General features: G+C 40.7%; 1 protein-coding gene across 5 annotated transcripts; it reads left to right on the forward strand.

The window, feature by feature from the left end:
• The first annotated feature begins 59698 nt into the window (after positions 1-59698).
• On the forward strand, positions 59699-191856 carry SMARCA2 (SWI/SNF related BAF chromatin remodeling complex subunit ATPase 2). Of its 5 annotated transcripts, none has more exons than XM_075727216.1 (34): positions 59699-59834; positions 70854-71114; positions 78503-78626; positions 94339-94668; positions 95525-95626; positions 97040-97289; positions 104521-104647; positions 105904-106077; positions 106303-106476; positions 110436-110610; positions 114529-114578; positions 116054-116184; positions 116387-116447; positions 117622-117722; positions 118022-118169; positions 121299-121462; positions 123247-123313; positions 123875-123985; positions 125535-125777; positions 126077-126190; positions 129891-129998; positions 132434-132520; positions 133445-133491; positions 134927-135093; positions 138065-138228; positions 140722-140949; positions 144607-144684; positions 150450-150668; positions 169665-169882; positions 184068-184173; positions 184812-184913; positions 188858-188990; positions 190150-190292; positions 190945-191856. In XM_075727216.1, exons 2-34 carry the CDS (start codon positions 70890-70892, stop codon positions 190978-190980), a joined length of 4707 nt encoding a protein of 1568 aa, XP_075583331.1. In that variant the 5' UTR covers positions 59699-59834; positions 70854-70889; the 3' UTR covers positions 190981-191856. The 5 variants fall into 5 exon arrangements, with proteins under 5 accessions (XP_075583331.1, XP_075583332.1, XP_075583333.1 ...); XM_075727217.1 differs by having other exon boundaries at positions 110436-110606; positions 114525-114578; XM_075727218.1 differs by lacking the exons at positions 59699-59834; positions 70854-71114; positions 78503-78626; ... (8 more) ...; positions 116054-116184; positions 116387-116447 and having other exon boundaries at positions 117702-117722; positions 118027-118169.
• The last annotated feature ends 96502 nt before the right edge of the window (positions 191857-288358 follow it).

The raw sequence follows: 288358 nt of genomic DNA on the forward strand, positions 1-288358 counted from the left end.
GATGCTCTCGTGGGAATGGGAAAGGTGTCAGGACAGAATACCTCTATCACCTGTGTTGGCTGCACACTGCTGGGAAATGGTGATCAGTGCTGTGTAGGACATTAGTGCTTTTGGATGTCTTGCCTCCAGCACAGTGATATGAAGGTACCAGCAGTGCTAGCTAGGTGGTTATGATGTGACTTTGGGGCATAGTATAAAATCCATGGAAAGAAACTATTGACTGTTCTCAGCAGTCTGAATCCAAAGGGCCAAGATAATGCAGCAGGCAGCATGCTAAATCTGTCTTCCCATGAAGCCCTGGTCATTGTATGGGCAAGGAGTCATTTACTGCACCTCTGAAGCTGCGGAGTGATGGTAAATAGAAGCCAAATGCCAGCTGGAAAGTACGCAGATGTTTCTGCTTTCATAGGTATGATGCTGCTCTGAACTACTTGACTGTCTGGGTAGAGGGCAAGTCTCCCTGCTGCTAACTCCCTGTTGGCTTCCTGAATCTGAAAATGTCTCCTACTGGGCAGTAAAGTTAAAGCTAAGGGTTTGGCAAAAGCTGGAGTGATACTCCTCTTGCTCTCCCTGAATCCGTGAACCTCTAGCTGCACCACTTGGTTCTGTTCAGAAGAGAGCAGCCAGCTTCTCCTTGCCTCAACAGACTTCATTCCTGTAGTAACACTGTCTTCGCATTTGCATGCAAAGTATGATTTGCACTGCACTGAACATTATTTAGATTGGCTATTATGTGATAAAATCATTCCAGTGGGGTGGGGGGGGTGGGGGAGGGAAATCCCATCTTGCTTTACTTCTGCTGCCTGAGTCCTAAATGGGTTTCAGAAAAAAAAAAAAAAAAAAAAAAAAGACAGAAAGAGGAGGGGGAGAACCAACATTGATTGCTGCTTGGGAAAAGAGCCTTTTGTTGGATAAACTTCATCATGAGTTACACACTCTTCTTCCCATGTTAAAGACCATACTGCCTTTTGATCTTGTTGCCTGTGACCACAAACTTGAGTGCGGGAGAGGATCTCTCCCTCTCCTTTGCAAGTGCTACCTCTCATGGCACAGGGTCTGTTCTTTCTCCTCTCTCTGGGTGGTAGCAAGGACAGGCTGCACCCTCTGCAGGGCAGATGGTGTCTGAGAGTCTTTTTGGGATCTGCACTGTGCCCACTGCAGGGAGTCAAGCCTAATACTTTAAGAATGGAGCACTTTCTGTATGAGACACTAAATTCACTGTCTCCTTGATATTATAGTCTTACTACATGTCTTGTTTGTGAGTGAATCCTAATAAAATCCTGGCATAGATTAGAAGCTGGGCTCCATCTAATAGACCCTTTCTGATGAAAGTTTTGCTGTGGGTGGCTTGGTTCCAGTTTGAAGGAGATTTCCCCTTCTGTTTCTTCAGTATCTCCAGGGCAGGGGAAGGAATGTGCTCCCTGATGTGCATTCTTTCCCACTGTTGTTTCTGGCTGTACACAGTCCACTGCTTCACAGTGACTGGACCACAGTGTTTAATTAGTGAATAGTCTGTTATGGGAGATTAAACAGATTTCCCTACTGTGAGAGAACAATAATATTGTCATCATTGTTGTTGTTTGGGTTTTTTTTGTTTGGGTTTTTTTTTTTTTTTTTTGTCCTGAGCAGTTACATGGTACTAGACTTACATGTGTCTTAAGCAGAGATCCATAAAGTTCAAAACATGCTTCTGGTCTTGTGCAACGTTCTATCACAGCAAGAGGTCCACTTGTGAAGATGGAAATACAGAGATTTGCTGCATATGCTGTGGAGAAACATGGCAATGTGACATGAAACTAGGCATCCAAGCTAGGGGAGGAAATCTCTCAGGCACAAATGTTGGCCTCATGCTTCATCTTTATGCCTTCCTGTACTTAAGTGGTAGCCATTAAATATTTCTACATGGGACCTGAGAGCCCACCCTATAGATTTCATTAGGATAGATGCAAGAATGAGCCTTGGGGGACTGAGGGGTAGCAAACCTCCCCCACATTTGCTATGACAGGAAGCCATGAAACAAAGGATGGAAAAATTAATCCCTCCATCTTGAGATTTGCCACTCCCACCTTTGTGGTGACTGACAATGAAATTTTGTTTGTTCCCCTCATTTTGCTTTTCTACCTACAGTTTTGTGCATGTGAAAAAAAATGGCCATATGAAAACCCACAGATACACAGTTATTTCCGCCAATCCACATTCAGCACTGCCTCCACAGTGCACCCTCCCACCAATGCACTAAATAAGGCACCTTCTGCTCTCAAAGGACACCATCCCTGGAAGTGTTCAAAAAACGGGTAGATGTGGCACTTCGGGACATGGTTTAGTCTAGTCTACCCTTGATTGGCTTAGAGTAGACTTGGTAGTGTAGGTTAATGGTTGGACTGGATGATCTTGAAGGTCTTTTCCAACCTAAACAATTCTATGATTCTATGATTCTGGGACAAGAAAGGTGGCAGAGACTTCATGCTTCTTCAACCTGCATGCTGCTGATGGAGCATGCTGTCAAACACCACATGAGCTGCAATCCTCAGTGTGAGGTGAAGGCCTGTCCTGCAGAAGCCCCAGAAGTTCCTTTCATGCCCCCTGCCCAGAGCTGTCCTCACACAGAAACACACTGCTGCTGTTTCATCCAGGTTAAACAGGCACCGGTGCTACACAGCCAGGCTCAAACTGGACCTGGCAGTATCCAACAGTCAGTGAGGAGGGTGACTCATGGATGATGGCAGGTCTGCAACTTAAAAGCTTCTTTTAAAAAATAGTTGTTAAGACAGCTCTTAATCATCTGCATAAGCATCCGTATGAGGACTGTGGCAATTAGGAATTAATCTTTGTTTGAAACAGGAAAATATTTTCCACCAATGCATCAAAACCTGAATGTAAACTAGGCAGTAGGTGGAGAGATTTATTTTAATGACCTCTTTGTTCTGTTTGCTCTTCTCAGGATATAGCTAGCACCAAATAAAAAAACAAATCAGCCAAATCACTGCTATTACAGAAATTAAAATCTCCTGTCCCTATGGTGCAAACAAATTAGGGGGTGAGCTGCCTAACATAGGGTCTTCACCCCAAATTGCATGAGGGTATTAGAAATGATATTGCCAAATCATTGGGATCTGGAGACACACACGAGCTGTCACCACAGTAGATCTCACAGATTAATAATCTTTCTGTACCTAACTAAGATGCAATATAACAACAAGAACATAGCTTCATGGATAAATAAAATGGTAACAAATATGTCAATGCGATGAATTAACAGGAAAAACGAGGTTTGTGTATATGCAGTAAAGTAGGCATACGTTACAAGTTTATCTCTCTACACTCTGTTACTGCCCAGAGAAATGCACTTATATTTAATCCAGCTCTGGTGCACATGACAGGAATTCTGCAGCTGTCAGTGATGTTATGTACTGCAAACTCCACACATCCATTGTAAAACTGTACTCATTATAAGAAGTAAAATATGGTACCTGAATCTTAACTGAAGTGTTAATAATGAAAATGGATTAGATGCATCCTGTTTGCAGAGCAATTAGTCCAGGGAAGGGACTGATTTTAGCTTTTGCCTCACTGACCGAATGGCAGAACAGGTATTTGCATGCAGTGTCTCTGACCTGGAGAAAATGACAGAAACTTTATAAGCTTTAAGGAGAAATGTAATGTTTTTTGGTGTTTTTGCTTTAGCTATGTGCAAGTAAAACTTTATTATCTGTGTTATTTGTTAGAAAAAAGAAGCTCAGAAACATTTAATATAATATAACTTATTTAATCAGAAGCCTGCATAATCATAAAATTGTCTACACTGGAGCGTGATCCATTTTCAGATGTGTATCATTGATGCTTTGTTGACAGAGCTGTTAATGAGAACCCTGATTCTGTATAATGGGCACACATTTAGGTGATGCAGTAATGTTTAATTTTACTGCAAGCTTCAGCTGTAGGCTGCTTAAACAGCCTAATAAAGCTCTTAGTTCCTGCTTAGCTGTTCTGTGTGCAGAAAATGTATGAAACACTTCACTGTTACCTGTGTGTGATTCTGGGCCTCTGTCTATGTGCCAGCTGTTGGCACTGTGCACAGGACAAGCTCCGTGCAAATCCCAGTGCAGGCAGCCTGATTTCTTCAGCCTCTCCTTTGAAGACCCCTCTTGCCTAGGCAGGAATATTGAAATAGTGCATTCTCCTACCTGGGAATCATGCTGAATCAGGACAAAGAGCATCCTTACTATACAGTTTCAAGGGGAACGTACCCTGAACCCTTGAAAGTTATCTCTCCGAAGGAAACTAGCCTGCTTTAAAGAGCAGGAAATATAAAAGCCAAAAACTGTCATGACAATAGCTGATTGCAAGGATCCCCTGTTGCTCGCCATGAGAGACAGAATCGACCTGAATTCATTGGTGACATTATTTGTGGTGGAAATTGTTTTGGTTTTTTTCTAAACTTAGCCCCAAATGTGGTTTGAATCGAATCATTTCACCCAGGGTCAGGAAAAGTGTGAGGTCTTTCCTTCTGTTCACACTTTCACAGTCTGAAGCCACAACTGTAGAGCAGTGGCATGCTCCTTGAACAGGAGCGTTCGTATCTGGAGCAAAAATTTTGAAAGTGGGAAGGAGAAGCACCTTTCCAGTGCTCACTGCCTCCCAAGCAAGCAGGGCAGGGTTGGCAGCGGAGGGTGGGATCATCCCTCTTGCAGCCAGTGCCTCGGGATGCACCCCGCGCTGCCTGCAAGCAGGCTGCTGTATCCGCGGCAATGGGCAGTTCAGCCACTAACTTTTCAACACACAAAAAATGGAATCACATTATTTCATTATTTCATACTAGATGTAATGACTGTCTGGTTGGACATTTACAGCCAATAAATAATAAACTTGGGGTCAGGTATTTCTTGGCAGCCAGTGGCCACCTGTGCTAAAAGCTGTTGGCTCCTGTACTAATTCATTAAGTGATGGGAAATGGCCTTTATGTCAGTCATTATGGCACCAGTAGAAAAGTTTTGTTTTAAATGTAATCAGCTTTACAACACTAATGCCACTTCTAAGTGAAAATGGGAGCAGCCTAATACGTGGAGAAATGCTGTGGATACACAGCCAAACTTGCATTCTTGCAGGGAAGAGACCCAGCTTGTGTGAAGTGTATTAATGTGTTAGTGCCAAAAGCAAAACGTTGAAAGGGAGAACTAGTATTATCTTTCTAGATACGAAGCACTACATGTCCTTTACAACATACTTTTTCTGGGGAGCCAGGGGAAGAGGGAAACACAGGACCCTGCTTCAACACTGCTGAACACACTTACCACATTATTTCCACTTTTATGAAACTATGGATAAAGTATATTTCTTATCAGGGTGTGAGAAGCCATACAAAAGCAAAACCCTTTCCCACAGCCAGTGCATGATGCTGATAAGAACACATGTAGGAAGTTCTAGTCAAACAACATTAAAATTACAAAAGTCATATAAGTTTTCACATTTGCCTGAAACATATTTTTCTAGGTGCATTCATAGTGATAACATCCCCTAAGAGCCCCAAACTTGGTACATGTCAAAAATAATCTTTTCCCAAATTTTAGTATGTGCCTAATCTTTGCTCTCACATGCAAGCTATAAACAGCAATTGATTTGTATGCAGATGAGAATTTGTAATAAAGAAGAGAAGGAAGACCATCATCCTCTCTCTTCTTTCTTCTCCGAAACCGTTTCTTCTGCCTTGATGAGGAAAACGCTGCACTGAAATGGAGCCATAGACTAAACATAGGCACTGTGTGGTGCAACTCTTAGGGCCAGGCTAGCCAGAATGTCAGACAAGAGGATTGTAAAAGCCTCTCCAGCAACTTTAAAATCTGTGTGTTGATTGTTGGTGTTGAGTTCAGAAGCAACTCATCCCTCAAAACCCATGCAATGTGGACCAGATACCAGGGGGCAGAGCAATTCATGCCAACTCTATAGCTGTTTGACAATTAACAGGCAATTGCACAGTGGAAAGAAAAGCTAATGGGAGCCATTGGGGTCTAGCTTGTCTGGATGTTACCTGAACTGAGTGCTGGAGGGGTCCCTCCTGACTAGGGCAGCCAGTGTTTTCCAGCTGCAGCTTCCAAAGGGACACTGCCTGTCAGAAACATCCAGGCTCCTGCAGCATCATGTTGACCTGCATCCCCAGGGGCAGTCAGCAGCAAAGCAGATCACAACTGGACAGATGTGCTGTAGAAAGAAAATAGAAAGACAATTCACTTGTTTCTCATTTGTCTCTTACTGCTCCTCCCCTAAAAAAGCTCACAGAGGCACTTTTCTGCAAACAGAAATAATGCTGATTATTTGTGTTAGAGAGTAGCCAGTGTCTTCAGGAAATAACTGAAGGGCATGGAATTCAATGCAAAATTTATGCCTAATACCAGCAGCCTAGGGTGCTACCAGTGGGCCCCAGCATAATATTGATCACTGACGTGCACATGTGAAAGGAAGAAGGAGGTCCAGCAAGGATAAGAGTCATGAAGAACCAAGACGACAATCACATCTGCACTATTACTTGACCTTAGGCATTTTTTTCTGGTTCTGTAAGCTTTTTTATCATTTTAATCAATGGAAAAGCTTTCAGCCTTGCTGCCAAAAGTGAAATAACAGGCAAAACTCTCACTCCTTGAAAGTTTTGTGGCAGCAAAGGAGGGATCTTTACTTTTACATACAGAATGGCAGGATGGGAAAAAAGAGGGATGATCATGGGAGAAAGAAAAGCAGCAGAATAATGAGGTAGCCACACCAGCAAATGGAAAAGAGCAGGTAATCTGAAAAAAATTACATTACACAGGGCAAATTAAAAGATTGAAGTTGCAAATAGAAGCCAATGGAATGACAGTGTAGAAGGAATTAGAGAAAAATTAAAAGACAGATGTGAAAGGTGGTAAAATATTACTTTCATCTCCTAGTGCAAAATGTGTATTAATGTTTTAATAAAGGGACAAAGGGTGGAAGCATTACATCATACCATAACTTTAAATGAATCAGGGAGCTCTTGCAGCAAATGAATATAATTTTTTGGTATGTGTGTACGTAACAAATATGTGTAAATTCACCCCCATTGCAGAAATTCCTGTCAGATTTACACACTTCTGCAAGAATTGTTTCAAAGCCTGTCTTGTCTTTATTAGCAATGATGTGTCTAGTGCTCATGGTTTCTCTGATGAAAATGAATATGTGAACAGTATGTGAATCACAATGTCTTTTGAAGTTTACTGACAGCCTGAAGAAACACTGAAAAGGTATGAACTTCCTGAATTCTGAAATCTGAAGTTAATGATCTGCACCTTATTAAAAATAAGGACAATATAAAATTAAATATAATATTCCACTTTTATGAGATTAACTGAATGCATAATTGCTCTACTGAAGCATTTCTCTATCTTCCACAGTGTTTTGCAAACTCCAGAAGACCACCTATGAAAACAGAACTGGTTGCAAGTGGAACACACTGAGACCTGGCTCTTTAGCAGACAAAGGTCAGCAATTTTTGTCATTGTGCAATATAGTGCCTTGGTTGCATTCACTGGAAATGGTGACCTTGAGAAGATACGGTCATGCATATCTGCAAATTCACGCTCCTTGTCTCCTTCAAGATGATGCACCAGATACTTTTGCAGGGAGACTTTAAAATACAGAGAAAACCTAGTCAGACTTGACATTTCTTTTTGCTTCCTTCACAAAAAAAAAAGGGAACTTGCAAGGTCATCTAATGGAGGCACATGTCATCCCACCAACAAAGAAAATGACTGAAGCAAATTATAACAGTTATTACAAAAGTATGAGGTCAAGAAGTGCCAATGTTGTGGAAATGACTTATGCATGAGTCATTCAAAGGGATAATTTTGACTGAAAAAGGAACTACGGAAGGAACATAATATGTCAGGTTTTTGAAATTCTTAAAACCTATTAATTTTTAAGCACAGATTAGGATTAATGTTTTATAAATGCAAGAAGGAATACACAGTTTTCATCTCTAATTTTTGTTCAAGGGAAACCACTGAAAAATAAGGTAACCATTGATTTTAAAGCAAAATGGTGCTCACACAAACTCAGCATATGGAGCATATGGAATCATATATTCTTCTAAGTGCTTACTTTATCCAGCCCTGAAACAGACAAAGCTCAGCTCATGCAAAAGTCCTTCTCATGAACATCCTACAAATGAACATGTCCACAGAGAAGAAAATGTGTGCATCTGCAAAAAATAATTATTGTGGATGAGGCATTTGGGTTAATTCTGTGTGAAGACAAGGGTAGTGGGGCCATCTCTGCTGTACAAATAAAAATTAACCCTAAAGCGGATGAATCCTCCAGCACCTTTAAAAAGGGAAGTATTTTTTCATGTTTTGGATACCAAAACTGGGATCAAGCTGTATTACCTAATGGGCACTATGCACTACCTAATAGCCAAAAATGTGAATAAATCTGAAATCCCCCGAGTAACTGTGCATTGTTTTTAGTGGCAAGAACATCCTCCCTCTCTCATATCACTGATAGCACCAATTTCACAAAGAAAAGTAAGTAACAAGTCATTTTGAACAGCAGGTAATGACAGTATTGGTCTTCATTCTCACTTGTGCCAAAGCCCCTTTTACACCAACTCGGGAGACTAGAGAGTCCTAAAAGCAGCACTTTACCAGGTGTTGAGCAACCTTAATGAACATGAAAATTAAACCCATTACTTGAGAGCTGGTATGATAAAGTGCCTGGCTGCCAATAACCCACACACAGGTGCCTCACTCACTGGGAGACAGAGAAAGGAACACATCAAAGTAACTAGGAAGTGAAATTATTCCATTAGCTGTAGAAGTGAGGGAAAACCACTTCCAAGTAAGGTGGCACTGTGTCCTTGGAAGGAGGGAGAGCCTCTCTCCCACTCTGCAGTTGGCTTTGCAGACAGTAAAAGGTGGTCAGGGGAAAAAAAGAAGGAAAAAAGAGGTCTTCCTAAAGCTTCAACACTGGTCATCTACTAACTCTGCAAGGTAGTGCACTGAGCAGACAGACACAGCTGAAGATGCCTGGAGAGACAGGAAAGGAAAAGAGAAAAGAGGAAAAGAGGGGACAAAAGCTGAGAAAATATTACTAGCAAATACATAGAGTGGAAAGGAATAAAAAATAAAGGGAGAAAAATGAAAAGAAAAAAACCTAAAAACACCAAACAAATAACCCTCCAAACTCAAAACAGATGTTGCTAATAGGAGTCTGGGCTGCCAATATAGTACAAGTCTGAGCCTAAGAGAAAACACAAAACAAGACACAAGGGGATAATTTTTCTTCCAATTTGTCCTTTTTTGTTACATGTCCTGATTTTACTTCTAAAAGGGGAAACTGTGGCTGAGAAAAAGCCTCGCCCTTTCTCTGCTGTTACCACTTACTTTCTCACCTCCCACCCCCATTATTGGAGTTCTTTCACTTTGACTATTGATGTTTCTCTACCAACAAGCAGCTGCATCCGGAGTGCATCAGCTGGGTGCAGTGGGATTTGTGGTATGGCACTGGGGAGAAAAGGGTGGTAGTGATACTCAACCCCCCCCCCCTCAGAGGGATATTTCCCATGAAGAAGACATGCAGGCATCATGCACCCGCATGGAGACCACTGAAGAACAGGGGTATAAAAGCTGCTGATATCAGTTGCACTGAAATGTTTAATGGATGTGCCTTACACCTAGGGCGTAAAGGCAGTAACCTCAGGTAACTTTAGCAATGCTTTAGTAACCTGGTGCAGCACAGCACCCCTGAAGCTCTGCTGTTCTCCACAGCCTCCATGGCACCAAACCTGGCCCCAATGGTGTTTCAACACCCCTCTCCACCACTCTGCTCTGCCTACAGAGGGCAAGGGGAGTTCAGTCCTACAGGGTCCTCCAGGTTGCATGTCCCCAGCCTCTGTCACTGTAAACCCTCCAAGTCTGTCCTTGGAAAATGCGCAGCACTCTTCTCCTCTGCAGGTTTCCTAGCTGTGGGTGTGGCCTGAGGCCGTGGTTTTTACCGTGAGAGTGAAATTCTCCACACTTGTAAAGGACAAACATTTAATGGACCATCTGTCTATGGTCTTCTCCTGGTCTACTGTGTTCCTGGCAAAACCATGGCTCCCATTACATTTTTAGCTCCTTTTCCCTCAGATTCATTAAAGCGCTATGTGTGTGATGTCAAAATCTTGATGCAATAAGATGGGATAGAAATGGCTGCGAAGTGAAGGGGAATTATACATATTTCTGAAATAGTAGCAGCTATTGCTTTGCATAATGCCTACCCAACCCCAAACTGATGCAGCAGATGGAGGAAGGGAAAACAGGTTACATGCCTGCAGTGTTAGTGTACTGACTGGCTTTGCCCTGCCAACTAGCTCAATGACTTGCCATGCCTTTGTTAGCATGATTTCTAAGAGGATGTGAAATTGCAGTTTAGATTGTAATTTATGAGTGCTTTTCATGTCAGAAGAGTGTGTTGAAGCACAAGTTTAGCTGCAGGTATCAGCCCTTGGGTTAGAGAAGGATTACTTTGTAAATGGCAAAATATTTAGCATTTGCCTATAGACAGCAAACAGTAAGCCTCAATCTGAATCTCCTAATAAGAAGCTCCTTGAAAAATTCCATTATTTATTATAATAATATTATTTGATATTCTGTGACTCTAAAACAAAAAAAAATTCAAATCAAAATTTCTTACTTCTCCTTCAATTTAACATTGCAATTTGCTATTTTATGACCTCATATGCTGTTCCATTCTGAGCTTTCACACCAGCACACACAAGACTGGGCTATCTTATTTTCACTAACTACATACTTAATATCAGATCTAGGAACTTTGGAAGCTAGGTGTTGAGTTTCTCTGAATACAGGCTGCTTAAGGACTGTCCTGGGTGCACTGAATCATTTTCTCTGAACAGTCAGCAGTCAATGCTGTCCTACTATGAATCCTGGGCTGGATTCAAAGCAACAACATTTAAGAGCTGCATAGTTTACTACCAAGGTCAGATTTTTGTGTAACCTATACATGACCCAAGGACCTGTACCTATGTTTTACTGCAGCTGCACATAAAAATAATTTCTACAGTATTTTAATGAGAAATTATATTTCTCATTACACAGAAATAATTACTTCAGCAGACTTTTTAAAAGGCAGGTATGAGATAAGATAACTGAGAGCTGAAGCTGTGTGAAACAGGCTGAGGTTCAGAGTTCACAGAATATTGGCCTAATATATGTTGGTTTATACCTGACAGAGTCTGTAGGTAAGCATGTACAACTAACACAATTTAAAGGTGTGAAGCTCTAACTAGCCAGGAGCCAAGCTGTTTTAAAATTGTCTTGCTGAATGCATTTTCTAAGAAATACCCCACCTGTACTCAAAACTAGACAAGCCTACGTAGATCTAATTTAGGCAAGAAGAAGAAGAAAATGCTTTTGTCCCACCTTGAATTTCTGCTTCCCAAGAATGAGTTTCTTTCCAGTGCCCTTGACTGTAATCACACCTACCCTCTCCATCCCACAGCTCTGAAGCCTGTCCTCCCCGACAACCACAACGCACCATCAGAGAGCGAGTGCCATATCCCCATTGAAGTGGTGGGAACACAGGCACAGGGGTGCAGCTGCAGGGCCTGGGAAACCTAGATGTATGTCCTGGTGAGGTGTCTACTTGTTGGGGAATGCCACCATCCCATACCACCATGTTTTTCACAGAAAACACTGAGAATGAGAGGGCCTGAAAGGAAACAATCTGTTCAGACCTGGACAAGGAAGGATCAGGCCTTCAAGACTCTTTGAGGTATGTACCCAGCACCTGCCATCCAGTGTAGATGTGCCCAGAGAGACCAAACACATGCTGACTCCACATAGCACAGAAGTGTTCACATTAGCTCCAACCTCTGTTGTCACACCTGCCTGTTATGGCACAGAACAAGGACTTGCAAGCTCCATGATAAACATGATGAGGCTCCTTGTCTAAGTTAGTAAGACTTTTCCTGCTTCTGATGGTGAAAGCAGCATAACAGCTAACAGGGCTCCACATCCCATCCCAAGACCTGCACATCAGCATGTTCACACAGGAGCTGTAGGATGGAGCAAGAACTGAAGGTTGGGTCAACCTGTCCCAATAAGTTGCAGTTGTTCTGGTGCATTTTGGATGTAGCAGAACTGCTCATACGTCTTTGACCTGCACCTGAAGTAATCTGCAGTTCATTTAAATGATACGGTTCTTATGTAAGATGATTTGAACCAGCATTACAAAGAAGCTTATGCTTGCCTGGGGTCTAAATCAGTTGCTAGTACTGGAATGGGTTTTTGATAGGTACCACTGCCTTTCTCACCACTGTATGCCCACAATAGCCTCCCCACAGCAGCATGACTCAAGGACTCAGTGCCTTCCTGCCTGTTTGTCCTGATCACAAACCCAAAATCACCATTTTCTTCTCCAGCATTTCTAGATCTCTGCTGCCGCTCCACACAACCTGACAGCAAAGACGACAAACTGTCACTGTGGGACCAAGGTTCAGACATTTCATCCAGGGTAGTAACATACCATGGCCTCTGCCCAGTCTCTGGTACTTCCCACTCATTACTGTTGCCTTCACTGATCCTTTCCATGTCTGCCCTTTCATCTGTGTCATTGTCAGCCTTCAGTGACACAGTACCAGCCGCAGTCACTCGCAAAGACAGTGCACCAGCTGACTCTAACCTTTCCTCTCCTGATGTACTCTTTGCCCTCGTCAGGGATTTAAAATTAAAATTAAGTACACCTTTATCAGCTTTTGCACCTTTAAGGGGATAGTAGCAAGTGTTGTGGCACCAGCTGGGGGGTAGGTAGACAGTTATGGGGAAGCAATTCATCCTAACTCTGATCCCTTGGAAACACTGCTTCTCTTTGCACTGTGGTCACATTTAGCTCCCTTCTGTGTGTTTTGGATATCTCACCCTAAATTAAAAAAATAAACCCTCTGGGATTAAAGCATCCTGCCTTTGCAGACCTCCAGCTTCTCTACTACCACTGCAAATCAGTAGGTCACGCTTCTTTATTCCCACACATCAACTCAGCAGCAACAATGGAGCCAAATGAAGCTTTTCTACTCATTTGGTTTCTGTGGTCTAATACCTGCCAAGCATTTGACCACAGGTCTTTGGCTTGCATCTACAGCTTCCAGGATCCTGAGCTGGCTTGCACCCAGCTACTAGCTGAGCCTGCAACAGCTTAGCTGTCATGGGCAGGACAGGCAGTGTGCATTTGGTTCACTGAGGCCATAGGCACATTACATTCAGGCTGGATCTCCAGCTCTCAACAGGTCTTGGAGAAAAAGGGAATCCATTTGGGGACTGGTTTGTTTTTGTAGAAATACGTAACAGCTCTTTTTTCATTTCTTGCCTTTCCCACATAATGATGATTTCATTTAGGGACACTTACAAAATCACTGGCATACTTGATGGTGCTTTTGGAAACCAGGAGACCTAGCAGAGACAGTTTAAAAAGCACAGCAATGCAGCAAATGTATTAAACTGTGAAAGAGTAAAATATTTTAAAATGATTTTAAATAGTTTCCAAGTCAGTGGAGCATACTGCGAGCAGAAAATGAAAGAGCAACAGAGCAAGAATGGACTTTTTGTATTGCAGAGACCAGTGTTTTTTGGCTGCCTCCACATCAGCCCTTTAGTTTGGATCAGAAGTGTGCAACTCTCTATCACCCCCGCCTTTGGTTTGCATCACAGATCATGGACCAGATTCCCCTTGGATGAAGCCAAACTGGAAACTGCACACCAAGAGTGCACCTAATACACTCCTGCCCCAAATGTATGTTCAGTCTGAGGGATCAGAGTCAAGCAAGTCCAAAGTGAAAAAACCCCAGCAGCCTGAAATGTGCATATTGTCTATGTGGGTCCTTGGTACCAGCTGTTTCACATTGTAGAATCTCTCCTAGAGCATTAGATGCAGTCCACACGACTTTATAATGTAAACACAGCCTATCACAACCTCTTCTGTTAAACTGGAAAGCTGAGAGTATAAACTGAGCAGTGTGGGAGTAACCCTTAACATCTGCTATCCGTGTGGGAAGATACAGCTAGCTCACCACTGGCATTCCAATATTACTACCACACATTGTAGCAGCACCTAGAGGCCCTTGACAGGGATTAGGCCACTATTACAGGCACTGCTCAGACTTCATAAAGTAGTCCCTGTCCCAAACAACATGAATAGAAAATATACACCAAGCTACAGTGTACTTGCAAAAGAAGCAAGACAGAGAAGTTACTGCTGTAGCTATATACTTCTCCAGACTGGGCATAAATGGTGTCACAAGTGAAAAATTACTTTGGTCTCATCCTTGCCCAGTTTCAAGCTCACCATTAAACTGCAAATAACCTTGCACAATTAGTCAGCTTGTCTCGGCTGAGGCCAGCCCTGAGAATGCAGAAATGCTGGAGGTTGGGAGCAAGGTAGGATGGCCAAACTGGGCAGGGAAACCTCCTGCAGCCTCTCTCTGCCAGCTGCTGGCTTTGAAAGCCTGTGTCAGGAGACCTGAGGCTTCCTAAGCACTAAATCCACCCCGACAGCAACTGAACGTCTTTGATTAGTATGAATAAATTTCAAAATGTCCTATGATTACAGCTTCATAATATTCTGAAAGCAGATGGCAGGCACAGCTGACAGTGACAGTAGTTGTAAGTGCAAATAGGAGGTTGCAGAGAGGAGGGGGGAGATAGGAGCTGGTTTAGGGAAACAGTGTAAGAAAAGGAGCTCTTATTTTGAAGATGCAACAAAATGATGAAAGCAGGTAGGGAGGATTCAATTGCCACTGGGAGAAAAACATCCAGCTCTGCTTCTTGAGCATAGTACAGGGTGTGCTTAAACGTCTTACTAAACAGACAAGAAGAGGGACAGAAAGAAAGAGAGAAAGACATTAATACATTCAACTGCACTTGACCCTTAGGAGTGCCACTCTGCTCTCCTAGGAAATACACAGCAGTAGGCATCTCAGAAACTAACAGTCAGCGCCTGGATAAGCACACACAATAAATCCCCAGTTCCCCCAAGACACTTCCTTACTTCTGGGTCAGGTGATAAAGTTCACTAGTCTGAGATAAAGCTCTTACTTTTCTAAATCATGTCAGGAAACAAAGCATTTATTGGCTGATCCTACCAATGCTTTAAAAATCATTACACCCTCACTGCAATCCTTGAGGTGATGCTTACTTCATTAAGATGCAAGAGGGAATGTGAAACCATCCATGGTGCTAAATGAAGTTCTTACAATGTCTCTTCAGAATACTTCCATTCTCACTCCAGGCAGAAAGGAGAGATTATTTCCTTCCTTCTATCACCTAAAGAGTTAAGCAATAGAGAGTAAATCTCAAGGAAGACACTCAGTGCATCTTCTCCCCTTCCCCCCCGCCCGCCCAGCTTTTTTTTAAACATAGCATACATCAAAGTAAAAACTGGCATGCGATGCCCCGAAGCTCTCTGCAGCATGCTTTTAGGTTTTGGAAATTTCATTTTCTACCTTATGATGATTACATGAGAGAGGATGAAATGCTTGCTTTGAGGTTCATTTTAGACAGAGATGTAATAAACGTTGTGGCTTCCCACTGCAATGGAACAAATTCTTTTGTAGATGGGCTGGGGGGGAGTATGTGGTTTAGTTTATATTTGAGCACTTGGATATGGGTGGAGATGCCATATGGGGAGTATTTGGAAGAGCAGAAAGGGGGAGAAAGATGAGAATAAGAGGGCTTCGTGGCTTAGCCAGCCAAGTACTCCCTTTTGCTCTAAATGCAGTCCACCCTAGTTGAAAATTAGTTTCTCAGTCCCCACTGAACAGCAGCTGTCCATACAGACACACACATGCACACACAGGCACACACACAAATAAAATCCCAACCCTATAATAAATAATTCATCATATTTTACAGTATCTCCTCAGCTAAGTCCCAAGAGTGAGACAGCATGAAGACTGAATTACATCTGCCTTGTAACAAAAAGTTTTTTCCTCCAGGTACGCAAGACAAAATGGAGATAATTTTAATCATGCCATGCTGTGCTGCATTACTTGTTTGCTTTTTGTCTTTGTGGGCTGCTGTTGTTCAGAAGGGACCACACTGAGGCTGATAAATTCACCTTACTTCCAGCTGCTAAGTAGGAAAAAATAGCTTTGTGTTGCCCTGATGTTCCTTTCATGAAGTTCATTAAAACTCTTAAGTGCATCCATACCCAAAAAAGAGACCACCTGATCAAAACATCAGACTTAGACATGTTTTCACACTGATCCCTGAGTGAAAGATCCTGCTTACATTTATCTGTCAACAACATCCAGCTCTCCTTTAAAAATGTCTTTTAATTGACTTTGGTGTCTTGACATGTAGGTGCACCCTCAGTGCATGAATAGCCTTCCCATTGCCCCATCAGAGTGGGGAGGCATTAATCCCAGAGATGCTGAGGCAGAGCCTGCCCAAGGGCACAGTGAGGTCTGGGTTGGGGGTGGGACCAGGACATTCCTCTCCCGGTCTGGGATGGGGCTGGGGCCAGGCCACTCCTTTTCTGGGCAATGCCAATCATTGCCCTCCATCACACTCCTCGCTTGCTTTGGCTCACCCAGTTAGCCCAGTTAGCTAACAAAAATGTCACTAGACCACTGACAGTGCAGGAAGCAGAGATCTGGAGTACAGTTCCTGTATGCCCCAAATGTGCTTAAGATCTGAGCAGATCAACCACTGACAGCAGCGTGCAAACTGAGGGACAGTGTAGAACAAGGCTAGGCAGGGCAAGCCTGCCTAGGTAGGGAGGCCATGGAAAAGTAAACTTGTCAGGTTCTCTTTCAAGGCCATAAGCAGTAGGATTCATGACAGGCTCATTCTGAGTACCAAGAGCTGGCATTGATGCTGAGCTCTGAAGTGGGCACTCAGCTAGATCCACTACACCTGGGTCTGATGGGCATCTGTGTGGGTATTATCTAGGTATCATGGTAACAGTTATGGGTTAGCTTCTCACCTTGTCCATTTCACATGACCCCATGATCTTTTGGTTATTTAGTGATACTGCTGGCGAGTCTTTGTAGTAGGCATGTGGCACTTGTATTGTGTAGGCTGGTTGGTCTGCAAGACTGGAGCCGCTAAATGTGCTCTTTAGCTTGGCTGATGGCCACTGCAACCTATGCTCTGGTGCTATGGGCAACCTATCTTGGCATTCTGCCCGACTCTGTGCATGATTTGGATCATGGTAGATTGCATTTGTTTTTTGCAGTTTATACCCCAGCTTTGACCCTTGGCTCTTGGCAGATTCCCAACAGCTCTGTTCATCCAGCATTTAGACTTATATCCTGGCAGCAAAGTTTAGGGACCTCTTCTTTCAGCTACTCCTACAAACTAATAGCAGTATCATAAGGAGGCAAAAGCATGCTGAAAAAACTTGAATCAACCCTGAATGCATCCAAGCCTTTCACACAGTGAGGCCTATTGCCATCAGAGCTGAAGATAGCCTTAGCCAGTGAAAAGCCCCTTCATTTCACCCCCACTTCTCCAGCTTCTCTAGCATACTCAGTCAAACCTTGGGAGTCAGGGCAAGAAAGAGGTAGAGCCCATTTCAGAATGGATGTATTTGTATGATTTTAGCAGCTACAGAGCTGGCAAATTTGAGGAAGATTCACACATGGCCCTGCTATAACCCTGAAAAAATGTTGTCAAGCCCTAGACTGTCAGAGCCAAGGGGTTATTTGAATGTGAATTGTCCCCTTTATCAGTTCTCCTGGGGACTGCAGTATCATCTTGTGAACAATCGGCAATGTCACCTACACTGATTATACCAGGGAGTTGAAACTGGGGTTTCTACTTGAACAGTTGTACTGAAACACACAGAAAAAGGCATTGCTTCCGGATATCAGGACATCACTTGGCTTTAATCTGTGACCCAAGAGCTGTTTGATGCATATTAGGGAAAGTATTGAGTGTACTGGTGCTTTGCCACACAGAGGATTAGGCTACTTCTGAAACACTGTATTTTGGTTCAATTTGTCTTGGAAATAAAAGGTTGTGAAGTAGTTAGCATTCTACCTCAAAATAATTGGGCTGTAACTGCTAGTGATTCAGGAGCTGTTTTACACACAGCTGAGCTGTCCTGCACGCAGCTGAGCTGTCCATGGGGAAGGAATGGGATGGTTAGCTGAAGAAGGTCATCTTATCAGCCCGCCCATCAATAAATTCTCCTTACAAAAGGTCATCCTTAGCCTGTACACATTTTGCTTTTCAAGTTTGTTATTTCAGTTAGGACTATGATTTTCCTACAAAACCAGTTTGATCAGTACAACTGCTATGTGAATGTCTTTTCCGTAGCATATGGCCTGACAACTACTTGGGCTGAAGCAGCTTAATAAATTGAGTTCTAAGTATAAGTGCTGCCTTTTTGAGGCCCAATAAAGCCTTATGAATACAAAGATTCTCCAAGTGTAAGCACGGCTGTGGTCCAGGCACTCCTGAGGAGTGGTGTCAGCTTAACGCTTTAGGGAATCCAGACCTCAGTCTGGTTATTGTTTTAAAAATCTCTCTCCGCTTCCTGCTACACTGACTTCTGCATCTCTTTACAAGAGCAGAAAGGCTTTCAAGAGTTTATAATTCAGCCGACATGAATGCTGTAATGTCCTCAACTGCCTGTTTCTTTGCTTTCAATGACAACTTCATCTGTGAACCCTAAAGCTCACTTTTTGCTTCTCAGAATTGCATTTGTGCTCTTTCCCTAAGATTTTATTTAGGTTTATTATGAGTAAATGTGGGGACAAGAGGAGAAATTAACACGAAAGTTAATCCCCTGGCTTTTCTATCTTGCCTCAATGTCTGTCTCATTTATCCAGCCTGGATTTCTCATTTATTTCAGGTATGTAGGCTGGCCTTATATTAATGTGTAAATCAACTTCGTTAATGTGGCCTTAGAACATATGTGCCTGGTTTATCAGAAGAGTTTACTTCTAAAAACTTAAATGTTGCAGAAGCACTAATTTCTTGATATTAAAATCCCACAGTATACTGCCTAGTTAGAAAGGCAAAATGTTATGCTGGTTAGTGTGAGTGTCCATGAATAACAGCCATGTAGAATCATAGAATCATAGAATCGTTTAGGTTGGAAAAGGCCTTTAAGATCATCCAGTCCAACCATTAGCCTAACATTACGAAGTCCACCACTAAACCAGTTAAGGGTAGAGTAGTAACCCCACGCCTCCTGGCTTGGTGGCTGGATCATTTATAATGAAAGTAAAAACCAGGAATCATTAAGGTTGGAAAGGACCTCGAAGATCATCAGTCCAATCATCAACCCAACACCACCATGCCCACTAAACCATGTCCCAAAGTGCCACGTCTACACGTTTTTTGAACGCTTCCAGGGATGGTGACTCCACCACCTCTCTGGGTAGGCTGTTCCAATGCTTGACTACCCTTTCTGTGAAGAAATTTTTCCTAATATCCAATCTAAACCTCCCCTGGTGCAGCTTGAGCCCATATCCCCTTTACTCTGACACTTTGTTAGAGTTATAATGGGAATTGACAAAACAAACAGCCTCTTACTCTCCATTGTTTCTGTTTGCCACAGCAGAACAGCAGTATCACTATCTTTTTTCGTGCACTCCCTATACATTGTATAAGGCAATGGTAGACTAACAAGAAGGAAATAATGACTAATAATTTCATGTTTCTTTAGAGGAGTATCTGCCTTGAATGACTTGCCAATAAAGTAGAATGGAAGCCCTTATCTGAAATTTTATCTCTGTCAGGAATAAATGAATAAACAATACAACTTTTGTATGAGCAGAAGATGGGCATCTTCAACATCAAGAGAAATGTCAGGTGGTTCACTGTATGAATATTGTACTCTCTACCAAAAATTAATCCAGTCTTTACTCAAAGTTATAAAGTATTAGGGCTGTGTCTAAGATATCAGCTGATGTCTGCTTGTCAGCAAGGTGAATCCTCTAATGTATCATTCCTACTCTCAAACACATTATATGCTCCTATATGCATATAAGCACACACCCATCTGTGCTTTGGACTGCCTGGTTTAGATTAATTTCTTAATGTTCTAGTTGTTAACAGAGGAGCCAGCTTAGTCTATTTTTTCACTTTTTCTGGTGACACCATGTCATATAGTGTTCTTGTGTTGAAAGGAGTTGTTACTCATAATAATGGGCTTGTGAGGTTTTCTGCTGCCCTTCCTGTGTGGTACTCCTGTGTCTTACAGCCAGAATTTAATCACGAGTTTTTACATCAAGATAAGGAAACCACAAAGAGCTGCACTAAGCCAAGTAGAGTCAAGCTCAACCATTTTAGTCGATTCCTACTAGACATAGCAGGCCTTAGCCTTGAATTAAATCAGCTCAATGGCACAAGTACAGTCTCGAAAAGAGTTTATTATAAGGAGTATATTAACATATTTCCCATGAAGATATGTGATTTTTTTGTGTTATTTCAGAGCCTCACAAAGCCAAAACTACATTAAAAATACATTGGATTGAAATGATGCAAATACAAGTCAATGCCAGAGACCTGATCTATTTAAATAGAAATCCAAGTTAATTCTAAAATAGAGGGGAAATCCATCATTTAGGATATTTTGCAGTGTCACTTCTTATTTTGTCACAAGCTCTCACTGGAGTCATTGCTAACAAAGGTATCTTAAAACATATCTTCTGTACCCAAGAAGTCATGCCAACAAACCAACAGCCTTGAAGCACAGTCCTTTCAGGAACTCTCTTTGGAGTGTGCAGCTGACCACAGCGAACAACATGGACCCTGCGAAAAATGGGAATGCTCTCAACTTCCTCATTTGAAAGTGAGCTGTAGCTCTGGAGAACCAGAGGAGGAGCAGTTCATTTCAGATGTCTGTCTACGGAGAGCAATTTAGTGTCAGGGCCTCAAAACCATCTGACTAAGGCCATGTATAAATTGGTCCTGAAGAAAAGTGACAGTAATATCAAGAAAAGGTGAGGAATGTAATTTTCTTGTTCCTTTCATGATGGGAACTTTCATGTCTTTTTATTTCAAATTCAGAAGGAAATGCATCTTGGGCTGTAGGTTATTCCCTCTGCCACATTCCTCCCAAAATGATGTGGGCTCCTAGGGACACTCCACGCTCCTTTGCAGATGTTTTCAAAACACTTTCACCTTTAACACCTAGGCAAGGTGGCCTGAGTGGCTTCATCCACACATTGCTCCCACAATAAGCAGATAATTGTTTTCCTCTATCCCGTCAGTGTTTTCCTCTATCCCGTCAGTGGCAGCAAGGAACACTGAAAGGAATGGGAAAACTCACCTGATTAACAGGTGGCTCAGAGGCTGGTGCCATCGCTGGAATTTTGGGTTCTTCGATCACAGGGAGGTCTACACGGCACCGGGCCTGCTGGCGGCTGATGGAGATCGGCTGTCTCCAAGGGGGAAAAGGATTCTCGCCCAAGAGTTGGCGGGACTCATTGAGAGGGCTTTAAACTAGGTTTGAAAGGGGAAGGGGATATAAACAGGCCCGCTAGTAAGGAGCCCAGGGGCGGCATGGCAACATTGGGGGCAAAATCGACAGCCCAGCTTAAGTGCATGTACAGCAATGCACGTAGCATGGGCAACAAACAGGAGGATCTGGAGGCCCTTGTGCAGCAGGATGGCTATGACATAGTCGCCATCACGGAAACGTGGTGGGACGACTCTCATGACTGGAGTGCTGCACTGGAGGGCTATAAGCTCTTCAGAAGGGATAGGCAGGGTAGGAAAGGCGGTGGGGTGGCTCTGTATGTTAGGGAGTGTTTCGATTGCATAGAGCTTGACAGTGGTGATGACAAGGTGGAATGCTTATGGGTAAGGATGAGGGGGAAGGCTGGAAAGGCGGATGTCCTGTTGGGAGTCTGCTATAGACCACCCAACCAGGAGGTAGAGGTAGATGAGGCATTCTATAAGCGGCTGGCAGAAGTGTCGCAATCGCTAGCCCTTGTTCTCATGGGGGACTTCAACTTGCCAGACATCTGCTGGAAATACCACACAGCAGAGAGGCAGCAGTCTTGGAAGTTCCTAGAGCATGTGGGGGATAACTTTCTAATGCAGCTGGTAAGCGAGCCTACCAGGGGAGGTGCCCCGCTTGACCTGCTGTTTACCAACAGAGAAGGGCTTGTGGGAAATGTCGAGGTCGGAGGCCGTCTCGGGCTTAGCGACCACGACATGATAAAGTTCTCAATTTTGGGTGATGCTAAGCGGAGGGGCACCAAAACTATTACCATGGACTTCCGGAGGGCAGACTTTGCCCTCTTCAGGACCCTGGTTGGGAAAGTCCCTTGGGAGGCGGTCCTGAAGGGCAAAGGGGTCCAGGAAGGCTGGGCCCTCTTCAAGAAGGAAGTCTTAAGGGCGCAGGAGCGGGCTGTCCCCGTGTGTCGTAAGACCAACCGGAGGGGAAATCGACCGGCCTGGCTGAATAGGGAGCTTTTGCGGGGACTCAGGGAAAAAAGGAGAGTCTACCGCCTTTGGCAGAAGGGGCGGGCAGCTCAGGAGGAGTACAGGGATCTTGTTAGGTCCTGCAGGGAGGAAATTAGAAAGGCAAAAGCCCAGCTAGAACTCAATCTGGCCAGTGCTGTAAAAGACAATAAAAAATGCTTTTATAAGTACATCAGCAATAAAAGGAGAGCCAAGGAGGATCTCCATTCTTTGCTGGATCTGGGGGGGAACATTGTCACCGAGGACAAGGAAAAGGCTGAAGTACTTAACGCCTTCTTTGCCTCTGTGTTCAACAGCCAGACCAGTCATCCCCAGGGTACTCAGGCCCTTGAGCAAGAGGATAGGGATAGGGACCAGAATGGAGCCCTCATAGTCCAGGAGGAAGCAGTTAATGACCTGCTATGCCACCTGGACGCTCACAAGTCTATGGGGCCGGATGGGATCCACCCGAGAGTACTGAGGGAGCTGGCAGAGGATCTTGCCAAGCCACTTTCCATCATCTATCAACAGTCCTGGTTAACAGGGGAGGTCCCTGATGACTGGAGGCTTGCCAATGTGACGCCCATCTACAAGAAGGGCCGGAAGGAGGACCCGGGGAACTACAGGCCTGTCAGCCTGACCTCGGTGCCGGGGAAGATTATGGAGAGGTTCATCTTGAGCGAACTCCACAGGCAAGTACAGGTCAACCAGGGGATCAGGCCCAGCCAGCATGGGTTCACAAAAGGCAGGTCCTGCTTGACCAACCTGATCTCCTTCTATGACCTGGTGACCTGCCTGGTAGATGATGGAAAGGCTGTGGATGTCATCTACCTCGACTTTAGCAAAGCTTTTGACACCGTCTCGCATAATATCCTCCTCGGGAAGCTGGCAGCTCACGGCTTAGACAGGCATACTCTTCGCTGGGTAAAGAACTGGTTGGGTGGCCGAGCCCAGAGAGTAGTGATACATGGTGTTAAGTCCAGTTGGCGGCCGGTCACGAGCGGTGTTCCCCAGGGCTCTGTTTTAGGGCCAGTCTTGTTCAATATCTTTATCAATGATCTGGATGAGGGGATCGAGTGCACCCTCAGTAAGTTTGCAGATGACACCAAACTGGGTGGGAGTGTCGATCTGCTCGAGGGTAGGATGGCCCTGCAGAGGGACCTGGACAGACTGGATCGATGGGCCGTGGCCAACTGTATGAGGTTCAACAAGGCCAAGTGCCGGGTCCTGCACTTCGGTCACAACAACCCCATGCAACGCTACAGGCTTGGGGAGGAGTGGCTGGAAAGCTGCCTGGCCGAAAAGGACCTGGGGGTGTTAGTAGATAGCCGGCTGAACATGAGCCAGCAGTGTGCCCAGGTGGCCAAGAAGGCCAACAGCATCCTGGCTTGTATCAGGAATGCTGTGGCCAGCAGGAGCAGGGAGGTGATTGTCCCCCTGTACTCGGCGCTGGTGAGGCCGCACCTGGAATACTGTGTCCAGTTTTGGGCCCCTCACTACAAGAAAGACATTGAGGTGCTGGAGCGTGTTCAGAGGCGGGCAACGAAGCTGGTGAAGGGTCTGGAGAACAAGTCTTATGAGGAGCGGCTGAGGGAACTGGGGTTGTTTAGCCTGGAAAAGAGGAGGCTGAGGGGAGACCTTATCGCTCTCTACAACTACCTGAAAGGAGGTTGTAGTGAGGTGGGTGTTGGTCTCTTCTCCCAAGTAGCTAGCGATAGGACAAGAGGAAATGGGCTTAAGCTGCGCCAGGGGAGGTTTAGACTGGAAATTAGGAAAAATTTCTTTACGGAAAGGGTGGTCAGGCATTGGAACAGGCTGCCCAGAGAGGTGGTGGAGTCACCATCCCTGGAGGCGTTTAAAAAACGGGTAGATGTGGCACTTCGGGATATGGTTTAGTCTGGTCTACCCTTGATTAGTCTAGAGTGGGCTTGGTAGTGTAGGTTAATGGTTGGACTGGATGATCTTAAAGGTCTTTTCCAACCTAGATGATTCTATGATTCTATGATTCTATAATCACCAATGCATTCATTGCTAAAGTGCTCTTTATGAATTAAGTCCTTATCTGTCATTGTGTGTGCACGTGCTGTTTCCAGTGATGAAAGAGATACAAGCCCTTACCCCAAACATTTTTACTGTCTGACTCTCATTTACCTACATTACAAAATCTTGATAGCTCACCCGGGTAGCTGGGGTAGGCAAGGGTGCTCAGCATACTCATTGCCATGCAAAGCATACTGAACAGCAATGGTCATCACCAGTTTTGTAATTATTCCTCCATTCTGTCATTTTAATATGCCTTTGAAGTTGCATGGAAAGCTCTGCTTCTCAACTATATTTATGGGTATTCTCAGCTGTTTGCAGTTATTGTGTAGCTCTGATTAATATTTCCCCCTCTCTGACACAAAAGGAGCTGCATTCTAATATTGTCTTTATTATTTTCCATCAGATTCCATACTTCTGCATTAAAAAAAAAAGAAAAGTGTAAATCAAGGAAGTAATGTTGGAGGTCCATAAAATGTGAGACCATGAAAATGTCATCACTGTACTTTTTATTTTCCTGTCTACTCTGAATCTCCCAAATTTGTTAGTTTATTTATGGCTGCATTGTTCATTTGGGATACCTTATTCTTAAGAGGTAGTCTGGCCCAGACCTCCAGCTCCACTTTCATCGTTTAGGTTATAATTGGAATGGTTATTTCAGCTTCCCTATTCGTATGCAAGCTCATGTCCATCCATCAGTCCCTGTGGTAAGCTTAGAGCATGCACTGAGTATTGTTAATTGCATTTTTCCCAAGTCTAGCAAAATCATTATACCTTGGTCACACTATATCTATGTATTTTAATTTTCTTCAATGATCTATGCTATTTTTCTTTTGACCAGAGCAGGCAGTAACAAGCTTCATAGAAGACCTTGGCAATGAAAATCACATTGTACAATTGATTTCAGTCCAGCCCTCTGTGAATGATTTGTATGAATCAGCTTGCCTTGCAAAAAGATGGAGAAGCTATCACTTGGGTCTTTATGTTCTTTTATAATGAAATTTGTATCAATTAATGGCCAGGGAATTTTAGTCTCCCCTTAATGGGAAGTTACAGCCTAGTTCTACACTGGCCTTCTCCTCTTGAATCACCGAGTGCAATCAATACATGCATAACTCTTGTTTCAGCCTGCAAAAAATAATGGCAACTACATCTGTTCATTTCAGTAATGAAATAATTGCTTTTTCTCTTATTCTGTGGTCCTCAGCTTAATAACAGCCTATAAGTTCTATAACTTATAATTTCCATCTGTGAGTCCTTTATAGGCTGAAGGAAATAATCCAGATCAATATCAACAGTTCTGTGATGCCTCCATGACTAAACGCTGCTTTCGGTATCGTATTAAGACAAAATTTTTTCAGATGTATGCTATTATCATAGAATGATAGAATGCTTTGGGTTGGAAGGGACCTTATTGTGTACTTCAAGGTAGTAACTCACCTTCTTTAACAGGAGTTGCTGCAGATTTATTACAATTTATCTGAAGGGAGGAAAGTGTTCTTTGTCCAGCAGCTGAGGAGTGCTCTGTGTGTGTGTGTATGTAAAACATGTCTTTTTCTATATTTCTGTAACAACTGTTGATGGACGGGAGAATGAAGGGAATGATTAAATCAGACAGAAGGTAATTCTACCAGGTTGCTCTTCAAGAGGTGGACAGAGCCATTGCCAAAGCATTCTGAGTGACTCTTCCAAACCCATTTATTGTGATAGCCAAGACAAATATCACAGCTTATATCTAACATTTGAAATGTCAGGCCAAATAAAATGATGGATTGGTAAGGCCATGGTCATAATAGTAGAGAGAGAGAAATTGAAATATAATGATGCCAGAGCCAATCCAGGTTGCAGAAAATGAAGCTGGAATGGAAATAGTAAGAAAGCTTATCGATTCTCCAAATGGGGGAAAAAGATTCATCCTGCTCTTTAATGTAAATATTAGTGTTTCATCAGTTCTTTGCTGGTGAATGCAGTGCTACCTAGACTGTTATCTTCAGACAATTTGAGCTTTCATTTGTTATCTGTACGGTAACTTGTATTTTGGGAATAACCCATGAAACAACAATGTACTATGCATCACTATAACTATTGGTAATAATATTCAGCATGCACATATTTTCCTTCCTTATTGTGGATATGATAAAGTTAATCCAGTACTTTCTGCATGAACTGCTGTAATACTTAAAGAAAAGTATAATACATTCTCAAGCTTAAGTGTGCCAATAGCAAATCTAGCATTGCAGACTTCATTTATCAGAATATGTCACCTGGTGGGTCGTGTAAATACAGAAGGAATTGTGACAAAGGCACTTGTCACACTGTCACAGTCACTTCTGATCCAACACACTACGTTTTGAAATGCAAGGAATACACAGTAATGACGAGTCACCCTGTGTAATGTGTAATAGAAAGGATATAATCAGAAAAGATTTATATTACCACAAAAAATACAAAGTGTCTTATCATTCATACTGTGTCTTCAAATCCTATCTTGACATTTTACAATGCATGATGCAATAATGACTAAGAAGGAAGAAGCAGTGATTAAAACAAAAATCACAAGGCAGCAGCCAGGTAATGTTCAGATGCAGAGGATGGGAGGAGGATGTGCAGATGGAGAGAATGGGAGGGGCCATGTCCATGAGCCAGCCCCCACGCTTTGCCCACCCTGGAAGGAGAAGCACAGGCTGGACAGCAGACATGAACAGGCTGTCTCCCAGCACCCATTCTCTTTCCAGGAACAACGCTGTTGGTCAGCCTGGCAACAACTCAAGACTCCAAGACACCCACACTTTTGTCTGAAAGATTAAAGCTTTGTACAGCCTTATGTGGACTGGCCCGTAGTATGAACATGTTCAGTCCTTCCAGATTGTGTAAAGGAAACAGCTCACCTAGGCTAATATATGGTGCAGGCTCACACTTTTTCCTTCAAGTATTGTGGATGTTAGTTGAAATCAGCATCTTAGCACTACCTTACAAATGAAATGCATTTGCTGAGCATGCCTGTGCAAAAAGCACAATGAAGTCTATACTTAATTCATAGCATGGACGTACCTTAGCTCAAAGTGCATGATGCTACACTCTTCTCAGTGCCAGCTTTCAGTGCCTGAAGCCAGTTATTCTTCAGTTACACCTGAGGCTATGATGAGAAGAAGTGTATTTCATCTTGTTCTTTCAGTAATTCTAACCTTGCATGGAGGAGGAAGCACCTTCTTCATGGTGGTGTAATGGTCACGAGTACACAGCATTGCTTGGAAGCCCTGAAGAAAAGACAGACATTGATCCCCTTTCCCAGTGATTCAAATTCCTCCATTGGACTCCCTTACACCCTTACCAGACCTGCCAACAGGCTAACCTTGTCCATAAACATCTACTGAAATATCCAAAAAACACAGAAAACATTTCTATTGCGATTCTCTGCATCTCTTTCATCCATCCTAACAATAAACAAACAAACAAATAAATAAATAGCTTAGAAAGGCAAGTTCTCATCTGTCATGACATTTACAAGTGCAGCAAGGGGCAAAATACCTATTTTTTAAAAGTTACATCCTTAAAGCTATTGCCATCTAAGCTTCTATTGCATCATCAGTGTAGCAGCTTTCTTCACAGTTGTTAGAATTAGTGATAGAGGCTTCAGCTCAAATGAGCACATGCTTTAAGTCTCACTGAAGGATTTAAGCACATACTTACAGTTAAACACATGCAGATCTCTTTTCACAGTGCCACATCCATCACTTCTGTAAGCAGGTATGTCTTCTTTAGAAAAAAATAGATTTTCTTTCAACAGAGAGGATTTGAAGCTGCTCTTCTGAGTTTTTATACCAGCATTGATTTCTAGCTTAAGCTATTTTATCAAGAGTAGCTAGTAAAAGCATCGTATGTCACAACTGAGTGGGAGGGGATAGAAAGAGTAAGCAAGTAATAAGGAAGATGTGATTTTATAGATTTACAGGCCACTGTGACAGGGAAATGAGACCAAAGTTGAAAACTCTGTCAGCATCTCCACCTCTTATAAACTGGAGCAGATTGAATGTATATTTGTCAGCTGAGTTCAGCTGACACAGGAGGGCACAGAAGGAGAAGTGTCTTTTGGGTGAGAGACCATGGGTCATTTTTATCTTGGTAAGTCAAGACAGAAAACTCTTAACTTCATCACAAGTTTGTAACCAAGTTCAATTCTGAACCCCTGATTAAAACCAGTGCAGGTTCTGCTGCATGACATCCAGCTTGGTCCTGTTTGCTTTTGCATATTCTGATCTTGAATGCAATCACAAAACCCATGCAGTGTCACTGGTTTATGTTATAATTCATTTACCTGTTGTTTAACTGCACTGTTGTCCCAAGACTATGTCTAATAGTAATTGATAAGTGGCAGCCATGTCCAATTGACCCTAATTCACCATATGAAAGTAATCACTGATATTAACAGAGCTGTGTCTGCCACTCCAAAGAGGTATTTCCCATGCTTATTATCTGTAGTCTTTAGTAAACTATTCATATCCTATCTCTTCTCTATAGTATTGAAATGTTTATTTACTGATATATATGTGCCAGCTTGACAGAATGTTGGCTTGAGCACATTAATTCAAGCAGAATAAGGGTAAGGCGTTATCTCAGCTTTTCCAAGTAGGAAATATTTACATTTTAGTATTTTCTGTGATAGTGCACCCAAGGTAAGGTATTAGTGGCTGTGTAACATGCTAATGTAAGCAGTTACTGAGAAGTGCTTTTTATACAGTATTATACTACAGCAGTATTGCAGTGTAGATATTGCTGACTTCTCTACAGAACTGGAAAAATGCAGTTAAATTCCAGTATTTGCTCAAGTTCAGCATTTAAGTTTTCTAATAAATTGTAATGAAAATCTTCTATTTAAAGCCAAGTTAGCTTTGTCCATTGTTGTTGATACATGGTTCGTCTGCCCAGGAGGAAGAAAATATTAGAAGTCTTTAACAATGTAGATGTCTTGGTGCCTTTTAAGATAGCAGTCCTTTAGCCATACAGTTGTTAAAAAATACTGTCATTATAGAGATACCGGTCACAACTCAATAGACAAGGTGTCAGGGGTCCATACTGGGACCGGTGCTGTTAAACATCTTCATCAATGATATAGACAGTGGGATCGAGTGCAGATGACACCAAGCTGAGTGGTGCAGTTGACACGCCAGGAGGACGAGATGTCATCCAAAGGGACCTGGACAAGCTGGAGAGGTGGGCCTGTGTGAACCTCATGAGGTTCAACAAGGCCAAGTGCAAGGTCCTGCACCTGGGACGGGGCAACCCCCAATATCAATACAGGCTGGGGGATGAAGGGATTGAGAGCAGCCCTGTGGAGAAGGACTTGGGGCTACTGGTAGATGAAAAGCTGGACATGAGCCAACAATGTGCGCTTGCAGCTCAGAAAGCCAACTGTATCCTGGGCTGCATCAAAGAAGGGTGGCCAGCAGGTCAAGGGAGGTGATTCTGCCTCTCTACTCTGTTCTGCTGTGGTGAGACCCCACCTGGAGTACTGCATCCAGCTCTGGAGCCCTCAGCACAAGAAGGACATGGACCTGTTGGAGCAGGTCCAGAAGAGGGCCACAAAAATGATCCGAGGGCTGGAGCACCTCTCCTATGAGGACAGGCTGAGAGAGTTGGGGTTGTTCAGCCTGGAGCCTTCCAGTATTTAAAGGGGGCCTACAGGAAGGATGGGGGCAATCTTTTTAGCAAGGCCTGGAGTGACAGGACAAGGAGTAATGGATTTAAACTAAAGAAGAATAGATTTAGACTAGACATAAGAAAGAAATGTTTTACAATGAGGGTGGTCAAGCACTGGAACAGATTGCCCAGAGAGGTGGTAGAGGCCCCATCCCTGGCAACATTCCAGGTCAGGTTGGATGGGGCTCTGAGCAACCTGATCTGGTTCAAGCTGTCCCTGCTCACTGCAGGGGGTTTGGGCTAGATGACCTCTAAAGGTCCCTTCCAACCCAAAGCATGCTATGATTCTATGATTCTATGATTCAGATAAGACCCTTTTCTGGGGACAAAAGAGTGAAATCAGTACTGATGGCTACATGAAAACTGCATCAGAAAGCATCTGTATAAAAGTAGTTCTATAGATACACAAACTAAGATTTGCCAGTTGTCACAAAATTGTTTTGGCTGAATATTACAGGACTCCTTGCCATCTCCTCTCTCAGAAGGCTCAATGACTTCTCTGTTTTCGGGCCTTACTCAACAAACACTTTTGCCATTAGTAACTTTACGCACGTGAATGAAAATCAGCTTGTGTGTGAGTTCTGTCTGGCAGCTGCCACAGATTATTAGTACTTTCGGCAGGATATGTGTTGTGGTTTAAGCCTGATCGGCAGCTCAGCCCCACACAGCCACTTGATTACTTTCCCCACCATGGTGGAATGGGGGAGAGAACAGGAAGAACAAAAGCAAGAAAACTCAGGGGTTGAGATAAAAATAGTTTAATAAGTGAAGGAAAGAGGAAGAAGAAAGAAAACAACAACAAAACAAAAACCCCAAGTGATGCAAAGACACTCACTCACCTCCTACAAGCAGACTGATACCCAGCTAGTCTCCAAGCAATGGCTACCTTAAAAAAAACCCCTCCCCTCCATTTTTAATGCTGCTGCTGACATTATATGGCATGGGATATCCCCTTGGCCAGTTTGGGTCAGCTGTCTTGGTTACGTCCTCTCCCAACTTCTCATACTCTCCCAACCTACTTGCTGGGGAGACAATGTTGGGAAAAGAGTAAGCTCCAACAGCATGCAAGCACTGCTCAGCAAAAACCATAAAGCTGGTGTGTCATCACCACTGCTTTAGTCACAAATCCAAAACACAGCACCATCCAGAAGAAAATTAACTCCATCCCAGCCAGACCCAGTATACTATGTTTATTTTATTGCTGAGTATGACACTGTATGGTATAGAAAATCTCTTTGGTAAGTTTGGGTCGTCTGCCTGGTTGTGTCCTCTCCCAGCCTCTTGCGCACCCGAAACTATTCACTGGGGGGACAGAATGAGCTGAGAAGGCTTTGATGCTGTGCAAACACTGTTCAGTTGGTGTGTTATCACCACCACAGGAGCTAATATGGAGAAAATTATCTCCATGCCAGCCAGACCCAGTACAAATGTTTTAAATCAGTAAATGCCCACTGGCAGATGATCCTAACTCTGGCCTACCTGACAAATCCATGAGTCCTTTCAGTCTGCCCCTTGGCGGTGCCATGCTACACTGTTATGTTATGTTTTCAAAACAAAGACAAATGTCTCTCCATGTAGTGACTATAAGACAAATTGCTTTTGCAATGAACAGATGTAAATTGCTTGAAATTAAGTTTTCTAATATGGCGTGGTCCTGCTTTCCTGGACAGGATCTTCTCTTTCTAATGGAAACTCTCTATAGGGATTTACCTGTAATGGAACCATTTCCAACTTTCACATCTTAATAAAACAGTAAAACTACATTGATTTCCTGTCTTCAGTTCACTTATAGCTATGACAAATAGGTTTAACTTGTCCAGTTAAGTTCTACCCAAAAGCTTCTCTCTAAGTAATTTGCACTTGATGGAAATTATTTCACTGACACCGAAATAGTAATTTCAGTGAGGGTGACAGTGGGACAAACTCCTTTGAAGTCACTGCAGTTGCAGTTACTCGCATCAGGCTTAGTGCAGCCCCTAATGTTTAGTGGAACTTGCAAAGCTTCAGTAGCTCTGGGCGACGGGATGGCTCAGGGGCTTGGGTTGCTATCTGTCTATTTATAAAGTGACAGTTACCATGGTATCTGAGCACCACTAGAAAGGCAGCTTGTTGCTGCACGCCTATAAACAGCGTCCAGCCTAGCTGAGCTCTTAAAACTACTATTGTGCCAAGGCTGTTCAACAGCATGTATGCACTGGCCCAAAAATAAAATGAGTTAATCTGAACTTGGGTTCTCTAGAAGTTGTTATTTTGAACTTGCCGAGATTGCCGAAAACCAAGAAGCCTGGTTCCTCATTTGCTGGGCAAGTCCTGTTGGAATAAAAAGATGGATGTTAACTGGACTGCCAGCCATGTTTAAGAATGAAAATGACCACAGCTGCTCTCTTTTGGGATGATTCATTGGCAGCAGTATACATTCAGGTGCATGATATAAACACAGTCACAGCACTGGGTCCCTTTGGAGTTGTAGGCACAGCATCACTTATCAAAGAACCTCTGAACAGGCTCAGGCATGAACTGGAAAGCAGAGTGCTCAGACCTGCCAAGCCAGCTGCAGCCTAGGCATGACCAGATACCTGGAGTACTTATGACAAAAACTCAGGTGCCTATGTGCTTGGATTGGTCTATCTACCACTACCATGGACTTCTGGAGGGCAGATTTTGGGCAGTTCAGGTCACTGGTTGGGAAAGTCCCTTGGGAGGCAGTCCTGATGGGTAAAGGGGTCCAGGAAGGCTGGGAATTCTTCAAGAAGGAAGTCTTAAAGGCGCAGGAGCAGGCTGTCCCCATGTGCCATAAGACAAACCAGTGGGGAAGATGACCGGCCTGGATGAACAGGGAGCTTTGGACTCAAGGAAAAAAGGAGAGTTTACCACCTTTGGAAGAACGGGCAGGCAACACAAGAAGAGTACAGGGACCTCATTAGGTCATGCAGAGAGGAAATTAGAAAGGCAAAAGCCCAGCTAGAACTCAATCTGGCCAATGTTGTAAGAGAAAATAAAACATGTTTCTACAAATACATTAACAACAAAAAGAGAGCCAAGGAGAATCTCAATCCTTTAATGGACGCGGGGGTGGGGGGTGGGGGGAACATTGCCACCAAGGATGAGGAAAAGACTGAGGTACTTAATGCCTTCTTTGCCTCAGCCTTTAATAGCCAGACCAGTTATGCCCAGGGTCTGCAGCTCCCTGAGCTGGAAGACAGGCACAGAGAGCAGAATGAAGCCCCCATAATCCAGGAGGAAGCAGTTAATGACCTGCTACTCCACCTGGACACTCACAAGTCTATGAGGCCAGATAGGATCCACCCAAGAGTACTGAGGGAGCTGGCAGAGGATCTTGCCAAGCCACTTTCCATCATCTATCAGTAGTCCTGGTTAATAGAGGAGGTCCCTAATGACTGGAGGCTTGCTAATGTGACGCCCATCTACAAGAAGGGCCAGAAGGAGGATCTAGGGAACTACAGGCCTGTCAGCCTGACCTCAGTGACAGGGAAGATTAAGGAGCGGTTCATATTGAGTGTGCTCAACAGGCATGTGCAGGTCAACCAAGGGATCAGGCCCAGCCAGCATGGGTTCATGAAAGGCAGGTCCTGCTTGACGAACCTGATCTCTTTCTATCTCCTGGTGACCTGCCAGGGGGGATGAGGGAAACGCTGTACATGTCATCTACCTGGACTTAAGCAAAGCCTTTGACACCGTCTCCCACAGCATTCTCCTAAAGGAAGCAGCTGGCTCATGGCCTAGGTAGGTGTACTCTTCACTGGGTAAAAAACTGGATGGCCAAGCCCAGAGAATAGTGGTGAATGGAGTTAAATCCAGTTGGTGACCGGTCAGAAGCGGTGTTCCCCAGGGCTCAGTTTTGGAGCCAGTCTTGTTTAATATCTTTATCAATGATCTGGATGAGGGGATTGAGTGCACCCTCAGTAAGTTTGCAGATGACACCAAATTGGGTGGGAGTGTCGATCTGCTCAAGGGTAGGAAGGCTCTGCAGAGGGACCTGGACAGGCTGGATTCATGGGCCAAGGCCAATTGTATGAGGTTCAACCAGGCTAAGTGCTGTGTCCTGCACTTGGGTCACAATAACCTCATGCAACTCTACAGGCTTGGGGAAGAGGGGCTGGAAAGCTGCCTGGCAGAAAAGGACCTGGGGGTGCTGGTCAACAGCCAGCTGAACATGAGCCAGCAGTGTGCCCAGGGGGCCAAGAAGGCCAACAGCATCCTGGCTTGGATCAGGAACAGTGTGGCCAGCAGGAGCAGGGAGGTGATTGTTCCCCTGTACTTGGCACTGGTAAGGCCGCACCTTGAGTACTGTGTCCACTTTTGGGCCCCTCACTACAAGAAAGACATTGAGGTGCTGGAGCGTGTCCAGAGAAGGGCAACGAAGCTGGTGAAGGGTCTGGAGCACAGGCCTTATGAGGAGCAGCTGAGGGAACTGGGGTTGTTTAGCCTAGAGAAGAGTAGGCTGAGGGGTGACCTTATCGCTCTCTACAACTACCTGAAAGGAGGTTGTAGCAAGATGGGTGTTGGTCGGTTCTCCCAAGTAGTTAGTGATAGGAGAGGAAATGGCCTCAAGCTGTGTCAGGGGAGATTTAGATTGGCTATTAGGAAAAATTTCTTTACGGAAAGGGTGGTGAAGCATTGGAACAGGCTGCCCAGAGAGGTGGTGGAGTCACCATCCCTGGAAGTGTTAAAAAAATGGGTAGATGTGGCACTTCAGGATATGGTTTAGTGGACATGGTGGTGTTGGGTTGATGATTGGACTGATGATCTTAGGGTCCTTTCCAATCTTAATGATTCCTAGTTTTTACTTTCATTCTAATTAATCCAGCCACCAAGCCAGGAAACATGAAATTATGACTCTACCCTTAACTGTTTGAGTGGTGGACTTTGTAGTGTTAGGTTAATGGTTTGGACTGGATGATCTTAAAGGTCTTTTCCAACCTAAACAATTCCATGATTCTATTCTATGATCTATAAACTGGACATACATGAGTCCACCACACAGGGGGGTACACACAGGGGGCTGAACAGATGGAGAGCAGCTTGTCAGAAAAGGTGCTGGAGGTCCTGGTGGACAACGAGTTGACAATGAGCCAGCAACATGCCCTTGTGAAAAAAAGGCCAGAGGTATCCTCGGTGGCATGAAGAAAAGCATTGCCAGCAGGCCAAGGGATGTGATCCTTCCTCTCTGCTCAGCACTGGTGGTGCACATGCAGATGCTGGGCCCAGGTCTAGGCCACCATGAACATCCTGGAATGAGTCCAACGACACGCCACAAATGTGACGAAGGGACAGCAGCTTGTTTCATAGAAAGAGAGGCTGAGAGAGCTGGGACTGTTCCACCTGGAGAAGAGAAGGCTCAGTGGGGTCTTATAAATGTGCATAAATACCTGTTTGGAGAGAATAAAGAAGAAGGAGTCAGACTCTTCTCAGTAATATCCAGTGAAGAGAGAAGAGGCAGTGTGCACAAACCAAAATAAAAGACATTCCATTTAACCACGAGAAGAAGAAAATTTTTACTGTGAGGGTGATCAAACACTGGAACAGGTTGTCCAGAGATGATGCATAGTCTCCATCCTTGGTGTGGTGGGTTGACCCTGGCTGGACGCCAGGTACCCACTAAAGCCACTGTATCACTCCCCCTCCTCAGCTGGACAGGGGAGGGAAAATATAATGAAAGGCTCATGGGTCGAGATAAGGACAGGGAGAGATGACTCACCAATTACTGTCACAGGCAAAACAGACTTGACTTGGGGAAATTAGTTTAATTTATTGCCAATGAAATCAGAGTGGGATAATGAGAAATAAAACCAAATCTTAAAAACACCTTCCCCCCCACCTCCCTTTTTTCTGGGCTCAACTTTACTCCTGAATTCTCTAACTCCTCCCCTCCAGAGGCTCAGGGGGACAGAGAATGGAGGTTGTGGTCAGTTCATCACATGTCTCTGCTGCTCCTTCACACTCTTTGCCTGCTCCAGCATGGCATCCCTCCCACAGGAGACAGTCCTCCATGAACTTCTCCAATGTGAATTCTTCCCACAGGGTGCAGTTCTTCACAAACTGCTCCAGCATGGGTCCCTTCCATGGGGTGCAGTCCTTCAGGAACAGAGTGCTCCAGCATGGATCCCCCATGGGGTCACAAGTCCTGCCAGCAAACCTGCTCCAGCATGGGCTCCTCTCTCCATGGGTCCACAGGTCCTGCCAGGATCCTGCTCTGGTGTGGGCTCTCCATGGGGTCACAGCCTTCTTCAGGCATCCACCTGCTCCAGTGTGAGGTCCTCCCCAAGCTGCAGGTGGATATCTGCTCCACCATGGACCTCCATGGGCTGCAGGGGGACAGCTTGCCTCACCATGGTCTTCACCCTGGGCTGAAAGGGAATCTTTGCTCCAGTGCCTGAAGCACCTCCTCCCACTCCTTCTTCACTGAGCTTGGTGTCTGCAGAGTTGTTCCTCTCACATATTCCCACTGCTCATTCCAGTGCAGTTTGTGTCCCAGTGGGGTTTTTTTTCCCCTTCTTAAATATGTTATCGCAGAGGCACTACCACCGTCACTGATTGGCTTGGCCTTGGCCAGCAGCAGGTCTGTCTTGGAGTCAGCTGGCATTGTCTCTATTAGATGTGGGGGAAGCTTCTAGCAGCTTCTCACAGAAGCCACCCCTGTAGCCCCTGTGCTACCAAAACCTTGCCACGCAAACCCAATACTCTTGGAGATATTAAAAACCAGCCAGCCACAGCCCTGAGCAACCTGCTGTACCTGACTCCACTAGAAGCATCCACCAGCCGCAGTGACTGTGGTTCTGTTACCCTCATGGATTGCATGTTTTCATTTAGTGCCTAAACTCTTCCATGTTAAGAGACTTACACTGTCAACCTGAAAAACAAGGGAAATACCTGCTTATTTTATAAAAATTAAAGGGAAAGAGTAAAAATGCTAGTTAATACCTTCCATATCCCAATCTGTGAGTGAAATTTTACTACAGAACAAAATTAGTATTATCATTGAACATTTGCAAAAGTTAATGAAAAACCTGCTCAGCATACAAAACAAGGTGTAGCACATAGAGTTATACTGTATCACATCATCAGAGAGACACTGTAAGTTGGATATACTTTCTTAAGGAAAGTTCACAATGGAAAATTTCAACAGTATATGAAGCAAATTCTCACTTTTCAACATTACAAGAAAAAGAACCTCTTGTAAATCTGAGGACTGTGGTAAAAATCATCCTAGCAGTGGTGAAGAACTTCTAGGGAAGGAGAAATTACTTAAAGGACATATTCTCTCTATTGAAAGTGCAAGTTAGCACATTTTGTTTCATTTTCACTGGGTACAGGCTAATCTTTAGAGAAAGCATAGCAAGTCCAGCACCTGTATCACTTCTTTCAAAAATCTTAGATGTCTTGTGTAACGTATCTGAGATGAGCATCTACAAGGATTGTTTTTCTCTGTTGAAGAAGTACGTCAGCATGATGTATGCCCAATTTTCAGCACTTGCAGACTTGCCAGTGTTTTACCTTAGAGCTTGTTTATACATGCACCTTCCTCCAAGCACCACCCAACCTGTCATAAACAATGGAAATAAGATGAAAGTCTGTCTGTTTTCATCTACATAGTTTGCCAGCTCAATTTAAATCACTCTCCAGGAGGGAAACCTTAAACAATCAGTGAAAAGGGGAACATGTGAGTTCTGGTCAGCTTTGAATTTGCTCCCAGAGCTTCTCAAGAAACTGTGCTTCTAAGCCCAAGTATCTCCCTGGTGGCTGAAGAAGGTGAAATGAGCCATTTGAAAGATTTGTCAGTATCTATGGATGGATCACTTATGGAAACTTTGTAAATAATGTAACTGGAGCTGTAAAAATCCTAGTTAGCCACGCAGCTGCAAGTAAGTCTGAGGATTATTACCACTGGTAAGTCATGGCATAGGTACTCCATTTTTAAAAGTAGTTTTTGCTTCATTAGGTTGCTTCTCTGGAAATGAGAAATTTGCTTTAACTACATTGTTTTGAATGGCTGGGGGAAGAATCTATCAAGCACAAGATGCCCTGCTGCTGAACTCAGCCAAAAAACTGTTAATAACTCCAGCAGATGTTTCTGTTTTTTAGGCAACAGGACTCCGTTTCTCCCACCCCTCTCTTTTTCAGAAGCAGACACCAATATGACTGAATTCTGGCATCCTCCACAGCTACTGCTAAAGCAAAATCCAATGACTGGACAATGATCCACCACTGGTGTCAGTGGTGATAAAATTTCTGTGCACAAAATCAGTGTGAGAGCAAAATCTGGTCTCAGTACATTTGCTCTGGTGAGCACTGTTAGTGTAGCCAAGAAAACTTGCCTTGTGAGAAAGATTGTAAAATCAGGCCCCGTATTTCCATGAGTAATAGTTTGCACTTTTAAAAATGTTGACCTTGATTATCATTGTTAAGAAGCTGACCTTATTTATTTAGGCATTGTTTATTGTTGACTACATGGTCACTGATTCAACAAGTTTCTCACAAAAGAGAATGGGCCCTATTAGATTCTCAGCACAATGTTGCTTCCTTTCTTTCATTTCCACATGGGTTTTCATGCTCTGGCCTTCAGGGTTCTGCAGCATTGGGAATATATTTTATAAACACTTCTACATTTCTGTGCTGTACTTAAGCAAGCCTGGGCACTGAAGCACTCAGATGCTTATTGTCAATCTCTTCATACTGTGTGAACCTGAAATCTTTAACTAAATGTCTGTTCTATGCTTTTTTCTAATGAGAAGGAAAAATTATGAAAGAAAGATCTATTTGTTTCCTTCTTCTTGGAGCTTAATAGACATTCTTAAAGCAAGATGTAATGGCCAAGGAAATACAGGTGTCAACATATTAATGGAAAACATATTATTGCATACTTCACATCCATAAACAAGGAAGCAGTGTCCGGATGTTTCAAGAAGGGCAAAATGAAAGGCTGACTCCTGACTCAGTATGCATTCTGCTGTTATTTAATTAAAAAATAACAATGGTCTGGGCTCAGTAGCACATCATCATTCACCAACTGTACTATCTGGACACAAAAGTGCTCATTTTAAAATATCCTGTCAGAGGTAGGAATTGTTAGGTTTTTTTGATTCTCTTTCATACTCATTTTCAGAACTGTGATTGCCAAGCTAAGTAAGGTCCATGAATCTGTCAGAAAAGGTACTAATCCACAGAGGAGTACTTCTGGTGGTTGAAACTGTGGGAGTAGTCATCTCAGTCTCATAAAATGACTTTGTTGTCTTTTTTCAGAGATTTCTGCTGAGTAACTTGTATTCAGATGGTGCTCAATGTCATTAATACTCAGTCTCATGCAAATCAGTGTTCTTTGCTGTAGTCATACCAGGTAATGTTTCCAATCATAAAGCTTAAAAGGAAAGAAAAAAAAGAACAATAGAATCATAGAATTGTTTAGGTTGGAAAAGACCTTTAAGATCATCCAGTCCAAACCATTAACCTAACACTACAACGTCCACCACTCAAACAATTGAGGGTAGAGTCATAATTTCATGTTTCCTGGCTTGGTGGCTGGATTATTTTTTAATGAAAGTCAACACTAGGAATCATTAAGGTTGGAAAGGACCTCGAAGATCATCACTCCAACCACCAACCCAACACCACCATGCCTACTAAACCATGCCCCAGAGTGCCACGTCTACCCATTTAAAATGTGCACAGCTACAAAAACTTCCTTTTCCTGTGCAATGGCACGTGTATCAGAAAAAGCTAAATGACATAGTGGATCAAAAGGTATTGTTTCAGGCATAGTCAGTTCTCCCCTTCATTCACAATGCTTAGGAAAATGTCATGGCAAAAATGCTAAGAAATTACTGAGACCAGGGAAAAAAAGCATAGATCACATTCTGATTAGATTTGGAGGCGTAGTTATATCTGGAAGCTTAAAAATCTTTTTTTTCAATAAACATCTTCAGGCTTTGAGAAACACACAGCACAACTTCTTATAATTTCTTTTACATGAGTGCAAATCCAGCTTTTGAAGAAAATGGAATTACAGTTTCTGGACAAAATGTGAACCTGCTACCAGCAAACCACTTGCACCAGCTGTGAAGCATTACAGTTATTTACATTAAAGAACAACTTCCAAGTCATTGTGGGAAAACAGCAGTAGCTTTCTTGTACCAGTACACTACCTTGTACCACTTCAATGATACACAGAATATGCCGGACCACCAAAACTCTAAAGCAGTCTGAAGGGGTAATTTCTGCCTGGAACCAAACCTGTCATAAGGTGAAGAAACCAGAAATATAAAAGGGCTCATAGCTCAGCTATGAATATTTAATATATAAATCCTGTTCCTGGAAGGTTCAAAAAGCTATATGAGCACCTGCTATATATTGGAATCATCTTTGACTTTCTGCTTGCATTTAAAGCCTGCCTTGCTGTTTTTCCATTTAAAGCCTGCCTTGCTGTTTTTCTTATTTCAAACCATGGTGAAGATTAAAACAGACAGATTTCAGCACTTCTTTTAAACTCCAACTATTTTCAGTATTTGCAGCACATTACCTAGGAATGTCTAAACTACAGGAAGTTACAGGAATGGCTAAGTGACTGAACTGAAGAACTATCAATGAATCAAATAATTTTAACATGCCGGAATGAACAAATTACATTTGGAATTTATTATTTAATGCTAATATTGTTATTAATGTCTTACCAAGACTGGCATCAGTCCCTACATCATGTTACATATGTGCAGTTCCTATGATTGTATAGTATCTAGGCAACTTAAAAGAATATTGTGCTTTGATGCAAGCTATGTAGAGACTCCTTTTTATATCAACCTGATTTATAAAAAAATGAGAAACAAGCAACTCTTCCATAACTTTACCAAGAAATCATGGGAATTTTCCCATGCATTGTCTGGCTGTGGTTTGTAAGCTAGCACAAAGAATGTTCTTGCTTGGGAGACAATCATGTCTTTCCTGTCACTTCTATGAGACAGAAAGATGGATCTGAAGTATCTTTACTCTTATTCGTAGAGAAATTGTGAGACAATACTATACAAGCAGATGAATCAAAGGAGAATACTATGAACAACTAGGCTACTGTTTTGGAGAACAGCAAGCATTACCGACAGAAAAATATTTGTTTGCATGGTGCTGAATTCCATTTTTTCTAACAGGTCAAATACAATTTTATCCATAGAGAAAAACATTTTTGATGCATTTCTGGTGTATATATACTTCACATTTACCAGATACCATTCTTCATTGCAGAATGCAGAACAGAAATGTTTTTGTTAGGGATTTCAGGGTCTCTTCACTTTACTATGTATGATGCAAGGAACTTACCTGCATGTATTCTGTAATGTGCAATAAATCAGTCTGCCACGGATTACAGCAATCCCACCACTATGATGTCAGTGGTACCATGACCCCTGCTCTCATTCATGTCAAAGGTGTCATCTCATTCCTGACAGCTCCTTATATGTCCTCATTATTCCTGGCTGCAATCTGGATATCAGGGGAATCGTCTCAAACAAGCAGTATATAAAAAGGATGTTAATAAGAGACTGAAGAGTATTTCTCAAAGCGCTTGTCTGAAACCAGACCATTTGAGAATTATGGCCCTATGTCATTAATACACATTTTCTTAAGCATTCCTTTGTATTAACAAATGCTGGGAATTTAGGTGTGAAACTGTAGACTCAGCTTTGAAAGATGATTCTTTTTATCTGGAACCAGCTGAAGAGGAATCTGGTTTGGGCAAACTCAGTGCAGAATGGACTTCACCTCTAAGCTAGCAGCTGTGAGGACTGCAAGACAGGAGAGGATGAACTGGTGAGAGGAAAGCAAGGAGGTGTGTTGCATATATATATATATATATATATAAATATAAAATATAATTTATTAGTTTTTTACAATGAGGGTGGTGAAGCACCGGAACAGGTTGCCCAGAGAGGCAGAAACATTCCAGGTCAGGTTGGACGGGGCTCTGAGCAACCTGATCTAGTTAAAGCTGTCCCTGCTCACTGCAGGGGGGTTGGGCTAGATGACCTCTAAAGGTGCCTTCCAACCCAAAGCATTCTATGGTTCTATCATGATTCTATAATCACATTCTGGGTTTCACTCGTATTCTCTAGTGAGCATACAACAAAGAGCAGATCACTCTTCCAAGGAGGATCACTGTGGGGACATCCTTCATCAGTGGACCAGTAGAGCTGTCTTGGTAAGAACTTGAATTACTGCATGTATGGCACACTGGAGTTTATACTAGCAGCTTAGTGCAAAATTCTGTCCCTAATGGTTATACTTGGATGAGTTCTTAGACAAGTTGTACCAGGAAGACATGGAGTCTAGCTCAGCTCCAGCTGCTGTAAAGGGAAATAAAATTTATTTCTACTGAAGATGTATAAGTACAGTAGTGAAAAGCAAAGCACAATTATATTTATTTTTCCAAAATAATATCATTGAGATATTTTGTAAACTTACTACAGCAAGACATCTCACATTCTAAAATTTCTCCAACTTCAGAACTGAGTTGCGAAACTCTACAGATATTCCCTAAACTTATACTTAAATATTTGCTGAATAACATGATTTGACTTCCATTACAGAGAATGAATCATACAACCCTATTGACTCCCTTAATGACTTTTCTTAATAGGTATCTACTGCTACAGAAGCTTCTTCCAATTTAGGAGAGAATGACCTTGTCCAGCAATATTAAAAAATGGGGTCTATATGTTATACAGAGAGTTACATGCTACATATTTAAATGCATTTTTAAAAAGCTCAGTCAGCTAAATTAATTCTCTAAACATACACCTGCTTCATTTAGGCTCCAAGCTGGAAATCTGTAAATGTGACGAGTGTTACATATTGCAAGCAATCCTACTGAAATCACAAGGACTGTCCTGTGTGAACAGCAGTTCTACATGGGCTCAAGTCTGAGGCCATAAGACTGCTTCCACTTGCAAGTTTGGGCAGCTGGTGTAGTCTAGGATAAGAGAATTCAAACTGCAACAGAAATATCTGGAAATCAGAACTTCAGATATCTTTCAAATGTAAGCTGTTGACTTCGGATAAGATTTCTGTTTCTCGAGGAAGGGGTAGGTCCGTGATTTTAATAGGCAGTACCGGTTTTAGTCATGTCTAAGACTGTCACTAATTGGAAGTAGAATTTTCTTTGCTTTTTTTGTGGGAGTTTATTTTTCAACCTTCACAAAGTTTGTCAGCTTCAAGCCAAAGACAGGCTTCTTTAAATTCACACAAAAAAAATCCAGCAAAACCTATTACACCTTCTAATGCAACAGTCAGAAAAACAACACAGCACATCTTGTTGCTAGATGAGGCCTCCAAGTATCTGCACAACAGGAATAGGTGACAATGCCTCCTTTCCCTCAGTTCAGTGGGACTTCGCAGACACAGCACTTCTGAAAATCAGACTGCTATTCAAATAATGGACAAAATATTCCAAAGCCTTATTTTAGAGAATGATGTCCTCTTTAGTGAAAGGCAGTAATTGAAATGTATTTTTTAATACTGAATCACATTAGCCCTAGCTGTACCTAGACACATGAAACTGGCTATTGGCTCTGCCTTAGTTTTATGACTGCAGGTAAACCTACCCAAAAAATTCTCCTGGGGCAAATGTTTGTAAAATTAAAGAATTTAGAATGAAGTCATTATAAGCAAATAATTAATTAAAAATAACTTTTTTGAAGGTTATTTGAAGAATATTTGGAAGCAGATGAGGAGTTCTTCATGCACACTTTTTGTTCTTTATTTTAGAAGATGAAAAACTACTTTCAGAACAAATAGTCTAGTAACCTGGTTTGAGCTGGGGTAGAGTTAATTTTCTCCCTAGTAGCTGGCATAGTGCTGTGTTTTGGATTTAGTTGGAGAATAATGTCAATAACACACTGATGTTTTAGTTGTTGCTAAGTACTGCTTACTCTAGTCAGGGATTTTTTCAGCTTCCCATGCTCTGCCAGGTGCACTAGAAGCTGGGAGGGGGCACAGCCAAGACAGTTGATCCAAACTGACCAAAGGGCTATTCCATACCATATGATGTCATGCTCAGTATACAAACTGGGGGGAGTTGGCTAGAAGGCTGCAATCACTGCTTGAAAACTGGCTAGGTATCAGTCAGTGGGTGGTGAGCAATTGCATTGTGCATCACTTATTTTGTATATCTTTATCATTTTGCCTTCCTTTTCTGTCCTATTAAGCTGTCTTTATCTCAACCCATGATTTTTACTTTTTTTTTTTCCAATTCTCTCCCCCATCCCACTGGGGAGGAGGATAGCGAGCGAACGGCTGTGTGGTGTTTAGCTGCCTGCGGGGTTAAACCACAACACTAGTGAAATAACTCGCAAAATACTTGCACCAAACATAACATTTATTTTCATCTATTTTGACTCACCAGTAGACTTCCAACACATGAGCATTTCCAAAAGAAAATATTTCAGGAAGGTCATTTTTTTGTGGGTTTGTTGGACTCTTTTTTTTTTTGAGAATGTGTTCTAAAGTGTAGTTCAAGCTTTGAAAAATTAAAAGAATAAAAAGACAATGTGTTGATATTCACCTAGATTTAGAGTACAAGCAAATTAAGCAGCCTTGGAAATGTGTAGAACACAACAAGAAAGTAGATCTTAAGGAAGTTTGTTACTATAGGATTTCACCTGAAACATGAGGAGATTTAAACTTCTTCCTCTTCATTAGACCTGTGCATGATGCTCTTCAGATGGATATGCAGCCAAGTGTGCCACCAGTAAAAATCATTATTAATTTTATTAATTTTATTCTCTTGGCTGAGTAAAAGGCACTACAAGTGTTAAAGGAGAGTAGTCATTAAGATTACAGTTGAGACATGATTAATTATCGCCTCTCTGCCACCTCTGCTTGTCTGTCACCTTTCCCTCTGACCTGTTTCTATTCTTCTTTCCCCAGCATTCTGTGGACGAGATTCTCATTGGTGACATCAGTGATGCTGAGATCAGAAATTGGCTCCTTGCCCCTGTTTTTCCCTTTTCCCTCTAATTTGCTTTTCCCTGTGCTTCTCTTCAAAGACTCTTTGCTGCAGCTCCCAGAGCTTTGCAGGTATCCTTGACTACAGCTCACATTCCCCAACCTCCGGCCAGCTGGAGCAGCTCCCTGGTATGATATAATACAGATCAAAGGCAGGTGGCCAATCAGCAAATGAGCGACTTGTTGGCACGCAACAGAAGTGACTCAGCCACTATTTGGCCCCCTCTCTTCAGTCTTCAGTTTGGCCAAAAAGCAGTTGTGGGTGGTGGATCTTGAAGACAGTGGATTGAGAGTCATGGTGAGCTATACCAATTAAAAACAAAAAAATGGCTCTTCTTGAACTGGATGTAGTCACAGACTTACCCAATCAGCAATCCAGCTGTAAGGTGAAATGAGCACAGCCCAATTCTGCAGGGGATTTGTAATGTGCTTTTTGGAGATGGCACAAAAATAACTTTGTAATGCAAAAATCTATGATAGGATGGATACCAGAATTACTATGGGATTGGAAAGAAAATTGCGAAGTATCTTAACAAGCCTTTAAAAATGTTAATTGCATAATACTGTAACTATAGTATGAGGTTTGTACTCCATTTATATACAACCCATCTGGAGTAGGTTCTAGGCACAAAGCCGCTATGTGCACAGTGATTTGAAAATGTTTACAAAGCCCCACTTGTATTTGAAATCAAAGCACATCCTCCTACAAACATTTCCTCCCCATGAAGTTACTCAGCAAGTTGTTACGAGGATAAGATAAGTCACTATTTATTTTCACTATCTATTCTTGGAAGGCTTGTTTTTTAAAGAATTTTCTACTAAACAGAAACCAAATTTAAAAGCACAGGTTTTTAAACCTACCTGTTGTAATTGTTATTGACAGTGGTTGTTTCACAGAATGACTTCAAAATGTCCCTTTTCTTCCCATCAAGTAATTAATGCAATCTACTGAGCTGCAAGGGGAAATTCACCATGTCAACAAAGATTCAACATTTCTACCAGTCATATCATTGGATAAAGAGTTGACCTCTGTGTGCTGTCCATACCTCTGCCACTAGTTTATTCTTTCAGGGAAATTGCATACTGCCTTTGTGCTTTCAAAGTGAGGACTGTCTATCTTGCAAGAATTTGGGTGCTTGGCCAAATTACATTTGCAACACAAGTATATTACTCTCCATGGTATACTTGCAGACATAAGGAAACACTGGGGGAGAAAATTCACCACCATGGCATGCTGAGCCAGAACTTCTACCGTCATGTGTCAGCATGGCTCCATATGCCAGGAGTACATAATAAGATGGCTAGTGTTAGGGATCTGAACAGGAGTGTTGGTACAGTTTACTAAATCAGTTTAGCATCCAATGCGAAGTAATGATGCTTTCTTTAACCCAAGGGACAAAAGAAATGAAAGCAGTATTTCTCAGGAAGAGAAAAATGTGGTAGCTATGTGCTGTATAGTTCCAGAACGCTTTGGCAGCAATTCACTTGCTGTTATTTAAGTTAAAAATGAAAGAATTTCCGAAGAGGGACAAACCCAGATCACACATGTGTACTTTCAGAAACAAAGTAGGAAAGGTTCCACCCATGACATTTCAAGTCCCATCTGCACTAACATCTTTGCCAACTTTCGAAATCAGTGCTTTGTTTTTCCAGAGGGTCTCTGTCAAAGTCTGGTCATTAGACACAAAACACAATATAGCTGCAGACCTCCATTCCTGACTGCTTGATTTGTGGCTTGTACAGATCCCTTGCAGGGCTTGTGGAAACTATCACCGTTCTTTTCACAAATTTTCTACTCACCAGTGCCTGCTAATAGCCAGAATGTTTCTTGAGTAAAATTACCCAACAATGTAAAAGAAACAATCCACCTACACATTGAATAACCCTGCCTGGAAAATGGCACTTTCGTAATGACTGAAATTTGATATCTTCTCTGAAGGCTGACTTCCTTACTCCTCAGTTCAGCGGTAACCTCTCCACAATCACAGCAGTGTTAAGGTACTTGTTCCTTAAATTAGTTACCATTGCTTTAAATGTAACAGAAAATAACAAAGTGTATGTGAGCCAAGGTAGCATGTTAAGAGGGTTTCTTGTTTACAATCTCTCTCCAGTCTGCTTTATCCCTGAGATCATCCTCTAACCAACTACAATCATAACTGCTTCCATATGAAATCGTTTATGCAGGATGTTCCAAAAACACCAATCAGATGAAACAACGCATAGAAATTAGTTTTGAAGTTATACACTAGCTACCAGCAAAAGCTGTAGCAGCCAGGAGGAGGCAAAAGAACTGGCTCAGTCAAATGTGCTTCCCACTAGCTGCCAGGAACCTCCATTTCACATTCCTTGGCCCGAAATTCTTCCCATCGATTAGTTTTAACTCAGCTTGTTTCTCATTCTCATTATGGCCTCTGTCTCATTCTTACCTCTTCTTGTGCTTCCTCTGCTCCTCCCTCAAATAAATAAAAGTCCTTTTTTCTTTTTTCTTCCAGACAGGCCAGGCATATCAGTTACGAACACAGAAGTAAGCTAACAGGTTTCACATACATCTGCACATCTGAGGGCAGATTTACCTGGGCGGAGGGGAGAACACAGGAATTAGGTACAGGAAAGAGAATGGGTATTTAGAAGGAAGAGCATTCTCTATTGGGATCCTTCATTCTTCAGAATGGACAAAATTTTGCTGGTTTGGTGGGTCATAGGACAGGGAGCATTGAATAGCTATGGATCTATTAATGATGCTGATAATGGAGCCTCATCTCTAGATTTGGCAGAGTAATATGGTACCACACCCTGTGAATGTTATCCTCTGTGGTCCTGACTACATAAGACCCACTGTCTCCAGTCTCTTTGGCTTGTTCCTTAACAGTCCATGAGGTTTTTTTTATAACAACTTTACTGTCAAGTTGCCCATGGGCTGAAATGAGATCTTGCTGCTATTGACTTTACTCATGCACATGGTCTAATCCCACTCTTCATGTGGTGACAAACACAGCTTTACAGGCCTGCTGTGCAGGCCAACTTGCCAGGCAACATGAATGGCTAGGAGTCTATCCAACCAGCCCACCATTTTCAAGTGGGTGATTTCTATTTAACTTTGGGGATGGTTTTACACTCTAACATGTTGCTGGTACACTTAGGGTTAACCTTCCAGTTTGGATCTGTCCTGTGTAAGGATTTGTGCCACACCTTTGCTCTCAGGGGCTGTTTGGGAAAGTCCTCAGTGTAGTGGCTTCAGAAGCAGCCGTGGTTGTGCATTCTCTATTTGCATTACTCCAAATTTATCTCTTTCCTAGGTTCTAAAATGCAGCCTGTTCAGACTCTTGCAAATGAAAAGGACTAGCTTTTGGCCCAGGCAAAGTAGGAAGCAACTCAGAGCAGCAGACTACCTGCTTTGTCTGGGCTAAGACAGCAGCGATCAGTTGCTTCAGCAGCCTATACAACCTGAAGAGTCAGTTTTACCTCCTACGTGCATAACCTTGGCTTCTGAGGAAAAAGCTGAGGGATGCAAGGCAGCAGCAGAAACAAACATGAGCAACAAAAGTCTTTTTCTTCTCCTGGCTGTCCTATGCAATGACAGAAGCAGCAAGCTTAGTCCCTTCTCAGCAGCCTAGCAGGCAGGACAGTTGCTGGCTGTAGTGGGAGGGATGTGGGAAGAAGAGCTGAAAGAAGGAAGAGACAGATACCTCTAATCATCACTTCAATTTTTCCTGTTGCAAGAACCTTTATCACTCCCCCCCAAACAAGAGAAGATTATGATCATACATCCCAATTTATTAGCTAACAATAATGTACTACTCTTTTCTAAGTACAAACAAAATAGCTCCACTTGTTTACTGTGGTGCAGGATAATGAATGCTTTGCAAGAGATTTCTAGAGATTTCCATGCCTTTCATACCTGTTTCAGGCTTTACACAACTGCATGTCCAATTACACTGTTGCTAGCTTGCTTTATTTTGTCATTACATCCCTTACAAGTAGGGTTATATTAGCATATTTTTGTAAGTGATTATATTTGTTTCCTTGTTCTTGGGGTGCTCTTACACAACAGTCCAGTACTGGTTTCCGGTTCTCTTTTAAATGTGACCTTATCTGGTTACCGTAGGGATGGTTGTCTTATTACTCCTGTATCTCAGACTGCTTGCATTTACCCACTCGCAAATTTGTTTTCTTCCTTGCTAATTATTCTTAATGCATCCAGTCTTAGCAGAGTTTCAGAAGTTCACCAGCAAAATGCATGTTCTCTGTGCTTTTTGAAAGGCTTCTGAGCAAGTTTAATACAATCATGCATCTGTGCTGCTTACCAGTCTGCATACCACACATAGTAACATGCAGCATTAAACGCTGTTAACACACATGAACATCAGCATACACTTACACCCAGGCTTAATTTTTCATAAAAATCTTAGTGGCTTCCACAAGCACCCAGAATGCAAGCTTCCTGAGCTTGATGATTTTGTTCACAGCGCTGGGTCCAGTGAGGAGGCAGACAGCAGTCAGGGGCAAAAGGTGCACAGCCATAGTCTTTCATGTTATCATGAGCACATATCAGAATGGATGGAAGCAATACTGAGGCAGCGATTGTACCCCTGACAACCCTAGAGAAATCCATTTGTCCTGGTAAATAGGACGTAAACACAAAGGGCCAATAATACAGAAAACAATTAACAAAGTCAGGGGCATTATTGACCAAATAATAATGACGTATCTACCCAGCTCCATCCTCCATGCTATTAATATCAGGTTCTTTGTCACTAAGGAGCATAAAAGTTTACCTAGCTCATTGGCTTCCCTGGAGCAGAATCACTCTGCTTTCAAAAGCTTCCAACCAGATATGATCCATTTAGATGCATCCTTTTATATTTACTGAAATTAGCAAGTGCACTAGAGTTAAATCCCTGCTAGACACACACCTCTCCAGTACAAACCCACAGTCACCTGATGGTCTGTTTTCCTTGATACTTTCATCTTTTATCCTGAACAAATGAATTCTGAGGTTTTAAACTTACCTGCTTTCTCCCAGATACCAGCACGTTAAGATTCTGTGGCATCTTTCTCCTCAATATCTGACACTTCTCAAGTACTTTCAGGTCATTCGAGACTCTTTATGACCCCGACAACTACCTCGGATAACAAGTGATAATTGACTTTTTCCCAGATTTCCCCTCCCTGTCCCAGGGAGTGACCTGACATCTAAGGTTCTTTGCTTTATTTTGTTACTGCTCTTAGCAGGTCATTCAATACACATTTTATAGAGAAAAAAGTAATCATTAAAGTAATTTCACAGAAAAGTCCTAGGTATTACTAGGAAGTGGTAAAATGTCAGAAATTAAGGAGGGTTGGCTAACTGCATATGTTTTATACAGTCTAGAGGAAGTGAAAGAAATAAAATAATTTCTGTTCCTTGACAGTTGCTAACAGAAGTATTTGAAAACCATTGGTATCAGCCTGTTACACAGAACTTAACTTCTCTGAGTATCTTCTTATCAGAAATGGGTTATTTCCAGATTCTTCAAACCCAGTATCCAATTCTGCTCCTTTACCCACAAAAAGCATAAAAAAATCAAGTTTGTAATACTATTAACTTTTTTTTTCATTACAGTTCTGATTATTCTCTGTCTTAGGAAAGAAAAAAAAAAAGCACGAGGCTAGGTACATCTATGTTTGAGACACAGTTAGAGGCCTTCAGACTGATAAAGGCTTTTAAAAGCCCTAAAAATCAAACAAGTGGACCAGAACACAAAGTTTTGAATGTGATAATGATCCCTCACATATACTACATTCCACCTGAGCATTAAAGAGTGCTTGGAAAAAGATGTAGGGCTCTGACTCAGTTAAAGACATTACTAACACAACCCTTCTGCCTTCTGCCAGCCAGGACAATGGAGTGTCTCAACCACCGTGATGTAAAGTCTCTCCAGCATGCTTTATTTTCAGTTCAGCAAGAGCAGGGTGACTTTGTGAAATGGGCAGTAACAGAATCTCTTTTCTCCTTTGGTTCAGGCACCACTACCCTTCAGAGGAATAATTTTGCCTTTGAAATTTGCGTGTTTACTAATTTTCCTTTTTTAAGCCTTAAGCATATACATCCAGTTCCATCCTACACCTTCTCAACTGGAAAGCAATTTAACTCCAAGGAAGTCAGATCCCAAACTGATCCTCAGAATGAGCTGCTCTTCCACATCTTTGCAAGAGCACGGCATCCTGTTCAACATCCCTAGAATATCCACAAAGCCCCATGGCAAAAATCACCACTTTATAGTTTTGGCTCAGAAGCAGTGCCATGTCCACATCTCAGCTATCACAGGTTATACTGGAACAGCACAGTCAAGCATAGGCCAGTAGTTTATCTGCACAAACATTTGAGAACCTAGTAGGCCAGTTCCAGGAACATGCTCTTTTCTCCTGGCCCTATATCAAAGGTTGGTAATGTGGCTGATGGGAGAGGAAGCCTACCCATGGGGTAGTGTCCTATTAAAATATTTTATAGGAATCCATTAGAATTTGTGTCAGAGCTGTAATAACAGGAACACTATTTGAGCCTACTGGAACCTAGAAGAACTTAGTAATTTCTCATAGGATGTCTTTAGCAAAGCTGGGGAGAATAGTCTTCATTGCTGAGTCTCACAATTTCATCTACAGCCATTTTTTTTCTGCATTTATACCTAAGTTTCTGAAATTAATAAACACTAGATTTTCCAAGGAATGAAGACACTATGTAGCTACAGCTGTTCTGAGAACTTTCTTTGCCCAAGACTAACTGCCCTTAGCTATCTCAGCCACCTAACTTAACATTTGTTGCACAAGACAAACTGCATGGTAAGTATCATTATCACTATCCCACCCAGAAGCTTTCAAGCACAGCATCATGACTTATACAAGTACATGACTCAGACAGATGAAAACATCTTGTGTTAAAACAACACTTCGTAAGTGTTTTTAAGTTTAATGTGTACAGGTCACTGAACAAGATGGTAAATGGTGAACAGGCTCTAACTCTTGAGACAGACGGCAGGCAAAGTCAATGCAACAATGAACACAAAACCCATGCAAGCTAAGGTAGTAGAATATAACGTGTGATACAGTAGGAAACAGGTATAAAGACTGAAAAACTCATTAGGGTTTCTGAAAGCAGCACACAGACCTTTTAAACATAGAAATGTCCCCAACTTAACTAGAATATGTGAATTTAAAATTATTTAACTGAATTTTTAATTTCTGTTTCTGGATGGATGTCCCTTTCTGGATTGAGCTGTTTTGTGGGATTAAATTTTGCTTTCACCCATCACCACATTTCTTGCAAAGAATGAAGTTCACTGTAGTATGTTGAAAACACAGTCTGTAGCACCATTACTTTGGCAAAATCTGATGGGTTGGCTCACACCATTTACCTTAACAGTCAAAATTAACCTGATTTATCTGAATTTCTGGTATTAGAGAGTGGTCATATGAATGCTGTGTCAGCAGATCACAGCAAGCAGTGACTATTGTAAAGAGCGGTGGCAGACAGCTGACATCTACTTCTTCCATTGGTATAGCTGAATCTAGGGGTGTCCTGGACATGGTCCTATGCTGAATGATTTATTTTGGCTTCAAGATCAATTGACTAAAGCTAAGCAGAAGCAAGCTATTCTCATACCTTAACCAGGGTGTGAAAACTAAGTTAGGAAAAGTCTGCATATTGACAAGGCTAGTACATTCTAGCTGAAATCAAATTCTACACCTTATATCACATACCTTCCTTATCAAGCAGATGTATTTCATGTTCATGCATCTGATTTAGTGAGGAACAAGTATAAATATATATAAAAAAAATCTCCAGAGTCCTATAACTGTTAACAACCAGCTCACAAATGAGCATGAACAAAACAACCTTAAGGCTGTATCTTGCCATTATTCTACAAGTTGAATGGCAGCAGAGATGGCCCCAATTTATCCAGGTATTTGATAGCATCTGGAGAAGCTTACACACTCCAGGTCTGCTATTTGCCTTTGGCCTTTCTGATCAAATTGTGTAACTGAGTAGATAGCTGTCACTCAGCTGGGGAAATTGTGTTATGGTACTCATGGCAAAACTGCCCTTGCACGCTGAAAATATATTTAACAAAACACTGAGACAGTTTTCTCTTAACTGACCATTGCCTTCCCCATTTTACTGTTTTGTTTTCCCTTATCATACTCATTGGGTTGATTTTTGATAAAATAAATTTTTGAGATATACAGGCTAATGAGAAGTTCTTGGACTTGTCTCAAAAGTTCCACCTTTTGGTAGGAAAAAATCTGAACGTGTTCTGCTTCTTGATACAAAATAGGCTTTTGTTTCGTTGACTAGGAACATACTGGTAAGTTTTATAGTTTTATTTGATAGCTGCTATTGCATTAGGTAAAAAAAAAAGCCATGATTGAGAAATTGCAAATATATACTACGGCTCAAGAAAAAAAAAGGAATTATACCGATATAACCTGTGCTTTGCTTGTGGATTCACAACTCTGTAGTCTCAAACCTGAGCACACATGAAAGACACAATAGTATCCCAAAACAATACTGTGAAAACAGAAAAAAGTCTCTACTTTTTTCTTCAGAGGGTCAGAGTTACATTTTTGTCTGTGGTATTTTACCTTTTTTCCTGGTTGCCAGGACAAGGATATCCCATCTTTCACACTATAAAGTTAAGTATGAGAGAAAATGCATATTTAGGAAGCATGTAAGTCATGTTAGCAGCAGTTAGAAAATTTAGGCCAAATTCAGCCTTATTTCAATCCCATTGTCCTAAAAATGCTTATCTTTGGGCAAAACCAAGTCCATATTTCAAGAAGCGGAGACAGTACTCATAACTGGTTCTCAAATTTTGCATAAATGGCAAGCAGTAGCTTATTTAAATGAGTATTTCTTAGGTAGTATAATTCCACCTTGTAGTCACTATGCATAACACTGGCATAAACAGCATTGATAAAGGAACAAATATACTGGAAGAAAGCATAATGCAAATGAAAAAAAGTACATAACTATAACAAAGAAGAAGCTGCAACGTGAAAAGTTAAATACTTGTGAGCAAAAAGAGGGAACACAACTGTCAAAAATTGGACTAGAAGAAAGGAAAGTGCATGGAAGAGAAGAGAGCAAGCTATGGCAAATTCCACTAATCTGATGATCCAGGTTTTTGTGATTGCATCTTTGTGACCACCAAGCTTGATATACAGAACAGTCATAAAATTTCCCTGGTACGTAACTGTGACTTATCCAGAATTCAAGTACAAGTCATGCTTTTCAAATGCCCCAGTATTCATTACCTAAACAAACTTCCTTTCTAACACAGCTTCATACTGCAAACTAGAACTGATCCTGTAATATATCCCATTCTTTGAGTAGTAGCCTGGCTTCAGCTGAGTGTTATCAGAAGAAAACAACATAGTTCTCTATACTTGTTTTTCACTTTGACTAATTTGAATCACCATAACCTTCATAATTATACAATAATTTATTTTTCCCAATCTAGTACATTCACAACCTTTGCTGCTTATAGGATCAAAATTCTATAGTGGTAGTTTCCCTCATGTATTCTCCCACTGGGCTGCAATTACCACTATTCTAATACCAGGAACACCAGAATAAGCAAACCACCATAGATTTTACTTGTGTTTCTTGTACCCAGAGACAAACACAGAGACTGTTTAAAAATGGGTAAATTCACATTTGCAGTAGAAGCACTAATAACCAGAAGAAGAACAGCAAAAGGGACTCTCCAAGAACTAATGGCACCAGTTCAGAATTCTGGGTTTGTCCCTCTGAGCAAAAGTTGTTTGACCACCTCCAGCAGGCAGTTAAACAACCCTGGAATATCCAAAACTAGGCAACAGATTATCTTACCAAAACCATACAAAAAGATAACTGGCTGCCAGAACCAGAACAGGTTAGCACCCAGGAATGAATGCTTAATAATGAGGACACCCCAGAGGCCCAGAGAAATCCATTCCAGGCATGGTTCTATTCAATATTCTTTTTAATTGCTTCAGTGATTAATTTGTTTATAAAATCTGCAGCTGACGCAAAGCTAGTGGGATTTGGTGAGGACCTTAGAAGAGAGGATGAGAACTGAAAACGTTGTTGAGAAGTTTCAGGGAAACTCAGAAAACATTAAAATTCAATAAAATTAAGTGTAAAGCGATACTCTTGCAAAAACACAAACACAAAACTAGGACCCCCCTGGTTAGGAAGCAAAATGGCAGCCTGAAAAAAAACAAGGAGAGACAGAGATCAACACCACAGTGTGCTCCTCCTCTCTCTTAAAATACAACATCAAACCAAACTCTGGAATTTTGTGGGCTACAAAATAAACAGGAACACTAACACATTATCACTGTAAGCCAACACACCTTTTTTACACACAGACTTCATTTTGGAATGCATTCAGAAAGGCTCTTTAGACAAAGTAGATAATTATTCCCCTCTACTTAGCCTTCAGAAGATCTCAGCTGAATATTATCTTTTTGACATCACCCTCACAAACACACCTTGAGAGTTTAGAGCAAATGAAGCTACTTTGAAAGAGGCTCTATCTTTTAAACCTATGAAGACAGCTAGATGAACATGTATGTCTCCAGAAAAAAAAGGCTGAATGGGAAAAGTGCATGAGTACCAAGCACATTCATGAAAGTTGTATTAGAACAGAAATTTTACTTTTAAATTAGGAAACACATCTTCCATATGAGAAGGAAAAACTCTAACCAGCTCTAATAATTACTTTGTTGCCAGTCATATCAGGCTGATATGCACCACTTCAATGGAGTATGGCACACTCATAATATCCCATACTGTGTATCAACAGATGGGTAAGTAAAAGGTATCCTTCCCTCCCAGATTCACGTACTTCAGGAAAAGTACTGTTACCAGTATATAACAGACAGGGCATGAGAAGACTTTTGCAAGGAGTATCAGCAAAACAGACACTTTCCAGGGTTTCTTATCTCAATGATTTACTTCATCATCACAGGGCTTACCTTCAATTCTTAACCAAAGAAAAAAAAAAAAGCAAAAAGCCTGTTTTTTCTGTTAGTTACCCAAGACACATGGACCACCTTGGTGTAAAAGACAAGACACTTCCACCTTACTACAGCAAACTCACAGAAGCCAGTCATTTCCCCATCCGATGATGATCTCAAAGAACTTACCTCACTGTAAACCTTAAGTATTTTGCCTTCACCCCATTTTCACCTTTAAAGGCTTTGTGTCAAAGTTTCAAAGTTCAAACAAGTATGCTTTTTCTCTTTGCTTTTTGGGGCAAACACTATCCACCAAAGCAGTGGACACAAGCAAAAACTTTCCACATTTCCATAAGGCAAGTCTTAAGTTTGCTCACTTACGACTTCCCTGGATACGTAGAAAATTCTTTTTGTTCTGTTATTTATATAGAAACCTGAGCATGAAGCCATCTTAATGTAATGTTCTAGCTTAAACCCATTTTCACTGGCCACCTAACCTAAGCAGCCAGACTTTGCTAGGAACTGGCTGAGGCACCAAAAAATACTCCTTTCTGCCATTCCTGCTGCAGCGGCTGCAACCTCTGGTGGAGAGTTGGTAGCAAACAGAGAAATACCATCCCAAACTGTTACAGAAGGGGTTTCAAGGTGTTGCTGTAAGCATCTGCAACTCCTTGATGGTAATGACCTTCTTTTGGTATAAGAGTGTCCCTGCAAGAGTTCCACTGATATATCAGTTTTCAAACAGTTTTAACTATGTTGATATCATTCCTCACATAAACAAGCTTTAGTTCCATGACACATCTAGCTAGTCAAAACGGTACCTCTTCGCATAGTTTGACAATTTTATGTGCAATTTCACTGTTGTCAGCAGCATCCAAAGCATTAATTCAGTTAAGGGTCTGCATCTTTTTCCCTTCTGCTAAGCTAGACATATCAATCACCAGAAAACTAATTTATCCTTTAGCATGTGATTATTCACTTTTGCATATTCACTATGCATGAAGCTTCAGCTGCCCAAGTCTCAGTGAACCCTTATTGATCCTACCAATTTCAGTAAAGATTTTCACATCAGTTCAAGATGTCTGCCTTGACAAAACCCATGTTTTCCAACCCCTCAATACATGTTACAATGAGATTAAATGATACTTCATCAAAATACACGAAGAAAAAGCCTTCACATTGACACCAGCAACACGGGTTTCCAGTTTTTATTGCCTCAAAATGAAATTAGCTGCTGCATTTATCCCAAAGTCAGGTGAACATTTTTTCTTGTGCCCGAAAGATTAATTCTATATTCTTTTTTTCTTCTCTGTATGCTTTCTACCAAAAAGAATGGCTTGACCTGGTTTAGAATGGTTTGAATGCTGCTGAGTCCAATGAGCAGTTGAGCTGTCTCGCAAGGAAGCTTCCCCTCCATTATTTAAGTCTTGTTTTCTCTTCTGGAGAGAGAAGAGAGGCAAAGGGCCCTCAGATTTACTCTGGGGAATGGAGGAGGGGGGAAAAAAAAAAAAAAGAGACTGCCTAATGAGAATTACAATAGGGTATAGAAGAGAAAAAATATGGAAGAATCCCTTTACCCCTTTCATTTCCATTAGCATAATTTTCTAAAAATGTTAACTACATTCTTTTATCTCTAAGACATCAGTTGCAACTCAATTTAAGACAAAGCAAAAACCAAAATTACTTATGGATCAAAAGTTTTACATAATGATATTGGCTATTTTATATACACAGATTTGAATGTTTTCACTTCTTTGATTTTGTTCCCAAGTAAATATTTTTCACACAGACAATGGTGAACTGAAAATACAGACTTCTAATTTGGTTTTTTTTTAGTTTATTTTTTGGATACTTAGTGCTGTCCAGTTAGTAGTTAATTGTTACACACTTACCTGTCAGCATTTTGGTAGTCACTTTACATAACAAGTAAGACTAGGCTAATGATTAAGTAATAACACCTTGGAAAACTACAGAAACAGTAGTAATTAGCACTGTGTGGCCAGCATTGTAACTTGGTGATTACTGCTCCTATTCAACCAATAAAAAAAGCCCGAAGGTAAACACCACGTAAACAATGGCTGTCACTTAATGACCACAAGGTGCATTTGGTGCTCCCAGCATTGGTTCAGGTCCTTAACTACTCCACCTAGCCACAGCAGAGGGACTTCATGTTAAATACTGTCACCTGAGCATCCGTAGTAGCTACTGGTTTTAATACTGAAGTTCCTCTTAACATTTTTACTCCGTAGCACACTGTGGATTTCACTTTAAGAGAGTTACACTAGTTTCAGAATGGCAAATACGTCCCATATGACAGGATAAAAAAAAAATTATTACATATAATATCACTTATGGTAGTTGGGCCCTATTTTTTTTTTTTTCCAAAGTTGACTCTGCAACCGGTATTCAAAAAACCCCTCAAACTGGCGGGCTCTTTACTTTAATGAGTTACTTAGACACTTGTTACATAAACGGGTACACCTTCTGCAAACAACATGAGAACTCTGCAGTGCTTGGCTGCAGATCAGGTAAATGATCTACAGCATTAAAAAAAAAATAAATAAATACAGCACCAGCACACAGAGTTGAAAAGTGTAGTTCCAAACTAACTGTTAAAAAGGTAAAAGGACGGAAGCGAGCAAGACGGAACAAACATCGCTGTGCTATTTACCCTTCCCATCCCTAAGAAGCACGGGATCCACCTCCCCGCTTCACACAGCCTCATTGCATCTGGCGACTGCTTCGGCAGCCGCCTGCAGACCCGCGGCAAGGAGCGGCCAGGTCTTCCGGGAGGGCGCGCGGCAAGGGACGGCCCGCCAGCCCCGGCGCCGCCTCCCCGCCGGCAGCGGGAGCGGGAGCCCGCCCGCCTGGCAGGCCGGCTCCGCGGGAGCCTTCTCGCCAGCCTCCTCTCGCCCACGACGGCACCCTCTGCCACCGGAGGCCGGCCACGGGGTCTAAGTTTCGGGAGGAATGACAACGCCCTTCCATGCCCCCCCCCCCCACTCCCCCGCCTTTTATTTAAGAGGACCCCCCCCCCCCAACCGCCTGGCACAGGAGACCCCAGCGCCCGCCAGGCCGGCTCCTCCCGGCGCCCCCCCGGGGCCGGCGGGCTCGCCCCGGCAGGCTGGGGCAGCGGCACGACGGAATTCCAGCACCTTCTTCACCTCTCCCCGAACTACTCCCGTCCGCGCCCTGCCGCCACCTCCTGACGGAGGGCGCTGCCGCCCCCCCCGCCCACCGCGGGACGGAGAAGGGGCGGGGCGGAACCTCGAGCGGGCAGCGCGCTCTGCTCTGCCCCGCCGGCACGCGACCGGCGCCCGCGACCCGCGCGCAGCCGCCGCGCGCTGGCACAGCCCTCCCCGCCCGCCACGCTCCCGCACGCCTCCTCCCCTCCCCAACCTCGCGCTTGAGCGACAGTCGGGCGACGCCAATAGAGCCGCCCTTTCTGCGCAGAGGGGCGGGCACTCCCTCGCCGGCGGGCCAATAGGGACGCCGCTTCCTGAGCGGTGGCGTCGGTGAGGGAAGGCGGCGGGCGGGGGCCGGAGGAGGGGCAGGAGTTTAGGAAGAGGAGGGAATGGCTGTCATCAATGAAGTCATGTTCATAATCTAGTCCCTCGCTCCGGTTCCGGACTCGGGTGACTCACCGAGGGGGAGAGGAGCGACATCCAGCACGGGGCCCCTCCCGGGCGGAAGGTAAATACAACTTACAACTCGGTCTGCCCCCCGCCCCGGTCCCCGTCCCTGGCACGGCGCTGCCTGCGCCGTCCTTTATTGTTAGTGACCGCGCCGGCACGCACCGTGCCCACCTTCCCTCCCCCGCCCCAAGCACGTCCCCGCCGGCCCCGGGCGCCGTCGTGCCACCTGCTTCCTCTCCCCACCTTCTGCGGCGCCCGGCCCTCCCAAATATTTATATCCCCCAGTGGGTGGAGAGAAGAAAAGTTTGGATCCGGTTTTTCTGGAATAATCACCATGCAAATCTCCGGGGTGGGAGGGAAAAAAAAAAAACCCCGAGGCGTCGCCGGTGGCTGACGTGTGAGCCGGCGGCACCCGCGGGAGGGACGGGGGAGCGGCGGGGCGCCCTGCCCGCGCCTCTCCCGCCGCCGTGCCGCCCTGTGCGGCGGGGCGCCTGCCGGTTTCCACCGGCGCGGCCGGCGGGCTCGCACGGCGGCAGCTGCCAGCCCGTGGCACCCCTTGGTCTTGCCGCCAGGCGAGCGTCTGGCTGGCTCCGGGCGACGCGACCGGGAGAGAAACAGATGCGGGGGAGCGACAGCCCACGCACCCCACCCCGGGGCAGCCCGGCGGGCCGGGGGCGGCCGCGCCTGCAGCCCCACCTGCTGCGGGCCGCCCGGTGGGCTGCGTTTCGGCGGCTGCCGGCGGCCGCAGGGTGAAGTTCACGGTGTCCGGCGGCGGAAGCGTCTGTTGCGGTGGGGTTGTTTCTCCGCTGTGGCACACGCTCGCGTAGACCCGGCCGAGGAAGGGGAAGTGGGGAGGCATGAGGAGGGAGGAAGATGGTGCGAGGGGGAGCGGTCTTCCCTGTGAGAGTAGCGGCGTGACCCGGCAGAGCCAGGGAGGCCATGATCCGGATAATCTCCCTGCCTGCCTGTCACAAGCACTACACACACCGGGGAGGGGGGAGGAGGTGGGGGCTGGGACTTCGCCCGACAGGCTGCAGCTCCTGTTGCTTTTCAGTGTCTGTGTTTAACTGTGCAGCCAGTCGCTCCTGCTGTAAAGGTGTCACGATTTACTTCCCAAAATAGCTCCTGTCGTTCCCCCCGGTTTTCCCTGCGGAAATCATGCCTCCCCGCCCGCCCCCCCTTCCCCCCCCCCCGCCTTGCAGTAGTCGGCGAAGCGGGGTAGCACAAAACATGCGCTTGCAATTTTGTAATCGCCTTCCAAGCAAAAAGCATTTTATTTCCGGTATGCGCGGAAATTTTTTTTTTTTTTTTTTTTTTGATCGGGTCGGGCGGGAGCGAGGGTGCATACACACGCGGATGCTCAGGTAGGCGCGGCTCGTCTGCCCCGTCGGGAGAGGGGGACGGCGGTGGTTGGCACCTGGAAAAGTTGTCTCCCCTGCCGGAGGCGGGGGCAGGCAGCGGGCCGCCGCGGCAGCTAGCTCCCGGGCGGGGCAGGAGGGCAGCGGAGCCCATGCCCCGGCCTCCGCGGGGGAGAGGGAGGCGGTGGCAAGCGCCGGTGGCGGCGGGGGGTGGCCTTTCCCGTCCCTCTGCCTGTGCGAGCGGCGGCGGAGGATCAGGAAGTCACCGCCGCCACACACAGGCGCACAGACATGTTTGGTCGGCGTGACATGGTGGCGGAGGGAAGCGGCGGCGGCGAGACGGGCCTGGCCCAGCCCTGAGGCATGCCCCGGCTGCTCGCCCGCCTGCCGCCGCCGAGCCCCCCGCCTCCACCGCCCGCCGTCGAGGTACGGGGCCCTGCGCGGCGCGGCGCCCGGGGCGGCTCGGCCATTGCTCGTGGAGGGGAGGGGGAAGGAGGCAGCTGGGCTGGATCTCCAGGCCGGGACGTTTTAGAGCCTCTCGGCCCGGGCGAAAACTTTCCAGAAAGGCCGGAGAGGGAGAATAGGGCCCCGCTGGTTGTGCGCGCCCGCCCCGGCGCCTTTGCGGGGGGAGGCGGCGGGCGGCCCGGTGCCGAGGCCTACGCGCCGCCCGGCAGGGCCGCAGGAGCCGCCCGGCAGGGCCGAGGCAGAGCGCGGCCGCGGGGGGAGCGGGCGGCCCGGGGCCGCGCCTCCGCCGGTGCCCCTCGGCGTGCGCCCGACGGTGTGCCCGCGCGAGCACGCCGTGCCGTGTCTCCTCCGCGACCGTGCGGGGAGAAACGGAGGGTTTTATTTTGTCTCCCGCCCTTCCTTCCCGCCCCCCCCCCCCTCCCCAGTTTATGATGGTGGAACAACAAACTGCACTCGGCCGGAAAAGTTACAGCTTCTCTAAACTCGAACTGAAGTTACAGTTCACCGATTGGGGTTGGGTTCCCCCGCCCCCCGTAAGTGTGCGTTATGGTCACGTAAAGAGAGTGGTTAAGTGTCAGCATGACTACATAGATCGCACCGAAGTGTGTTTTCCTTGGTATCCGCTGTGTATGTTTGATATTCAGACTTTCCAAACTTTCGGTTAACACTGTTCTTTTCAAGGTGTCATTTGATGAGTATTTTAGATAGCTAAGTAAACAACCAACTGAAGAATTGAAGCTATAAAGATTTTCTTCTCCTGCTTTTATAATTTTAAGTGTTCTGCATGCCTTCTGTAAAAAAAAAAAAATGATGGGATCTATGACACGGCATTGTTCCACTTGCATTCTTTTCTGTTTTGCTTTAGATTTCTTCAGTGTTACTTGGTTTTAACCACAGACCCTAACACGCAGACAATAAACATTGTACTGGAATTTAATTCCTTTAGTAGTATACTAGTTATATGTTCGGGGTGGGGCAGTCTCTTCTGTGTAAGTTAGTATTGTTGTGCAAATAAAGGCACACTTTCTCTTTGGGAACCTAATTGCCCTATTACTGTCTTTGACTTTGTTTCTTTTGTCCTTTTGTTATTCTAAGGAAAAAGGTGGTGTACCAGACGGGATAGGATTGGAGACAGATTTTTATGCCCATATATATCAGTAACAGAAAGCAAAAAGATTGTATGGATAATAAGTATTTAAAAATAAATCTAAAGTTAAGTGTATCGTACAGCATAGGTGGACTTGACAGAGGTGAGGGTAAAGCTTCATTAAATACAGTATTTCTGTCATGAGTTATGACTCAGCTTTAGGACTGGTATTTCTGTGGTGTTTCATAGAATATGTGCCAGAAGAGTGTGTTCAAAGCAGTCTTAGATCTTTTCTTTTGTTCATTTCTGAAGTGGTCTGTGAGCGTTTCTTGCCAAGTTTGAAAAATGCTTTCACCAACACCTGAGGCTTGAAAACTGACAAGAGAAAAAGTGCTCCAGCTAGCATTCTTATATTAAATATATTCTTGACAAAGGTCTGTATGAAATTAATATCTGCAGATATATTTTCTCAATTTTTGTTGGACTTTTGAAGTTAAGGTCAGAATGTGCACAGTATGAACTTTAAAAAATGTTTGCACTTTTACCTCCAATTTTCATGGTCCTGATTAGTAATATTGCTGTGAACTAGTGATCCTTTTCAGAAGGAGACTTTTCATTATTCATATGAGTGAGAACATTTTTGCAAATTACTCATTAAAATACCTGTTATATTTTTTGTGTTTGCTGCTGCAATTGAAGTTCTCTGTGTAAAGAGTGTTTCCTGGACCTCCACCTCTTTTGAACTTTATCTGTTTAGTTTTTTATTTGTTTAATCCTTTAGTGGAGTAGTAAACACAATGTTATGACATAAAGATCACTTGTCATGAAAATGTCAGCAGAGAAAAGCTTATGCCTTATTTGCAAGATAAAATAAGGAAGGATGAATAAGGGAAAGAAGTAAGGCTAACTTAAACGCAGCTTTGGTAGTTTGAAAATATAGCAGAATAAGAAGACTAATACTGAAAATTGTTTTACTTGTTTCTGACACATGTAAATGTTTTCCTGTTTATCTTCACTTGGTAGAGAATATTTCCTATGTATCACTGTAGGGTTTGAGCACCCAGGATGATCATTTAGAGCTGGGACCTTTGGGAAAAATGTTAAACAAATGTTGTTACAGAAATGATACCTTTTTTGTATCTTCACTGATATCTTAGCATAAGTAACTTGTATTAAAAACAGTCTCCTTCCTTCTTCTTCCTCTTCTTCCCCATTTTGATAAAGACAAGGCCTGTCAGTAATATGGCAAATTCCTTTCCTTCTGCCTGCCTCTCATTATGGCTTTGTTTTTCAGAATCTAATATGATGTTCAATAACTGTGATTATTAATACCAGTAGTAAACGTAATGGTGTGGAAACTTAGTCTGTAACCAGTCAGTGCTGTCATGAGTCAGTTTTCTGTGCCTGAAATGTACAATGGAACCTGCATGTATAGTAAACATGGACTTGATCTTGGGCATTGTCTGCCATGACTGTGGCTATGGGGTTGAAAGGCAATTAAACTTCTCACTGCATCTATCTGCCCTCCTCTTTTCCTGAAGGCTGTTGCCTTCTGCAGCAAAGCCATCAGAAAGGATCATATGTCTATGCTGTAGCCTCTTCATTGAAAAGTCTGCTGGCGTAGCTTAGCCTAACTTCTGTGAACTCTGACTTGTGATGATGCCTTTTGACTCTCTAGTACATTCAACCCCCAGCTGTTAGCCAGTGATTTCTTGGTGCTGATTTGAGTTTTTCGTAAGAGGGTAGTCTGTAAGTTAGAGTAGTTGAGAAGTTGCTTTATGAAAAAACAAAACAGCTACACAGTAGGAAAAAGAGTTTCTGCAAGAATATCTGTAAGGAGTTAAAGGTGGGGAGTATTAGAACTATCATCCTAAAGTAAACTGTCTCTGCATGTGAAAAGGAGCCTTATGCTGCATGACTCCACAATGAAGTTTCTGGTGTAAGCATGCCACCCATTCTGCTAGCTCTGCTGGGGTGCTTGCAGACAGTCTTTGGTAGACAGCTAGACAAGCGGCTAAGGCAGTGTCCAGAGGTTTTGCCTAAGTGTTTGCATAAGCAATTAAGGTGTGCAGCATTTCTGATTCTGTGGTTTGTTGTTTAAACTGCAAATTCCCTTCCAGAAGGTTTTGAAGTTACAGTGAAGTTATATACCTGAGTATGTGAAAGGCAGAATCTCTCAGCTGTTAGTGTGTTTGGCTTCTCTTATGTGAACTGGTTTATGTCAGTTGAAGATTTGACTCTTCTCCTTACTAAATTATTGTTATTTCATGTAAACCTGTTTAACGATTGAATCATTGTTTGATGAAATGACAACAGTTAAATCCTGATAAATGTTAATGCAGTGTGTCCTGTGGGGTTGTACAATACAAAACACTGATTTGCTTTTAAGTATTGTAAGTTATTTGTTTTAATTATGAGCTGCTGTCATTATTAATCAATTCTTAAACTTTGAACATTTTAATTTGATTACAGTTAGCAGATTAAGCAAATACTACTAATCACTGACAGCATCATTTCATGTTTTCTGTGGTAGTGTAATAAAGATACCTTTTTTAGCCTGTAGTGTATCACAGTTTCACAGTATATCTTTTCAAAGCCACCTGTGAATCATGACTTAAGTTGGAGATGTGTGGGGAGAAGTAGACTAATTATTTTTCTGTGAAGGCAAAGTTACAGTCTGCTTTGCAGTGTGTATGTGGCTGTTGCGTGGGTCCACATTTCCTTTTCATCAGATGTAAGTGGTGCAGTTTCCTTACTTTCCACTAGCTATGCGAGGCAGGGGATCTGGCCAAAACATACTGGCTGAAGTTCAATTTAGGTTGACTCAGTCATGGAAAGGCAGAAGTTATATTGTATGGTGAAGGGAAACACCTAGAAGAATTACAAGTACTTCCTGCTCCATCTGCTCATAGTGTGCCCTGTGTGTGCCCTGTGTCAAAGCAGTCTATAATCTCTGGATCTTTTTGAGTGTCCAGCTGGTCTTGAATTCCAAAGTAATGTGGGTGGTTTGTTACCTGCTGTGTTTTAGTTTTGGATCTACTAATATTGCATACTATCTTCATGTGAAGGAAATCCATGCCTTTTTTACCTTTGGGTTTGTAGCAGGTTTATACCAAAATATGTGTGATGTGCTTGGACGCTGTGGGTCCTGAAACATTGAGCTGATAGCGACCCTATTGTACAATGAATTAGCTGCATCTACAAAACCTTCTAGGTGCATGTAAAGTGATAGTGAAGAAACATTTATGCTTGGGGAATATTCCCTCAAATTCTTTGTAATGTAGATATACACTGTCCTAAACCATTTGATTTAGAAATAGTTAAGCAGAGATCTGAGACTCTCTTCAGCTTCAGCTCTTGGTTTTGTGGCTCTTCTTGTATTTGCATCTGGCTAAAATTACCTTGACAATGATAGGTGTTTTTCCTCTCTGTCTCAACTCTGGTGTGTCTGGCAGAGGTGGAGAAATTCTCTGAGACCACAGGAAGAACAGTGTGATTCACCATAACTAGTTCAATCCCCACTAGTTCCATTTGGGGCTGTTCACAAAAGAGATTTGGTGATGTTGATGTAAATAAACCTAAGAAGTGGTAAGGGATTACAGTTCAGAAGAGGTATGCCTTATGTGAAGTCATGTGAATAACACTACTCACATGAGGGTTTTGAGGAAATTTTAAGATTGGACACTTGAGAAGCAATTAGACAGTATGTAATGCATTTGAGAATCAGCGGCAGCAGCCTTATCATTTGGGACAATGAGACGGAAATTTGTTTTTTCATTTTATTAAAGTCCTTATAATCTGTTAGAAGTATTTACTTTTTTTTTTCCCCTCCCCCTTGCTTTGTAATTCTAACAGGCACTACTCATTAAAAAGTGGTCCAAACAAATGGGTCAACAGTGGCTTTGGCAGGGAGTTGGATTCATTTTGCTTATATCATTATAGGCACCAGAATTTACCCGAAATAATACCAATGTTATCTGGGTGGAGCTGGCAACTGCTGCACCTGTTGCTTCTTTGTAGATTTTTGCTTTGAGTTTAGTTAGACTTTTATAAAGGCCTAGAGGAATCAGGTATCTAGCTCTTACTGAATTTTAATGAGAGCAGGGTGTGTGATTTCTGTTGGTTTTTTTGTACATTCTCAGTCCTAGTAAATATAAACTAAGCTATTTTTGAAACATGTTAAATCATAAGCTTTTTAGCTGTTCTGTTCTGTGAACAGATCCTTAGTTGGGAGGGCCATGTATCATGTGTTCTGGTTTATGGTAGTGGCTGGTCTTTTAATTGTGTGGACTACTGTTGCTAGAGAAAATTGCTTTGTCTCTTTATGTCCATGGGTATCTTTGGACAGGATTTGTTACTTGCATTCAGGTAGTATTTTCCAATATTTTGTGTGTCCCTGATACAGATCTTATAAATTACTTTTTTTTTTTTTTTTGCACATAGAAGCATGTTCTTTGACATACAAAAATCTCTGAATACAAATCTGCTTAAGACAAACACCCTCAGCAAGTTTGCAGATGACACCAAGCTGAGTGGTGCAGTTGACATGCCAGAAGGACGAGATGTCATCCAAAGGGACCTGGACAAGCTGGAGAGGTGGGCCTGTGTGAACCTCATGAGGTTCAACAAGGCCAAGTGCAAGGTCCTGCACCTGGGACGGGGCAACCCCCAATATCAGTACAGGCTGGGGGATGAAGAGATTGCGAGCAGCCCTGCGGAGAAGGACTTGGGGCTACTGGTAGATGAAAGGCTGGACATGAGCCGGCAATGTGCACTTGCAGCCCAGAAAGCCAACCGTATCCTGGGCTGCCTCAAAGAAGGGTGGCCAGCAGGTCGAGGGAGGTGATTCTGCCTCTCTGCTCTGCTGTGGTGAGACCTCACCTGGAGTACTGCATCCAGCTCTGGGGCCCTCAGCACAAGAAGGACATGGAGCTTTTGGAGAGGGCCCAGAAGAGGGCCACAAAAACGATCCGAGGGCTGGAGCACCTCTCAGCCTGTCCTCGTAGGAGAGAGTTGGGGTTGTTCAGCCTGGAGAAGAGAAGGCTGCGAGGAGACCTTATTGTGGCCTTCCAGTACTTAAAGGGGGCCTACAGGAAGGATGGGGGCAATCTTTTTAGCAAGGTCTGTTGTGACAGAACAAGGAATAATGGATTTAAACTCAAGAAGAATAGATTTAGACTAGACATAAGAAAGACATTTTTTACAATGAGGGTGGTGAGGCACTGGAATGGGTTGCCCAGAGGGGTAGTGGAGGCCCCATCCCTGGCAACATTCCAGGTCAGGTTGGATGGGGCTCTGAGCAACCTGATCCAGTTAAAGCTGTCCCTGCTCACTGCAGGGGGGTTGGGCTAGATGACCTCTAAAGGTCCCTTCCAACCCAAAGCATGCTATGATTCTATGAATTCACAGGTATGTAAGATTGGGTGAGTTTTATCTGCTCTTAAAGAAAGATAATGAAGGGACTTGATCTGGTGTAAGGGGTACAGCATTCCCCTCTGGTAGCTATTGTTTTTCACAGGTTGCTGGCTCATTAAAAAGAATTTTAAATTTTCCACATTTGTGTACAGGACAAGTTTAATATATATGTAAATGACAGTGTAAGCAGTGGAGCTGAGACCGGAGCCAGTTAATTTTTATGAGAACTGCAAGTTGAGTTTGAAATAGAGGTGAATGGGGGGGGGAGATTTTGATACCCATTTTAATGCATAGGTGTAGGTAGAAGTCATTTATGAAATACGTTATTTTGGGATACTGTATACAGATAAAAGTTTTGTAGTTGATTCGTTGTGGTTCTGTATAAATTTTTCTGGGTTGTGGTGGTGGTGCTTGGTTCTGCCTTGTTAAATGGACTGAATTTGGCTTATAACATGCGGAGAGAGTCAGCTGTGAGAGTGTCAGTCTTGCATTTTGCAATGTAATGATTGACTCATACAAAAACTCTTTGTTGTGTGGAAATGTCTGTTGTCCTTCATACAGCCAAACTGTAGGCCTCTTGCAGGAAGCTATGGCATGGCGTATGCAGTTGTGAACATTTGATAGCTTGATACCTTTTGTGGTAATGTCGTGAGGTTGCAGGGGAGTAATTAGTTACTATAGTGTTTTGTTTTGAACAGAGAAGCTTCATAGGCATCTCCCTGTTTTACCTTGCAAGGTAATAGAATTCCAAGGTAGCTTATTTCAGGTGAGGATATTTTATTTTAAATGAGTTAAGCATTGTTCTAATTTGTTGCCTTTAATCAGAAGAGAGTAGTAGCTATTAAAACGTAACAAAAGGGAATTTATAAGCAAAAGCTATTAAGCCAGTTTTGATCCTGACAGAGCACTCAGGTAATTGGGGGTAAATAAGTGAAAATGGTCTTGATGTAGCAGCATTTTGTCTTCTGTGTGTATTCTGATAAGGAAAGACTCTTGCTTGTGAAAGAAGAAACATGATCAGTTCTGTAAGCTTTGAATTCCCTAATTGCTAGCAGTAAGCACCAATCCACTTTTCTTCTGACATGTCTTGCAGATGGGCCTCCTTTCTGCTTTGCTGGGAACCTTGGGAGGGTACTTTGTTTTTCTTGAGTGTCTTGTTTCTTAATTTGACTACAAGCCAGCATGTTTGCAGTGTTACAGTCTGGCTTTATATAAGCAGTGTCATAACAGGGTTACACCACTTATTGTGTTAGAAAGTAATTACTGCTAACTATGGATAGCGATAGACCCAGATGAGGAAGGTGAAACACCCTTCTGTGATAAATTCTGTAAGCAGGGAGGCTGGGATAGGGAGTCATCTTAGGTCTTGTAATGTACCACTACATTGTAATTACCTCATAATGTACCAAATTAGAATGCTTTTTTAGTAAGACATTTTTCATTGTATTGGCTTTATTGTTATGGGACAAGTAATAATGGGCAGGTAACCTTACTATAAAACTGCACCCAAAGTAAATAAAGGGAACAGGCTACGCCCGTCTAATGGTCAGCTACTGCTGAAAGTGATGATCTTACTTGCTTCCTTGTGTTGGCACTGGGACTCATCTGTCCTTTCAGGAAGACAGTTCAGTAACCTGAATCACTAGGTAGATCGATTTTTTTTTTTTTTTTTTAAATATAGGGTTACTTTTCTGCTGGCTTAATTACTCAAATAATGAGATGACTGTGTGATCGAACACATGAAAATGGTGCTGTTGGGAGTGGGGAATACCAAGAAACATGGCTGATCTCATTGGCAGCAACTGACCATCAGTTTTGTAAAAATATGGCAGCTACATCCCTGCATTACAATACTCCGACAGTAGTAAACAAAAAGTTCCCGTTATTAGACTGATAACTCAGAAGACTGAAGAAGAATGATAGAAGTTCTTGGTAAACTGAAGAAAGTTTCAAGCCTGTAGCCTGCATCAATTTGTTCTACTAAGAACACAGAAATAAAAATACAGTAATAGTTGGTTTTCCAGCCTGTAAAAGCCCGTCATTTGTTTTCGGGGCACTTTTAAGCCACTTGAGCTGCACTCCTCTGGTTTGTGACATCAGCAGGACCCCTCAGGTGAATTATAACTCTTCAGTCCAAAGTAATTGTCTCTTCTGTTGTCTGTTTTGTTTGATATTATGATTGCATGCAGAGATAACCAGAGAAGTCCTACATTAATATCTAACTTTAAAAAAGAAAGTCAGAAAATAGTCTTAATAATCCTTTTAATACTTGATTTGCTGCATTACCATGAATTTTACAAGTATGAATTTCAGTGCAGTCACATCTGTTTAGGGAGAGATTTTTGAACATACCTATGTTACAGAGGTGCCCTGCTATCTTCCCTGCCTTTAGTAGTACTGTGCTTGACCCCACATGATACATCTGATGATAGCAAGTCAGTTGAACTATGATTGTCTCTTGTAGATGTTTCTCATAGCGTAGCAGTTGCTTTGTTCTGTGAGTAACATAAACATACAGAAACTGAGTGAACTATCAGGATCCTTAGGCTTTCTAGTGGGCTTCTAGAAGGATGGTTAAACTAATGTGCAACATTAAGGATCATTTAAGCATTTTCTGCTGCTGACAGCCTGCATGTGTATGTACGTGTGTGTGTAATGATTGCCAGTAGATTTTATTACATTTTTTTCAATGCCCCTAATGTCACATAGAAATTCTGTTTTTGTTTTTGTTTTGTTTTGTTTTTGTTATTAGAGCTATTCTACTAATTGAAAAGGAGACAGAAAATAGATGTCCACGCCTACAGACCCTGGCGCCATGCCTCATCCTGGTCCTTCCCCTGGACCAGGACCTTCACCTGGACCGATTCTAGGACCTAGCCCAGGACCAGGGCCATCTCCTGGCTCAGTTCACAGCATGATGGGGCCAAGTCCTGGTCCGCCCAGTGTCCCACATCCAATGCCGACAATGGGGCCCACTGATTATCCACAGGAAGGCATGCACCAAATGCATAAGGTAATAGTTTATTACAAGTGAACCTTTTTTTCCTAGAGTTCTCTCCACTGATTAAAAAAACTAATTACCCTGCATTTAGACCTCCATAACTGCCATTACATGTCGTGTATCACCTGCAAAACTGCAGCTACACTCCTACTGCTGTGGTTATTACTAAAGATGGTGCGTATATCAGATTAAACACAGTTTCCTTGTTCTTAGTAAACTACTTTGAACTGTAGAGTTAGTAGTTTGCGAATCTTCATTTGTAAACTGTGCTTTTCAGTGAGATAGACATTACTAGGGGAAAAAAAATGGAATTGTAGTGTTAAAACCTTATGGTAGACCATTCTACCCACCTTTTGTTTTTTCTTTTTTTCTTTTTTTTCTTGTCTGTTTGGACGTATCTTGTATTTTTCTGGGGTGGTTTTTAGTTTTGCATGAATTTTTTTTTAAAATTAATATTTTTAACTCTTAAAGGGCTTGTGGTTACAAATTTGTTTACTCTTCCATGTTGATGAAAAACCTGGTTTCCAAGTTATTTTATAAAGGCTCCATCTTACTAAGGAATTTAAAGTTATGTAGTGTAGAACATGTGAATAACTGGACTTCAGTGGTTGCTGTCATATCCTTAAAATTACATGTGTGCCTAGGCTATCATTAATGTCTTTTGCTTTGAGGAAATATTTGCTTGAGTGGAGTTTCCTTTGTGAGAACAGTCTCTTGTATTGTCATTTTTATTTGTTTGTGTACCAGAGATTTAGAGTTTAGGATAATTTAAATTTCACTGATGTTCTACTCTCAGAAGTATGCAGTAACAACTGACAGAGCCAAGCTACTGAAAACATTTTGGAACTATTGTTGATTCCACTTGGAATTCTTATATGCACATGGAAAAACATAGATTTACAATAAAAATTTAGTTTTAAAGTAATGTAAATATATTTTAATTTTCCTCATGATAGGCAACTTCTTTGTGTTGCCATTTTCACATATGGATCAGTTTCATTCATTAAAACAGTTAAAACAGTGTCCAGTCAGTAGGGACATGATACTACTATCTTTTGTGTGAGGAACTGTATCATTAAAATTTCTAATAGCACAAAGACAGCTGAAGTGAAGGAGGCCATGATCCAGCTGCTCATTTATACTGAACTGTTGTAATTTCTGAGAGGTCAATACATTCAGTAACTAAAACTTTTGCGTTTGAATCTTGAAGCATGTAATTTAGGTATTAACCAGATTAGACATTTGCAATTGGCATTTCCTTGTTTGTGGGATCAGTTACAGCCCAAGCTTCCAGTACTCTGGTGAATGCCCCAAAATTCATAGATAGCCAGGGTTTTTATATCTTTCAGTTCTCTCATTTCTTTCTGTTTTTAAGACATTCTGTATCTGTAGAAGAAGAGGGAAGCACCAGGAATTTTCCATTAGAACGGCTGAATGCCCCATACATTGTTTTTAACTGCTATATCCTGTTTCACCTTGTGTGTTCTTCAGACATTTAATGCTATTGTACCATTAGAAACAAAACAACAAATGTCGTCCCACAAAGTTTTTCCAGAGACTATAGAAGCATCTTGGAAGTTCTGTGAGCCAGAGTAGAAATTCTCCCATTGAAGTGGCATTGAAATGTTCTGAAAAAGGCACCATGAATGTGAAGAATCTGAATAGCTAATTGGAAGATGACCAGTCAGTATAATTGCAGTAAAATTACTTGCCCTTTTCTGTATCTTGAATTCTGGTGATGGAACGAAGGCTGTAATTTCAAAGTCTTTATTTTAGTAGCAACAGCCTTGCTGTCCTCTAGGTTGCCGCTTCACAAGCTCTAGCATGCCTTTTTGTGTGTGTGACTAAGCTAGGAAATGGGTCTGTTGAACTGATCCAGGTGAAAAAAAATCTTTTTCTTGGTTAATATTTCAGTCTAACTGGTCTGTTTTCCTGTACAACCCCAGAAATAGTATATTGTGACAACTGAGGGAAGGGTCTGTTTAAGAAATGCTGTGGAAGGGTGCCTCTAGACTATTTTGCAAGTGTTACTTGAGTGTTCTTCCCTGTAATTAAAAAAAAACTGGTCAGCCACCTGCAGTTTGACCAAGTAAACATTTTTCTTTCTGTTTAGTGTTATGTAAAGCAGTTTGACTTGCGAGTCATGATGTAATATATTTTTTTTTTCATAATGAAATGCAGTAAAAGTGAGAGACCGCACAAGAAGTGTCCCAGTTACACAATTGCTTGTGGGGTACACTACTCCATGTATGCAATGGGATGTGGTTCTTACTTTTAAAATTCAAAAACTAAGTAGTGAAACATTGTCATTCTATGTTAGATATTTGACTAGCTTACAAAGAATAATATAATGCATAAAAAATAAAAAAATCCAAAGTATCCAACAATAGAGAAAACACTGATTGATACAAATTGATATTAACAAATCATAATTCCAGAAGTTTGTTCACTTAACAACAGTTAATATGAAAATTAAAGACTGTATATTCACTAAGTAACCAGAAAACCCTTCCACAGGAAAATTTGCATTTACATAATGCAGTTTTGACAGAAACAGTAAATTAGCCATCTTTCTTGTTACTTTCTTAAGTAATCTTTAGACTGTTGATGAAATTGCCAGGAAAATACTTACAGTTCCCAATTTTACTGAAATACATCTTGGATGCAAGACAGCTACATTTAAGGAGAAGTACTTAGAAGTCTGTCGGGGGGGACGACTGCTAAGTGGACAAACCATAACAGCCTCAGAGAATCTTGTGAGGTGAAAATACTTGGCAGCTGAGAAGATATTAAAGGAAAACATTGTTACACGGTTGCCCTAATCTCACTTTTCCTTGGCATCCACATATGACCTCCTCTGGAGGCAGAACGTAGGGTTAGATGGTTTTAGTATGAACTGATACAGCTTTCTGTATGCTCTTATGCACCAGCTGGGCCACATGATTTTCATAGAATAGAATCATAGAATCACAGAGTGGTTTGGGTTGGAAGGGACCTTTAAAGGTCATCTAGTCCAACCCCCCTGCAGTGAGCAGGGATAGCTTTAACTAGATCAGGTTGCTCACAGCCCTGTCCAACCTGACCTTGAACGTTTCCAGGGACGGGGCATCTATCGTCTCTCTGGGCAACCAGTTCCACTGTTTTAGCACCCTCATTGCAAAAAATTTCTTTCTTATAACTAGCCTGAATCTACCCTCCTTTAGTTTAAAACCATTACCCCCTGTCCTATCGTAACAGGCCCTGCTAAAAAGTTTGTCTCTGTCTTTCTTCTAAGCCCCCTTTAAGTATTGAAAGGCTGCTACAAGGTCTTCCTGGAGCCTTCTCTCCTCCAGGTTGAACAACCGCAACTCACTCAGCCTTTCTTCATAGGCAAGGTGTTCCATCCCTCTGATCATTTTTGTGGCCTTCCTCTGGACGTGCTCCAGCAGGTTAACTGCTTAATTCTTAGTTATGACCACAGTGTATCTATTTAATTTGCCTGGTTCTCACTTGAGGGATGGGAAGAGTACTGTGAGCTCTTGGTTTATTTTCTCTTCCATTTAATTGTAACCCGATGCATAATCACTTCTTTCATGTATTTGTGATGGGGTGTACTGTAAATGATTATTGGCTGTGGAAAATTATTATGATGTCATTACTGGTTTTGGTGAGTGAGGAAAAAAGTGAGTGACAGAAAAAAATTATTTTCCTACAAAATTTCTTTTTTTTTTCGCCATAAATATATTATTTGTTCACTCGGATGTTCCATTAAAACCAAAGGCAAATGGTTTCCCACTTCAAATATTGTTGGCTAACAGATCTGTGCACATCAGACATTCTGAGAATCTTAAAATTCTGTCATGGTCCTGATAGTAATGCCTTTTTATTCATCAGGCATGTTCCCTGCATTATTTTTGTTGTATTTGTTTACATTAGTGGAAAAAGAAAGAAAGTATTGTTGTCAACCTTTAAAAATTAGCAGAGACCTCATGTAAAATGGTATTTAGTGATTTATAAGAGATGAACAGGATTGTTGGCCCAGTCCCTACTGCAAGGACAACCACAATCAGTCTGGTTGTCCATCAGTGATGTACTCATTATGCTGTGCAGTTATGTGACAACACCTTGCTGTCTGGCCTGTGTAATTTTTGTTGGTATAGAGGATCCATGGTCTAGAAGAAATCTAGTTTGATAGTTAATCTTAGTCTCAGATTCCAAGGCTGGTGTTTTGTTTGTCTGTTTGTTTGTTTAAGAAGGGGGAAGGAAACAAAAAAATATACCATAATCTGACAGTTTGCCTGGAAATAGGTCAAACTGTGATGCAGTGCTCTTTGTGAGAAGACCTTAGTTACTAAATTCAGAGTAAAAGCAGGGTAGGCAAAATGTTCCTTATGCGTTAGGTGTTATGTAAAGTCTGTAAGTCTGCCAAGTCTGTAGGTGTGGCCTTGCATACAGCTGAAGCTCATCCCTCATTATGTTTTCTGGAAGCACTGTTTATATAGCTGGCCTGTTCTGTGCTTGTTCTTGCTTACGGGGACCAATGAAAATAGTAGTGTGTACTCAAAGTTGAATGTGTCTCAACTTCCTGTTTCCCTTCTGTCATATTAAAAGTATAAAAAAGAAAAGTACCTCAACATGGTAGTAGTGGTTTCTTGGTAGTATAGGTTACGTTTCTCATGCCAACAATGTAATTGTGGAAGATATCTTTAATAGTTTATACAGGACTGAAAAATTTACAGAAATTGCATTGTGTGTAAGATCCTTTCTGTAATTTTTAACCTGTTACATAGACTTAAAGTTATCATCTAGCTCTGTAACTACACAGTGATTCAAAGAAGTTCTGAAAAATAGTTATTTTTCATTTCTTGCAGTCCTGTGCTGAATTGTCTCCCCTATTTTATAGGGTTTTTCCATAGACAGTAGAGGTGCTTTTAGATGAAAAATATTCTTGGAAATACAAGTCTCTTTGCATAAATTAGCAGTACTGTGATCATTAAAACTAATTTTGTCTTCAAAGATGTTTATGCGATCCTCATCTTTTGTAGCTTTGATAGTAAAAAGCTGATGAGTTCTACCTTTCCTAGTCTGTTTCTAATGAATTTCACTTGCATTTTTTTCACAGCATAATTTCTGCAAACACACAGTAGCAAACCCCTTTCTTGCTATATTTAGGCTCCCTTCCATTAGACTTGAAGCATTTCAGTTTGCTACAGGTTTGGGTTTTTTTTGAAAATACTTATCTTACAAAAACCTGTTCTTGTGATCAGTTCTTTCCATGGAAGCATTCCTTCAATTGATTTTTTTGTATGGTCATGTCTTTACCTTTGTGTTCCTGTTCTATTTTTTAAAAATTCTATTTTTGAATGGCCATGTGTTTGCCTCTTCACTGCTGCTGTTTATAAATGCCAGCTCCTTTCCCCACCTTCTGTGTGCTGGTGCTTCTGATGCCCTGGGTATGCATGCTGTGTCCCATCAGAGCTGTCTGCATTCACAGAGGCTTCACAGTTGCCACCCATTAGTGCAGTGACACGCATACCTGCAGTTGCACCACAGATGTGTACAGCTAGAGTCCTCTGTTCAGGAAATCAGATCCAATTTCCTGTCTCCTCCTCCTCTTGGCGGCCCTAAAGATTTAGTCCTCGACACATACCATGATAAAATAGGAATGGATCTGGCTTTATAGGTGTTCTGGTTTCTGTAGTATTCAGCTCCTCCGGGCAGAATGTGAACTGAGTGTTCTCTTCCGCGTTGGTTATCTTTGTAAGCAGGGGCGAAGGGAGAGGGAGGGATCTTCATGCCTCAGAAAAGGGCGTTGGGATTTACTTGGTTAGCACAGTGGAACTATTTTTAATGTGTCAGTCATCTATCTCTACATTTCTACTCCATATCCCAAGTTCTTGTAATCAAAAATAGCTTCTTGAGTAATGGGTATTTTTCTGATACAAGTTCTTTTGCCAAATGTTTTTATACTGTCATGACAACTAAATGATTTGATAAAACATAAAAAATCCATTTTACTTCTCCTTTTCTATAACTTTTCTCCTTTTAACCCATAGCTTCTGATGGGGAAAAATAATAGTGAAATCCTTGAAAAATGCTGATAAACAAGAAACCCCCATGTGTTTAAAGATACTTTCAATCAAATGTGATTATTGCAATGGAAAGTGGAAAATTTATATGAGGGGTTTTCAAATTAAAATTTAGAATTATTTTTTCCATTGTAGAAATGATGACCTGTGTTTAGTTCTGCTTAAATTGATTCAACAAATTGCTCAAAAAGAAGAAATGTGACAGTCTTTTTTTCTGTGATTTGATGTAGCTTCTTGCACACTTTTTTTGTTAACTGCCTGTGCTTTCCACTGGAGTAAGTTTTCTTAACTCTCTAAAAAGAGTTCTCAATAAATAGGTGTGCATTTAGATAAAACAGACCACAAGGTCTCCATTCACAGCAGGGTTTGCAAGAACAGTATTTAGTGGGCATGCATGCGTGTTACAGAGAGGGGCAGAGCTGCATGTTCTGTAGAGAGAAGTGATGCCAGTCTGTTCCTTCCTAATACAAAGCCTTGCAGAGCTCTAAGTTAGAAGTTAATGAGCATAATCTCTTCCCCAGTTAGGGACCTGATGTAATTTTTGCTTTCAGGTAAAACTTTAAGACATCTTCCTTCTGATGTTACTTTCCCCCTTATTTTCACATTCAGAGTCCTTCAGTTTCTATTATGGAGCCTTTTCCAGTGCCCTGCATGCCTTCAGCGTATTTTTCTGACACCAAGCTGTCTTCTCTTCACTCTCTGAAGAAGGCGTTTGGCCCTGTTTTGCATTTCAAGTACCATGGGAACTGTAGTTTTTGAGGAGTGAATGAGGTGACAGGAATGGCAGGGAGCACAAGTATTTGAGTAGAACTATGTCTTCCCTTCCTTGACTGCCTATCCCTGTTTTTGTCTGCAAAGAAGAGGTTACCTCCTGCAATGTCATCTCTGTTTTTGAAGAGAAGGTGTTTGGGGCATTCCAGTAGAGTAGTGACTGAAAGGGCAAAGTTTGGGCTAAAAATAACTCGAGCCAAGCCACAGGCTGTACTTTCATAAGTTGGTGTGTGTTACACGGCTTTGTAATATGAGGCCAGTACAGTTCGTGTGTTTGTATTTGGACAGTCTGCCTGCCTGGCATTGCCAAACAGTTCATAAGGAGGAAAAAAAGAGCAAAAAGTAAACAGAGGGGACACGCAGTCTAATGGTGCTTTGTGCTTCCCCAAATGTCTGATTCCAGGGGTGAAGGTTCCCATTGTATTTATTTTGAATAATAACTGACTCTAAGAGAAGTTTGTACTCTTTATGTATTTGTTTAGATTTTGAGTTAAAGTCCTTTGGATTTTTATAGTGGATTTATATACGATTTCTATATGAATACTTATTTTGTTTTCACAGTCTATTGATGGCTTGCACGAAAAAGGAATGGTTGAAGATGTTCACTGTGGCTCCATGAAGAGTATGCGACCTCCTCACCCTGGAATGGGCCCTCCTCAGAGTCCAATGGACCAGCATAGCCAAGGTTTATACATACTGTGCATGCTATATGATTTTGGGGCCCCTTTGTTCCACAAAGAGTCAGTAGTTCCATGTAACAGATGTCCAATTATTTCCTTTTAGTTTTGTTTGGAAAGGCTGGACTGATACCACAGGGCAAGGTGAATAACTGAATCCCCTTGCTTTCTGGAGTGTCCATCAGTCATGTATTGGAAAAAAGCTAAGGTTAAAGTCTGTGGCTGGGGCAAGTAATTGGACTAAGTCTATCAGAGATTTCAGTTCACATCTCTAAAAAAACCCCACCTAGTTCTTTCTTATCTTATGTGGCTATTGTAAATGTATAAGAATATGATTTATTTCACTCCTATGGTGAAGGAATGGTAAGAGAGAAGGACCCAAGCAAACCTGGAGAAACCTTTAATATCTATAATGTTTGGTCAAGGGCTGATCAGAGTTCTTCCCAAATTTTTTATGCCAGAAAATAGAAACTGTTTTTACCACATTGCCACATGCCTTATTTGTGTCCTTTAGTTTGCAACATAAGAGGACATGCATTGTATAAGCAGCTCAGTATGTTGGAGATTTAACTGGTAACACCTGTGAGTATTAATTAGTTCAGATAAAGCTTTGTATATTGCATAATTATCATAGAATCATAGAATGCTTTGGGTTGGAAGGGACCTTTAGAGGTCATCTAGCCCAACCCCCCTGCAGTGAGCAGGGACAGCTTGAACCAGATCAGGTTGCTCAGAGCCCCATCCAACCTGACCTGGAATGTTGCCAGGGATGGGGCCTCTACCACCTCTCTGGGCAACCTGTTCCAGTGCTTGACCACCCTCATTGTAAAAAATTTCTTTCTTATGTCTAGTCTAAATCTATTCTTCTTGAGTTTAAATCCATTATTCCTTGTTCTGTCACAACAGACCTTGCTAAAAAGATTGCCCCCATCCTTCCTGTAGGCCCCCTTTAAGTACTGGAAGGCCACAATAAGGTCTCCTCGCAGCCTTCTCTTCTCCAGGCTGAACAATCCCAACTCTCTCAGCCTGGCCTCATAGGAGAGGTGCTTCAGCCCTCGCATCATTTTTGTGGCCCTCTTCTGGACCTGCTTCAACAGGTCCATGTCCTTCTTGTGCTGAGGGCCCCAGAGCTGGATGGAGTACTCCAGGTGAGGTCTCACCACAGCAGAACAGAGTAGAGAGGCAGAATCACCTCCCTTGACCTGCTGGCCACCCTTCTTTTGATGCAGCCCAGGATACGGTTGGCTTTCTGGGCTGCAGGTGCACATAGAATCATAGAATCATAGCATGCTTTGGGTTGGAAGGGACCTTTAGAGGTCATCTAGCCCAACCCCCCTGCAGTGAGCAGGGACAGCTTTAACTGGATCAGGTTGCTCAGAGCCCCATCCAACCTGACCTGGAATGTTGCCAGGGATGGGGCCTCTACCACCTCTCTGGGCAACCTGTTCCAGTGCTTGACCACCCTCATTGTAAAAAATTTCTTTCTTATGTCTAGTCTAAATCTATTCTTCTTTAGTTTAAATCCATTACTCCTTGTCCTGTCACAACAGGCCTTGTTAAAAAGATTCTCCCCATCCTTCCTGTAGGCTCACTTTAGATACTGGAAGGTTGCAATAAGGTCTCCTCGCAGCCTTCTCTTCTCCAGGCTGAACAACCCCAACTCTCTCAGCCTGGCCTCATAGGAGAGGTGCTCCAGCCCTCGGATCGTTTTTGTGGCCCTCTTCTGGACCCGCTCCAACAGGTCCATGTCCTTCTTGTGCTGAGGGCCCCAGAGCTGGATGGAGTACTCCAGGTGAGGTCTCACCACAGCAGAACAGAGCAGAGAGGCAGAATCACCTCCCTTGACCTGCTGGCCACCCTTCTTTTGATGCAGCCCAGGATATGGTTGGCTTTCTGGGCTGCAAGCACACATTGGCGGCTCATGTCCAGCCTTTCATCTACCAGTAGCCCCAAGTCCTTCTCCGCAGGGCTGCTCGCAATCCCTTCACCCCCCAGCCTGTATTGATATTGGGGGTTGCCCCGTCCCAGGTGCAGGACCTTGCACTTGGCCTTGTTGAACCTCATGAGGTTCACACAGGCCCACCTCTCCAGCTTGTCCAGGTCCCTTTGGATGACATCTCATCCTCCTGGTGTGTCAACTGCACCACTCAGCTTGGTGTCATCTGCAAACTTGCTGAGGGTGCACTTGATCCCACTGTCTGTGTCATTGATGAAGATGTTAAATAGCACCGGTCCCAGTACGGACATCTGAGGGACCCCGCTTGTCACTGGTCTCCATTTGGACATCGAGCCGTTGACCACAACCCTCTGGATGCAACCATCCAGCCAATTCCTTATCCATCGAACAGTCCACCCATCAAACCCGTATCTCTCCAATTTAGAGAGAAGGATGTTGTGGGGGACTGTGTCGAGCACTTTACAGAAATCCAAGCAGATGACATCCATTGCTTTTCCCTTGTCCACTGATGCAGTCACTCCTTCATAGAAAGCCACTAGGTTGGTCAGGCAGGACTTGGCCTTGGTGAAGCCATGCTGGCTGTCTCGAATCACCTCCCTGTCCTCCATGTGCTTGAGCATAGCTTCTAGGAGGATCTGTTCCCTGATCTTCCCAGGCACAGAGGTGAGGCTGACAGGTTGATAGTTCCCAGGGTCCTCCTTTCTTCTCTTTTTAAAAATGGGCACAACATTCCCCTTCTTCCAGTCAGCAGGGACTTCACCTGACTGCCATGACTTTTCAAATATCATGGAAAGTGGCTTGGCAACTACATCAGCCAGTTCCCTCAGGACTCTGGGATGCATCTCATCAGGTCCCATAGACTTGTGTACATTGAGGTTCTTCAGGTGGGGTCTCAAACCTGATCTTCCCTTACAGTGGGAGGGGCTTTACCCCCCTGGTCCCCACCTTTTGGTCCATCGATTTGGGAGGGGTGAGGAGAGAGGTTGCCGGTGAAGACCGAGGCAGAGAAGTTATTGAGTACCTCAGCCTTCTCCTCGTCCGTTGATACAAGTTAGCTTTTCTTGTTCATCAAGGGAGGTACACTTTCTTTAACCTTCCTTTTCTGGTTGATATACCTGTAGAAGCCCTTCTTGTTATTCTTTACTTCCCTTGCCAAATTCAGCTCCATCCTCGCCTTGGCCTTCCTGGCCTCCTCCCTACACAACCGGGCCGTTTCCCTGTATTCCCCCGAGGACCCCTGTCCCTGCTTCCACTGCCTGTGCAGTTCCCTCTTACTCTTTAGTTTGACCAGCATGTCTCGACTCAGCCATGCTGGTCTCTTCCCTTCCTTGCCTGATTTTTTACACTTGGGGAGTGATAGCTCTTGTGCTGTATGGAAGGTATCCTTCAAGATCTGCCAGCTCTGTTCTGTTCCTCTGTCCCTGAGGACCATCTCCCAGGAGGTCCTTCTGACTAACTCCTTGAAGAGCTGGAAGTTCGCTTTCCTAAAATTTAGGGTCCTGACTATACTCCTCACTTTTCCCCTGTCCCTCAGGAGCATGAACTCCACCAATGCGTGATCACTGCAGCCCAGGCTGCCTCCAGTCTTGACATCACCGATAAGCTCACTTGCATTGCTGACCATCAGGTTCAGTGTCATGTCCCCTCGGGTAGGGGTGTCTGTTACCTGCCTTAGGAAGTTAATCGTCTATACATTCCAGGAATCTCCTGGATTGCCTACAGCTCGCCGTGTTGCTTTTCCAGCAAATGTCGGGGTGGTTGAAGTTCCCCAGCAGGACAAGAGTCTGCAAGCACGAAGCCTCCCAGAGCTGGAGGAAGAAGGCTTTGTCAGTAGGCTCCCCTTGATCAGGTGGCCTGTAGTAGACACCAACCACAAGGTTCCCTTTGTTGCCTCTGTCTCCAACTCTTACCCATAAGCTTTCGACCTGTTCGTGGCTATTCTTCAGGGACAGCTCTTCACACTGTATTGATTTCTTTACGTAGAGGGCAATGTCTCTGCCCCTCATTCCTCGCCTGTCCCTTCTGAAGAGCCTGTAGCTATCAATAGCCACATTCCAGTCGTGGGATTCGTCCCACCAGGTTTCGGTTATGGCAATCAGGTTATAGCTGTCTAGTAGCACAGCAGCTTCCAGCTCCTCCTGTTCGTTCCCCATGCTGTGTGTGTTCGTGTAGAGGCATTTCATCTGGGCTGTTGGCTGTGTCACCTTCTTACTGGAATATCCCTTGTTTCCCTTGGGGTGTTTCACGAATGTTTCCTTGTGAGTTCTAACTATCTCAGGAGCCCCCAGCTCATCTCTGCCAGACTTCAACTGTGCTGCAGTGTCCCCATCATGCCTCTGGGCAACAGGTTGAGGGCTCACAGTAGCACCCCATCCCTCTAACCATTGAGTACCATCCCACAGCTTGTCACAGGCAAGCCTGGTATGTTCCCCCTCCCCCTTCACATCTAGTTTAAAGCCCTGTCAATGAGCCCCACAAGCTCCTGAACAAAGACCCTCTTTCCCCTTTGAGAAAGGTGGCTCCCATTTGACGCCAGCAAGCCTGGTGCCATGTAGGGTGTCCCAGTGTCAAAAACCCCAAAGCTGTGATGGTGGCACCAGCCTCGGAGCCATGTGTTAAGAGATTGGATCCACCTGTTCCTACCAATGTCACCTCCCACAACTGGAAGGAGGGAGGAAAAGATGACCTGTGCCCCTGATTCCCTCACTAAGCGTCCCAAGGCCCTGAAGTCTCTTTTAATCACCCCTGGGCTGTGCACTGCAACTTCGTCACCATCCACATGGAAGAGTAGTAAGGGGTATTAGTCTGAGGGCCGTACCAGGCTGGGAAGTCTCCTGGTGATATCTCTGACCCGGGCTCCTGGGAGGCAGCAGACTTCCCTATGAGGAGGGTCCACCTGGCATATTGGACCCTCTGTTCCCCTCAGGAGGGAGTCTCCTATGCCGCCCCGATTGTAGACTTGTTTCCACTCACCGCTTCCCTCTAAGACCTCTAAGACCCCGCCTACGTCTTGGTGGGGGGAGGATACTGGCTCCCTTTGGTCACAGGCTTTCTCTGGAGGCTGTCCCTGGTCAGGTTTCCGGGAGCTCAGGGCATGATTCCACCTGTCTATCTCTTGCTCAGATTCCCTGATGCTCCGTAGCCTGTCTGCTTCCTCTCTTAGCTCTGCCACCAAGCCGACTAGATAATCCACTTGGTCACAGCACACACAGCTGTTTGCTCCACTGCCATCTGTTCCCAGAGCAAGCTGGTGGCACTCCCTTTGTTGGCTTATGTCCAGCTTTTCATCTACCAGTAGCCCCAAGTCCTTCTCCGCAGGGCTGCTCGCAATACCTTCACCCCCCAGCCTGTATTGATATTGGGGGTTGCCCCGTCCCAGGTGCAGGACCTTGCACTTGGCCTTGTTGAACTTCATGAGGTTCACACAGGCCCACCAGCTTGTCCAGGTCCCTTTGGATGACATCTCATCCTCCTGGTGTGTCAACCCATAAGCTTTTGACCTGCTCGTGGCTATTCTTCAGGGACAGCTCTTCACACTGTATTGATTTCTTTACGTAGAGGGCAAGGCCTCCATCCCTCCTTCCTCGCCTGTCCCTTCTGAACAGCCTGTAACCATTGATAGCCGCATTCCAGTTGTGGGATTCGTCCCACAAAGTTTTGGTTAATTATATTACAGCAGCACCTGAAGAATTCCAACTGAAATTAGGGTCCTGGTTTGACACACTCTGTACAAATCAATTAAGAGATGGTCCCTGTTTGATGTATTTACATGTTTTTTATATAGGCTAAGAGAAATGCTGGAGGGAGAAAATGGGTACAGATCAGCAAAATGACTGAGCCTCAGCTGCTTTGTGGCACTTCAGTGGGTTGTGACTGAAACCCTAGTCTGTAATTTGTCAGCTGAATCCCTGACTGGGACCTTGAACATTAGAAAGTACTGTTTTTCCATTACACCTTTCAGTATCAGTTAAGTAAAATAGAACTGACTTTGCAGGCACAAGTCCTCCATCAGTTAAAAACTTCTCCAGTGATTTCAATGAGATGCAAGCATGATAATCCGAGAGCAAAATTTTACCTGACTTTGCATTCAGAGACACTCTCTTGCTTGTAATTAACTTGTTCCTTAAAATGAACAGAGTGTTTAGTCTGAAGATGAAGATGGGTCCAATTCAAACATAATGTGCTCAAAATACAAGAGCATAAGTTGCAAACGCTTCAAATACAAGTAGCGCTGAGTTGTTTTCTTCTTTCTGTGCTGGCTGAGATCAGACTTCCAGGCTGCGTTGCTCTGCAAAAAGATGATTGCATTAGTAGCAGCTGTGGCAGGCTAAAGACTACAGATCCCTGCTCTCTTTTTGGTGTATGTTGGCAACTGTTGCAAGGTAAACAGAGTATACTGGAGTTCTAATGTAAGCAGGCTTTTTAAATAAATGGCTAGCCACGCCCCTCCCCCCCCCCCCGCAGCCCCCCATGTTCTAGTATTTTAAATACTTTACTTGACATTGTTGAGGAGTGTTTTAGCTTTCTTTGCGTTGATGTCTCCTTTTTTTTTTTCTTCTTACACAATTATCTTTTCACAAAAAATGGTGATGACACTTGAGGCTATTCTGATACATGTTGGGGAAAGTCCCATCTGCTAACCGTGTACTTTCTCCCCATTAGTGTACATATCCAAGATAGAAAACCAGGTTTCTTAATAGCCTTTCAGCCTCTTGGATACTTTCAGTCTTATTTACCACAGTGTTAGAGTCATGTAAGACTAAGACAGTTGTGTTTCTACAAGTTTTGTGGAAATAGGCAATATGGTAAAAGAGAGTGAGCTTACCCACACCCATGCTCATGGGGAGAGGACAGTGTGAGTTCTCCGAGAATCCATGGAAAGATGCATGGTAAATCTTCTAATCCTGACAAAATCTTCAGTTGCATTTGGTACATTTTTAGGAACCAAGACTTACTATAGGGTTCACTTCCTTGTAGATTCTTGGTTGTCTGATAGTTGAGCTTATGTTGCAGTTGCATACAATTTTTAACAAGATGAATGCCAAATAGAAATTGCACCTCATTAGTTCTAGGTCTCTTTTTTTCATGGCTTATTGTTTGTAGGCCTCAAATTGAAGTAGATAAATATATGCGCTAATTAATATTATTTTTGGGCATTTGGTGGAACGTAGCTGAAGGAAGTTCAAAACCACTGGGAATGAATGACCCTAAACTTCTGCCATTAGTTTGAAAGCGTAAGCAGATGGCCATCTATCAGTTAAATGTCATTTAGTCTAGCAGTGGGTCTAAGTGAAATCAAATAACATCATCTGTCTTTTAATTCCATATGACCTTGTCTATAATTCAGGCCACTGAGAGTAGTTTTATGGAAAAATCATAGAATCATAGTATGGTTTGGGTTGGAAGGGACCTTTAAAGGTCATCTAGTCCACCCTCCTTGCAATAAGCAGGGATGTCTTCAAGTAGATCAGGTTGCTCAGAGCCCTGTGCAGCCTGACCTTGAATATTTCCAGGGATGGGGCATCTACAACCTCACTGGGCAACCTGTTCCAGTGTTTCACCACCCTCATTGTAAAAAATGTCTTTCTTATAACTAGTCTGAATCTACCCTCCTTTAGTTTAAAACCATTACCCCTTGTCCTATCACTACAGACCCTGCTAGAAAGTCTCTCTCCATCTTTCTTCTAAGCGCCCTTTAAGTATTGAAAGGCTGCAATAAGAGCCTTCTCTCCTCCAGGTTGAACAACCCCAACTCTCTCAGCCTGTCCTCAGAGGAGAGGTGCTCCAGTCCCCTGATCATCTACATGGCCCTCCTCTGGACCCACTAGAAGTGGTCCACGTCTTTCTTATGCTGAGGGCCCCAGAGCTGAACGCAGTAGTCCAGGTGGGGTCCCACAAGAGCGGAGTAGACAGGGAGAATCACCTCCCTCGACCTGCTGGCTACACTTCTTTTGATGCCAGCCCAGGATACAGTTGGCTGTCTGGGCTGCGAGCGCACATTGCCATCTCATGTCCAGCTTTTCATCCACCAGTACCTGCAAGTCCTTCTCTGCAGGGCTGCTCTCAATCCCTTCATCCCCCAGCTGGTATTGATACCAGGGATTGCCCTGACCCAGGTGCAGGACCCTGCACTCGACCTTGCTGAGCCTGGTGACACTCACATGGGCCCAGTTCTCGAGCTTGTCCAGGTCCCTCTGAATGGCATAAAGTCAGCCTTGTCAAACAAATTTACAATTCTTTTTGTGGAGATCATAAGCTAAATTGATTTATTGAAGTGTAGACAGGTGTGGTACAGTACTTAGTGCAGTACAGTATTTGTACAGTCATCAGGAAAATGGATCCTGGCCCATGTATGGGGTTTCTCTATGCATCATTAAAGCCAGTAGTAGTAATGATAGAGACAACTTTGTCTGCCTGATAGAGTTATAAAAGGTGCTTGGCTTGTTACTGTATGACATTCTGATTTACGAGAAGGATAGCACTAAGTAAAATGAATATAACCTATATTAAATATATTAAGCTAGTTAAATGACAGAATATGTAAGTAACTGCAAATGGAAGATGATCATCCAATTTTGGATTTTTCTAGCTAGTCTTGTAGGATTCTATTTTGGTTCAATGCCATTCAATGTATTTGTCAGTGATCTGGAAGAAAGTGTAAAATCAGCGCTGATAGAATTTGCAGACAGCACAGAGGTTTAGCAGTAAGTAACGAACAAGTTGGTTACAAAGGCTGATCAGGATGCTTAGTAGAAAGTGCTTATTTCTTTAGCATGGATTTTAGCACAGCCAACACCATTGTATATCTAGGAGCAAAGTAGTTTGTGTAGGTAGTATGAGACTGAATCATACAAAGCAGAAAGGCTGAAAAGAGTTTTGGTTTTTCTGGCAGACTTAAGTGTGTATTGCCATATGTAGTGTTTGCAGCCATGAGGTGGAATGTACTACTTGCATACAGAAGGAGGGGCATATTAATTGAGGAGTTGTATCTCCTTTTCTAATGAATTAGCCAAAAGCTGTATTGTGGTATTGTGTTCCATTCTAATAGGCACAGTTGAGAAAGATGTTGAGAAATGTTTAAGGTAGCATCGAACTCTTGAAGCATCTTTCATATGAGGAGAGGCTGAGTGAGCTGCAACTGCATAGCCTGAAAAAGAGAAGGCTCAGAAATACTGATGGTACAGAGTGCCATCCATATAGTCAAAACCCAAATGGACATGTTGCTGGGCAGCCTGCTGTAGCTGACAGTGTTTGAGCAGGGGGTTGGGCTAGATGATCTGAAGAAGTCCCTTCCAACCTTAACAATTCTGTGATGCTGTGAAATTGTGCCTTATTTAGGAGACAAATAAAGGAGTGATTTGAAACTTGGAAGACTTTTTCTTTGCCTGGAGAATGTGACTCCATTTTTTATTCTCTCTGAGAGAGAATTAAAAGATGACTTAATCAGTCTGCACATTCCCAGGTGGTAGAAGGGCTTGTAATAGATGGATCCTTTACCTTTTTTTTTTTTTTTAAAAAAAAAAAACCCAAACAGTGAGTTTTGGTACTTGCAAATTCAAATTGCATGAATTCAGACTGTATTAAATATCTGCATCTTACTTAATGCCCATAATTAACCTTTGGGACAAGGATTACCCAAGTATTTGTGGCAGATTTTGTGTCACATGAAATTTAAGTCAACACTGGATGTCTTTTTCATCTGTTCCGTAGATCAAAGGGTAGAGATCGTCTGTTTTAGACAAGTTGTGTAGGCTGTTGTAGCTGTAATAGTCCCTTATTGCCAGAAATCTGTGAACCTGTAAACTGGCTCCAAGATTCTGAGAAGAACTGGTAAGCTACAGGAGGAAACAAGGTTTTTAATTCTTTGAGAATGGGAAGATGGATAGTCTTTGTAAAGTGCTGCTGTTCTTAGAGCTCTGAGTAGAACAGTTGTGATAAATGCATAGGCAGTAGTCATTCTGTATGCAGTTTACAGTTGGAATTGATCACAAAATGAGATTTCATTTAAATGTTAAATGTTCCAATAGCAGTCTTTTTTAGTAATTTTTTTAAAGAAGGTCTTACAAAAGAGTGTCTCTAAGTACGAAAGTAGGAATTTTTATAAAATACATTCTTATGAATGCAAGTGATAAATTAGAAATAAATTGGTGAACTGCATATGCAGTTGTAGATATGATTTATGTAAATCAAACATGCAGTTGTGAATGAACAATCCTGAAATAAAGACCAGTGAACTTACAAAGAGCAAGTTGATACAGAATTTTGGAAGTAATGGTTCTTACACTCTGTATTAAGAAATAATTAATTGACCTTTTTGAGGTGAGATGATTTACTTTGTTGAGCAAATCAGAAACTTTTTCATTTTGCTCGTAAGTGCCTGTTTGCTGTTTGAATGGCAGTTACTGTTCTGAGATTTTAGCATTTTTTTAACTAACAATAATTACTAAAATAAGGTATGCAGCTTTATTATTTAGATTCTGGATTTTTTTTTCTTGGTGCTCAGTGGGATGCTAGTCATGCAGAAAGAATCTGTTACTAGCTGAGACAGATTGTCACATTTTTATTGCAGTCATACTGCAGTAGGATGATTTTCAGAAGTCTAACATTAATTTATGGGGAAAAATATTCTGAATTGGTATCTGTCTCCTCAACAGTTACTCCCTTCCACTCTTGCTGCCAAATTGGAGAAAGGGTAACATTCCTGACTATTTCTGGTGACCAGTTTTCTTTTCTTGAACTTACACACAGTGATGTCCCTGTTTAGTCTTAATACCTTTCTTTTAATGCTAATAGGTTAAATGAAAGGAAAATCCATTGCTCCAACTTCATATCTAGCTGTTTAAATAGTAATCTTACTACACTTAACTGAATTTGAATTGTGTTAGAAACTGCCTTCACCCTCTGTCAATCAACTGTGCTGAAAAACCCATTATTGCTATTAGTAGTATGAAATTTACTGTAAATTGTTAAACTGCTAAACCACGTTATCCATAAGATGAAAATATGTTTAGACTTGACTTTGTAACAGGAATAGGGAGAAATTGCAAGGACAAGCCAAATATTTATATAAAATAAAGTATTTTTATTAGAAAGAATTCATAAAAATATATAAATGGACTGAAACAATTTATGTGTTTTTCTGGAATTTGGAACAAATTAAATGCAGTTAGTGTGATACAGCAGTGAAATACAGACCAGTTTGAACAGTTTGGGTGTCTTTGGTTGCTGTCTGTAAGTGGAAACATAAGCACTGCAGGTATTTAAGGTTCTGGGACTTGATCTGTATATATTTTCAATTATCATGCAGTATTTGTTGAACTTCTTACAAAGATACACCAATTAAGTTTAACTTACAGAATTTACTAAGTTACTGCTGCTTCAAAACATTCATTGTCCCTACTGTTCTTAAATTAGCTGCACTTCCTTTTCTGATTTTTTTCAGCCTTTCAGAGATGAGGAAAGATCTGTCACTGTATCCACTTGCCTGCCAGCATAAGACCTCTCAACACTTTATTTCTACTGTCCTAGTTTTAAATGACTTGCATGCATGTGGCCTCTCTTCCTCTTTGTTGAGGTTTCACAAGAACTGGTGTTAACTCTGGCCACACAACCAACAGGGAAATGTTGTGTTTTGCTTACCTTAAGAAAGTTTGTAACCTCTGTCCAACGTGAACATATTTTCCACTGTGTTCCGAGACTTCACTTTCCTACTGTGTATTGTGGGAATGTACTTGATTCCTTATTTTTTTTAAAACTAACTTTAATTGATGGTTGAAGTGATAGTCAACACAAACGTGTTGCACAACTAAATTTCTTCAATCCCATCTATATCTTCCTAATCCAAAAATTCTCCTACAGTTACATTTTTGAGTAAAAATATACCCTTGCTATCAGTTTTAGCAGAAAGATTTGACATATATGATCTTCAGATGCTTTCATCATTTTAGTGGGGAGTCAAGACCTCTGTTGAATACTGCCATGTTTGGAGTGGTAAAACCTTGACTCTTTCTATCTAATATTTGTTACGAGGTTTTAGAATTCATATGTGTTCTCTATTTACTTACAGCATTAAAAGTGGAGAAAAAAGATCTCTCAATTTTTAGCGCTCTGGTTCTTCAGCTTGAAAACAGATGAGAAAGATGTTCTTTGCTTCTGTTAACTAAAGGGAAATGAAAAGCAATTACAGCAGAAACTTTTTATACTGTCTACCCTCCAAAAATACTTGTGTTTGGTAAAGTGTTAGAACTAGGATTTCTTCCACGGTCAATACTGTAAAGAATATACATTGTTTATGACATGTTGTGATCCATTTCTGTTGAACAAGTTGGTACAAAAGTGGAATGAAAAGTGTTGCTGATTATGCATACAGTTGAGAAAGCAGTGCTTTTTAACTGCTGAAAACTTGAGAAAGATTTCTGATGTAGCTGCTTCTACGACCCATTGAAGGATTAGGGAGAAGACAGAACCAGACTCTCCTCCAAGGTGCATAGCAAAAGCACAAAAAGTAATGGTCACGAGTTAAGTGAAATTCTGATGGGACTTAAGGGGAAGAAAATTCTCTGTGAGAGTGATTAAGAATCACCATCACTGGAGATATTCAGAACTCACCTAGGTTAAGACCTGGAGAAACCTGATAAAGCTTTGGCATTACCACAGCTTTAAATGATGGGTTGGGCTGTTAGGCCTTCTTTTCCTGGTGTTGGGTGTCTTCTACTCTGTGTATTTTTCAGAACTAAAGGTTGTCTGTTGTCTTTTGCCAGCACATAGAACTCTGATGTTGCGAGTGTTCTGCAACCTTATCATTCAGTGCTTTAATGCAGAATAGAAAACAAATTTTTCTGTGGAAAATCCAGAGGAAGGGGTACTTGGCAGTTCAGCAAGTAACAATTAATGAGCTAGGTATTTAAAAACCTGCTGAATACCTATTGTGGAAATTCATGTGTGCCATGGAAAAATGCATTTGAAGTACTTCATAGCAGATGAAAGCGTGTTTGCAAAGTTCAAAAAGGTGCCTGCCTGTATATTAAACATTTCTATGGACTGTGTCTTTAATTCTTTTTCTTTTATCACATATGCTGGTTAAACTCAGTCTTCGTGAGTCTTCATGTGTCCTTATTCAGAGCCCATGTGTGCGTGCTCACCTGTATTAGGGTATGTGTAATAAAAGAGGAAAAACGTAAGTGGTATAGAGACTTTATGAGGACAGGCTTGTGACTGCATGTCTTGTCGCACACTGGTAAATCTTCTGAAAGTTTTCAAACTTAAAAAGGAAAATTTCCATATAGCATCACAAAGTTTAGGTTCTGTAAATGTCACATTTTAGAGCCTTTAAAAGAAGTTTGGAAGGCTTTTGTTCTTTCCTGAGATATTTCATTGGCATTTTGTATTCATTCTTACTCTTGTCAAGCCTAGTTTCCTATTGCCAAGAATCCCAAGGGAGAAAGTGTAAGTAATCTATATCTAGGAAGCTCAAAAAATGCCTGCTTCTAAAAACTCTCTCCGCAAAACATAGTCACAGACTTGCAGCTGGAATTATCAGGACTGAAAACAAGTGCTCAATATCTTACACCACAGTTTTAGATTTTTATAGTCCAGATGGATTTCAAGATCCTGGGTCTGAAATCTACTAGTGATTAAGGAATATATAACTTGGACGATATAACTTGAGGGGGGAAAGAAACTTTTCTTTGAAAGGCACTTTTGAAAACAACTTAATTCAAAGTAGGTGCTATTTAAAGTAAATTCTGAGATCTCGGAGTGTAATAGTAATGGATAAACATTACAGTAAACCCCATTTCATAGTATAAAACAATAATGCAGTTGTATATTTCACGTTTTGTTGTGGCATAGTGGTTGTTCTTTTAAAGCAGTGTGCCCAGCAAGAGAGTTTTGTACCTTCTCTTTTCTTTTAAATAAAAAAAAAAAAAAAAAAAAATTGAGGCAAAAGTTAGTGGAAGAAGATGAATAAGTGAAGTAAACTTGCGGTTATTTATCATAGCTTTTATCACCACCAATGGATGTATAAACAATTTTTATATTGACCTAGTAAATAACTTCAGTAATTTTAACATTTTAAGGTCTCTTTCTCCCTTTTCCTTGAACTCCTCACCTCACTTACCTATTTTTCTCTTGAACTGCTTAATTTTTCTTATTCTCACTAGAGTCTTGCTGTCATCATCGTCTTTAGTTGCAAGACTGAACTCAGTCTGTCTCTGTCTTATCTGGTCTTTTCCCATCACAAAACCATTTTTTTTCTACTGTACTTCTACCTCATTTTCCTTTTTTAGAAGAGCTGAAATCCTCTCTTCTTTGTCCTTTATCTCAGACATTTAAAACCTTTACTTTATTGTAGAATATTTTCATCCCCAGGCCTCAGCATTGATGGACTTTCAATTCTTTAGCACTCTGATCTATCCACTCGTATAAGTTCTAGTGACTTACAGCTGCTGTTATCTCAGAAAAGCTGAGACTACTTTGAGATTTTGCTCTTCCTGAAGGGCCAATAAAAACAGTGAAGCTAAAGAGGGGGCAAAATTATGTGCTTCTGTGATCTGGACTATGTGTAGATTTAATTGATGTAGTTTCACTGAAGTGTCAGGAATAGTGGAGGAAGAGTAGATTTGGTGTCACAGAACCATGAACTGTGGCATGAACTTGAGAGTGCAGTGATCCATGGCTTGCTGAAGAATATGGAAGTGAGCCAGAAGATTTCCTGGGTTTTTTTAAAGTTTTTTTTAGGCTTTTCAAATTGATAAGAGCATTATTTGTGCTCCTCAGTACTAGAATGAAGTGGGTAGATATCGTTACCTCTTTTTCACTCTTGGTGGACATCTTTAAAATCTAGCTATCTGTTGTGCATTACCTGAAGGATCACTCTTCATATTTTTTCTCTGACATGCTGCATATTCTTGGAAATCTCACAAAAAATCTACGACATCTGTTTTCGTGGGTGCATTTTGAAGCTCAAGGAAATATCTATTAAGTGTAATTAAAATTCAAACTTAAAACCACTGCATTCACAAGTGCTATAATAAGATGCAAGCACTGTTTGCTTCAGAGTTGTGCTTGCTGTCTTGCAACTTTACAGAGTAACACAGTCTTCAGCAACTTCTTCAGAAGGTAATTTTTGTGCTTGCAGTTGATGTTCCAAGTTCTTGACCCAGATGGTAAAAGGTATTGAACGTTCTTTGTGTGGCTCAAACCTTTAATCTGTGTAAATTAAAGAGCAATTTTATAGAAATTGTATAGAAACTGAATACCATCAGTTTCTATTTCTGTATGTTGGCAAGTTTTGGCAAAGAGGGCCTATATCAGTGAATGGGTATTCCTTGATGTGTGTGCATCAAAATAAACTTACATTAAGCTGTAAAATAGCCAGACTTCACTGCATGTGTTCCACAATGAAGTATGTGTCCAACATTCTAATGAAACAATACCACATCCTGATGCTTCTGCTTTGTATTTAATGTTTTAGTTTGTCTTACTCCAAATGTGAGGGTAATTGTTATTTTCAGGAATTACTGTTAACTAAAGTGATTATTATATAACTATATGATTATATAATCATAGTTCTTCTCAAATAATAGCTCATGAGGCTATCTTGATACCCCAGGGAACTTCAGATTGCACTTTTGTTCTTGCAGAAACACTACAGCTATCCTCACTTGAGACATTTTATACTCTATGTATTGTTAAAGAAATTTGATGGGATTTAGATTTGACTAACCAGAGAGGTAAGTTTGTGATCCTCTTACCTGTTCTAGGTTATATGTCTCCACACCCATCTCCACTAGGAGCACCAGAGCATGTGTCCAGCCCAATGTCTGGAGGAGGTCCAACTCCACCCCAGATGACTCCCAGCCAGCCAGGACCCATTATACCAGGAGACCCACAAGTTATGAATCAACCTAACAGAGGTCCTTCCCCTTTCAGCCCTGTACAGCTGCATCAGCTGCGGGCTCAGATTCTAGCATACAAAATGTTAGCTAGAGGTCAGCCTTTACCAGAAAACCTCCAGCTTGCTGTTCAGGGCAAGAGGACCCTGCCTGGCATTCAACAGCAGCAGCCTCCCAGTGCCTTCAACAGACAGTCTGGTAAGTGAATCTAGGCCTTGTGTCATTGCGCAGGTAGTTCTTGAAGTTCTACCTGTGGAAAATTAAGAAATGGGGGCTGTGCAGGGTTATAATTTGGGACTGTATTCTGGCATCTAAGTGAACAGCAGCCTTTGTTTTTAAGCTTGAGCAAGTGCATAAACCACATCTATTATTAATAGGAAATTTAATGCAAAACTGAAATAAAAGTGATTTCACTGTGCAGTATTGTGTCCCTCCTGATTATGCTTCCCATCTTTTGTATGTTAATCATACTTTACTGATCGCAATTTTTGTTTTTCGTAGCCTGAATTTTCAGTCTCCTGTCACTATGCAGAAAAGTAGTTGAAAAAGTCTGGAGCAAGTTGACTGATTATTTAGGTTTTAGTGTACTGTTGAGTGAAAAACATAACAAGAAGAAAATGTTCTTATTTTTTTTCTCCTAATGATAATAGATGTTTGAGTGCAATAAGCAAGCACATTTTGGTCCTAAGAAAACTGTTACATTGAACGCCCTGCACTTGCTAGTTTCTGAACACTTCCATTACTGAGTTTTCATTTAGAAATCGAGGGTTAAGATGATACTATTTTCTTTTTAGTGATGATTTTAATAATTTCACTGGTCGCTTCATTTCAGTGGATATGGCTTTGCTGCTGAGTAAGGTTTTTTCTAGGAGACATGATTTTAATATGCTTCATTACATACATTTTTTTCAGCGTAACATGTACTGAAATCCATATTTAATGAAGAAAAATACTACTTGCCTGAATAGACTAGCATGCTAGGAAGCAGAATGATTTTTGAATACTTGGAAATGCTTTATATCTTACTAAGTTTCTTTCCTCTGTTAAATTGCAGGTATTGGGTTACATGCAATGAGTGGTGCTGCAGCTGGACCAGGGCCTACTGCAGGGATGCCTGGACATACAACTGCCATCACCCCTAAAACTTGGACTGACGGTATAGTGGAATATAATGCTAATTTTATGTCATGTACAGAGTTATGATTAAACAGTGTGGGTAGATTTTGGGGAAAAATTGCAGAGGAAAAAAAAAAAAGGGAAGGTAAAAAGGCACGCCAAGAAACAGTGTAACCTTTAATGTGCCTAGGACTTCATACAAGTCGAGTATAACCATTTACTCATCCATGAATGACTTGACCACATGAAATTACTGCAATTGTTAGGCAGCCTGAACGTGAAGCACCTTTTTACAATCAGAATGAAATATGTAAGCTGCATGAGGGACACCCATAAAATCTACTTAATAACTTATGTTTTGAGCATGCTTAATTGCAGCAAGCTTGTCTTTCAACTATGGTCTGTGCTACTGTAAACAGAAGTTTTGGAATCATGGTAGAATTAGGCTGCTTTTTTTTTTTTTCCTTTTTTAATTGGATTGCTTTGAAAGTTCACTGGAGTCTTTGAGATCTAATGAACAGTGTGACATTTTTCCCCCTGCATGATAATCAGGTTTTGAACCAAATCATTCAGATTTGGGTGTACGGGGTGGTTTTATTGTTTGAAAGTAGAGTGGAAGAAGATTTGTATTGAAAAGTATTAGAGATCCCTAGTAATATATATTGTTTGAAGTTTGGGGGTTTTTTTAGAGGGATTTAAAAAGAAATACAGTATTGCAGGCTTGCGAATAACACAGGCTTCCCATACGGTAGAAATGTTACGCTGTGTTGTTGCTTGGGTAAATAATGGGGACAGTGATGACTCCATGGTAGTTGATGTCATAAAAAATCCTCTGTCATTAGTCAGCTACTTAGGGCAACATAAAAAGAAAATGAATACTAGTATGTAATCAGATGTAGAATTGCTTTTCTTGGAATAGTCTCAATGAATACTTAAAATTTGAGTAGGATAATAAAGGGGGGGAAAAGTGTTTCTTGAGAGGTTGTATGTATGGGTTTACCAGGTGCAGTGCCTTCTAGCTCAAATGCTGCTACTAAAAAACGCTGGCGGGTATACATAATTGCTAGAGGGATAGTTTAATCTAAATAAGCCAGTATGTCATAGTATGTCTGTCCTGTTTTAGGAATTAGGTCCTACACTTGCACAAAATCAGCTCTACAGCTGTTTTAGTTACTCTAACACTAGAATTAAAAGTCAGCAGGAATGGGAAAAGAAATGGCATTCATCATAAAGTTTCAGGTGTTTTGTTTTTCTTTGGACCACTTCCTGCAACGTATGGTATACTTGCATTTTAGTATGTTTTTTTAAATACGGAGTGTAGTCTATCTCAGTGTGCTTTTTCTGGTAATTTTCAATATTTGCCTTAGCTTCACGTTCTGTCTTCAGAAACTGTCTTGATTTTCTTCCTGCGTTCCATATTTCATGTTACGAATAAGTACTTCTTATGATTCAGGCCAAGCCCCAGATATGAGTGTTTCCAATGCACAGCAAAAGCTTCCCGCACCACCCCCCAGTGGGAGGCCTTCTCCCGCCCCCCCTGCTGCACAACCTGCTGCTGCCGTGCCTGGGCCTTCTGTACCACAGCCACCACCTGGACAACCTTCACCCATCGTTCAGCTGCAGCAAAAGCAGAATCGCATCAGCCCTATACAGAAGCCACAAGGATTGGATCCTGTTGAAATACTCCAAGAACGTGAATATAGGTAAAAGTGAATAACAAGATTCAAACGCATATGCAGATTGTTGTTTTTCACTTTCCCAACTGAAACTCCTTGCTATCAACTACTGTAGTGACAGTAATATAAACTGAGTTTCCAGAGAGACACCGTGTCAAAGAGAAGTATGGAAATGTCAGATCAAACAATGGTTTAATTCTGTCCCAAGTTACGAACTAGCAAAGCATGCTGACAGTGTAAGTGCAAACCATATAAATTTAAAACAGACTCAGGGACTTCTGGGTTAGTGTATTACTTGGATGCTGCAAACATGGAAAGTTGGGAAATAAAAATCCTTGTAGTCTACAGAGAAACCAATTTAGTGCAGAAAGTTTTCAGAATTACGAACAAAAGGGAAGTTAGAACAGTGGAGGTGAAAAAGCTGATGTTAGTGGGCACAGCAAAACCAAATTTTATTAGTGATGATGGGGTTGGCTGGATTACCAACTAGTAGAGAGAATATTAAGGAAATCACAGGCAAGATTAAAAAAAAAGGTTACCAGGAAGCATGATCTTTAAAAGTTGCCTCCTGAGTGCCCGAATTAGATGGTGAATTATATTTATTACAAAGTATAGAGATTGACATTTCTTGTGGCGTTAGACTTCTTCGCTCTTCCCATGAACAAGGCTATTAAACAATTGTCCTTGAGAATCTGCCAGGCAGAGGGAAGACCTGCACCTAAAATATGTCCTGATCATTATCAGTCAGAAGAAAGAAACTGCACTTAGCATATTTGCTTGTTTTGGACTGATGATGCATCTTCCAGGTCCTGTAACAATGAGTTTGTAGGGGAAGGTAGCCAAAAGGGATGGTGATCTCACTGAAGACCGGGTCAATGACTTTCACTTTAGGTAGGTAAAACACCATGAGGTGTTTTAGGATGTGACACCATGTCCAGAATCCAGGCCTCGATCCCAGAAAAGCTCTTAATTTTTTGCGCAAGATAATGCTTAAGTAATTTATTGGCAAGTTGTTGTGGTTGTTCTGTCAGTCCTACCCTTTTTACCTTAGAACTGAATGGCCATAGCTGTTTCAGTGTGAGCAATTGGTATGTTCTAACATCTTTTTCTGAAAGCTTGTAGAACACACCATTATATGGTTTCACTGCTGCTCTGGATGAAGAACTGTAGCACTAACCTGAGCCAAGACATGTGGCCAGTATAATGTAACCTCTTCTGCATCAGTTAACCTCGAATTGTTACTCCTTCTGTCTTTCCAACCCTGCTTCATTGCAATGTTTGTGCCACACTATTATGTCTTAGTATGCATAAATGGGGGAAAGTGAGGAGTGACAGAAAATAGTGGTCTTGCATTTACTAATGTGGAGAACTGGTTGCAGATACAGCATATCCATTAGGTTTGAAATACCCTGATCTTCTTGGCAGAGTAAGTGAGGTGGAAGTTAGGTAGGGATTCTGCAGCAGAAGGGTTTTATTTTTTATGGTAGCACATAGATAATGATCCAAGCTTTTTTAATGTTCAGCAGTGCTGGAATTTGGTTTTGCTTTGCATACCAGAATGCTTAGAACTTCTGGAAGTCTTTTCATTACTTAAAACTGTGTTAAGTAACATCAGGCAAAAGTATTGAAAAAAGCAGTTTAACAGCTTTTGTGCTTTGGGCTGTGCTAGACTTAGCTGTAGCGTAGGCAAATTTAATACAGAAATATGATGTACTCACGCTTTCTTCATAAAAGGGGAGTAGAAAAAAGAAAAAATACAAACATTTATATCCTAAAACCAGTGAAGTTAGAAAAAGCTTTATGAAACGCATGTCTCTTGAGATCTCTCAGTAGTTAACTTTTTTTAATAAAGGGACATTATACTTTGAAATACTTAGAAAACTGTTTGGATTACTCATTTTCATGAAGAGACAGCATTATCACATAGGTATTTTAGGGATTCATATTTCAAACACATAGATAGACCCAAAAGGCAAAATTTTGGTATACTGCCTCATTGTGGGAAAGTGTGTGCTTTGAATCTGTTTACTTTAGGAATTCTTGAAAATTACAGGTTAGGTTTACTCAGTGACTGTACTGGTTTTGGCTGGGATAGAGTTAATTTTCTTTATAGTAGCTAGTATGGGGCTATATTTTGGATTTGTGCTGAAAACAGTGTTGATAAACAGGGATGTTTTCATTACTGCTGAGCAGCGCTTACACAGTCAAGGCCTTTTCTGCCTCTCACACCACCCCACCAGTGAGTAGGCTGGGGGTGCATAAGAAGCTGGGAGGGGATACAGCTTGGACAGCTGACCCCAACTGACCAAAGGGATATTCCATACCATATGACGTCATCTTGCTCAGCAATAAAACTAGGGGGAAGGTTCGCAGTGGCCTGCTGCTTGGGGACTGGCTGGGCATCGGTTGGTTGGTGGTGAGCAATTGTTTTCATTTGCATCGGTTTTCTTTCTTGGGTTTTATTTTCCTCTCTTTTTGTTGTTTTTTCCTCTCTTTTCCTTACAATTTAAAAAAAAAATATTTGTTTTTAATTAGTAAACTATTTTTATCTCAATCCATGAATTTCTTTCTCACTTTCACCCTTCCAGTTCTCCCCCATCCCACTGGTGGTGGAAACGGGGTGGGCGAGTGGTTGTGTGGTGCTGAGTTGCTGGCCAGGGTTAAACCACAACAGTGACCTTGAATGTGGTGTTTCTGGGCTAAAGGTGCAAAGTGTGCTGCTGGGGAGACAGTAATTTAGTGCTAATTCATGAGCTACATGATAAAAAGTTAATTCCTGAGGTGTTTGGCCATTTCTCTTGCTGTATACACACTCTCAAGTGCATAACGGCAGACTTTGGGGGAGAATACAGGCTACTGCATACACATTTCCATTTCTTACTGGATCACGTACATGATTTATGTATTCGAGCATGTCTTATACACAGAACAATTGTAAATGCGAAATACTTCAGTTTTTGCTGTTACAAAATTACATCTAACTTTTTTTTTCCAGTGATAGCAATTCTTTTTTCCATTCTTTGTTATTAGGAAGTTACGTAGTTTGTTTCATCAAACAATTCATCAAATAGGCACTGAGAAGTACAGTATAGCATTCCTATTCATTAACCACATGTTAAATAGACCAGTACAGGTGGAGAAGCAGTAATGCACCTATTAACATATTGCAGGATCTGAAAAAGCTTTGAATCTATTGAAACATCAACAGACTGCTTTTTCTCCCTGAAAGACCTTGATCTAATTATAAAAAAGGCTCCAGTGTATATTAACAAAGAGAAAGAAAATGGAGAATTAATGTTGCTGTCAAATTCATATGGTTGTGCTGAGAAGCATTTGCAGCATATGTTGATTTGAAATGAGATTATATGATAATTGTTGCTAATCTCTGTGTGACTAAAGGTGGATAAAAAGAAACGTAGGTATTTAAAATTCTTATCAATATAAGAAGTTTAAATTATTCATACGTGGAGAGCTGTTAAACTTGTGTTCCTTGAAATCTGGCCAGAACGAAAAATTCATACCGTGCTTTTATAAAACTCGTGTTAATACTTTCCTCAGAATAAAGTGCCACTTTTTAGTCTCACTGAATAGCTCTCTTAAAGCTAATAATGTGTGTAATGTAAAGTTGTTCTATTATGTGGAAGGGCTTTTTTCCACCTTCTCATTGCTAATTAAAAAAAATAACTTGCTAGTGTCCTGTAGATTGTCTGTGGTTTCTTTCTGTTATTTGCAAAGTCTCTTCTCACGTATCTTCATGGTTTACTGCATGGCATCCATGCCAGACAGATTTCAATGTGCAAGTGTAACCTCTGCTGTTGACCCTAGTTACTGAGGAAGAGGTGTGCATCATTTGTTTTGCAAGGAGATCTCTGTATAGATGCACTAGCCACTTTCTGCATGGATGAAGATAAATTGCTGAACTGCAAAAATCAATTAAATATATCCTTTAAATGGTGAGATTATATCCTTCAAGTGCTTGTAACAAGCATCTAGGAAAATGTTTTCTTTGGGTTCTGTTTGCCTAATAGCTATTAGTATTTTTCCATGAAAATAGCAATAGTCCAGCAAACTACAGTCACTCTGTTTAAAGACTAGAAGATGGCTGTGGTGAGAAACACCTCAAGTAGTTGTTGCATTCACTTGAGTTAGGATGTCTGTCATGAAATTCTTCTAAAAATCCTACTGACTACTCAAGAAAATACTACTACTATTACTACTACTGTTAGCAGCCTAGACAATATAATTAGTACTTCTAGGGAAGTCTGAAATAAAACTTCAAAACATGTTCTTTTTTTTTTTTTTTTTTTTAATGTTACCCGTCTGGCTGCCATTTTTCATTATTCTTCCATATATGCGCTGTAGATTTTCATTAGTATTTAAACTATTTTGACCAGGACTTTATTTTAATAGAGAACAGACCTGAGTTTCAATGAGAGTTTCCTGAGGTAGTATCTGTACTGACTTAGAAATACTGATATTTTTTTTTTTCCTATTCCTTCCCTCTGGATGGATTATAAAAGGATGCTAATCACCCACAAAAAGAGTAGAAGTGTCATTGTAGCTCACTGCAGACCTCTGTTTTTGCAGTTGTTTCAACATATGGAGGAAAAAAGATAGGAGGAAAAGTTATCCTGGGAATACTAATCTGCCTTATAATGTAATAATAAAATTTCATGTGCATTTATTTCTGATCAGCCTTTTTATGAACCTGACTTGAGAAAAACAAAGAAAATGATTAGCAGTGTGAAGAGTCTTTTGTATGGGGGTGGACTGCTTAGTGTGATGATGGGACATAATAAGCACACTCTATAAGCACTCATTATGTTTAATCATATCTCAAGAAAGTTGTATATTTGGATTTTTATTAATAATTTATGTGACAGAAATATAAACCCCAGCCCAACTTTGGCTATTGCTTGAATTGTAAAGTGTAAACTTTTATGTCAGCAGGCACTTTCACCCATTTTATACCTGGAGTTAAAGTAACAAGCCAATTCTGGCAGAACTAATAAGTGAACATTTCACTGCATGTTTGTTTACAAAGTGACTCATCCATTTAGTTATCTAAAACCATAAGCTATGTTAGGAAGGACCTAGATTAACTTTTGGTGCTCATCCTCTTGTATAGTACAAGAAGGAACACTCAGTGCTAACAAAGAAGAAAAAAAAGTTGAAAATATGTTCACTATTCAGTTGCCTTACTAAGTTCCCAACTCAGAAGTTTGGAAAGGTTGTGACTACTCCCCTAAAGTTTCATGAAAGTCAGTGAAACTGTGATTTGGCTCTAACTGTTTTGTAGGTGAAGGTTTCAGGAGAAGCATTGCAGCTGTTTGGGGAGTGAAATAGAGTAATAATTCATAGTTGTGATGCATGATTACATCCATGTGTGAATATGCAAGAGGCAGAGCACCCATCAGTGATTTAGAACAGTATTCTTTTTGTACATCTTTGCTGCTTTTTTGTGTGTATGTACAACAGTACCTCTAATCTCCAAGAAAACCACTTAATTCTCAAGATTTTGCATCCTTAGGTGCACTAAAATCTCTTCTTAATGACTGGAATGCCCAGTGACAGGTGAAGTAGTACAAAATGTGGACTTTTTTTAGTGTAGTACATACACTTGAAAGAGCAAAATATACCAATGCAATTTTCTGAATGAATAGTTTTCTTGTGGGAATGGTGAACTCCTCTGGGCCTGGACAAGGATCTGTAGCTTTTAATGGAACTTTATCTTACTAGTAACCCTTCTTGATTTACTTTTCAGTCTGTATGAAAAAGTTCACTAACCTAATTCTGCTTCAGTTTTTTTCTCTCTTGAGGACACCAAGTTAGTCTTCTGCAGTGATGCAGCATTACCTCCTTTTAGTTGTTACAGGAACTTAGAAGTCTTTTGGTAGTGTAAAAAAATGCATAGTTTTAGGAAGTTTAGAGCTTTAGGAAGGAGTGCTATTACAGAAGAGGTATTGTCTGCAACTGTACAAGTGATTCCAGTTGCTTTTCAGATTATACATAAGTCATGATGCATGCAGTTACTGTGAGATACTAGTATTTTGATTTGTTCTGACTCCGTTTATGTGGTGCAGCCATTTTGCCTGATGTGTGAACTGCTTTCCGTCTGTGAGGCTGATATGTCAGGTGTATGAGAATTTACGTCACTGTGCTAATACTGTGGAGTGATGAGGGGCTGAAAGGGCAGGGGAAGAATGATCACAGTATGCAAAGAAACCCTATAGAAAGTGTTTTCTTTCTCTCTTCAGTTCCAAAGTCCTCATCGCAGGAAAACAGCAGCAGACAGGCTTTCCTAACGTGATCTGTTTCGTGCTTTGTGAAAGAAAAGGGAAATTTTGTGAGTCCTGTGCAGTATAGGGAGATGAGATACCTTCCTGTTCCTGGGCCTTTAGATTTTTTATTTTGGGAGAGAGAGGACTGGTATTGGGGAGGGGTAGGGGGGTGTTTGGTTTTGGTTGGGTTTTCTGGGGTTTTTTTGTTTGATTCCCCCCCCCCCCCCCCCCGCCTTCTAAAGCATGTGGGAAATGGAGAGCACTTGAACTTAGATGCAACTTTTGGATAACTTAAAATTTTGGGGTCTGTTATTTTAGTGACTTGGCAAAATTTGCAGTTCGCAGAACTACTTACTTGTAAATAAAACCACAAAAAGTATGTAACTTAGCTCTGTGATCTTGGTTTTCAATGTAAAAAATAGAAAAAAACAAGTTCTTTCTGGCTTGTCCATTATTCTCTCTTTCTCTCTCTCTTGAATTTGCAAATGAATGCAAAAGGAGCTTGTAAAGGAAGAGTGAAATAGAATCTGATTTACAGTGTAACAGCTATGTAAGTGTGAATACTTTACTAATGAACTTTTCATTTGTCAATAAAATAAACAAGTAAAATTCCAGATATTAAGGAAAGTCCTGTTTGTGTCATCACTGACTACACTGTGCATAAAACAATACCCATCAAAGAAGATTGAAAACAGAATCCTGTATACTATGAGTAAAATAAAATTCCCAAGTTTCTTGTCATGGATATAAGTTTAGTCAAAATTAAAAGAAGGGCCAAGGGGTATTTTCATCATTTGACAATTTATTTTCAAAGTGGAAAAGGTACCTAATGTCATCTCTGCAAAAGCCTGTTAGTTCAGAAGCAATTAGTAAAAGCCAAGTAAATGCCTGAGATAAATTGCCTATTTTTACTGTAAAATTTTGATAACCACTCGCCGATTTCTCCTGGTGTCTTATCCAATTTTCTGTTTACTTAGGCTTCAGGCTCGAATTGCTCACAGAATCCAGGAACTGGAGAACTTGCCTGGTTCTCTGCCCCCTGATCTGCGAACCAAAGCTACAGTGGAGTTGAAGGCACTTAGGTTACTGAATTTCCAGCGCCAGGTAATGCCTTTTGCTTCAGGAAACTTCTCACAGAGGTCACAGCCAAACATATTCATGTAGCAAAGAGTAAACTGTCAAGAGATACAGCAGCACTGAGCCTAAGCAGGAGATTTTGCATGAGAGCAAACTTGACTGATAAACAAGTCACTGGAATGTTTACCTTAGATTTTATTTTGTTTTGTTTTGTTAATAAAAATGTGCAAGTGTTCTTTTTGCTTCCTGCTTTATCTTCCAGTCTAAAGTGTAACTATAGAAGTGTGTCTTTCATCATGAACATGGCATTGGCATGAAGACAAAACAAGAGCTGTACAGGCTGCAAGCTGATTTTCAACACAAGTCCCAATAGACACCTCCTTCTGGACATACTTCATATTTGTCATGGGTCCCCTTGTTTTAGCAAGAATTGTATATTAGTGTTGTGTGTGGTATTTCTCTGTGATCTGTTTTCGGGATTTCCACTGTGGCACACAGACTTTGAAAATTACGTGTAACAAGATCATACCTAAGATTTAAATTGGATGTTGAGTGCATGTATCAGCAAATTAATTTCAGAAAAGGAATCACACTGCCAGACTCTTATGGGCCTCTTGCCGTTGGCTTTTCCAGCTAGTTTGGAAGAGCAAAGATGTGATTTGGCAGGTCAAGCAAAAATACTTCCTGACAGAAGCCTTGGCAGTAGTTGTATCATGATGTACAAGTCTTCCTTACCCTTGGCATTCCTTTGTAATGAAGTTTTGTCAGGGGACAGATGAAAAGCAGCAGGCTCTTCCTGCTGTACTGCTGGGACTGTGGCAATACTATTCCAAGCCCTTAACATTTACCTCTTCCTGCTGTCTCCTGCACAGCTGGCAATGAAATGAATTGTCAGCTGTGTTCATGTCCAGCTCTAGAAAGTATGTTATGTATGTTGTTCATTCGTGTTTTACTTCAACGGTGTAACATTTTGGCCGGCTCCTTTCATTGCAGCAGGACAGTCATTTGCAGCATCTTGTAAAGAAGGAAGAAATTATGATTAAGAGGGATTAACACTTTTGGCCATCCTGTGGATACTTAAGATTTGTTTAGGGAGACAGACATAGCTGCTGGAACTGTATAGATGGTGGATCTTTTCAGACCTGTAATGGAAAGGGAAGAGGAGACTGGGACATTTTCTGGACTGTTACTGTTTTACTCTGCCATACTAGTGTTTAAAGTTGTTCCTCCATGTATTAAAAAGGATTTTTTTTGTTTGTTTGTTTCTTTTTTCTCACTGGTAGCTAAGACAAGAGGTAGTAGCCTGCATGCGTCGTGACACAACGCTGGAGACAGCACTGAACTCCAAAGCCTACAAACGAAGCAAGCGCCAGACTTTGAGGGAGGCCCGTATGACAGAAAAGCTTGAGAAACAGCAGAAGATAGAACAGGAGAGGAAGCGTAGGCAGAAGCATCAGGTATTTTAACTTATTAGCTGTTTGCCCCATGACCGAAACGCACCTTGCTTTGCTGTGCGGGTCTTCTCTGTTACATATTTTATTTACCTTTGGAGTTTGTAAGATTTAAAAACTCCAAATCATGTGATAAGTAATTGGAAAATGATAACATTAGAACTTCTGTGTTCCTGATTTCAGATGCTGTGCTTAGTCCAAGTGTCTGCACTGACTTGTTTCTCTTTCTAGGAATACCTGAATAGCATATTGCAGCATGCTAAAGATTTTAAAGAGTACCACCGGTCAGTCGCTGGAAAAATTCAGAAACTTTCTAAAGCTGTGGCAACTTGGCATGCCAACACTGAGCGTGAGCAGAAAAAAGAAACTGAGAGAATTGAGAAAGAAAGAATGAGGAGACTAATGGTAAGGAGTAGAGGAAGGAATATGGTTATTTTAGCTAAAATTACATACTGTATCCTTTTAATATTTCATATACAGCCTCAGCCACACCCGTGTATTTCCTTTGCAGAATAAAGCCTCTGTAACACAAGAACTATAAATCTAAAACTGCTGCATTTTGGCTATGTGTATTTCCGATGATGGTAGTGAATGTGACACTGTTCATTTTAACCTATAGCTACTTCTTTTGAGTAATTGCTTTTTCTACCAGCATGAAAACTTAGCCACTTCTGTATAATATCACTTAATCTCATTAACTTCATATACTAATACTGTTACATAATTGCAGGGGTATCAGTCTATTACATAAATACCGGACTGCGTTTTGTTTCTAGGTTTATAGTTTTGAAGATTCGATATGATTAACTTGTTCATGGCATTACTCCACAACTTTTGCATGAAGCTGATTTCACATGCAAAAATACATAACCAGTAGTAGTAATGCATGTATCTTGAGAATTAATAGCAGTCAGTTCTACCCATTAATGCTCCAAGACCATACCCCTTCTTGCTATTCCATAGTTTTCCCTTCCTTGCACCTGCACAATATCAGTTGTATTGTTCTTAGGAAAGAGTAGAATGAGTTTATGTATAACGATGTCTTTTCAGAATGCTGTGGAATCAATCAGTGGGCTGCCTACATTTCAGGAGTTAAAATAATTCTGGAATTTAAAGTGTAGACAGATTAATGTGTATGTACAAGTATGTTAGCAACTGGCGTTGGAAAAATTTCTTCAAGACATTGGTTAGCTCTTTTTTAACACTTTATTAACACTTTACCAACATAGTATTGAATGGAAATTGACATGCTTACGTTGCAACATGCTGGTAAAAACCAGTAAGTATATAATATGGGCGCAGATGTGATGCAAAACTCTAGTCCCTGTCCAGAATCCATTCGCACCACTGACTGAACAGGACTGAACAGTTTGGTTTTAAAAATCACAGAACAAAATGTAGAAATAATTAAATATAAAAATGATAAAAACTTAGAAATAGAAGTATGTGTAAAATGTAAATGAAGGACTTGTATAAGAGAATAACAAATGTTTAGGCCCTTGATCATTTCTTAAAATTACATAGTAATCAGCATTATAGAGCTTTTTTATAATTAGAGATAATTGCCAACAGTCTATCTAACCAAGCTCGTAAAATGTTAATTATTAGAGAAAAAAGATCTGATTAAAAAAAAAGGTAATCTTGGTATTTTAGAAATATTTTTGTACATCATGAGGTTGAGCTTGTGCCAGTCTAATGTGTAGTACAGTAAATAAAAAAGATGTCCACTGCTGAAAAATATGAAGTAGATTTGATGCCCAGAAATGGACAGGATACCAGTGCTTCCAGAATATCAGTGCTTTCTCTGAAGACTCCTTCACCAAGGCTGCGGTTAAGCTCTTACCATAGATACGGCACTTCATAGGCCTTTTCAGTCTGGGGCTTTGCACTCAGAAGTCCTTGCCCCTACTACTCAATTGAATCCTTCCACAAACGCAAACTGTGTGTTATGTTAGTGGGGTTATTTTGCCTATTTAGTTTTAGTCCAGTTGTGATAAATTTTGAATTTGCAAAGAGGTACTAGGGTTTTTTACAAACATCTTCTCTCAGACGCTTAATGTGGTCTAGGAAAATGTGGTGTGTCTAGAATTCTTCCCATACTGTTTCAGGAATGTTGAATTCATTCAGAGATTGTCCTTCATTGACTTCGATTAGAAATGGTGATTGTGTCACAGCTCATTAATACTAGGATATATCATACGCAGGAATAGGCATTGGTATGATTTTAAAAGATACTGTCAAGACAAGCTTGAATGTATAAAGGAAGTACCTTGGCTAGATTACAATGACTCTGTATTCAGTAATAATAATGATAATGATAAAAAATAAAAACTTAGGTTTTGAGTGTTGTAGTTCTGATGGCTTGAACATTACAACTGAATTTTACAGGTAGTTTTACAAGCTCAATTTGAACATTACAGCTGTTCTTGCCAACTTTCTGCAGTTCTGGTGTCTGTCCAGAAAGGCAGGAAATTTTTTGTGTCTCCCAGAGTGCTGTCTTTTAAAGTAATCATCTTTAAAATATTTCTTACTCGTATTTGTTTTTTATAAGGCATTGTATACTTCCTTTATTTGTTTTTTTAGCCAAAAAACCAACGCCTTTAGATGAAGGCATCTCTGCTGCTTTCCTTGTATTTTTCTGACGTGCTCAAATGCAGCATGATATATTCACAGCACATGAAAATAATATTTCCTGGTATTTCTTACTCCTAACACCACACTTACACAGTGTCGTAAGTTGCCAGAATGACTCAGAGATACGGTTTATCTGGTGAATCCTATCTCTGATAGTGACCTATATCAAAGATGAAATAACACCAGAATAGAAAGATGATAGATACTCTGCCCAAAATAAAAGTTTCTTCTAACACCTAAAAGAAAAATATTTGTATTCATACCGGAAAAAGGACTAAATGCAAGTTCGCATCCACCTTCCATGTTCTTCCTTTGGGTATGGGCTACCTGCACTTTGAAAAATCATCTCTGTAGGAGGCTTACCAAGCATCTCTGTTTCAGGACATTGATTTTGCGTTAAGTGATTTCCCCTTCCCCCGCTCCCCTTACTTATCATAACTGCTGTAGATTTTCCAGCCATTAGTCCATGAGAGTAGGAGATATTTAGAATCATAGTGTGACCCAGAGTAACTTAGGGTGACAGGGAGCTCTCTAGTCCAACCACCTTCCCAAAGCAGTGTCAACATTGATTTCAAAGCAGGTTGCTCAAGGCTTTTTTGAAGTCACGTCTTGAAAACCTTTAAGGTCAGAAATGGCACAACTTCTCTGCCTGTTCAGGTTCTTCTGAAGTGCAGTCCAGCCGCCAAGCATATTGACTGGTATCCTCCAGTTCCGTGTCATCTGCAAACTTGACTAGAGTGCCCTCCATCCCTTCCTCTGGGTCACTGATAGAGATGTTAAACACAACATGCCCCAGGATAGACCCCTGTGGTATCCCTCTTTTTACCATCTCCAGATAGAGTATGGCCCTCTGCAGCCCTGCAGAGAAGGACTTGGGGGCATCCGTGGTTGAAAAGCTGGACATGAGATGGCAATGTGCGTCCGCAGCCCAGAAAGCCAATCACGTTCTGCACTGCATCAAAAGAAGCATGGCCAGCAGGTCGAGGGAGGTGATTCTCCCCCTCTACTCGCTCTTGCGAGACCCCATCTGGACTACTGCGTTCAGCTCTGGGGCCCCCAGCATAAGAAAGACGGGGACCTCTTGTTGAGGGTCCAGAGGAGGGCCACGTAGATGATCAGGGGACTGGAGCACCTTTCCTCTGAGGACAGGCTGAGAGAGTTGGGGTTGTTTAGCTTGGAGGAGAGAAGGCTCCAGGGAGACATTATAGCAGCCTTCCAGTACTTAAAGGGGGTCTACAGGAAAGATGGGGATGGACTCTTTATCAGCAATTGTAGTGATAGGATGAGGGGTAACGGTTTTAAACTGAAAGAGGGTAGTTTTAGATTAGATATTAGGAAGAAATTCTTTACTGTGAGGGTGGTGAGATATTGGAACAGGTTGCCCAGAGAAGTTGTGGATGCCCCCTCCCTGGAAGTGTTCAAGGCCGGGTTGTATGAGGCTTTGAGCAACCTGATCTAGTGGAGGGTATCCCTGCCGCGGCAGGGGTTTGGAACTAGATGATCTTTAAGGTCCCTTCCAACCCAAACCATTCTGTGATTCTGTGATCCATTAACACAAATGTATGACCCTCTGGGCCTGATTGTCCAACAAGTTCTTTACCCATCTGGTTGTCCTCCTACGCAGATCACAATGCTCTAACTAAGATAACACATGATTATTGACATAAGAGATGGTTGATGTTTATTTGGAAGCATTTCTGTCATGGCTGATGTCTATTTTGTATTGCTAGGCTGAAGATGAAGAAGGCTACCGTAAGCTGATTGACCAAAAGAAAGATAGACGCCTGGCCTACTTATTGCAGCAGACAGATGAGTATGTGGCTAATTTGACTAACCTGGTATGGGAGCATAAACAGGCACAAGCAGCCAAAGAGAAGAAGAAGAGAAGGAGAAGAAAGAAGGCAAGTAGTTACAGCTGGTATTTTTAGGCCGTCTCTTCTTCAAATCCAACTTTAATGTTGATAAATGTAGTGATACCCAATTGTCATACACATACCAGAGTATCTAAAATCATCTATACTGCCAAATTCTTGACACTGAGGGAACTCATCTCTCGCCACTGAAATACATAAAAAATTTGCTATCATTAATTCCAAAGAAGGTGAGAAAGAGGCAGGGTTAGAAAAGTGTGGGCTGTTAACATTGATTTACTGATAAACTTTCTACAGGCAAAACTGGGCCAGACACGTAAATTAGGATTAAAGTACCCAAAAAGGATCCAGTGGATCCAAAATACATTGTGTGAAGAAGATGGAAAAAGTCTGGTTTGTGTAGCTGTTTCATACAGGGTAACTTTTTAGACCTCCACATTGTACACGTGGCTCAGTGAGTTTTGTAGGACCACTGGAAATTACTAGAGAGAAAGAACTTGGATAGGTTTATTACAGTAAATGGGTATTCTGCCAGTAGTATTCTTCATTGTGCATTCTTAACATTTAATTGAAGCTTTTCAAAATTACCTTTCTTCATATGAAATTTACCTTGTGAGAGAGACTCATTGTGGAAACTGAACAGTGCTATTTTTGAAAAAATAATTCTGTCTGTGCAATAATCATTAAGTAATGATTTTTCATTTTTGTGACCTCTGAGTACCCTTCATCTCTTGCAGGATGGATAAGAGGATTTTTATAATCCATTTCCATGCCTGGTTTGCTACTAATTACTGATAAAAATATAAACGTTATATTTACATGGTTTACAAGCAGCACTTTAAATATGCTAATAAATACCAGCATATAAAAATTCTAATTTTGGAGATTAATGGCCTAAAAAATGCTCCATGTTTTCTCCTGTCCCTGTCCAAAACCTCTGTACTTGTTGAGATTATATTCTTAACATAGGAACAATCTCCCGCCTGCAAAGTTAAGATGTAACTTAATGGGGTTCTTGACCTGTATTACCAGTGACAACAGACCTGATTTAATGTACAGAATTTACAGTAGGGATAATCCTTATGAGATAGCATGTGGAGTAAATGCACTGCTCTAATGAGAAGTATTAATTCCTTCAACAATCCACAGCTGTGATATGGTTCTATTTCTATGTTAGGTTAGCTGAAGTGTGTATGAGGAACAGGGTATCTTCTGGCCATGTCAATAAAGACATAATTTTCTGTCACTGAAGTAAAAAGGAAATGTGCCCCATAAATATTCAGTGCTTATACACTGAAACCTAAAGGAAGATCAGCACAAAAAAATCTCAGCCCTGTCTTGATCATCTGCAGCTTTTTTTTTGTAATAAAGTTTCTTCCACCCAGCTTCTGCTCCTCTGTCAAAGATACAGGAGTGCACACAAATATTACCCTTTGTTTTCATTTATAATTCTATGAATTTGTTGTTGCATGGCTGCAGCACTCATTGAAGTTAGTGGGCACTGTGTCTTTTTCCAAGTGACACACTTTTAATATTTAGCCTTTTATGTTTTGTAAAACACGATTTAATTGACTAATAACTGTAGATAAATGTTTTGTACTTACAGAGAAATTCTTAGAGAGAGTTCTTAGGATTTTCTCTTAGAAATGGCAATGACGAAGTAGGTAGTGAAGAAGTACTTCTCGTCTTCACCAGGCTCACATTACATAGTATCCAAGTGAACCCTGTATTCTTACGAGAATAAAATTTCAGATTAGTCCATTATTTCTCTGGAATACAGTTTGGGGAATCTTTGTGGTAGATTTTCCCTCTTTGCTTTCTTCACATTTCTGTATTTGGGTCTTCTGTCTCCAGCCTCCTGTTCAACTAGTGTCCCACATCCTCACTGCAGTCATGGATTAAAAAAAAAAAAAAAGCCAGATGAAATTTTTACCTGATAGGCCAGTTTAACTTGCTATGCAACCTTTTACCTTTACACATAGGAGTTTTTCCTGTCATTATATGGAGAATGCAGAAAATACAGCTTCCTACTTTTATAAAATGGGTATTTCCTTGTCAAGGATTAAATTGTCAAGATTAAAGATATGTTTCCATACCCCAAAATACAAGTGTGAGATAACTGTCATTACTTACATTTATCTCCTTTGTAACATGTTTCTGCTTTCCAAAATTGTTTTTAACTGTAGTTTTCAAATGTTTCTGCTCTCACAGCAGGATCTGATCTTTGCACAGTGAACAGCACTGATGCCTACTGCTTATTTGAGTTGGTGTGCTTGAGTTGTAAGGTTCTTCCCATTGACTATAGCTAAGCTGTATCAATCTTTATATATTAGAGAGCAGTCTCGTGCAAAAGAATGGACCCCTCCCCTTGTTGTTCATCCAAGGGAAAAATACCCTCACTCAGTGTAGCTTGGTCAGCCAAGGCTAGGTATGTACTATCGTAACTTATCCTGCCCCTCTTAGTTTAAACTCTTCAGTTCTGGTACAATAACTTTCTTTGTCAGCAGACATACCTGCGCCCCAGGAATGCTGAAGCAAGCAGCCTTCAAGCTCATATTGATGTTGTTCTTACTGAGCATCAGCTATTGTTGCATTGAGCAGGACCAGTGACAGTTGTGTAGCCCAGTGAAGTATTTATAAGCCTCTCCTTCAGGTCATTTTTGTATATTAAAGAATATTGTACTTCATAAATATTTTAAAGGTTTTAGACTAGAATTATGCTTAGCCAGATTTCCATTTTTGGTAATACTAGTGAAAGGGTAGTTAACAAAGATAATCAGGCGTGTGTCCTGAAGTATGAAGGCTATATAAAAGAAATAACAATAAACTTTTTAAAATGTAGAATTGACCCATGTCTGCTGCTGCATGTTGATTTGAAGTTCATCCCTTGGAAAATGGATTTAAATGGTTAAAACAAAGGTTCAAGGCTTGATCTGAAGCAGATATTGAGGATCATCTCAATAGTCAGAAGTGCAGCTATTCCTTAAGTATACTTCTTAAAAAAAAAAGAAACAACTGGATTATCTACATTTATTACACACATTAACGATACTTGGAAGTTGTTTATCTATAAAACACAATTTAAGAGGTCTGTTTTTCTTGTTAGTCTGATCTGTTTACATTGGTAACCAAAATAAAACTCCGCTGTAGTAATACAAACCCAGCACTGTGACAGGAGCAGAAGCTGTATTCTATTCTTTTCTTGCTCACTGTCAGAATTGTTTAGGAAAGTTCCAGTTCAGAAGCAAACTATGTCTTCCATTTTCTCATACTATCCGGACATTCTTAAGTAGGGTAAATGAGGACAGGTGTTGATGAAGATACTGTTTATTTCTCAGAGTGATGCCTGGGGAGAAAAAAAATCTAGCTCACTCCAGCTAAGAACTCCAGGGTTCTTTTTGTTTATCATTTGAGTGGTTGTGGTCTAGACTTGAGATACAGTGCAAAGAGCTCCCAAATACCCCTTCTAGTTAGTTGTCAGACCAAAAAAAATTGTGTATGTACCCAAAATGAAAGTGCCTGCAGAACTATACAATCTGTGATGCCTGGTGACACCTCTGAAATGGAGATGAAAGCACTTCAGGGAAAATTCATAGTAAATAATTTTAAAATTAATTACTGTTTTATTTGTATTAGCACAGTCTGTAAGCAACTGAGCTCTAGGTCTGGACTAGAAATTCAGTAGGCCAGCCACTCCTTAGATGCAGACTTATTACAGTGACTAGAAGTGTTGCAGGTACCCTATTCATACTAGTAAATGGTTTTTGTGTGTGTGGTAGTAACGCCTATCGCTACCTGTATCCACCCACACCTTAATTTACGTGCATCCCAGGCTATTCAGAAATAGAGTGAAACATATTCATGGTCCAAAAGACTTACATCATATAAAGTATTCTCTCTGTACTTGTAATCTGAGCGTGATATTTTTCATTTCTTCATTTGTTGTAGAAAGCTGAAGAAAATGCAGAAGGAATGGCATCTGGTCTTGGTCCTGATGGAGAGGTATGACTTTTACAAGGTGGTTGTTTTGTTGGTTTGGTTTTTTTTTAAAACTTTCCAGTGATTGTTCTGTGTGCCATTGTTATAGCTAAAAAAAAATAATGACCACAAATGTTCTAAGAAGAGCTGTTGTTTATAACCAGGAATAAAAATTACCTAGGTTAACATTTACACTAGCCTGTTTCTCTTCAGAAGGTAGAAGACGGAAAGAAAAATACATGGAATCGATCACTGAGTGTGCTGAATAATCCTCTTAGCTTTGTTATATGCTCAAAAGTAAATGGTTTTCTTTCTGTGTGTAGACATAATTTATTTTCTAAAATGAAGTTGTAAATAATATATTCTAGCTTCTCATTTTTATAAAAAATATTGTTGATATTGCATGTACTTACCTTTCGGACACAGAGCAGGCTATAGTATTATCATGGCTTAAGACATCTGAAAGTTCTTTCCTTCTCAGAAGTAAATGGAAATGAGTAACTTTTCTGTGTAATTCTTTGAATAATATTTTTCATTCAGTAGCAGAGCATATGCTGCCTCATTAAGAGCTATTCTGTTAATGCCATTTTTCTGTTCCGTTTTATTTTTATATGAAGACTTTAGAATAGTATTTATTGTTTTACTTTTGGTCTTTTGTATACTTACAAGTGATATTTTTGCTGATGTAGTTAAAGAGTTACAGCAAAATCCTTTAATATATTTGCGGTTGCACAAGTAAAATGCCCATAACATTCCTGTAACTTCAGTATTTATGGAAATGAGGTAAGTTTTATACTCTGACAGTCTCTGTATTTATAACTGTTCAGAATTATTTTTTCTTGTTCATATATGTGTGTATATATTAGGAAAAGATTCTTCAGTGGAAGCAGTAGTAGAAGGCAAAAAGTTTTTAAAGTAGAAAATCTGTAATTAAACAGGGCAAAGAAATAACAGAAAAAGTAGTACGCTATTCTGGTTTTGTTAGACCACTAGAATAAAAGGTTTTGTTATTGTAGGTGCTTTATCAGCTTAACTGAAGAACTCAGGACAGTGAATCTTTAAAATAGGCCTTCTTTACTTAAAAAGTTAGCTAAGTTGTTATGTCCTTGTTTCTGCATGTAAGAGAAAAAGGTCATAAGGTCAGTGTATGTTTTTTTGTTACAGATGTCCATTGGTGTAAATAATAGGATTAAATGCCTATAAGCATACATACCTTGTGTCTTGTTTCACAGAAGCCAACAGTGTATTCTTTTCCATGCTGCTCTTATTAATTTATTTGGAACACTGTGATGTATTTGTGGATGTCACACAGAATATGTTACACACAGAAATACTGTGACTCTGCTTGATAGCCATGTGGGAAGGTATGGCTTCTAATAACAAAACCTCACTGCTTGTTCATATCTGGAATTTTGAAGGTGCTATTAGTTCCTTTTATTATGTATGACAAGCATGAAATTCAGTTGCCTTATGGTATAAAATTTCATTTTAATTTTTAGCCCATAGATGAGAGCAGTCAGATGAGTGACCTTCCAGTCAAAGTGACTCACACTGAAACAGGCAAAGTTCTTCTTGGACCAGAAGCGCCAAAAGCAAGTCAGCTGGATGCTTGGCTGGAAATGAACCCTGGGTAAGTAGTTAGCATACAAGTAGGCTGCTTTTTCTGTTTGCATCGATATTTTTCATGGGCTTTGCTTAGTTATTCTTTCTTCTTTTTTACCTATTCTATTCTCCTTTTAATTTATTATGTATAAGCTGAGTAGGAGATGTATTGAACCTAATCCCTTCTCTTGTTACCTGTAATTCATAATGTTTCTGTTGTCTTTATAAAGCTATGAAGTTGCTCCCAGGTCAGACAGTGAAGATGAAAGTGGCTCTGAATATGAGGAGGAGGTATGTGTCTTTAAAAAAAGTACTGTGGCAGGTAATACAGTAAAAAACAAGTACTCACTCCATGTGATATTTTCCTTTTTTTCATAAGGAAGAAAGGGAAAGTAATAGCAGATGTCTAGGTATTTTAAGATTAATACCATAGGAAAAGTAACTGGGTTTGTAAGTCTTTTCAGTTCATAGCAGTTGCCCTTTATATGTGCTATAAATGCCTAACTGGTAATCCGGGTTAGGAAAAGTAAATATTTTACTCTGACTATTAATAAGCATGAACCAGAGAATATAAGCCGGTTTCTGTTTTAAAATATATGTCAGAAAAGGCTGTATTGTGGCTTGGTGCTGAATGAAGTTAACATCTTTAATGTTTATGCATTGGAGGTTTTATTGGCAATTCTGAATAACACAGTTATTATTTATATATTTATTAAAAAGCTAGGGATTATGTCAGGGATTTAGGTTCAGACTGTTCAGGGTATGCTTATTTGATTCACTACTTTAATGGTGATTTAAATACTGTTATTACAAAAATTCTAGAAAGAATCTTGAAGTTAAAATTAACACACACAAAGATCCCAACCTTGCAGGGTCATAATATTAGATACTGTGAATAATCAATACCGGTACTTGCATAGCATTTTTCAGACAAGTACTTTCTAAAGGAGAGGAAAACTGAGGATTAGAGAAGGAGCCTGTTCAATCAGCAGGCTAGTAGCAGAACTAGGTATAAAATTCAGATCTCCTAAGTCTAGCAGTCTTTACAATACTAGACCAAATGACCACTGAAACTGACTGAACTGTATGATATTAAGGTACGTGCCTTTGTAGGACTAATTACTGCTAATGTAATTCTACAAGATGCTCAGTATTAAGGTAGTAGGGGAGGGCCTGATACCTGTCAGATTCTAGGAGGAATGTTAAGAGAGGTGCGCCCGCGTTTTTAGCACAGACTTTTTAGCAGCAGTGTTGTTTGGAGCTGTTGTTAATATATGTCAAAAATTATCTTGCTATGCTGCAGTGCAGTTCTGTTGCAGAATAGGTGTCAGCTGAACTTTGTGATTCAGGTTTCTGTCATAAAGCATTGACCAATAAAAGCTACCACTGTGTGAATGCCAGTTCAAAGTATGACTTAGGAAGATGCTGCACTTCAGCACCCCTGTTCTTTTTCTGCATTCTGTAGGATGATGAAGAAGAATCAAGCAGGTTAGAAGCAGATGAGAAGATACTCCTGGATCCTAACAGTGAGGAAGTTTCCGAAAAAGATGCAAAGCAAATCATTGAGTGAGTGTTCTTTAGGTGCTGTTTTTCGTTAGGAGTTGTGATTTCTTACAATGGCATTTCCCAAGAGTAGCTTGCTCTAGATTACAGTGAGTTGTGGTAGCTTCTCCGGCATGAACATCTGCAGGAGAAGGAACATGATCATGTGGTATTAATTGTGTACAATTCATAAAGTAGCTTGCTCCCTTTGGTGTACTCACCAGAGTTGGGGATTTGCACTGTTTCTTTAGACACACATATGTGAGCTATGGTCAAAAAACCTGTTTGTGGGAATTCACTTTAGTTCTTTTTCTGCTTTCCAGGACAGCCAAACAAGATGTGGATGATGAATATAGCATGCAGTATAGTGCTAGAGGGTCTCAGTCCTACTACACTGTTGCTCATGCGATCACAGAAAGGGTGGAAAAGCAGTCTTCTCTTCTTATTAATGGCACGCTAAAACATTACCAGGTGAGAAATCATTAAAACATTAAAATATTTAAAACTTGGAATTATGCTCGATATTTCAGTGTGGTATTTCAAGTGGCAAACTGAAAATTTGTTAAGAAATACAAGATCTCTAGTAGGCTAGAATTTGGAAATTACATGGACAGAGCAATGACAGTTACCTATCACAGGTAACGTTTCATACATACTGCTTGAATAATAATAATACCAACTTTCTGCATAGACCTGTAACTTTTCTTTTCATTGCAGACCAGTAATATTTTGCTTTTGCTATCCTTTTCATTGATCTGGAATTTCAATTCGGCTTATCATTTGTGGTGGGTTAACAATATTTTTCTTCTTCCATTATTTAAAAGTTTAGGATTTTATTTTTTAATTAACATCCTAATATTTTAGTGCAGTGATAGATAAAATTTGGAAACAAGCAAAAATACTGTACTGTGGAAGTTGATGTCTCATATTCTTTGCAGACCTTCAGTGGATTTAGTAACTAGGAACCTCTGTATGCTGACATAAGCTAGATTCATGTATGATTGAAAATGTCCTTGGTACATGTTTTCAACACTTCTGCTGTTGTATAGCTTTCCAGGAAACTCCAAGAACCTGCATCTTTTCTGCAGTCAGAACATTATTTCTACGTCCACATAAAATAAAGAATAATATTTACCAAGATGTCATAAAGACGTGTATCTATTTCTGCTTGCAGAGAACTGGGAGGAAGACTTGTTTCCTAAGTGTGCAGAGCATCATGATTACAGCCGCTGCTTCCTATGCTCCTCAGTATTGTCATCTATTACAATAGCTTGTTTAAATAATTTAAAAGTCAAGAGCTGAGCTGATTTCTCTTTTCAAAGCATTTTAGTATTTTTATATGGGGCTTCTCACTGTGAGACATGGTGGAAAAACAAGAAGCAATGAACAAAAGCCTGAAACAAGAGAGTTCAGACTGGATGTACAGAAGAGGAGAGTGCTGCTGTAGTGCAGGGGCTCAGACAGGTTTTACCTAGGAGGTTTTCAGTCACTGATCATATGAAGCCTTGAGCAACCTGGCCTCAAGGCTGGACCAGCTTTGGCAGGGGATTGGCCTAGAGACTGCCTGAGGTCTGTTCCAGACTGAATAATCCCATGATCCTACTTGTTCGTAGCAAAACTCCATCTGAATTTGAATTCTGTTGTGAATCCTTAGCACTTCCAGGTGTCTCACTGTGAGCCCTCAACAAAAAGAGGAACGTGTCATTCAGGGACTGATTTTGAACATGATTGGTTAAATAACTTTTCTGACACCCTTGAGGAATGCTGTGACTAAGACAAGATAGAATCCAACAATATAGAAAAATATACCACTTTCTCAGCTATGACACCCTCTTTATTTTTGCTGCCTCATTGTCAATATGTTGTGCAGCTTGTGCACCCAGTGAAGTAGGGAGCCAACAGATGCAGTCAGCAGCCTTCTTTACTGCATAATCCTTATTCGTTGTCTGGGAAGGTTTACCGGATGTACTAAATGAATAGTGTAGAACAATACTAGTTTGATGGCCATATTGGCTTAAAATGCTCATGGATGGGAAATTAAGATTGCAATAATTCCTTTACTTCCTGAGTTGTAATTACTTGCGGAACATAGAAATATTCTTAAATTACGCAGATCTGTGTTTTGCAATGCAATTTCCCTGTGTGCCACAAAGCAAAATAATTCAGTCTGTGGAGTTACAGACACTAACAGGGATTACCAATTAGAGCAGGTCCTTTAGCTGCTCGATGTGATATCTAGCAACTGAATAAGTAGATTTGTTCTTTATGGTTTCTGTTCTATACAGTAATTGCACCAGATGTAAGAGGCACACTTGTCTAAGGAGCTTTATGTCAAGAGTGTTGAGGCTTGGCTTTGGTTGTATCAAGAATGTTCTGAAGGAGACTGTTCTGCAACTCTCCCCTTCACTCCCTGTATTTCCCTGTTCTCTAGATTTTATATGCTTTTTCCTTTTCAACTCTTTTTCTGCTTTTCCATGTTTCTTACTGTCAAGTTTGGTCAGATTCTTTCTTCCTTCATATCAGTATATGTCAGTGGAGAAAGTAGAAAAGACAGTTTGCCTATTGTCAATTCTGAAGCTACTTTGTAAGTTTGACCTATGGTTGCAGAACAAATTCTGATCAATTCTTGGTGGCCTGAGTATTTAATACCTAAATATAAATGAATCTATATAATTTTTTTTATATATATAAAGCCAGTAAATTGGCAACGTTATTTTGGATGCTTTCTTGCAGGGACAACAGAAGGTTACTTGAAGCCTGTAGTGTTTTCTCAGGCCTCTTAATTTACTTCCCTCTTCATGCATGAGACACACCAAAAGTCTGGATCTTGGAAGCAAAAATTTACTTTGCACTTGCATGAGTAATGTGATAACACACGTAGGTGAAAGTCTGTGTGACAAGGGAATAATCTGAGTCAGTGCTTTCTAGCAGTACTCCTTTGAGTGTGGAACTCTGTTACGTAGACATTTCTTAGCTACGGTATTTTGGCTTCCTTCCAGCTGTGGGATTTTATACACAAGGCATAATTGGCCAAAGGGGGCCCTACTCTTACATGTGGAGGTATGGACAGCAGACACGAAATCGACATGTGCTACAAGAGCTTTAGCATATCAGCGATGCAGTTGGCAAGTGTGAGGCTTACATGTTTTGTGCAGACTTGATGGGTTTAGTTTTGAAAGATTTGAACTGACTCAGGCAAATGGCACGAAATACACACACAAAGTTTAACATTTGACAGTGCTGAAATTGAAGAACAAATTCTTGTAATGTTAAATATTTATCAACCTTATATGTGAGTGCCTGTCTTGCTTTGTGTGCAGTACAAAAAAACCTCCATGTATGCAATCTGACTTACTATTATGGGCTCTGCTCAACAGGAGTGATGATTTCTGTATAGCTGTTACCAGAAATTTATCTTGTTTGGTTTTTTTTTTGGTGGGGGGGAGGTGTTAAGATAGCCAGGGATCCCTGTGCATGTAGTATAATTAAAGGAAATACAATGTCTAAGTAGGCAAAGACATCAGAGCCTTGGTTCTGTAGCACTGGTGTTAATCGTTTGTGTGGGTTTTAAATAACAGGAACTATTACTCTTCATTTCAGCTCCAGGGACTGGAATGGATGGTTTCACTCTATAATAACAATCTGAATGGAATTTTAGCTGATGAAATGGGACTGGGAAAGACAATACAGACTATTGCACTCATCACTTACCTGATGGAGCACAAAAGACTCAATGGTCCCTATCTCATCATTGTTCCCCTTTCGTAAGTACAAGTAGAGGATCTCTTTCTGCTATTATCATTCTAAGCATTGCAGATTGGTTTATTTGGAACACACACTTGTTCTTCATGTAATGACAAGATGAGGTGCACAGTGGGATTACACTGAGCATGTATTCAGTGTTTTCTTTGATCGTTTCTTCCCAGGTAATTGTCTGGCACTGGAAGGGTGACCAGAAAGCTGACAAAGCACTTGATGCCATTAGTTTCACTGTCCACTGTTTTGGCAAAGCGAGTAGTGAATTTACTGTAATTCACTTGTAAGCCAGGAGAGCGGGATGGTATTTCTTTCATATTACATGTCTGTAGTTCCCCATTCAACTTCTAACTGTGGTACTAAAAATCTGTTGCTTAATTCTTTAAACAACTGGCACCCCATCTGATCCAAGTAATCATACTTTAATGAGGTCAGATGATCTTTTAAGTACTGTATAACTAGCCCTGGATGTAGGCTTGATGAGTGATAGTCACACTTTGGTCAGGTGTCCAGATTATGATTGTTTGTTGTGCTGCCCCCTTTTGCTTTTCCTTAGCTTTCCAAGATGCTGCTTGTTTTATACATTTCTTATAATTCATTTTCCTTTATCCAAAGGTGAGGTGTGGGTTTTAGTGATCTGTACTGCTGTGTTTTAAATAAAAATTGTAAAACTGATGTAGGATATTGAGGGGTTGTTTGCTTGTACTTGTGTGCAAGTAACTTCATTGATGTGCAGAAGTTCCCTGGCCTTTTTGTTAGAAAATGTGTCCACCGATTGTGCTGAGTGTGCAAATGTGTTGTAGGTTTGGGATAAATTTTACTCATGGCCATCTCTTTTGATTTCTTTTGAGGTATCCTGTCTTCTGGCTGTGCTGCAGTAGTAACTGATAACATAAATACCACAGCTGTGCCTAATTGTATGAATACAAATGATGAGGTCTAGTGTGAAAAAAAATGGCTGGGAGAAGATCTATAAAATAAATCAAAATTAAAAATAAAGGGAGAGTGTTATTAATGTCAGATTTCATACAGGCACACTAAAAAATCAGATTTCCTTTAGGTACTGTATAATTATTTTTCTTACATTTCTAAAAGAGAGGAGCTGAAATGTCTTTCTCGGATACATTTTAAAAGCCACCTTTGCCTGCCTTTTCTTAATAGCTAGTACTGCTGCCATCACAGGCTGAGTAAGGGGGGAAAAAAAAAGCAGCAACCAAAAACCTTAAGGTTATTTTTTGCTGCTGTATCATGATAGCAACTGGCTTAGCCATAAAAAACTATTTGTTGTGATCAAACAGCAGAAACACAGTGTGGAAACAGACCTGCATAGTGGCACTGGGTGGCACTATTAAGTAGTTCTACTGCAGTAGAACAAGATGAATTCTATTATCAACTTCATGAGGCTATATCTGAAAAGTTGTAACATCAGTTTTTGCAGGATAAGTAGTGTAAAAGAACTTACAAACCTATTTTTTGTTTAGGGTTATCTTTCTTATCCTTAATATGCTCCAAAATACAAAGATGCACGTAAAATACTAGTGTGAATTGATTTCAGGGAGGCCCCTGAACATAACCTGAAAGAGAGTTTCATACTTTTTTCTGTTTACTCGCCTGTCAGAGATGCTTGTATTTTATTACAGTATATAAAGTGCATTTTTTAAAATATACTGTTAATTATGGGGGTTGATTACATGAAATGTGTTGAAAAGTTGGCAATCACTTTGAAAGATTTATAAAGTTTGACCTGCAAATGACAAAATATATTACTTTTTCTTTATAATCTCTGTGATAGGACTTTATCCAATTGGACATATGAGTTTGATAAATGGGCTCCTTCTGTGGTGAAGATATCGTACAAGGTTTGATTTGCTTTTTATATGATTATAGAGCTGAAGGAATGAGAATAGAGCCAGTTTTTCTGCTGCCTCTGCATGCAGTTCTAAACTGTTTGCTCGTGAAGTTTTGTCATATGTATCAGGTACTAAGCAGTGAGAGTTAATCATACTAAGACGACGACTGTAATAAACTGTAATTACTTTCACACAGTGAAATGCAGAATAAAATTGTTAATTGTCATTGCAAGGCTTTTGATGAGAGTAGTACAGATGATAACTACTTCACATTTTATATATAGCTGAATACTGTGCTGTTCGGCTACTCTAGTAGTGGCATGGCCAAGCAATTTGTAAGGAGACTAGACAGCTAGCTACATGTTTCCAGTGCTCCATAAAGAGAGTTTTACAGTCTAGCAACCGTTTAGGGAAAGGTCTCTGAAGAATTCTGGAATACATTGATGTTTTGTTTGCAGTACTGTAGGATTACAAGTTCATGTCATTGCTCTGTGTCTGTTAATTCATAAAAATGATGTATTTTCTCCATCAGAAGAAAGAGTTAACTACTCACTTCTCTCTCTCTTTTAGGGTACACCTGCAATGCGCCGCTCACTCGTTCCTCAGCTTCGAAGTGGAAAATTTAATGTTCTTTTAACTACTTATGAGTACATAATAAAGGACAAACATATCCTTGCTAAGGTAGTAATGACTGTCATCTCTTAACAGCAAGACCTTCAAGACACCTTCAAATGGTGCATAGCACAAAACACATTTTTGTTTTACTGGGAAGTCTTGAGTAGTTGTTCTGTCCTTCAGTAAAAGTTAAACCTTTCATTTACTTTTCTCTGTTTATGATTGGACTTCTCAGTCATAGCTCTTCTCCCTGTAAACACCAGGATTTTCCTGAATGTGGCCAGGAGACTTAATTCATTTGTGCAGTTCTGTCAGTACTGTATACTTGCCTGTCCTTGGAAAAACATGAGTTTTCTCCCCTCTGCTTAATGGCATTTAACCTAATCTGCAGTCCTGACTTCATTTTTTTTCCCATTGTTTCTAACCTGAAGCTCACTCTTACTAGAGCCTTTCCAGCTATGTGGTCACTTTTCCCCAAATTACTAAATAGTTACCTGTATCATGAGTTTGGTATCCAGACTCTTTACCACACATGGCCCAGTTCTTAAATGTTCACTAACTGTCAACAGGTGTGCCTCAAATCTAATGAATTAATTTGAAAGCTGCTGTACTGTAAGACTGTTTCACGTACACACAAAGCAGACTAAGCAGGTGTTTTGCCATATGGAGAAACCATCTGGTCCTACTGTCCCTTTGTTGTTCATTTTCACTTTATTTCATTCTATTACACACTGTATATTTAGATTATTCATTTTTCCTCTCTAATATGAAGGCAGTGCATTTTCTTAGTGTAATTCTGAACACTTGAGAGCAGTTTGAGACTGCAGCGTTTTCATTCCCCTCTAGTTTTTGCTCACCCTTGCTGAAAGATAGGAAGGACAGCACTATGCCATTCATTTCGTCTTGGGAAAAGGAATTAGTTAGCACCTATGGAAGGACAAACCGAGGCCTTCCTAGTCATATGGTCAGTGTAGCACATGAGTTGACTGCCCATGTTGTAGTACAGGTGCTAACAGAGAGCTTGAGCAACTTTCTTTCAACATCTGCTGTGACTGCATTTAAGCTATCACATTAAGAAGTAGAAACTGTATTTGAAGATGCAGTAACTGACATGAGGTGATTGTAATTATGCTGCTTTGTTCTTGAGTAAAAACATAGGATTAGCTGAAACAAAACTCAGTTCAGGGTTACTGTTGTTTGTTAGCATAGCTATTTTGTCTGAAAATGCTTTTGTCTCTTGTCAAGGTTCTTGTTGCAGACAGGTTTATTTGGAGTTTATGTGGTCTCTTTCTTCCCCTGTGAACTATATTCTGGCCTTGAAGAGCCGGTCACGCTAATCTCTTTCCCAAAAATGGGAGGAATCCACTGTTTGCTGTTGCAATTCAAGTCAGAATTCAGCATCAGATTCAGCATACCGAGTGTTTCTATTTTTGCTGCTTGCAAGGGCACTAGTACTTGGATAATGCTTGGTTTGGCTTTTCTCATAAATGAGAATGGCTGATTGCTTAGGCTTGAAATATTCTTGTTCTGCTCTTGTTCTGTTCAGTTGTTGGGAGGAATTTGACTAAGTCTGACATGCTCGTAACTTTGCCAAATTTTCTTCCTTTTCTTGCAGATTCGATGGAAATACATGATAGTAGATGAAGGCCATCGAATGAAGAACCATCACTGCAAGCTGACTCAGGTCTTGAATACTCACTACGTGGCCCCTAGACGAATACTGCTGACTGGGACTCCACTGCAGAACAAATTGCCTGAACTTTGGGCTCTTCTCAATTTCCTCCTCCCAACCATTTTCAAGAGCTGTAGCACCTTTGAACAGTGGTTCAACGCTCCATTTGCCATGACTGGAGAAAGGGTACTGTGGCTTTTTTTTTAAAAAAACATCAGAAACAAACCAGTTTGGTGAAAACAGAAAGATGCTTATACAGAATGATTAGTGTTTGAACTCTCCCTGGTACTTAGGGAATTAACGTAACCAAAAGCCACGTTTTTTATATAATGCCAGAAAATGTTAATCTCGGTGTCTTTTTTGAGTTGGAATCAGTTTGGTTGTAACATGCAAGTAATTCTTGTACATACTTAACCCTTCATGTGGGAGAAGACATTGTCTAATATACTGAGTTGCCTTGTAATGACTTTTATAAACTTCTGTAGGTGGACTTAAATGAGGAAGAAACTATTCTGATCATCCGTCGTCTCCATAAAGTGCTCCGACCCTTCTTGCTGAGGAGATTGAAGAAAGAGGTTGAGTCTCAACTGCCAGAAAAGGTTTGCAATGAGAGGAGTTGTGGAAGGGGTTTAATACTTTTTTTATGCGTTATGTAATGTTTCTTTTTCAGATTTATTTAACAGAAGAGAACTTCTTTAGCATCTGTTGTTACTGTGGTTTGTTTGTGTATAACTCTGCAAAGAAAGTTTTTGCAACTGAGGAGTATCAGAGGAAAGTTGCCACTGAGGAAGCCTGAATACCTGAAGTTTCTGCATTCTCAGGATTCCTCACCAGTCTTACAGCTTTAATTCTGTCTGTAGTCGTCCGTATGAGACATGCAGCTTGTTTCCGTATAATACCTGCTTTCAAGCTGTGAGTCAGCCGTACAGTGATGGTTAGATTCTGTCCTGTCCCATCCTCCCTCCACTGGGTAGAACCTTTGCCCCCTTAGCTAGTTCACTGAAATCCCTGAAGGACTACTGGACTTTATAAAGCAGGCAGAATATGGTTCTGCATTAATATTCCAGGAGTTGTGTGAAGTGTCTTGTTGAAATTGCAGAATTTTTTTCTAACTAGTGTCTTTTCAGTTCAGAACATAAAATTCTCTTCTGATTTGAAAGATTGTTGTTTTAATCTCTGGGCAAGTCATCTTGCCCCACCCTGTTCTCCTCTGCAATCCTGCATTACTTTTCCCATTCACCCTTCCCAGAATAACAACAGCAACTAAATAAAAAAGTAGATTTGAAGGTGTGCTAGGGAAAATTTGGTGCTAAGGACAACTGATTTAAAACCATACCAAAATGAGATTTTGGTAAGTTATGTTATGAGCTGACTAACACTGGCTGAATGGATGAAGAGCTGTGTACAGATGCTTAGTGACAGTACTCAAAGGAAAGGCTTTTTAAAAAATTCTTTCTCATCTCTATAACGTTGTGAACACTATTACTGTTGTGACTTTCTGTTCCTTCAAATGTCAGATTCTCAGTATCCTGAGTAGCACTTATTTGAGAATGAAACATACATACACTTAAAAATATTACTGAAATCTTTATTTCTATTCAAATTTTTGCCACTTAGAGCCACTGTATTTGATAAATCCATTAATTGGCATTGGAGGAGGAGTATTTAGAAGTTGCATACACATTGGTACTCAGAGGACTATGTTTCTTTCTGTTTCTATTATCTTCTTCACCAAAAAAGCAATTAGTCCAACCATGAGGACCGCACTTGTTGACCGAAGTCTGTTAATGAGTTTCATTCGATCTTAAAATTCTTGGTAAAGAAGCCATTGAAGAAACAGTCACTTCTCTTTAATGAGTTCACCTTTCCACCTTTCTGAGAAGAAAATAACCAGATAATTTTTATTCCATTTATTTAATAAACATTATAGAATCATAGAATCGTTTGGTTGGAAAAGACCTTTAAGATTATCCAGTCTAAACCATTAACCTAACACTACAAAGTCCACCACTCAAACAGTTAAGGGTAGAGTAATAATTAATTTCATGTTTTCTGCTTGGTGGCTGGATTATTTTTTAAGGAAAGTAAAACTAGGAATCATTAAGGTTGGAAAGGACCTCGAAGATCATCACTCCAACCATCAACCCAACACCACCATGTCCACTAAACCATGTCCCAGAGTGCCACATCTACACATTTTTTGAACACTTCCAGGGATGGTGACTCCACCACCTCTCTGGGAAGCCTGTTCCAATGCTTGACCACTCCTTCCATGAAGAAATTTTTCCTAATATCCAACCTAAACCTCCCCTGACACAGCTTGAGGCCATTTCCTCTCGTCCTATTGCTAACCGCTTGGGAGAAGAGACCAACACCCACCTCACTACAACCTCCTTTCAGGTAGTTGTAGAGAGCGATAAGGGCTCCCCTCAGCCTCCTCCAAACTGGACAATTCCAGTTCCCTCAGCTGCTTCTCATACGACTTGTTCTCTAGACCCTTCACCAGCTTCATTGCCCTTCTCTGAACACGCTCCAGCACCTCAATGTCTTTCTTGTAGTGAGGGGCCCAAAACTGGACACAGTATTCCAGGTGTGGCCTCACCAGTGCCGAGTACAGGGGGACAGTCACCTCCCTGCTCCTGCTGGCAGCACTCTTCCTGATAGAAGCCAGGGTGCTGTTGGCCTTCTTGGCCACCTGGGCACACTGCTGGCTCATGTTCAACCATTCACCACAACTCTCTGGGCTTGGCCATCCAGCCAGTTTTTTACCCAGTGAAGAGTACACCTACCTAGGCCATGACCCACCTGCTTCCTTTAGGAGAATGCTGTGGGAGATGGTGTCAAAGGCTTTACTAAAGTCCAGGTAGATGACATGTACAGCGTTTCCCTCATCCCCCCTGGCAGGTCACCAGGAGATAGAAAGAGATCAGGTTGGTCAAGCAGGACCTGCCTTTCATGAACCCATGCTGGTGGGGCCCGATGCCCTGGTTGACCTGCACTTGCCTGTTGAGTGCGAGCGCACTCAATATGAACCGCTCCTTAATCTTCCCTGTCACCGAGGTCAGGCTGACAGGCCTGTAGTTCTCTGGATCCTCCTTCTGGCCCTTCTTGTAGATGGGTGTCACATTGGCAAGTCTCCAGTCTTCTGGGACCTCCCCTGTTAACCAGGACTGGTGATGGATGATGGAGTGTGGCTTGGCAAGCTCCTCTGCCAGTTCCCTCAGTACTGTTGGGTGGATCCCATCTGGCCCCATAGATTTGTGAGTGTCCAGGTGGAGTAGCAGGTCATTAACTGCTTCCTCCTGGATTATGAGGGCTTCATTCTGCTCTCTGTGCCTGTCTTCCAGCTCAGGGAGCTGCATACTCTGGGCATAACTGGTCTGACTATTAAAGGCTGAGGCAAAGAAGGCATTGAGTACCTCAGCCTTTTCCTCATCCTTGGTGGCAATGTTCCCCCCTGCATGCAATAAAGGAAGCTTATGCTTTTTCTTTTAATCACCACTCAAAAGATTTCTAGCCACTCGTGTGGCTTTATTACATGATCTTTTTTATTTTACATAACTTATCAAAAACATAGTGACTGTAATCTGGAAATTGGGTAATAGAAAAAAATGGGTTAAGGTGGGGTATGAAGTCTTTGTATTACTGGATTTAAAGATAGTGTGCCGTCAAAAACTGCTTTAATGAATGTAGCTTTACAAAGCTGAACAAGATGTCAAGCTGAGTGTGAGGTTCATACAGTACTTGATTAATTCCCTGTGTTTTTAGGTGAAGTTGAGAAAATGGTGTATTTCTATGCCAACCTAGGTAAGCATAATAGTAATTAGACACAGTGAGGGATGCTTATTTGTTAGGTATGCAAAGATGATATTTTTATAATGCTTTGGTTGATATTCTTACAATGCTTTACAGACATAATAAAGTCCACAAGTTATTAAACATAAAATTTCTTTTTAATTACATGTTAAATGTAAAATGTTAAAAAAATGAATTTTCAATTACTTTTTTAAATTGTTAGAATTGCAGAATGAGAAAAAAATGTTTGGCAATTCTGCAGTTACATTCTTAGGATCCAACTGTCTCATAGTAGTTGTGACTCTCACAGATAATCTTTTGATGTACTCATTGCTGTGCTTGCACTTGGATTTCTGCTCACTGAAATCATATGTGATGTTAGGGTACAGATCAAAGATCAGTTGTTTTTTGGTTTGTGTTTTAGGATGACAAGAACGTGCAGTTAGATCCTGCTAACATTATTATGTCAATATGTTTACGGTTGGTTTTCTTTTTTTGCACTAGGTGGAATATGTGATAAAATGTGATATGTCAGCTCTTCAGAAGATCCTGTACCGTCACATGCAAGCCAAGGGAATCCTTCTCACAGATGGTTCTGAAAAAGACAAGAAGGTACAAAAAAAAAGACTAGAACACATAAGAAGCAATGTATTATGATTAAACATGTTAACAATATGATTTCTGTTTTACAAAATTAGTACGTAGACTCTTAGTGCAGGTATCTGTCATGGAAAAAGAAATCTTTATCAGACACGCTTTTGTTTTACAAGACTGCAGCTTGTGGTCTCTATTCACAGGAGAAAGATACTGCTTTTGTTCACTGTAGTTACACCTTTCTGCAAACAGGCAATGTTTGAAAAAACCCAGTATTTCCCTTGGCCGAGTTTAATCCAATAATGTACCTGAGTAATTGTGATTGTAGTAGTGGTGGCTACAGAAGGTTATTTGTCTTCTCTTTCAGAGCTATTAGTTAAATATGTCTTGCTTCAGCCAGCTAGGGCTGTATGCTTGCATTCATACTTGTAAGATCTGTTAATGGCAAAGTTCTTCAAGAGAACAACAGTAGGATTCCAAGTCGTACAGATTTAGACTATGTATTAGTAAACGTTGATTATGCCATCATGGGACTTAATCCAGTTAATATAGAGTAAACAAGTTGCCATTCATCAGGTTATTTGTGTATATACACTTTTCACATTATAATAAATGTGAAATACCTGGAATAGGTACTGCAGAACAGCTGGTGTGTAACAGTTTGTGTTTGCACCCTGTTATGTGTATATTACTGATGCAGTGCAATCACATACTGTCTTCCCACCATCCTTTTGCAGGTTGCATTGGTACAATGGATGACTTTTTTTATTCAGTAACTTATTTTACCATCCTTGTTTGTGTAGTCAGATTGTTTTCTTGCTGGTGCTTATTCAAACTCCGACAAAGCTGGTTCTTGTCATTGGGTATTGACACTCATCTTCATAGTCTGAACACTTTGTAAACATTAATTTCTGTTCCTCTGTTGTATTTTTGATGTAATTTTGTAGTTTGATGTCCTTACGTTTGTCCTACAAATTTCATTTTGTTTCACAGTCTCCTACTTCCTTCCCTTTCTGGTCTTTTTCTTCTCTTTCACCAACTCAGAATCTTCTGTCAGTTTTCCCCTACTTGCTTCTCCACTCAGCTTTTTGCTTAACCAGTTCAAATTGCCTTTGCTGTCTTATGAACACCTCCCTCTCCTTCCCCTCTCCCCAAGGGTCTAAAATTTTTCCTTTCTTGCCACCCTGTCTTAATGAATTTTTTTCTTTAACTGTTTCATGAGGCTTTCTTATCCATGCTACCTGTTGCCAGCAGAAGGAGGTGGTTGTTGAGAATGCTTGGCTTCAGTGATCAAGCAACTGCTGTGTCAGGGAAAAAATCCTGTCTTTCTGCAGCTCTGGCCTGGAACCAGCTCAGACTAGAGAGAATTCTTTAAGCTGGAAAGCTCTAGGAAGTGACTCTTAGAAGAAATATGAACTGCATTTTGGAGCAAATTTGAGAGGATTTTGAAAAAAAAACAAAACCAAGTTTTAGATGTGTCGAGTACCCCCTTCAAACATAAAATCTCTGCTCTAGGTGGAAGTTATGATTTTGCTGTACTTGCCAGGAAAGAGTAGAATATTACTAGCATATAATATGATCAAATAGTGTACTTTTCCTCAGTTTCACTATTGGAAATAGCTAAATTGTTCAGACTAAGATTTCTAAAATAAATCTGAGTTAATCATACAGTAAGCTTGGAATATTGTGGTCACTCTGATTACATTTTCATAAAATTACAACAAAGTAAAGTGGCATCTGAAAACGACAAGTGTTTGGCAATGTTAATATGATATGATGTTCTCAAACTTGTATCGACCAGTTGCAATTAGTTTTTAACCATACAGTGTAGGCTAGCACAACTGACTATTATCTGAAGTCTGGACTCATTCTAAAAAAAGATTCACTGTAGAGTAGGTTTTGAGAATATGTTTTGTTAAACATTGACTCACAAGATTTGGTTATCTCTAGCTCTTTAGCTGCCTGTGGCCCTGTATTTCACTTGGCTTGGAAAAAGAAACGCATATATCTAGTTAACAGATGGGAGGAGATACTGTAGAATTAAAAAGCATCCGCCTAGAATAGCTTCCTGTTAGAAGTTTCAGACGAGTTGGAATGTATGTTTCATAATAAACAGTATAAATAAGCAGTATGCAGGACAGCAAATGCTCTGCTTCCCACTGTGAATACTGCAGGTAGAAATGTTGTGCACTTTGTGGATTACTTCCAGGTCTTCCTTTTTTGTTGCAGAGCATCCTTATGATAGATGAATTTATACAGCAAGACAACTGCAAAGTGGCTTCTGGTTTTTTGTTCATGGGTTTTTTTGTTTATTTTTTTTTAATTAGTGCTATGGTGTTCAGGTTTGGGGTAGAAGTGGTTTTATGTCTGCATTTAAAAATGTCTTTCAAAAGCTTCATTAATAAGCTAAGAAATTAGATTAATCATTTGATTTGCGTTGTTTGTACCCATAGGGAAAAGGTGGGGCAAAAACTCTTATGAACACTATCATGCAATTGAGAAAGATATGCAATCACCCATACATGTTTCAACACATTGAGGTAAGACCGACAGGTTTGATTTTGAGAGTTGTTTTTATTTAGATGGCTAACATAATAGAAAACTGCTGTTGAAGCTTATGTTTGTGGGAGAGGACATCTCTGTCCACATCGTTTGTGCTGAAAAGGACGCATTTGAAAACCACAGTGATTATGGTCCGTTATTTTTAGAAACAAATGGACCAACCACCAGTTTTTTATTGGTAATTTGAAGTCTAGTTTTAAAGCATTTAATCTTGTGGAGGCACTGTCTTTGAAAAATGAAGTTCTTTTTAATTTAAGACATTCCAGAGCAACTTAATCTCTACTTAGACCTAATTTATGATGTAAAGACACTAGTTCAAAATGCCATGTGTAGGATCTTTATAACTAACAGGCTGCTAATCTTTTACAATATCAACCAAAATTGTCCTATTCTATCCACCTTGTTTTTTCAGCAGAAATGTACTATCTTTATAGCATTGCTCATTAGGACCCAAAGTACATAAATATAATGATATATCTGGAAAGACAGAAAGTGCCATAAATATCTGGAATGTAGCTACATTTATGAATAAATAATTAAGTACCTACTGTGATGTATTATCATTGTAGTTTTCACTCTTTTGTTCTCTTGTATGCTAATTAATTAAATTGAGTAATTTGCAAATGGATCTTCCAGTAATTAGTATAAATTAACTATATTCTACTGCACTTGTAATCTGGTAAAATGTATGCTGATGGAAGTTATTTCTGCAAACCGTGAATTTCAAATAGTAGTAGTACAGGAAGACATGAAGCAGAGGACTGTTGCTACAAGGTGGATTCCAAGAGTATGAACATAGTGGTACTCAAACCTCATATATTTAATTTCATTGATAGAAGAATGCATAATTTTGGGTTACTCTGTTGTTTGTAATAATCTGTTTGTTGCTTCTAACTCTGCAGGAGTCCTTCGCTGAACATTTAGGCTACTCAAATGGTGTCATCAACGGGTAACTCTTTCTCTTTTTCCTCCTGTTCATAATGTTGTATTGGAACTAAAGTATCACGTTCTTTTTCTAGAAGGTACATGCTAACAAACTCAAGCAGTTTATAGAAAGGCAGAGGTGGCACAGGGCACATATCTAAAGCAAAATATAACGGTACTAGAAGTGTTATATGAGCTTTTTGTGACCCTCTGTCTCTTTCAGGAGGACAGGTAGAGAAGATTGTAAACTGATGTCTTCCTTTTCCCTTATTTTGAAATAGCTTAGATACCATCTGAAATTCATTGGAATGACTCTTCAGAAATATCAATTGGGATTTTCTTCTTTCTTGTTAATTTTGCCTTCTGCTTTTCCCTCTTTACCATCTTTGTTCCAAATTAGAGTAGCATTTCTTCTGTTATTTGAAATGAAATATTTAAATTTTGTTCTTGGCACTTCTTTGTGCTACTGTCTAGAAATGAATGCTTTCTAAAGGAAAGGTGTGTATCTTCCACCTGACCCACTTCCTGTTCAGGTGTTAATGACAATTCTTTTTTTTTCCTTAACTAGTGTAACAGACTATTTGTCTCCATAACTAGTATATCAGACTACTTGTCTCCTAAAGAGTTTAGTCTTTTGCTGATTACATATGTATGCATATCAGAAGGCCATGTATCTTGTGGACTTAAGTGTACTGTTGCCAATGATAAATCGTGTTCTGAGAGTACTGACTCAAGGTTAGGAAAAAGCTATGTGGAATTTGTTTTTATAAAGCATATCACTGTGATGCTGATTTAGACATCCTGTTTACTTTTATTCATTTTCTCAGCTACAGCTTGAATTTCAGTGCTAAGAGTCTGTTTTGCAATTCATAGCATAGAAGACAGAAGAGCAGCTAATCAAAGCAACTAAACATTGTTCAGGACTACTAAGGTTATATGGCTAAAGAGTATATCCTCTGTCAAACTCCTCCCATTATCTCTGTATATTAGTTCAGATTGGAATATTTCACTTTCATGTGCATAGTAGTTGAGTGGAAAGGGAATTGTTTCTAACACGTGCCTGATGAGTACAACTTACAGCTGCAGTGAATGCCAGTTGAAAGCAGAACTAGCAGGTGAATGTCTTAACTGATAAAATGCTTATCTAGCTGAGGAATAATGTTTGTTTTGATAAATAATGAAACAGAATTGAGTTTCCTAAAGGAAGGTATTCTGTGTGGTTGAAAGTCCACACAGGTTTTGTAATCAAAGAAAAATCCTTTTCAAACAGGAATTCACATGGGTGTTTTATGTTTTTTATTTTAATCTACATAAAAATTTTTTCAAGAGAGGAAAGTGCTATTGGTCATATTTATCTTAGGTAAATTAATCTCTCTGTTATACTCTGACATAATAATGACTAAAAACTTTTCTAAATGTGGGTTCATTCTGGCATTTACTGTGCTTTTTCTCTTCAACAGAGCCGAACTTTATCGGGCCTCAGGGAAGTTTGAGCTACTCGATCGTATTCTACCAAAGTTACGAGCTACTAACCATCGTGTGCTTCTTTTCTGTCAAATGACGTCACTCATGACCATTATGGAAGACTACTTTGCCTTTCGAAATTTCCTTTACCTGCGTCTTGACGGTAAGCTAAATGAAAATAGAAGGATAAATAAGAAGTCAGGAGGTAGCATGCTTCATTAGTCTGGGCGTGAGAGAGCTGGGTTCTGTTCCTAGTGTCTTCCTAGCACACCAGTGCTGTGATGTGACTATACAAAAGCATAAACAGGTTCAAAAAATGATTTGACAAATCCATGAAGGAAGAGTCTGCAAGGGTATTTATCATGAAGTCATGGCAGTAGACCCTTAAGATGCAGCTTCCTAGAATTTTCCCTGTTCTTACAGACAAGGTATTGAGCAAGACGTACTTTTGCCTTTCTTGGTAGAGTTGATCTTAAGTAATTCTCCATCTCCCTGGCTCTGTGACTGTTTCTTTTCCTCTGTTTAACCTCCAAACCATTTGGTCAAGGGATTGTTTTGATGAACAGTCAGGTCTGTTCCTGGAATGCAGATTATGTAGAGGTTTGGTGTTTAGGGGCTGATCTCTTTTTCAAACAAAGTTTAAAATCCAAGCTCCCAATCAGTTACCACTATTTAAGTTGCCTGAAAGTATTGTCCTGGTGAGAGATGATAATGCCAGTGTTTTGCCTAGATTCCTGTAGAATTAATTAATTTGTACCTGTTGATAGTTCGACTGCTGTTCTCCACAGGATAGCTGAATTTCAGTGACAGGTAAAGTAGTACCTGTAACTTTCTTCCTGAATTTCACAAGAAGGTCAGTAGCCTCAATTACTTTATGTGTAGGTATGTTTTATTACCTTTGAATGAAAAGATGGTTTAGAAACATAGTGGGGTAATACTGAAAAGAAAATAACTAAAAATAGGATATCCCATCTGAGGTTTTAACCTGTTTGAAAAAAGTTTCCATTTTGGTCTTTTTCCATGTTGATAATCTCTGCCTCATACTGACCTTCTTAAATATTGATTATTTTTACTTGATATATTTATCTCAGACATTATAATATTACATGGGGCCAGCAGCACTTATCAGAATACCTTTTTAATAGAAAAGCAATGATTTAAGAAAAATACAAAGAATGGCATTAATAAAGTGAGAGTTTAAGGTCCGTTTGAATATTCTTTTTACAGCATTTTAAGTTGACTCCTGCTTTATTTGGAAGAAAAAGTAATGCTGAGAAGTATTCTTGTCCTTTACAAATATTAATGAACATAAACTTGAAACGCTATTATCCTCAAATGTAAAATGCGGTAATAAAACTGAGACACAAATGAGCTGTCTCACTGTGCCACAAGATGTCTTTGTCAAAACTGGCTGAAGAACATAGTACCATGCTAACAAAAGGCTCCTTGCACCTCTGGCCTGCAGGCGTTTTAACGCTTCCAGTCAAGGAAGATGAATTATATTACATTTAAAATGTTTTGGGTTACCTTACACCATGTATTTTAAAATGAATTCTTTTTCATACTAGAATGTCTATGGCAATACACAGTATGGGAAATACAGCTCCTTGTTTTCTTTATGGTTTTGCAAGTAATTCATTAAATTAGTGAGATGAACCCTTTTATTTTCTTTTCCAGTTTTGTGATGACAGATACCTTCCATGCTGGAATGTAATATATATGTAGATTCTGTCCAGCTGTCTTCTCACATAGAATGTTTTCTACCTAAGTCATGTGCTTCTTAAGGGAATGGGTTTCTGTGGGCCAGCAGTTTGGCTGTGTGACTGTGCTGGGTCTGGCTGGGATGAAGTTAACTTTCCTCCTAGCTCCTGTATAGTGCTGTGCTTTTTATTTGTGGCTAGGCAGGGTTGATAACACACCAATGATAACACTCCGGTGTTTTGGCTATTGCTGAGCAGTGCTTGTGCAGTGTCAAGGCTTTCTCTCCAAACTACCCCTCCACCACCAAGGCCAGTAGGCTGCGCGTGAGCTGGGCGCCAGCTGGGACAGCTAACCCAAACTGACCAAGGGGATGTGCTTAGCAATAAAAGCTGAGGGAAAGGAAGAGGATACAGGGACATTCCTCGTTACGGCATTTGTCTTCCCAAGCAATCATTATGGGTGCTGAGGCCCTGCTTTCCCGAAGTGGATGGACATCTGCCTGCTGATGGGAAGTAGTAAATAAATTCCTCTTTTTGCTTTGCTTGCATGCACAGCTTTTGCTTTTATTAAACTGCCTTTATGTCAGCCCAGGAGCTTTTCTATCTTATTTTCTCCCCCTGTACTGTTGAGGAGAGGCAGGGGTGTGTGTTGGGGTGGCATCTAGTGGCCAGCTGGGGTGAACCCACCACAGTAATAGAAATACTCCATCTCCTGTACTTATACACCTGAATAAAAATAGCAGACTTACTTTGGCTTTCAGTTACAGACAGAAGTGTAAAAAAGATAAGACAAACGGTGGACCAGGCTAAGGTGATCCCCACAGACGGTTGTTGAAGTATGTGAAATTCATCCAGTCACCAGAGTGCATAAGGGCTTGGTTTTTACTTAGAACTTTGCTTTTTCACCATGATTGAATTCCTTGCCTGCTTTCCCTCAGCCATTGTACACCATCACCCTCAAGATAGGACATTTTAAGAATTTTCAATCCTTTTGTATTAATTACAACTCTGAAGGCCAACACTGACATTTTGATAAATCTGTATATAAGTAACTTTTAAAAATAATTATATGCTGTTGTGGCCAGAAGGCATTAATCAAAACTGGAGCTCTCTTGCTTGTGTATAGTAGTTTCAGTTGAAATTTATGTGAGTCGTAAAAAGGTATAACAATGTTAGCCAGCATTTTAAAGTTCACTTTTGAAATGTCAAAAGAAAAAAAGAGGTATTTAGAAGTCCACCTCTTACATGGGGTAGCAGTTGACCAAAACATTTGTGGCCAGTGTTTATTCTGTATTATGGAAAACGTGGCAGAGATGGCAAAGAACAAGTGAGCTAAAATTTCCCTTCCACACGTACCTTTAGCAACTGACATTGTATTTATATTATTTCAGTTCACATCTTTGTTACAGGGTATTTTTTTTTATTTCTTTTCAGGCACAACAAAGTCAGAGGATCGAGCTGCTCTGTTGAAGAAGTTCAATGAACCTGGGTCACAGTACTTTATCTTCTTGCTGAGTACACGGGCTGGAGGGCTAGGCTTAAATCTCCAGGCTGCTGACACTGTTATAATCTTCGATAGTGACTGGAATCCTCACCAGGTTATTTTTATTTACTTGTCTTTATGAAATGCACAAAGAATTCATGGTATTTTTTTGGGTTGCTCCTTTAAATTGGGGATATAGGCTGGGGTGAAAGGAATAGAAAGGTAAGTCATAAAATGCTGCTTTGAGAGGAATTAGTGAGGCAAACTGCTACAATCAGGAAATGTTTTGGTTTGAATCAGTGAAGTAATTCTGTGTTTGTATATATTTCTTATCTGAGTCTCAGGGAATCCTCAGAGCTAGGGCCCTTACAGACCTGCCTCATTCATATAACTACTCATTCTTTAACCCTTAGGACATTAATAAGTAACTTCCCATTTTGAGTCTTTGGTAAGTAGGTTGCAATATTTTAGTAAAAGCTGTGCAGAGTGCTGCCTGTCTCAGGAAATTAGTGGCTGTATGAGTGCAGCACTCTTGGCCTGAGACATGGAACTTACACTGTTGGTGTGGGTGGGTAGCAGTAAGTACAGATCACCAGGGAAGAGGATATCAAACCACTTTGGCTTATTTAAAAAAGCCAGAAGAGGTAACTAAAGTCTGTCTTGTCACTTAGTGCCTTTTTTTTTTTTTAAAAGAACATAAGTTAGATATCTCTGGAAGTACATAGCTATGTGTCTATTTTCAGCTATTATGCAAATATATGCAAATCACATCATAGTCAATGGCCACATGTAAAAGTAAGGGAAGTGAGACTAAAAGAGTTTTATATAGAACTTGCAAGGCAGCATTCGCATAGGTGCTATGGTGGCCAATTTTAAGCAAGGCTTAAGAAGCTTGGAGCAATTATATTTAGAGATTTTAAAAGCAGCTCAGAACACACTTAATTCTTTGTATCTTTAGTTCACTTTCACAGACAAGTTTAATGCAGAATACTGTATATTTCAACAGCTGGCTAGCAGTAAATCATTGCAGTATAGTAAAAATTACAGAATATTTTCTGGAGTATTCAATAGGCAGATTGCTAAGTTACAAAATCATAGAATCATTTAGGTTAGAAAAGACCCTTAAGATCATCAAGGCCAACCATAAACCTAATGCTGCCAAGTCCACCACTAAACCATGTCCCTAAGTGCCACATCTACACGTCTTTTAAATACCTCCAGGGATGAGGACTCAAGCACTTTCTGGGCAGCCTGTTCCAATGCTTAATAACCCTTCTGGTGAAGAAATTTTTCCTAATAGCCAATCTAAACCTCCCCTGGTGCAACTTGAGGCCATTTCCTCTCATTCCATTGCTTTTTACCTGGGAGAAGAGACCTACACCCACCTTGCTACAACCTCCTTTCAGGTAGCTGTAGAGAGCGATAAGGTCTCCCCTCAGCCTCCTTTTCAACGCGTGTGGTTTCTCTTCTCTGGCAGATGGTAGTGATTTGTTCATTTTAATCAGCAGTGTGCTAAAAGGAGATAGCTGGGGCAGTGGGGCGGATAACACAGTGTATTTCCAGAAATAAAACCTTCTGTTTCCTCACTTCACTATTTTCCTGTGCTTCTGAGAATGATTATATAAACAAATTCGTATTGTAGCTTCATCTTTAACTGTTAATGCAAACTTCAAAAACACCTTTAGGTTGTAGCAGCAGCAGGGGCATCACATGTAGTGCTTGGGAAGGGAATTGTGGGAGGGAAGAGCTGACAATGGTAGCAAAAGCAAGGTGCTGGACTGAAATAGGCAAACTCATTGCCTGTTTTCTTTTTTTTTTCTCTACATTAAGACATTTCTATGTTGTGAGGTAGCACAAAACTTTGAGGTTAGGTACCCTTCATTATCTGATATGCTGAAGTAGAAACACATCATTTATAGGAATTAGCGGATTTGTCTTTTCCCCAAAGAAAATAGGTAAGATTTTGAATTAATAAAATAAATTCTTTACCTACGACCTGCAGTGTACTTTTTACTTCTTCCATTTCTAAGTACAGTCACCTGACCAAAAAATACTTACGTTGATTCGCAGTCTTGTATATATGAACTTTCAGTCGGGGAGATTGTATTTAAGCTGTTTTAACAGAAATACTGCAAGTTAAAAGCCTATTCAACAGATCAAGTAATTTTTTGTTAACATGTTTAAGAATTAGCTACGGCCTTTAGTAGGTAAGTTTATGTATGGGTTTTTTCCTAGTAATTTTTTTGCTTTCTTTTCCTGCAGTCAAGAGATATTTTACTTTAGGGTTCATTCTGGCTTGGAAAGCCATGACCTTTCAGCCCTTCTCAGTCACTGCACATACTTTCAAGAAGTTTTTGGCGTACTGTATTTACACTGTACAGAGCATGTCCATGTTTTTTCCTTTCAGTTTTCCCCCTACCTGGGTCTGATGAAGTTTTGGGAAAGAAAACAATGAGGAGTGAATCATGTGAATTGTGGTGGTCTGTCATTTGAGTACTTCCCTTTTTATACCAGAAGGAATTCAGCATTGTAATGTCCTTTAAGCAGACAATGATTTCTGTAGCACACTTAACAGTATAGATCACTCTCTGTGTTCTTTGCCTAATAGGACTTGCAGGCCCAAGATAGAGCTCACCGAATTGGTCAGCAGAACGAAGTTCGAGTCCTGCGACTGTGCACTGTGAACAGTGTGGAAGAGAAGATCCTTGCTGCTGCAAAGTATAAGCTGAATGTAGATCAAAAAGTTATTCAGGCTGGAATGTTTGATCAGAAATCTTCAAGCCATGAAAGGAGAGCCTTTCTACAGGCTATATTGGAGCATGAAGAAGAAAATGAGGTAAGTTAGTTAGAAATAATCAGTGAGAGGATGTTTCAGGAAGTACTGAGTCATTTTTTTCATCAGGTACAAAGATTGTCATCTCCTTTGACATTAGAAATGTCATCATATTCTTACCATCCAGTCAAAGAAACAACTTCATTTTTCTTTTTTTTTTGGTCACAGTAATAGGTTATAATGTGATGGCTATGATGTAATGGTTATGATTAAATCTTAGTGTAGAATTAGGCATTGTAACTTAAACCCATTCCACCCTTTCATAATTTTGGCAAAAAAATTGTATTCAAAGAAAGATTTTTTCAAAAAATTCATAAAACAGTTCCTAAATCCAGTTTGTATGTTAAACTAGGTAATCTGATTTTCAGACATGGTGAGCAGCTAGCACTACCTAGGTTCAATCATGAAAGACCCTGCTTACTGTGCTTCTTTTGGATCCTGGGTAAGAGTTAAGATCTGCTTTGATGTGCTTAGGGCTTAGGGCAAGCCAACAAAATAACTGGTTCTTTCTGGTCCTGTGTCCAACCTGGACTTCTGGTTACCACTTCCTCTTCAAGAAACAATTAGCTGTTTAAAAACAGCTATCAAGTCTTTCCTTGTAATAGTGGGAAGTGAAGTTATAGAATCACTGGCTGTATGTCCCTGTCTTGTCAGTGTGTTCTTCTCTGGAATTGTGACTGTGGAATGGTGAGCTCCTTCTTTTGCCTGTCACTGCAGACTCTTCTCTTAATGTGAACAAAATTCAGAGTTTGGATGAAAGCCACATTTGGGAGGGAGTATATAAATGTATCAATTATACTGAAGACACACAAAAAAATCATATTCTGCAATGACCTTTTCCCACCTCGAATATATCCTGTACTGGTTAAAGACGCAGAGATTTCAAGCCTAATTTTGCCTATTAGTATGCCTTCTATGTCTGAATATGGTGCCCACTGAAAGAAAAGCAGATTCTATAGTTGGTGTTTCACTGGCAGCCTTCATTATGTGGTGTAAAGTTTCAAAGACCAAGGAAGGAGTTTACTTCTTCAATAATTCAACCTTTTGTGTAAACTCTTTGTCTTGCTATGCACTTAAAAAAAGCTAGTACATCACTAAGATAGAATTTTTTATTGTTGTTTTAGTATTTTTCATAGGAAATGAAAGAAGAGTGACAAACAGTTTTATCAGTAATTGTGTTTTATTTAGGGTGTGAATGCAGAAATGGGATGATGTATATGTACCATTTTTGATTAAGTAAAACTGCAGTTCTCAAGCAGCCAACAACATCTATATGAGTAGGTAGATGAACTTGAAACCAATAGAAATTTTCAGTAAGCCTGTGGTTTTGTTTTAAAAATTGACATAATTTTGTTATGTTTTCGAAGCCCTAGAAAATATTTTTCTGAAAATGTTTCAAAAGTCAGGACTGTAGTTCAGGCCTACTTGACATGTCTTATTTCATAGATGACTTCAGAGCAATCTGCTTCTTGTGTGTTGTTCAAATACACTTAATTGGCTGTCCTGAAGCAAGCACAGATTTAGCTAAGGTTTGCTTGCCATAACCAAGCATCAGTCTTTAAAACAAGCGTTGGTATTGCAGCCTGTCTCCTAAGAGTCAGACTGAAGCTGAAGCTTTCGAGTAAAATTTCTTTGTGAACAGAGACTATGCAAAACTTTGCCCAAACACTGAAACTGCTGAGGGAGTAAGAGGGATTGAATTTGCACCAGCCTGCATTGGTCAGCCATTGTTTCTTCATGGCAACAGCACTGGAAACAAAATTTGAGTATGGAATGAGAGATTGACAAGAAAGAGTGAATTTCTCAGTTAAAAGTTATTAATGTCCAAACAACTTTGACTTGCAAATATGGACAAGCACATCTAATGAAGAGATTGTTTAGTGACCGCCTAGTTAAATATTCCCATGCTAAGCATGCTTTAAACTTGCATTTCAAAACTTTTTGCACTCATATGTAGAGCACCATATTCTATTTGTACTTTTTTAGTAGTTTTCATAAATTCCACATCAAAAGTCCCCTTATTTTTTTTTCTTTCTTCTTTCCTCTCCTTTTTGTTCTGTTTTTTCTTTTAGCAGTATTAGATAAAGCAAAGAGGTAATTTCTGTGTATTTAGAAAGATGTATTAGAATAATAGGAATGTATGACAGGTGATTGTTCATGGAGGTATTTTTTGTTGATGCTGGCGTTTATAAATTTTTCTTCTGTCAAGCCTCCCTGGTTGGCAACAGGATTATTCCGACTAACCACAGATGATGTGGACACTGTTGTTACAGCTTCTACTTTGGCATCCCTTATTTTTTTCAGGTCACATCTATTTGAGATGATAGGAAGCAAGTGACATTTTCATGAGGGTCGCATTCTTCACTGATCATAGAATCATAGAATCGTTTGGGTTGAAAAGACCTTTAAGATCATCCAGTCCAACCATTAACCTAACATTACCAAGTCCACCACTAAACCAGTTAAGGGTAGAGTAGCAACCCCACACCTCCTGATCATAAAAGAGGGATCTGTACTCTTTTTTTCTCTGTGTGTGTAACTATGTTACTTCCTTTTCTTGAACGTTGAAGGAGCACTGACTAGAAGTGAGAGAAACTAGCTTTCTCCCAGGTGCTTTTTGATGTTTTAGGCTATATGTACATGAAGGTACAGAGGTGTTCATTGGGAATTGCATTAAGAACTGTATTTTTTTCTGAGGTGTAGAAATCTTGCCAGCGGAGGGAAAATAAGATGTGTGGGTATAGGTAAAGGCCTTTTCTGTTTATTTCTGGAAAAAAAGAAAGCTACAGAATGTTAGTTTTTTGGGTGCTATATGCAGCATTCTATACTCCCATTTCACTGAGTACAAAACATGAGTTTTTATGAAAAATTCTAGGTGTGCAGCATACATGGATTCAGTAAGCCCTATGCAGGAACCACTCTGTAGTTTTATTGTTTCAATTGACCTGTTGTTAGATTTGAAATGCCATGTTTTCATGTCATGCTTTCAAAATAATTCAAGGAGGGAAACTGAACATTGTGGACGCCGATTGTGTTAAAATGGTTATTATAGCTGTTCAGCTTTAACATTTTTACTTGAATTCTACAGTTCTGAATTGTTTTTCCAAGGACTGTTTCTGTTTTTATGAAATAATTAATTTTGTCTGAAGTCAGACATTCACATCTCAATTTGTGAGATAATGGTCAAGAGAAAGAGGGAGTCAGCAAGGTTTTTTCCGAGTATAATGACCTTTCTTTTTTTTTTTTTATTTAACCAGGACCTTTTCATTCTCCTTGCTTTGACAGCAAAGACCTCATAATGCAGAATGGTATTTCTGAGGGAGTACTGTAGAACAGCAGAACGGAAATGCATATATTTTAACTGAAGCACTAACTGTGCTTCTGACCCAGGAAAACCACAACCCAAAATTTCCTGGTTGCGTATTTGCTCATTTCCTCATTCTCAGTTTATGAAGTTGGTAATAAGCCCCAGTCTTCTCTCTAATTACGTCTATTTTGCGTTACTTCTGAATTGCTGAACACTTGAAAAGTTTTAGTTTCATTTTGAGTGTTTCACACGTGTCGTGACAGTAGGGTCAGTGCAACACTGACCTGATGGAGGCTGTTACTTCCAGTTGCATGTAGCTTCTTTCTAATACCTTTATCCATCTGTGTAACCAGGAGGAAGATGAAGTTCCTGATGATGAGACTCTGAATCAGATGATTGCTCGACGTGAGGAGGAATTTGATCTCTTTATGGTAAGGATGATATGATCATAAGTAGAATATCTTTAGTGTTTTTAACAGAGGCCTTAACCTTTTGTCATTCAAATTTTGGAAAACTTTGTTGGAGGAATGGGCTTTATTTGCTTGCATTGTTTATCTGAGGAAAGAAGGGTAGTCTACTTAAATAGAGAATTCCTCGCATGACAGAAGGACTTCAGAGATCCTTGCAGACCATATAGTGGAAAAGTGCCCATCTGCAGGAAGAGTCTGGCATGACCTGAGAAATTTACAGTGCAAAACTGATAGTCGCAGTTTGGCTTGCTAATTCTACAACACACTTTTATTTTTCAACATTTCTTCCAACTTTTGGGCTATGATATTGGCAAGCAGAACTACAGGAGCTTAACAAGGTAGTAAATTAGTAAACTGATAGTGCTGTTTTCTTTGTGGTTAGCTGGCGTTTGCTGATGGTTTTGTCAAGGTCCCAGTTAGCTGCATCTCTGCTGTTAAAACTGTTGAACAGTTATTGAAGTAGAGGTAGTGACAGTGATTCAAATGCAAGCAACTAATTTTTATTAGTACTTCCCTTTTTGTTAGTGCTGCTACAACACTGATGGAATAATTACTAAAATGTCAGTGTAAGCATGGCTCTTGCCTTTGAGTGTGTGTACAGTGTGAGGATTGCTGGAGGATCTTTGAGAGTTACTGACAGAGCAACAGGAGAATGCTTATGTACTGAAGGTAAAGTGCAGTCCCCTCTAAATTCTACAGAAGCTGCAAGGTGGACATCTTCTGCTCAAGGAGTCGTCTGTAAAACTTCACTGTTACGCGAGTGTGTGGGGGCCCTTTTTACATAAGTGACAGTTGTTCAAGTGCACGGTTGGCAAAGGCTGTATTCCCCACATGGCCATGCCTTTTGTCATTGCTGGCTTGCCAGTCCTTTTGTGCTAAGTTTCATTTAATGTTGTCTCCAAAGAACTGAAACCCCTGAAGCTAGGCTGCACAGAAAATGAGTGCTTACAGACACCTGTCTTTTTAAACTTTCCTTCAGTGATTGCGGTGTAAGGAGATTTACATGACAGAAATCAAGAGGTTGCCATTTGATCCAAAACTCAAAACGAATAATTTGAGCCAGATTATTGACTGAAGTTACGCTGAGTTCTGTGAAAGTGGATTTGCTGCTGGAAGAAGCTTCTCAGTACTTATCCTTCAGACCCAGAAGGAAAGAACTAATCCATGGATTAAAAATAGCTGATCAATTTATGTCTGCTTGGAGGAAATTTCTACAACTTCATCTTTTTGGATTAAGTTTGAAGGCTGTTAAGAGCAATTCAGTAGAACAGTTGAGGGGCCTACAGTGAAGACAGTTTTAGCGCTGTGTGGGCTCAATTTATGTTTTTCATATTAATTTACAGGAAAGTTTTTAGGAGAGAGTAAAGAGTTTGTAGTAGGTAATAAAAATTTGAAGATGCAAAGTTAACATGCTTTGAAAGCCAGGTGTTTGAAAATAGTTAAGATAGAAACAGTGAAGTTAAAGAATAATGGCTAAGAAATAATTTTAATTGTTAATAGAGAATTTGGTTTTCATTTTAGTAAAATATTTAATTATAAAACAAAAGTCTGAAAAACAAGTTTGGCAGTCAGGTTTGTTTGTCTTTTTTTTATCAATGTTTTAGGTCTTACATAGTCAGATAAAGAGCACAAAGATAGGTTTGTATTCTCCTTACCTCAGTGATGCCTGTGCCGCCTCATTCCCTGTGTTAAGGTTGTGCAGATATAATCAGAAGTCAGCAAACTGCAATATCCAAGAAAAATGTGTTTTGATTTGTTCATTTAACTAGGCTTAGAGGTATAAAAGCATGTATTTTGCTTACTTAAAGTGAGCAGTTCCAAAACAATAGGCAGGAGAGCAGATTGGTTCCTTCAGAAGCTGTTCTGTGGCCACTTTTCAGGTTAGAAGCATTCTTTGGCATAGATCCCGAGATGTAGCTGTAGAGCTAAATACACTGTTCAGAAAGAGGATGTGTACAAGTGGACTTTGTTCCCCTGACTTTTAGAAGTTCCACATATATAACAGTAGGTAAAAACTCTAGACAGCCTCAAACACACTGTCCTACTTTTGCATTCATTGCAGATAGTGGCACTTCATCACGTAGTAATAAAGTTTAGGAAATATTCAGAGAAAAATAAGTGTTTCAGTGTGATATGTACAACTCTTGTCATTTCATAATAGCGTGCTTCAACAAGTGTTACTCTTCCTGGAAAAAAAATTTTAAGTTAATGTTATATTTACTTAAATGAAGATTCCTGATGTAAAAACTGCCTTTCAAGTGGAAGAGTGGCCTTTCAAGGAAGGCCTCTCATCAAAATGGGTGCCAGTACTCTAGCTGTGCTAATACAGTTTATCTCTGTGAATCCAAAATGGCAATATAGCAGCAACAGAGTGTATAAATTACTGGTCTTACAATGAGTGGCTTGGGTGGTTTTTTTTAAGGAATATTTTAGTTATAATTTGGCTCATGGCCTAGGTAGGCGTACTCTTCACTGGGTAAAAAACTGGCTGCATGGCCGAGCCCAGAGAGTTGTGGTGAATGGAGTTCAATACAGCTGGTCACAAGCAGTGTTCCCCAGGGCTCAGTTTTGAGGCCAGTCTTGTTTAATATCTTTATCAATGACCTGGATGAAGGGATTGAGTGCACCCTCAGTAAGTTTGCACATGACACCACATTGGATAGGAGTGTCAATCTGCTGGAGGATAGGATGGCCCTGCAGAGGGATCTGGACAGGCTGGACCGATGGTCTGAGGCCAATTGTATAAGGTTCAATAAGGCCAAGTGCTGGGTCCTGCACTTGGGTCACAACAACCCCAGGCAATGCTACAGGCTTGGGGAAGAGTGGCTGGAAAGCTGCCTGGCCAAAAAGGACCTGGGGGTGTTGGTCGACAGGTGGCTGAACATGAGCCAGCAGTGTGCCCAGGTGGCCAAGAAGGCCAACAGCATCCTGGCTTGTATCAGGAATAGTGTGGCCAGCAGGAGAAGTGATTGTTCCCCTGTACTTGGCACTGGTGAGGCCGCACCTGGAATACTGTGTCCAGTTTTGGGCCCCTCACTACAAGAAAGACATTGAGGTGCTGGAGCGTGTCCAGAGAAGGGCAATGAAGCTGGTGAAGGGTCTAGAGAACATGAGAAGCGGCTGAGGGAACTGGGATTGTTCAGTTTGGAGGAGGCTGAGGGGTGACCTTATCGCTCTCTACAACCACCTGAAAGGAAGTTGTAGTGAGGTGGGTGTTGGTCTCTTCTCCCAAGCAGTTGGTGATAGGACAAGAGAAGATAGCCTCAAGCTGTGTCAGGGGCAGTTTAGGTTGGATATTAGGAAAAATTTCTTCATGGAAGGAGTGGTCAAGCATTGGAACAGGCTTCCCAGAGAGGTGGTGAAGTCACCATCCCTGGAAGTGTTCAAAAAATGTGTAGATGTGGCACTCTGGGACATGGTTTAGTGGACATGGTGGTGTTGGGTTGATGGTTGGAGTGATGATCTTCGAGGTCCTTTCCAACCTTAATGATTCCTAGTGTTGACTTTCATTAAAAAATAATCCAGCCACCAAGCCAGGAAACATGAAATTGCTACTCTACCCTTAATTGTTTGAGTGGTGGACGTTGTAGTGTTAGGTTAATGGTTTGGACTGGATGATCTGAAAGGTCTTTTCCAGCCTAAATGATTCCATTATTCTATTCTATGATTCTATGACATGCAAAGATAGGACCAGGGGTTTCCCAGAGGTAAACGTGGTTTGAGTCGTATCCTAAGAAAAAACAGATGGCTGTTTGTATCTCTTACATCTCAGATTAACGGAGAGTGTCTTTAATTTTCCTTCCCAAGCACTTTTATTTCAGAAAACAGCTAGTAAAGTACACTACCTTAGTGTTCAGTCTTTGTCTTAGAGATAGAAACATGGTTATTAGGGATAAAAAAGAAGTTTCAGCATTCACTTCATATACTTAATGTCATTATAATATGATGTCCCTGACTTCACTGAAGTTCTCTGCTAAATAATAGAGAAATCTGTCCTATCTGTGCTGTTTGGGCCTTCTCTCAGTGCACCTTGCTGGTTGCCAAGTTAGCAATAAACCAAGCCACATGTCTGGCTTGAATGAGACTTTTTTTGGAATTAATTCAGATTGAATGAGATGTTCTTTAAAAGGTGAAATATGGAAGTCTGCTGTAAAATACTAAAGGCTATACAGACCATTCATCATTGCCTGAGACAGTGAAGGATGGGGAAAACCCACATGTATTTATAGTTGCTTCTTGAATGTTGTTGGACCTGCAGACTGAAGACACACATCTTATGTTTTGCTTTTCACTGAGTTTAGAAATTAGATAGGGCACCAGACAAGATGATGAAGAGCACTTGTAAGATGCTGTGCTTGAGGTAGTATTTTGGGAATGCTTGTATTTGAGAAGTGCCAAGATGAGAGGAGAACTGTATTCAACAGTGCCATCATTAAGCCTCAGTTAGTAAATTTGGCTGGATTTGAGCTGCCCCTATGGATAGATAATACCTCTGAAGTTATGTCTGTCTGTGTCTTGGCTAGGGGTGTAAAAGGATGACATGTCTAGCTGGCATCCTGTGTAAGTGCAGCATCATGCACACAAGGGAGGGGTTTGCGCATAATTGAGAATGCTTTTTACAAATGTTTACTGGCCAAAGCAAGTAGCCTGTTTTGATGTTACAGCCAGTTCTGGTGCAGGTCTATTTATGTTAGTTTTTCAAATATGAAAATTAAATACTGGGTGGCCGCTTGTTTGTTTTCTCTGCTTAGCAACTGATTACCGAGTGTTTTACCGAGTGTTTAAGTACTGTATGGCTCTTCAGAAGGCCTGTTTGAAAAGGCTGTTAATAATATCTGATTTGGGCTATCTAAAAAAATGCAAATGAGATTCAGAGGACCATATGAGCCTAGGTCAGTGTATAGTCAATAGAGAGAGGTGGATGCTTCCCTGGGAGGATTAAGCACCTCTCTGACAAGTCTACAGGAGGTCTTGGGAATGTATCCTGAGTATCTGTGTCTGTTTTCTGAGGTAACTGCTCACCACACTTGAAATTAATTTATATGATCATTTCAATTTCAGCGTAAAGTCTTAATATTACCTTCTAATATTCTGAACACTTTACCTAATCTTATCTGGTATTGTTGTATGTGTTTTGATTTTTGCCTAGTACAGCAGTAAGATCAGGAAAAATTCAGTAGTTTAACGATGTTGGCTTTCTGGAAAGCTTTTCTCTGAATTTCTCTCTATTGACTCATTTTTTCTAATACCAGCTTTTAAATTTTTTTCATCTGATATTCAGGCTCACAAAAGTAGTGTGTTTTCAGTTACTCTTTTTAGTTACATAATAATAACACCTTATGGCAATGTTGTCAAGGAATGATTAGTATTAGCAGATCACATTTATGAATACAAAGAAATCATAAAACCTGGGCAAAAAAGGAAAAGCGTTGTTTAATTAACGCAACAGCGTTCTTGTGATCTGCTTTCTATCACTTAGCTGCTGTGTTGTCTCAGTTACTTCAGTAAAAGCTAGTTACGGAGTAGTGAACTTGACTGAAGCCATTAAGTGTAGCTGCTTTTTTTTATAGTTGCATTTTAGAAGTATTTAGAAGTATTGTGGAAGGGAAACACCTGTGAAGGACTTGGTTTAAAGTTTCAGTTATCATTAGATAGCCAGGAATTTCCATGTTTCACTTAATATTTGCCCTTAAAACTGTTTTATCCTTTCCTAACTGCCATTGCAGCGCATGGATATGGACCGTCGCAGGGAGGATGCCAGAAACCCCAAGCGTAAGCCCCGCTTAATGGAAGAGGATGAATTACCATCCTGGATTATTAAGGATGATGCTGAAGTTGAAAGGCTTACGTGTGAAGAAGAAGAAGAGAAAATATTCGGAAGAGGGTCCCGTCAACGCAGGGATGTGGACTACAGTGATGCTCTCACAGAGAAACAATGGCTGCGGGTAGGTTGTCCTTTTTTTTAGTATTTTTTTGTAACAGTTGAAATTTATTCATTTGTGGTAGGGTTTTTTTCTTTTCTGCTGCACAGTTGCACCAGGGAGAGCACAATGTAGTAGTTAAGGCCTAAATATCCTTATGATCCAGCTGTTGCTGCTGTGTTGAAGGCCCAAGTAAGTTTTAAGCTGCATTGCTGAAATATAAATTGGTGTTACTAAATGCTGAATCAGGACTATGATAGCTTTCTATTGCAACTATTCTGTTGCCGTGGATCTTGACATATTTCTCACATCTTTAGACACTTTCCTAAGTGTCATCTTTAAGATACACAAAGAATTCTTTTACAGTGGAACAGACCAGTGATCAGTGTATATTACAGCTTTCTGTGCTGCAGAAGCTTAGTTTTATTATTTTTTAAAATACGTGAATTTAAATTTTTTTAAGAATTTGGAAACTTTCACATGAGTCTTCTTTCTTTCATACTATTTCATTTCCAAGTCCTGAGCATTTCTTGGCTCCACTGAGATCAAAACTGTTAATAAGTGATATAAGAATTTAATACCTGAAAGTAAAGATTCTAAACTTAACTCACACCAGATCTGTGATTTTGTTGTGCTTGAATATCCTTGCCATTCTTCTGTGAAATACACATGTAATGAATTCTAATGCATGTGCCTTTTCAGGATGGTAGTGTCCTGGGTTTGGCTGGGATAGAGTTAATTTTTTTCTTTTAGTAGCTGGTATAGTGCTGTGTTTTGCATTTAGTATGAGAATAATGTTGATAACACACTGCTGTTTTAGTTGTTGCTAAGTAGTGCTTACACTAGTCAAAGACTTTGCAACTTCTCATGCCCTGTCAGTGAGAAGCTGGCAGGGGGCATAGCCAGGACAGTTGACCCAAACCGGCCAAAAGGCTATTCCATACCATGTGATGTCAGGCTCAGTATATAAACTGGGGGGAGTTGGCTGGGGAGGGGTACCCCCGCTTGGGAACTGGCTGGGCATTGGTTGGTGGATAGTGAGCAGTTGCATTGTGCATCACTTATTTTGTATACTACTACTACTACTACTACTACTATTATTATTATTATTTTCCCTTCCTTTTCTGTCCTGTTAAACTGTCTTTATCTCAACCCATGAATTTTATTTTTTTTTTCTATTTTTCCCATTCTCTACCCTGTCCCACTGAGGAGGGGAGGAGAGCAAAACAGCTGTGTGGTGTTTAGCTGCCTGCTAGAATAAATCACAACAGGTAGTAACAAGGGTGGTGAGGAGGTGAGGGTTGACAGTTGGAAAGTCTTTTCAAAACCAGGGAATTTGATAATGTTATGATTTCCAAACCATATAGATGAAGTATTATGTGTGCAAAGCTAGTCTACGTGGTTTGACAGAGTAAGTTTTATTGTAGAATACTTACAGACTTAATGCCCACATGAATATATAGTGTAGTTTTTGTGTATAATTTGCTAAAGATAGGTAGAAATCTTACCTACTTCAGTTATGAACGTGATGTTTGTGAGAGTGGATTGTGCAATACTGTGCTGAGAATGAATCCAGATTCTGCTCCTGGGTGTAAAGCTTAGGGAAGCAAAGGTTTCAATTATACATCAGCTGTAAATCTAAGCAAGTTTATGAAACTACTGGAGTTTGATACTTGACATTTTCAAGGAGTCAGTGGAGAAGAAAGACCTAGAAACATAAAATCCTGTCTGGATTCTCGAACATTTACCCTTTCCCACAGTGGAAGTGCTTACAGTATAGGGTACATCTACTCAAGGTCATTTTAAGCTAATTATTTTTAATGATTAAATACTCTGGCTATGGCAACATAGAAGTTAGCTTTGGCTTGCATGTTTTGTGTCTTTAGTTGGCTCCAGTATTTGTGTTAAGTGCTTTACTGTCAAAAATGGCAGCCCTAAAAAAAAAATCTTCCTACTCAGGGCTGAATCAGCCAGTCCTGTGTCATTTATAATAGATATTCATCTGATCTGTTCTTCAAGGCTTTCCCTAGCAGTGAATTTAGAAGTCCACAGGGGAACATATTTAACTGTTTGGCTTTCTCTTATATTTTATCTGAATTTTCTTGTTGGATTTTAAGCCTATTACTTCTTGGTCTAATCACTCTGGTCATGCAGAACAGGCTGCCACCTTTCGTTTTTAAACATTTCTTTATGTCATAGAAGAGTTTTTTCCCTGTTCAGTCAATTCTTAAGGTTAACAACCATTGCTCATTTGGTCTTCCCATAGTTCCTGTTTTCTAAATCTTTTGATTGTTTTCATTGATTTCCCCTAGCTATTCTATGTGTGACTGACATCTTTCTGCAAGTTTGGTCAAAAGCTACACATCAAAATTCCAGGTTCAGCCTCATTTGAAGAAGGAGGAGGAGTTCTTTCACATAACTTCTAGGATACTTAAACATCATGATCCAGTATTTCATTTTCTTAACAGTAAAGGTATTGACTTGTGTTAAATTTTTGATCCAGTGTAAGCCCTTAATCCTTTCCTGTGGATCTGCTTCCTGGCCAGTTTTTCAGAATCATGTTTGTATAGTTGATCTTTCCTTCCTAGTAACAGGATTTAGCATATGCCCTTGTTGAATGATGTCCAAGTTTTCTTCACCAAAAGTATTCTGAATTTTAAGCCTGTCCTCAGGTGAACTGCTGGTCAGCTTGGTGTTCCTTGGAGATCTAGTAGGCATACTTTCTATTATCTTGTAGTTTCTTCCTAAAGACACTGAAAAGCACTGGACCATTTGATGAAAAGCCATTAAGGGCTATTTTGAAAACAGTTTCTTACCAGTTCTCCATTTACTTGATAGTAATTGTTTTCATTGTTTGCTTCTGAGACGGTTGTGTTGAGGCCAGGTCAGAAACCTTGCTAGACAAGATGGTACATATACTACTCCTTTTTCAACATGGCTTGTTACTCTGTTTAGAACAGTTAGTCTCCCTCTGCCTATTGGGTTGTTAAGCATGTTCTCAAATTAGCTAAGTTAAAGCTAAGTCAGATTGCTTCACAGTGCATTGCAGTCACTACTGTGACTCATTTTATACATATTTTAACTTACGCCTTCAGGTGGACTTGAGAGTGTGTTGAAACAAATGCAAGTGTAGGAACTACTAATACTTTTTAGACCCTTTATTCAGAGGATTTATATTTATAGTGTAACACTGCTTATGCAGGTTCAGAATAACAACTCCTCTCCATTGGGTGGGTACTGAAATCTAAGTCAAGTTTTCTGAGGTTTTTTCATGATCTTATTTTCCATGTGTGTGTAAAACAAGAGTTCTTCGTCACACCCATTGGCTTCCCACCACCATCACTTTTATGTCTTCTTTGAGAATTTAAGTGTTTGTCTTTTTCTGTAATGATATCTCTGGAAGATTGTAGAAGAAGTGGTAATAATCTTGTACGATGTTTTCAAGGGATTCTTTAACTATATAAACATACAAAATTGTGGTAGATAGTTTATAAACATTTGCATCTTGTGGCTTTGTCACTGCAACTTGTAGCAGTATCGTGCATATTGCATGAAAACTTCGAATTAATCATTTCATGTTAACTTCGATGCAGTGAACTCCTTGTATCAGTAAAACTGGAAAAAACAGAAGAGCCGGTAAGTTCTGAATTAAGAATTGTACTTTAATTCGTAAGACATCCTTTTACCCATGTTCTTTATCATGCCAATCTCCAAAGGTAACTATAGATACTTCTATTTTTATTGCAGTGTTACAGAAGAATGAGATTTATTTACCAGTGGCAAGGGATGCCCCTCAATTTTTCTCTTGCTGTGGCTGCTGTTACAGCTTCATAGCTATCTTCTCATGGGGTTTTCTGGAGTAAAACTTGGCATTTCTGACTAATAAGTTGGTTTCATAATATGAACATCCAGTCCTCAGCTGTCTCTTTTTCTTCATGTGTCTTGGGGAAGTTGACTAGATCTCTTCTTTTCTGAGGAGTTTTGCCTCAGCAGCCATGACTCGGACTGTGGAGATCGGCTATCTGCTTCTTTTCAGTTAGACTGTGACCACTCTGCTGGTACACCCAACACTAGTTAAAGTCGTGGCAAATCCTCACAGGGTCTGCCATACACCTCAAGGTCTGTATGCATGGATGTATACTGACGAAGCATGTCAGCTCCCTTCTTACTAGGAGGTCAAGTACCTGAGTTTGGAAGCAGGAGACAAAAGAATTACAGAAGCCAAACTTACGGACCTATGCAGTGTTTAGTGAGATTGTGCTGCTGCCCTGAACAACACGTAATTCAATAACAGCCTCCCAGGGAAGCTGTTAAGACACAAACGGGCTTCATCACTAGCTGTCGCTGCAGCCTGCTGTTCTGTAACTGTTGGCATGACAACCATATTTCCTAAAAAATCCAGGAAGGAGGAGTTTGCTTCCTGATCCTGCGAAGCATTTATATTCTGGAAGTATTTCATGCTCTAGCAGATTCTGTCCCTGCACCATTTCTAACAGGACTGCAAAATACTTTGCTGGATCCCATGGCAGATTATTTTCTAGAGGAGTCATCTAATAAGGACTCCATTGCTTAGGGCAGGCCTCAATAATCAGAGGATTTGTTTGAGCGGTTACAAAACTCTGAAGACAGTTGCACCTGGATTCAGCTTCTCATTCAATTTAATTGCTGGCTAGGTGGCAGGAATAAAGTTTTATTCCCTAGTTGTGTAGTCTGTTTGAAATAGCTTTGCATGTTGGCCCAGGAAACACATTTGAGTCCAAAATGAGCAGTGTCTCCTTTACCTCATGCAGACATGCAAAAGTCAACTACTGTGGACTGCTTGTTTTGCTGATCTAAAAATTGTAAGTGAAATTCAAGCGTTTGGTCTGTAATCAGTCAATCTTATTTAAATTTAGAGAAAACCAGTGCTGGCTTTTATACATACAGAATATCTGGTGAATACTGTTTAACATAACTGTGATATAAATTTTATTTGCTTTTTTGTTTATGTTTACTAAGGTAATTATGTTGTATAATAAATCAAACTACCTAGCAGGAAAATGTTGGGCATGTTTTCAACTTCTCATCAGCTGGAGCTTTACATAACTTTTTGATTTTACACATTCTCTAATAGTCTGTTAAAAGTTAGGTCTGGCATCAGAGGTAGTAAAGTTGGGCCAGCTTGTTACTAAAACCTGACATAAATTACCAGAAGTTTTTCAGTTAGGTTTGTGTTTTCTGCAAGCGCTTCACTTTCATGTGTACAACTTTAGAATCAATACTAAGAACATATTTTAAGACATGTTTTTGTAAACTGTGATGGTGGAATTTGATATTACAGTAGTCTTTGTTAGATACTGAAATAGCTGTGTGGAAAATCAGCATTACAGTCAATAATTGTTTTAGCTTCACTTTTCATCTACCGGTTGCTGTTTTTAATTATAATGGAAGTTTTTTATATAGTGTGTATTGGAGGCTGAGATTCTGTGAAGGAGGAGAAAAGAAAACCTTTCCCCTAGTGCATAGTTTATCTGCGTAGTTCATGTACATGATACCCCTTCCACCCCTGTTTTTATGTCTTTTTTACTCCTGTATAGCATTTCTGGTTACAATTGCAAAGTTTCCTGACTTGCTGCTAAACCTGTTTAACAATCGAGTAAGTGAGTATTTGCCCAGGGCGTTTGAAGAAAATTGCATTCTAATCTAAACTCTGCTCCGTAGTATTGAATTGCAGATCCAATTGAATTTGTTAAGCTATACGGGGAAAACAAGTCACATTCAAAAGACTTTGTCACTGGAGGCTTAAAGAGTCCACCATCCCAGGGTGTTGCCTATTTTGTGACCAGCAATCATCAGGATGCCCCAGGTACTATTTTTCATGTGCAAGGTGAGGCTGATAAGTTTTATGCATGTGGAAGCTGATTTCTTGAAGGATTAGGAAGTTGGATGTGACTTTAAGGCCTTACAAAGCCAAGCCATTTTTATGTTTTGAGTATTACTATCTTTCTTTCATGCCCTTATCAGGAAATTCAGTTCAGAATATATTTACAAAGAGGAAAAAAAAGTCTGCTTTTAAGTTGCAGTGCAGTTAAAACCAATGAAGCAGTTTAGATGAAAGGTGCTTTTCTTGGCTTTTGATGTATGAGAGGGAATTTAAATGCATCTACCTGATAGCTCTGGTTCTCTGTTTTGGCAAGATGGGTTTATTAGTTTATAAAGAACAGAACCTGATTTACACTCTGGGTAACTTTCTCAGAATCTGGAGGCAGGATTGAGAGTATTAATTTCAGAAACTAACAAAGTACTTTGAAATGCCTCTTCAATATTTGAGAGATATTCTCAGTAAGGCAATTATTTTAGTGTTCCAGAAATAGTTTTTGTGTGAGAAAGACCTCAGGTCAGGTAATCTGAACAGCCGTTTCAGAGGAATATCTGTCAGTAAAATGTCTTGCCATATTTTCATAGGATTCTATTTTCGGTCTGTGATTTGTCCATATGACGTTACATGTGAAGTACCATAACAAATATTAACACAGTTTCAATTGGAATTGTACATATATTCTCCCCTAGAAAACATTAGAATAATAGTGTCATAAAAACACCTTTCTGTTTTTTTTTAAAAAATGCAAGTAGTATTGTTAAAATTAGACTAAAATAAACTGTATTTTCTTTGAAATAGCTATACTTTTCTGACATACCATGTTTATATAGCCTGGAACCATGAGTTAAAACTCTGGGTTTCAGACTCCATTATATTATTATTGTTTCAAGTGCAAAATTTTGCATGAAAAAATTAGGCCCTGTAGTTAAGATGCCTGAAATACTCTTCATGTGGAAGGTCAAAATTCAAATCAACTTCCAAAACTGAAACACAAATGACTATTAAATACTTCACAAGATCCACAAAAAAAGAAGGTGTATTAAAAGTTTAAAACATTACTGTTGCTAGGGGCATTTGACAATGGAAAGAGGCAGCAAGTGTTTTAATACGTGGGTCCACTGCATTGTTACGTTCTCTGACATGCCTTGACAGTAATGATGATAGGTCATATGCACTAGAGGACCTTTTGTCACCTATCAGACTTTGGAATAGAAGCAATAAGTTTTCCTATGTTGATTTGCATTTACAACACAGTTAGGAAAGTACCCATACCTTTCCAAGCATATAATGTGGCCAAAGTATTTATTCACTCTGCAAAAAGGGAAGCATTTAATATTTTGCCTTGTCATCAGGAGCAAATTGAGAGACCGTTATTGTAAAGTGCCATCTTCTGAAGGCAGACCTAAGCAGGTAGTGGGAGCTTCACACTGATGTTTTCCATGCAGCAGGCATGCCAGGCAAAAGTAATCCTTCTTATGGATCAGTGTATGTACGCAGAGCCGCGCTGTTTCTACAGAAGCCCGCAACTTAAATGAAAGCAATTTGTCTCTTCTTGTATGTAAACAAGTATGGAAGTACTAACTTAGCAAATACTGAAGAACAGAAAGTTTCAGACTGAACTTCTCAAAAATTACTCAGCCTATCCTTAGGCACGGTGTGTAGAAGGCCTTAGGCAATTAGCTTCCTGAGTCATCTTGAAGTACTCTGCTTGATGAGTAGAATGGTGTATTGCCTTACTCTAGCAGTGGAATTTTACCTTTAAAAAGGGAAAATCCTACAGAAGTTTTCTAGGAATTGTAACCCTGTAATTTCATCCTGTACTCTGATATTGTTGAGTTTAGATTGTTACAAATTATGGCTTAATGGATATCCATTATGTATTCTTTTCAGTTGCATCTGACAATGTAATAAAATACTTTTAGCTGGATTTCAAACTCAGAACCATAGGACTTTGTTGTTGCTTACAGCCTTGCTTCAGTTTTTCATGTATGCACTTACACTATACTATACATTACTCTGTTGAGAAACTTCACTTTCTCTTAAGCCTCATTGCCTTTCCAGGAATCTTCTTTGTATTCTTCAGTTAGCCTTTAGTTAGGAAATAGTTTTTGCTTGTCAGACTGTGATTCGCATTGCAGTTTATCCCAGCAGACCAAAAAGGCTTTCTAGACAGGTACTGTTCATTTTAAATTTTTACTTTTAGGCTATGATACGTCCCTTTAGGGTCAAGCTCTACTGTAAGTCCTGCCACAGTCTGATAACTGCAGCTTTAGAAGCATCCTGAAAACATGGAACTCTCTGCATCACTGCTAGAAGTTAGCTTCACAAAATATTGTTTTGGTATAAAACACATAAAAGATACATATAACTTAGCTTTTCTCAGCAAGTTGTCCAAAGTTTGACTTAGTTTCTTTTCATGCTAGCTTCCTCCAAATTCTGTAAAGTTACTAAAAACCTATATTGGAATTGCCTTAAAGGGTTACCTCTTACTGTTTATTCTTTAAACACAGTCTATTTCTATGAGTAAAATTTTTTCCTCTGTTGGCATAGGAAGTGAGTAGTCTAATCTCTTACCATACATTTTCTCATATCATGCTCTCTTAACATTGCATGCTTCCCATTCTTGATTGCCTCAGAGTACCTGCATTAATAGTGATAGATCTCTATAACCTATTTCCCATGCTATTGGAAAAGCCCTTAAGCCATTTTCTGTGAATAAGTAGATATGAGAGATCGTATGAACATCCACTGAAAAATAATGAAACTATAATGGTTTCTGAAAGCTGTTCTTTCTTTTTCCCATTACGTTTGTTTTATGCAAGATATTTTATCTGGTTTGTTTTGAATTTATTTTCTCCATTTTGCTCCCATTTGATTATCTTCCACATTTTAAACTTGTAATAAAAAATGTCTGTTTCAGAATATACTTAAATGAATATACTTAAATATAAGGGAGGGGAGAACGCATGAAAGAAGGTACTTAATGGCATGACTGTTGGCAGAAGCTGAGTTGAGTTTAACATGCATAAAAGCGCCAGTTTAAGCTTTGTACTATAAGCTTCTCATGTTGCATCATTAAGAACAGTAGGCATGCATAAAGTTTATGCTCACCTGTACAATAGAAAACTTTTGTTAGTTTGTTATTCTCTTGATCAAAAAGAGAGAAAACATTTTTGATGTTTTTCTGAGCAATTAGAATGCATCACTGGGTATCTGTTCACTTGAGAGCCAAATAATTCACTTATTCTAAGGTTAGAAATTTGGCTCAAACTGAGTGATTTCACCCTGGAAATCTGCTAATCATCCCTTTGTGTTATACTCCTCAGCTGTGTTGTTTCCATAGTAGAAGAAAAGGCGGCTTGTTCTTTAGAGGAAACTTTCTACTAGGATATGTTATCCTGCTGTTGGGTGTGTTACAGAATGAGAGTTAGTCCTGTCTACTTACCTTTAGCCAGTGCTTAGAGTTGTCAAATTTATTTTTACCATAGAAAAGATATCTGTCATGGCGAATGTTAGCAGCATTCACTGGAAGCAAATGTGATCGCAGAAAGAGCCAGGACTGCAGTTTCTTTCCAAAGGACTGATATGGTGAGGGTATAAACCCTGTCTTTATACCACGTATCTTTCTGATTTAATTAGTAGTGTTTCAGGAGAAAAGGGAGGCGATGTTCTTTGAATGAAGAAAGGCTAATTCCTGGAAAGTTTTTTAAAATAAACTAAAAAATAATCCATTAATTCCCCTTCTGAAGGATTGAATTTTGAAAATTTTTTCATAAGGGATTAAAATCAAATGTGAGAGGTCTGTCTTTAGTTCTCAGCATTATGAGCTGCAAAACATTAGCCACACTGCCAGTCTGCCAAGACATGTAACATTACGAAGTAAAGATTTCCTACCTTTTTCCACAACAGAAGAATATAATGTCCATGTCCATAAAACCAGCCCTGTTACTCAAGGAAAAAAAGATAAATTAAGATTGTATGGCACTAAGAAACCAAAGGCCTTTGGCAACTACAACAGTATTTTGTGAAAGAAAAGGTAAACAGCAACAGGAAATACTTGTCTCAAGACTAGGAAGAGAAGCCATCCTACATAACTGTTTATTAGTGGTCAGATATAAATGTGTTTCTGACTGGGTTTTGTATTCATGATCTTCCTTGTAAAATAAACAATATCTTACCTGACTGGGAGACAGTAAAACCTTGGAATGTGGTAGTATTCCTGGTTTTCCTTCATTGGGGATCTGGTCTTTAGTGTTGAATCTTCATGACTTCATTGCAGCTTGTTCCCCGCTGCTCTGCAACATTTGTCTGGGAGCCTGAATGGATTGCAGTTGTTACCAAAAATTGTCTTAAACTTTGTTTGTAAGTTCTAAACTAATTAATCAACTGTTTCAGCAAAGAATTAAATATGGAAGAAAAAATGAATCTCAGAATTCTTCAGAATGAAGTCTCAGAAGGACAGTAGAAGGATATCTCTCTCCAGTAAAAGATTTTAGACCAAAGAAGGAAGATCTAGAAGCAAAACCCACAGTACAAACTAAGCTATAACAACCTTGATTTTATATTCCTTTTAAACTGTGAGATGCCAAGGAACATACAACATCTCCTGTTGCAGGACACAAGAGTGTTTGCTCTTGACTTAAGTTCCATGCTTGTTATTTTAAAGGAATTTAGGAAAAAGTGCGAAAAGTAATCTCCCCCGCCTCCCCCTGGCACCCCTCAGAAAAGGTAATTTTCTAATGCAATTAATTTTCCTTGCCCCCTCTCCTAGATAAGATAACGTACTTAGTCAAGAAAAAAAGTATAACTGGAGTACCGATTATCTCACAATACCTTCGTCAGTATTGTTCTCTACACTGCTGAAATAGGCTTTCCTGAGTCAGAATTCTGGATAAGACAGGCAGAAAATGCTGATAAAAATAAAAAAGGTAGAAAACCTTCCCCTTCCACTGTTCCTCACTGAAAAAAATAAAAGTCACTAAATGCTCCAGAATCCTGTCTGTACAACAAACGTATGCATCTCTGTCATACTGAACAAGATAAAGGGGAAAAAATTAGACATCTCTGTCATGTTAGATTTTACTTCAAGATGGATTGCTTGTGAATCTGCAGCTGGGAAACATATATCTTCCATTAGCTGTTTTTCTGTGCTGGTGAAAATTGCACGTCATAGATCATTCACAAATGGAAAGACAGCAGGTACCAAGGAAGACTTGTTGTCAGTTAGAGCCCCCTTTCCTAGGCAGGACCTTTCTGTGATTAGTGTGAAATAAAATGCTTCCTATGTGAGTTCCTGTGAGAGGTTTTCATGGATTTCCTGCTCATCCATTTTACTTTAGCAAGCCTTTGGCACCTGCAGTCATCAAAAAACCCCAGACATTTGCTGTCCTTATCAAGTTTGTTGAGAGGTTCTTAAAATTCTTCATCTTCATTTTTTGATCTGATTCACTTTTGGCAAGGGAGACTTGAAGAAATCAGACCTCCTGAAGAAAAATTTTAGCAACTCATGACTTAGTAGTGTTATTTATAAATCCTGTAGAAAAAAGGGAATGTACAAAAGTAAATTGCCACTTTTATGCATCTCAGTTATATCAACTGAATATTATCTTCATATATTGACATTAAATAAGTTACCATTTTCTCCAGACAATTTAAAAAGCAAGTATGTATAGAAAACTTGATATCATATTAACTTAAGAAACCCACATGTCATAGCTTAATCATAGTTATTTCCTGGTTTATTGTCATTTAGTTATTTGAAGTTACAATTGCAAACTAAAATTAATTCAGCTAAGTCAGTCTTGAAAGGTAGCTTTGGTCACATTAAGTGTATTCCTTTACAACTGTGAGTCTGTAAAGATTATTATTTTTTCCCCATAGATTTGCCTGCAGTATTTTTGTAAGTGGTAGTATTGCAGTGTCTTTCTTAAGTTAGTTACACTTCATTCAATCTGTAAATTTTACTTCTAATTATACTTCCAAAGATAACTGCAACTGTTTCCAATGCCAATGTGTTAACAATATTTAGTCTTTGACTCATCAGTATGCTGTGAGGTTCTGAGCAATCTGAAATACGCAGGATGCCGTCTAGTTCAGAACTGCTGTTATCCCGTTCAGAATATGTTTATCTTCTAGCAACTTTCATTCTCAATTTTTCACAAGTCCATTATATATTGTCCTCCAGTCTTGAATGGGAGAGTTTTTTCACTGTGTGTAGAAACAGGCTCCAAGTGACAAGAGTGGTTCAGCAGGTGATCTAGCTTTCTAAAAAGAAAGGGAGAAGATTTGGGAAAACAAACAAGGAAACAAAAAACCCCACCACAACAAAACAGTTTAGTGGTAAAAAGTAAGAGGTTGGTGTCAGTAGTTTCTGGTATAGAATTTGTTTGGATTTTTGTTTCTCCTCTTTTTGCTGCTCCTAGGTTAGGTTGGCTTGGTCAAGAGGCTGTTCAAATTAAATATTCTTAATAAGACTTAAAGTACAACTGTATGTCAAATGGAGAGGTAAATCCCCTTTAAAACTGCAGAATACAATTAGAGATAGTTCTGTAGATCTCTTAAGAGTGTGGCTGAGTAGCTGTAGACCACAGAATAGTGATTTTTGGTTGTTCCACATTCAGTGTCTTCATACGAGTATATATTTTCTCAATGCTCTGATTGGTTAAAGCAAAGCATCTTTATAGTCAGCATCGTAACAGTTGTTCCTTTTTATGACGCAGTGCTTTCCCCCTAATGGAGCATTTTCCTTGCACTCCCTGAGCAGGTTGTGGGTCCTGGTATCATCCATAATTATTGTGCTCTTCAGTCTCTCTGTCCCCAAAGTTTACGAAAAGCTTGTAAGTGCCAAATCGGTTTGAATGGTTCCATTTAAAATCATTATTTGCCTTTTGGGGGAGGGAGGAATGAGACTTATTATTGAATTTTTTTTTTTTTTTAAACCAGATTTCACTTTTGAACAGAAGAAAATTCATGTCCTTGCCAGTGTAGTTTGCCATAACTTGGAGCAGGTTTACCAATGCCTGCCTTAGTTATTGTCACATTAAAGATTAAGCTTAAGCATTAAGATATTTTACATTAAGATTAAATATTAGGATATTTTATCTGAAATATTTTTCTCAGACCAGAAGAAAAACACTGAAGATAAAATATAAATATTTTAAATAGATACTTTTTTTTTCAATGTTATGCTCTGTTGCTTTGGTTGAGACCATTGCTCTTTAAAGGTATGTTCTTGCATAGTTCTAGCGTGTCTTTTTGGCATCAGTCTTTAAATCAAAATGCAAGGGAAAACTATTTATAATTTGCATTACTGCTTTCCTTAAGGTCTAATTAAAAATAGGTACCTGGAGTTTCTGTACAAATAATTAAACAACTATTAGTAGTTTTCAAATGCAAAACTTTTCAATAAGAAGCAAGTTTCAATGATGTAAAGATGTGGACCCTGACTGATGAACATACGGCTGAAGGACTCGATTTCCTTATTTTGTGGAAGTTCTGCATATCTGAGAAGACCATTTATTACAAGTTTATGTGTTTTTGCAATAATTGCATTTTGTTTGTGTTTTTTTAAAAGCCAATAATTTTGTTCCTACTTAAGTGCTGGATGGAGACTTTTTGGAATATTCCTTATATGGAGGAGACTAAGTCAGCACTGAAAGCAAGGAAAAACTCGGTATATTTACTAATTCTTTGCCTCCAGCAGATTTTAATCTATACTCTCTTTTAGTTGAGTCCCAGCAAAACAGGTCTAGTAAATCTGTTGTGCAATACTATTGACTAAGGAGAGGAAATTCAGTTAAAATAACTCTTCATGAATCCTTATAATTATCTTCAGGTATTTAGTTATTGCACTGTTGACAGCGTATCTTATGCTGTAGCATAGTAAGAGATAATTAGTTACAGTGCAAGGGAACTTGCTCTACAGAGCCAAGAAATAATTCCAATATGTGGAATTTAGAAACAGTCCCAGACGTCAGGAATGTCAGTGTTGGGAAACTAAGCAAGAGAACTGGATTTTGAAGGGATCTTTTGGAGAAGATGAACTTCAGGTTCGAAAGTTGAAGTCTTCATCAGTTGTCAGATACAGTCTGAGAACAGAAATGTAAAATAAAGAGGGGTAGGATTTCAAATAGAGCCAGACAGAGGAAAAAAAAGTGGAATTTCTCTTGGAATATCATTATAGGACTTGAAGGATTATGCTGAAGAGAAATTGGTAGGGGCAGGTATATGACATTTTAGTGCTTTCGTTGTTTGTTACTAGCCTTCTGTAGGGTACTTTTACTTCTTTCTTCTCTTCCAAATTGGTAAATGGGAACTTCATTTTGCAAAGCAGTCATCTGTTGTTCATTACTGCGTTACTGACTTTTTTTGGTTTTAAGTGCTTCACAGCCCTTAAGCTTAGTGCCTGTTGGCCAGTAGTCAGAACAATGCCCAGGTAAGTTATTTGTTGTTCCTGGAAAAGTTCGTTCTTTTGGAAATGTTGCATGATTGGGTTAGTATTTATGTTGAGGGCGCTGGGAAGCTGTCTTTTTTTTCTGTTCACCTATGTTCTGTATGCTTTCTGTGGAAGCATGGAGTTTAATTAGCATGCTAGCAGATCTGTTCACATGGTAATGTTAGTCACAAGAGCTCTCTTCTAACTTTGTAGGTTGGAGAGACACAGGGCATTGATGCATGAAGGGAAGGGGGCAAGCTATCTTAATGTTCATTTTATTAAGATAAAATCAGAGAGGGACGTAGGAAGAGATCTCATGTTCTGTGCCCATTTCCCATTTAATCTGAACATATTTTCAGCATTATCGAGTAGACTTATTACATGGCTCCCTACCTCTTTTGTTTTGTGTGTACAGTTTCTTGGACTATAAGTAGTAGCAATAGCTTTTGCTATGCCTTAATTTTCTCATAATGATACTATAGTTATCGTCAGTGTTGTGTCATCTGAATATTAGAGACAGACCTTAGGCACCAAAGCCGATTTTACGCTGAGCACCTCCATTGATTTACTGTGTGACCACACCTGAGTTACCCGATTCCTGTAAAATGAATTTAAAACTAATATAAGACTAACACCATTGTTGACTTGCAGAAGGCAGTCGTGAAACAACACTCAGAGCTGTAGCTCTTAGTGCTTATTTGGGTCCATAATTATCAGTTGATAAGGTGTTCAGTCATGGTGCTGTGTCATGCTCTCAAGAAGTTAAGAATACATCCATAATATCCTGCTCTTCAAATGGAGAAACAAAAGAGTTTCCATTTGATGTTTACTTTGTTTCTGAGGTGCTTGTGTAGCTGTATCCCACTAAGAGTACTTCCAAGAGTACTTCCACCTCAAAACAGCTTTTTTCCTTTATGAAGAGGAAAATATAATTGCAAGCAGCAATAGGAAGGCCAGCTGTCTTGCCTTCTGAAAAACCCACTTCGGGGTTTTTTTGGGAGGAGGGGTGCTTCCTTTTGGAGGAAGGTAGTTTGGTTTCTTTAATCCATGGTCAGTATGTTCTTTCTTAAAATCCTGGTACCCTGAGAAGCCTGCATGCTCTTAGCTCTTCAGCAAGGAAATTGTTTTGTGTATGTGGACCAGGACACAGCAGTAAGATTCAGAAACGCAGGAAGATTTTGTCAGCACTGGACTTAACACTGGGTGCTCACACTTCCACTGGTGTCTCTGCCTTTTATGTGGTGCCCAACCCTTTGCAAAATTTGACATTAAATTTTCAAAGCTTTCTTTCAAAATATGAAGTCTCCAAACTTTATTGTACTCTTTTGTCCTGTTTCCTTTAGGCAAGGAAAGTGTTAAATTTTTATTTGTGTACTATTTTCCCTGATTGCCTTGCTGTTCACCTCAGTAACCCAGAGGCATTTGAGCATGGGAGATCTCTGTGCTATATTGCACTCTCGCACAGCCTGTCATCTGTCAGGAACTGGAGATTTGTGTCTGTTATTTGTATCATTGTCGTATTGGTAAAGATTTGGAAGGTGTGGCACTTCAGCCCTAGAATAGTAAGCTTTTCTAACAAATAGCAGAGATGAATTAGTTTAATAAATATTTTGTTGCTCATACACACATGCATGGGTCATATGTGTAGACATACGCACTGAGCATTAATATCTCTGCTGAAATTGATTTATGTGATCTAGTTTTAAGCCATCTTTTAGGCAGCATAAATCATGTAAGTTTAGTTTTAAAATATTACTGTTTATATACAGAACATAAATTTGCCACTTGAGAACTGATGTTAGAAGTCACAGTAACAACATTTTTGGACTGCTGGTATTGTCACACTGATTTTCAAGTGGTATCGCTAAACTCTTACATTCAGGCAAACTGTCTGAGTTTACATTCATGCGTATAAATCTTGGAAGCTGAGTATAGTAATCGATTGGTATCTTACTAGCTAAGTAGACAGTTTAATATTTGTTTGCAGATCCACAGTATGCTAAGAATTAATTTGCTGTCTCCTAGTCACTAATTTTCAGAGTGTAAGAGTGTATGTTAGTTTACTTGGTTTTTATTTTTAATTTTTGTCTTTGCTATATTTAATATTAAAAAGATCTTTTAACTTTGATCTTTTTTCTTTGTCCTGATATTTTTTTCCCCAAAATACTACCTACTCCAAGCAAGAATTTTATGCAGAATTCTAAAATGAGATGTTGCTTCTGTGATGAAGCACCACTGTTATTTTTTTGGTGGTAGAAAATTTGTCAAGCAAACAAAAACTTAAATATATTTTAGTTAAGTGAATACCAGTTTTCTGAAGGACAAAAAAATGTTACCGAAGTTAACAAAATTATAAGTGGTTTGGTTTTGTTTTTTAATTTCTTACAGAAATCTACAGATAGATTTTTTTTTTTGTCAGCTTCAATAATCAAAACCTGATCTGTTCACTGCGTAGCAATAGGAATACATTTTCCTGTATCTTTATGCACCTAAATGCATCTTTAAAATGCATGCAGCCTATTTCAGTTTTAAAATCATACATGAAATTGTCTAATTGTGCTATTATAATTAAAATGCTAACAAGAATCAGTAACTGCCCAGCTAAAAATCTAATTTGGAAGCCTAGAATAATAAGGGGAGAAATATGATAAGTAGTTGTCAATATTAAAGCAGGCTGAAGGAGGAAGGCTTCAGGCCTTGTAGTAGGTAGAATGAAACAGCAGATTTGAGTATCCACAATCCTTTCAGTATTAAATTTTCAGTAAAATAAAATTACTTGTATATGAAAACATAGCCTTTCCCCAGCTCTCTTTTTTTTCCTGATCAGCTGATGAAGAGACTAGCAGCTCGCTGCTTTGCTGGCTTGTTAATTTTATCCCCACTAACTGTGATTTCCGATAGCCGGCCTGCTGATAGTGGTAAGGTAAATATCCTTTTTCATTGCCGTCTTGAAGATTCAGTAGAACTACATCACAGGCATGTGTAGGTGTGTAACACATCAAAAGTCAGTGTTCTCCGTATTTCAGTGTACAACTGAGTGCTTAAGGAGAGCAATGACATTAACTGTTGACAGCCTTGCATGCTGTATTTCTTATTAGCTTTTCTAGCTTCCAAGATATGCAGAGAAATTTCCTTTTCTTAATCTTCGTTATCTGCAGTGGTTTATAGTGGGTGTCCTGCTTTAGCTGAATGAATATTAATGAATTTGTGTGCAGATTATTTTTGTTTTTTCCTTCTTTTTTCTTCCTAACTCATCAGATCTCAAGCCTCCTTCATAGTGGTTATCTGAACGCTGTGGAAGCATGATGTAAATTGTCTTTTGATTATTAAGGCCTAGTTTCAGGCTGTCCCTCAGGATTCTGCGTTCGTGTTTGTTCTGTGGATTTGCACATCGGAGGATGCATAGGAAACAGATTTTGAAATCCCACTGGTGTTTTTAACATGCCAGGTTGTTTTGTGTTGTGCATCAGGTTTTGTTCACAAAATGTTTTTCAAGAGACATTGTACACAATTGAGAAAAATTACGTCTGGGCTGTAATCACTCTTTTTATATTGATTGTTATGCTCACATGATCATAAATATTAGCCATGTTTGGTGCTGTGGAGAAATGAAGGTAATTGCCTTATGATTAGAGCTCTTTCAGCTACGAGAAAGGATTGATTAGCATTTGCATGTACTCAAGGCAATATTGAGAGGCAAAAGGGACAAATATCAACATCAGTTATGTTCTGAGAAAGCATTAATCAGAAAGCCTAGTTTTAAGATTTTTTTTGGTGTTTTTTTTATTTTTAATTTCAGTTCTGTTATGACCTGGTATTTTTATTTCTTTTCTTTTGTTGGCTTTCCCAAATCCAGAAAAGTTCAGCTTCTTCCTTTATCACATGGATCTGATAGTCAGTGTGTGAACAGGTTCCCTTTATTCTTAGTTTGGTTTTTTGTAGCAATTTTTTTATCCCTCTGCATAGGGCTGCTGGGTCTCTGGTTAAAAGCGTACATCCAGGTAATTGAAACTAGTGTTCATTGTTTGTGACTGTGGGGTGGGTTGGGGTTTTGGGAGGTTTTTTTTGCATCCCATGTTATGAGTGCTTTTTACAGTAAAACACTGTACTGTCAGTGCCTCTGCCTGTCTGTTGGTTTCTCTTCTAGGAGAAAATTACATATTTTAGAGGTGGTTTTAACACTTAGGTGATTTGGAAGTTGGTTAAACTATTTGGAAGAGAAGTTGAGTCATTACTGCATATAAAGTATCTGCGTTTCGTTTGTGTGCACAAAGAACTGTGTGTGATCTGCCTTTGGGAGCCAAGCACAGTTTAGACTGTCCTGTTTGAAAACATGCGCTATCAAAGTCTGTTTTGCATGGAGCTACATAAGCCCAAACTGCCATTGACATGAACGAATGAATGTTTGTTGTACACTTACTGTTGCAGTACTACAGGCCATTATTGTATGTGAAACTGTGAGCTGGTGTGGAATTCAAGGTTCAGATAAACACACACCTATTTAGATGATAGTGGGATTCTTAGAACAAATTAATGTTTAGTGGCTCTTTGATTGCTAGGAACTCAATTTCTTGTTTTATTCTTGTTTATAAATAAGCTGAACATTTTGAGTTGAATCGTCTGCATCCTGTGGGGTTGCATTTTTGTTTTTAAATACAGTTTGTTATTTCCCTTTGCAATATCTCCTTTGTTTAAAAATCATACTTTTTGAATCCATGGTTGTCAGGCAATTGAAGACGGCAATTTGGAAGAAATGGAAGAGGAAGTCCGGCTTAAAAAACGGAAGAGAAGAAGAAATGTGGATAAAGATTCTGGGAAGGAGGATGGAGAGAAAGCAAAGAAGAGAAGAGGCAGACCTCCTGCAGAGAAGTTGTCACCCAACCCACCTAAACTGACAAAACAAATGAATGCTATCATTGATACTGTGATAAACTACAAGGATAGGTGAGCTTGGAGATGGTCTCTGTCTCTTGCATGTGTTCTCTCCCTCTCTGTTGATATCTCCCTCTGCATTTTTTAACAGCTTCATTTTTGTTTGCAGTCTTTAGAAGGATTTGCTGACACAGCATTTCTGAAAAGTAATTCCACTTAGGGCCTGATCCTGTAAGTCTCATTCTTTGTAGATGGTTTTTTACAGACCCATCTGATAGGAAGTTGTTGAAACACAAATACAAAAAGTAGGCATAAAACTCCTGCTTAGAATGAAGTCATTCTGCTCAGGAGGTGTACTTAAGAACACATAGCTTGAGGGGGGTTTTCCTTCAGTTTAGTGGTGCAGCGTGTGTTAAGATTACTCTTTTCAAATACGTGGCTACAGATTTATTAATGCAAGTTAACATGGGTCTCACCGTGACCTGAAAGACTGCCTAAAAAATTTAGGGCTTGTATCATGAGCCTCTGAGCTGCCAAAGGAAAAACTGTAGAAATACTGACCATAGTATGTTGTCCACAGCTGAGGTGGAAGCCTGTTTGTCAAGAAATCCCTTTGCTACAAAATGCTAAATAGCTGGACCTTAGGAAAAAATACTGCTTCTAATATGAAATGTCATTTGAAGGCTTCTGTTTTGGAGATTTTCAAACTGAAAGTCATCTATGCTTCATGAGGAAGAAACTGAGAATTGGTTAATAGCATCTTTGAATCAGACTTGTTTGAGAAAGTTGCATTTCTTTAACTCAACTTCTATTTTCCAAAAATCAGTAGTGTTCTTGTGTACTTATCCCTTCTTTGCTATACATTGAATTACTTAAATCATATAAGGAGCAATTATAAGCTAAATGGATATTAAATGCATTCAGAGAAAATCAAGAAGTATTTGCATTAGGTGACCTGCACAAGTGTAACAATGTAATTTTTGCATGTACACAACTTTCAGTCTGTGACTTCAAATGGCAAGTTGCACTTCTTCCTTTTTTGCAGCTACTGTTCTGGGTCTGCCTGTACAAGGTTAACTTGGGTCGTATCTGGTGAAGCATCCAGAGTTGTGATGTCTGATTTCTTTGGCATGGAACTGTTGAAATGAAGCATTCTGTGATCTGTGGGCTCTCTCTAGAGCACATTGAAAAGTATACTGTGCTGGAACAGGATTCACAGCAATGAACATGATGAACAGGAAGCTGACTACAAACTTGGTGTATTCAACTTGCTGTGACTCTTAACTAACAGGATAGCTCAGAAGGGAGAAGTGTTTAAAGTTCATTTATTCCAGCCAGGGCTACAAGGAAGCATCTCTTCATTTTGGATTGCTGGCCTTGAACCTTCTCCTGAAGCCAAGCACTTCTGATCAGGGCGCCTACTTCTCATTTTTAAAATAGCAAGCCAAGCTACTTCTGCTAGCCTCCAGTAGGGATAGCTACTGATAGTAACTGATAGTTACTGGGGAAGAAGGATTTTTGCCTGTCGCTTTGTACCCCAGGAAGTTCATATCTGATCTCTGTCAAACAAGTTAACTACTGTGCTGTCATGTAGTGACAAGGCATACTATTCCCTCTCCCAGGAGCCCACATTTGTGCGAGACAGAATTGGTTCCCACTTTAAAAAGTGTATGGAGCTCTGTTCTGTTAGGAATTAAAAACACCTGTTAAACTGAGCTCTTCAATGCAATGAGCTATGCAGAAGAGTTCCAAGTTCCTGATTTTTTTCTGAGCTAGCATCAAACTGCCCAATCCTATGAAAGCTGGGACAGAACAGAATTGCAAATTCAGGCATTGGGAAACTTTAATATCTTAAAATCTTTGGGTTTAAGGTTGTTCTAGAGTTCAGTGAACACTTTAGGGACTTGCAGCTTTAGAATTAAGTGGGTTTTAGGCATTGGAACCCTTCAGCTTTTTGGGGGGTTGCTGTTTGTTTGGCTCTGAGCTTTTGTGTGTGTGAAGGCAAGTATAGAGAGACAGATTAATTGGAAGAAAAGCAGGCCATGAGCTTCATCTGGAGGGAAAAAAAGGGTTTTCATGTATTTAGTATTTGAAAGCTTGAAATCATCTTCGTCTTTAGCTTAGATTTTCAGTACTAATAGTGTTTCATCTCTACTTTATGAAAGTCCAGAGGGCTGATCTGGACCACAGACAGCTGATTGTGTCACAAAAGGTAGTCAGGTGATACCCATCCAAAATCTTACTGACAAAATCTTTCTGGCCTGAATTACTTTGTCAAAACCAATTTTACAATCTTTAGTAAGTTTTGTTGCAGTTGATAAGCCAGCAGACAAAAAAGTCAAGAGAATGCATTGCTAAACTAATAAATCTGTGTGCTTTATCTCCTGTTTCCCCTTGCTTCTGAGAAGAGCTCCTTGTAAATACAGAACCACTTCTCTGTTCTTGTTAAAATCTTCCTTTTTAAAAAAGCATGTTTCCATCGTGCCCACAAAAATCTGGAATACCAGCTGGCTTTTATGTGGTGATTCTCTATAATGTTGATGCAGGGAAGGAATCTCCAAATACTTTCCTGTCTTGTATTTGACTTCTGTTTTAGACTTTTGGGGACAAGTACAATCCTTTCCTTCCTTATTTAAAAAATGTCCAACAAAATAGGCTGGGTTGCCTATGTCTAGGAAAGCTACAGGCTACAATCATACAAGCAATAAGCTCTAGTAAACTGAAGTTTGAGCTACACAATTATTATATAAAGGTCAAATTAATACTACACAGAAAAATTAGCAATATTTGAGGTAAATATTCAGTGTAGAGAAATGCAGCACATGATTCTTTGAAAAGGAAATTCAGAGGTAGATATCCAGCTACTTGCTAACCCAGTTAAAGAACTCCATGCAAGACAGTAGACGTTAGCAATGAGGTCAAATTAGTGTTTATCAGTGCAAATTCAAGCTTTTTCTTTAGATTTTCTTCTTTCATGTGGTACTGTGTAGCAACTTTCATATTTTCTTTTATTCTGATCCCACATCCCAACATGATACTGATTTTAATGAAACATTCCATTAATGATAAATTTAATAGTTCTTACAGAGCAATTTATAGCTACAAGCTGAGTTTCTTTGGATGTTTCTAGAGAACTAGGAGCACACTGAAGGAGAGAAAACTTCAGTGTTTATGCTGAGGTTTGACTTGACTGGCAGCCTAACTGCTTAGTTTCCTCAAATTCTGGTACCTGTGGTGTATCCCATGTAATAAAGGGAATAGTGAAAAAGGGGAAAAAGGACAGACATGTGAGGCACTGTGAAGATGTTCAGCTCAGACTGTTTGGACTCCTTTGGTGTGAGAGCTCTTGAGGTCCTTGTCAAGCTGACAATACTTGCTTCTTGCAGGCTGCTGTGCTTTGGATTCCATTATTGGGTGATGCGCTTTCAGCTTTTCTTCATGTTGATAGGCATTTCTTTATCGTATCTGTGTATTTATCTTTATTGATCTTGAAACAAATAGTTGTACCTCAATTTGAAGAGGTGTGGGGTGAACGCTCCAAATGTTTAAGAAGTAAAAATGCTTGTTGAATTCACTGTCTTTTAAACTGCACCTGTGCTCTTATTACTCAGCTTTAATTGTGAAACCATAAACTTGTTGCCAACTGTAGATACAAAGCAGCACTACAGATCCAGAGCATTTTTTCTCTTCTACACTGCTTTGCCGTCATAGATGAAGCTGAGTTAACCTAGGTTTCATGTATAATGGCTTAGAATGGAGAATAAATCTGTAATGAAGCAAAAGTAAGATAGAAAAGGTGGTCAGAATCCTCTGACTTCTAGTCAGCTGATCTAGTGGAAGATGTCCCTGCCTACCCACGGGACTGGAAGTTGGACTAGATTATCTTCAAAGGTCCCTTCCGACCCAAAGCATTCCATGATTCTTTGATTTTGGTAAAGTATTTGTTAGGGTACCACAGGAAAATTATAAGCTATTATGGCAGAAAGAGGAGATCTAATGAGTAAGCTCTGTAATCTGAGTGAAAACAAGGAAAAGGATGTAACTGAAGGCACTGTTAAAAAAGGAACTATAAACTGGAAAGAAGATACCATGAAAGTTCTTGAAGAATTGGTGTTGGCATCGATCATAGTATATTAATGATATATATTAAAAAATGAGGAGTGTCCTAGCCAAAATATAAAGTTTTAAAATATCAATATTGGGATGGTAGTCTTGGATGACTGAACACAGTTAAGTGTGGAGTAAAAGAACTGGCATGAGATACTAGTGCCTCAGGGTGCATCATAAAGGTACATACAGACTAAAAATAGGAAACTTTTCTGTGAGTTGGAAGCTCATCATGTGGAACTGACAGAAAAAGAATGACCTGGGCAAAGAAATTATTGATCAAAGCTAACTACAAGCCATCAGTATTGTCCAGCCATAAGAAAATAGGAGCGTGGCCCTGACATTACTGCATGTGTGAATGAGGAAATACTCATTACATGTGTATGCCATTGTAGGTGACAACATTAATGCTTCTGAGTTGCTGTATGTAGTACTTGAATACTTTTTCCATTCAAGAAAAATTTGTTTATACTGCAATAATTATAAATAATTATTTCAATGATAAGTAGCATGGTAGATTCTTGAAAGAGGAAACAGGTTGGTTTGTTTATCTGAACACAGCACAGTCTGAGATGGGAAGATGATTGACCTCAGTAAATTCACACGGGAAAGAAAGGAAGCATAAATGCAGGGAGGGTGTAGAAATATGGAAAATACAGGATGGTGATCACAAGGTTATATAAGTGTATTCATGAATACATTCAAGTTGTAACTAATAGTTCTGGAATGTGTCCATATGGAATAGTGGGGCAGAAATACCTAGGCAGATTTTGGCTTTGTTCCTTGATTAGAAAACTTACATGATTATTTACAATTCCAAGGCCCTAGATTCAAGGACCTGGAAACACCTTTCCAGTTACACAGCTGATCCTGATTCTCCAATGTAAAGTATATGCATCATCTTTGCAGACTTCATTTGCAATAGTACATTTTAATCTGGGATTTTGTTGCAATTATTTCTTAAACTAAGATTTAGGTGCCTTTGCGGCCTTGTACCTTGTTCTAATCTTGCACTGTAAAACACCTGTTTAGAAGAGAGCGAGTTGAAATGCATCAGTCCAGCATTATTGTCACACTTTTTCCAGTTTCAATGCTTTTAACCTGTCTTTCCTTCCCTCTAAAATTAGGAGTGCCCATAGAAATGAATAATCATAGAATCATATAGGTAATACTTATGCTATGTTTTCAGAAAGCAAAGTTAGTTTGTATGTCCAGTTTAAATGCTTTAGCCTTTTGAAAGCAGGGACAATTTTACTGGAGACAGGTTTTCTTTTCAGAATAAGGTATTTATATGCCAAATTGAGCCCCAGCTGTTGATTTTGCATCATGCACATGCAGGCTTAGTCCCCCAAACTATCTTTTTCCTCTTTTGAAGGTTTTCCTTTATTTTTTGTTAAAATTAAGCGGAGAAAAAGAATACTTCATACCTTGTAATCCTTCAGCTTCCCTACAAATCCACTATCGTCTTCTGCCTTGCATCAGAGTTTGATGTTTCCTGTCTAGGTGCCAGTTTGATGCTACTGCTAGTTTGTATTAGCTTTGTTTAGATGGCAACAGCTGACTTAAAGATTCCCAGGATGCTGACAGCTCTGCTACATACGGTGGTTTTCATTTGTGATCTACCTGCTCTCTGCTCTGTTCATGAGACTTAAAGGACTTGCATGGTGTACCAGTTAATTTCACAAAGCCTCTTCCCCATAGCAGGAGGCTGTTGACCACATTTTAATAAAGCTGATAAAATTGGAGGGTGGAGTTGTTGAGCCCTGCTTGGTAAGAGACTTCCCCTGTCTGTGGTGCTTAGCATTTTGATCACTGCATCGTTAAAGCCAAAATCTTTAAATTCGTGCCCGTAGTATTCTAATTTTGACAGCACATAGCTCGGGGAGAGAGTATTTTTCTCTGTATGTGAAATGGATTTTATTCAGACTATTTCCAACAGTTTTCTCAAGTTGCAAATTTTTAACTGTTGTAAAATGGTGAGTAATGTAATTAGCCATTACTAATCTAACCAGTAATTAATTATGCCAACTGGTACTCTCGAGTATTCAAACACGCAAAGCAAATATTTTTTATTTATAGCCAAGCTAAAGTTATGGAGTACATAGCCATATGTTAAAACCAGGAATTATATTTTTAAGTATTCTTACTCTTCCATTTCACTGATGGGGACAGGTCCACCATGTGTTACTGCAGTCAGTTCCAAAAAGGAAGAACTACTAAATACATTTAACAAAAATTAATCATCTCTCTACATAGCTGGGTTACTGTTGGAAGTTGTTAAATACAGAGGCACCACTTCGTTATGTGAGCTCTTTTAATTCTCCTCCCCCCCACTCACTTTTTTATAAACAGCATCCTTGTAAGTTGCATTTGATTGAGAGTTGTAATTTGCACACCATGGTTCTGGTTGTGAGCACTCTGACTAGGGCAAGCATGCAGGACTCTTCACTTTACCCACTCCAAACTGAATTTCAGTATTTGTTATAAGCGTGAAATTTGCCAGAAATACGAGAACATCTTGCAGGTTCAGCTCCATGCTTGTCTCTCCTTTTGATTCCAAAGGAGAAAGGGTGTTGATAGTAGTAATACTTTTGACAGGCCAGTGGTGGCTTGCCTCTGGCCACATACTGACAGGAAAAACAAATACAAAAGGAGCCTCATACAAATGAGGCCTAATTGTTCCTGCATTTAATTCCACTGAAGATAATACTGACTAAATGGGTGGAAGTATATGCTTGTGTGCACCTTGTAAACAGTTTGACAAAAATGAGATAAAATCAGAAACATTGAACACAAATATTTTTCTAAGCAAAAATATTTTAAAAATATTATGTTTTTTAACTTGCACAGCATGCACATGTTTTTTATGTGAGCACGCGTAGGACTAGCATGTTGAGCTGATGCAGTAGCAGTGAACTGTCACTCACAGTTCTTTCACGGTTGGGTCTTTTAATTTATTCTGGTCCCTCTTCCCTTCAGCACGTATTCTGCTAGTTGCTAGGCAACGATAAGTGATTTTTACTGCGCATGATTTGTATGTGGTAGTTGTTGTGGTTATTATTTTCTAATTACAAAAGTGGGGACAGGGATTAAAATCAGAGTTGCATTAATAATAACTGATTTTCTCTTGTTGTATCCATGACACAGCCATTGGAGATTATGTGGGAAAAGATCACATTAATTTACAGTATAGATGCACATATACAAAGGGAGCAGAAGATAATATTTCTTTGTGAGAGGAGGTTCTATAAAAATGATAGAACAGAATAAGCTGTTATTGATCTGAGAAGACAAAATCAGGCATTAGTCTTCTGTCTGTTGCATATTTCATGCCCTTAATGCTTTTTCTTTCATGGCCTTAAATGATTCTCAGTAATTAATTATATCAAGCGAAAGCTTGGAGGTTTTCTATGGCATTCTTAGTTTAACAGAATGTGTGAACAAACCACAGTTGGCTAGATTTATATCTTGAAAATAGAATATTGCTGTTTAATAATTTACTACTGTTATATTTTTAATATACAATACAATATAAGGGTGGGTGTGTGTATGTAAAAAGAGGGGAAAAAATGATATAGCCATGAGATAAAAAGCTCTATAATCATCAAGAGCTTTTTTCATAGGACATACATGCTAAATGTTTTAAAATTTGATCAAAATTAGATTATTAGTAGCAGTTTCCTTTATAGTTAAATCATTCTATTTATTGTTAGACTCTGAAGTGTAGTTAACCAACACCAGCATCAGTGGTTTAGTAATTGTTCTCAAATAGATATTTCTGTTAAAAGAAAGGTGCTGGGGTTTAAAACAGAGCAATGACTCAGTCCTTCTGCATAGCAAATCCAGATTCATACTGCACAAAGTTTTAAAAGCAACTTTTCACACTTTTTAAAGGATTTGCTTACATGTATATCATATGTCAGTATATTGCACAGATTTATTAAAATAACTTTATTAAGTTTGTGAAGTCAAGCACACAGAAAAATAGGATATAACAGAAAAAGGGTGGAAACCTAACGTGATTCCCTCAGGGCACTGATCACTTAATGAATGGCTGAATTCCCCCTGGGCTTCCTTATAATGTTCATAAGGAGTCCGAATGTTTTGCAGATACAGAACATTTTTCACAACATTTTATTCTCATTTTACAAATGAGGAATAGAAACTTTAATACACCATTTGGGCACCAGAGATCTGATTTCTCTGAGTACTTAGTGTTCTATAGGTTCAGAACAAATTTCATTGATCTCAGTTGCAGCTGTGAGTACTCAACACTTCTCTTTACTAACAAAAAAAAAAAAAAATAACAGTCCTCAATTTGCAAAGAAGTAGAAACACATATTAATTTAGTCAGTTGTATAGTGTGTACTTAATGCATTGCTTTTCCTTGTATTGCTTCCAGTTTCTCTTTTGAGAGGGTTGTCTGAGATGAAGACAAGTTCTGTCATGTAGCATGATGTAGTCACTCTCGTAGATCATTAACAAGATTGGTGCCTTTAAATCCATAGTATAAGGACCTCCCACTTTGACATGGGAAGTATGAAAGTAATGAATATGTCTCTTTGGTGCGGACTAGTGCCAAAGGAGATGGGAGGTGCAGTGGCCTGAGTTTCACAATTATTTGCTGGCAGGAGAGAAATAGTAAGACTTGGGATGACAATTATCTGCTCATTTTATGATTTCCTCTATTTCAGTAACAGGGTGCTTCCCAAATAAATTAGATCTTTTGGGTGAAATTACTAGTAACTGCCTGGAGTGTGACATGTAGGTGCTCTGTCGGGGTATCTACCCCAACAGCTGTATGGGGTAGATAGACTTCACTCTCACCTTCCCTCACAGAGCTGCACAGTATGCTGCCTCGTCTCACTGTGCAGCAGCAGCACCCAGAAGTGTCTTCATGCATGTGCCGTAATCTTGCTGTAATCTGGGAGGCAGCCTGGCAGTTACTGCTAAGCAGGCAAGGGGAACGGCTTCTGCTGGTGCAAGTCAGACAAAAGTTGTCAGGATGAGACAAAAGCTTTTTGTTTCTAGGTTTGCATTGGATGGAAAAATACTGTAGCTGCCAGTTGGCACCCTGGTTCAACCAGTGTTGGCTGAACAACACTGATTAGCAAGCTGCAGTTAGAATGTTTACATTATTGTCCTCTGATGCAAGGTATATAAGGAGCAGCAGTGTCCCAGGACTAAACCGAGAACAGTAAGAAATCTTGGATTAACTGAGCAACAGCTTCTTAAGGAAATGAGGAAATTCTGTTTATCCTACTTATTCATTGGTCTACAAGGCCCAAAAGAAAAATACTGTCTCCTCAAATTCTGATGCTATTTCATAGAATCATAGAATTGTTTAGGTTGGAAAAGACCTTTAAGATCATTAAGTCCGAACCATTAACCTAACATTACCAAGTCCACCACTAAACCAGTTAAGGGTAGAGTAATAATTAATTTCATGCTTCCTGGCTTGGTGGCTGGATTATTTTTTAATGAAAGTAAAAACTAGGAATCATTAAGGTTGGGAAGGATCTCTAAGATCGTCAGTCCAACCATCAACCCAACACCACCATGCCCACTAAACCATTTGTGGTTTAGTGCCCAGAGTGCCACATCTACCCGTTTTTTGAACACTTCCAGGGATGGTGACTCCACCACCTCTCTGGACAGCCTGTTCCAATGCTTCACCACTCCTTCCATGAAGAAATTTTTCCTAATATCCAACCTAAACCTCCCCTGATGCAGCTTGAGTCCATTTCCTCTTGTCCTATCGCTGACCACATGGGAGAAGAGACCAACACCCACCTCACTACAACCTCCTTTCAGGTAGTTGTAGAGAGCGATAAGGTCTCCCCTCAGCCTCCTCCAAACAGAACAATCCCAGTTCCCTCAGCCGCTCCTCGTAAGGCCTGTGCTCCAGACCCTTCACCAGCTTCATTGCCCTTCTCTGAACATGCTCCAGCACCTCAATGTCTTTCTTGTAGTGAGGGGCCCAAAAGTGGACACAGCACAGGGGGACAATCACTTCCCTGCTTCTGCTGGCCACACTATTCCTGATACAAGCCAGGATGCTATTGGCCTTCTTGGCCACCTGGGCACACTGCTGGCTCATGTTCAGCCAGCTGTTGACCAACACCCCCAGGTCCTTTTCAGCCAGGCAGCTTTCCAGCCACTCTTCCCCAAGCCTGTAGCATTGCATGGGCTTGTTGTGCCCGAAGTGCAGGACCCAGCACTTGGCCTTGTTAAACCTCATACGGTTCACCTCGGCCCATGGGTCCAGCCTGTCCGGATCCCTCTGCAGGGCCATCCTACCCTCCAGCAGATCAACGCTCCTATCCAATTTGGTGTCATCTGCAAACTTACTGAGGGTGCACTCAATCCCCTCATCCAGATCATTGATAAAGATATTAAACAAGGCTGGCCCCAAAACTGAGCCCTGGGGAACACCGCTTCTGACCGGTCACCAACTGGATTTAACTCCATTCACCACTACTCTCTGGGCTTGGCCATGCAGCCAGTTTTTTACCCAGTGAAGAGTACGCCTGTCCAAGCCGTGAGCCGCCAGCTTCCTTAGGAGAATGCTGTGGGAGACAGTGTCAAAGGCTTTGCTTAAGTCCAGGTAGATGGCGTCTACAGCCAGGTGATAGAAGGAGATCAGGTTCGTCAAGCAGGACCTGCCTTTCATGAACCCATGCTGGCTGGGCCTGATCCCTTGGTTGACCTGCACATGCCTGTTGAGCACACTCAATATGAACCACTCCATAATCTTCCCTGGCACCAAGGTCAGGCTGACAGGCCTGTAGTTCTCTGGATCCTCCCTCTGGCCCTTCTTGTAGATGGGCGTCACATTGGCAAGCCTCCAGTCATCAGGGACCTCCCCTGTTAACCAGGACTGGTGATGGATGATGGAGAGTGGCTTGGCAAGCTCCTCTGCCAGCTCCCTCAGTATTCTTGGGTGGATCCCATCTGGCCGCATAGACTGCAGCCTACATCTCCCACCAGTCCTTCTCTGTTTGTAAACAGCAGTTCCAGCAAGGCACCTCCCCTGGTAGGCTCACTTACCAGCTGTGTCAGGAAATTATCTTCCACACACTGCAGGAACCTCCTAGACTGTTTCCTCTCTGCTGTGTTGTATTTCCAGCAGAAGTCTGGTAAGTTGAAGTCCCTCACAACAACAAGGGCTAGCGATTGTGAGACTTCTTCCAGCTGCTTACAGAATGCTTCATCTACTTCTTCATCCTGTATCAACAGGCATGTGCAGGCCAACCAGGGGATCAGGCCCGGCCAACATGGGTTCATGAAAGGCAGGTCCTGCTTGACCAACCTGATCTCCTTCTATCACCTGGTGACCTGCTGGGGGGGATGAGGGAAAGGCTGCGGATGTCATCTACCTGGACTTTAGCAAAGCCTTTGACAGGATAGTCTGTAACAGACTCCCACCATGATATCTGCCTTGTTGGCCTTCCCCCTTGTCCTTACCCATAAGCACTCGACCTTACCATCACAATCATTGAGCTTTATACAATCAAAACACTCCCTAACATAGAGAGCCACCCCACTGCCTCTCTTTCCTTGCCTGTCCCTTCTGAAGAGCTTATAGCCATCAACTGCAGCACTCCAGTCATGAGAGTCATCCTGCCATGTTTCTGTGATGCCACTAAGGCATAGCTGTCCTGCTGCACAATGGCTTCCAGCTCCTCCTGCTTGTTGCCCATGCTGCGTGCATTGGCGTAGATGCACTTGAGCTGGGCTATTAATTTCACCCCCAGTGGTGCCATGCCACCCTCGGGTTCCTCTCTAGCAAGCCTGGTTATATCCCCTTCTCCCTTCAAACCTAGCTTAAAGCCCTCTCGATGAGTCCCACCAACTCATGAGCGAGAATCCTTTTACCCCTTAGAGATAGCTGAACTCCATCTGTTGCCAGCAGGCCCGGTGCTGTGTAAACCTCCCCATGATCGAAAAAAACAAAATTCCACCAACGGCACCAGCTTCTGAGCCACTTGTTAGTCAGCTGACCTTTCCTGTTCCTTTCAGCATTCTTCCCTGCCACTGGCGGCATAGAGGAAAACACTACCTGTGCTCCTGATCCTTCAACTAATCACCCCAGTGCCCTGAAGTCCCTTTTGATCTCTTTGGGACTTCTCGCTGCAACCTCATCACTGCCAACCTGCATAACCAACAGTGGATAATAATTGGAGGGCTGTACCAGACCAGGGAGTTTCTTAGTAATGTCTCTAACCCAGGCCCCAGGGAGGCAGCAGACTTCCTTGTGGGATGGATCTGGATGGCATATTGGGCCCTCTGTTCCCCACAGGAGGGAATCACCTATGACAATTACCCTCCTTTTTTTCTTAACAGAAGCAGTCATAATGTGTGGGGCTGCCTGTCTCGTCCTAGGCAACCCTCTGGATGGACCTTCACCTACATCCTCATTTGCCTGGCCCTCAAGTTCCAGAGCCCCATATCTGTTTTGTAAGGGCAACTGGGAAGGTGAGGGAGACCGGAAGGGCATTCACCTGCTGCCCTGAGCAGGGACCTGTTTCCATTCCCCCCCGTGTCTTAGGTCCCCTCATTCTGCTTGCTGGCAAGAGGCTAGGGGATCCTCTGCTTCTTGTGGAGCCTCATCTGCTGCCTTGGCCTCAGGGGTGGTAAGGTGTGATTCCACCAATCTATCTCCCTCTTGCACTCCCTGATACTCCTTAGCCTTTTCATTTCCTCTTTCAGCTCTGCCACTAGGCTGAGCAGATCATTCACCTGGTCACACCAAAGACAGCTGTTGTCCGTGCTGCCCTCCGGTACAAGTAACAGACTCAAGCACTGCAAGCAGCCGGAGACCTGGGTGGCTGTATGTTCGCGCGGGAGCTCCGTCTGGGTCGCCACATTCCTTCTGGCAATGGCTATTGGGCAAGTGGAATTTCAGGCATTAAGAAATGCCTAAGATATAGTAAGCATTCATGACTTTCATAAAGGGCAGAGGTGTTCTGTGCTTTTTATCCTTATCCTCCATGGCAGAACTGCCTCAGTTAACCTTCGATTCAGTGTTAGCTTAATATGTTTGGTAAGATCCCACACCACTGTGGAGGGTGACTGCAAGAGAGAAGCTCAGGTAGAGACCAAGACTTGGCAGCCTTCTTGCTGTGAAGGTTTGGCATCCCTGAATTACCATCTGAAGATGCAAATAAGAAAACAGCCTTTTTGGAGTATCTGTGAAAGAAGGAAGCATGTGAATGTGGGCTGGGAAATGCTTGTGAATGCTGTGTGCAGTTAATTACAGTTCCTCTCAGCAGAGCTTTTTTTCTGCTACTCTTTCTGTGAGAAAAAGACACACAGAGAGGAAGAAAAAAAGACTAAGCCCATAGGTGCCATCAACATGTTTCCTCTCCAGGTGACTTATAGCTACATATTGTTTGGGAAGCCACAATAAGAAGATTAAAAAAAACCCTCAATTTGGAAGTGTTAAAATAGCTATTAATAAAGCATGAACAATGGGAGATCTGGAAATCATAGAAATTCTGAACACCTGTAAGCGATAGGCAATGTTCCTAGAGTATGAAAGGTGTTTAGGTAAACCCTCACTTTATTTCAGGTGACTGAAGAAGTACAAGTGGCAGTAGTGATTTTCAATACAGTTACAGTGATCTTCCCAAAAACCTGACAGTCATTAATGGAAATTAATAATTTTTTTTGGTGTAACATCTAGTTAGTCTGATAGCAATCAGCATCTGGTATAATGGAAATCATTATGAACAAATGGTTTGCTATTGTGAGAGGTACAAAACAACTATAAAATGACCAAGAAGAAGATAAACTTGCAATGACAGCAGGGACACTTGTTAAAAATTGTAAAACGAAACTGAGAAAAGCGTAAGACTGTGCTCAGCAAACCACTACGGAATTCCGATTCAAACCCTGATCCTGCTTCCCCATACAGTCCTGTAGTGATGGTGATATGTTAGGACAGCAGTACAAAGGGTATGTTTTAAATTGTAAATCAATTATCTGAACCAAATTAAAAAATCAGAGTAGGGTTCAATTTCTAATTCTTTGAAAGAAAAATTGTGATTTTTTTTTTTTATTCTTATGATTAGATTTTGTGTGTTTGTGTGTGTTTGTGAGAAAGTTGAAGTAATTCTTTATGTTATGGGTTTGTTTTTCTCAACAGTTCAGGACGGCAGCTAAGTGAAGTCTTCATTCAGCTCCCATCTAGGAAAGAATTACCAGAGTATTATGAATTGATTAGGAAACCGGTGGACTTCAAAAAGATAAAGGTAAGAACCTTTTTTGGAAGTGGAGATTCCTGCATTTCTTTCTGTTCTACAGAAGGGTGAGCATGAAGTTGTCATTAAAACTACAACAACATGAATATTGCATGTACCTGTATTTGTGGCTTAGATTTTGAACATTGTTACACACCTTGTTAGGAGTTTTGTTTAGATATTGCAGTATATCACTGTAATTTCAAAGTCAAATCAAAATGCAGCAGTGTGAAATGAATGACACTTTCAGAGATGACATCTTGGTGTCGTTCTTGCAAAGTCCTAACTGTGAATCTGTAAGCACATCTTTGGTAAAAAAACAGTGTTTGTGAAGGTTTAATGGTTCTAGGGGAGTATAGTCATCCCTAAACTAGCATCACATCATGGAACAGCCAGGACAGATTCACACAAGGTTGCTTAATTTTTACTCTGTTACCCTGGTGTGTTTTTTTGAGTAATATGTTAACAATACATTCTTAAAACTTACTTTGTTTTAAACAAATCCTCATCTTGATGCTTAGGTAAAATTTTTAAAGAGAAAGCTTTTAATGTGTTGAAGTCAAATATTAATTCAGTGTCCTGCCTGCTGTTTTTCTTTCTGCACCGCTGCCCATCCATACTTCTCTTCATTTCCTCAACAAATGCAACAGGAAAGAATTCGCAACCATAAGTATCGGAGTCTTGGAGACTTGGAGAAAGATGTCATGTTGCTGTGTCACAATGCTCAGACATTCAATTTGGAGGGATCACAGGTCTGAACAAACCACTTTGTTTTAAACATACAGGTTTACCCTATCTAATGTTTTTAGTGCTTGTGTATTATTATATTATGTATATAAACCCTGTGTTTTAATTCGTACTTCGAATAGAGAAAAATGCTCAGATTCTTAGAATCATCCAGAATTCACTGGACACAGCTGCAGTATGTGCATCCAGAGAAATTGGTTTTGACTGTAATTCTGAGATAATTTTTTTCTGATCTGTGTGTAGTTTAGAGCTACTGTAAGACCATTTGAATCTATGGTAAAAGGCAGTGCATGTAGAGTGCATCAGCTTGGGCTTACCACAATGGTTGATAGAAGGAGGAGATGTAACAGTACAGCTTAGGATGGGCTGTTGAGAAAATACTTCATAGTGAACTCTTCAGTTCTGCTCATGGAAAATACAAATTCAAGGTTGGTCCAGCAGTAAAGCTTTGTGTATGAAATTTTGTACTTTCTGAACCCTCTTGTAATTTTTTTTTTTTAGTGTTGAGAGATCAGTGTCTGTTTTAAGAGACAGTAATAATAAATCCCAGATGAGCCTCAGAGATTTAGAAGGCAAAATCTCTCATCTCAAACAGATGTTTCACACACATGAATGCACCCAGCTTTGTGAATTCAGAACAGGAAATTGACACAAAAGGAGACACAACAAAATCTGGATGACAAATAAGGAAGTTGTCTCACAATACAGTGAAACATGGTCTTGGATGATTATTTTTATAGATGAGGTCCAAGTAGTGGTGCAAACGCAATTATTAAATTGAAACAGAGAACATGCAGACAACATGTGCAAAGGAAAAAAACAATGTTAAAAGAAACCTAGGTAAAAGTAAGCTGAAGGCTGATGCTGCCAATACTAGTGCATCCTTCAAATTTCTAAACATTACTGATGACCCTTAGCTAAACTGGGGGGGTTTATATTAAAATTTGAGAATTAAAAATTAAAATCAGCATGCAACTAATTATGAAGGATTGTTGAATACAGCTTATCCTTTTGTGATTATTTTTGGTATCTAGAGACAGAAAATGTTTTTTGTAATACATATGTGCAGTATTTTTACTGTCTTCAGTTATATGGAAACAACCTATAAACAAATCAGCTAAAAATATTTTAATAAGAAAATTAATGATGATATGAAACATGGGACAAAATTTTGCTACATATGCAAATGTAAATTGCTAGTTTACTGCTTAGTCACATAGCAGTAAACCAGCTATAAATACCTAGTGATAACAAATGGAAAAAAAAAAAAAAGTGAAGGAAAGCTAATTCCAAAAAGTATCACCAAGACTTTAGAAAATGGTAAAAGTTGGTAGAGGAGGTAAAAAGAGGCCAAGAAAAATCGGTACCTAAATGGGAAAAATAGTTAAATTACTCTCATCAGAATGACTCAAGTTGCTAATGGGAAACTGGTCTCTTTTTAGGCAGAGGTGGTAGAACTGACAGGAATAATCCTGTGTGGCTAGGAACGTTCAGTAGGTATTGCTGCTCTGTTTGAAAATAACCCAACCTGTATCAGCATGTTGCAGTATTATTTTCCATTCCAGTGTACCAACATTAACTACCAGAGCTAGTATTACTTTTCATAGCATGAAACCCAAATGACTCATATCTAAGATTTTTTTAGGTTTCTTTCTGGTAAGTTCTCATACCATTCATTTTGATTTCCTGCAGCAGCCTTCCAGTTTTTAAGGCTACCTGGTCTTTGAAATAGTTCGGGTCCACCACTGACATACCAGTTCACTTCAGTAAACGAGATCATTTGCGTGTTCACCCAAACCCAAAAGACTAATAATGGAGGCAGTTACTTAAGTACACAGTGACTTCAAGTGAAATTTTACGTGTTTGTCCTGTTAGTATGATGCATGCTGCTTTTCTGCTGCAGGCAGTTCCATCTGAGCTGGAACCTTATGAGGGATTTTCAGGGAAAGACAGACTTCGTGTTTTGAGGCTTTTGTCCTCAATGCAACCTCAACGATTTGAAAAGTTTTTCATGTTGTAATAGTCAAATTAAACACAGACATGTAGGAGGGTTTAAAAATAGTATGTGTCTATTGCAACAGAAGATGTCATGGATGTTGTCATTTGTCATGAAGTTCTGTTGTCATTGCTTTTCCCTTTTTGAAGGAAGTTCCACTGTCATTGCTGCTTGTTTTTTTGAAACCTGTTGGAATTGGGTTTTGGCCAAAATAAGAAAACTCTATTTGCACAGCTTTTCCTGAACCAGCCCCAGGATTTTCTGGATCAAAATAGATACTGAATATTACAAATAATTCCACATTAAGAAGGTTAAAATAGTTTTTAAAAACCCTTTATTTCCCTAGGAAATTCTGTTTAAAAGTCTGGGTCACAGTGATATCTTAAATATGTAGTAACTGGCATTAAAAAAATATAATGTTGTATGTGTCCTTAATTCTTCTTGTCTTAGAAAAGTGTTTGGTCTGAGAAAGGACAGCAACGTTAGTTGAAAGAGCCATTCCTAAGAAAAATGGAATATGCTAGGCCTATGCATAAGAAAAATAAATGGTCCTCAGGAGGAACTCAGGGGCTTCAGTCGATAGCTGACTTGAAAAGAAGTAGGTATAAGAGAAAGTCAATAATCATTTCACTTCAAGGAAGGAAACTGTGGGGTCTCACAGCCCACTAATGTCTTAAAACAGTAGGAGAAAAGCCTTTTCAAAACATCCATGATCATTATATGTCTCAAGAAATTTTGCCTTGGTCAAGAGCAGTTAAACATAACAAAAAGCACAGCGGTACTTAAGAATGGGGAACAATCTGCAGTGAGAGGCAGCTTTTCTAAAAAGGACCTGGCGGTCAAGTGAAAAAAGGGAGTTTGCATATTTCATGTGAAGTATTCTGAACAAAGTTTTTCTAATTAATTTTGTTGAATCTGCAGAGTATTAGAGCAGTCTTACCAGTTTTAGCATACAGATTGTATAGTGGCAGCCAAAAATCCTTCCGTTATCTTTCTCACAAATACCCAGTGTCCCTTTATACAAGAAAGTCTGTAATTTAGCCAAAGGAGTAGTATGACAGCCAAGGTAGTTCAAGTGATGATGATGATAAAACTAAATGCAATCTCTATGACTCTTTACCTTTCTATTAACTATTCTTAATTGTCTAGTGCTGAATTGTCCAGTGCTTGACTTCTGTTTAACAAAACAAAATGTACAAGCTCATTTGTTAAGGTGGTTATGAAGTTACTCAGCAAGACAAGTTCTTTGCTGTGTTAATCTGAAAAATGTGTTACAAGGCAAATGTACTCCTCTCACTCTTGAGAGTCCCCCCGTGCTTGAGGTTAAAGAGCAAATCTGACGTACCCAAGATACTTAACAAGGTACAGAACGTTTGAGAACAGGTGCTAAGTTTAGAACAAGCACTAATTTCCCTCCCCCCCCACCCCCCAGTCTTTTTAGATCTGAGAGGAATGAAGGAATGAGCTGCTTTGGATAAATTATTTTCCTTCTAGTCATTTTGGCTTTCAGAAAAAAATAAGGATAATTAATAGGAAGGTTAGCCATTTGCATTATCAACTGTATTGCTAGACTATAACGCATTTTTTAATTCAGGTGCTTACTGCTGAAGTCTGTTGCTTTGGCAGTTTTTCAAGGCTGTTAAAATCTAATGAAAATAGACAGTTGTTCCTGTGGTAATAAAAATAATAAGAAAAACACTCTAACTGGACATTTTAGATGTAATACATTTTAAGAGCTGTGTTTTTGTGGGTCACTGTTGACAAATTTCTTCATTTAGAGCATGAAAAATTGATGTTGGCATTTTTTTAAAAATTCATGCAAAATACATGTTACTCAGTATTTGAAAAGGCCACATACTCTGTGGGTTTGCGCTGGAAATTAAGGTCTATGCTGCGAATTTTTTATATTGCTTAACTTTACAGTTCTGACATAGGTTTGTATTCACACTGTAGATCTATGAGGATTCCATTGTTCTTCAGTCTGTGTTCAAAAGTGCACGACAGAAGATTGCCAAAGAAGAAGAAAGCGAGGATGAAAGCAATGATGACGAAGATGATGATGAAGAAGAAGAATCAGAATCAGAATGTGAGTCCCCTGCTAAACACTGAAGAGAAAGTACATCTTGGGATGGAAGCCGGGGGGAGGGGTCCAGTTTCTGCGTGGAGACTGATTATAAGGTTCTGTTTTTCATTGATAAAAATAACTTCTTAATAAGTTTGCTGCTTTGGGTGTTAAAATTCAGCTTAAGTCTTTTGTCTGTATGTTCTGGCTATACCTCTTATAGTAAACTATTTTTAAGCCAGAAAGAAATCACAGAGGTGCTTTGTGGAAGCAGATCTGACTGGCCATGAGTGTTTATAAACCATTCCGGTCTTGTTCATGTTACTTGTAAACGGAAGTGCCTGGAAAGGCTAGAGAGAGTCTTTATCCGTGCGTAGTCAACCTTCAGCCATGGTGTGACATAAAAAACTCATCACCTGGTTAAGAACGAGAAGATGTTGCAAATATTCTTCAGTGCAACAAGGTTTAAGTGAAATTCCAGTTGTTTCAGAAGCAGGAGGTGACACTCATTCAGTCCCTGCAGACTTGGAAACAAGATTCAGTGGAAAAGGAGGGATCCCTTCATTCCACTTTCTGCCACCCAATACATCTACCCATACCCTCCAGCTACCCCATCTGTCTGGTTACAGGAACTGTAGTGCTTGGCCCTGAGATACTCTTCCAGGTACATCCTGCAGGTGTGCAAAGCATGCAACTTTAGCAGTTCATTTGGAAATGAGTGGATATTCTGGAATCAGGAATTTAACATGTTCTTCAGAAGGGTGTCAGGTCAAAATTTTCCATTCACCTCCACATAGCATTTCTGTAGTTTAAAACAAAAGAATTGTCTGTTTGTACAAAAGATAAACATTTCTGTGTGCAAGGAAGAAAGTATTTTTAGATGTGTATCTTCTCACAGGACCATATAATACCTGTAGATACCATTCATTCTGAGGATGAAAAGAAGATGCACATGGTCAACTTAAAGTTATTCATTATAGTTTAATACAAATTATTGTTAAAACTATCAAGAAGTAGAGAAATCAAAGCAAATACCTCTGCTTCATTGTTCCACAGTCAGGTAAAGAACAAAGGGGAATAACTTTTCAGGCTGCTATCAGGGGTGAATTTCTGGGAACAGAGACAGCATTTAAAAGTTGTCAAGTGAAAGTTACATTCATGTATGCTATTAAACTTTTTGCAGCAAAATCAGTGAAAGTCAAAATCAAGCTAAATAAGAAGGATGAAAAAAGTCGGGAGAAAGGAAAAGGCAAGAAGAGGCAAAGCCGAGCAAAAGCCAAGCCTGTCGTGAGTGATGATGATAGTGATGAGGATCAAGATGAAAATGTAAGTTTTGTTCACTGAGACTGTGGAAGTGGTTGCAGTGATTGCGTCTCTACCCTGTCCTGCTTGCTGTCAGAATTCTCAATTATTCATGCTTAAGCACATTTTTAATCTGTATTGATCATCTTGAGAGAATTGGGCAGGGGTGTTAACTGTATCTGGGTGTGCTTGTGAGATCTGGTCCCAGTGCTGAAAGACAAGAAGTCTAAGAAGTTTGGAGCTTATTTGTTGGAGCTGTTCCTACTTTCACTGAACCTTTAAACCTCATGGTCTGTTTGCTTTTGTCCACAGACAAAAAACTCTTAGCTTGATTTTTTTTTTTTTTTTTTTTTTTTTTTTTTTTTTTGGTGGGTGCTTCTACTGTTGCAACAAATAAAAACAGACCTCTTCCCAGATGTTTTTAAATGTCTGGGTAGAAAGAAAGATCTGGTGTTTCCTGACTCTGTGTCTTTCCTCCTCTAAAGAAGTCTGCAGCAATTAAATGAAATGTCATGAAAGAGAAATATTAGATAACAGAGTACCTTTCTTAAGGCTATCTGATTTGTCAGTTTGTCATTTTTCTTCCTTTTACTTTCTTTTTTTTTTCCTTCTTTAACAAATTCCACAGAATAGCTGGCAAAGAATTTCTGACTTGTCTTGTGTCTCTTACCTCTAGGACCAGTCGGAAGCAAGCGGAAGTGATGATGAGTGATCCATAGGGTTTATTTTCTTGGCAGAACTGACCCCTTCCCTTTCTCTTCTCCCTTCTCCTATTTTACACCCAGTGAATTCATTTTGTCAAATAGACATTGGGTTGTTTCTGTATTCTCATTCTCTATGAATTAGCTCTAGGATAGTGCCAGACAAACATATGATATCATGGTGTAAAAAAGGACAAAAATGTAACATACTGTGACCAAATGGGCCTCAAAAGATTTAAAAACAAAACAAAACCAACAAAAAAGCTTTTGATGGAAAATGTGGGTTGATAGTATATTTCTATGGGCTGGTTTTGACTCGGTAATGGTTTGATTGTGCCTGGTTTTATCATTTGATAGGATGTTTTTCAGTGGCATCAGAAAGACAAAAAAAAAAAGTCTTTTGTAGCATTGATAACCAGGAGAAGCCATTAAAAGCCACTGGTTATTTTATTTTTCATCAGGCAGTTTTCAAAGTTTTTATTTGTTCTGTATTGTTTTTTTACACTGTGGTACATATATGCAACTTTGTTTAATAGCTTATAAATGTACAGTAGTTAGCCTTCATCCACCTTGTCCCATATATGTTTTTCCACTTTACGCTTGATGATCTTCAGAAAAATGCTTTTTGAATTGTATCAAATTTATGTCTACTGTAAACTTTGCTTAACTTTTCTTTCCTCAATTAAAAAAGTTGGGTTAAAAACATGCTATTGAATATTGCAATCTATATAGTGTAATGGATGGCTTCTTTCATCAGACCGATCTTCTATGTTACAAATGTGGATTATCACCTTTTCCCTAAAGTGTACTTAATCTTTGCTTTCTTTGCACAATGTCTTTGGTTGCAAGTCATAAGCCTGAGGCAAATAAAATTCCAGTAATTTTGAAGAATGTGGTGTTGGTGCTTTCCTAATAAAGAGATAATTTAGCTCAATACCTGAAGCCTTGTGTTGCGAGTTCCACAAAAATCTTTTTCTAGTAAGGACAAGAGGGCAGGAATGTTTTCTGTAGAGAGGTCCACTGTGGTCTTGTCCTGAATGTAAAATAAGAACTCATTCAAATACCATAGAAGTATCTTCAGAGATGGAGAGAAGATATGCAATACATGTTAAAAGAAGAATAATAAAATTGAAGTAATAAAATAATACCTTGAATTACAAGTGTAGTTCATTATCTAATTACAATTTAAGTGATTAAGCAATAAAATAAACATTTCTTTTTCTTTCAGGAAATGTATGTCCATAGGCCTCAGTGGGCATGAATACAGTTAGTTTTGCAGGCAGTCAGCCCACCTATAAGTCAGTTTATTTAAGTATTATCTTGAGGTTATCAGAGTTGTGATGCACTAAGATGTGGTAGTGTAAACATTTGAACTACATGTCTGCAGTTAATGTTGCTACTCTGGAAAATCAAAACTTAGATTTGAACATGCATTGAGTAGAAAATGTGCAAGCCTAAGAGTTGATTTGTAAACAGAACATTTCTTTGTTATCTGAACTGTGTGTTTCTTGGTATGTGTCTACATCACATCTCTTTATACTGTACTGCCTTGCAGTATGTTAACTGCTTCAGATTTTTCTGGCTCAGTTGAAAAATGGCTTATAAGTTTGTCTGGTGCCCATTTGTGTGTATGAGCCCTGCACTGAGATAAGTCAGCTTTGCTTAGTTTTAGCAATTTCAAACATTTCATTCCTAGTGTGTGCCCCATCTGAATGGAAGACCCTGTATTTCACAGAGAGATACCATTGATCTCACAGGGGCACATTGATGAGACCAGTGTCTGAAGCAGCTTTTCAGAAAATGACCTAGTGGTCCCGGTGGACACCAAGTTGAACATGAGTCAACAATGCACCCGTGTGGCAAAGAAGGTTAACAGGATCCTGGACTGCATTAGGAGGAATGTTGCCAGCAGGTCCAGGGAGGTGATCCTTGCCCTCTACTCATCTTTGTCCAGTGGTGGGCTCCCCAGTAGAAGAGAGACATGGACATAGTGGAGCAAGGCCAGCAAAGGGCCACTAGGGTGGTTAAAGGACTGGAGCATATGACATACAAAGGGAGGCTGAGAGAGCTGGGACTGTTCAGCCTGAAGAAAAGGCTCAAAGGCACCTTATTGAAGTGAATTAGTATCTGAAGGGAGGGTGCAAAGAAGGCAGAGCCGGGCTCTTTCTAGTGGTGCCCAGTGAGAGGACCAGAGGTGGTAGGCACAAACTGAAACACAGGAGGTTCCCTTTGAACATCAGGAAACACTTTTTTCCTGTGAGGGTGACTGAGCACTGCCACAAGTTGTCCAGAGAGGTTGTGGAGTCTCCCTTTGTGGAGATTCTCAAAAGCCATCTGGACATGGTCCCGGGCAAACGGTTCTAGGCGGCCCTGCCTGAGCAGACAGGTTGGACCAGATGACCTCCAGAGGTCCCTGCCAACCTCAGCCATTCTATGATTCTGTGATATGGGATAGTTTTGTTTGCAGAAACCATTCATCGTCAGTGACAGTTTCACAAGACCATATATAAATGTTATTTTTTCACTGCAGAATGAACTAAGTCTACCAACCCATTATGCATGACGAGAAACATCTGGCAGTAGGCTTCAATCACTGCTGGCCTAGACTGGATTTAAACTGGCAACTTAGATGAAAAAGGCACAGTATCACGTTACCCGTCCCCAGAGTGCCTGATGACTTTGCAGTGACCCAGTTTGATTTATTTTTCAAGAACTCATTATTTACAGATGAGTGTTCAGCTGGAGAATAAAAATGAACTAAGATGACCCAACATTTCTGTTACAAATGAAAGTAACTTTTTTTAGTCAATAACAGTAAGCCATACGAGGATATCGGTTTGCATGAAGAAATACATTTGAATTCTTAGCCGCAGTTTTTGTTTTATCAGGTTTAAGTAATTTCAAAATATTTTCAATTTCCCCTCTGAGTTTCAAGAAAAAATACAATTACTTTTATCATTAGGTTAAAACTGATTAATGACTGTTAAGTCCTGCCTGTGCCTCCACTGCAGTTGGTCCTGTTATTTTGCTTAGGATTTGAATTCATTTCTACCCAGAGTGATTTTTTAATTGTTATCTTGCTCTTTCTCTCTATATTTACTGCATTTGTCAAGAGGAGGTTTTTTTCTGGTAATCTCAGCATATCACTATATGAAGAAGGTGGTTCTGGGTATATTGTTGTCATATGTAACCTTCCAAATTCTTTACAAAAAAAGAGGAGGAAATCTTTTTTTAAGGTATGTACAAATCTGTGTTAAAGATGGAAGTATACTTTCTCTTTAACAGGATTCCCTTTCTAGTACAAACTGACATGCAAAGCATATGGAATACCATTTGGACAACACACAAATAAAAGCACAATACTACCGATATTGAGGGGAATTAACTCATTTCCTACCTTAATTTCAGAAAATTGTCTAGTAAAATTAGAAAAGGTGTAGCTTGGGCACCGAGGAAGATGTGGCTGTGGATGTCATTTACCTGGACTTTAGCAAAGCTTTTGACACTGTCTCCCATAATATTCTCCTTGGGAAGCTGGCAGCTCATGGCTTGGATGAGTGTAGTCTTCGCTGGGTAAAAAACTGGTTGGGTGGCCGAGCCCAGAGTGTTGTGGTGAATGGAGTTAAGTCCAGTTGGCAGCCGGTCATGAGTGGTGTTCCCCAGGGCTCAGTTTTGGGGCCAGTCTTGTTTAATATCTTTATCGATGATCTGGATGAGGGGATTGAGAGCACCCTCAGTAAGTTTGCAGATGACACCAAACTGGGTGGGAGTGTCGATCTGCTGGAGGGTAGGATGGCCCTGCAGAGGGACCTGGACAGGCTGGACCGATGGGCCAAGGCCAACTGTATGAGGTTCAACAAGGCCAAGTGCTGGGTCCTGCACTTCGGGCACAACAAGCCCATGCAATGCTACAGGCTTGGGGAAGAGTGGCTGGAAAGCTGCCTGGCAGAAAAGGACCTGGGGGTGTTGGTCAACAGCTGGCTGAACATGAGCCAGCAGTGTGCCCAGGTGGCCAAGGCCAATAGCATCCTGGCTTGTATCAGGAATAGTGTGGCCAGCAGGAGCAGGGAGGTGATTGTCCCCCTGTGCTCGGTGCTGGTAGGGCCGCACCTGGAATACTGTGTCCAGTTTTGGGCCCCTCACTACAAGAAAGACATTGAGGTGCTGGAGCATGTTCAGAGAAGGACAACAAAGCTGGTGAAGGGTCTGGAGCTCAGGTCTTATGAGGAGCAGCTGAGGGAACTGGGGTTGTTTTAGCCTGGGCAAAAGGAGGCTGAGGGGAGACCTTACTGAAAGGAGGTTGTAGTGAGGTGGGTGTTGGTCTCTTCTCCCATGTGGTTAGCGATAGGACAAGAGAAAATGGCCTCAAGCTGTGTCAGGGGCAGTTTAGGTTGGATATTAGGAAAAATTTCTTCATGGAAGGAGTGGTCAAGCATTGGAACAGGCTGCCCAGAGAGGTGGTGAAGTCACCATCCCTGGAAGTGTTCAAAAAACGGGTAGATGTGGCCCTTTGGGACATGGTTTAGTCTAGTCTACCCTTGATTGGTTTAGAGTAGACTTGGTAGTGTAGGTTAATGGTTGGACTGGATGATCTTAAAGGTCTTTTCCAACCTAAACGATTCTATGATTCTATGATTCTGAGATAAGCAAAGTGAAGTAAATAGTGCAAAGTTTTGGTGCATCTGCTTCTCCTGGGAAGTAGGCAGCAGCGTTAAGTGGGCCAGTTGAATAACATTTAACAGCTTTTATACATTTTGGGTGCCATTAATATTCTTTCTTTTTCCATCACACACCTTCTGAAAGAAACAAAATGCAAAATCTTTTACTTTTTAATATAAATGGCTTCCTGCTTAAAAGTGTCTGGTCCTTGATGCAAACTATTACACTGGCTATGTTTTGAGGCCCACATGTATTTTTGGTTTTATTATCATGTATACTGCTTTTAGAATAGAAGTGTCAGGGTGTTCCCCACCACCACCACCTCTCTGGCCCTGGAGATAGACTGTTCACTCACTCAGCTTATAAATAAAGCTATCGATTCAGTGATTGTTGAGGCAGAGGGACATGGCAGGGTGTGTCATTGCAAATACTGCCACAGCTGCTATGCACTAAGACGAAGGCACAGCTGATGCAGTAGTAAGCCTCAAAGTATTGTGCAATTATTAAGCTGTTGGTACATGCTCAGTCCTGTCAACTCCCCAAGAGAATGTTAAGAGCTCTATTAATAATGCGCAGTCTACTGTCACTTTTTCATTAAAAATGCTTGGACAGTAGAGTTTACTGAACACATTGTCTAATCTAGAAAACAGGTCACAATATATTAAAAACAAAATGAGAAGCTTTTATAAGGCGATTTTTAAACTGGTCTCTTACTTTCACCTCTGAAAAACCTCTGAAATACTTTAAAATTCCTGAAAAAAAAATTCCATTTTCGATTTTGAATAGGGACTTGAACTGGAAGCTGAAACATGACTGTAAATTGAGTTCTGTAGGTTCACAAAAGGGGCTAGCTATGTGCGTGTGTTGACCATAAGGAAGAAATGGAAGTAGGTTCCTTTGCTTCCAGGCAAAGAGGTGGGTGATATGATTTTGAATCCTTTGCAGTAGAATTGTATACATTTTAGGGGTCCCTCACCCCTAATCTTGCTGTGCTGAACAAGGGATAGATAGTAGATGAGACAGAAAATAAGCATAGGATGTGAAACAAGTTACCACTCAGCCACTAGCTACCTAGTTCTGTTTTATTGAAATCGGCTTCCCATTCAGTGGGGACAGAACTTTGTTATTTGGGACGCTGCAATCATATGTTTTAAGTGTTTAAATGTCAAGGTCCATGTCTATACTTGGGGTAACTTTGTTAATTAAAGTGAAACATAGAAATGCTGGGAAGGGTTATCCAGATGGCAGCCTGCTTAATCCCTGTGAGGAAAGTCAGAAAGTCAGTTTTTATCCAACAATTATTTAAACATGACATAAACCAAAAGTTAACTGGAGGTTGCAACACCACTCTCTTATTTCCCGTTAACAACGAAGAGCTCACCCTCTCCTCAGATGGGAGAAGATTGGTTCAGACATACCTCTACTTCTTGCTTATGTGGAGGTCACACCTGCTTTCCAGACACTAGTCCTTGTCTCTCCATTTGCTTTACTTCTGAGGGTTGTGAATGTGGCAATATTTATCATACTTTTGACTCTGTGTTCACACAGAGAGATGGGTGTGCTGAAGAACATGTTGAACTCTCTGCCTTGATCTGACTCTGTTATGAGGTAAAATATTCCCCTGCCCCTGTTGTAAGGGGTTTGTATTTCAATCTGGATAGTGTTTTACTTCTCCCTCCCTTATTTTCATGACCACAGCAGATACAGTAAGAAAAAATTCTTCTCCAATTAGATGATGACAGCTTGGGTTTTCTTCCCATGTATGCCAAGTTGCTGTCAAAGGCTGAATCACAATGAGTAACTGCAACATGAAGTTCTGGCATTTTCAAAGTGACCAGAAGACTTGCATTGGAAAGTATACCTGAGACAAGGACCATTTTCACAACAACTTCCAGCTTGGGAAGCTGCTTCCTGAGTTTGTGTTTGGTATTAAGTGTTGTATTTTCATGCATAATCCATTGCTGTGGTGACATATACTGGTGCTTCATTACATTTACCACTTTTGATGGGATCAATGGTTTTAAGCTATGTATTGTATCATCTGCCACCTGTGAATACAACCGTTACATGGGCTATCCTCACACCAGGAGATGAAGGTAAAGAGAAGACCCCAATACTAAGACATGAATTCACTGCAAATGAAAGAGAACTATCCATATGCAAACATCATTTTCTTTCTCTGAAACAGCCATAGTTTCTGGTGGAGGTGAATTTATATCTGCTTGTGCGATGTGTATTCTGGTTTATATCCCATTTTACTGTAGTAGTATCTATTACATGCATTCTCCCTTTGGGCTTCCAGCATAGTTGCTCTTCCGTCCATCATCTTCCACTGAAATCAATTTTATATGCACTTGGATGCCTTGCAGACTTGAAGCAATTACTGCTTCATTGTGCAGCATTACTTCCCATCTCCTTTGTCCTTCTAACATGAAATGAGAGAGAGAAGGAGGAAAAAGGTGTTGTCTGATCATTCACTTAGGGCTTCTTGTTTTCTAAGACCAGGACACCTTGTTGCTATTAGGGCTATTGTCTGCTGGTGCAACTGTAGGGGCAGTGCTCCTGCAGTTCTTGAAGTTTCTTTGAGCAGTTCTTAAGGTCACAGAACAAAGCAGTGAAGCTGAGCATGCCTGACCTTCTGCAGATGTACAAAAGACAGTAAAGTATTCCATGTCAGTGCGCTTAAGCACTTAGAAGCAGTAATTAAAATAGGTATTTAAAACTTCACAATTCATTTAAACTGTGTAAGGGTCAATCATGTCAAAATAAGAGCATTTTACTTCTGTTTTGGAAAGTTAGACCAACTTCCATTGCTGCACCGCTGGATGTAATTTTTTGTGCCATTTCCTCATGCCATCCTTATATCCTGCTTTTTCTGTGTGACAGTCAAGATTTAAATCCTGGTCATCTTGAGTGCTTACAAGAAAATCATTTACCCTCCATTATTAATCAAAGTTTTCGCTACTTCTTGGTAATCTGGAAGATACAGAGATGCTGTGTAGCGGAGCCCATACCAGAATCTAGGTACATTACAGTGATGATTTCCCTGAGATAGACAGGTTAAAAAAAAAAAAAAAAAACGCTTGTCCTATATCTGGCAAGTTGATTATTTCTGCTTAGGAGTAAACAAATTGAAAAGGCTATTACCATCTCATTCCTCTATGTCACTCAGACTCACTTCAAAGCCTCCTTCTCGTTCCCAGAACATAAACGCCAGGTTCACCCACCAAGCTGTAGGTTAAAGGGAGAAGCTCGAGTTTATTCTTCACAAGCACTCAAGTGACACATTTTTTCTTAGGAGGTGCCATACAGTTATTCTGTCATTCTGACTACATTTGGGGCTGGCACTCTCTGCCTTTCCAACTGTGCCGGGTCCTATTGCACATGGGCACCCAAGAGGCATTGCTGCTACAGTCTCTGGAGTAGAAACTAATTCAAAGCAGCTCTTCCAGGTGCCTTGGATGGTGATTAATAAAGGAGGCAAACTTTTGGTAGGCCCAACTGCGAGTGGGCAGCTCATCACCTCTCTGAGCTTAGGTGCTCATCTTATCCTGCCTGTGACGTCCCTGCTGAATTCAGCAACTAGCCTTCCTGCCTGTTCTGCCTGTGTCACCATTCCTCTGATCACAGAGCACTGCTTGCTTCCTTGAGACTGCTTGTTTTAATGGCCTAACATCTGTCTGGTAAGAGATTTCTGGCTTTGGGGAACAATCCTGTTAGCTCTCTGGTAACAGGCAGTCATGGCTGGCTTTCTCACCGCTTTCCAAGAGTTCATGGCATCTCCCTGGAGACATCCATGTCGCTGCTTTCCTTTCTACTTGTGTGCTGCTGTAGCCTCCTTTAATATAACTGTGGGATCAACCAGAATCATGTTAGGTAGGTAAAGTGAATCACAGACACTAATCCTACAAAATCACAAGGGCATCGTCTACACTGCGTAATGGTGTGTCTTTCACCTCCAGCCACCTCATCTGCCCGAGGCCCATCAAGTGGTCTCCCTGGGGCTGTTCAGCCTTTGGAGTCACTGAGCAAAAAGTCATCTCGAGTTAATTTTATACTAAATGAGCTTACACAGTGAAATATTTTTTAACTTATCCCAGAATTGTATCTGTCCAGACACAGGATGAGCAAATACAGTGCCAGAGAGTGACAGCTTCATGAAAAGATCATAATTTTAAACTCTGAAATATACCTACCATACAGAATTCACACAATTATCTTTTTTTTTTAAAAAAGAGATTCTTCATAGGAGACAGCTTCACACTTTCCCGCTCAAAAAGAGCAAAAGGTCCCCTGAGGACTTGCCAGAAGACCATCTCCAACATGTCATACATCCTAACCTCCTGTCATCCTTTTCAGCCGACAGCCCCCACCTCAGTCTTACCATATACTTTGGTAACAAGCACTGGGACCCATCAAATGACAGCCCTGTTTGAGTAAGGCTGGCCTTTATTAATCTGTCTGGGTTACACTGCAGCACAGGGTGCCTGCTCTTCAGCAAGCACAAGGTCTGACAGTACACCATGTGATGTCACTATTTGACTTGACTACAGCATTCTGTCCTGAAAAATGCTGGAAAGATAAATATGAAATTTCAGTACACATTCTTTAACCTTAGTAATACAGGGGTACAGAAAATATTCTTCTGTGACAGCTGCACTCACTGCAGGTATAAACATTTTCAGGAAGGCCACACATGTATTATCTTTCTGCATGTTCACTGGTGGGGCCTATTTTCCCCTCTAGTTTTGCCAACAAATACTCTGTGTTTCACATAAATGTATCAGCTGTCTTCTGATAGCCTTTACACTCAGTAGTCAGGGTCAAGGTTTACACTGGAACAAATCATGTCAAAGGCAGTAACCCATTGACTGTGTATTAAATGATGCCTCTTTGCAGAGGATTGTATTTTGATTTTAGATAGCAAGGACAATTTGTCTTTCCTAAGGGCAAATCCTGGGAGACTTTTAAATGAAAATGAAACTTAGTAAGTGAGGAATGAGTGGGCAGCTTAAAAGATACCTACTTTCATGATCAAGAAAGTGATTTTTGAGATCTCTACTGAAGCATTGCTTGCTCTGTAACATAGAAATTAATTTCAGCCTGATGACAGGTCTTGCAGACATGCCTTCAGAGGGCCGTGAGGAACCGTATTAGTCCATGGAGTCTCTGAAGTCCATCTCTGGCCACATGGTCTCTCCATTCCAGCAAGGAGCTTCTTCATCGCTGCAGGGGAGGGAGGGGAGGAGAGCTCGGGGAAATCTGCTTTCTCAAGCAGCAGACCTCAAACAGGCATGTCAAGCAGCCTGTGCCTGGGGGACACCAGGCTGGGAAACAGGCAGGTAGAATTAATACTAAATTAAATCCCTGGTCCTGTTTGTGTAAGTATTAATGCTTGCCTAGATTATTACAAATAGGCAACACAATGTTTGTTGTAGGAGATACACAGCTGAATTTTCGTCTTTTGCTTATAAATGACCAGGTACCCATGAAAACATTTCCAAGCATGAATGGGTGAAACCACGGTTACAGGCTAAAGGGATATCTTGCTCTTTATGCCCTTCAGTCATGAGTCCAGTGCATCTAAATCACTGCCAGGTTTGCACTGAATATACCTGTCCAATAGGAATTTGAGTTATGCTATCAATATTTCATGTAAACCAGCAAGCAAATGACAAATAGTAGCAGTTCTTGGCTGAATAAATTCAAGCTCAACTTTTATTTCCTCCAACCTGAACTGAAATTAACCTGCCATGTTTCAGATCTTGCTATTGATCCTTCGCGCTATGTAGTAACCTGTTTTTATTTTTAATGAACAACACTTTCTTGTAATTCACATCTACATGACAATAGCAATGTAGCATAAGCAGAGTTCAGATGTCAACATCACAACAGGAAACCTTTTGGGAGTACCAGCAGTGATAGGATCTACCTGCAAGTGTAGAGTGAGTGCAAAGCAGGCTGGTTTTAACACTCCAGAGGAAAGAAAGAAAAGGTAACCTCGCAGAGATTTTGTCTGAAAATCATGTTCTTCTGTAAAGCCCACTGTGATAGGCTTCCATTATAAAGAATAAATAGTGTAATGTATGAAAGGAATAGAAATATTCCTGTGCCCCTCTGCATTTGCATCTCTATATCACTGACTTGCAATTTGCTATTAAACCTCTGAACCTACAGGTCAGGATTCACAGTGGTCATGTCCAAACACCTCAGCAAAACTGTCCCCCAACCTGGCACTCACTGGAATCCTGATGTAGAAGAGGAGTGAATTAGAGCTAACTTGAAGAGAAGCTTATATTATGTGTACCATTCTGCACTTTTGTCTTTCCTCTCTGTTGTTTGTAGACTCGTGCAACAGTTTTGGAAGGCAACTGTCTATAGTGAGGGTTTGAGTTTGGTTTGGGCTTGGGACATACGCTATCCCAGGGCAGACAAACACTGTGCTCTTGCTAGCGCTCATTCTTCAGCAGAGTTCCACTGGATCCTGAAACTCCTGTCCGAAGTATCCCAAGGTTTGAAAATGAATGTTTCAAAGATATAGGAGAAATGGGGAAAAAACCAGTCCATTTGAAAAATACTGGAAAAAACAATCTCTTGGAATCTTTACTGACAGACATGAAAAATACATCTTGCTACAGTTGGAAATAACAATATTTACATGCATGTATAAACCCCATTACAGAATCATCCTGCTCCATCCTGGATACCAGATTTACATCCTTTCCTTCCCCCTGTTTATGTTTTTGCTAAATGCCACGTGATTTAATTTCCCTTCTCAGGCTCTTGTGAACTTTTACAGACCTCAAAATCTTGACTGATCCTACTCATTGACCTCCTTTCCGGCCAAAGCATCAGAAGGCAGTTGTAGCATGGTGCTGGTTCAATATGTAAGGCTTTCCTAAGTGTCCAGAAATCCTTTGCTGCTCCAACTCTGGACTCCGGATACTCCAACACAACACAGACTGTTGTGCTTTTCACTGAAAAAGAAACAAAGTTGTGGAGTTGACTTACTCTGTGATATGCATGCTGGGGAAAAAAAACCCCAAAACCCCAAAATAAACAAAAAACCAAACCAAACCAAAACAACAAAACCAAACAAAACCAAGCAAATGAAAGAATTGTAGCAGAGCAGCCAGAAACATGAAGACAGTCAACATGAGGACATGCAAACTAAGACACAGGTGGAATTACTAGATGCTAGAAAAGATAGTTACCCTTTGCTTTAGGAGCACTTAAGGGAAAGTTTAAAAAGTAGTTAAAAAGCCTGTTTGCTCAGTTGTTAGCTTCAATGTTTTGCTTACATTTCATTGCTTTCCACTGTCTTAGAATAGAATAGAATAGAATAGAATAGAATAGAATAGAATAGAATAGAATAGAATAGAATAGAATAGAATAGAATAGAGCAGAATAAAATATTTCAATTGGAAGGGACCTATGACGATCATCTAGCCCAACTACCTGACCACTTCAGGGCTGACCAAAAGTGAAAACATGTTACTAAGGGCATTGCCCAAATGCCTCTTAAACACTGACAGGCTCGGGGCATCGACCACCTCTCTAGGGAGCCTGTTCCAGTGTTTGACCACTCTCTTGGTAAAGAAATGCATCTATTTCTTCTCTAGACTTGAACAGACCAAGGAAGAGGAATTATTTCTCCAAGAATCTCTGTACAGCACTGGTGTATCTCAAGCCTGATGGAAATCTTTGTGTTATATTGAAATCCAAACATTACCAAAGAAAATTGATTTAAGCAAACAAACAAAAAAACCTTTCGTGATCTAAGTACTTAGCTTTCTTGGGTTTCAATGGGAGAAACATGCTTTGCTTCCTTAAGCAATCCATCAGCTTCTTGGTTTTATGACAGGCGATCCTGAGTTCAAACACATATATAGCAATGGAGTATTTTCATGCCATCTCAGCATGTTGGAAACATAACCCAGGCTTTGGTGTGTTGCAACAACTGAAAGCATTAGCAAACTTAAAAGAAGGTTATATAAAACCATGACTACTGCATGACGAAGGCATTGGATTAGTGACCATGTAATACTTCAGGCTTTTTAATTATTTTTTTCTCCTTGTAAATTAATGCAACTGTAATGTATTGCAGGTAGAAATGAAAGCATAATTTCAAGTCTGCAGGACAGACAATGTTCCTGGGGCACAGGAATAGGCCTGTCAGGGAGGGAAAACAAAGAGCGGGGAAGGGCAGGGGAGCTGGGAGCCGCAGGTGGCAGCAGGGCAGGCCTGTGGCAATGACCGGGGCCTGACCATGGGTTGAGGACATGGCCAAGGTCATGCTCGGACATCAACCCAGGTTACCCTAGCTCAGTGGGGCCCATGGCCAGGCAGGGCCCACTGATGGCACAGCTTAGGCAGGGACCAAAAGCAAGAGCCCAGCTTAAAAGCAGCTCCCAGGGCAGGTGGGGGGACCTCCCTTGCTGAGGCTTCAACAGCTCAGGGTCTTCCAGTTTACCAAACCTTTGGTTCAGGGTTTTTTTTTTCCTCCTGTTGCAAATAGAAAAGAAGTAATTGCTGATATTCTTTCACCTTGTCCAGAAGACCTGAGAAGATGCCAGGAGGGCTTTGCTGTGTGCAGAACAAACCATGAGAGACCACTGACCGGTCCCCTCTGCCTCTGCAGCACTGCCTTGCCACCATACTGGCACAGGGTGGAGCAGTCTGAGAGTGCACACGATGCCCCAGCTCCTGGCTACTGTGAGGCAAGGAGGGTAGCACCGGATTCCCAGGGCTTGGAGGGAACCCTGGCCACAGGCGAAAGTTCATGATTTGCTTCCAGCACCAGGTAGCAGAAGGGAGAAATCAAGTCCAAGGTTGTCTTCTCTGTCTTCACCTTCCATGCTTTGCCACTACTGAAATATTTTGCTGGTACAAAACCTTTCATAGTGTCTCCTCTTGAACTGTCTCAGTCACAGTCCCATCCTGGTCTGCTTAGGATGATTATAGTTAGAAGCCTAAAGTGAAGGAAAACAACAGAGCTTAATAAATTAAACTGCACCACTGGAGCAGGGGGGGGCAATATTCTGAATTTCTGAAGAACTCTACCCTGCAAACGCATGCACTGACCAGTCAACATCAGTAATTTATACTGATGAAGCAGTGAAGTGAGATGCAATCATGCATTCTCTGACCAAACCACCACTGGCTGATCACACTTTGAGGTAGTACAATGTCCTTAACAGCCAACTGAGAATAGCCCCTTCTGTGGGTGGCAGATGTGTGTAAAACCAGGCTGATTGCTGCAATCCGAAATTTAACATCTCTGTGGGGAGATGGACCATGTAAATGCAGTTTGCTGTTCAACTAATATCTCTCTGCATAAGCAGGTACGAAGAGGTGGGTTTTCTTTAAACGTCAGTTTTTAGAACCTCCTTGTTTTCATGAATACAGTATCCGTTTCCATGGAAATAAACCTTTAGCAGAGAGCAAAAGCCAAAAGTATTAAAAACCTAATCAGCAGGGAAGTGCACAAGTCCCCAGGGTCAGTGTATGGCTAGAAATCAAATTTAGGGGCTCTTATTTGCAAACTTTTCAGCTTGTTAGTCTTGGGCTGTTCCTGGTTCCTTTCTTCTCTCTGTTCCTTGTCCTTAGGTCTGTTTTTCTTATTGTGGTCTTCTTTTTCACCAGCAGGACAGCAACGGTAATCATAATGGAAAAGCCAGCCTATGAAATATACTTAATTCTTAACCAAGATAGTAACTTGAGATGACCGTGATTTCTCACTGGAGCAGACTTCTTTTTAACTCGTAGCATACAGACTGTAAACCTTGACTTCATTTCCAAGAAACTCAAAGCCACTTTATCAACCCAAAAAATAAAAAGCCATTTCTTTCCTTACTTCCAGGTCAAACCAAACTGAAATATTCCTTCCACGACAGAATTGCAGCTGGTAGTTGATCAAGGAATAGCACAGCAAAGCTGACCTTTGTAACCTACAGAGCTTCTGAATCTATTAATGGTACACAAATCTGAAATCTCAGACAAGAAAGGGAAAGGCAACCTTTTTCTACTTCTGCTTCTTCTGCTTATATTCTCTACAGAATGTAAGAAGATAAAATTCCTGAGGACATCCCTACCCAGGATCAGCAGCCTGCATGTGGATATGTGTCCCCACCAGCCCTGGAGTCTCACCCTATGTGACTTGGTACAGGCTGTAGAATCCTGTGATGGGATCCCACTGCTTGAGGAAAGCTTCATTCTGCCTGTGTCTTAATTAGCTGGCATACTAAAGTTAGCTGACATTCAGATCTCGGAAGAGCCTGCTCAGGCTGAAGGAAGTTCCTTCCTGTCCAGTTGACCTAAGTCTGGAAAGAAGTAGATCTGCTGTTTCCTTTTTATTTTCTGGCTGTAGCAAGTCACTGAAATAAAGTGCTTTGTTTGTGGCAGTGGTTTTGTCCCTTAGTGCCAGCTAAAGCCTTTCTGGGAGGTCCATAAGTTTTCTCCTGTATAAAGTTGGCTTTCTTGAATATTTATGTTTGGAGCTGTATATATAAACTAATTAAGAAAATAAATTAAGTCCATACAAACCAGTTCTGTTAGGAGCCACAATAGCCCTGAATTTTTACTATGTGTTTCTGCCCAAGTTTGGTCAGAGGGCTTGGTTTTCTTTTTTGTAAGAGTTCAGCTGAGTTGTTTAATCAGGCATTATAAGCAGGTATCTTTCTCTCTCCTTTTTTCCCCCTTATGCTTTCTTTCAGCCTACCATTTCTCCTGCTCTGACCTCTTCTCCCAATTTCCCATGAAGTGGCTTTGGGAATTAACTCATTTAGTTTGGCATCTTTGGTCAGCATCACAGCCTGGGGCCAAGTAGTCTTAGTGCTAAGCCCCTGGAGCATATGCTAAACATCACCACCAGACTGTGACCCATTGAAAGGCATCATTGCGTACAGGCCCCTTGTTGGTTCTGCAAGAGGGAATTATACCTCTACTGCAGCAAATTATCAGACAGCCTTGTTTTTGCCATATCCCTATGTTCAGGCATTTTCATTTGTAGCACAGATCTTACAATTTTCTTTCTTTGCTGTATAGAGCAATTGGCAGTGCCTGAAAGAGTGTTTTTCAGCAGTTAAAGAATGAAATGGCAGGAGTATCCAGCCCATACTTCCTTCCTGACATTTCACCCAGCTTTTCCGTACCTATTCAATTCAGTTTAATAAAGAATTGCATTCCCAGTAGAATTGCATATGATGGTTCAGTAACCTACAGCATCCTGTTGAGCTTCTGGTTTCTATGTCTGAAAAGGCTTTCTCTAAGGAAGTGGCAGCTGTTTTCTGCCAATGAAGACATGCAAGTTAGAGGAAGGATAACTGCTAAAGAAATTTCATCTTTAAGTTAAGTAGTATTTATGGTCAGTTGAAAAAAGTAAAACTAAGGTTTAGCCCCTGTGTCAGAGTGTATGACTGATCAGATGTCATGCTTTGTGTGCACATTCTGACAACGGATGTGTACCTTTCATTACTGTTTCCACAAATCCTGACATGGACTTCCAGACTTCAAGACTTCAGTGCCGTTACTGTTTGCACTGAGAAGCACTCTTTTCTCTCCATACCTCCTGGCCATTCTAAAATTTCTCCTCAGTTTTGCTGACTCTTTTGTTAAAGCTATCATTCCTTTTTTTTTTTGGAAGGTGCCTCTGTCCTAGTGTCCAGTCCATAAGCCATATGGATGCCTTAATTCTTCTGACTTCTCTGTATCTGTAATGCATTTTTGTATCAAATCTATTGGTTCATCTAGTTCACAGCCAACCAGATTGAATAAAAAAGCTGAGTTTATTGTGGAACGTGCTCTCAAGAGAGCCCTATGCTATCTCCATGGCAAAGTTAAGCCAAATAAATCCTAGAGTTTCTGTTTGCAACACAGGTGACAAAGAGGTTGAAAATTGTAGCTGCTGTGAGTGTTACAAGACTGGCATGAAGAGACTGACTTTTAAGGATCTGCTTGGAAGAGTCTCATGGGATATAGCCCTGGAGAGAAGAGCAGTCCAGGAGAGCTGGTGGATATTCAAGGGTCACCTCCTCCAAGCTCAAGAATAGTCCATCCCAACAGACAGAAGTGAAGCAAAAGGAGCAGGAGGCCTGCATGGATGAGCAAGGAGCTCCCAGCTAAACTCATACATAAAAAGGAGGTGTACAGGAGGTGGAAGGAGGGACAGGTGGCCCAGGGGGAATATAGAGATGCTCTCTGAGCATGGAGGGATGGGCTTAGGAAAGCCAAAGCTCACCTGGAGTTGAATATGGCAAGAGATGTGAACAGCAGCAAGAAAGGTTTCCACAGGGACATCAGCAGCAAAAGAAAGACTAGGGAAAACATGGCCCCACTGCTAAACGGGGCAGGGGGCCTTGTAACAAAGGACACAGACGTGGCTGAGGTACTCAATGTCTTTTTCAGCTTTGTGTTTACTGGTAAGACTAGCTCTCAGTAATCTTAGGCACCAGTGGGAAGGTCCAGGGCAAAGTAGCTTTACTGTCAGTGCAGGACGACCAGGCTAGGGAACGTATAAATAAACTGGACCTACAGACATCCATCAGCCTTATGCAATGCACCCACAAGTGCTGGGGGAGCTGGCCTGTGTCATTACAGGCTGCTTGCAATCATCTTTAAAGGGTGTGGAGTAGAGGAGCTTGACTGGGAAGAGACCCTGAGGACTGGAAGGAAGCAAGTGTCTCTCCTGTCTCTAAGAAGACAAAGCTCAGCCTCACCTCAATCCCTGGGAAGGTGGTGGAACAGCTAATCCTGGAAACCATTTCCAGACATTGTGCAGGACAAGAAGGTGACTGCAAGTTGTCAGCATAGGCTTATGAAGGGGAGACCATGCCTGACCAACCTGATGGCCTTCCACAACGAGATGGCTGGCTTGATGTATGTATGTACAACAGGAAAAAAAGACTGGGAAATAATTACTCAGGGCAATGACCAGAGAAAAACTAGGTTCCTGTTGTATGTAATAGATTCAAGAAATGTTTACTTAGCATAAATTTGGATGCCTGTCTGTTGGGTAATTTTTATCCTAGCGCTGACAGCTGCTTGCTGCAGCAGATGAAAGTACAGCGCTGCTGCCCTCTTTGCATTTCTTTCTTATTCTGGTGCTGAGTCTCCATTAGCATTTCTGGAGGAGTAAATATGTTGATTGGGAAAAGATGGCTTTCTTTTAAATATTTGACATTGGAGTGTTACTGAGACATCAAGAGGGAAATGCGAAGATAAAGGAGGTGCTGTTTTGTCAGTGTCTGCATCTTCAAACGCCCACCACTACAAGCAAAACTGCTTTATTTTTAGGAAGAACCATAATGGAGCTGACTGCCACCAAGTGACACCTCTTTTATGAATGGACTGTTTTCAGCAACTGAGGTGCCTTTTGCTGTAAGAGTTGAGGAAATGTTCCTCACCTTTGATCCCCTCCTTTTCCTCTTTGGTTACTGCCCCTGCCTAACAAAGAAAGGCAGAAACCTGAGTAAAAACTACTAAACTAGCCACAAACAGCGTGGGTTGGACCTATCCTGCTTCTGCCTCTGTTTCTGACAGAAGCTAGTATTAAATATATTAGAGGACCATGCAAGAAAAGCTGTCACTAACTACTCAGCCCAAAGGAGAAGCCTTTCATTGTTTTTACCATTCTCATGGCGATGGCACAATGATTTTTTGGATAGTAATTAGCCTTCACCAGCCTCCTGTAGCAGGATGCCATGCTGCCAGTATCTGTTATTCAGTCCTTCCATAATTCTCCTAAATTATTGGTTTCACTTTTAATTTGTGGCAATGGGTTCCCTATGGGCTTGTTGCCTGTATGAAATAATTTCCTGGTATTGACCTGAAATGGTTTTCCTTTCAGTTTGTCCCGGTTCTACTATTACAAAGGCCAAATAAATACAGAGCTTTCCCCAGGCTTATCATTAATGTTTTACCTTTCTGTGGATCCCTCTTGTTTGTCATGGGTGAAATCCTGCCTAGGGAGAATTACTACACTGACTTCTTTGGGTCAAAACCATGTATCTTTTTCCCTCAATTCTTGAGCTTTCTGCTCAAGAAATCAAGTTGATTCAAGACTTTCTGCTTGGAAGGAAACTTTTCTTACCATCCCATTGCTCTGTCACTTCTTTTGTTGTTGTATTACTGCTGTCTTGAGCTACAGTGAGCAAAATCCAATTTTTTTTATAGACCGTACCATCACCGCGGTTAACTTTATTATTTTGCTCAGAATAGAAAAAGCTCAGAATGCCTGAGTGGAAAGCTAAAAAAAGAGAGACTATCAGGTGAGATATATTAGGAAGTACCTAAAAAGACTAGTATTTTCAAGTTCAGCCTTTGATTTGCAGTGGATTTCTGAGGTTTTAACTGTATACACACCAAATGGTGCGGAGGGGCACTTTCTGTGATTCCTTTTGAAAGCTTAGTCTGTGCAGAAGCCAAGCAAGGTCAGGTGTTTCTGACAAATCTCAGTGGGTATGGGATTTCAGTACAGATGCCCAGGGAACCTGTGGCATTTCTGGCTCACCTGTGAGCAACACCAAAGGCGCAAACACTGGCAGTGCTCTGAGATCTGCAGGTGCCTCATGCTTTGGAAAGTCATGCTGCAGCTTTTCCAAGTCAGGCCATGGGAAACAGAGGAACCAGCGAACCAGCAGCCTTTGCCTGGAAGTGTGCTGTTAAAAGGTGTTCTCAGGAGTTGTTTTTCTTTGCATAATGTTGCCTTTGTGAAACAGTAGAGACATGTTCCTCGTTTGTACCAAACTTCCAGATGACTGGCACTCACCTTTCTCACCTGTGTTTTCATGATGATGGACACCTGCTACTGGAAAAAGATGATAACTTGAAATGTTTTGTCTTTGTAGATGGTTTCAGTCCAATTAATGAAGCAGGTTAATTCAGGTTCTGGTGAATGCATTTATCTTTGTGATACATCCAGGCAACCTAAGTAGGACAAGGAAACTAACATACTTCTCTATTTCTTTACCCTGGTCCTGAGGTGACACTTCAGCCATTACATGCTTACCTACTAGTCTAGTCAAGCAGTAACAGCATGTTTGGCCTTAACTGAATACCAATAAAACACCATTTCTGCTGTGACTAGCTTGAAGTCTTCAAAACAGACACAGATAAAATTCACAGAATCTTTCTGGGATTTTTCCATGTGGGTCTTTTTCTCTTCTTATGCAGTGCAGTGGTAGAGAAGACATTTGGCAGACAGAGGACAGCAGCTATGAAAGAAGTGAATTTCAGTAAACATCTGAGGGTATGACCTTGTTACACAGTGTGGAGGACAACCATTTTTTATGATCTAGGCTTTTTTAATGAGGATATTCTGTGTTCCTCAGGCTACAAGCTAAAGAAACAGGAGGCTACTGGGAAGGTTCTCCTTTGTGTGCGCTTCTTGAGAAGCCCCTGTGCTGTCTGACATGAGCGATGCTCTGTTTGCTCTGATGATGACAATCTAATGAGAAGGGAACAGGAGCACAGTGTTCCAGGATTAGAAAGTTATGTGTTGTAGTGGGGACATTGGTGGACGGGTGGTATGGCTATCATTGTAAGTGTAAGAAAGAAATAGCAGAGCAGTAAAAGAACAAACAATTAGGCAGTGCAGGTAGTTTATGCAGTATCCTGATAAGAGTTAGATTATCTTCTGGCTGTAATACTGTCATACAAGTAGTGCGGTAAAGGCCTGACTAAAACAAAATGAAAGTCTTTGCCAAGAGTATATCTTTATTTACAGCCTCGTCTCCTAGACTACTTCTTTTCTTGGGAATTTATCTCATACCCTGAGTTTAAGTCATGATCATTTTAGACAGAGATTCCTGTTGGAATCTTTTGGTTTGTTGATCAGGTGCACAAAGCATTACTTAGTTTTAGGTTTTGTTTGTTTTGTTTTATTTTGGTTTTTTTTTTAATTTAGGGGAAATCTCAGTCCAAATGGATTTCATCCTATGCAGTGTAATGCAGCTGGATTTTGTTACCTGCTTTTAATAGAGCTTAAGCTCAGAAGGCGCTCCTAGGTCACTTGCAGTGAGTTCTTGCTTGATGCACACCATACAGTTATGCCCAGCTATTCTGTGTGGAGTCTTACAATTGGTGTCTAATGAAAGCATTGCCTTCAGGGAAAAAAAAATCTGTTCTTGATCAGGAGAGAGCAAGAAATAAAGAACCTGCCATTTCTTAATAGTTGATTTTGGTAGTTAACCTTTGCACTAATTGCAGCAGCATTACTTTTACCTTCAAAAAATAAGCAAAAAAGGAATCCCATGTCAATGAGCTTATAAATTCCCTTTTGCATGAAACGTCAAGCAATACCATTCCAGGGTAAATGTGTATGATTTGAAAGCATTAGGCTGGATTCACTCTTCGAGTATAGCTCTGCTGAACCCCGCTGAGCAATACTGGTAATGTAATAGCCTCACAGACGCACACTGCCTCATTTCTTGTCAGAACAAGGTATACCCAAGACTTTAATTCACACTAACCCAGTTTAAGTTTGACACAGCCGTGCAATAGTCCTTAGCTGTTGCCCAGTCAATCAGACTGTCATTTGCTCTGTTTCTGCAGCATGGCCTTGTTGATTAAAACCCCAGTTTGTGTTAGCACATATCCAATGTAAACATCTAATGATTTTGCCTTTAGAAAATTGATCTGCTGATGCATCTGTACCGGTTGAAAACTAAGTCTTTCCCTTCTGATGTGTGGAGGCTGGGAGGGGAATAAAGGGTAATAGCACTAATGTCCCTCAGAAAAATTATTAACATGTACAAAACAACTGTGGAGAAATAAAGTTAAACAAAGCATAGCATTATCGCAGGCCTTATGTCTTGTGCCTTGCAGATAAACATTATAGCTTTCTTTTTGCACTAATCGAACAACATGAAACTATTATTCTGTCCTGACAGCCTGTTGTGTTAACATTCTCCCCAGATTACGTCCACAGACACTCGTAACAACATGCTGAATACAGAAAAGATCAGTACAATGTTCTGACTTTATTTCAGCTGTTTAGCGTTAGATTCACTTTTCAAATTAAGGCAGATAGACCAGTCCTGCTCTCATTAAGCTTAATAATTTAAACACTGATTTCAAAGGAAACAGCACTGGACTTCCATGGAACATGAAATCTAAGATAAAAAATGGTGATGAAGTAAGGCTCTCGTTCTGTCCTCCCAGATTATGCAGTGTATGTGTGAATAGAAGGTAGGTTACAATATGCTTGTCACTATGGAGAGGAAATGATGCACATCCACTTTCTGGTTTGATTTCACACACATCCTTTATAACCGTGTCCAATAATGCATGAAAAGGTCCTGGACAGCATCCTCTGCTTATGTAACAGGTGTAAAACCCATGACTTCCAAGGAACTGTTCCAGCACAACATTCTCCAGGTGATGGTATAGGCTGTGAGGTATGTTGCACTACAGACGAATAAACATTGTTGTTCTTACAAGTAACAAGCTGTGTGCTTTTTTTATATAGGATTAATTTCATTGAAAGCAATAGAGCTTTTCACAGAGTCATGGAATGGCTGAGGCTGGAAGGGACCTCTAGAGGCCGTCTGATCCAACTGCCCCTGGTCAAGCAGGGCCACCTGGAACTGGCTGCCCAGGACGATGTTCAGATGCATTTGCTCCCTTCGGGTATATATACATACTGATAAGATGCCCCCTTTAGTTGTGTGTGCTTCACTGAACAGTTTGCTGTGCAGATATGTGTGATGCTTTTGTTGTTTTGTACTTCCTGGCAAGCCAGTACTAACCCCTACTGATAGGGTCTTAATAATTAAATTAGAAAAACATTAAATAAGCTGTGGGTTGTAACTTTGAACATCCCATGTGCAGCTGTTTCAATGCTGCAATCTGAGTAAAAAGACTGATTTACAGGATATCTTCCACAGACAAATTCTGAAATGCTACCATCTTTTGTGAAGAACTGACTCTCAATTTTGGCTGTCTTACTGTAAACCCAAATTAAGCAAGCTGTTCCATTCCTTGTTTTTCTCACAGCAATTCTGTTTAAGAAGCTAAATGGTCATATAAGAGCCAAGCCCTGATTCTGTGATTATGTAGTAAGTGTTATGGCAGAGAGATGCAGTATTTGAGGGTCCTGTCCTACCTTCCAACACATGAATGAAATTTTTGTTTGAAGTCAAGATGCTACATTTGTCTGCCTGTTTATGAGCAGGCTCAGACACACTGCCCTTTCCAAGGGATTCTCCAGAAGGAGATGACATGGGGGCTTTACAGTGGTTTTCATAAATGGCTAAAGCTGGTCCCAGTAGCGACATCCTACCCCTAAGACAGCATCAGAAGCAGATGCCTTGTTCTTGGGTTCTGACAGCAGAGCAAATCAAGGCCAAGTGATGTAAAGTGTTCCCAGGATTTCTTTCCTGGCCTCCATCTCTTCTGTCAGTCCCATTAGGCTAGATTGCCTGGAAATGTTGAAGTGATGCAAGCTTGGCAACTCCCACACACCTTGGCAAACAACCATTCCAGTTGCTGTTAGAGCTCTCAGGGGTCCCCTCTCCAGGCGTGAGTATTCAGCTAATTAATTGGAGAGATTTAAATACACGATCGGACTGCATGAAAGGGGAAAGCCCGCAGGAGAACTCAGGGGTGGGTACAGCTTGCAAACGGAGCCCAGGTAATTAAATTCTTCAGGGCAATCAGTGCTGTGGTTTAACCTGTTGCCAGTATGGATGGACTGAGAACTATTCCCAAAGCTTTAATGTGCAAACAGTTAATGTAAAGAAAGGCTAAAACTGCCAGATAAACCCTTCTTTCTCAAGCTGAGCAGCTACTCCACTGCTTCTGCACTTGGTCCAACCTTCTCTTGCTGTTTCTGCTCTCTGTTGTCCACCGTGGTGTCCCCTAGGGCTTTGTGGCTCTCAGTCCCAAAGAGGGCACCAAAGAACATCGCATTTGGGTGGCTCCCGGGCCTGCTCACCCTAGCCGACCACATAACTGGCATTTTAGCGGAACAGATAACAGTTTTGGTCAGGGAGTGTTCAAAGTGCAGGCACAGGAACTCGAAAAGAAGAAACAAACTAAACTCTGCATTGCTTAAGCCTGCAGGTAGTGTGTCTTTCTTAACTACCAGACAGCAAGGATGGTAAGGAGCCTTTGAGGGCCACAGGGTTTATCCCAGGAAACTTCTAATTATCATAAGAAGAAATGAAGAGTGGGACAGAGGGACACATAGGCAGATAGTATGTCTCTCCTTTTAGATGAGAGTGAGAGGCGGATCCTGGAATCACTGCTTCTAACTCATTTTCAGCACTTAACAGTGTTAAGCCCAGTTTGTCGTCCTGTCCCTGGCAGGATGCCATCTGATATTCTGCTTCAGTTATTGTCCAGAAATATGGTATATTTCTGTCAACTGCTGTCATGTTTTTTTTCCTGAGGTGGTGGTATTCTGTTGTGAGTTACGATACAAAAATCTAATCTTTACCACAACTATCTCATAAGGTACCATTTCTGCTGGCTAACCAGGGCCAGTGTGTGATGTAATGTCCTTGGCATAGTAACACTCTTTGCTACCACAGCTGAAAGCTGCTAGGAGGTCTTATTATATTACAAATCCTGCGCAGTCTACAATAAGCACAGGTTATATTAAAATACAATAGTTTTCTTCATAAATTACCAGATACAGAGAGATTGAATGTAGGAAGTTGATGAGTACCTCAGATAATCAACTAATATTGTTTCAATAACTGCTGTTTTGTGAGTTATTTTCTATGCCATTTTATTGATCTATTTCCATTTGTAGTAGAAGGCCCTGTATTTGGCTCTAAGCTCTTTACTGATATTGTTGTGATATGCAAGAAAGAAATTACAGCAATCTGTAGAGAATGTTTAAAATGCTAGGGGCCAGCAATTGAAGGTGAAAATCTAATTATTTTGGCTATGACCACAATTTTGTTACCACTAAGGTTTCATCAGATTAATTTGCATCAAAGGCTAGAACTCCTATGTGTAGGTATTAAAATCTCTGAATGCCTATGTGGAAAAAATATCCTGTTTTTCTTATCAAATGTCATTTAAGCTCCACTTGTACTTTAGTCTTGTGCTACTGCTAACTAGCAAGTCTCTCTGCATGGCACTTTAAATCAAATAAAAAATAAATAGTGTGGCCTCTAATGCACACCAAAGAAGGAAACAGAGTTGCTTCAGTGAATATTTGATTAGATATAAGAATGAAGCCATTTTCAAGAATTTATTTACCCTGGGCCTGGTGCTTACACCTAGGGAAGCTTTCTCTTTGCTGTCACAGGGACCTGCAAATCTCCTATTCAAAACAAAACCAAATCAGATTAATTTCCCCGCTCTTGTTAGCAAGGTTGCTTTGTTACATCGTGAAACCAAAAAGAGACTAGCACAACAGGAAGGTATTACCACTTGCTTTTTCTGGTGGAAGGATACTGATGGGACTGTCTGAGACCTGGTGACATGATTGTAAAACAAATTGCCACTGTTAGGTCGTGAAGTCTCTACAGAAAACACTATTGACTTCCTCTAGTGGTATGTTTGTCATTGATGCTGAAGAACTGACCCCTGCAAGGCTCAACGACTATGATGATTCATGTGCGACTGCAGACTCCCAGCCAGCAGCACAGGGAGCCTGTCCCCGCGTGCCTGCTGCTCTCCTGCTGGTGTAGCTCCGCTGCCAGGAGCATCCTTTTCCCTTCCTTGTGCCAGCAGCAGCCAGTGAAAACTTGGGTCTGACACACCTTACATACCAGGCCAAATAGTGTTAATTACATTAATCAAAGAATCCTCTTGGAGCGTAAGATGATGTTTTGACATCGTGGAGATGATGAAGCTACTTAACATTCAGGCTGCCATCCCACAGTCCTTCCCTACCCACGGAAATCCTTGAGTGTGGGCTTCAGTTTGAACACATACTATGTTGAATGGACTTACGTGTTCTGCTGTATAGACAATTAAGTTTACATTTAAACAGGATGGGTATGTTTGATCTCCCCTGCTTACTCATGCTAGCCTCTGAGGCCGAAGACCTGCTTATGCAAGTGATCTGCAGGGAGCGGGGGGATACTGAGGTGCAGACAGCTCTTATAGCCCATTCAGTTTGTTGGTAATAGGGTAGTTTTGGTACCTCCTCAGATGCAGATTTTTTATACTCCTCTCCTGAATGCTGGTATTGTGATGGCCACAGTTTCCTGGGAAGGCTACAGCATGGCAAAGCCTGATCTAGCTGTCTATGCATCTAGACGCAACTGACCTAATTATTCCAGGCATTTGTGCATCTTGAAGCTCTGCTGGTCACAAGTGGTTAGTAATGTAGTGTGCAGATGAAACTGGCTCTCTATCCCCTTATTGTTTTTTCAGGCAGCTCTTACCATGGCATCTCCACTCTCTCATCTTCTTCCCCAGCACATGTCCTAGTCTGTGGCTGCCATAGTCTCTCTCATTCTGTATTTTGGTGCTTTCTTACTGCATGACTGCTTTTAAAATGCTTAGAAACACAGAGTAACTTCCCCTCCATTTTAGTTTCACAGCCTTCTTGCTGTCTGCTGCTATAGCTGTTAAAGTAACTGTGTTGTGAAAGTCATTTTTCTGAGCTGTGGGATTTGAGGAAATGGTTTCTTCATTGAATAATGTATTTTTGCTCATCTCAGTACTGTTTGCATAAAGGGGTCAGATGTAGGATGGTAAGCAACAGGCATGTCACCAATGAAAAAGTTTCTCTTATCAAGGGCTGCACTTGCCTAGGGTGTGTGAGACCAAGTTTCAGCATCTTTCTCTGATCCAGGAGATTGCTACAGAAATTCTGTGATAAAATCCTGAAGATATTGGCGGAGCTGGGAGGTGAACCCTCATGTTCTATCTGTGGCTAGTGTCCTAACCACCTGCACACCTCTGCTTGATAAGTAACTAATGGCACCACATGAAGTGGGAGGACTCCCAGCAGAGGAGAGCAGCCCCACCACCCCTGCAAGAGCCCAGCCTCAAAACCAGAAAAGTATGCAGAGGTGTGAGGAAGCAGGGCACTGAACATCGTTCCCTTGTCCTCAGTGGTGAGAAAGAAGGGAGACCTCGCTTCTCTGCTATTCTGCTCACCCTTGAGCTTAGTGCTGTTTCCTCTGCCTTTGTTACACAGGCTGCAAAATCAAACATTTTGGTTTGGCTGGAATGAAAAGCCTTTTTGGTACAAAGGGGAATTTTTCAGTTTTCCACATAACTGGTAAGAATAAATGATCAAGTGAAGAGCAAACTGTTGGGACTGGCTACCAAGTTAAGGATGAGCAATTGCAGTACCAAATCTGATACCTCGCATTCCTCCCTCCCCTGAACTCTGCTGCTGAGTCATTCTCCAGCCTGCAGTGGCCACCCCTCCCCACTCATCTTCTTTGTTGTCCTAGCCTGTGGAAATGTGCTAGCATCAGCTGCCATTTCACAACACCCCTCTTTCTCTCTCCCTGAGCTGGTTCTCTGTCTCTCAGTTTGCCATACTATTACCCTCAACTGACTTTCAGATCTCATTTTCCTTCCTAGAAAGGTGCCTTGCTGGACCCCCTTGCAGGTGAGCTCTGGGAGCAAAATGGGAGATACAGGGCAAGTCACCTTCCTGGTTCACTCCCACCCACCTCCATAAGAAAAAAGTGTGAAGCAGCTGCGGCCAAAGTTTTTGCTTTGCTATTTTTTTGTTATTGCTTTGTGATCAGTATTTGCTTTATGATCTGACTTTTTTCTTTAGTCTCATTTCCTAAGACCAACAGTTGCTCCACCTTTTCTGTGTCTGGCATGATAAACATTCTTCTGGAAAAAAACTGAGAGCGTCCACAGACACATTTAACCACCTGCATCATGGACTTCACCTTTCTTTTTTTTCCGCCCTTTTTTCACTGTTCTTGTTTTAACATTCTAGCTTCTTTCTTTCCTAACATGCACCACTTGTGACCACCCTCCCATGCATGTCAGTTGCCAGCCCATCACCACAAAATGCCTTCAAACTTTTGGGTTCTGAAAGTGACAATACCCAGAACTGAGCAATCACAGGTGAATTTCGGGGGTTGGTTTGTTTATTTATGCAACTGTTAAGCTTCTGGCACACATGTTGCAGGGAAAGCACTAAAGTCTTCACCTGGGTTCCAAAGGCTCAAAACAAACAAACAAAAAAACCCCTAAGTTTAAAATAACAGAAAATAGACATCTGTATTTTTAAAAAATCTAGTGAAAAATGTGTTTATTAAGGACCTGACTTAAGGTTTGTACTTGGGTCCAGCAGTATTATATAAAACAAGCAGATCCTTTTTTCTTCCCTGATTACCATATCATCCTTTTCTTTGTTTCGACATTTTGAACTGAAATTGAACTGAAATAATCTGAAGGTCCTGACACGAAGAACAAGGTAAGCCTCCTAGAATATCATTAATAAATGCCATGGAGTCACAATATATATCTGAAAAGTTTCTGGATTCATTCTCCCTTTCCTCTTTTCCTGTCTTTTCTTTCCTTGTGTCCCAGAGACAAATAACTGCAAACTGAGATTTTCAAAGCAGTGCAGAGGATTGATTTTAATGACAGATGCATGGATAATCCCATGCAATGCTTTCAGATCTCAACCCCCACTTCTTAGTAACTGGCTGGAAAAGGCTGCAGAGTTAGTTTGGGAGCTAATGCACATGTCTGCTAAGCATTTCTTTTCAGCACAGACGGCTGGGCACTGTGTACTTGCAGCCCAGGAGGGTTGGGGATCTATTAGACATGGGGCTCCTATGGGTCTGGCTGCAGCGTCACTGCAACCCTCTGCCAAGCCCTTTGGCTGGGGCTGGAAAAAGCCCCCATCTCCAGGCTCCCAGGCTTTGGTACACATCCCATGTCTATGTGCATACATCAGTGCAGTCACACTCCCTGGACAAAACCCCAGATGCTGTTAAAGGAGGGTCTGTGATGGGCCCCATCAGGGTCCCAAAACACCTACAGCAATCTGAGTCCCTAAAGAGCTCCTTTTTTTCCCACCACAGAGCTCTGCACTGGGCTGCTTGTCCACCACATGCTGCAGCAAGCCTCCTCAAGCAGCCCGTATCTACCTTAGGTTCATTGGCCCTCTGCTGCCACAATTTTGGCAGCAGTGCTTTTAACTGGCACATGCAGGTCCCACTGTAACCTGCCCCTCTTCCAGTCACTGTGTCAGAGCTCAGGAACACCCTAGGTTCTGATCCTCTAAAAATGAGCTATTGCTGCATTTTCCCTGGAGAATGTTTGTGGGCCAGTGGGGAGTGCTGGCTTCAAGAGGAGGGCTTCAAGTCCTTGCTTAGCTGCACACCCTGGCATGGTGATTTAAAGCTGCAAGGGAAAGTCACTGTTAGTAGCAAAGCAGCAGGAGGGCAGTCTTGCGATGAAATAGGAATTTATGTTGCCTGTTTTCAAGTAGGACATTTAATTGTCACTAATAGTGCCATGAATCATAATTATATCTATTGTAGAGAGGTTTGTCTCTGATAAAGGAAAGCAACAAATGGTATTAGCCGTGGGGATATTACAATGTGCATAAATCTTGCCTTTGCAGTCTGGCTAGTACACAGGTGATGAGGGGCGCAAGGGGTGACCCGGCTTCCAGGGAAGGTGACCGAGCCCCAAAGGAAAGGCCAGAAGAGACCCGATGGAGGGAAATGGCTGGGGAGGGTCCTCCCTGGTGCTGTCAGGGTGACCGCCCTGCCTGCTTGCCCCTCCAGTGGCTGTGCCTGCCCCTGGCTCTCAGGGTAGCCCTTGGAGCAGGGTGCTGTGGGGGCTGCTTAGATGGTGGGACTGCAAGGCAGTGTTTGGGCATGCAAACCTGTTCATGCATTAGCTTTCCCAGGGGCTCACAGGCTACAAAGAGAGATAGGTCAGGTGAAATGAAATGCTCTCAAGGTCCACAGCAACAGCAGTTGGATCCATGTCCCCAGGGTCTTCTCCTTGCCTCTTGCAGTGGGCAGAAGACCCTAGACTTGAACTTGTGGACCTCCCAGTGGGTCCAGAGGATACAGCCACAGGGTCCCCGGGAGCAAGTTGGGGTCATCACCTGGGCACCTGCTGGGATGCACAGGGCCATTGGACAGAGTGCAGGCGGCAGCGGAAGGGGATGAAACCTGGTGTCTGTTTCCTACCCACCTCCCAGTGCTCAGCACACTTGCAAAAGCATCAGTGTCCTTGAGGTTCCCATCTCCTCTTTCAGATATGTTTGAATTCTGCCATAAGGCTGAAAGTTACTACAGGAGATGGATTATTCACAGGCAGAAACAGCTGGATGCCCCTTAGGACTTATTTTCTTAGGACCCAGGCTTAAAATATGCAATTTGCAGCACCTGCACCATTTTCAGATTAAAGGAAGAAACTAAAAAGATGTGATGGGTAGAGCACAGCTGATTGCCTCAGCAACCTGCCTCCCTGTGAAATGAAATGCCAGCCACCTCAGAGATGAGCCGAAAGCAGGTATGGAGGCTTGCCCATGTCTTATTTCCACATTTTTTCACCACTGAGGGGCCACAAGTGATGCATGTTGTGGTGCAAGGACAAGCTCAGCTGCTATCGCAGCTTTATCTTTTTTTAGTTTTGGAGGTTTTTATTATTTCCCCTGCAGTCTTTTCTTCAGCTATATGGATGTATCAGAGACATTTCTCTTCCCCCACATGCCCAGCTGAGGGGAGTTTTTGCTTGGACAGAGCAAAAGATACATAAGGTGCTACAGCCAGAATTGTACAGACTGATTATCTAAGGAACAGATAACTTGCAAATGGCCTTCACACCCTTAAAATATGTCTAAGAAGAGAGAATGACTGTGTGAATGATTCCCAAACTACACGACAAAAGCCTCAGTATAATCTTGGAATGTTTTTGCCTGATAGTTGTCAGATGTTAATTAGGGAGACAAACGTGCATTCACCAAAGAAGTCTGTATTTATTTCAGACTTAATTATGCTAACCTAGAAACAGGAATGGACAATCATCCAGCAGCTACTCTTCAGCTTGTTGTTCAGCTGGCAGCAGATAACCATGCTGCAGTGCATTGTTTAGGATATAGGGATTCAAAACGATCAGTTCAGACTTTCTCTTTGGTATTTTTTTTTTCTTCTTTATGGAGAGATTCTACCTCAGAGTTTGGAAGAGGCATGTAATCACTCACTGCAAGACAAGAAATTATTTTACAAGAACAAATGCTGGTTGCCATGGTTTCCAAGAGGCAGAAAATCCAAGGTCATTCCCTGAAAATTCTTCACAACAGGAGACAGCAGTGAGCATACTCCCTCACCTCACCAAGTAACCCTCCCTTGCCTATAAATATTGTCCTCCCATCTCCACTGGTATGCAGCTTCTTGTTTAAGCCACAATAACACTGATAAGAACATGATGTGAAAAACCTGCAATGTGTCTGAAAACAAAGTCAGATCTGGATTTACAAGCCTGTGGGTTTTCCTGGTTGGCTGTTTTCTGGCTCCTCTGTCTGTCTGCTGGAAAACCAGGCCCACCTGCCGTGTTTGCCGACTGGGGAGTTGCAGGTGCAACTGCAAAACTTTCACCTGAAGGAAATGCCAGAGCAGCCCTGCATGGAAGGGCTGACACATGGACAAGCAAATGGCAAAAACACAAAAGATGGGATCATGCATCTGCAGTTATGTTAGAAAAAAAAATGTCAAAAGCTACATTTTATGGGTTTCTCCTCTGGGTCTGAAGTACAAGGGAAAATACGTTTCTTTCTGTGACTGAGGTGTATGGCATCATTACTGGTCCTGAATGCCTCTGTACTGACCTATGTGCTAGTGACCATAAAAAAGATGTCTTCAAACACACATGCAAAATCCAGCTCTGTGACCCTTCAGCACCCCACCAAAATGCCAGCAACCTTCACACTGCTGAAGTACTAACCTGTCAATACAGTGACTAGATGACGTCTCCCCTTACACTGAAACTACCAGGGCAAATTTATTAACAGATAATACTGTTCAGCCATTTGTTTAAAACCATGGATTTTCTTTATGGCATGAATTTACAGGGGATGGCACACAAGCCTTTTGCTGACATTTGTACAAATGCACAAAACTGTGTGCACATTATGCCATAACAATCTACAGTTTACTAAACTTGGCTCATGCAAAAAGAAAATGTGTCCCTCTAAGATGTGTCCAAAGCCTTATTAGTGTAGCAAGCATATTTCTTTGCATGATGGGGTGTGTATATGATGTCTCAGTCACCAGTGCCATAAAATCAATGACCCTTGGGTACTTGCTAATTTCCGTTTCTGTCAATTTAAAACCAGAAAAAAACGTATCAAAGATTAGAAGTGACCCAGGAAACGGCTACATTTAAGTGATAGAAATAACATTTTTCAGTGGACAACTAGCTGTACTGTGTGCACAACTACAACTCTCAGCCTGCCAAGACACCATCTCAATAACTGAACATCTTGTGCAGAGGGAAAAATCTTTGTTTTTAGAGCACTGGAGAGTGTATAGGCTGCCACTGCAACAAACTCCTTTCTGATGAGATTCCTGGAGCCAGATAGGCATGAAGTCTGTGAGTGGGACTAGACCTTCTGCTGCTAGCTTGCTATTCAAATCAGAAGGGACTGATGCACAGATTTATTACAGAGAAAGAGAAGCACAAATTCAAGGGCTCAATTTTACAAATGATTTAAGGACCCAAGGTCTGCTTAAGTCCTGCTTTCAGGATCTGAATTCCCAGCTACTTTACTAACACTTCAGCACAACTGCCACTTCTACTGAAAGCCTGTTACCTCCATGGCAGCGCAGTTTTGCCATAAGGCTGCCTAAATGCACAGAGATGTGTATCTGCATTTGTGTACTCTTGCCTCAGTGTAAACATCTCTTTAATTCACTAACACTTAACTCTGCTTGGGTATTGAGATGCCTGAGCCTGGCTGTGGGTCTTTGGAAGCTTTTATCAGAAATGCAAATAGAGATTCCACAACTGGTAAATAATTAGAAATGTTCATAATCTGGTACTGACAAGGGAGTCGGTACACCCAATAGCTGTGACCCTGGCCTGGAAATCTGAACAACAACACTCTGTTTTGGTCCACCTCTGACTCATTATCTGTCCTTGAAGGAATCATGTTGACCTCTCTGTGCCCTGATTTTCCCAGCTTCAAAATAACAATGATGTGTTCCCACACTGAAGCTATGTGGTTGGAAAGTGCTAACAATTATTTCTCTGTGACCCCTTTGTGAAAGCCAGAGGGACCTCTTCTATGGGAGTTCAGATGCTGACCCCTCTTAATTTCCTCACAAAAGTGTCTTTTGATCTGTCTTATCTTCATTTTCAGGCTCAGGTCAAAATTATTGAGTGAGACAGATATATGGGTTTTGGCTTGTCATATTCCCCAAAATTATTTTTGGTAAGGAAATCCACTTTATATAGGTGTAGAAACTTTAACTGAATGGATGCATTCATAACACCTGCACAGGACTTGCTACTTAAAAAAAAAAAAAAAAAAGTGAAACAATAAACATATTCAAATGATGTTATTGAGATATTTTTTGGTTTAATTATGTTACCACTGTCTGTGGATGTGAAATGCTTAAAAATCTGTCCCTCTGTCTAAAACCAAACAAATCAATATTGAAGACTAGATTATATTGTTCAGCGGTACCATAAGCATTCACATAATTTAGAAATCCTGAGAAACAAAGGAGAGCACAGCCTCAGGTTGTCCATGTAATAAATCAACAGGTTATTGTAATCTAAGTATACAGAAATTACTATTTCAGCATAAACTTTCCTTTCCAAACTTTAAAACAAACAAGCTTTATTTCCTTAAGGAGTCTGCAGGGAGTCTGTGTTAGGCATTGTAATGGTACCCACTATGCCAGCAGAGTGGGTAATTTCCCTCCCTCTCCTAGTGCACACATCCAAGGTGAAATTCTTGCAGTTTTCCCTTGCTACATTTGAGATTCATATCAGTTTTCTGCTCACTAAATCGTAACTTTTCCTATGTAAGGCTGTCCCACAGTCTGACACAAGCTAGGCTGAGAAGGGGAGGGACACATATAGAGGCCATCATCACAATGTAATGTTGGCACTTAATGTTTAAAACGCCATTTAGGCTGTCTTTGTCTTTCCCTTCCACCTTGTTCCTATGCACGTTCTCATTTTCAAAGTCTTGTTTTCCATTCTTCCATCACATTTGTCCTCTTTCCCTTTTTTGTCCTTTTAAAAAGCTCTCAATTTCACAACTTAATCCTTCCCCTTGGTTCAGCCTCTCTGGTGGCATCTTCTCATTGCAATAGTCCCCCTTCCCAGTATTTGCATGTGCACAACTCATGGCATACCCCGTGCCTTCCTGTCTACTTATTTTCTCACTGTATCTCCAACTTTTCCCTCCCCTTTTCCTCAAGGCCACTCCACTCTTCCCTGTCTGCCCAGGAGCACCTCTCCTCTCTCCTCCAAACCCCCAGCCACTCTGCTGATGCTTTCCCGCTCATGGGACGAGGGCTTGTGGGAAAAAGACCTTGAAGAAAAAAGATGTGCCCACAAGGCTCTCTTGTCTTCTCTAACTCTGGTACAACCCAGACAGCTTCCTCCCACATCTCACCTGAGCTGTACCACAACTAAATGTTGGACAGTTTTTCATCACCAGTTACTTTTGGTAGTCTGAACTAATAAAGGGATGGTTTTGGTTCACTTGAAATTAAGCATGTAAGTGATTTACTTTATCTAACTTAACTAACTGATGATACGCCAAGTCAAATACTCAACTGATATCCTGTTTGAGTATGTAACTGATTTTTCTCTGGGGAGGACAGGAAGAGAGCAATGATACAAAAAAGCAAAAAAAAACCCCAACAAACCAACCAAAAAAACCTTCCAAAGCAAAAATTAAACCAGCCCAGGTAAGGGTTTATGTGTGTATATAATAGCAAAAATATATGCATGTATGCATACAAATAAATAAATTTTGCAAAGAGATATTTATCTGTATACATACCTCTAGTATTTTCCATGTTACATCTGCCCAATCATCATTTGCTTATCATCTATAAATACTAATTTTCTTGTACAGATTACAGGTGTTTGCTAAGATTACTCTACTATCCAGTAAACAACCATCAGTGTGACAGTTACGTGATTAAAAAGAAGATGTCTCCCACAGTTTCACAGTAAAAGTAACAGACTACATCTCCCAGCACAGGTTACGGGCAGGAAACAAGATTGTCTCTCTCTAGCTACCCCCTCAGCATGCACTACAGAAGCAAATGCGTTTTTCTCCATCCCACTAATTCACTCTTGTTCTCTGTGATGGAACAGATGAGAATTCTCCAGATGCAAGTATCTTCAGCTTAACTTCGGAAGGGTTTTGTGATGCTGTCATTTGCATCCTTTCGGCTATGAGGTTTTAGTAATTTAGATGCCAGTGTAATTCATGCTTTCTCTAACCCTACGTTCCTCCCCTGGTGGTGGTTTTGCAGGGATGTTTGCACGTGCATGTACACAATCTGCACGTGGGAAAGATGGTTTTGTGAATTTATCAATGCTGCATCTGAGTGTAAAATCAAAGGGCATGAGAGACCAGCTGGGTCTGCCAATATTATTGTACCGATCATTCACCTATTCTTGTGGGGGAAGGCTGGCAAAATGCCGTGAAACGGCCTTGCACTAATAAATATCTTCTGATGTAATAAATAGGGAAATGTGTTTCCAGTTCCTGCTTCCTACCTCAGAAAGGCACATCATGTGGACCAAATCAAATTATATATAAAAACAAGGGAGGAGGAAAGAGCCAAGTCTATCTGCTTTATGTCATCCCATAACAAAGGAGAAATTTCCCCATTTCTGATCAATAAAAGTTAATTCAAATGAGTATATCATACTAATAAAATCATCAGCCCCCATAGTTATAAATCTTTTCATCTTTGTTTCCCAACTACAATTTTGTTCAACCCAGCTTCAGCTGATTTTAGACAAAAAAGGCAAAATCTTTTTCTGCTTCACACAGAAGTGTTTTGGGAGTGTCGGTAAAGAAGTCAGTGGAGTTATCTGGATGTAAAGCAAGAGCAAAAGGGGAATGCATTTGTAGCCATCTCCTGTCATGTCTCATGTGAACCCTGCTAAAGAAGGGCTGCTTCTCTGATCCAGGACTTGAGAACTCCTGTAGAGGTATAGAAACATCTTCTCTTGATTTGACTTGAAGACCTCATGTCAGACCTCAAAAGCTTATTCTACGTTTCATCCCAGAAGGTGAATTTCTGGGATGTTGTTAAGATTCACTCTCTCACTTCAGCCAGCCACTGTTGCTTCCTCTAGCAGCTGGTCTTTTAAAAATTATACTTCCTGCCCTGTTGGCCATAAATACACGTAATTCTGGGGCCAGCATCCAGGAAAACAGCAGTCGCAGGGGAAGGGGCAAATCTAAATCTCCGCTGTATTATTTCAGCTGCCTGGGCACGTCTGAGGCGATGTGAACCTCTGAAGGAGAACTTGTCTGTGCCCACCAGTGTCAAATTAATTATGGCCTGTGAGGTGTAAAGAACAGCTGTAAAAGGCTGGAGGGCCCAGACGCTGTTGAGGAGCATTGGCAGAAGCAAAAGGAGGAAGCAGTGGAGTGACTAGGAGCTTCTGGAAGATGAGCAAGGACAAGGAAAAGACAGTGTTTAAAACCTGTAGGTCTAGCGGTATGTTAGGCCTTCTGCTGGTTATGCAGGTCTGCAGAGCACACAGCGTCCCCAGGTTTTCCCAAGCAAGACAGTGGGACCCCATTGTGGATGGTGGATGCCCTGCTATCAGCAGTGGCAGAAAGGAAGGGGCAGGAGGCTTCATGGCAGCTGTTTGGCAGAGGCTTGGGTGATGCTAGGTTTTGGATCACAGGCTGATCAGGGCTTTAGCGGTCTACAGCTAGATGAGGTGAAGGTAGTAACCAGGGCTAGTCATCTCCCCAGTGTGGGCATTGTGAGTAGTGGTGCAGTCCCTGCGGGTGCCTGGGCTGCGAGCTGCTTCTCTGAAATGGGCAGCTGTGGGCAGCAGGGTCTCTAGAGAAACCAGGTGAAGAGGTCTGCTCTCTGGTTCCCTTCTTTCCAGACGTATCCTTTATGCTGAACATGCAAAGAAAGGCTGTGAAGAGCGGCACTACACTCTGGGTACCTCCTGGGAATCCCACCCCACTGCCACATTTCACTGCCCTGTGGCCTATTGCCTAGGGGTACAAAGCAGAGCTCATGGCCCAGACAATCTCCTCTTTCTTGCCCTTCTACAGGCAGCTGTTCTCCTCTTGGCTTGCAGAGCATTTAAGCTGGCATTTATCCTCCATAACAAAACAAGAAATGTGTCCACCTTGGCCTCTGTCCAGCATTTTGTCCAGTAGCAGTGAAGGGATCTGTGGTGAGTACGGCTGGAGGTCAGGCAGTGATGATGGGGAGAAAGGCCATTTTTAAAACACAAATTATATTGTATGTAGCTCCCTCAGTGCCTGTCTTTCATGCCTGTGTTTCTGAAAGGCCATAACCATCTTGTTGTTTCCATCTCTACAGCAATTCCATTCTTTCTCTTGCTCATTCTTTAGCACTTCATTGATCCACAAGCTAGAAGCTATTTGGCCTTTACTGCTCCCTTGGAAGTGTTATTTGGTTAATGCTTCATCAGAATTAGACACACTGTACTTGATTTTATGTGGGTGGGGTTTTTTCTCCATCTGACCTACTTTCTTCTGGAATAAAGCCTCAACCTGAAATGCCAGAGCTTGGAAGGACACAAAGACCTGATGCAAATGGCGATAGTATGAGGCTGATGAAGCTGAAACAAAACCAGACACTGATCAGGGTTGTCCTGGTGGTCACCCCTTCCTTCTTCTTGCAAATAACAAATTTGCATCCCGTAACTTTTCTGCTTTTCTGCTGTCTCTACTGTTGCCATTTCAAAAGGCTTGCCTGTCATTGGGGGAAACATTTTGACATAAATGCTGGATATGCACCCCTTGCTGCCACTATATCAAAATTCTTGTCTCAGACAGAAATCAGAGAGCAGGTTTTTATCACATCTACCTCACATCTACCTTTTACTGTGTATACTTCCTCTGATTTCTGTCTGCAGCCTGCCATGGCTAGGCAGGCCCCTTTGCCAGCTTAACCTCAAAACCACAAAGAGATGCTTCAAAATATGGACACAGGTGTCTACAGTTCTCCACTAGACTGGTTTATGCTGAGCTGACTAAATGACTGTTCATCACCTATCTCCCCTCAGACCACTAAACTTTGAAATGACAAGAGGTTTTGTTAAGAAGATGTAGAATTCCTCAAGACACTCCATTGTGGCTTGAAACCAAAAGCAAAGGGAGTTGAATAACTAATGTTGGTCTGTAGATCCATGTGAGGTTAGAGAGACAGGGTTGAGTATGGAAAATCATGTCACTGTATAAACATTAAAAGCTCTGTCATATCTGTTGGAACAAGTTCACTGAGGTCATGGATTAACTCACAAAGTTTTCCTATTCCATAGCGAATTTTTATTTAAAAAGAGAGTGTGTTTGTATGTGTGTTTCCAGGCCAAAACATATGTAATCTCCAGGTTAAGAAATTGGAAACTCAGGAAATGAGAGCCTTTGTTCTTGCCTTTTTTACGGCATCAAACAGATGATTCCTTCTGCTGTAACTTGCCAGAACTTCTTGTGCAATCTTGACTTGTCTACAGTGCAGTGCTTTGTCTATAAATCTTTGTCTCACTGCTGTCTAGAAAATCGGCCAAATTTTCAGGAAAATTATGTATAATACCATGAAGATCCTTGGGCAAAAGATCCATAAACTGAGGCTTCCTGGGCTGAGTGTTGCTCTGAGGCTGAGTGCAAATACCAAACACACTTTTGCATTCTTAATGGCTCATGTAAACAAGGTTAGCACTTGGACCAATATTGCCATTCCAGGTAAGAATTCAATTAATATAGCTGCCTTTTTACATTAAAATCCCAAAGACAACTCTCCAGGAAAGGGTCTGGTCTTATATTCAGTCTCTCTCCTAGTTACTGTAATGACTGGATTAAGATGTTATGAATCTGAAATGTCAATAAAATTGTCAAGCAACCAGCTTGGGATACACTAGTGAACTTAGGTATGAATAAAACTGTTTAACTTAAAATCCCACATGCTGGGAAAAGGGAGAAAACAAATAGCAAGTCTGCCATGCAATAAATCCATTCCACTGTGTTATTGCACAGAGAGAACCAGGTGCATGTTTATCAGTTTCCCTCTAAGTATTATGTCTGTTTAATTTAGTATTTTCCTATGGCCTAACCTCTTTTAGAAGCCACTGCTTAGTTCTGCTTTATTACCATTGATGAAATATGACTGTTGCCACAGTCTGGAACAAAGTGTGAAGCTAGCAACATGTCTCGAGGACAGGGACATAGTACCAGTGGCTGGAACAAATGACTGGTTCCCACAGAGAATCTGCAAAAGAGGAGCTCTGTTGCAGCCCTGTAAGGTGGACTGGAGAGATTGTCATTCAAAAGGGCCCTATCACAAAGTGTCCTGTAAATTGATACTGGCTTTTGTAAAACATTTCACTTACAACTGCAGCATTGAAGTGAAGTGTGATGAAAGGCCTCAGTAGAGTGCAGGGGGGATCCTACTGCCCCTGGGACAAACACTCAGTGCGCTATTGGAGTACAGCTCCATTTCCCACACCAAAGCACCATTTGCTCCAGCACCATGGGGAAGTTGCCTCTGGGAATTGGCGAGGACTATTTTTTCAGGGGTCTATCTCAGTGAGTCTTCACGTTGAGATAGTCTGATAAGTCTAAAAATTGGGATTTGTTCAGAAAGAATATGCAACTATGCTGTTATGAGCCCCACATGCTGTTCCTGCATCTCTTGCAGTTTGAAGGAAGCAAGAGGTTTTGTGATATATAAATCTCCAGTTCAACCATTATTTCAACAAAGGTCAGGTGTGTATTTACTTTGTATGCAAAGTATACACTTTTCTGTCACCTTTTTTCTCTTTATAATAAAGGCCAAAGGGGAAGTTCTGAGTTAGGTACTTAGAAATGTCCGCTCTGACTTCAGCATCAAGTTCATCATTGACACAAGCACATCAATCCATCATTTTAGGGTGCTGCTGGTTTGGTGTGTAGTTTGGCATGTGTCCGGTTCCAAATAGAGAAGCCCCAGCCTCCCTGGCTATTGATGGAAGCTGAGTCAATACTAGTGAGTGTGTGTAGTTTTTGTACAAATCTTGCTAGACCCATGCCTGAGAACAGTTGTATCTGCATTATGAGCAGAGGAGGAGGGGAAAACACAGCCTGCCAATTTGGTGCAGCTGTGTTGTGTAGGAGTCTGATTTGCCTTTTTGCAGCTGAATTATACAGCCAAGGAGTTTCCAGCTCTTGGCACAGACTGCTAAAGCATGGATAAGCTTATCATTTTCTTGCTCCCAGCAAGGACCAAGGGACAACTGTCCCATCTTCAGAAGCTGGAAAAATCCGATGCGGAGGGGAGACCAAAGCCTGCCTGTGAGGCTAACTCACAGATTGGAACTGATTCTCCCTGAAAAAGGAGAAAAATCCTTCTAACACCAAGAAATTAGCTCTCCTCCAAGAACGGTGCCCACTGCAGTTGACTAGCTTTTATACCTTGGGCAGGAGATGTGAAGTCTGCCTCACACTGATTTTCTAGTTCACCTGTGACTTGAACTAACTCAAATCCTTTTAAGTACCTTTAGTAAACTTGTGTTTTGCTAAATACTTGATGGCAACGGCTAGCTCAATGAAGAAGCTTCATCAAAATCTACCTGTCAAAGCCTATGTATTTCGGCTGAAGTCAGTGTTTCCCTGAGAATACACTGGCTGTGTCTCCAATAAGCAGTGCAGCCTGCACATTCAGGGTGTCATACAGTGGACAGAAAAGGCAACTCAGTTGTGCTTATTGGGATGTGTTCTGCTTAGCCTGTGCCACGCTTCAGACAAAGGAAATACTACATTGTCACCTAAAACCTTAAGGGTTGTGGAAAAATACCTGTAGGCAAATCCAGAAGAACTCAGCCAGTCTTAGAATTTATTATCCTCAATTTGATCTATCTGCTTCATAGACTTGAGCACTATGCGTGAGGTTAAAGTGTGTGGCACCTGTGCTAATCTCTAGATTACAAAGGAAAAATTAATTGCAGTGCCCTCACAGAAGACAAAACCTCTCTGGCTCATTGATGGCAGCAGCAACTTGAATGTTGCTTGTTCTATCTGCAGGGATATTTTTCGTCTTTTTTTTTCTCTGTTAGAGGGGCCCCATGTTGAATAGCATGTCCTGCTGCTGATGCTAATAAAGAAAAGCATCTTGTATCTTAACACAGAGTCTGAATTCCCAGGAAGCTATTCAGATCTTGGATGACTAGGATGTTTTGTTGGAAATGTCACACTAACACACTAATGTATGCTAACAGCCCAATGAGTTCATGAAGTTTGAAAAAGCACTAACAAAGGACAGATGATGCAAGACAGGGAAAAAAGGAGTCATTTGTTTTTCTCAATATAGTTGATAGACACTTGGAAATGAAACATGAAATACCTGCTGGAAGCCAAAATATTCCATTGTCCTGTCGATCTCCCCCTCTGTTTGCTTTCTGTTCCTTATTATAAATGAAATGTTGGAGGAATTGTTATAGTTCATAACTTACTGTTGCGTTACTGTTCTACCAAAATCTTAAAAAAGAGTTTCTAATTCCTTTTTTTGCCTGCTTAGGACTAGGCCATAACATTCATGTGGAAGAGGGGCCACAAGAGGGGCAGAAAAACATGCACTCACCAGCATCACTCAATGAGTACAGAGGCAATGTCCAAGTCCTTCTTTTTCACCCTAGCCTACTGAAGCTTTCACGGGAGCATCCTTACAGAAGGGAAGAAGCTTGACACCAGGGAGGGATTGGCTCTGCACCTCATTGTTTTAGTATATGCCAGGACAAAAATGAATTTAGCAATAGTGCTTGGGACAGCTGATTGGTTTAGAGATGCTTCCTCCCTCTCACTGTATTTCTTAAGGCTGCAACTGTTTCCCTTTTGAAGGCTAAGTTGGTAGAATGTCAACTGGTGGAGTTTGCTGAGCAAATTCCCTCTCCTTCTCCTAAGAGAAGTGTTGATTGTGTGGAAATTGTGGGTTGGTTTTTTTTTTCTTTTTTCTTCTCCCTAGAAATAGGGAAGGGTTCAAATTAAACAGATTCAGCTTGAGAATTTAGTTAACTAGATGGAAATAATGACTGAGTCATAAAGGTTACTCTAGAGTAACTCAGTTATTTTTATTCAAAAAATCTAGCTGCCAGCTGTGTTATGAAGTGGACAAAGAGTTGTCTCCATCCACCTGAAGAGATGAAATACACATACACTTAGACTAGTTTAGGGCCTCAGCCAGTTCTGACAGTGTTTAGGAAAAAACAGCATGACTGAAAACTTCTGACAAACACAAATGTCCCAAGCAGTGTGTCTATGTTGTGTGGCTTTTAAATATTGCTCCAGGACTCTACACTGGTAAATAGAAGTCTGCCTTGTTCTGACCAAAGCCTTTGTACTTGGTACCTTAGTGCAAAACCTCCTAACCAGGCTGCGTGCTTCAGAGGCAGGACCCATGGGAGTTCACAGCTGCCTAATTGCAGGGCATCATCATAGGAGGCAGCACTCTGCAGGTGACCTTCCATGGTGTAATGTCTGTAACTACTTCCTGGTCTGCATTCCCTTCTCTTAGGTAGTGGGCTTCTGGGACCAAACCTCTGTTTATTCGCTGCTTTTTTCTTTTCTTCCTGATGATTAAAAAATATACACAGGACACTTAGCAGTGAAGAGTTAAACTAGGCACCTAGTTGACCTACAGTCTAATCCCCTCTGCCCTGCAGGAGGCTTCCAGTGCATCTGGGTGAGATCAGGGAAGGGGACCTAACAGTCTTGCATCCCAGTCCCATGGCTGCGCAATGCAGTCCTTCCTCTCTTCTGTCTATACCTCCTTGGTTACCTACTTGGATCTAAGAGCTTTGACTTAAACTTAGCAAGGGAACATTCTGGAAGGATGTTTTAATGGCTATCGACTAAAACTTGGCAGCAGACTTTCTCTGTGACGCAGTATACAAACCAATGAATCAAGGTCTTTGAGTCCCTTATCTTATCCATGAGTCCTCCCATATGTCCTCTCTTCCCTTTTCCCCCTTTGTAGGATTAACTCTTTGTTATAATTCAAGTGGTTACTTGTTGGTGGGTTATAAATCCCCACTGAGTATCCTTGCTTAAATATATGAATATAGATGTTGATGTATACAGCTATCAGATGCTAAACCTTTCTTTTCTTAACTTCATGAATCTCTGGCTGGAAATAAAATGCAATACATTCAGGGCAACAAAAATCATGCCTCCTGTGCAGAGCAAAACCTGGTAAAATCAATCTAGAAGGAACTGCTCTTCTTCTGATGCTATTTTATTCTGCTGATTTATTCAGCTACTCACCTCAGGAATGGACTAGATTATTTATTTTAATGAAGAACATTAACATGGAAGACAATTTTGCCTTCTCACAGGAGGGACTCAGTGGTTATAGCCAGATTTTTCACTGTTCCTCGCAATTCCAAAAATAATGATAAAATAAGACAGTATCCTATCTATTAAGTGAGTGATGAAGGACATACACTGTATATCTGACTTAAATGGATGCCCAGACCACAGCATTGTATGGAAAGGGTAAGAGTGTATGGAGGAAATGTTTACTGAAATTATAGCAGAGTGGCCAAACTTGATCCCTGGAGCTCAAAACTGCAGCCATAAGGGAATAGCTCTATCTTTAGCAGAGAGTAACATGCAACATAAAATCTCATGCATGCTACCAAGTCAAATATTTAGGGTTCATATACAAAGAGGAGCAGTATATCATGTTGTCTCTGCTGGCAGAAAGCATTTAGTCCATGCTGAACAATGTCTGTACTAATGAAATAAGTGCCAGTATTTCACATAAAGCTATGTCTAAGATGCCACTCTTGTTCACTTAAGTAGTGGGGGTATTAAAGAGTGCAGAGAAGTGCAGTTAAAAGGTCAGTACACTGCAGAAGCTGCTGTAGGGGCTGAACCTGTCAAGGTCTGTGCACACAGCCACAGTGCCTTTGGAGAGGGAGCTATCATGAGAAAGGTCTCTCAAGCCCTTTGGATGACCCTTTTGGTTTCTGCAGCTTTGCCTCTCAATATTAGAGGAAATATGTTTTAGCAGCTTATAAAGCCACTGTTCTGCTGCTTCTTGGACATGGCATAGAAATATGTTTTCTGCTACCATTACCTAATATCAAATACTTAAAGTCATATAATCTTCATTGAATTCATCAGGTGTAAGTTGTCTATAATGTACAACAGTTTCTGTGCATGTTGTTACCTTTGGCTGATTCCATGGTTTACCACTCTGAGCATTTATTCAGATCTTCTGAGTGCCTCCTGAAGATACCTATCTTTCAGTAATAAGACCAAAATCTATAGCCATGTTTAGACGTCATAAATTCTCCCTGAAAAGCTAAAGACATCTTGAAAATGAGACTCAGACCAATACTAATAGACGTGTGTGACTGGCAGTGCTAAGAACCACCAAAATAGTTTTTTAAGGGTGGAGTTGCTGATTGTTTCTATCTAAGAATTTCACTAGAACATGTTTTCTCCATGCTAGTCTAGTGCTTTATTCTCAGGATTTTTTTCACAGAGCAGAAAAACAATCTATAGAAATTTTATTGTGAAGATGAATACAACTTTATCCAAAATGTCAAGACTGGACCCTTCTGTGGGACAAAATTGAAAAGATCAAAAGTATAATCATAGATTAGGATTAAATTAAACTGGGTTTAAGTATCTTTGAAATATTAAATAACTCTGCAAGTTAATGTCATATTTCAAAGTAGTTAGGGGGCCCTAGAAAGAATTTCACCCTCTGATTTCTATACAAAAACTGAAAGGAGGTTGCTGTGGTAGATAATCCTCTTATTACATTGCCAACATTATTTCAGGGATTGCTCTGTGGAAAAAAATGACCTGGATTTATCCATGTGAAAGGTCTTCCTCTGCTGTCCATTCTATCCAATTGTAGATAACAAGATATCAAAGATGGAGAAAAGAATATAGTCCTGCACGGATTTGCTACTAAACTGCAATCAGCCTACAATCAGCCATTCATTTTGCAACAGAAACTGAATGTGTAGTAACTTTGTCACTACCTCCAGAAAGCTTAATGTACACCAAACTCTGTAGAACCATGAACATTTAATAGGAAAGGAAAAAATTCCAGGATATGCTAAACAATGAATCATAATCAACCTGGACCTGATAACAGTCAAAGAAGTTGCAGCACACAGGCTTTGCTGACACAGGGATATAACTAAGACATCTGGGAAACATTTCAGTGCTTAGCCATAGCAACCACAAGATATATATCCAATAAATAAAATGTGTGGTTACTTAAAGTAAAGCTACTATGAATAGGACAGTGGAGACTGTCTCCTACCTTTACCAAATTATCTTTCAAGGGGACACACTACTGCTAAGCAACAAGAATTTGGCCTTAAGAACACTCTAAATAAAGGCTAATTTAGAACTAATACGTAGTTTGTCTCCACACTTTATTAATATATGTTAGTTGCTCTAAAGAAAACCTCCCTCTTTCGCTACTGTTGATGATTTTTATTTTAAAATGAAGTTGATAGAACTTACTACCTGCTGTCTTCTGGGTCCTGGTGTTGCAATGTGTAAGTCAAGGCACTCTGATCTGACCTACTCTACATGATCTTTGCATTAGTACTGGTCTAAAATGCATTCCCCTCCACTTCTTCATGTGTTATACAATTGTCACAGATTCCTTCTGTCTCTGTAGTCTCAACCATTCATTTTTAAAGATTGTCTGATCTTATTTTGCAGAACATACATTTTTCTGCACAGGTGTTTTTTTCCCTGCCCACCCCCCCCCACCCCCCCCCCCCCCTTTTCCCCCATGGTTCTGGACTTTTGTGGAGTACTGAGCTACAAACAAGCTCCAGTGAACAGATAATTATACAGAATGGCTTACTTTAATCCTTATTTGTAATCTTTTTTTATGCAATTCCTGTTACAGTGGTTTGCTCAGGTTCTTCCTGAATAGCCCATTGAATTTTTTGTCTATGTTTTCATGATCAAATTAACATAATTTTCCTCATGTTTTGAGGCAGAACATGCTTAAACACATCGCCAACATACTGCAGCTATGTGTTAGTTCTGCTCAAGGGGGCAATTTCATAACACAAGACCAGAGCAGGCAGTCTTTTCATACTCCATGCAGTGGAAAACTTAAACAATCAGTGCTGTCTGTTCTGGGAAGCAATAACTAACAAACAGAAAATCTCCATCCACAGATGTTGTGTTCTGACAGTTTTCCTCTAGGAGCTAATACATAGAAATACATCTGGATGTCACTCAGTCCAAACTTCTTGTTGAAGCACCAGTCAGGTCAGCTGTGGATTTGTCTGGCTGGGTCTTGAAAACATTCAAGGGTGGAGGAGAGCGAAGGGATCACTTGGGGAAACTTGGCACAGCCTATTGGACTGGCATCCAAGAGTGATGAGAGAAGTGGCAATTGTCATTACAAGGGCACTTGCTACCATCTTTAATAGGTTTCTGAGCTCTAGGCTGCTGTTTCTCAAATGGCAGGGTTTAAAGTTGTTCCACAGCAAGTCTGACACAAAAATGCAACAGACATTAGACATAAGATCAGAGTGTAGTAAAACATATTTTAAGGTCATCATCCTGATGGCTTCATCTGTGATGGTTTTATCAGGTGAATTCTGTGAAAGCTGACACAGCACACAACAGCTGTTAGTAGTGATTGAAAAGGATGGTTTCCTGGCTGCAGGAATACAGACAGTGGTAAGATGGGCTAGGAAACATACCAGCAGCCATCCTGCCTTGATTCTATCTCTGTTGCACAACATAGCTGCCTAATCTTAAGGTGAGTGGGTGTAGCTCAAGAAGTTGAAGATTCCCTAGGGGTAGCTTAAAACTGCCGTTTAAAATGAAAGCATGGGACTTTGTTTACTCTCACTTCAACATATGTGTGCTGAGGAAAAGGACCATGTATGAAAGCCAAAAGGAAGAACATATCCATGACATGTAAAGAGAAATAAACAAGATATTTCAGACTGGACTAAGTGTTCTGGTTAATTTAATATTATAGGCATCAGGCATACTAGATACTTAGGCAATATGTCAATATGATAACGAATACAATGGCCAACAAACCTAACTGTGTGTTGTGATCACTTTTGTGCTAAAGTATGCAGTAGTGAGCTTTATGCAACTGGTGGATATGTTACAACATAAATACAGATAAGCAAGTTGCTGGTTTTAGTAGTGTTAAAGTTGTGCTTTTAGTGCTTACACACTTAGCAAAGCAATCTGAAAATGGAGATGAGCATGTCTAATGGGATAATTTAAATCCACACCAGACCTTCATCAGTACAAATGCTGTGCTGCCCCATCCTCTCTTCAGGGGGTCACAACAGAGCAACGTGCTGATAATTTTGCTTTAGGAACCAAAAACATTATGATAATTTTGCTTCTGAATCAATTTCAAGAATAAGAATATTGAAGTTGATTTCCTGGCCATGTGTCTTCATTTGGAATTATATGGAGTTAGTCTCTCTCTTGCCATTTAAAATGGCTGGCAGGAGATGTGAAGTCCCACTGCTTCTGTGGGTCTGTGGTTCTTCAGAATAGAACGACACGCAAACACCACCATTTAATTTCAGTGTTCACTTCACAGATATATTTGATAATGATAAAGTGTAACTGTTCTGTTTCCTCTAATAGTTCAGTTACAACTAAAATAAAACAGTATTTTTATCTTGAAGTTCTCTGAGCCTAGTAGAAAAAGTAGGAAAAGGTCAGTATGTCCCAGTCTGGTGTGGACATCCAAACTGAAACATTACAAGTGCTGCTCTACCTGGACTATCTGGAACACAGCAAAAAGAAGACTAAATTGGACTTTAAAATGCTGACAATTAGGTGGAGGAATAATAATTGACAAGACAAAGTCTGGATAAGCTTTGTTAAAATCTGGATAAGTTGTTAAAATGGGCTGGTAACATGAAGCTATACAGCATGTGTTTGTGATCACACAAGCAATGTTATAGAAATACCCTAAGTCCTATCTTTTCTTTTATCTTGAAAATATTTCATCTACTTTTTATTATTACATCTCAAAAAAATAGTACCAAAGGATTAAAGGATGTCATGCTTCACTGGGAGTACACATATGAGTGTCAAAAAATGCAAGCAGGTTTACTTGGATCAAGACTACCTCGGTACTAGAACTACATACACTATGCCCATATTTTTTTCTTTTTGTATTATCTATTGATGGAACCTTTGACGGAAAAAAACTGAAATGTAGCTTTGGTCTATCTGTCTGTCTCTCTCTTCTTAAAGATGGGAAAACTGTACCTTTCTTCCCTGAAAGACTGACACATTGGAGGTTATAATTAAAGACTAACCAGCAGAAATGCTCCATCTAATTTGGCTTGCACTACCCATCCGGCTGACCTTGGCAGAAAGCACTGAGCTCCTCTGCACTCATGGAACATAAGAGAAGATATGTAATGTGGCTGGACAAGTGGGTCACAAATTTTTAATCCACAGAGCATCTTCATTTGATGGTATTTCATACAAACATCTGTAACTCACAAAAGTGCTTTGGTTAAGACAGAAATAAGATCATCTGCTCAAGTTGATGTATCCCCAGGTGAAAACCCCTGGCTTTGTAAAATTGAACTGAACAGTCTCAAACATCCTACACGTTATCTGTATGTGAAGTTCAAGTTAAGAGTTATAAAACTTCTATTCCTTTCCAGTTTAGTCATGTAGTTTCAAACAAATCTGACAATGCAAAGCCAAAATGCAAATTCTTGTGTGCTGGCTTCCAGCTCCACTGCATTCCAAGAGGAAATTCCGTGTTCTAAGGAAAATCTTTTCCAAAGGCTTGGATCAGAAGTCCTCTAGAAACAAGCATAGAGCAGTTTAAAGTACAAAACAAGGAAAGCAGCCCTGCAAAACCACCTCTGCACTGGTTTTCATTTCCTGAATGCAATTGTTCTACAATGAAATTTTCTTCCCTTAGTTTGAATTTAGAATCATACAATCATAGAATATCTCAAGTTGGAAGGGACCCATAAGGATCATATAGTCCAACTTGAGTCCAACTCCATCGAGTCTAAATCCACTTTCCATGAAATAGCATAATCTGGCATCAAATGGACTTTGTTAGGTCTCTATCAGTTCTTAGGCAGTTCTGCCTGCTATTTAAATTGGATGCAGTGCAAATAAGTACTAAAACTCCTGAAATATTTTGGTTTGACTTTTATAGAGAAATAAGATGCTTCTCCAGGTGCACAACTTTGTACCAAAACTGTATTAGGACTCCTTGTTTTTAAAAACTGTTAGCTATTAAACTTCACTTCTTTCTGTAAATATCTTCTAGAAACCAACACACCTGTCCTTATCACAAAAGGGCTAATTCTGCAGTCCTCGTGTTATAAATTGCCTGATACCTGTTTTTACTGATGTAAAGATGATCTCATCTGCTTGCTCAATGATGCTTGCTGTTTTCCCTGACCTTTAAACTCTGAGTACAGCACTAAGGTCATGTTAAATGTCAATAGGCAGGGATACTTGCACTGAAGCATTTAAGTTATCCATATCCCAGAGAAAGAGACGAGATGTATTTTATTGAAAACACTGTAATGCTCCATGACAGTGAGTCTCATTGCTATGGAGGAGATACCAGTTAGGACAGCTGGAGGATAGAGCTCCTGTCAGAGTACAGGGAAGTACTTAGTGTAGTGACTGCAGCTACTTGGCTATTTTCAGTTGTGTTCTTGGCTATAGAAGTTAGTATGTCAGTGGAGAAGGCTAAGCCTGGATGGATCTTAAAGAACTTGAATAATGTGTTAAGAACAGCATGTATGAAATGTACCTTTTCCTTAGCTCTGACACCACTGATAAATCTGTGAATCTGTGAAACCAAGTCATGAGGGACTCTACTAGCTTTGTCACAGGATAAGTCTGTCCTGGAGAGAAAGACCACACAGATTTGATCCTTTACACTGCCAGCACCTAGCCAGCACCAAGCAATATCAGTTTCTTGACAGTATATATTGTAACCTGCAGCTAGTTTTAATTTCCAGAAGTCCAGAAAAAATGGTTCTATGCTTTGATTTCTAGGCAATTCCAAATAAATGCCTACTGAGAGCTGGCTGAAAGCGCAATAAATAGGGAGAGAATGGACCCACTTCAGCATGGTGGTGGTTGAATAATATTCCCATGAGATCTTACGTGTACAACCAACTTCTGAAACTTCTCCTATAGCTGACAGCTTCAGTCTCAACACTGCAGCAGGCAGCTAGTTAATGCAGATAAACAAGCCACTCCTCAGTGTCCCAGGTTTTTCCAGGAACAGTGTCATTTTGTTTTATTTCCATACCAGCCTTGAATAGTAAAAACTTAACACAGAGGTCACTCTTACCTTCCATCTGTTCTTTTTTCACTTCCTTCCACTTACTTCTTCTGCCTGAAAACACTACAACATCTATTTAAATAAACAAGTAAGATAGTAATTCTAGATTCATAATTTATTAACCAAATAATTTATTAATAAAATAAAATTTGTTGCTAAAATATTTTAAGTTGTTAAGCTATCACTCAGGTCAAATAGGTGTATCAGTACATACAATTTGCTCCAAGTTTGAACACACTGGACTTAAGTGGAGCTGAGAAAATTGAAATTGTGATTAACTTTTCTGTGCTAAAGAACTTGCCTGGAAAAGGGTTTAGATTTTGGACTCTCTTGTTACACATAGGTAGTAATGCAGAAGCACTTCACAGTTCTTCAAACTCAGCAAGTGTCACCTTCTGTGTAAGAACAGGCACAGGATTGATTGTACATTATAACAGGAGCTGACAACATGCCAATAGAGCAAGAAGACTAGGAAATCTGGTGAAAATGGAGAACAAAATACTTCTTGAAGGCTTGCTGGGCAGCAAAAGCTGTATTGTCGTCTGCAGCCCTGATGATTCAGGACGTTTCAGCTAACAGAATGAAAGATTCTTTTGTAAGAAGATCATACTAGCAAGGACTGTTCCCCAAGCAGCTGTTCCTAGTGTCACAGGGATAGATCTATTTTACGACATTAAGACCACCCTCTAAGCCTACAGCAATAGCACTGTAAGTGTTGATTTCCTGATGGCTTGTGGGATGCACTAGAGCATTCCTGTCTCCCCTTCTCTGCACTCATGTTCCTGTCTCCTCTTCCTCCTCCAGTCAGGGCCTTGGAAGAGCCCTGGAGAACCTTTCAGTAAGTCAAGAGACCAGAGCTGATGATGGTAAAAGGGCAATGCCCATTCCCACATGGTTGTTCTGCACTCACTGAGATAAAAGGAAGGCTTCATCTCCTGTCCCAGATAAACTTGCTTATTAAATAGATACTGGCAGACAAAATGTTCTTAGAGACGCTTCCCCCTGTCTTTCTCCAAAAGCCCCAAACCAAAACCAAGAAAATCTCTTCAACTATTAACGTAAGTTAAAAATTAAGTAGGGAGTGGAGCAAGAATTATTTCCATTTCAGAGACCATCACTATATAATAACATCTTTCATGGATGCACCATAGAAGTCTTCCTCACAGCAGAATTACTAGCACAAAAAGCAAATAAACCTAGTGTAAACAGCAAATTAAATGTAGCAAAATGAGATGGAAAATTAATATAGTAAAAATGTAAGTTTAAGGTCCGTGTCATTGGGTACAGATTCACAAATCTGTGCAGTAAACATATTTTAGAAATGCAAAGCTGTATTTATGTTTTTCTGTAATTCACAGTGCAGCAGAATATATGTCTTGCTCCTAAATTAGACAACTTGCTGACAAACTGAACTGTCATTCCACTGCTTGATGGAGTGGAAGAACTGACATCTGTGCCAATTTCATTTGAGGAATAAGTCACTGTAATCCTCAGCCCTGTATTCAAGCCTATATACTCCTGATTTGTGCAGTAAGCAAAAATGACAGATGTGTGTTTCAGGTTGAGGCCAGCATTTACCCAGTTAGCAAAAACCTACATCTATGAAGCTACAAGCTATTCTTTCCAAAAGGAAGTGTTCTTTACTCTTTTTCCAGCAATAGACCTGATATTCAAGACATTTCCAATGCAAGAGTAAACAACAACTTCCTGACACAGGTGATTGAGGAGCCAAGAATAGAGGTGCTCAGTTGGGCAAGACACTTACAAACCAGGAGGAACTGCTTGGGAATATGAGGTTTGGTGGCAGCTTTGACTGCAGCGACCATGAGATGGTAGAGGTCAGGATCCTGGGAGAGAGTAACAGAGCAAATAGCAGGATCACAACCCTGGACTTCTGGATAGCAGACTGTAACCCCTTCAGAGATCTACTTGGAAAAATCCCATGGGAGAGAGCCCTGGAGAGAAGAGCAGTCCAGGAGAGCTGGTGGATATTCAAGGGTCACCTCCTCCAAGCTCAAGAATGGTCCATGCTAACAAGCAGAAACCAAGCAAAGGGGACAGGGGCCCTGCATGGATGAGTAAGGAGCTCCTGACTAGACTCATACATAAAAAGGAGGTGTACAGGAGGTGGAAGCAGGAGCAGGTGACCCACGAGGAATATAGAGATGCTGTCTGACCATGGAAGGATGGGTTCAGGAAAGTCAAAGCTCACCTGGAGTGGAATATGGCAAGAGATGTGAACAGCAACAAGAAAAATTTCTACAGGAATATCAGCTGCAAAAGAAAGACCAGGGAAAACATGGACCCACTGCTAAACAGAGCAGGACCCTTGGTGAAAAAAGATGTGGAGAAGGCTGAGGTTCTCAATGCCCCCTTCCTCTCTTTCTTTACAGGTACAACACCATCAGGTATTCCAGGCTCCTAAGACCAGAGGTAAAGTCCAGAGTGATGTAAATTCACCCACAGTGGAGGACAATCAGGTTAGGAAATGTTTTTTAAAAGTGGACCTACACTTTGTCCATGATGTGATGGAGCAAGTAATCCGAGAAACCATTTACAGATAAGAAGGTGACTGGGAGTACTCGGCATTGCCAACATATGGATGGAGGTGCTCTTTACTCTCTACTCAGCCCTTTTGAGGCACTTGTGGATTCTGCATGCAGTCCGGGTCTCCACAGTGAAGGATAAACATGAACATACTGGAGTGAGTGCAGTGAAGACCACAAAGATGGTGAAGGGACTGAAGCATCTGTCATATAAGGAGAGGCTGTGAATGCTGGGTGTGTTCAGCCTGGAGAGGAAAGGGCTCAGGGTGATATTAACTATGTGTATAAATACCTGATTGCGGGAGCAGGGAGCACGTAGAGGTTAAAGACGATGGAGCCAGACTCTTCTTGGTAGTGTCCAGTGAAGGAACAAGAGGCAATGGGCACAAATTGAAATACATGAAACTCCACTGAAACATAAGAAAACACTTTTTTTTCCCGTAAGTGCAGTCAAACACTGGAACAGGTTGCCCAAAGAGGTTGTGCAGTCTCCATCGTTGATGATACTCAAACATTACTTGACACAGCTCTGAGTCAGCTGCTGTGGCTGACCTGCTCTGAGCAGGGGTTTGGACTGGGCAATCTCCAGAGATACCTCCCAACCTCAACAGTTCTGTGTTTCTTTAATCAGGATAACACGTTTATAAACTTGTGGTAAGATCTAAAGTCTGTGACAGTTATTCTTTCAGACCTTGCTTCAAGCAGTAAAATGTATGTAATATCTACTTCCCTGGAAGCTTTCTCTTTGTCTCAGACAAAGGTGTCAACAGCAACATTTTACAAAACCTGGTGGAAGACAGTGGGTTGGGACAGATGTCTCTAACTCAGAAACTTCTCATTTTCCATCTCCCAGTGACTTTTACTAAAATCTTCCAAAGACTAATTTGAGTACTTAATGAAAAGCTATGTAAGCAGCTGCTGCTAATCACAGTGGATAAAGTAAAAAATTTAATTCGTGCAGAATGAGGGCTATGCAATATTACTTGGGCCTGTAATACAGCTACTTGTCTGCTTGCAAGCTGGAAATGATTTCTGACCTGGCACAGACAGCCTGTACCCTTCAGATGAAAGACCCCACGTGAGTGCAAAGCAATGCTGTGCTTTGGCATGTTTCCTGGGGTCTTTTTCACAAGTGTTATGGACATATTGTCAACAGAATTTCATACAGGGGTCACTTCCTGTTTTAGCCATAGGAAAGATCTTCCATCCTCCTCAATTACAGTATTTCACCTTATTTTTTCTAGCCCTTAGATTAAAAAGGCCTGCCTGATCTCTCTTTGTAGTCTGTGGCCTAGATGACAAAGCATTTGTTGGTCAAGGCATACATAGTCTTCACTTAATTTTGGCTATCAGCCTGCTCAGTGGCTTGGGCATGTTATTTCATCACCTGAATTGCCTTTGTAAAATGAGGACAGTGACACTAGCAACCTTTTGAAAGGGCTTTCAGGTGTACTCCATGGAGGACCCAGCGAGTAAGAACTGAACACGCTGTGCTTTAGTGCCAAAGATGCAGCATCCCTGTGCCTGGGGAGATCAAAAACTCTCTGATGCACGAATCAATTCCAGTACAGATAAGTAGGCATTAATGTTATTATACAAGGCATTGGCAATATTTCCCCAGCACACTCTGCAAGTTTCTCATTGTCCATGCTTAGGAAAGGTTTACCTAACTGCAAAAGGTATAGGACAGGATTGGCAAAATGATTAGGAAGAGGGGACATAAACAACTTTAACTTGTTTAGTATAGTAAAACCTTTGTTTTGTTAGAGGTTATGACTCTCTAGAGAAATACACAGGAAAGAAGGAGGAGATCTGAACAAAAAAAGAGGGAGAAGAAATCAATCAACCAGTGTTGGCATGGGAACAAATGGGCAGTGCCTGCAGAACTAAACCAGAAATGAAAGGTTTCTTCTTCCAGACAAGTGAGGTTGTGTATGCTTAGGCTAATAGCATAACAAGATCACAGGGAAGCAGCTGGTCTCTTTATAAACAGTATTGCATGATGTGGTTACTGGTGATACCCGGGACAGGTCTCAGTGACAGGAGAAAATGTGTTATGGAGTTGTATTTTCTGTCACCCTGCTTCTCCAGTTTGCTGTTCCTTCTCACTCCCCACATCCACACCAGCCTTCTACCTTCACCTGGTGACAGTAATGACACCAACCTGAACAAAACTAAAATGGGGGCATCCAGACCCATGCTGTATTAAAAACCTCTGTGTGGTAACAATTTTTAATAGCCTGCTCTAAAAATGACTTGGGCAAGGGAGGCACAGAACTACTTCAATGAAGCTTGTAAGCACTATAATGACTTGGAATAAATGGTGAAAGCTTTTAACTGTAATTAAATCCACTAGCAATGTAATTTTTAAATGTCTCATCCGGAAGGAAAAACATTTATGTGTATGTTTTGTCAGTGCTGACTTATTTGCACTAATCCTTATAAAACAGTCTTGTGTGATGACTAGGATTTTACTTTTCCAGTTGATAAAATAAAAAGCAGATGGGATAAATGTAGCTGCCACAGATGTGGCTGCTATTTCTCCATAATCTGCCTGCCTTTGAGCAAACTGTAACATAGATGGTGAGATATTGGATCCTGGCCAATAATGAAAAACGCTCCTCAAGGCTACAGTATGCTTTCAAGCTGCAAACGTAGTCTGGGCTCCGAAAAACCTGCTTTCACAATCTTGTTTAACTCTGTCATTGCTGGCTTTACAGTACTCACGGTCTGCAACTTGTATGGAAAGAAATATGCATTTCCCTCTGCCTTCACCCCGAACAGCCAGGGCATTGGCCATGACAGCAGTTATGTGAGGCAGTGTCTGAGGAACCTGCTCATGTAATCCACTTGCTGGGGGAGACCCAGAAGCTTACAATTCCATCCCTGCCCAAAAAGACAAGATGGTCATGAGCAGATGAGAGTCTGGAGAGTAAGGGGGTAGAGCAATGGAAGCATGTTGGACATATTTGTATAAATTCAACAATAAAATGGGAGGGACAGCGAATGGGGGGGGAGGGGACATTTTCCTTTCCAACTTCATACAAAATTTAGAAAACATAGGAAAACTTCTTAAACACTTTCAAATTTGAAACAAGCTCGATTTATACAATTTTTTTTTTTTTTGGATGATACTTAAGGGCTTGCGGATAGAATAGTCACTTTTTAAACCTGGATTAAAGTTAACAAGGGTATTTTGAGATTTTCTGCACTTTATAGATTAGCAGATCAGCATCTCAGCATCCTTTCCCTAGCTGAGTGGCAGCACCCAATTGTGGGGTGCTTCAAAGGAAAGTGCAGAAGCCCCAGTAATTGGTAATTATGGAGCAAACTGGCCAGTGGGGAAGTTACTTCTTTTAATAGTTGGGTTATCTTCTAAGCACAGGTGCTCATGTACAAAGAGCTTGATGGATCTCTGCTTCCACGGGCTGTGCCAGAAATTCAGGGAATTTGTTTTCTTAACCTTGTTGAATGCTCTTCATTATCTTCTTTACCAGACCTCCCTGGCTGCAGTCATGATGGAAACAGTATGGAAGAAGCCTAGTTCAGCAGCCCTGCCTGAGAGAAACATGCTCCCTCCTATTAAAGCAGCTGTGGCAGGGCTGGAGCTCTGAGCAGCTGGATCTCTGTTTACTCTGTCTCTACAGGATCACAGAATGGTTCAAGATGGAAGGGACCTTGTCTAGACGACATCTAGTCCACCCGCCCTGCTCAAAGCAGGGTCAGCTCAAGCAGGTTGCTGAGAGCTGTGTCTAGCAGAATTTTGCATTCCTCCACTGGTGGAAACTCCACAAGCAATGACATCAGACAGCTCCCTCAGCACGCAGTGCACCCCATCAGATTCCATGGATTTGTGTAAGTCCAGTTTGTTTAATGCTTCCTAACTTGATCATCCCCCAGCAAGGGCAAGTCTACATCACCCTGGGCTTTCCCCTTGGTCTCAGGGACCTGGGATTCCTGAAGGTTTTGTGGAGGGCAAACATTTCACTTTTCAATACCCAAATCTTAAATGAAATCCTGCTGCAGACATAAATTTAGGCTCATGTCTATGGTTCTGTATAAAAAAGATGTGCAGTTAGCCTGATTTTTTTTACTACTGCTAGATAGCCTTAGAAAAAAAATACGAAGTCTAAACAAGGAAAAGAAAAAGCAATACTGACATTATCTGAATATTTAAAATTTGTTTCATGTCATTAAAGCAGCCATGTGATCCTGGAAGGTGTCTTCCATTTTAATGTCTCCCAGAGGATATGCGATAAGAGGTATCAAGATGGCAGCTTAAGATTACTTTATGAACTGCACAATGAGGACTTCTGAGTGACTGTGAAACTAAACTGGCTCTTAAACATGCATCTACACAGCATGAGGCACTGAATGAATGAGTTCTGGCTGCGGCAGTACTATTGGCGCCTGTGTTACTGTACCCTGCAGGCAAATGCAGCAAAGCTCCAGCTCCTTCGCTTGCTATATTTGGACTGCTGCTTCTTGCCATTACTTTGCACAGACATTTCTAAGCCACACACCAAGACCTTCTCACTTGCAAGGAGGTGCCCCAGGGTTACAACAATGTGTAAAGTGAAGGCACCTGCCTCACCTGTGATTCCCTACATCCCTTTGCTGAAGGGAAGGGAACAAACACTTATTGCAAGAGTCTTCACTTTCTGGGACTTGACCCTTTTACTGAGCTAGTATCCCATTCTCTGAAAGGCTCAGCCCTGATATTCTGACAGTGCATATCTGTCTGGCTTCTTGTCACAAGCTGTGTCATCACATGCCTTTGCAGCTGGTCAGGTGAGATAGAAGAAGATGTATAGCTACAAAAAACATATAATTCATCCTGCTGCACTAATTTGTTTCTCTGTTCACCTGTGATGTGGATTAACAGCCATAGCACCATAGCAATAAAAATGCTTTGGGAAAATCTTCTGCATAGCAGATGACTAAAAAATCACTTGAATTTTTGTGCATGTGGAGGATGAGGGGTCATGAAAGAGTTCATGTTTCCAGTCTCAGCGATATTTCTGGGTGTCACTATCTACACATCGCTGACTTTGTATGCTTCACTGGGACTACATCTTGTCAGCCCTGGGCCTTCCCCTTCTGACAGTCAGGATGCACTGAGGCTCTGGTACCAGCCAGCAGCTAGGGGCTGGTATAGTCCTGACTGCCACCCTGTATCAGCACCAGTGATAAGCTTTCTGGCCGGTAGTGTTTCAGGTTGTTCTAGACAAGTGTGTTTCTGTGTCACCAGCACTTATTCACTGTACTGTAGTTCAACAGCAGAAATAACCTGAAGACAGACATCTTTTAGTTTATCACTGATTTTTTAAAGCTTAATCCCTGAATTCTTTTTTACCTCTGGAAGTCTCAAAGCCCCTGTAAGTCGACCCAGAAACTAGTTCAGGAGAAAAAATGGTGGAGCCAAATTCATGAAAACTTTTTTTTTGCCACAGACAGTTGGTACTATTGAGTCACTGTCAAAGTCAGAGGCACTGTCACCTTTGCGCTCACACCCAAACAAGGCTATAGAGATAATCAAAGCACAATAAAACCTTGTGGGAGGGATGAATTACAAGGTCAGACATTGGTGAAAAGAAACTTTTCTGGAGAATGGTTACTACTCAGTTCTACCCAGTGGCTTTCAAAAAATAAAATATTGTGGCTTCAAAGAGTTTAAGTCTGCTGTAGGCATAATAAACACTCTACTAACACTCACATCTTTAAATATAAAAAGAAGGAAGGACAACTTTGACAGCTTCTTCTTGTTAAGGAGTTACAGCAAAAGGTTAGTGTTTAAAAATACTTTATCAGCAGCCGACCAGCAGTAGCTAGAAGACCAGGATGTTTGACTCCTCTGTGTCTTGTAGTCACTGCTCTGTGCAATGTATTTCTGGTCACACACAGGAATCAGTGCTGTTTATTTGGAGGCAGCTCCAGGGGTAATAAATGCATTCTGCAACAGCCAGCATGTGGTCGGCACCAGACTGCTGTCTCTTGGAAAGTCAGAGGCCCATGCCAAGCCCCATTGCTCTTTGGTGAAAATTGTCCAATGAAAGCAGCCAGAACAACTAGTCTGAACCCTTTTTTGAATTAAAGTATTTCTTGGTCTGCTGGGGATGTTAATAGAAGAGACAGCCAGAGCCAGGACTTAAATTAATCCCAGACAAGGTTGGTTTAACATGCCAGAGAAGTGATGGAAGCAAGGAGTTTTCTCTCCCTCTCTCATCGTGATCCCACAGAGCCATGTGACTCACACGAGAACATCATCTGCTACGTTACATGATGAATCCAACATCTTTGCTCAGGAACAAAGATGGGGACATACTTGTGTTCATGTAATGGTAAACCACTGTGTGTATTTAAATAACTGATCTCTTTCTGTTTCTGCTGGTCGAGGGATGGGGAAAGTGGCAGATGTGTTAAATTTCATCTGGTTTTGCTCAGTGCCACTCACAGCACTCCAAGACAGAGTGGGTGAGAAAAGGAGTGTGAGAAGGCTTATTACTGCTCATCTGTTCTTGGAGACAGCTTTTAATCAGCATATATTAACATGGCTACACCCTTAAAGCCACATAGGGTAGATGTGTAAGGCCAAAATGAAGTATTACTTCTCCTGGAAACTCAGGATAAATTTAATCTTCTTATTAAAATCGTGTATTTTCAAAATATTTCTACCGTACAAGAACTGGTTGCTTCCCACAAGTTTATGACCCATATCCATCTATTCATGTAAGAGATATATCCTCTCCCAAGTTTATGAAAGAAAGATGTTTCTTTACAGGAGTTTGCTGTGCACTTTGAACCTGCTTTGCCTGCAGCACCCTCCTTTACAGCAGACCCAGCTCTGCAGGTACCGCAGTTGTGATCAGTTTTGCTGCTGGCTTCACTGGGAGCGTGGTTAAGCTCAGTGCCCTGGAAAAGATTCCACAGAGCCACCAGCCCACCTGAGCTGGGAAGATGTGTGGGGTTGTAACCACATACAGAGGGCCTCATTAACTCTTCTGGAAAGCAGGTGTGGTCTGCCCTGCTCCACAGTGATGTGGTTCCCCCAGTGCTACCAGTGTGGGGGTGTGCGGTTGCCCAAACTTGCCCAGAAGCAGGTGACATCCAGCGGTGACTGGCTGGGACATGGGACCGCGGCCACCAGCGGGAAGCTGAACACAGAGGAAAATAAAGCTGCGGGGAACAGCATGTCAGTGGCAAATCCAAAGCGGCCAAGGATGCACAACAGAAGACAAACTGAAACAAATGGCAAAGGTGCCCCAGATTTCTGCAGAATGGAGCCTCAGTGGGGAGGATGCTCTTCACTGGGGTGGTGGTGTCCAAGGCACCCCTTACAGCTGGGGCTGCAGGGAAGCGTTGAGCAGAGGGAGGGGGTCCAGCTGCAACGGGAGCCTGGCTTTCAGCCTGCGACACATGGGAAGGGTGGGGACACCGGGGCTCAATATCAGTAAGGGCTGCCAGAAATGATTAGAAAAAAAAAAATTTGTAGAGGTCATAGGAGTGGTCTTTCCCTACCCGCTCCACCGGCCCCTTTATGATACAGTAACCACAGCATTCAGATGTGAGCCTTATTGCTGGAGATATTATTTGCCATAAGCAGCTCCCAGGAACATGCTGACCTCCTCTGACAGAGGGATGCTGTCTAGGACTTCACAGTTTCAGACCAAGATGCAATTGTCCTTTTACTGAACTATCAGGCCATCCCATCCTGAACAAAATTTTTTTGGGAAGAATAAATTCAGCATTATGATCTGTATATGTACAAAGTTGTAAATAGGTCATGGAACAGAAAGCAGAGAGCATCCTGAATGTTCGGGAATTACATAGACAACAGATATTTTTATTCAAAGCATTATTAGAATATTTGTCTCTAGCCTTTCAAATTTTATTTTTAAGAATTTGACAAGAAGTAAAGCAGACAGAAAGCCCCAAAGATGCAAGTCAGAACGTATCTTGTAAGTATCTCATCTGGACAACCAGCAGTAGTTTGTCATTTCTGGTGTTAGCAGTGTTTTGGGGGAGTTTACTTAACAGGACTGAAAAAGGTTTATATGAACATATGATGCATTATTATATGAATATATAATGCATAAAGCAGATAAAATGCATCAGCAGAATATATATGTATTCAGATATGCTAGATAATTTAAAATGAGGGAAGCATCTCAGTGTTTGCTTTCTAAGAAAAGAAAGGAAACTGTGTACAATTCCTGCCTACAGTTAAAGGAAAATTTCCCACTTTTTCCTCCATTCTCCAGTGGTATGTTCAGAAGAACCTGCAACAGCTAACAGGAAACTGTAAAAAAGAAAGAGAAAAATAAAACCTTCCCATGTTTGAATATTCTTAGTATCTTTTCTGCCCACATTTTGATAATACAAATTGCTACATACTTAATATGTAATACCTAATACCTGATTTCAGGCCCACAGGTTTGCTTGGCTTCAGGGTAAGTGATCTCTCTCTTTGCCTCCCACTCCCAATAGAAGAATGGTAAACATTCATTAAAAAATCTGGAAGTCGCTGTCTGCAGTTTCAGTCACAATATCCTACTTCACACTGCTGTAAATGGAAAGGTGGCATTAAAGAATGCAGCTAAAACTGCATCAGGCATACATCTGCCCAGCAGTATCATGAAAGGGGAGCCAGGTCAGCATGTATATCCTGCTGAGGACATCCTGCTACTGCTTGGAGAAGCAGTAGCACTAACTCATGCTTTTATCAAGCTTGTCTGATTTGCAGTTTTTATAAGTATAGTGCTTTGTCTTGAAGACTAGTGAAAATTTTACAAACTTATATGTACTAAATATTTATGTATACTTAACACTTGCATATATTTTGCAGTTGTGTAGATGAGCCATCCTGGACATATACTTAAGGACAGAGTTAATACTTTCAGCAGTACCCTGTTTGCTGTCTTGTCATACTACCCATGGGAATCATGCAGAATCACATCCTTCACAGTGGATGATGCTTTAAAGCTGAAAGTGTGTGTGAGGTGCAATAAATCTACTTTATTTTCCTATTTCTCTGGGTGGTGTGCTAGGAGGACTGACCTTCCAGAACAGCTTCTTTCTGACCGTAAACAATTTCAGACTACAAGTATGAACAATCAGAAGTTCCCACGGCGGCTGTGGCCACCTGTAAACTATCCACTGGGAATGATAGCTCTTTCCCTAGACTTCCAGAAATGTCTAAAATGCGGGTACAGCAAGTGTCTCTTCTGTGTTGTCTTAACAATGGCAAAATGAATGATGGCACTGCAGTAATAAATCCCATTCTAGCAACACTTTCATGTCAATGTCTTGATTTTGATCTGCTCATTTCTAAACCAACTGATTTCATGGCACGTAGTAATAAATTAGTCTTCAAATTCCTCCCTAAAATCAGGAGGTTCTTTCTGTTTCACAGTAGAGAACTGTGGCAGGAGATCAAGCAATTTCTTAGAAGTTAGTCAGAAAAGCAATGAAAAAGAAAGAGCCCAGACCTCTAAAATCTTAATCCAGATCATGAATCACAGACTTATCCTTTGTTCTCTCACAATAGACAATTGGCATGATCCTCTGGTTTATCATTGCGTGGCTTTATTGTTTAGAGAAAGTAAATCTCTTAAGAAAGAGGTGGATGTAGCAGGGTCTTGACTTTTAAAGAAACTTAGATACCAATTGTTGTGTCATCTGAAATTATTTTAAGGACTCAGTAAAGTGAACATTAACAAATTAGGCACCTAGTCTACCTTTATACTTTCCCTACTGCCTCTGAGCATTGCATTTAAAACCTGCTGATGTGTGTTTTCTCTATCAGACATAAATTCCCTTCATCTTGCAGACATTGAAAGTCAAGCATTTTCCTGTACACTGCCAATAGTGGGAGCTATACCAGGCAGTCAGTCCACTAGACAAAGCTATGCCAGCCTTATGTTTAATAGGATACAGAGACAGCTCAATCCACAATGGCTACATGTTGTGATCTGCTGGTTTAATAGACCAATCAGCACAGCTGACAGTACAAAAGCAAACTGTCCACAACCACACAAACTGCAGCTGCACCTTTAACTTAGCATGCACGGACTTCACTGCTAATAGACTGAAGAGTGTAACCAATTTAAGGTTTGCTGTATCAGCAATCCCTTCCAGCTAGCAAACTTGTTCACTAGAATGATTTATCAAAAAGGTAAACAAAGAGAAAGAAAATACTGTTGACAACCATCCATTTAAAAATGTGAATAAATATTGCAGAACATTTTGCTGCTGTGTTTACCCGTGCTGAGCAGGACCATCAAATTAATTTGAAGATTAAACATTCTGGAAAGCTTTGCCAATCAGGCATAATCCTCAATATTGCTGCAGGGAATAGACCAGTTTCAGTGTTCTCCAGCTCTTCTGAGAAATGCATACTTGTGTTTCATGATCTGCCTGAGCAAATTGTGACAGCAAAACACCAGCTTTAAGGTTCTGATTCAAAAGCTATTGAAAATGTACGGGAATCTCTCCATTGACCTCAATGAGGTTTGGATCACAACCTGAATTGTTTCAATGCAACTCAGTCTGGACTGAAGCACCCAAAGCTGTAGGCTTTTCCAGAGATTTGTGTTATTCTAGGAGGATGAAGTATGACTGTGAAGATCCTAAAATACTTCTTGCTCTAAACCGGTCAGGTTCTCCCTGAAATGTTGCTGTAGAGACTGGCACACCATCTAAGAAAGTCGTTTGATTTCCATCTTTATAAGAAATCTTAAAACTTCCAATTGCTTTCCAGTCACTGGCCAGCACATCTCAAAACTAGATCACTAGGGTATATTCCCTAAAGCTGCTGATAAATTGATAATGCAAGGAATTTTTTTTTAAAGATATCTAAATAAGAAATTTATGATTACTACTTCATTTGTCCTCAACCATTATTAGGGATTTACTGTCTCACCAACATAGATAATCATGATGGCAAATAAACTGATCTACAGACCTAGACTAAGATCTTGTGTCCCCCTCTCTTTCCAAAGATTTCCAGGAAACTTTGTAATTACACTTTTCTCTATAAATTTTAATTTATTTCTACTTTTCCTAATTGCTGTATTGTACAATGCTTATTATTATATAAAACAGTTTGTCAAAATAACTTTGAGAAAAGTTGTATAGCTATAAATCTCTGAAAACTGCTGGACCTTTGACTAGAAAGCAATTACCCTTATCTTAATATCTCTGCATGAATAAGGATGCAGTGCCTCCACAGCACAAATTTCCCTTTATCTTACTACTTCAGCTTTGCTTTCTACGGTGGGAAGATCCATTGACTCTACATAGCTGCAACAAAATTGCCACTTTCTACTCACCTCACAATACATCAGATACTGTTTGAGGAAGTTATGTTTATTCCAGGACCAAAGTAAATGCTATGTTGCATTATGCAACAAGAGCAAGGAAGCAGGCAGATCCAGGAGAACTCAGTTGTAAATACTAGATCATGTCCTTTCACTGGATCACCCTGTCTCATCACCCAGTGAACCTCCTTTACACCACCACTTTGTAAAGCAGAAAGTGTTATTGCTGTGGTCTGTCTTAAACTCTTAGCACCTTGGGTGTAGTTTTAGCGTAATTACAATTATTTTAAAAAATACCAGGGTCCTTTAGAATATAAGCTATTGGCACATGACAACGCTTGAAAGAAAATTGAATCATGTGGTCTAAAAGGTTTCCTTGGAGACTGAATAGCAATGGCAAATAAATACATAAATGAGAGCACTGTTTGGATTGTGGATCTTTGGGTCATACATCCAAAGCAATGGAAAGATCAGGGAGAAGGCAAAAAGAAGATCCCTGTGTGGTGTGAGGAAAAGCCAAGTGAAGTTTTGAACTGAGTACTGGCTGAAAGACATTTATGGCTGGAAGCAAGGAAATAGTTCTTTGTAATTTCATGACTTGTGCTCCAAAATTGTGAATGGCATACACTTTTCACTTGGGTAAACATGGTATCAGGTGTACCTGATCACCACTCAGCATTGATTCCTCCTTTCCCTCTAGGAAAAGACACGGGGAGTTCTGAACTGGAACTCACCAAATCAAAAATGGTATGGAGAAAAAGAAATTGGCATCCTTCTGGAGTTCTGCAAAAATAGACTCCACATCTTCCCATTTTCCAGACCTGTGCTTAGAACTGGTGTACTTTCAGAGTCTGGAATTCTTATTCAAACCATATATGGACCATCTTCAAAACTGATTTAATAGTTCACAAAACATGGTGAACTTTGTTTTATAGTATCTAATAAAACCACAAGAATACTTTTTGCATGCTATTTCATAAATCCTCAGAAATACATACATACTAAGATAAGTGAGATTCTAGTGTGCTCTATTTTAAAAAAGATCAACACTTTAGCTGCATGGTGGAGCTATTTTTTAAGCAAGAAACAGGGAAAATGAAGTCATTAAATAGTCAAGGCTAGGAAAAAAACTTAAAGGTAACATACATTTTGACAGCATCCTTTTAAGTAATTTTTACAGTTTTCCTTGAACTACTTCATCACTTATTTATAAGCCATATCACAAAAATCATAAACCATATGAAGGAGCAATTTACAAGCAATGAAATCTGTATTAACATCTGAAAAACTATGTTTTCCAAAATATCAAGACAAAAAAATGTGCAGTGCATTCTTTTCAGATTTTCTGCTCCTCCCTCTCCCTCCCCACCGTTCTCCTTGAAATAAGGGAAGAAACATTCACAGAAAACTTTCACTACAAGACCAGTTCTTCAAAGTGCTGATTGTCTTCTGATTTTCAGATTGACTCTCTATACAGTGTCCCTTACTACACAAACCAGCAGATGTTCCCTATGCATACAAAGAGATTTAGGAAACAGTTTCCTGTGCTTTTGCCAATGTATACTTCTTAGCTTTAAGGGACAACGTCCTTGGGACTTCAGTACCTGCAATCTCTTGCACCTGCTGGAGTCATTGCAGCCCCACAGCAGGACATAATTGTGTCTGCAGCATCAGATAGAAATCCATCTGCATTAAAAGAGGCATGAGACAACAACTATGAATCCTCCACAAAATTAATCAGTGATAACATGGAGTGACTGCCTTTTGAGCTAGCAGATGCTTCATGGTCCTTAACTACTCATTTACTAGTGCCCTTACTGTTACTGGCAGAAGATTGTCCTAGTATATAGGCTACCTGATTTCAACCTGTATTGCCACCTCGCTCAAAGATAGATGTTAATTATTGCTGCATTTTCCTTATATCAATGAACCAAAGTATTAGAAGTGAATTTTAATAGTCCTTCAATGTTAATAAGGGTGTTTTCTGAGAAATGTTTTACTGAGCCAACACTGGTTATATAGCAGAGTAGTTCTATACTAAAGTGAAATTTCCTTCCTTTGTCTTTCTTTTCTATTGCTAAAAAAAAAAAAAAAAAAGAAAAAAAAAAGGAGAGGAAGGCACTGGTTATTTGGCTTTCAGTGCAACTGGCACTTGCAAAACCCTTGGTCTTGTTTGTGCCAGTTGGACACTGTTATATGCCAGAAGACTGGTGCGTAACTCTGTTGTAAGCCTATAAATCTTACGGTCAAGCACAAAGCTGACAACACGAGCCAGAGGATAAAGCCTACTGCTTGTCTGGTTGAAGAAAATGTTTGAAGCACAGCAGTGCCTTGTAGCAGAGCAGTGCCTTGGCAGGCAGTAAGACACGTAGGGACTACTGTTCCCTGCCACACAGCTAACGGAGTAACAAAAGCTGTAGCGAACAAGGTCTCTGGTTTAGAAATACAAATTATGCAGTGTTGTGCTCTCTGCTGAGCTGCTGCTAATACCAAGCTTGTAGGAAAATGTTGTTTTAAGCACAAAGAAATTCAGAGGGACCCTTGTCCCCCCATGTTTTAGGAGCACAAAATACTTACATGGATTGCCATGTGAAAAAAGCATTGATTGTGTTGCAGCATATGGCTATCTGGTTTGAAGACATGAAATAGAAATGGCCTTCATCCTTCTGGATTGCAGTGAGTAGTATTTTTCCATTAGATGCCCAAGAATTGTTGTCACATCTCTAATTATCCAAGGAATAATTCAACCTGTCAAAATGAAGATCTATTTTTCTGGACTTTTTCTCCTTAATTGTGATAGGGGTGCTGTATGGTGAGGAACAGCTGCTATGATGAGAGCTCTTACTCCAACTCTGACCACCAGTACCAACACTGTGATGCAGAAAGGAAGAAAAGCACCCAGTCTACTCCACTGTCCAAGAATACTGGTATTCATTTAAGGGTGCAAGTAAACTCTTAAAATACTATATTACATCACAGTGAATTGCTTTGGTTCTGTGAATCAAACTGGAATGATTGTCTGGGCTTATTAATATTTCATTAAACAATACACAGAATTCACTTGCATCTCTTAAAATAAAAAAGACAAAGCTAGAACAAGGGAAAGCTGGTGTGAAATTAATACTGGGCTCCTAGAAAAGCCGAAAGGCAAAGTTAGAGCCACACTTGCAAAACCTTAAACTCTTTTTTTCCTGTGTCCATTGATTTTACATGGGTTGATCTGTGAAATGTCCAATGTTGAACAACCCATAGAGCGTATAAACTATATTTTCAATTAATTATCTGCCTGACTGTTGTGGAAACAATATCTGACATCATAATCTAAAGCATCAGCCTTGAGGTTTCAATGCTACAAAAAATGCATGTTTTTAACCAGTGAAATTATTTCACTAGCCTGTTATATTCCAAACAGTCAGAAGTATTTAAAAGACAAATTTTCCACTTGGCTGAATATTGGCAATATGCTCTCAAAACTCTCAAATCTAATGTGTATGCAAGCACAGCTGTAATGCAGTGATTCTTCCTGTGGAACTATTCATGGAATTCTTGAATTCATGTAGTTTTAATATGATGGTTTACTTGCCATTAGGCAAAACATTGGGATAGGAGTGGGGTGGCAGCTTTATCCTTTACAGACACCTTGGGGCTGAGCAGTTGAGCACTACAGAAGCATTTCCAGCTCAAAGATCTGACAGATCAGTTCTTGACAGCTTAAAGTATTTGGGGGAATATCTGTTCTCCAGGATTAGAAGTTGTCTGACCTCATTTTGCTCTGTCACTCTAATGAATGGCAGGAAAGGGAGGATGATCCTACAAAAATTTGTGCCTAATTTGGTCTAACTCACACCTGACATAAAGTCCTGTAACACAAGGCCAGAACAGTAGCACCTGGAAGGCACACACATTATACATGTTATGTCCACACTAATAAGAACAAGTTCTTCTGCCAGGCTACAGCTGTACCTTGCCCCTTTCATATTTCTTTCACTTTTCTGTTTATCTTGGATTCAGAAATTGTGCTTCAAAGTATGTCAGGAGTACATACCAGCTTCCTTAAGTACCTTCTTCTTCCCATGGCACTGTACATTACAACCTCCTCTCTCCTTTCCTCTTGCACAGTAAATCTCAGTAACAAGTCAGCTGGGTTAGTTGCAAGTGTTAACAGTAAGCTTCAGTCATCTTTGGGGTACTGAAACTAAACTTAACTGATGAAAGTATGGTAGAAAAATAAAAAGCACTGATATTTCAAGCAGATGTTTAATAAGGAAGAGGGAAAAGCTTATGACCTCATCTTTTTTGAACTTGTCTTCGAATGAACTTGTTTTTCTACATTTTTCAGTCTCATGTACAAGATAGTGTTGTAAGGGAATAAGCCACTTGGGAATGATGTAGCAAAGTCAGCGATGATTACTGCAATTCAGGAGGGAGTCAGACGGACAGTTTCTATTAGCAACCATTAGATAGCTGGGAGGAAAAGCAATAGTCCTCCTCCCTGCCCTAATCCTCCAGAAAACCCAAGATCATTTAGGGGCTTCAAGAAAACAGGAAGAAAGTATGTGAAGCCAGTATTTTAAATCGTCAATGTTCTGGGAAATACATTCTTCTCTAGCAGCAATAGCTTTTCCTATTAAAATAAACTGTATGGTTGTAAAATCGAACATTGGCCCTCCAAACAGGACCCACCAGGAGTGCTAGCAGATTGCTGCTGGCCTATGTCAACAGAAAGTTGTGCCATTTTTTTGTATCATCTTGGTCAGACAGGTAACTCTTGGACAGAGGAGAATATAAAATCACTACTCCAAATGTCAGAGTTGATGCACAGGCAGAAATTCTCCTGTGCTTAGTGGAGAAACCAAAGTCCTTTGACTGACTGTAAAATGAGCATCTGACTATAGGCTTTTAGTCCAGGACAATTTAACACCAAATCCCATCTTTCATTCACAGATTTCAAGGAGTTTAACTGAGGGAAGGGGAACAACCATTCAACACCACCTGTTCACACCAGGCGTCAGTTAGGATCCACCAACCAGCATGACCAAGAGCCCTTCCAGCACACCATATCCCAGAGAACAAAAAGAAAGACCTTCTGGAGTCATGCTGTTATAAGGACCTCTTCTCTACTTCCATTTAAGCTGGTGGCAGGACTTCCACTCTGACTGTTGTGAACAGGTTTAGATACCACCAAGGAAACCTCGCTGATCAGTGGGAGTCACTGATGGGTGCTGAGCAGCTCCTTTTCCCCACACCAGGACTGCACTGCATACCATTTCATAAATGTGAAAGCAATTTGTTGAAATGTTGAAAGCAATTTGGTGGCTTATGCAGTTTCCAAACATAGAGTTGTTTTAAAATCTGTCTTGTATATCTGCCAAAAGTTCAATTCACTAATTCAAACACCACGCTCAATTTCAGAGTACTAGCAGTGTCAGGTAGCTGTGTGGTTGAAATCACTGAAAAAAACAGAAGTCCTGTCCCAAAGGCACGAGTCCATGCGACTTCTTGTCAGACAAGAGCATCTAAAAGAACTTCTGTACCAAAGCCACCTCACACAGATTCCTAACTTCTGTCACAGGTTGTGCTTTAACACAACCTGAAATCAGAAATGCTGGCACACAGCTTTTCCCTAGGTACTATTCCATGATACCTGACATTGGTCCATCCTGCATCTTTGCCCAGTGTTGTCTGGTCCCAGCAAAATATGTACAGACAGGCATCAACACTGACGGACAGGGGACTTTATCTCCAAGCACTCAAGTCAGATTTATATGCCAGAGTCTTTCAGCCTTTTTTCCTTTTTCAGTGTAAAGTCTGTTTCTCTTTAAGGTTTAAATATAAGTAAATTCTAAAGTATCTTTCGTCTCTCTACAGGCATTAGTGAGAATCATGGCACATTACAGGGAGTCTGTCCACATGGTACAACCGATTTGCTTCATTCTGTCATGACACTGCTGACCTTTACACAAAAAAGTCCTTGGCCCACTGTTCAAAAGTGCAAGTACCATAGATGTAAAGGAGATTTTACTGAGACAGTGTACTGATGGTGTATCCAGTCCTCTGGCTCTATAATACAGGGATCTAATCTAGAAACCTTATTGCTAGGCATAAGTTTCATTATCATAACAGATGTTCACAGGCAGTTCAAAGTTTCAGCTCTTGTTCGCTGGTTCCTGGTACAAGCTCACTCCATCTCAATAACAAACTTGTTATTCTTCATATATAATCTGGTGACAAAAGTGCTTGAACTTCTTAGCTTTTAACACCTTTTTTAGAAAGAGCATGCTCAACTATTTAAAGACTGTTAGTAAATGTAGCTTCATTGCTAGGAAACCACTTATTGCATTAAAATGCTAAACAACATCCACAGGTTCCTTTTAGTGTCTAATCTGCAATTTCTATTATTTAATGTCTGTGTTAGCATACCCATCAGGCACTGATCTCATCCTTTGTCAAAAGCAGAGCAAAGCTTAACTTGTTCTTGGATGAGCGATTCTCCAGAACAAAATACAGGACTTTACAAGACAGAAATCTATCAGAAGATGGCATTCTATTATCAAAGGCTATTCTATTATTAAATGTCGTAAATCCATGGCTACTGAGCCTCTTGGCATGAGACAATATAAAAGGGTCCAGTTTATGAACAAGATAACACACTGACAACTAAATATATGATTAGAAAATACACAACCACCTATATGAGCAAGAACTGAATAAGGCCTGTAGAATGAAAACTGATATGGTCCTAATAGGTGTAGATTTAATATTTAAGGAAGAAATCCTCAAGGTCTGAGCTATGCAATAATACTCTTTCCCAGGAGGTTGTGCACAGTTGTGCACAGAAAGCAGAAGCATTCTGCTGACCGGAGTTTCCTCTGCCTCATTGTCACCCTTTTATTTCAGGTTAGCTGAGCTACAGCTTATCTGAGCCAATCTTCATCAGAGACTGAGGCATTCAAGAGAAAACATCTTAACCAGGTCAGAGACTTAACAGCAAAAAACTCTGCTGCTTCTCTTGCTCTGTTTTCAGGTGTCATGCCTTAGATCAAATCATTACTTACTCTAGCTTGCTCTGAAGCCAGGCCATTGGTGTACGTCACAGTAAAATGAAGGCCAGGCAGATAGGAAATGTAGACTTATTTATGTCAGTGGTTTATATTTTGTATGTTAGAAAGGATTAGTCTTTTAATATGGGAATTCACACCTTATGGGGAATAGTACAAGTGCTGGTAAACAAGTTTTGATAAAGAAGAGTCACACTGTTTAGGTATGATCAGGATTATTATTAACATTTCTGAACACAGTTAAAGTTCAAAGTTCCTTATGAAATTAAGTCCTAATATCACCTGCTTTCTTCACTGTCTCAGGCCTTTTTACCTCTTTTCCTTCAAACAGCTCTCTTCAAAGTGGTTGCTGATCTGGATATGAGTCTTGCTTTGCATTGCATTTGCAGTGTGCATCCTTCTGAGTTTAATACACTAAGAAAATATTTTCTGCAAGCCTGAAGCAAAAAATAGCAGAGCACTGATTCAATTCTGTGCTCAGCTTCTCAGCAGTGCTTAGGGTCTATGTCACATAATTTCTTTTCAATATGACTTTATCAGAACGTTCCCAAAGTTTTAAGAAAGCAGTTACACTTTTAGTCCACAAAAGTCAGCTTTGTTGCAGATATTGGCACTTTAAAAACATCATACAACAGCCTAGGTGTAAAACAGAAGGTTTCAAAACTAAGTATGCGTTCTGTGGCATGAATATTAACCTTGATTTTGTGACTGAACCTTAATATGTTTATATAAAACAACAGGATGTCCTTGAGATGTTTTAGGAGCACAAGATAAGGGCTTCATTGCCCACATTACTCTTCAAGAGCAGAAACATTACAGGTTTTAGATTTGATGTGTAATGCTAGGTTTTCTTCTGTAAGAAGAGGACAGCAGGACTAGAAGTCACACACAGCAGTCAGCCCACTGTTCCTGTCACTACAGTACAGTCCCTAGCAAGCAGTCTAACACAAAAGTGGAGGGAGTGACAAGTAGGTCCTGCTTTCTGTGTGCAAGGCAGAGACACAGCAGTTTGTCAAAACTCACAATCAGACAGTGACAAAGCTGACCCCACACTCAGGTGGTCCTAGCCCAGTACATAGTCACAAGATTCTTTCTTCTCTCCATGAAAGTAAGAGCCACTAGGAAAATGCCTTCCTTTAGTTCAGGGTGTGTACTAGCAAAGTCTTCACAGAAACATGATCTGTGCATTTGCAGGCTGTGTGCTTCAAAGGCAATCAAACTACAACCAGAAAATTAGAAACGCCATCTGACTTGAAACACGTAATTTGTTCACTGCTTTCATTTAAATGCTTACAGCCTTCTTGTCAATAACCATCTCCACAGCTATTATTTGGACAGCAGTGAACTTGGCATTGCTCATTTGCCCAGTGCTCTTGTAGCGAAGGTCATTCTGCAGGTCAGAGTACTGTGCAAAGAAGGGCTAACAGCGTGCTCATCCTCCTCCTTCCCTCTCTGTAAGAAAGTTTATCACAGCTGGAGACATAAACCAGTCATCTAAGGTTCCAGTTGCTTGCAGTAGGGCAGACAAAGGGAAAGCAGTCTTCCTGATTCAGTGTTACAAAAAAAAAAAAAAAAAAAGTGGCTATCAAAGTCTATCAGAGCTAACTTGATCCGATTCCTAGTTGCAAATCCCTGCATGAGAATGGCACATTTCAAAATTGGTGATTACATCAAAGCCAGTTTCTTGCCACATCCCATACTTTGTGAATTCAAGAATTTGCAGTGTGCCTGCTCTTTACCCTGGCACCCTGAGAGCCATCTCTGCTCTGGATATAAAATGTACAGCATGCTAAGCCTTGACACCAGCAATCATCTGTGCATTTAATGTTGCATGAGCTATCAAGCAGCACAGATTAATTTAGTCCATGGACTAAATACAATTATTTTAGTGGCAGTAGAATGGTGGGTTAAGTGTTTAAAGAGAAAGAAATAAGCCACTGAATTGTTCAGCATGTCCCCCCTCAGAGGTAGCCTAAGACTATGGGTTGCTGACATGTATAACAGGTAGGAATGCATATAACACAAGATGAAATTAATTGTTATTAACTCATATTTGTATAACCACTAAGGTCTACTCTGCTGGTCTGTTCTATGTTCACCTGCCATGATTTTCAACATGTTCAGAAAACCACATTGTTCTGGACCATCACAGTTTCCTGTAAGAGACACATTTAAACAACAGGTGATTAACAGGTGATTAACTGTGCAGCCTGTAATATTTAAATTGTGGTTAAAGCAAGTAGCTTTCCCAGATCAAGTGCATTACAAGTCTCATGGTTTATTTCCAGTCCTGATGTCAGAAGAGATCTCTTGAAACTGCTTGGTTAAATGTAAGAACAGTGTGTAGGTATCATGTAAAGGTAAATACCCTATCTTGTTCCTGCTGAGCAGCTAGACATGGATATACCAGCTATCACTGGACATATCTCTTCATTGCAGAGAAACACAACTGGTTTTAGGGCTGACTATAGTTCCATAAAAGATTAGCAATTTTTGCAGATTTTTTGGACATGTCACCTTCCAGTTTTCCCTTCTCATTACCTTTCTCCTTCCAGGCCTGTACACTATTGTATGTACTGTTATATAGCTGACAAAATGTATGTCAAGGAGAATGCAGGACCTTGTAAGATCTCCATCACTGCAGCAGGGCTGGGGTGGGGGGAGGTTTTAAGATTGCCACCTTTCACTACATCTATGTTGAGTCCAATCCAAAAGACAAGAGTCCTTATAATCTCTGCAGACTTTTGCTTGTATTTGTTTTTTTGCTGTCAAACTAATGACCGTGAACTGTCCTTTGACTCTTGCCATAGGAGGCTCACCAGAGGACAGCTCTGTAAGAGCAATCCTTGGTTTTGCCTAAAGCAGGAAGTTTTAGAGTTCAGAACCCAAGATGCTATTTTAAAAGCAAGAGAAGTGCTGCAGGACAAACAAGGCATTTGTATGCAGCATAATATCTTCCTTTTATCTTAAACAAACAAACAAACAAACTCTTGCGTGCTTTGCAGCAAAGCATGCAAGCTTCTTTCTTACTGTGGACATGTATAATCCTGCAGACAGATCTGAAAAATGTTGGCCAAACTGATTTAATATGACAAGCTATAATTAGAAGAGCGGGGAAGACCTGCAGCAACTAATTCCAGTGAATTTTAGTATGGTTTCTGAGCAAGGGGAATACATTAACAATACTGGCTGGTTCTGAAAGACAGTGGTTCATACATCTACAAATAAAGCCCATTTGTACTACAGGGCTTTATTTTGGGCACCAGAAGAAAGTACTAGAGGCTGTCTTCTACAAAAAAACCAAGAATTACCTCGCCTAAAACAACCTATAAAGCAGTGTGTGCACAATGACATCCTAGAAATTACCCCTGAGCACAGCATTGTCCTGATGGTTATGAAGACAAGCAAGAGAGGTCATCTGCTTTTCTCCTGGCAGCAGTCTTTGCAGGCCAGGACCATAAAAGCACCACAGTTTTTCATAACGAGGTTAGACAAATTGCACCTTGTCAGAAGTGCACACTATGGACTGAAGGGTAAGGACACAAACCCTCCTGATACCACTGGTTTCTATCTCTGCACAGAGGCTTTCAAAGGGCCAGATTAAGCAGAAAATCCTTGTGCACTGTGCAACATTTCAACTGAGGCAGAGGCAATACCTGTTTTCAGAAGCAGGAATCAGCACCAGGAGATTAAATAACCAAAGCGAAGAGACTGTATCAGGGGCAGGATCTAATGATAAATCCCTTATTCCAAGCCAAAGACCTAGACCATGGTTTCCTCTTATCTACTGACCTCTGAACCAGCAAGGGCAGTCCACATTTGGCTTTTCAGTTGGGATGCCTGAATTTGGATCAGGCAACCATGCAGGACAGACCTTACAGCAGCCCAGGCAGTATTTCCTGGAGTTGCAAATTGATTTAAGAGACCTCCCACTTCCAAAAAGGAAACATAAATGTGTGAGGGGGACCAAAACTAGGCACAGGCTTTCAAAGCTGGAGCTGAAGCTGCATCCTTTTAAACAGTACCCTGTTTGAACGTGGGAAAAGCATGTAGGTACCTGCTTTTCCACAGACTTTCTGCTTTACTGCATAAATGACGGGTCAGTGAACCTACAGGTCAGTTCAGCATGTTCATGCAACTCCTTGCCCACCCAAGAGCCTTTGTCAGAGCTGAAATAACAAGGCTGAACATAAAAAGATGCAATATAAATGCAAAGTATGTGTCTGGGGAGTGGGTGGTAAAGATGGGAACAAAAGACATTTATCTAGAAATCCTTTTACAGACAAGATGCTGTTTCTTGGAATGACTGTTCTTCTACTACAGTTTACCTACCACAGCAGACTCCCAAGAACACCCCTGAAGTAATATTGGTAGACATAACATTCTATGCATTATTATTATTGCTACCTTAGCAAAGGTTATTACAGCAAAGATTGCTCCTGGCCCAACTGCAGAGAAACATTATTCTTTCCCCTGCAAAGACTGCAGGGTTTGGTTTGTCTGTAGGACAAGACAGCAAGAGCACTTCCACTCCCTAGAAGCCCAGTTCTAGCTTTGGAGAGCTGACCAGTTCTTACAACATAGTATTTCCCCCCACAAAATTAAAAGAAGCCATCCTGAACAAGCAGCTGCCTTGAAACTAGGGAGCAAAATATCCCGATGAGAAGTTGTTTTGTCTTCAAAGTACTATCCAGGTGGATGAAGAGAGGAATTAATTCCAGCCCTTTTGGTAATGCAACTTTTCAAATTAGTAGTCAATTGCTTTGGAATAAACCTGCCAGACTAGACAAGGTGCTTTTGTAGCAAAGATCACCTCCCAGATTTTCCTCCAAGAGTTCCAGGGATGACAGGATTTCAAATCCTTCACACTCAGAAAAAATAAGTGGCTTTCTAGAGTCGCTGGAAAACATAGGGAGCCAAGTCTTGCAGTCATCTAACTGGTCCATGGCCAGGAAGACCGGTTTTCACTGCTGACCTCTGGCAAAAGCAGACTCTTTGCAAGGTTACATGCAGACTCATACACTGAACAGGCAAAATCAAGGTCTTGCACGCAAGAAATGGCAGTGCAATACTCCAGCAATCAAGTAGCAAATCTCAACATGAGACCTTAAAGAGGGGCAAGGGTGAGGGCTTTTTAAAATAAAACTGAAGCAAAAGTGATTTTACTCTCTTATATCCATTTACTTATGATCAGCAAGACAATCATAGCAGAGGGGCCTGCCCAGAAGTCAGGCACTGAAGTGCTTGTATCCCAGTGTCTGTCAACAACTCTTTAAAATGACACGGACAATGAGGGACGCCCATTGTTGAGTCCTCCTCCTGTGCCCCGGATTCCTCTGAGTTTGGAAACCATGTGCCAGCCTTTGGTCTACTCTTTTGTACCCATTGCAAGCTGACAGTCCATCTCTCCAACCTGTTCCACCTCTGTGGATCATTAGGATTTGCTCACTGTCCTTCATATTTTTCTGGTGGTCTTATGGTTCCTACTGTGTTTTCCACCCTTTGCCATGATCTTTAAATGGCTTGAGTCTTTATTCTAGCCTAGAAGTAGGGTCTTCTTTCTTTTAGGTGGTCCTTTGTATGCCGTGTGCCCTGAGAAGCTACACGTACTGGTGCTGGTGTCCCAATGACATGCTAATCTATGTGCCATCAACCAACATATGACATTACTATAGCCCTTCTCCTGCTGTTCATTCCTGCTGCTGCTCCCAGTCACACCTATTCATGTAAGTCTTAAAATTTCTATCACAATACTCACACAGATTTGTCTTGGTTGTGCTACCAACTTTCAAGCAGTCTTCTGGGTGTCTGGGAGGGAAGAAAAAGACTTTTTACTTGCTTAACGACTTTGAGAGCCTGGTTTTGGCACTCTCCAAAATTTTTAAGCTTAACTGAAATCTGTGCCTTAATTCTCTGCTGTGTAAATAAAGATGATGATCAGTTTATCTTCTATCTTTATTCACTGTAAATACTTGGGAACACAGATTGTCTTGGTAGTGTGTGATAGGGTGCTGGGCACAAGGTGGCACTGATTTTAGCAGGTATGTCTCAGTGTTACAGACATACTGAGCTCTTGCAGGTAGTCAGGGACACCTTTGGCGTGGGGATACACAAAGCACACAGACACAACCATTCTGTTTCAAGGGACTATTTCTACCATAAATGTTTAGGGATGTAAATATCAGCAAACCCTGATTATGGTTCCTGTGCAAACACAGCTTGCTATCCTAGTATTTTTTCTTAAGTACAGAAGCAGCAATTACCAGCTTATGCAGTTCCTTGCTTTTTTGTGCCATTTCTCATTCCACGTGCAAGCTAGAATATTTGAAGCAGGGTGGATTTTCTCCCCTCCCCTTTTAACTGAATGTACAGTCTGAAAGGAGTGTTTGAAACAAGAGAAGAGACAGGTCTTCTATATTCTCCTCACTGCACATTTCATTCCTGACCTAAACGAGCAGCCTTCAAACCATTGATGCAGTGTTTGTGTTCTCCACTCTCAAACCTTGAAGTCTGCCTATGGGTTAATCTCCATGGTGGTTGTTTTACTCACAAGCCATTTAGTCACAAAGAGTAGGCTAAGGACTTGATTATTTCTCTCTGGCTACTGAAAAGCCATCATCAAGAATGACTTCCTACCACTGTCAATAAAGGCTGGAGATGAACCATTGGATGTTGAGGTTATGCCAAGTTCCATCCCTTTAGTCACTAGGTCCCATTAAAGACAAGTTAGAGGCACCAGTACTCTGCTGGCCAGAGATGGATGACCATCTGCACCTTGCTTGTTTTCACCCACAGTTCAAGTGTAGAGGGGAGGGAGGAAGCAGAGAAAGGAACAGCAAACAAAAGCAGTCAAGTAGTGAAAAAACTGGGTTTTTTTTGTAGGATGCCTAAGATATTAAAACTTCCAATACTTCTCTGTGTTTCTTAATATTTACTGCATTCAAGCATTTTTCTCCACTTGAAGTATTTCGGAATTATTGCCCATTCCCTCCGTAAAGCTCAGCTCTAATTTTAAAGTCTAGATATATGAAGTGACATCATTTTAACTATGCATAGAGATGATGTGGATACAGTAGGTGTGAACCATTCCAACACATTAGTGCAAGGGCCTGCAAAAGCCATTCTGAGCACCTCACCTGCAACATTGACTCAGACAGTTACTCCAGGATAAGTATCTAATGTGCTGAGTCAAAGCGCCCAGAGAAGCTCTCAATACACATAGTCAACATCATAAAATTATATTGGTTTATGCTTTTAAATATATCCATAGAAAAATTCAGAAGTGTCAGAATCATAATGCTTAAGGTGCAGAGAGTAACAAGGCACCTGAATGGGGAATTGAATACTTGCTGACCCATCATACTGTTGAATGTCTCTACCTTAATTTGAATTATATTTATAGCTCCATATTAGGTATTTACTACAATGCACCAACACAAGAGCACTGCTTTTATGCAGCCAGAAGTAAATGCTGAGAATCTTACTCTTGTTTTGTTCTATTTAGAATTGTTCACAAAAGTTCAGACTTCAATTAGCATTTGCATGCAGGAGACTCTCTGTAGCTGTATTGAAGTTCTACAGCTTAGCACACTCTTACTAAGTCTTCCAGGAAGGGAGTCTAGCTTGTATCTGCATGAGCAAGTAGATACAAAAAACAAATGCTAAGAAACAGTGATGAATATTGCACAAAAGCATTGACATGGATTGCTCATCCTCTTTCTAGTATCTGGAAGCATATCCAACTCGAGGCTATGAAAATTAACTATTGGAAGATCTGAAAGGAAGACATCTGAGTGCCCTTCTGCACACATAACATATTCCAAGTGTCAGTATAAGGTATGGAGATTCTGTGCAGCTTATCTATAGTTATTCTAAACTGTAGAATTTTATTCACAGACTTGTAAAGGTGCATTCTTCTTTACATGGGAATTACATTTTTTGCAAAGTTATCATGCAAAGGTAGTTTCACATGCAAAGCTGACTTCACATACAACCTCATGTACCGAAGTATCCAAAATCCTCTCTGTTTATCTAATTGTAATCATAATGTTGATGTGTTGACAATATTTGCACAGAAAATTGTGCAAAAATGATAGTTGATGAAGAAAACTCAGTCATGCTGTCCTATGTTCAGAGCAGTTTCCATACTGTTACTGCCATAGAAATTTGTTTCTTTTTGTCTATATTTCATTAAATCCACATTATCTTAGGGAAAATTCAGCTGGTCCAGTTACAATTTTCTCATTTTAACTTGCAAGAACTATTCATTTTTTCAACTTGAACTGTTGTGTAGAGCCATCATTGGTCTGTTTATTTAAGATGTATAAAAGCAATACATAATATAATTGTTTTTAAGAAAAACAACTTTATGTTTTCTCAGGTATTCCAGGATCGATTACCCGTGAACACTAAGGCGCCCTTACACTGCTTAGAACAATTCAAGAATCCTGCAAAGACATTCCGAATTAGGTCCAGGTATGTTTTGGGTTTTCCAGCCATACCAGTACAGAATTATGGGTTGTCAGTTTAGTATATTTGGATGTTTCTTTCTGTGATGAAGTGATCCAGCAGTGCAGCTGAAACAGAACAGTTTCTTCCACACATTTGCTACACATTGACAAGCCTATTGAAAAAAAAAAAAAGTTGCTTTTGAGTGATATTTTTCATCATTGCCTAATCTGCCAATATCTTTGGATATCTGTTACCAGGAAGAACCAGATTCTACTCGTTTTGCAGCAATCATCTACAGAATCTGACAAGGCACTTGCACAGTGGGAGTAGCCAGTGATGCATTTTTCAGTACTTGTCCCATTTGATCAAATTAATCTCAACCTTTCTTTACAGGAATCAATGGGGTATTTGACTTAATTGAGCTTTCTCAATAAATATGCACACAAGGAGTACAGTGTGCTTTTGCTAGCTCTGGTTCAACCTTCTAAACTGTGTCAGAAATGCATCCATCTCCTGTAACACCATTTTTACAGATCAGAGAAACTGAATGATAAACACTTGAATCAATGCTACCCTTCTCTGCCAAGCTGCTCACAGGTAACATGGCTTTAATAGCAAAAGACCTCTCAACGTGGTTTCAAATGACAAAAATCACATCCTACGCTGTTCAGTGCTAGGTTATCTCAACATCCACTACCTACACATTCGAGTTCAGCTGATTCACTGTGTTTTGATGAGCCACTGTACTTACACCTGCCCTCAGGTGTAAACAGGAAAGCAACATCACACAGTGTAAGCACAACACACATGAATTGTTCCTATTCCTTCTTTAGCTCAAGTTTTCATCCTGGGCCATTTTCAAGGTCTTGATTTTCTCTCTCTAATGCTTTTGCTACTGTTTATGTGGCCATTTTTTTTTAAAGTAGGACTATGGAAAGGGATAAGTGCTAATATTTTTTATAGTCAAGAGTTTGCTTATCAGATTCAGTTTTCTGTTTTGTGGGAAATCTCCTCTGGAATGCCTTAGAGCATCTTTGAGCAGAGGCAGTAAAGGGTACCGGATATAAAAATCTAATGCCATCTTCTTATCTGGTATTTTTGGCACTGATTTGTACAATCCAGTTTATGGCTATTTTAAAGTAAGTGTAAAAAAGAAACTGAGTCTCCTCATTATACTTTGCCTTCCTGAAGATGATCTAATAAGCCTACCCTTTCTATCAACTTACAGGAACATAAGTAACATTCATTGGTTTGATACTTAACCTGCATCATTTTTTAATTTGGTGGTTGTATTAATTCCCTGAGAAGTGAAGCATCCTTGTCCTGTTACAGAAATGATCTTTTCAGTAAGGAAAGGCCTGGCCAAAGGGGTAAACTCTGCACAAGTGATCACTGGCAGCTCCAGCTTCCTGGCAACCCTGATTGCTTAGATCAGAGGACAGAACACACCCTTGTGCCAAAACCCAGGTTTAATATTCATGCTTCAGTCCAGCACAAGCTATGCTTTAAGGCTAAAATATACCCGTGTGCAAAGACCCAGCACAAGGTTCACAAGCCACTTACATCTTCAAAGTGATTTAAGAAGAGCCCTGGCCTTGTGGAGTTTCTCTCTGCAGGGAGGAGTATGGTAAGCACTGAACAGTGTAGCAAAATGACAGGCTGAAAGTTACTTGGATTATTTCCTTTCTCTTTTCCATCTCCCCATGAAATTCACAGCATTTTCCTTTAAAAGCTATCCCCCTCTGGCAGACTGTTTTGGGATCACTCAAAATTGTGTTGTCACAATAGGATGCATATTCTATTGAACAATTATGTGTAAAAATCACATTTCTTTATCACAGCAGCAGGATGTAGTGGGGAGCTAACAGAACACTTCTTGGCAGACCAGTACTTTCACTTAACTCCCCAGTAGTAGATTTTGGCTGGTGTTCCTAGACTTGAAGAACTCTTGTTGTTTGACAGTGCAAATATATCAGCACATACATTCCTCTATTCTCCACCATGCCAAAACTCATTCACTCTTCCCAAACCTTCTCCTCCCAACATTATAATTCCCTTGTCTCTGAGCTTTCTAGCTTCTCCTAACTCACTCTATTCCTTCCCATTCAATTTTCTACCCCCCAAGCTAACCCTTATAGACATTCAGCTGTTCACAATCTCCTTTCCTGTTTCCGTCTCTCCCACTTACATCTGTTATTGTCCTTACACAAGCTCCAGTCTCACTGCTAATTTCTCCTTCCACCAGCACATCAGCTTGTTTCAGTCCCTTCATCTTCCTGCTACTCCATCATGCCAGGATGTGGTCTCCAGACCAAGGATCCCATCCACCATTTACACCTGTCACCCTCACGTTTCCTTTGCCCTTCTGCAACATACTCTGAGGATGTCCATGCAGCACAAAAAAAAAAAAAAAAGTCACACACACAATTGTAAATGGCCTCATTCCTGGGGGAGATACATTATAAAAGATAGAACAAGGTAGGAGGAACATTTAGACCGTTTCAGAAACCTTGCTACTGGGATCCAGCAGGTATCTTCAGTTTAAACCTGTAGAGAAACTCAAGAGCAGTTTTTAACCAATGTATATATGAGAAACTGTGTGCAACAGAGTTGTAGGTGTGCCAGACACCACTAAAGCAAGAAAAAAAAAAATCCCACTAAACCTATACTTCCAAATTTCTTTTGGTTGGTATTCCATTACTTCAGAAGCCAACAAATCATGCTCAAGACCACTGTCCTAAGTCAAACACCAGCCCATAAATGCACCTGTGTAACCAATTGAAGATAAAGATTTATTTGAACTTCAAAAGAGTTTTCTAACTCTGAGTCACTGGTTACAATCTTCTCTTCTGTAGGAAGTACAGTTTACTTCTGCAGGTCTCCCCAGAATGCACACATTGTAGATATTTCTGAGATGCTGATGTCTGATTTATAAAATCAGCAAATGGTCCATTCCCTCCTTTGATGTGCATTTCGATGACTTACCAGTTTCTGCAGGGCCAGCCTGTGAAAGTGTTAGTCTACCAAAACATCTAGTGCCATTAAAACCAACTAACTACCACCCTGCACATTGCCTGCCTTCTAGGACGGACTTCCATTGGCCATAACAGATCTCATTTAGAGACATTCTTATTGTGTCAGAAATTACAAAGTGCGCTACACGGAGATGGGTTTGGAAGTGAGCACTGTCAAATAACTTGCAAATTGAAAAAAAGAAATACAAGCCCAAGATAATTGCCTATGTAAGTGCATTTGTCTTATGAGGACCTGTAGAGACAAATGTAGCAGGAAGCATGTGAGACCCAGTACCTGGCATAACATTTGCATTATAGACTGGAAAAGAAATGAAAGGATGTGCACAGCTGATACTAGTATTCATCACATCTGTCAGTTCAGAGAGAGGGAAGGAAATAGAGAATTATGAAAGAAAAGACAAACTAAAGCAGAAAATACAATGATACCTTCTTAGAAAAAATGCATGTTAAGAAACACGTGTTGAGTAAGAAGTAGCTCAAAATCTTTCAGAGTAACTCTCTGAGGCTGACTATGGTGGCTTAAGCATGGGTTTGCTGCCAGAGAGAGTGGAAAAAAAGGTATTGTGCAACTTGGAGATGCATTGCCTCTTACCACAGCATTTCCATAGGGCTAAGAGCACGATTCTTCTCGATACCAGTTCACAGCCACATCTTCCAGCTGCCAGGAGAGAGCGCTAACAGGTTTGGTGTAGTATGAGTGAGGGAGATGATACCCCCGACATTTCCTGTTGCAACTAACTGTGCCACTCGGTGTGTTATGAAAAAAAGGTTATGACACTGAAAAAGATCCTAGGACAAATGCATTGGTCCCTCATTTGCTGTGCAGGCTGTTAAGCCATCCCATAAAGCTGGGTGCAACAGAGATAGATAGGTTTTCAAATACCCATGTATACCATGTCCTATTTGCTGTCCCTGTGCAGCTCCAAGCTGAGTATGCACCACTACTCATCAACTTCCCACACAGGGACAGGGAGCACAGGCACCTCGCTCCTGGTCCCAGACTGCAGGACCTCAGATCAGCGCCAAGGTCCCTGGGACCCCCATAGAGGAGTTTAGATCTGGTTGCCTCAATGACACAGATGTTCAAAGAGGACTGAAATTTAGAGAGCAACAAAGCATGTTGAGCACCTAGCTGACCTCCACTATGGGGATGAGATGAAAAACCTCCATCTTTTGACGCCTTTAAGTATAGGCCAGGGAAAAAACTAACAATAAAAAGACATCAGAGGAAACAATCCTGTATAATGCTGGCTAATTTAACTGAAAGTGGTATCTGTTTTTAATCCACTAGGTAGCATGTCATTCCAGACCTTTTATATCTGAGCAAGATTCCTCCATGGCAGCAGATAAGCTCCTTTGGAACTCACTGAAAAACTAGGATGATTTTTCTTTCAGAAAAGCCCACTCACATTCCTGTAAGCCTTCCTCAAGTACCTGAAGAGCCCTCAAGATCTCTCCAACTGAAGGAATGAAAGGAACATTCAAGGTTTACAATAATCCTTTTCCTCAAGAGTAGAAGAAAACATCAGATGTGGCTGGAGCTTTCAATGCATTATTAATACAAACCACTCTGCAGCATTTGTTTCTGTGAGATAAATTTGATTTGTGACCACAAAAGAAAGAGAAGGAAGACAGCTGGTCAGACTGGTCACAGGAATACCTGCTGAGCCCAATCAAAAGCTAGTATTTTTGCACAGAGACCCATGAAATGCGGACATAAAACAAAGTGTAAAGAGTAGTAAATACTTGAAGAAAACTTATTCAGTTACCAATCTCAAAGAACAGTTGTAATGCAAAGTATAGAAGCAGTTCAGCAACAATGCAGGCTAAATAAAGATATTAAACCATGTAAACAAATCTCTTATCAAATAAAGCAAGCACTAAAGGAGATCCTGAGGCATTTACTGTGACACTGGGTTTTCTGCAGGGGTTTTCAATCTGTGAATGCCTAAATGCTTCCCAGGGAAGATGGACACCTTGCACAGCAAGACTGATCCTCCTGCCAGCAGGGTCTCTTTACTTAGCTACCTTATGGGGACCATGTGGAAGTAATGTCTAGACTTACAGGACTGGTAGACACAAAAAAAAAAAAAAAAAGATTGGGAAACCTCCAGTTTGGTAGCTCAAGTCACCAAAATAAACAATAATCACTCGTGCAAAAAGGGTGCAACTGCAGGCCTGAGATCTGCACACTGCCATAGCTCCACTAATCTGCTGGGGGCTGGACTCAAGAGAATGGGAAATCTGTGACATGCCATGTAACAGCAGCCAGGCAGAACAGTAAAATGAACCAGATGAGAAGGTCACATGAAGCTCTTGCATTCAAAATGTGTGTTTTCATGTCAAAAAGCTCTCTGTGCCAGCTCAGGACTGATTTACTCTCAGACTCCTGCAGAATGATTTGATGTGGGGACTAAAGGTGAAAATGGACATGCAACCAAGTGCCCAATACAGGCACCCAAATTAAGTAGGTGACACAGGGATTCTTGTTTGCCTTTTAAAAATGTGCCATTACCAAAGGTAATAATCAAAAAACTCAACCAGACTTCTTCGTGGCATTTAGTGTGGGTTTTCCACACAGGACTGTAGAAGTACATCAATTCAGAGAACAAATTAAGATCATTAATCCTTCACCCTGTGTGAGGACTGCCATTCACTACTGTACAGTTGTTCTTCGATCACAGTAAATTATCATTCCCCTGAGTAGGAGAAAGTTGTTGCAATCTAATAATGTTACACCTGAATGTGAGCTTCCACGGAAGTATAAGATGGTTTAATTCAACACTTCATCTTCACACCCTCAGTTGATTTGTCTTAGCTTTCCTGAAAAGAAATTACTTTAGGGAGTGAATTGGTCAATGCAGTAGCCAGCTTTACCAGATAAAATAGGTGATGCCTATATCTGTGGAGGGAAGAAAGATGGTGGCTAGGAAAAGTGGTGGATCACAGAGTCTGGAAGTGGGTGTGCAGTTTCCCTCCAGCCTCATGGAGAGGCCCCATGAAAAGATATGAATGCCTCAGGCTCCACTATCTCATGGCAGCACACCTTGTCCATTACCATGCAGGCTCAGGGAGCAGCACTGCTGGTGCAGTGATAGGGGATTCTGTTCGGCTCACCAGGTCGGGGTGAACTGCATGAGGGCAGCTAGAGTATCTTCAAAGCCTGAGGAGATCTACAGCACTTTGCAGCGTGCTTTTTCAAAAAAGAGCTCTGTAACTTCACAGGGAAGTAGGGAGGGAGAAAATTACCCTAAAAATTCAGTACACTAGGACTCAGTCTGTATTTTTGTTTCCCTAACAGAAGGGGGGAAATCCAGGTCAGTCTACTCTATACTGAGCATCTTTTTTGGTAGTTGCAACTAAACTTACATCACTTAGCTTATATCCTTGGTTATTCAACTGCTCTTCAAGAGTAGTGGTTTATTTTATGCAGCTGACATCCTCCTTTGCTTTCCCCTTTCCCCCACCCCAGATTTCTGGGAGAAAGCATCACTCTGCTACACCATCCTACCCACACAGAACTTCTGTACACAATATTTACATAATCACTAAATGACCTATTCATCCGTCATAGACCTAAGTCTTTCTTTAATCAAGTCTATAGTTGCTTGGTCATGTCGTCCTTGTTAAGCAGGCCATGCTTATCTCGAAATGTCAAGAGCCACTGTGACTATTTAATTATTTTACTTTATCAGTCTTTTAAAAATGACTTTAAAAAATCACTGAAGATTCCACTTTGAAACCATATTGTCAACCAAGAAAGAAAAAAAATTAGCACACAAAAGAACTGAAATAAGAAAACTTACTCAGTGCAGAAAGTTCACTCAGCCCAAGAAATGGCGTCCAGTAGCATATCATCAGTTTCACATACTTTACAGGGTTTTGCTTCCAAAGCATCTTGCTTTGCTATTTGTGGTTTGCCATGTCCTACCTTGCCAAGCATAAATACATACTTACATAAACACTCTGAACAGAGAACAACCTCGTCAAAGAACAACTGGCAGAGTTTCTTTCTCTCTGAAAGGAGGCATCCTTCCAGATGCCTTTCCAAATCTTTCCCAGTCCCATATAGTTTTTATTCCACCTCCCCCTTTCTGGTTTAGGAAGCATGCCATGTGCTTTGATCATCAGTCCAAAAAACCCTTTATAATCTCAGTGTTATTAAGAGCAATCAGACTCTGAATGGGATAAAAATAACTGATGCATTTGTACACTTTCTTTTCAAACTAGTGTAATTCACTAACACATTGATTACATGCAAAAGCTGCATTCATTCAACCATACTAAAGAAAGACAACCCATTCCTTGAGTTGTAAGGGTGAAAATGCCCATTTAAGCCTGTCTCTGCTTCAAGAACTGAGCAAATGCCGAATGTCATGAATTAGGGTTTTAGGTGCGTTTACTAATGTTTATCAAAGATTTCCAACCAGAGATTATATTACAGAAGAATCAGCTGAAGGAAAACAAACTGTCTCTCAACTGATTGCCACAGGAGTCCATCCAGACCATGTTGTCGGTTGACACATATGTCCTACTGAACACACTCAGAGGCATTCAAGATGCTTAAAATAAATGCCATAGCCTTTAACAGATGTTACAGTATTTGCATTATCCATACAACAGGTTGTTTTGATTCAATTATCTTCTGTTGACTGGGAGGAGCATGGCAGTGTTAGGTATTATGGAGAATTAAAAATAACTCACCTCATCTACAAAATAAAGCAAGTGGAACTAAAGGAAGAATGTCAAAAACCTAACAGTTTGTTTGTTTGTCGTATGTACCCATCTGTCATTCCAATTGTTTTATGCTGGCATTATTTTCCTTTGTATAGACAGTAATTCTTATGGGGCATGCATTGTCTTTTATACACAGAGATCCCATACAGCTTTTGTGGAATTTAACTGGAAAGATACTACCTAAAGCATACATTTGCATCTGACTATAGCATCAAAGGGAAGACACTTTGTCTAATTTCCTCATCTTCTCCTCCCATCAGTTTTAAGGTGAGAATTGACCCTTGTTATTTTTTCCATATTTGTGAAATGCAAAAGCCTGTTTTTAGAACCCCGAGAGATCACACTGCACACTTAGCATATTTCTGCTGCCTGCTATAGGAAGCATCTGTATGCAGAATAAAACAATGCCCCTTTTCCAAGTGTACTGGAACTGCACAAATCAATACACTGTGTTAAAATCATCAGATTTATTTCATATCTTTAGTTCACTGTTTGCAATTAGAAGAAGATTAACAAATGCCACGCTCTCAGCAAGAAGAATAGAGAGCATTTATTCAAAATACACTGATTGGTTTGTTAAATGTTTGAGAAAGGATTTGATATATTTAATTGAAAAAGCATTCCCCTTACTATATCGGTTTGCTGCATGAGGGTATGAGAATTTTTTTGTGCAAACCTTTAGCAACCCAATTTTGTTACAGAAATAGCTTAATTTCTATGATTAAGCCTGTGTGTACCACCCTCTTCTTTGTCCAGCTGCTAAGGCTGACTAATAAAGCTGTTATTGCTCAGAAATGAGGTAAGCCACCTCTGGCTCTACGCTCCCAAACCCTCTGTGGGGAAAGGGGAAGTGGTACATGACAGAGCTGCTGTTTCCATTCCCAGGGCTTCTATTGAAGACAGAAAATGGTGCCTCTCAGAGCAGAGGAAATGGCTGTCCGGTAAATACATGCTGAAAAACAACATACTGTGATGGAGGCTAATAGGAATGAACAAAATACACATTGCAACAGTAGCAGCATAACGGTAGTCTGGATATACGCAAGACTCCCTCTGGACCTCCACAGGCTGACCAAGGAGACCAGCTATTGGGTGACTGAAAGATGAACAGTGAGTGACAAGCACTTATGGAAGAACATACTTTAGAGTAGTTGGGAGCGAGTCCGCACACCCCTGACAGCATGGAAAATTATCTTACAGCCTGTAATACTGGATTTACTAGTGGTTTCCCACAAGCTGTGTCAGGGCAAGAATAGAGATGCTTAGTCCCTGGAGCAGCCACAACAGGAGTGAGTCAGGCATTAGTAGCCTTACTTCTCCTCCTTTCCTCGCGGGAACATCAATTTGCTGCTGGCTGTGACTATCTTCTCAGCTTCATGCTGATGACCAACAGCTTGCCTGGGAACATAACCCAGATTTTGAGCAGTGTAACTGTCATGTAGGCAGATACTGCCCTCCCACACAAAGACCAAAAGACAGGTCCCAGAGGGAGCACAGCCAGGATTGCTTCAGGCCTTTCAATAATGGAGCTCGACAGGACCCATGGCTACTGCCAGAAAACACTAAAAGTCTGTTCACCACCAGTGATGTCCCTCAAGGCATCAGTATGCCTCCGAGGCGGATCTCAAGAGGAGCCAGTATGGCTGAGTTAGTGCTGATTAGGGAGTAGAAATCCTTTGAAGAACTAGCTGAATGACTGGCCTTATCCTCCATATAGCATCTCTCAAAGTGCATCAAGTTAAGCCCTTGGGGTATTTGTACTAAGCCTGGAAGAAGGCCTTTTATCGCCTCCAGCTGAGCAGGAGTCATCCCTTCTCCCCAGATAAGCAATGGTCACAATGACCCAGGCATGATCACTTCTGACCTGGATTACTCTAATTCACTCTATTGCAGGCTGTGCCAAACTTCGTCTTTTCTCAAGCTGTGAGGAGTAAATGAAGGTCGTGCTCAGTTTTACCCACTGAACCCCAGTCATTTTCAGAATATAACTTACAACTTTGCTCCTTGTACTCCACACAGCTAATGTGTGGACCAATTTGTAAACAACCAATATGTCTAAGAAAAGAGTTGTCAGCCCACCACCTGCCTAGAGAATTTCCTAGGGCAATGCAGCTGCATGCAGGCACATGACAAGCAAAACCAAGAGATGCTCAAGTGACCAGGTCTAGCACAAGGCACTACAAAAATACAGTTAAATGCAGAGTCTCACAGTTTTTAGGAAATTTTTAGAAATTTGGAAAAAAACTTCTCTGCTTTGTTTTTTTGTATATTTTATATAAATGAACAGCACCTTATCCTCAGAGATTTCATAGCCTTTTCCAAAGTTTGTGTGGATTTGCCCACACAATGGTAGACAACTCTGAACTCGGGAAGGGAATTATTTTGCACTAGTGACACAAGAAGGATATTTTTTTAAGAAAGAAAACCTCGCTTTTTGAAACTCTAGGGCAGATTTTCACAGGTAGGATTGTAGCAGTCTAAAGTGGGGTGATAGATCTTCTCTCACATAACCCAGTGCCAGTTGATGGGTGCCATGATCTGCAAGGCAAGGGCACCCAGCGTCTGACAAGACCTGCCCATGACTAGTCGTGAGCTGTTGGCCCCATGCAATAGATTTGCTGGTTTCTTTGGAATGAGCTCCTGGATCTCCATTAACTATTTATAATGGAGTCAGAAGTTTATCTATAAAAAATCATCTCCCTTGGCTACTGTGCCTAGAGGACATCTCGTTTGCAAGTATCAAACACTGCATTACGAGGGCATGAGGCAGAGTAATACAAGAGCAGAGAACATCATCTTTAAAGGTGTTGTGCAAGGTTTCCAAGGAGATAAGCAATCTCTCTCCAAGTCCAGAAGACCAATTTGGTTTCAAACCTCATCTTTTGCTTGAGATGAAATTAAGAAGTTGCAAAAGCATCTCTTACTGTGTCAAGCTCTCAGGTGATACCTTCTTGCAAAAGGTATCATGTAGCAAGGACTTAGGACAGCACTTCCAACAGCACACTGCTTGCTAACTGAATATATTACTTTCCATAATTTCTGTTCCTTTTTAAAATTTACCTGAGTACATTCTCCTGTTGCCTTTAAAACTCCCATTTATGTAAGTAACCTATGGCCTTTTCAGGTTTTCCTCTTCTTTCTCTATCCCCATTTCAACTGGTTTTGACATCTCTCCTGTGAATGTTCTTTGCACATTTCAGAAGCAAGGTAAAAACCTGGCAGCAAGTCAACAGCAGATACTACTAAATGGAGATACTTATTCCACGCCATAACAATATGACACAAGCAAGCAGCAAAGCTTTTTCCTGTACCAGGCTCTTACTTGGTCTATGTGGGGGACCTCAGTGCAGGGGTTTGAACTAAGGGGTGCAGTGTCCTGTGATTGTGAGGACTGGAGTTGTGTTGATTTGGGGGAAAGAGAGGGATCAGAGAAGATTGTGGTTATAAGAGTCATTAGAGTGTGTTATAAGAAGGTAATTGCGTTGCTTTACTGCCACAAGAAAGCAAAGCATGAAATGTACTGGAGATACTACTTCCTCCACCACATGCTTTGGAGTTTAGCATCAGTAATTAATATAAATAATTTTAATCCTTCAGTTTAATTAAAGAGGAATTGGACTTTCAGGTACATCTCCTCCTGTGCAGTCACAAATACCCGACAAACAATAGCTATTTTTGACAAATTGTCTGCCTAACAAATGAATTTAGCTAAACTAGAAACAAAGCAGATCTTGCTAGATGTAGCTGAGCTGTAGTACCTCCACAAGGACATTCAAACCTCAGATATGTTGTTATCCCATTCCCAAAGGAAATTAAGAACATTTAAAGCTAACCAGTGCTGTTACTTATGCAGTTAGCAAGCAACTTAATGGGTTATAGCTTGAAGAGAATGAACAGCCCATTTCCCTGAACAGTTTACATTCAAGTTGCTGGCACACAGGAGAGTGCATGCCACTGGGTGTGCCTTGCTTTTTTTTATCTATGCTATTTCAAACTATCTGGCACAGATAAACCAGCACAACACTGTGACTGCACCTTCATCCAGACACCTTTCAGTAAATGGTAAGCACCAGCTCTCTTCCTTTCCAGAAGTAAAAAGCTTAATACTAGCAAAGGCCATTCCTAGATTTCTGCTTATTTTGACACTCTCTGTGTCTATATTCCTTTCTGTTACTGAAATCAGAAAGGATCTTTCCTATGGAGAATCAAAACCCTCTACAAAGGCTACAATTTTTCTTAACAAACTAGTTGTTAAGTTTATGGGTAAGAAGCAGGGGGAAGCCCAACAAGGCAGATACCATGGTGGGAGTCTGTTAGAGACCACCCAACCAGAATGAAAAGGCAGATGAAATATTCTAAAAGCAGCTGGGAGAAGTCTCACAATCCTTAGGCCTTGTTCTCGTGGGGGAATTCAACTTACCAGATGTTTGCTGGAAATACAATACAGCAGAGACAAGACAGTCTAGGAGGTTCCTGGAGTGTGTGGAAGATAACTTCCTGACACAGCTGGCAAGTAAGCCAACTAGGGAAGGCACCCCGCTGGACCTGTTTGTGAAAAGAGAAGGACTTGTGGGTGATGTGATGGTTGGAGGCTGTCTTGGGCATAGCAATCATGAAATGACACGAGTTTTCAATTCTTGGAGAGGTAAGGAGGCGGGGGTCAGCAGAACTGCTACCTTGGACTTCTGGAGGGCAGACTTTAGCCTGTTTAGGAGCCCAGTTGTCAGAGTCCCTTGGGAGGCAGTCCTGAAGGACAAAAGAGTCCAGGAAGGTTGAAAATTCTTCAAGAAGGAAATCTTAAAGGTGCAGGAGCAGGCTGTCCCCATGTGCTGAAAGATGAGCCAGCAGCAAGAAGACCAGCCTGGCTGAACAGAAAGCTTTGGGTAGAACTCAAGAAAAAAAGAAGATTTTGTGACCTTTGGAGGAAGGGGCAGGAAATTCAGGAGGACTACAAAGATGTTATGAGGTTATGCAGAGAGAAAACCAGAAGGGCCAAAGTGCAACTAGAACTCAATCTGGCTACTGCCATTAAAGACAATAAAAAATCTTTCTATAAATATATTAGCAAGAGAAGGAGGGCTAAGGAGGATCTCCACCCTTTGCTGGATACAGGGGGAAACATAGTTACAAAGGATGAGGAAAATGGTGAGGTACTTAATGCCTTCTTTGCCTAAGTGTTTAATAGTCAGGTCAGTTGTTCTTGGGGTACCCAGCCCCCTGAGCTGGAAGTCAGGGATGGGGAGCAGAACGAAGCCCCCATCATCCAAGGGGAAATGGTTAGCAACCTGCTGCACGACTTAGACACACACAAGAGGTCCACCCAAGGGTACTGAGGGAGCTGCCAGAAGTGATCGTCAAGCCACTTCCCATCATTTATCAGCAGTCCTGGCTAGCTGGGGAGGTCCCAGTTGACTGGGGGTTAGCAAATGTGATGCCCATCTACAAGAAGGCCAGAAGGAGTATCTGGGGATCTACAGGCCTGTCAGTCTGACCTTGGTGCCAGGGAAGGTCATGGAGCAGATCATCCTGAGTGCCATGATGCGACATGTACAGGATGAGCAGGTGATCATGCCCAGTCAGCATGGGTTGATGAAAGGCAGGTCCTGCTTGACCAACCTGATCTCCTTCTATGACAAGATGACCTGCTTAGTGGATGAGGGAAAGGCTGTGGATGTTGTCTACCTAGACTTTAGTAAAGCCTTTGACACTGTTTCCCACAGCATTCTCCTGGAGAAACTGGCTGCTCATGGCTCAGATAGGTGTACTCTTCGCTGGGTAAAAAACTGGCTGGGTGCCCAAGTTAAATCCAGTTGGCAACCGGTCACAAGTGGTGTTCCCCAGAGCTCAGTTTTGGGGCCAGTTTAATATCTTTATCAATGATCTGGACAAGAGGATCGAGTGCACCCTCAGTAAGTTTGCAGATGACACCAAGTTGGACAGGAATGTTGATCTGCTTGAGGGTAGGAAGGCTCTGCAGAGGGATCTGGACAGGATCTGGACAGCCTGGACCAATGGGTGGTGGCCAGTTGTATGAGGTTCAACAAGGCCAAGTGTTGGGTCCTGCACTTGGGTCACAAAAACCCCATGCAACACTACAGGGTTGGGGAAGAGGGGCTGGAAAGCTGCCTGGCTGAAAAGCACCTGGGGGTGTTGGCCAATAGCTGGCTGAACATGAGCTGGCAGTGTGCCCAGGTGGCCAAGAAGGCCAATGGCATCCTGGCTTGTATCAGCAATAGTGTGGCCAGCAGGAGCAGGGAGGTGATTGTTCCCTTGTACTTGGCACTGGTAAGGCTGCACCTCGAGTACTGTGTCCAGTTTTGGGCCCCTCAATACAAGAAAGACATTGAGGTGCTGGAGCATGTTCAGAGAAGGGCAACGAAGCTGGTGAAGGGTCTGGAGCACAAGTCTTATGAGGAGCGGCTGAGGGAACTGGGGTTGTTTAGTCTGGAGAAGAGGGGTCTGAGGGGAGGCCTTATCGCTCTCTACAACTACCTGAAAGGAGGTTGTAGTGAGGTGGGTGTTGGTCTGTTCTCCCAAGTAGTTAGCAATAGGACAAGAGGAAATGGGCTCAGGTTGTGCCAGGGGAAGTTTAGATTGGGTATTAGGAAAAGTTTCTTCACTGAAAGGGTTGTGAAGCATTGGAACAGGCTGCCCAGGGAAACACTTGGGTCCCCATCCCTGGAGTAGTTTAAAAGATGTGTAGCTGTAGTGCTTAGGGACATGGTTTAGTGGTGGACTTGGCAGTGTTACGTTAACAGTTGGACTTGATCATCTTAAGGGTCTTTTCCAATGTAAACAATTCTATGATTCTATGATTCTATGCCTCACCAGCCAGCGACAGTTTAAATCCTTGGGCTGAAGAGGTTTTGAGTGGCTGGTGATCTCAGCAGTACAAACTAGTGGGGTGAGGATCCTGGCTGCCTAAAGTGCTGGAAACACCAATTCCATTTGCAGCATTACAGGAAGAAACACTAAATCTGAAGACCAAAGCATTCACTGAGTATCATTTCCTATTAATTTGGGTCTTGAAGCCTGTCTAAGTCAGATCTGGAAAATCTGCTGTCTCCAGAATTTGTTAGATCTCTAAGGTCTGTAGCTAGAGAATTGAACACAAACTCCCTAAAAATACAAGGAGCCAGTAAGGTTCATCAGTCATTCTTGACAGCATTCTCAGCTTCTTTTTGGGTATCCATTGAAGATACCTAGCAGGAAAAGATGTATAGTGTAGGCACTGAGCCATGTGCTGGTAGATTAGAACTGCCAGTACATGAGACAAATGCAGACACAATGACTTGATCAGCACTAATTTGAACCATATATTTTGGGAATACCCATAGGTCCATTTATTCTGGAGAGGTACTTAATTACTGAATTAATTTTTCCTATCAGGTAGAATTATGTTACAAGCTATCTATGTAACGTAAACCTTACAAAATGGAAACTGAATAACTAGCTTTTGGCTCACATTAGCACTAATCATTGTCTGTGACTGCTTTAATCGGCTGGCCATCACAAAATAGATTGTATATCACAGTAAAAAATCCCCAGATAAAGATTTAAACATACAGGGTGTCTTTTCAAAGTATTTGAATGAACTTATTTGCAGATTCTCCTCTCAAGTACACTAATCTGTTGCTCTGCAGCTCCATTGCTGGTACACTTAAGCAGAAAAGCCCCAGATGCAGCTGTGGTTTCCTTGGCGTACCCAGGAGGACAGCAGAGAAGCAGGATAAATTCCCTCCTCCATTTTACTCCTTCTCCATCCAGACTGCTGGTGGAGTTGTCTGTAGCTGTTAGTAAAGGTGAGAGAAGCCCTAATTGTTTTTCAGTTTCAGTGGTGTCATCTGCCAGCTCTGTACCATCCAGGTACACTCTTGTTTGAGGCTCTCCTGTCCTGATAATGCTATTTCTTTCTAAGTAGCTGGATCACAAAAGAAAGCATAAAAAAGAAGCCAGGTCTGAGAAATTGACCTATAAGGTCTGTTTGATAAGCAGTGGGATAAAAGACACCTAAGAAACAAAGCTCTGCACATGTCTCATGGCCTCTGGCTAGTGGCCTGTTTAAGCTCTATCTCGGCATTGTCCTTTTCCACCACACATTTTAAATCACTTTTTCCAGAAGTTAATAATTTATAGCTCCTAACCCTGAAGGCTTGCAGTACATCATCAGAGAAGATGAAAATGTTATAGCCAAATGAGGAGGCTAAAGTTATTTTCATAATCAGTTCCTGGTCAATTCCCTACAACCATGGATAATACTAGAACTGAAGAATCTGTGGTGGGTTTAATTAATTTAGTACAGTGCAATAGGGGGACACGGTAATCTATACCTCAAAAATTTGGTGGAGGTTGTAATAAAGCCTAAGATGTTTGTTTTACACTGGTTTTAGACTCTTGTTAGCCCTTTGCTGTTCTTGAGATCTGTTTGGATAGAGGGTCCTCACAGCTCATCAGCAGCTGCTAAGTACAAAAGCAATGGCTGTTCTCCTGATTGTGGAGTCTCCTCTCACTTTAGGTCAAGGACGTCCAGGATCTGGTCTGAGAAGCTAGGAGTGAACAGTCTGGAGTTGCATGATGACACTGTTATTTTATAGCTTACCAACACTCAGAAACACACAGGCTGTAATTTATATCATGTAATGCATAAGTCACATTTTCCTACAGTTCTAAAAGTGATGTGTGCCATTAGCATAGGTGCCTTACAGGTTTACATTTGACTACTGCTTGTCAGAGAGTCTCCAGTGCCAGTCCGACTACATGTCCTATAAAACACAGAGGTAGCCTTTGATTTTTGTTCTGCTACTATTGGCAACCCTAATAAGAACATCTGACATAGCATTTTGAGATAAACGAAGTCTGCAGCACACTGCACATAACATCTGTCTGAAAATCCTCAAGAAAATAGCTATAAATAGGACACCTACATGACGGAGTTTTGTTTACAAGTGATGATAATGGTGGTGACAGTAATAACAACAACAACAACTGTTGCTGTGAGATAGGCAAGGTTCAAGCCAAGAGCAAGAGACTTTCCAAAAGTTCTGCCCTGGAAAGAAAGGTTGCAAAGTCAACTCATCTCCTTTGTTAGCTGAGACTGGCAATATTAGACACAGTATTAGACATTTATTGTAATGATGAGTGTCTTGAGACTATGGGTTAAATAACATTTTTTACATCTTGGCTTCTGTTTCCCTTTGAGATATTAGAGGCCATTAAAGTACATTACAATCACTTGCCAAATTTTATAATCTGTCATGAACAGGTTTCTGGACTTGCATGAAACAATACCCACAGCATTGGATAGATGAAGAGTGTGCTCACCAGTGTCCTCTGTTTTGGACAAGAGCTCTTCCACAAAAAACCTAAGAAAACTCCTTCAAGAAATATGCATATAGTTGGTTAATTAGTCCAGTCTGGTAGTTCCAAGACATCTGGTCTCTATGGGAAACTAGGATTTGAACTACCTGAGATCAGAATTTGATCCCCAGGATCCTAAGGAAAAAGAAGAATGGAGGCAACCTATAATTTGACTGTTTCACTGAAGAAAAAAAAAAAATCATTTTATAACATCTAACACTGTATTTGGTAATTTTAGCCAAAAGTCACCTTTTTAATCTAAGGTATGTTCTCACACAAAAGACTGGAACTGTAGTTGTAAAGTTCGTCAAAACACTTTGCCAGGAAGGGGATTCAGTGCCTGCAGTCACTCAGACTACAGTCCCATCAGGGACCAGCATGAAAGCTCTCCTCACCCAGGTGTGTTCCCAGCCAGCAAAAGACTCCTCCAAGTAAGGTGCACAGCTTTTTCCTCAGCAGAGCAGTTAGAAGCCCATCCCCTCATCCCTGCCTTCAGGATCTCCAGTTCACATGCCCCAAAAAGGAAGATCCTTGTGGCATTACTCAATTCAGTCCTTGTGCCTAAGGACCCATCTTTTCCTGCTCCATTGTTCTCTGAAGCTGCTCCTGGGCTGGCTCCAGCCTTCCTTGCTGAGCTGAGATTTTGGCTCCAACACAGCCTTCAAATGCACCAGGGGAGAGGGATACTTCTGGCCATGAGACATTTGGGGACAGGAATGCACCCTTGCAGAAAGGGGCAATAGATCATCTTGAAACAGTAGCTTGAG

The sequence above is a fragment of the Pelecanus crispus genome, chromosome Z (genome assembly GCF_030463565.1).
Source record: "Pelecanus crispus isolate bPelCri1 chromosome Z, bPelCri1.pri, whole genome shotgun sequence".
Lineage (NCBI taxonomy): Eukaryota > Metazoa > Chordata > Aves > Pelecaniformes > Pelecanidae > Pelecanus > Pelecanus crispus.

What these genes read in the sequence shown, in the direction of transcription:
- SMARCA2 (XM_075727216.1), top strand. Translation starts at nt 70,890, where the DNA reads ATGTCCACGCCTACAGACCCTGGCGCCATGCCTCATCCTGGTCCTTCC. An exon ending in TGCCTTCAACAGACAGTCTG is followed by an intron (nt 94,669 to 95,524) that starts GTAAGTGAATCT and finishes GTTAAATTGCAG; the next exon opens with GTATTGGGTTACATGCAATG. An exon ending in GTGATAAACTACAAGGATAG is followed by an intron (nt 169,883 to 184,067) that starts GTGAGCTTGGAG and finishes TTTTCTCAACAG; the next exon opens with TTCAGGACGGCAGCTAAGTG.